The sequence below is a fragment of the Pinus tabuliformis genome, chromosome 3_1, assembly GCF_031772625.1.
Source record: "Pinus tabuliformis cultivar Carrire ecotype Pingquan chromosome 3_1, CPIR1, whole genome shotgun sequence".
NCBI classification, from domain to species: Eukaryota; Viridiplantae; Streptophyta; class Pinopsida; order Pinales; family Pinaceae; genus Pinus; species Pinus tabuliformis.
In genome coordinates, this window is record NC_142301.1 from 367,368,835 (window position 1) to 367,657,192 (window position 288,358).

Below are 288,358 nucleotides of genomic sequence, written 5' to 3' on the forward strand. Positions count from 1 at the left end.
TGACTTTTTGTAAAAGAAGTCTATGGTCCAAGGCCTACCTATGATATATGTGCATCGTTATCCATGTGAAATTTGTATCCATGCCAAATATCAAAGAAACAATTTCCCAATGTAGCCAACTATAAAGCCCAAAGTCCACTTGAGCTAGTACATAGAAACCTTTGTGGTTTAATGCAATCCTAGTCAATAGGATGAAGTTTTAGCTTTATAATCTTTATTGATGATTTCAACAGAATGACATGCGTCTTCTTCATAGAAAAAAATATGATACATTCAAAAAATTCAAGCAATTCAAACCCATTGCACAAAAGCAAAGTGAGAATAAAATTAAAGTAGTAAGATTAGATGGAGGATGTGAATATGATTCTAGAGAATATTTCACATGTGGTAGGGATTTTAAGCTATCAAAAAGAAATTTACAACAGGATACACTCCACAACTAAATAGAGTGGTAAAAAGGAAAAATCAAACCATTGTGAATATGACAAGAAACATGTTGAAAGTAAAGAATTTTCGAAGTGAGTAGTGGCTAGAAGCAGTAGCATGCTCAATTTATATTTTGAACAAAATTCCAACCAAAAGGGTCAAAGAAAAAGCTCCTTTAGAATCTTCGAATTTATGAAGACAAATGTACAACACTTGATAATCTTTGGTTGTGTAGCCTATGCACATGTTCCAGAAGAAATGAGAAGGAAAGTTGATGACAAAAGTGGAAAATGTATATTTGTTGGTTATAGTGAAGAATCCAATACGTATGAATTGCACAATATTATTGTAAAGAAAACAATTATTTCAAGAGATGTTAAATTATTTAAAGATAAAGAAAGGAATGATCAAGGTAATAGAACAAATAGAAATCATGTTTCTCCATGTGCATTCGAACCAAGTGAAGCAACACAAGTGGAACAAGTAAGAAAAGGACTACCATGGCTACAAACTGCAACTAAAGGGGCAAACAAAGGAGGAGAAAATAGACACGGTTCATCCTTAAATAACAACTTTGGTCCCACCATTCTCTAGAGAACAATAAGTTTGAGAGAAATTTATAAACATCTAGACAATGAAAAATAACATTTTTCCTTGTTATCTTTCCAGCCAACACATTTTGAAGAAGCTGTCAAAATGAAAGAATGAGTTAATGTAATGAGTGAAGAAATTTTAACAATAGAGAAGAATGACACATGAAGTCTTCAAAATCTATTAGCATGAAAACCAAGCATTAGAGTAAACATTTGTATAAGACCAAATTTAATGAAAAGCATAAAGCCAAATTGGTAGGAAAAGGATTTATATAATAACCTGGAGTAGATTATGAAGAAACTTTTCTCCCGGTAGCAAGGTTATATACTGCTAGAATAATATTAGCAATAGTAGTGAAAAATCATTGTCCAGTTTTCTAAATGGATGTCCAATCAACATTTTTAAATGGGATCTTAAAGGAAGAAGTTTATGTAGATCATCCTCTAGTATATGATGTCAAGGGTAAAGAGATGAAATTTTACAAATTTAAAAATGCTATGTATGGTTTAAAACAAGTCTATAGAGCATGTTACAATAGAATTTATTCTTATACGCTCAACAAAAGATTCAAATGCAGCGTTAATGAACTCACTGTCTATACAAAAACATATATGAAAGGTAATATTTCGAATGTTTGCATTTATGTTAATGATATGATTTACACAAGAAATTTGAAGTTTGAAGATTTTCAAACAAGATATGGGGAAAGAATTTGGGATGGCCAATCTTGGTCACATGAAATATTTTCTTGGAATATAAGTTGAGTGCTGTGAAAACAGAATTTTCATTTATCAAAGAATGCATGCAAGAAACATTTTGACAAGGTTCAAAATAAGTAAATACATTCCAACAAACACACCGATTGTCTCAAAAACAAAGCTAAGCAAATATGACAATAATCTAGAAATTAATTCCACTTCATACAAGCATATGGTAGGAAGCCTAATGTATGATTTCGATAGTAACAAGGCCTGACATAATGTATTCATTTAGCCTTTTATCTAAGCTTAGGGAGTCACCAAATGAAACCCATTGGAAAGTAGGAAAAATGATTTTAAGGTATATTGTAGAAACAATACAATATGGGATTTTGTACATTGATCACAAAGACATCCATCTTGTTGGTTACACTGATAGTAATTTTGTAGGAGGTATTGATAACAAAAAGACTACCACGGGATATGAATTTCAGCTAAGTGCATAATTGTTTTCATGGGGAATCAAGAAGCAACCCCTTGTCTCCAATTCATCAATAGAATCAAAGAAGGTAGCAACAACGTGAGCAACATCCCAAGTAGTTTGGTTAAGAAGATTGATAGGTCATTTTGAGCTTGAAGACAAGGACCCAACTTCTATTTTCTGCAACAATAATTCAACTACTGCATTTTCTAGAAATCACGTGTTTCACTACATAAGTAAACATATTGAAACCCATTTTCAGTTGATCTAAGATTTAGTCAATAGTGGTGAAGTCAATTTTCAGTTTTGCAATTCCAAAAATTAGTTGGCAGACATATTTACAAATTCATTGGGCAAAAAGGCATTTTGAATTTCAAAAACAACACTTAGGAATTGTCGGCACTGAAAAATTGTGATGAAGATGAAGTCAACACTAAGGGGGAGTGTTGAATGTAATTGTTTACTACATCTTCCAACTATTAGGTAGTTTAGTTATTCAATAGTTTCGGTAGTGTAGTGCATTCAATAGGCAAATTTTAGTTTGCAATAATGAGTTAGACCATATCAAATAAGGTATTAGATTGAGTAAAAAAATATGTAGTTTTATATATTCTCTATGTAACCAATTTCTGGTGTAATGTGACAAAGTATGTCTTAATGTGAAAAACTTTGAAGCTCCTTTGACTTTTCAATCTAGGTAAGTCTATGTTTTACTGTGTTTTTTCACACTTCCACTTAAATTTCGACAAACAAGACACCTGCATTTCTATTTCGATAGCTCACTGGAGGGTACAAATGTGGCTACAGTGGAGGTGGCGTATGCTCCCACCACAGATTCTTTCTTTACTTAGTTCAATATGGTGAGGGTTATGGACAATTGGATTATAGAAGGGCTAGAAGTGACCTCAAAAATGGTTGGCAGAGCGCAGGATATTTACGTTTCTTTGTGCCAAGAGAAAGTACATTTGCTTATGGTAAGGAAGTTTATATTTGAAAGCAGGAAGTACAATGGCAACACCGTTGGCATGGTGGAATGCAGTTTTCGATGAAGTGAGAAAAATGCAGATTGTGGGAGGCAGAAGATTTGTTTCGATTGGCTCAAATCTACGTGCTCGCCCACACTAATTCCTTGGATCTAAATGTTGTAGGTACTACACACCTAGGACCTTCATTACTGGCACATGCGGACACTTAGTTAGAGCATTCACTAACATGCAAGGCTTCAACATTGGAATCTTCACCAGATTGGCACCTTTGATTGTCCATGCATGCATGGGACTACATGCAAGATCCTTTTTGCATGATTTACTCCCTGATTTGCTCCTCCTTTCACTCCGCAACTGGCTAGTTCTATCCGTAACTTGTTGTAGGTGTCGAGTCCTCTCATTGATCACAACTATGGCGCATTACCTTGGGATCTTCACCCAATGATGCATATTAGTTGACTCTCATGTAGTATATCATGAGCATTGTAACCTATTTTCTGTTTATCAATAACTCTTTTTTTTCTTTCGATTTTTTTAGTGTTTTTTCTCTGCAAAGCTGTGTGTTCAACCTTTACTAGCTAGATTCATCTGTGCAAGTATTATAACACATTTACATGGTATCGGAGCCCACAGGTTGCTAGATAAAAGGCACACCAGTACTTTATTTTACAGGTATTACAGCTTGGAGATCAAATATCAACAGAAAAATGGAGTTTCCCAAAGCATCAATCCTAACACCGTACAACTATCACGAATGGAAGGACCAAATGGCTCGATACATTCGTCAAAAAGGGTTGTACAATATTACCATGGCTGCAGAAGTGGAACCCACTTCAACCATAGAGAAATCCAAGTACCTCAACCGTAAGGATGAGGCCCACGGAGCCATATGCATGTGCATCTCCCCAGAGTTGCAGTTTCATCTATCTACCTACAGTAAATGAGATTTGGAAAAAGGTTGAAGAAATCTGCAGGAAATAGGATGAAATGAAAGGACATCTGCTCGAAGTGGAGCTACTCTCATTGGATCCACGAAACTATGATAGAATTCAAGACTTCTTCACCAAATATAATGATCTATTACTGCAACGCAAGGGTTGTGGAATTGACAAATCCAAGGAGGAGAGTTGCCAAGTTCTCTATATTATGTCAAAGCTCAGACCAGAATACTCCGTCTTTATGTCTACATTTCATTCAGTAAGACTCACAACAGGTAAATCCTACATTATGCCCTCTCTCAAAGAGTACATGGAGTCCCTCACTTTTGGGCAAGATAAACTCATTGGCATGGGGAAAATCAAACCTCCAAAAGCGCATGCACTTGCTATGCATGATGGCAGCCACAATAAAAATCACAAATCAAATTCAAATCAGAAAAATCATCAGCAACAAGACAAGGGAAAAGCGCATTCCAATCCAAAGAAGGAAGGGTACACCAAGCCCTTCAATGACTCCTCTGGCTCCAGAAATGAGAAAGGGAAGAAAGGAGACAAATGCACCTACTGTCACTGAGGATTCAATCCAGAATCCTCTTGCATGAAGAAACAAACTGACCAAATGGTAGAAATCGTTCAAAAGCACAACCTTGGGGACCACATCCCTCAGGGCGCCAAGAAGAAAACTCAGATCCGCCACACAAGAAAGGTAATAATTTTCATGCTTTAGTTGAAATTAACTCTTCCCCTGATGCATGGATTATAGACAGGGAAAATTTTAAGAACCCCCCCTAGATTTATAAATATAATAAATGGGCGAATCTCCATGGTATATAGGAAAAATGGAAGGCGATTTTATCAATAATATAATATGTATATATAATTGTTTGGCGAATCTCTCACTAGGCATGGCGAATATTTTACTCAATTATAAAATCTTGTAAGATCTTGGCCAGTCTTTCACTAAATAATAAAACTTTGTAAAGTCCTAGTGAATCTTAGCATAGGCTACATGTTGGTTTAATTCCCCCATTTAAATAGGCTACATTCCAGGTGAATACCATGGGTCAATACTATGTGCCCTTTTGGTGAATACCATGGGTCAATACCATGTGCCATTTTTATTTTTATTAATTCTAATATTAGCGTTAATAATGGTTTTTTGCATGGTATTAATAACAATCTAGTCCATGGTATTTGTCCCATAGTATTTTGGCCATAGGTTTCACCTAAATATAACCCATTTTTTGAGTGTTCGTAAATATAAGGTGACTTATGGAGTAAATATAAAAAAATGTTTTATTTGTTTACCATACCTCTCGTTTATTTATATTTTTATTAATTTACCATACCTCTTTTACAAATATGGTATTTGGCCCATAGGATTCAATTAAATAAAACCTCTTTCTTGAGCCTTCATAAATAGAATGAGGGTTATGGACTAAATATAAAAAGAGGTTTTATTTATTTACGATACGTCTAGTTTATTTATATTTTTATTTATTTACCATACCTTTTGAGTAAGTATAAAAGACGTTTTATTTATTTACCATACCTCCACTTTACTTATATTTTTATTTGTTTACACCCTTACATGTATATAAGGTGACTTATGGAGTAAATATAAAAAATGTTTTATTTATTTACTATACCTCTCATTTATTTATATTTTTATTAATTTACCATACCTCTCATTTATTTATATTTTTATTAATTTACCATACCTCTTTTATAAATATGGTATTTGGCCCATAGGATTCAGTTAAATAAAACCTATTCTTGAAAATGGGCGAATGGATTCACTTAAACAAAACCTATTCTTGAAAATGGGCGAATGGAAGGTTGTAAGTCCTAATTTCAAGGGCTAAATTTACCTTTTTTACCCTCTCCCTTAAAATAAGGTGGGCTATTTGAGGTGATTTGTAAAAATGTACTATGATACAAAATATTTGCCCACTAAAAATTTAAAACCCCTTAATTTCGCCAAAGGGCGAACATTCGCCCCTAAAATTATCCTTGATTATAGATTGTGGTGCATCACATCATATGGCTACTGCAAAGGAAGTCTATTCCTCTTTGGATGCATGCAAAGGACCTCCCATCCTCATGGGAGATGACTCACCTATTGAGGTCACCAGAAAAGGTAGAGTGGAACTTTTACATGGAAGCTTTGAAGATGTGCTTCATGTTCCAAAACTTTTGGTAAACCTGCTTTCAGTTTATCAGATCACTCATTCCAGCACCAAAAATAGAATGGAATTCACTCCGGATGGAGTGAACATATATGACCTACATAGTAGCTCCAAAATTGCAACCGGTGAGGTAAACAATGGAGCTAGACTATATACATTTTCTGAATTTATTAAATCTAAATCCTCGTTATTGCTTACACATGCTGATGATAGTAGTAGGCTTTGGTACGAGAGGTTTGGTCACTTAAATTACAAGTCTATGCAGCAGCTAAGCAAGCATGAGATGGTGGAAGTCTTGCCAAATACCAGTTTCTCCAAAGGAGTTTGTGAAGGGTGTGTCCTTGGCAAACATCCTAGAGAAAAGTTTGAAATCGACAAGACTCACAAAGCATCCTCTCCTCTAGATCTGATCCATAGTGATCTCATGGGGCCTTTTCCTCATTCTTACATCAATAAAGAAAGGTATGTTCTTACATTTATTGATGATTTCTCACGGTATACTTGGGTGTATCTTCTTAGGGCCAAATCTGAAGTTTTTGCGCACTTTGAAGATTTGAAAGCACTAGTTGAGACACAGTCAGAGAGAAAGATCAAAGACCTCCATACAGACAATGGGGGGGAATGTGTTAATGCAACACTTTAGAACCTTTGCGTTGAGTCCGACACACAGTTGCAGCACACAACTCCATACACTCCGCAACATAACGGAGTTGCTGAGAGAAAGAACTGATCTCTCAAAGAGATGGCTTCCTGCATGTTGCATGCTAAGTCACTACCTCATAAGCTATGGGGTGAAGCGCTTAATTGTGCTAACTACATTTAGAACAGATCTCCTCATAGATCTGTCAAGGATCAGACCCCCTTTAAGGCTTGGAGCGGCATTAAACCGGAGGTCACCCACTTCCGTGTTTTCGACTCCCTAGCATGGGCCAAGATCCCCTCTGAAAAGAGGAAACCTCTTGATCCACAAAGAATTGAGTGCACCTTTGTTGGATACCTTGATGGTGTGAAGGGATAGCGACTCCTAATTTCCTCTGTGACAAGCTCATCATTGAGTGAAGTGTCCAATTTGAAGAAAGTCTCTCCCATGCACCTCAATTGATGCATGCAGACACCTTTTATTTTCCTCATGACCGAGTTGATGACTCAGTACACTCAGATACATATACGGAGCATGAAGGTGCCGAGGTAGAGCATGCAGATGCAAAGACAGAGTCTTCAGATACAAATCTAGTGCATGCATATGATGATCCACATCCATGCCTAGATCAGGATTCCAGCAGTGAATCAACTTCCCCTGTCATAAATCAGAGAACAAGGAGCTTAAGTGAGATATATGCACAAGACCACTCAGTTGCTAGAAATGGTCTTGAGGGGGATAATTCTGATCCGCGGAGGACTAGCTTAGAGTTTATTGAGCCTCCTCTTGCCCTCACTGCCACTGAACCAATGCCATCCCGGCATTGTCATTTGGTTCAGTCTTCTGATCCATAGTCTTATGCTGAGGTTGTTGGGCATCCCTCTTGGGAGTCCGCCATGGAGGAGGAGTACAACTCCCTCCTCGAGAACCAGACCTGGGATTTGGTCCCCCTTCCTTCAAGAAGGAAACTTTTCTGATGCAAATGGGTCTACAGGACCAAGAGTGCTGCAGATGGGCAAATCACCAAACAGAAAGCTAGGCTAGTAGCCAAAGGATTCCAACAAGTGCATGGCATTGATTATAATGAGACCTTTGCTCCAGTAGCAAAGATGGATTCCATATGCCTTGCACTTGCCATTGCGGCTGCCTAGGGGTGGGAAGTACATCAGATGGATGTGAAGAATGCCTCTCTTCACAGAGACCTATCTGAGGAGATCTACATGGAGCAGCTACATGGTTTCATTCAAGACTCATCTTTGGTCTGCAGACTGAAGAAGTCTCTCTATGGCCTTAAGCAGGCCCCGAGAGCTTGGTATGCGAAGATGGATTCTTTTCTCTTGCCATGAAACTTCGAAAGATGTAAGTCTGATCTGAATGTTTACATGCTCAGGACACATGACTGTCTTCTTATCTTAGTTTTGTATGTGGATGATCTCCTGATCACCGACAACTGAGCTTCAGCCATTGCTGCAGTTAAGAGGACCTTGCATAATAGGTTCTCGATGACGGACATGGGTCCATTAAACTTCTTTCTTGGTCTTGAGATCAGCCAGGATGCCACAGGAATCAAACTCTCTCATGCTAAGTATGCACGGGATCTCCTCGAGAGATTTCACATGACTAACTGCAAGCCAGCACCGACTCCTTTTCTGTCTCTGGTCCTCCTTGAGGATGGAGGTGACACTCCATTAGTCGACAGTACTCTCTACCGACAGCTAGTGGGGAGCTTACTATACCTCACCCACTCCAGACCAGATCTCTCATATGCAGTAGGGGCAGTTTCCACATATGTGCAGGAGCCTCATGAGCTACACTGGAAAGCTGCCAAGCACATCCTTTGATATGTGCAGGGCACCATCACCTTCGGGATTCACTATGCAGTAGGCACTGCATTGAATCTCCTTGGCTTCACATATTCTAATTGGGCGGGCAACAACATTGAACACAAGTCCACCTCCAGATATTCACTTAGTCTAGGGTCTGGCCCTATCTGTTGGTCGAGCAAGAAGCAGGCTACTATTGCTCTCTCTTCAGCTCAAGTCGAGTACAGGGGAGTAGTCAACATCACCATTCATGATTTGTGGCTACAACACTTCCTCACTGAGTTGGGCGTCCAGTTCCACCAACCCACTATCATCTGGTGTGACAACCAAAGCACTCTCAAATTTTGCAGGGATCCAATACAGCGACAACGGATGAATCACATAGAGATCCATATGCACTACATCAGATACTTAGTACATGATCGGGTCATTGATTTGCAGTTCTATCCTTCAGCAGTACAAACTGTAGACATCTTCACCAAGACATTCATTGAGTAGAAGTTTCACTCTCTGCGCGATCGTCTTGGAGTGAAGGACACAATTTCTTAGCAACTGTCTTTTCTTCCTCTTTTCTTTTGATTACATTTTATTTTGAGGGGGGATTTTTCCCACGAGGATTTCCCTCTTTCCTCAATTTTAGTACAAGTTGCACTGTATTTTGGGTGACCTTTGGCCTTAGTTTCCAGGGCCCATTTTCTTATTTTCCCCATAATAGTGTTCAAAGGGGGTGTTGGAGGTACTACACACCTAGGACCTTCATTACTGGCACATGCGAACACTTAGTTAGAGCATTCACTGACATGCAAGGCCTCAACATGGAATCTTCACTAGATTGGTGCCTTTCACTGTCCATGCATGCATGGGACTACATGCAAGATCCTTTCTACATGATTTACTCCTTGATTTTCTCCTCCTTTCACTTCGCAACTGGCTACTTCTCTCCGGAACTTGTTGTAGGTGTCGATTCCTCTCATTGATCACCACTATGGCGCATTACCTTGGGATCTTCACCTAGTGATGTGTATTAGTTGACTCTCATGTAGTATATCATGAGCATTGTAACCTATTTTCTGTTGATCAATAATTCTTTTTGTTCTTTCGATTTTTTTAGTGTTTTTGCTCTGCAAAGCTGTGTGCTCAACCTTTACTAGCTAGATTCATCTGTGCAGGTTTTCTAACACATTTACACTAAAGCCAGGAAATTATGTCGTTAAATACAACGCGAAAGTACACTAGCACTCGTTGCCACGTAGGATATAATTTTGTCATATACCCAGTGGGCATTAGCTATTATAAATGAAGAAGGAAGAACAACAATTTTCGTTTTATTATTTTTCATATTAGAGTAAAACATTGCAAGCCCTTGAGAAGTGTTCATGGATTGTAAAAATCCTCTTGATTGTTTTATGGCTATCCTTATAACAACCACCATCTTGGAATTAACATCCACCTTTTCTTGGTACCATAATGGTTCCATAAATTGGAAGGAACACAATATTCTTGTTAGAACACTTTGATTTACATATAAAAGAAATATTGTCATGTCAGTTCACATTTCATCATCTTATATTATTAGTTATAAAATTAAATATAAGTGTATAAATAGTGTATAAATTTTATTTAGCTATAGTATATTTTTGGTGTAGATTAGGTTTTTAAAGTGCACTCTTCACATTATTTATTATGATAGTGTTGATTCAAAATTTAGTTAATTTTATTAATGGTATGCTAATAGGCTCTGTTTAAAGTTTTTTATATAACTTAGTTAATTTGAATGGAAATAAATATTTTTTATTATAATATTTATTAATTAATTAATAGGGTAAATAATAAAATAGAGAATCCAAATTTTTAATATATATATATATGAATGAGAGGAATATTCTTTTTAATTTTAAGTAGTATATAAAATTCAACTTACCAAATTTATTTTCAAGGGCATGCGCCATATATAAATAAAATTTAAATAAAATTAATTTACATTAATACTAGATATATAGAAAGTGGACTTATTTATTATTGCATCTTAACTTCATGAAATTAAATTACAATAACACTAAATATATAGAAAGCGAACTCAACTATTATTACATGTTAACTCCATATATGAAGTCAAATAATTTAATTTTGAGGACAATGTGTTCGTGGATTTACGTATAATGAGGATTTGGAGCCTTGATTTTGAGCCCAGCAATTTGCATTGAGAATAGTTAAATCTGCAAAGGCTTGATCAACTGTGATAGTGCATGCATAGGAGGGCAACATGACTTAAAATCTGAACTAGTCAACAATTTGTGCAACAAGTTTCGAGGTTGACTTGCTGCCTTGATACTCAAAATTGTGGGCCAAGTGTTTAACACTTTTTAGTTGTTCAAAGAAAATTTTAAACGTCTTATGGTAGCCAGGATGGCATGCCAACTTCATAGTGAAACGCTTCCATGCAAAGCCTCCACTTAATACTTGGATAGAAATGATATGGATGGCATCACTACCGAACGATTGATGTAGCGCTTTTAATGAAATAAGCATCACGGTAATAATTTCGCTCCCCGTAACACAAATATTGCAGGTCAAATTTTCAGAGTTACGGTTGTGCATTGCCTGTTATTTTTTTTATAATATGCCACCTATGGCAACATTCTAAGAGCTTACTCTTTATATGCACTCCATAGTAGCAAGGTTGGATTTAATATTTGCACTTTATATTAAATTTCTCAATCCTAAGTAGTGTATTTCATACACCATGGTCGATAGCTATAGTAGCATTGTGGGGAGGAGAGAGTAATGCAAAGAAATAACTACAGATAACATGTTGATTAATTTCAATAAGTAAGAAATGGTCAACCATAAATTGGTTACTATTTTATTGTGCTACTTATTGAGGGTTAGGAATTACATGCAATTAAATGGGATGTTATACCCACAGTGATAATGAGATATCTAATTAGATAACATGTAATACGTATGTAATAAGAATATATATCATTGAAATTGAGGTAAGAGAAGGCTCAAATACGAAATGCCGCGACAAAAGAGGAGTAAAGCGTATAACCAACTTTAGGAAGAATAACTTATATATTATGCAATGAAAGTTATGAATAAATAATGGTGGGGAATAAGTAATTTTTAAAGTATGGTTATTGTATCAAAATTTAGATGATGGATTTCAGTGGCTTGGTCATCATGACTTGTAAATATGAATGCAAAGCTTGAAAGAATTAATGGTGGATAAAAGGAAGTTTGAATCCTATTTTTAACAGTAGGCCGATAGGTATCTTCTTCCACACTGTCATCATATTATTTTCTCATATTAAAATTAAATTATGAGTTGCATGATTGCTATGCATAGTCTATTCAAGGAAATAGCTTAATAGAATGAAGTTTATGCTTATAACATATCTTAAGGGAAGAAATGTTGAACGCTTATGAGGTAACTGGAAAACAAGAATAGATAAAATGACAAGTGCTTTTTCCATAGATCATGGCCAACATGAGGAAAAAGTCAAAAATAAAATTATATAGATGGAATCTATATAAATCACAAGAACGAAGTTCATGACATTAGCAAAAATTGATGGTTAATTAATTGGGTTCCATCCTAGAACAAATTCTAAAGATTTTCTCTAATTGTATCTATTCATGAAGTTCCCATGAAATATCGTTAAGCTCATGAAAGACATGTCTCTGTACCTAATATGAGACTATGTATTTTTATTTAAAATTATCTTTTAATTTAATATCTTTTGTGTTAATTGGTGCATCTACATTTAATGGTGTAGTCCATTTTTGGATATGGTTTTGCTATTGGTTGAACAATTTAATTCACCTTATTGGCAAAGTGCTCCAAATTGAAGGGAACTAAACTGTATCAAGTCATTATTCTGATATTCAACAACAACATGCATATTTAATAAGTTGGAACCTACAATTTTCTTTTTGAATAAAGAAATATCCCAATAATTGTAACTAAGATATGCAAGAGGCACAAAGTATATTTCCAATCTAGACTAAACTAGGGTCAGGTTGTGAAGAATGTGGACAAGTGCAATACAACTCACTACATGCATGTTGAAGAAGACATCATACCTTAATAATTTATGAATCTAATAAGAAGGTAAATGGGACTGACACCCAAAAGGAAATCTAGTGTAAATACTTATTTGTAGCGTAAAATCAGCTGCTAGTGCCTCTCGATTAATAACAGTAAGACAATATTAAATACAAGCTCAAGGGCACATTCTCAAGTTCACTAAAATTCTAATGTGTCAATTATTGCAACTCAAAGTATGCAACCTCAAACTCCACAACCTGGAGGTGCATATCAATCCAAATATAGATGGGTTTCTCACAAATAGGGACCTTTCAAAATCTGCAGCAAGAAAAAGATGCTTCCAGTAAAATGATTGTAGATCTTACGAATGTACTTATTGTGGAAATTGATAAGATTAAAATGATCTACCTTCTTCTACTATATATAAACAAAGTATACATGCTTTATGAGAACATAAATGACAAACATATTAGATATGGTAGTGTTGGATGCATTTGAAGTAGAAATAGAGCAATTCAGAGCAGCCTAATGACTAACAAGAATTGTACACTAGATTCAGAACATGACTTGTCCGAATTAATTAACAATTTTTTGGTAAAACAAAAGGCTTTGCATTAATACAACTTATGATGGTCTAAGGATCTTATGCTAGTAGTAAAATAATGCATGCATCAAGTAAGGGGGACATATAAAAGGTTCTAGGTGATGAAGAGAGAGGATAACAAACCATGCAACAACTCATTGCTAAATTAATAGGATGCTTCAACCATATCAGATGGCTAAGTGGTACTGGTAATTGAGATTGTTGTAAGATAATGGAATTCAATAAAATGATATCTAGCAATCTATTCAAATTAATCGTACAATCTAGGATTTTTATTTTATACCACTATTTTCCTACCAAGCAATCTTGGAGAAGTCTACCTGTCAGATTTCATTGATAATGTTGTCTATGACAACATAAAAATTACTGCATAAACTACTATGGAATTTAGTTTAAGGAATTTGGTTTCCAAAAAATGAATTATATTCTACCAGGTCATGATCTAGTGTTAAGGTGGGGTATCAACAGTTAAATGACCTAGGTTCACACCCTGGTACACATAATGCCTAAAAACTTAGAGGCTGTGAAATTGAGAATATTGTAACCTTCACTTATGACTCATGTATAGGAGGTGTATGCATACTGATTGTTCGATTGGTTTTGGATATACACTGAATTATTCATGGCCAACAAGGTGTTGGGAATAGTGGTAAAAAGAGAAAACATGAAATTATATGGCATAACTAGATTATGTGTGGTGTACTTTTGAGTACCAAACAATTATTTTCTTGGCTAAAGACAATATTAAGATTGTTATTAAAATTCAAATATAACATTGAATTCCATACTAGACTAACTATTATAGTCAATAGCCTGCTTTATGATTGGGCAGAGGTCATAATCCGTTGTTATTAAAACCTTGTCTAGTGACATATTCAATCCCAAAACTCAAAGTTATTGGTATTGTAAAGTTGTATTATGCATGATTACCTCTATGTTATCATTTTGCTAAAATTTTCCTGCAACCACAAGATACATGAAAAGGATTAGCTAAATAAAATAACTTGAATACTTTGACATAAAATTATTCAGTTATGCTCTGGTTGCAGAAGTTGAACAGGTCCATGAATTCCTTATTCTCCAATTGACAAATTGAGCATGGTTTGATTGGACTTGCCTAAAGGTAGTGTGAATAAATAAAGGAATTTTTGGTGTTGACTTGATGTTATGTTAATTATACTAACATTGTTTGAAAACATGTGGATAATGTACATGTCATGCATGGGATGCCATGAACATTTTGTATTGTGTACACATGGTACAAATGGTACTGTGTACATGTGGTACATATGGTACTGGTGTGGATGCATGTATTGCATGATGTTATATGAAAAGTATAGTTGTATGTGTGTGATGCACACTATGTGTATGTACACATGGTTGAGGAGAAGGCACTGGGTGATTTCCTGGTGTGGAAACTGATCCGAAGCGTGTGCAGAATAAAGACATAAGTGGAAGTTAAGGAGTGACTAAAGGATAAGTATCAATGTTTTATTTCAGTTTAGTATGCATGTAATTTATGATTTTGGTCTATGATGATTACACATGATCTATGATTGTGTTTATGATGGTTACATGTTATTTATGATTTTGATGGTTATGTTTTGAGCTAACCTGATGTGGTGTTTTTATACATGTTGATTGGTCAAATGTGCTAGTTTGACTTCTTGTGACTAATGCAGGGAGACTGCAAGAAGCAAGTGTTCGGAAAGAACACAAATGCATTGGAAGAACATGCATTTCTTCCTACTATTTAAATACAATGAAAATGAGGAATCATAGTTAAATTGCAGGCAACATTAACCTATAGTTACTCAAATAGTAGTACTATTATATTAAGTTATTACATCAACTATGGTAAAAAAAATTGAGTTTTTGTTAAGGCATCTAAATTTTTTCATAAAATCGATTGAAACAAATGTTATAGGAAGCAATTGAAGGAGATTTGCTAGTAGAACTCCTTTCTAATCTATATCGGAAGATTTGATGCAGGTGGCAAGGCTATGGGAAGCTGTAATTTTAGAAACAACTACCTGTGAATGAGGAAATAAATTGTAAGATGCAGTAATACACCGAGGACGATGTAAATTTAAGGGGGGAAGTATGTAACACACCTCCATTGTATGTAACACCATGTTTCTATCATGTCATACCTAAGCTAAGACTCTGTTGTAACATAAAAGTTAGGTCTCAGGTGTAACAATGAAAGTAAATACTTTATTATTAAATAAATAAATATAATTGAAGCGATTGGAAAACGAGACACCAAGAGATGAGATTCTTGCCAAATGAAATCCCATTGGTGAATGGGAATGGATAATTATTTCATGAAAATACTTCTAGTTAAAATTCTAGATAAGCTTAATGGAATGGGAGATAAATATCCATTAAGTTACTTAGCTAGAGAAAGATGCTAATTTTACGAAACACATAAAATCCTTACAAGAGAGAAAGATGAGCTTTTATGGGAAAGACATAAAAGCCTTGCATGAGAGGAAGACAATCTTTTATGGGAAAAGCTGTGCGAGGAAGAAAGGAAAGAGTTTTTAAGAAAAGCCTAGGAAAGTGGATAAAAAGATCCACAAAAGAGGGACATTGCTAAAGGAAACCATATCATGAAATAGGGTATTACATACCCATTGAAGAGATAAACAAGAGGAGTTGAACCATGGCAAAAACTCTCAGATCGGGGGTGAATTGGAGGAAGTCAGTTCTAGGTTGGGTGGCGGTGCTCGCTTTTCCAAGTGACAATATTTAATCTAATCGGGTTGATTCAGTTGCATGGGATGTTCTGTAAGTTGGCTCCTTAATATTTATGTTGTCAAATCTTTAATCATATGAGTATGATTGCATGCGTTATCTTTGTTTATAAGATTATTGAATACTTATGCATGTGACAATTATTGAATATAAATTTAATCAAAGTTAAATTTAGTGATGGGAGCATAGTAGGTGGTTGTTAATATTGGGTCACGAAAGTATGTGACAGCATAGTACTTGAGCAGGTTCACCCAATGTCGGGATGAGCTTGGGAGCGTTGGTATTATAGTTGTTGAAGATGATCTGATAAGCTTAGCACTCCTAGGCCTTCCCAAGAGCTGGCACAACTACCAAGATTCGGTAAATGGGAGGGAGAATCTAGCAAAATTCGGAGCATTTGTGGTCCAAATTGGTGTAAGAAGAGATAATGTGGGACAACCGAGATGGGACCTCATCCAAAGAAGTGGAAGATGAGTTTGCATTAGTCAACAAGTGAAAAAAAGCCAAGGGAAAGAAGTCCCAAGGTGAGGAGGGAAAGAAGAAAGACTTGTCCAACATCAAGTTCTTTCACTGTCATGAATTCAGGCACTGTGCCATGAAATGTCCACAGAAGAAGGCAAGCAAGAAGGAGCCTGTAGTTGTAGCATAAGGTGAAGCTCTAGCTTCACAATTCAACCTTGATTTTACTCTCATTGCATGCATGGAAAGCACATTAATGGGACGCATGTGGTATCTTGACATCGGTGCCTCATTCCATATGACAGGGAATAAAGATCTCTTCAATGAATTGGAGGAGAAAGACCTGAAGCATAACATTGAGTTTGGAGATGATAGAAGGTATAACGTGACCAACATTGGTACCATTAATGTTCAGAGGGAGTCTTGCTCCCCTCTCAGATTCAAGGATGTGATGTATGTAAAGAGTCTAAAGAAGAATCTTGTTACTTCGCGATATTGGAAGAAGAGGGTCCATTGAGGTTTTTTTTGTCTAATGTATCATTATCCTGATACGGGGGCCCACAAGTATTCAGTAGCAGGAGGATCAATCTCAATTAGATATTGAGGAGTGTAGTTCAGCGTTGACAACAAAGAATGAGGCTCAGTAGCAGAGTCAACAACAACACAGTTTTTCCGAGTAGATAGTTGTAAAATGATTCAATGATTATTTTTTATTTATTTTTGAATGATTTTCAGTTGCAAGTGTTGCAGTAGGACAAAAATAGTGAGAAGTGTTGCATGCATTAAATTCCAAATGTGTTGGATGATGATAGATGTGAATCCATTTCTTGTTGAGAGGGAGTGTTGAAAATGCAACAAGAAAATCCTAATTTAATTTTCCCTTGAATTAAATTAGGAGAAAAATTGTAATTCCACATCACAAGACAACTTGTATGAGTTAACTAAGTTAATTTGACTTAGTTGGTTCAGTTAATTCGATTTGAGGGTCTAACTTGAGTCATGTAGAGTGTTTCCTACTTTATAGGAGCCCTGGTTGAGTTTATTTTGAGTTGTAATTAATTAATTCAGTTTAACTAAGTTAAAGTCAGTTAAACTAGTTCCAACTGATGGAGGAACTAGTAGGAGTCAAAGAGTGGGGTGTTGCTTCATGTGTTCAATCAATAAATTGATGATTCATTCATAAATAACTCATGCATATCAAATCTAAGAGTTACCCAGTTTGGAATGGAGTTCAAGGGAAATGTACTATCAGTTGCATAATCATCAAAATAGTACAGGTGGTGCATGTATTCAGAGGAAGAGCCTAAAGGAACTATGTAATCCAATGGAGGAAAATTCATATTAAATAGGGGCCTAATTATTCATTGAACAACGCAAGGAAACAAGGGTTTGGGAAAGCAAAAAATTGGTTAATTATTGGCCTAAGATTGTCTATGAAGAAGTGAGATAGAAAAAGATAGTGCAGAGGTTGCTCGGGATTGAGAAAAGCATTGTAATATTCTCATATTTTATGACTAATGCAATATGCAGATAGTAGGGGATTTTAGTTGTGGTTTTCCCCAGGAAATCATTGTGTAATGTGTTGATTGAATTCTTTCTCTTGTATGCTTCGTGATTTCACAATTATTAATTGTTTCCACAGTTGGTAGAGTAGGTTCAAGTCTATTGTTTTAGTAAATTACAATTAGTCTTTCGAATCTACAAGGAATTTTTACAGTAATTTTATTTTAAAAGAAATATAAAATATTTAATTAAAAAAATAAAAACAAAAAGTATTTATAAATTTAAATATAAATAATAAAATACATTTATTTTTTAATAAATAAAAATAATTGATACAAATTCTTTAATCATAAACTATAATTTTATATATTTGAAATCCTCGCACTTATTGTCAAAACTTTTATCACAAATTAATCATGGGAAATCCAAACTCTTTATCATTGTCTACATTTTCCTGCATAACTTGAGATATAACTACAAACTTTCAAGAAAAAAATTATTATAAATTAATTAAGTTCTTCCACTCCAAACTCTTCCAAAAATAAAAATATCATTAACAAAGTTTAAAAATAATATTTATATAATTTGATAACAATTGTATTTGTGAAAGGGGGAGCACATGAATATGAGTTACACTTTTTGGCTAGAGAGGATGAGTTTTGGGTGAAAAAGAACAACTTGATCGAACCATTTTAAACTCTCGATCAAGTCATATTTTAGCCCTCGATCGAATTGTTTGAGGGCTTAAACAATGAAACCCAAGGTTATCTTCGATCTCGATCGAGCCGTGTTTTTGAAATTTCCTGCTAATACAATCTAGGCATGGAATTAAAAGAAGTGTCTCGATCGAACCTTAAAGATTGATTGAGCTACGAGCTCGATAGAGACATAAATTTAGACCTAGCCTTAAAGTTAGATCAAGCCTTAAAGCTAGATGAAGCCTTTGTAACCACGTTAAGGGCTCAATCGAGGATTTTTTAAACCCTCAATCAAGCTACTTGAATTTCAAAATCAAGCTCTCAATCGAGTGTTTTAACCGCTCGATCGAGCTTCTGAGGTCCTAGAAATCACAACTTTAGCACCCCTTCTTCAAATTTCTCTGGAACCCCATTTTGTACTCTAGTGGATTTAGGGTAGAATTTGTCCTTAAGTGGCGGAGTTAATCATGTTGGATTCGTGAAAGAATCCTTTATCCAATGAAATATGAGTTTGACACTTTTGAATTCATATGATATTTTTCATCTAATTTATTTTAAACATAATGTTTTTGCACAATTTCAAAGCGGTAGAATAAAAAATAAAATGAAAAAATTTCAAAAATACCACTATCTTTGTTTACAAGTCCTCTTCAACATGATACTCTTGGTTTTGCCCTTTATTCAAAGAGTTGAAAAAAATATTACATGAACACAAGTGTCTCCAAAATTCAATTGAAATATTACTTCGCCAACATCGAAAAATAATTAAAAAATATAATTTTGCATAAAAAATATTTTTTTAATATGAAAAACTTAGTTCTCTCCGTGTAGATCATGTTCATATATATATTTTTAAAAAATTACACATTTTAGACTAAGTTATGCTACATGAACACATACATAACTTTTAAGATGTGTGAAAATTTGCAAGGACAAGTATTGCATTTAATGGAAAATTGTGAGATTATACCACACTATTTTTTTTGCAAAAAATATCATTATGATAACAACATAATTCTCCACATATTGTATTTTTACTCCTAATCAAAATTCGCAATAAGGGGTTCAATTCCATAAAAGAGGAAAAACTTGAAATTTTGTATAACCCATCTTGGTATATTTACTAGAAAGTAGAAAAAATATACATACTATAAATATTTAATATTAATTTTTTTCATATTTATTAATTTAAGTTCCATATCACAATACATAATATATAAATAAAGCCAAATTTTCTATAATAATCAATTAACGTTTATGTAATAAAAAAATCCATAATAATAAAAATATTTAAAATAATATTAAAATTTAACTATCCATATACGGAGGTATTAAGAATATCTTTAAGATTAACCTACCATAATGGAACAGGTTAAGATATTAAAAAAACATTTAAAATGACATCCAAAAAAGTTGCTTCTTACATTAATGAAAAGTGCTTAATAAAAGAAAGCCCTGACTCCTAATTATTTGCCTTACCTAAATGAATTTAATGAATTAACAATTCTCATGAAAAGTGATTAATAGAAAAAGTGGTCTCTGTTTTTAACTAGGAAAAAACTCTCATATTTCTTAATCACAAAATATGTCAAGTTTAAAAATAATAATTAAACAATTCCACTACGTATTCACTTGCTGTGTGAAATGCCAAACACCCGGGCATTGGAGTTAGTCATTCTTCCCTAATGACCTCCTGAATGTCTTTGTCAGTGACAAAAAGCCAAACCTTTGAGTCAATGATTTAGAAATTTAGAAAAGTTCAGGTTCCCTGCAACTACGAGGTTGCGTAAGAGACCCGTTACAGATTTGTATTTAATTTAGGTGTCCGCATCCAACAACCATGGAAGATGTGACACTCCAAAGGTTCTAGTTCTTAGACCAAAGAATGCCATACCTGTAAACAAATTCTACGTCGGCGATCTTTCTTAAGGGGAAAAACAAATTGATGTCTTCCATCTATTCTACCACGCGATGGAAAAGTCCATCGGTTCACGTTATAGGGCAGAAAATGTGGTCTTGAAACAAGAAATTCCGTGTCCACCACAAAAGTGCTAGAGGGTCGTATCGACCCAAGACAAAATAACAGTAGAAGTACAACAAAAATGCTAGAAGGTCGTGGCAACCCAAGAAAAACTAACACTGAAAATACAACAGTGGCAACCCAAGAAAAACTAACAGTGAAAATACAACAGTGGCCCCCAAAATAAGCGTGTTCATCAAGGGCATCCTCATTATAAAAATGGGGCTACCCTTTCATCACCATACACATTTCTTGTCTTCTCTTTGGCGTTGAGGCATTTTATTTTGGAGATAGCGAAAATGGGTTATTCGGCAGCAACTATTACATTGACCATCGTACTGCTGTTGGCTTACCTTAACATAGCGGAGGTAGAGGCAATACCGAAATTAGGGCTGTTGAAGGTAAGCCACCTGCATTTCTATTTCCACGACTTACTGGTGGGTACAAATGTGACGGCCGTGGATGTGGCGTCTGCTCCCGCAACCAATTCTTCGTTTACTCAGTTCGGCATGGTTAGGGTTATGGACGACTGGCTTACCGAAGGGCCTGAAGCGACCTCCAAAATGGTTGGCAGAGCGCAGGGTATCTACGTTTCTTCGGCCCAAGAGAAAGTACAACTCCTAATGGTAACGACGTTTGTGTTTGAGAGCGGGAAGTACAACGGCAGCACCCTTGCAATGGTGGGGAAGAACGCAGTTTTGGATGAAGTGAGAGAAATGCCCATCGTGGGAGGCAGCGGATTGTTTCGGTTGGCTCGCGGCTACGCACTCGCCCGCACTCATACTTTCGATCTAAAGTCCGGCAATGCAGTCGTTCAATACAACGTCAGCGTCCTCCATTACACGTCCCCGCCTAGGATATAAATTATTATACCTAGTGGGCATTGGCTATCATAAATTAAGAACGGCCGTAGAGGTTTGAGGGTTTATTTTTATTATTTTTCATACTAGAATAAAACATTGAAAACCCTTGAAGAGTGTTCATGGAATGTAAAGATTGACCTGATTGTTTTAGGCTGTTCGTTCAAAATCCGAGATATCCTTGATCTCGGGTAAAGATTGACTTGATTGTTTTAGGGCTGTCCTTTCAAAATCCGAGATATCCTTGATCTCGGGGCCACGCCTGACCTCTTCTTGGTGCCGTTTGGGTTCAGAGCACTTTCATTCCCATCTAAGAGAAATCTCCTGATATTGGATGGCATTTCATATTATTAGTCATAAAATAAATTATATAAACTTTATTTTGATATCATATGTTTTCGGTGTAGATTAAAGTGCCCTCTTAAAGTATTTATTGCGATATCGCTGGTTCAGAATATAACAAACTCTAATAGATGCTATACTCGGACGTTATAATTGATTTAAAAGCTGTTTATTTAATTTACATTAAAATAATAATTTTTACTATTCTTTATTTTTAATATTTTTAATTATTATCATACATAATAGAATAGACTATTGATATTTTTAATTATTATCATACATAATAGAATAGACTATTGAGATATTTAATTTTTTAGATTTATATATATAATATATTAATACATTTATATTTTAAATTCACAATCTGATAAAAATAGGATTAATCAATAAGAATAAATTAAAGATTATTTTTCAACTTTTTAATCTGGAAGGTAATATCTGAGAGGAAAAGAAGACAATTTATTTTTAAGGACATAAGTTTTATGTGTAGGTTTACTTATCATATTTGTGTTGTTTTGATCTAAATGGGAAATGAAAAAATTATAATTTTATATAAAAACATTATTGTTATGGTTTAGTATGAGCAAAATAAATTATGTAAAATCATTTTTATTATTTGATATTTTAATTTTTTTTATTGAAGATTTAATACTTTTATATTTATTTAAATTAATTTTAGGAGAGTGAAAACTTTTGAAAATCTTTTAATTAAAATTATGTAAAATCATTTTTATTATTTGATATTTTAATGTTTTTATTGAAGATTTAGTACTTATTTTAGGAGAGTGAAAACTTTTGAAAATCTTTTAATTAAAATTGTGTAAAATCATTTTTATTATTTGATATTTTAATGTTTTTATTGAAGATTTAGTACTTTTATATATATTTAAGTTAATTTTAGGAGAGTGAAAATTTTTGAAAATCTTTTTATAGAAGTATTTAAACAAATTGGTGAATAATACGTAACTTAAATTGCTTAATTTTTATTTTTTAGATGTTATGATAGTTTATTGGTTTTTTAAATATAGTGATGGGAACTTTTGAGATTCAAAGTTTTATATTCAGAATTATAAAGCGAAATTTATTTATAAGATTATCTTATATTTTGGGGTGAAATTCAATTTTGATATATTACAATAAAAGGCTATTGTTTAATTTTTTATTGGTGTAATTAAGATATGATTTTTTCAATGTATTTTAAATTTTAAGTATAATTGAGTTACTTCAATACCAAGATAGTAATGACCATAGCCCAAATCAGTCATTTCAGAACCTTTCCTCAATTCCTTCTTTATGGATGCAATGTAGCTTTCATTGTTCCCTGTCATCAAAAGAACATCTACATATACCACAAAATATACAACTGTTTTGCCAACTTTCTTGACAAATAAAGTTGCATCATCAAGATCATAATGTTTGAAATTGAGTTTCAGAAGATGCTCAATTAGTTTTTCATACCAGGCTCGCGGTGCTTGTTTGAGGCCATACAAGGATTTCACAAGTTTGCATACTTTATGTTCATGTCCTTTCATAGCAAATCCTTCAGGCCGGGACATAAAAACATTCTCTTTTAGATCTCCATTCAAGAAAGCAGTTTTTACATCCATTTGATGGACTTTCCAACCGTTCTGAGCTGCTAGGACAAAGAGTGTTCGGATGGTATCCCATTTTGCTGGGGGAAAAAGTCTCCTCATAATCGACTCCTTTTTGTGCAAAACCTTTTGTCGCAAGCCTGACTTTATGCTTGTCAAGTGAGCCATCAACATTATCCTTGTTCTTGTAGACCCACTTGCACCCAATTGGTTTGGTTCCTAATGGAGGATCAACCAGCTTCCAAGTGCCATTCTTTATCAGGGCATCATACTCCTTTTGCATCGCTTCTTGCCATTCATCATGAGAAGCAGCTTCTTTGAAGGAAGTTTGTTCGAAATCTGTAGACAAATTCAATTCACAATCATAAGAAACATCCATATCAACAGGTGAATCAAAGTCATCTACATCACCTCCATTTTTTCGGTTTGAATTTCTAGTTCCTATCTTTCCAACCTCATCAGGATGAACACTTTCAAGTGTCTTTGTCAGCCACTTTGGGGGACCTTTCTCAGATGGTCCAGGCTGCTCCGTTGATTGAGTTGGGACTGAATCAAGATTGAGTCTCCCAATTCTATCAATCACATCACTTAAAGTATCATCCGTTGTTGGAGTTTCATGCGGGGGAGAGAGTGCTTCAGAAGAAGATTCCACAGGTTGATCTAGTATAGGAATCCCCCCTTCAAGATGTGGAATCTGATTATCAAATTCTTGAAATGATTTTTCATTTGCGAATCTATCCAAGCGATCAAGTTTGCACTCAACAACATTGTCAGTTTTGGATGTTTCAAGAAAGATTACATCTCTAGATACAATGAACTTTTTATTGACTTCATCATAGAGACGGTATGTTTTGGAGGTGTTTGAATACCCCAGGAAAATACACTTATGAATTCTTACACCAAGTTTGTTTCTATGTACCTTTGGTATCAAGGCATAACAGGTGGAACCAAAGACCTTGAGATGCTTTACCAAAGGAATGTGCCCATACCACATTTCATAGGGAGTCTTGTTTCTGACAGCATTAGATGGACATATATTCTTTATATATACAACACATAGAACTACATAAGCCCAAAACATCAATTTTACATTTTTGAAAAACATCATGGAGTGCACCATATTTAAGATTGTCCTATTCATTCTTTCAGCTACATCGTTCTGTTGGGGATTATAAGGAACATTTGTTTGATGTTTGATCCCATGTTGGTGAAGATAGTTTTCAAATTCATTTGAAGTGTATTCTTTTCCATTATCAGTGCGAATAGAGCCAATATCAGATTGTGCATCATTTTCAATCCATGTACGAAAGTTCTTGAATGTTTGAAAAGCATCAGATTTGTTCTTCAATAAATAAACCCAACACATTCTGGTGTAGTCATCAATAAATGTCATCATATATTTATTTCCATTTGCAGAAGCAATAAGCATTGGACCACATAAATCTGAATGAATGAGTTCAAGTTTTCTATGTGCTCTTGAATGTGAATCATGAAAAGACTATTTGCTATGCTTTCCTAGAATGCAAGCATCACGTTGCTTAAGTTTCCTAGGAATTGTAGCGAAACCAGTAACACCATTTTTCTTCAACAAGCGGAGGTTGTCATAGTTCAAATGTCCAAATCTAGCATGCCATAATAAACTTGATGGAAGTATACCTTCTTCATAATGAGAATTGTATGAGAAATGTTGTGCATGAGAAAAGGTATCCTGCAGCTTAAGAAGCCTTTCTTCTTCTATCCCCCTCATGACAAGTGAGTGGTCAGATGCTTTTCTCACCTTAAGCTTGCCATCAAACATATGAATGGAGTGACCTTGCTGGCAGATGTGGACCAAGGACAACAAGTTTCTCTTCAGCTATGGGAGATATAGAACATGATGTAGAAGGAAGTCTGGAAGAGCAGGCAATTTAAGCCTAATTTTGCCAAGCCCTAATGGCTTGAGTTTTGATTGGACTGCAAAGTATACTTCTCCATCAACATTGTCAGTAAATTCTTCAAAAAAATCTTTTCTATGAGTCATGTGGCAAGTTTCTCCTAAATCAAGAAACTAATCATTTTTCCAAGAAGCAAGTGAAGCATTAAATAAATCTTCATTTACTCCAATATTACATTGTGCCACAACATAATGAGTGGATTTAGGTGCTTTACCTTTGTCTGTGTCATTAGTTTTACCTTTGGGTTGGTTTCTTTGCTGCTCAATTTTGTCCCAAGGTAACTTGCATGTGGAGGCATCATGTGATCCATTTGTTTTGCAGTGTATGCAGTGCAAATCTGACTTTTCTCCTTGAGAGTGTCTGCCCCCCTTGCCTCTGAAATAACTTCCTCTTCCTCTTCGACCACCTCTTCCTCTGGAAGAATTTTGGGAAAGATTCTTTTCTTTATGAGAAAGGCACACAGCCTCTTCAGAAGATTCAGGGGCTGTCTTCTTTCCAAAAGCTTTCTCTCTTTCAACAAATTTTTTCACAAGAGAGTCAAAGGTAATATCTTTGAGATTTCCATTTGCTTGCAATGACTCAAGATAATTGGAGTAAGTAGGAAAATGTGCCTTGAGAAAAGTGATCAGAGGAATATCCAATTCAACATTAGTGGCTTTGATATCATGCATTATAGATTTTACTTCGGATGCAAGAGCAAGAGGATCATTATTTTGTAATTCAAGAGTGAAGAGTTTAATCATGAGTTGAACAACTTCAAGTGCAGAGTGTGAGTCATAGAGTTCTTTTAGCTTTTGTAAGGCTTTGAAAGCATTTGAAAATGGCGAAATATGTCGACTCACCTCTTCACTTACAGATGCTGCAATTAATGCATAAGCTTTTCTATTCTTATTTTCCCAAATGGCAAACTCCTTATCTGAGGTAGGCTGTTCTGGTTCTTTGTCTCCGTCTCCAACACACACTCCTTTCCACAACTCATTGAAAATGAGGGTGTGTTTTATCTTCCGGACCACTCAGGAAAGTTGTCCTTGCTAGTGAGAACTACTCTAACAATAGATATGATTGAATGCATTGAAAAATCTGAGTGCTGTAAATATACTTCTACTGGCAAAAAAATGTGCTTTTATGGAGAAAAGAAAATCTGCTGCTAAAAAGTTGATTCTAATATATGGAGATAGAGGTATTATGAGGTATTGTATCCCCTATAACACATGCCAGAGCGGAGCAATGCTTTGGCAACAATAACCAAAAGACAAAATGACCAAATGAAATGAGATTTAAGGTTCCTATACACTATTGAAAAGCCTATCGAAGCTCCACCATGAGATTCCAAAACAAACCCAAACCATCGATTTACCATATATGCATGGAAGGCAAAACCGAGTGAAGACAACTTGAAGGGTTAAATGCGTGGCCTATCACATGCAACCCAGTGTGCGATGGAAGGCCACACAATCCAATTCATGCTTTATTCAAGTTAATGGGTTTAATCCATACATAGACAAGCCACAGTGGGAGCTAATAGAATCGCTGCTCAGTTGATACACGATGAAATGAAGACCCCTTCACACAAAAGCTTCGGGTGGAAAGCGTGATGATTGCTAGCTTAGATTTTTGGAAGGACGCGCTTCACTAAAGAATATCCTAGTCCCTATGAAATTCTTGTATCAGAAGAAGACTTCTGGCGCCATTCTTGCAACACATATGATGAAATTGGGATGCTCGATGAAAAGGCTGCAGAGTCTTTAGGTAAGGAACAATCCTTCTTCCTGTTGCGGTACTCTAATTTCTAAAATGCGTAGGAGGGGTGTTCTGACCAACAGATTTTGGCTTTCTTTACGGAATCTGTGGGATGAGACGAAGCATTTCCTTCTCAGTACCGTGGGGATACACAATGATGGAGGTGGAGGTGGGTGCTTTTTTTCAATGACAAATTCACAATGTTTACAAATATCGTCTAAGGCAGAGAAGGTAGCAGCTGCGGCAGAAGTCTCGATTTCATTGACGAGTAGTGAATGAAAACGTTTCAGAATTATAAGTCAACTATATTCTTGGATGGGAGGTAGCATCAGAGCTGCCAGGCAGAATCAGCAGAATAATAGTGAGAGAGATATCAGTCTGCATAGGCAGAATAGGGAGTTAAAAAGCAGAGGGAAGCCAAAAATGGCACTGACTCTGATACCATGTTAGACCAGGAGGTAACTCCTCAAAAACAATTCATGATATTCATTCAAGTTGGTCTTTATTATATACATGAGGGAGAGGCTGTTCATTTCATCTCCTGGTGACTCTTCATATTTTCTATTATTTATTTACATCAATTTCAGTTATTCACCCAATCTTGATGATTAGGTGTGAACAAGTTCTCCCATCTTGGTTTGTGGTTATCCTTAAAAACCATTTATGAGAGACATTCAACTCTTGGTTGAGAAGCATTTCTGCATTTTGAGCTATGTTTCTTGGAATTTGTTACATCCTTTCGGATTAAGGTGGGAATGTTAGATAGCTAACCCTTGGGATTAACCTTGGGTCAGTTTGGGTAGTTATTGGAGTCCAAGAAATCCTAGGAACTAATTCAACGTTTTCCTGTATGTATTAATATGTACACATCGTACATCATTGATTGAGATTGATTAATATACATTTGATTTGGTTTTCAGTCTTGTGTGTCTTACAATACTTATACCCCAAGAATTTCTTATAATCCCCCAACACATCTTTATCTCTTCTATCTCTGCATCCAATAATAAATCTCTCACTCGCCTTTCTTGTTGACTATCCAAGCTATGCTCCTTAATTGAACATTGATTTGTATTCTTGATTCTCAAACTCAGTGCTTGTGGATTTGAAACTACACCCATCACTTTCATGCTAGAGATGTCTATCCTAAGTTTTCATTTAACTTATCGATAAGATGACCAATCATCAAATAATGGGACACAACTTGATCATGCTACTATATGGATTTGTTGGGAATATGTTTATAGCATATTGAAATTACTTTGAAAATTTTATTATCATGAAGCGTTATCTCTTGCACTTGCATTTTCTTCCCATCATACTAATCACACGATCATATGGACCTTGTCCTGCAACTTCCTCATGAGGAACCTTGTCCCATCCATTGCAAATAAAGTCAAGGATTAGTAGGCTTGCCTAAATCTTGGTTGAATGATGTATCTTCACGTTGAAAAATTAGAAACGTTGGAATTCTAATTTGCGACTAACATTCAGGTCACACCTGTGATTAAAATTTATCCTTCTTCATCCTTGAATCATTAATCACATTTTTGTCATCACATATATTATGATTTCAAGATTCTATTTACATTGGAAGCTTTAGATCATGACTAGGCTCAAGTGGAAAGTCGTGTTTGTGGGATTTACTAACATCGTTATCTATCAATGCGACTAGTGATGATGATATCACATGGAAATGCGACCTTACCTATGACTTGTTCTACCTCTCAAGGATGTGGTTTATCTTGCTTTTGGAAGATGTGACTTGCACTGCCAAGACCTACGATTTCAATATTCTATTTATACCGTGCCTTGTTATTCCATTTATTACATTGCAAACCCAAGTGAAGTGGCAGTAGAATAGTTAAGTTTGGTCAGTCCATCTTTGCCATGAACTCCAATTTTGTGTTTGGAGAATATTTAAAAGATGGAAAAGGGAGAAGAATGGTAACCCTTTCGAACTTATTCTCAAACAAGAGTGTTACACAGTAATTTGTCACTGTCTCCCTGTCAGTCACCCTACTGTGTCAGGAATTCACAATAATTAAGTTCATGCCTTCTGAACTGGCCAAAAACCCATTTTTCCAAAGTTTTCCTCATCAGCGTGTCTGTTTATAAAATATCCGCGATGACTGGCGGCTCGTAATGTATTCAGTGCGCTGCCAGCGCGGAAGCACATCACTTTTCCGCGCTGGTCGCATTTCATGAGCCAGCGCACCTCTCCTTTGTATTGGGTCGTGCTGACATGACTTTCCTAGTTATTGAGGCGTGGCGTCAGCGCGTCAGTTACCTTATAATCCGCGCTGATCCTGTTTGGGCGAATTTGTTCCAACAGCCAGCCTTCCAGATAACTCCAGGCTTGGTTTTTGGCTTTGTGAGTATCGACTCCCTTCTATGGCATGTCTGTTCGACCCTTTGCAACCACTTCCCTTGAGGATAAGCTCATCCTTCCACCCTTTTAGGAGGCTCCTTCTCCTATATAAACTTCCACCATTACCATGAGCAGCTAGTTTGGGATAGCTTGGATTGTATAGAGCTTATAGTGCTCAGATTGTTGCTACTATAGGTATTTGGTGTGCTAGGTGTGGAAGTGATTGATTGCTTAGGGAAGGTTGTTTTGTGTTGCTTGTGTGAGAGAGAGAGTTGCTTGTCTTGGGAGAATCATTTCCAAAGGTGAATGCTTGGGGTACTTGCTGACTGGCCCCCCCTGAGAAGGTTACCGACGTCAGAACATTTGGTTGTACTCTTCTCTGTTTGATTAATAATAGATGACTGCTATTATTGTTCCATTCTCATTTGTCTATGCAATGGTTAAATGTGAATTACATCTTTTCTGACTGATGTATGGTTGCTTTTATTAGATTTCACGCTTGTGTTTGTTTCCTCTTCGTGTGTGCAGGTGTCTATTCGCGGGGATCGCGAAGGATCGTGACCAGCCAAAGCGAAGGAGTGAAGGTGGCATCTCTTCATCAAACAACAGTGCTGGAATCCAAGTAGGTGCTCTTTACTTCTTGTTTAATCGTAATTAGGAACATGCATAGCAGCATTGATTGATTGTTGCTAGACCCTTGTTGGGCTAGTAGGGATCGCCTCTATCCGTAGAGGGGATTTACCTCTCCAACAATTTGGCGACTCCACTGGGGATCAGCCTTTTTGTCTCTTGTGTCCACTCTTTGTGCTTGAATTTGATTTTTCTCTCTTTTCGAGTTTTGGGGATTGTTTCTCTGCTTGTAACCTTCCTGGGTCTATCTGGGAAGTGTCTTGACTATTAAAAGACTTTCTACCTTTGGTTTGGGAGTTTTCTGCCTTGATTCTACTCGTTTTCACTTTCGTCGCGGTTTAATTCAGAACAGACGCGCTGACGTCGCACCCCTGTTTATTTGTTATCCTTGTCATCGCGCCTGCACGATTAATAGTCGCACTGACCTCGATTTTATAGACAGCACGCTTTATCCGTGTGCTTCCGCGCTGACGTCGCACATTTGCTTCTTTGTCCTCCCTGTCATCGTGCCTGTGTGATTAATAGTCGCGCTGACCTTGTTTTTCTGAGACAGCGCCCTTTATCCGTGTATTTCCGCGCTGACGTCGCAAAGTTGCTACAGGCCTCCTCCTGTCAGCGCCGAGTTGCTGAAGGCTACCCGCGCTGATCCTGTAGAATTCATTTTTGTCCAAATTTGCCTCCTGAACCTGTTGTTGTAACTTTCCCCTCTTCTCTCCACTTGGTTTGTGACTTGTTTTTCATTACCTGAACTCTGGGCTGCTTGTTTGCGAAGTCTTGTTCCACAGGGTTTCGTTTTTGCTCATTTTTCGGTTTTGCAAATACCTTCCTCTTTGCTTTCGCTGCTTGGTTTATATTTCCGCCATCACTTTTACAGTTGCTAGTTTGTGTTGAATCTTTAATTGACTGGTTGGGACTCTTATCCTCCGGGTGTTTGCTTTTCTCCATTGACTTTGCACTCTAGCCCTAGGGCATCTAGTGGCCGTGTGTGTGTCAAGCCTTCCGTAAGGATCTTGTTTTCTTGTTTGACCAGCCAACTTCAGATTTGTTTTGCACTTGTTCAGTGATTGTGGAAGTGTTTTTGGTTGTGTTTCCGAGTGGTTTTCGCTTCCTCCTTGTTTGAATCCTTGCTTGTCTTGCCGAGCTTAGATCACATAGCTCGTGCGAACTTGGTTTTCCTTTTGATTTGGAAATCTTTGTTGGATGTTTTGGGAACTTTGTGTACTTTCATTAAGTGATTTGCTTGGTGTTCCGGTTCCTCCAAATTCATTTAGATGATTTGTGCCATTGGAAGAAAATCAAACTAGTAGCTTTGCTTTTGAGAATTGAAAAGGAAAAGAACATTTCGTTGATTTGCATTTTCAAAAGAAAAAGTTTCTTTTCCTTGCCTTTAGCTGCATTAGGTTGTTTGATTGCTTGTATTCGTTTTGTTTGATTAAAAATCTCTTTACCCTTTCATAGCTAGAATTCATCGAACAAAACGGTATTCTTTGGCATGTAGTTTGCATCTAGGTAATTGTGAGAGAACATACGATAGGACCTGAAATCGAAACTTAATTTTAAAGATCAACTATAAAATGAACCGAATGAATCTAAAAACGCATTGGAACTAAACACAAACATCTAGAGGTCAGGTTAGAGACGTGTTCCGACGTCTTTAAACATAGTCACTGTTGTTTCACATTATGGTTGGGTGATTCCTCCTTCTGTGACTCGATAGTGGTCTAACACGGACTGCGCTCTCACGTACCGTCGCGTATATAGGGAGACCCCACTAGGCTTTTATCCTTTATCCATAGGAAGCCGAGTCTGCCGCCTTGTGAACCGTAATGCACCGAACACAGCATTCGAGAAGATTGACTGCAGTACGGAAAGTCCTTGGCTCTCATACGATTGCTGAGGTGTATAAGCAGTTTTACGGGTCGCTTGGTAAACCTTATACCTAGAGTCTCCAGAGCAGTCACTTTTGATCCTTTTCGGACTCCCTAAATGAAAAGGTGCCTGTGAGCGTCTTGTCACTTCGTGCTCATTAAACATTCGAAGGAGACTGGAGTCATCTTTTCGTCCTTTTCTCGACTCTTGAAACATGAAAAGGTCAAGTTTGGTTCTTGTGTCTTAAAATTAATTCAGCCACGATAACATCACCTGATTAGATCTTGTGTGTGTTAGTTTTGAGTAGGGTCTTTATCGTTAGTTTGCTTTAGGTTTTCTAAGGGGTCTTGTCATCCTGGCTGACCCGTCAACTCCCGGTCCAAGTGATCAAGGTTCTCCATCTTCTGTTGCTCCAGAGGTACCAGTTGTAAGCGGTACTCTCCCCATTGTTCCGAGTATCCAGCCTATCAACGTACGTGCCCCAGGCGACGAAGATTACATAGAAGATTGGAATCCTATCTGGGAGCCTGACAGCGATTATACCCCTCGTACCCCTCGTACTCCTCTCGGTATGTCGTCTCCAATGTCTACTTCCCCCATGGATGAGACAGCTTCCAGCACAGGTGAGACACCCGTGGTGACGGATATTGAGACTCCGATCCCGGCTTCCTCTCCACTCCCTCCGCGATATCAATCAATGAGGGATAGGATAGCCGCTAGAACTACTTCTACGACTATATGGGATCCTAGTCTCATTGCCACCACCGGGCCTTTTGTTTCGCGACCTCTTAATACACCTCTTACTTCAGGTCTTAACACGCCTGTCACCTCAGTTCCCACCAATCCAACCATTTGCGTAGCGCGTTCGACTCCGGTCATCAGTGCTGTGCCAGCATCCTCATCTACGAACCCTGAAGCTGGGCCCTTTCCTGGTGGTGTTCCAGGAGCAGGGCCGTATGATGCTCATGGGCAGCCCATTGTGGACCCAGATTACGAAGGTCCGCTCTTTTATTATGATGCGAATGGCCAGTACCTCGAGAACATTTCGGTCCTTCCTCATCGTCCTTTCGAAGAGAACCAGGAACCGTTGAACGTTACGTATGATCCCGTTACTCATGTTTTCCATGGGAGCCGGAATCCTCCCGGACAGCCCCAAGGACCACCCAATCAAGGTCAGCCGCCTTATGTGCAAACCCCTCAGGGGCAACCACTTTATGGCCCGCCTTACCCAGGACAATCTGGGGGCCCACAGGGACAACCCTCGGCCGTTGGAGGTCCGTCGTATTCATATCAAGGTCAACCTACTGGATATCCAGGGCAACCTGGTACCCAGCAAGGTTACCCAACTGGACAACCCGGGCAGCCTTACTTTCAACAAGGCCAACCCGGTTTCCAGCAAGGGTACCCATCTGGACAAACTGGGTCAGTTTATAATCCTCAAAATCAACCAGCAGTCCAGCAGGGATATCCTCTTGGGCAGGGAGGGCAACCCTACTTACAACAGGGCCAACCTACTGCCCAGTCTGGTCATCTTTCTGGGCAGGGTGGGCAGCCCTACGTTCAGCAGGGTCAACCTACTACTCAATCCATGCATCCTTCTGGGCAAGGGGGGAAACCTGCTATACAGCAAGGCCAACCCTCTGCTCAGCCTACGCACCAAGGAGGGCAGCCCGCTATACAGCAAGCCCAGCCCTCTGCTCAGTCTATTCACCCTGGGGGGCAAACGAGCCAACCTTCTATGCAGCAAGGTCAACCCGTTGTCCGCCCTAATCATCGATCTGGACAAGCTGGCCAACCTCAGCGTCAACCATCTATCCAGCCAGCTCAGTCATCCGTTCCGCAAGGACAACCCTTGGTGGCGCACGGACAACCTGGTACCCAGCAAGTCCATCCTGTTGGCCAACCATGTCCATCTCAAATCCAACCAAGTCAACCTTCGGGACAGATGGTTCAACCCCAGCCGGTTCAAGCACATTACTCTGGGCCTCAAACTCAAACGGGTTATCAACCTTCTTACCAGACGCAGCCTCCCTATCAGGCTCAGTGTGGGGCCCAGCAACAATATGGCTACCAGCAACCCTATGGGGCAAAATCAGTTTGCTCCTTATCAAAATTATCAACAGCCACAGGTCACTCCTTACCAAAATTATCAGTATGGTGCACCTGTGGGGCAAGCTGCTAATACATGGGGAGCTGGGGGGCAGACACAGGGACAACCGTCCGCATATGGCCAGAATCCGTATGGACAGAATCCCTACGGGCAAGCTCCCTATGCACCAGGCCCTTTTGGGCCAGGTCCATCGGGACAAAGTTCTTACGCACCAGGCCCTTTTGGGCCAGGTCCGTCCGGACAGAGTTCGTGGGGGCAACCACCATCTGGTTGGAACCCTAATGTCGCCTCGAATCCGCAGCCACAAATGTCCTTTAACCCGCAATTACCATTCTTAGCAACGTTGGAACTGCCTGATGTGTCCAAGTTAACAAATGATCCTATTTTGCATAATCCATATTGGCCACCGGTTCCAACCAAAATACCAGGTGACTGTCCAAAGTTTGATGGCAAAGCTGGTGAAGACCCTCAGGCCCATGTAATGACTTATCACCTTTGGTGTTCATCCAACTCATGGCTTGATGATTCTATCCGGCTTCGCCTCTTTCAAAGGACTCTCACTGGTTCAGCTGCTAAGTGGTACATCGAACTCAATCACGGCATGTTTCAAGATTTCAACTCGTTGGCTATGGCCTTCTTGACTCATTTTCAGTTACCCATTCGGTACGAGACTGGGACGCATCCTCTCACGTCTCTCAAACAGGATATGGCTACGCACATCTCTGATCATATACATGAATGGAGAAGGCGTCGTCGCTTGATTAAATTCTGGATTCCTGATCAACTCCTGACCGACTGGTTCACGACTTCCTTTGTCCCTAAGATTGCAAAAGACATTGCAATGGGAGCGTGTGTAACTGAAGAGTAAGCAATCGCGCGAGCTCAGTACCTCGATTTAGTATACTCTCAGTCGGGTACTTTGTATGAGTATTTGCCAGATGCCCCGAGACCTGGACAGCCCAAAGCTCCACCAAAGCCTTCTGTTGATGGAGTCATTGGTTCTGTGAATTCGTCATCTAAGAAATTGGCCGCGAACTCTAGGAAGCAGAAACAGAACGCCTCTAACGAAAATGCTTCTCAGGGCCAATCAATTTCTGGGACTACCTCCGAGGTAAACGCCGTCCAGTCCACCGCGGCGGATAAATCCTCGAAAGGCAAAAAGAAAGGGAAAGCTAAAGATAAATCTGGACAGCCCAAGCAGAGCCCTCCTAAACCTCCCTCCAAGGAAGGAGCCAAACGAAAGCCTAAGTATCCTTGTCTCATCTGCGAGGAGGATCACTACACCAAGGATTGCCCTAGGCGGTCCGAGGTTAGTTGACTTTTGAAAGGTGCTCCGGGGCCTCCTACTGTGCTAAAAGAGCCGTTCCCTTCCCAGCAGACGCATCAGGTGGCAGATCCCTCTCAATCCTCTTCCTCGTTTGGTTCTCAAGTGTTCATGGCTGGAACGATTCCCATCCATGTTTCAAATCGAGCAAAAGATTATCCATCTCCAGCCAGGAAAGAGCCGGAGGTTCCCTCCAGCGCTCCTTCGTCCAGTTCTGGTCCCCTTCACATCGAACGGCCCAGCACTGAGACGATCCCCCGACCCCCTCCTAAAGGTGTACTCAGGAAGTCATCTTATAACCCCAATGCTCGTGCTGCCCAGCACTATAGCATTGTCGAGGACTTAGCTCAGGCTCCATCTGCTATGTCCGCGTTAGAAGTCCTCCAGAGCTGCCCCTCCCAGAGGAAGTCCCTGCTATCAGCGATTGGTGGCATAGACCCGGTAGATTCGGATTTAATTTCTTTTGATCTCGAGGGTTTCACACAGAGACTGCCTCATCAGGTGGCTTTCCTTATACAGGTCCTCATCAACGGCAAAACGATCCATCGTACAGTCATTGATGAGGGTGCCTCAACCTGCATCATGTCAGTTGCTTGCTGGAAGGCTATTGGTTCTCCTGCTCTGAGCCAGTTTCCTACGACCCTGGAAGCTTTCGATGGAAGAGAATCTCGTCCATATGGTATCCTCCCACAATTGCCTATCTCTTTAGAAGGGAAAACCGTAGAAGTAGAGGTTGAAGTTGTTGACGCTAATCTCACTTACAACCTCCTCCTTGGACGAAGCTGGACATACGCCATGCAAGCCGTGGCTTCCTCCTTGTTCCGTGTCGTTCGCTTCCCCCATCAAGGAAGAATCGTCACGGTGGACCAGTTGTCCTTTTTTGCTTCCTCTTCTGAAGGAAATGTGCCATTCGTGGAGCATACCTCAAAGTCGTTAGTGAGTGTGGGTGCCGGACTGTTCAAAGATCCCTCTTTAATGGGAGTCTTTCCCCTCCCACCTCCAAATCTCGCCCCTGTCAACATGATTTCAGTACGTTCCAATCCATGGGTGCTTCCTCCTTTGAATCAAGAAGACTCTTGGGGTGATATGATGTCGTTGAGTCCTGCCGAGCTCAACTACATCGAGATTGTCACTGCATCGGCTCCCCCTCCTGAACCTACTTTTCTAAGCAGCGTTCCCGATTCATATGATCATTTCCCTTGGCTGGGAGATGAGGCCACTTCGGATCCCTTGAAGGAATCATTTCCCTCCGATGAGGCCATCATAGAGACTATGTATCTCGAGGAGCTCCCTTGGTTAGATCACCACCATCGCTCTTCGTTCCTCCCTCCACATTCGGAAATGGTCGCATGTCTCGAGCGGTTTGCTTCATGTGTCCCGTCTCCGCCTCTCCAAACACCTGTTCAGCTATATCAAGTGTCTTCGGAAGGCAATATGGGTAACGTCATGCAGACCCAGCCTATCGACATCTCTGTGAAACCAGGGATTGTCGAGAATATTTTTATTGGAGTCACATGCACTCCTGAGGAAGTTCAACTTTATACCGCTTTATTTCGTGAATTCCGTGATGTCTTCGCATGGTCTTACGAGGAAATGCCCGGCATCGACCCTAGTATTGTGGTGCATGAAATACCTACTTATCCAGGCGCTAAGCTTGTTCGTCAGCGCTTACGTCCAGTGCACCCTCGAAAGGCTGCAGCCATCAAGGCTGAAGTTGAAAAGCTTCTTCGAGCTGGTTTCATCTATGCCATTCCCCTCACGGAATGGGTATCCAATATAGTCCCTGTGAATAAAAAGCAGGGCACTATTCGGGTCTGTGTTGACTACCGCGATATCAATCGTGCCTGTCCAAAAGATAACTTTCCTACGCCTTTTATTGATCAGCTTATCGATGACTGCGCAGGAAGTGAGATTTATTCGTTTATGGACGGCTTCTCTAGTTATAATCAGATCAACATAGCCCCTGCAGACCAGCATAAGACAACTTTCATTTGTCCTTGGGGCACCTTCGCTTATAAGAAGCTCCCTTTCGGTCTCAAAAATGCCGGTGCCACTTTCCAGCGTGCGATGTCTTATGCTTTTCATGATATTCGCCACATCGTACAGCCTTACCTGGATGACCTCCCAGCTCATTCAGCTAAACGTCAAGACCATCCATCTCATCTACGCGAAATTTTTCTCCGTTGTCGACACTACCGTATTTGACTCAATCCGCATAAGTGTGTCTTCTGCGTAGAATCTGGCCGACTACTCGGGTTCATCATCTCCCAGGAAGGCATCCGTCTGGATCCCCTCAAAGTCGAGGCCATTTTGAATCTTCCTCCCCCTGCCTCTTTGCAGCAATTGCAGAGCTTGCAGGGTAAAGCTAATTTTCTCAGACGATTCATTCTGAATTATGCCGAGGTGGCTAAGGGTTTCACACGGTTGTTAAAGCGAGACACACCCTTTCGTTGGGATGCTATCGCCCAGGAATCTTTCGAGCGCCTTAAAGACCTTCTTGTCTCAGCTCCGCTCTTAAGACCTCTGAATTACCACCGTGACTACACTCTCTATCTTGCTGCCGCTGACACCACCATCGGCATGGTTCTAGTGCAGGATGATGACGCCGGCACCGAGCACGTTGTCTATTATCTTAGTCGCAACCTTCTGGATACGGAAACTCGCTACGCATACGTCGAGAAGTTGGCATTGGCAGCTATCTGCGCCGTCCAACGATTCCGACATTATATCCTGTTGCGCACAACGACCGTGATTTCTGATTACAACCCCATGACCTACATTTTGTCGCATCAGCTGCTGGGGGCCAAATACTCGAAGTGGATTGTAATCCTCCAAGAGTTCGACTTGGAATTCACTGCGGCCAAGTCTAAGAAATCTCTGGTCTTTGCTGAACTACTCTGTTCCTTACCATCTCACTCTGCACCATCTCGTTCGGAGGAGCATATCCCGGATGAAACATTGTTTCTCATCAGCACCCTCGACCCGTGGTACGGGGACATTATCGTATATTTACAAACGTCTTCCTTCCGTCCAAATGTATCGAAAGATGCTCGACGGCGAATTCGTCACCAATCTCAACCCTATCGCATTTTGGGCGATACCCTGTACCGCCTCGGCGTTGATTCTGTTCTCCGCCGTTGCTTGACTCTCGAGGAGGCTGAGCGGGTGTTGAATGACTGCCACTCCGGCGCTTGTGGCGGCCATATGTCCGGATATGCTACCGCCCAGAAGATCCTCCGTGCTGGTTATTTCTGGCCTTCCATCTTCAAGGATTGCATCCTTGCTGTACGTGCATGTCATGAATGCCAGGTTTACCACCGGAAGATGCGTGCACCTGTTGCACCACTGCACCCTGTTGTCACCGTAGGTCCATTTGCCAAATGGGGCATCGATTACACGTCCTGTAACCCTCATTCGGCTGGGGGGCATGGGTACATCATCGTTGCCGTGGATTATTTCACCAAGTGGGCCGAAGCGATGCCTACATTGAACGAAGACGGTTACACAGCGGCACAGTTTTTATTCAATCATGTTATTACCCGTTTCGGAGTCCCTCAGGCTATTGTCACGGATCACAGAAAGCATTTCCGAAATCACATGATGACGGAACTAACGACCCAACTAGGCTTGCGTCAAGATAGTTCGACACCGTACTATCCACAATCTAACGGTCAAGTCGAAGCCGTGAACAAAGTTTTGATCACTATGCTTCAACGCACCGTCAATACGCATAAGTCTAATTGGCATCTGATGCTGTTCCCAGCCTTATGGGCCTACCGGACTTCTGTGAAGGACGCCACCGGTTTCACTCCGTTTCAGTTGGTTTATGGACTGGAGGCTACCCTTCCCGTCGAATGTGAGATTCCTTCGTTGAAATCAGCTGTCGAGTTGCTTCCCAACACCACTTCGGTGGAGGAACGGCTTCTTTACCTAGAACGGTTAGACGAGACTCGTCGTTTGGCTTCTCTGGCCATCGAAGCGCAAAAGAAGAGAGTCAAAGCTCACTTTGACCAAAACATTCATCCTCGTTCCTTCGTTGAGGGAGATCTAGTACTGCTCTACGATCAAGATAAAGATAAGCTGGGGGCAGGAAAACTCGAATCCATGTGGCTAGGTCCCTATATCGTGAAAAGAGTCTTACAAAAGGGCACATATGAGTTGATTGATTACGAAGGAAATCCTCTTGACAAGCCCCGCAACGGGCTGTATCTGAAGAAATATTATGCATGACTTCGTGCACTCAGTGTGTACATACGCGTGTTTAGTGTGTTTTGTGTGCATGATTTCATGTTTTGCTTTGGTGTGAAGACGTGTTTGCCTCTTATTGTGTTTTCTTCTTCTTGTGCAGATGTCTAGTGCACCTTATGTTGGTTTCGCTGATGGCGCCTGCCGTAGTACCTGCAATTTGTCCTCTGCGGCATGGGCGATCTATGATCCTCACGGAGAGTTGCTAGATCTTCAAGGAATCTGTCTCGGTCGTACCACTAATAATGTTGCCGAATACAGTGCCGTAATTGAGCTACTAGCCGAAGCAGTTGATCTCGGCATTCGTGCAATGATGGTAAACCTGGACTCCCAGCTTGTCGTTCATCAACTCAACGGGCGATATTCCGTCAGAGACCAACGTATCCTAAGGTTGTATCTACGTGTCAGATTGTTAGAAAGGAATTTTGACTATATCACATATCAACATATTCCGAGACGATTAAACACGTTGACTGATGCATTGGCAAATCATGTGTTAGACAGACATTTGCGAAATAGATAAACATCATACAAGAAGACATAGAAAGCATAGTAGAGTAAAACATATGTAAATAAGATATTTCTCAAGCATAGTTTGCATGCGTGCTGTGTGTGCTTTTAAGCTTGCATTAAAAACATTAAAATATATGGGTCATATGTTGTGCAATTCATACATAAGATCACATTTGTACTGAACACTTGCATAACATAAACGAAACATCATCACATGTAACAAGATCCATCCAAAAATCGGTATGTATATATATATATATCGTGTGGCGCACTGAGGCGCTCAAAAATAAGTGTATGTGTCAAAAATAAGAGTCACTGTTCTCCATACATTCGAGACATATGTTTCTCAAAACATCAAAAGGAAACCTAGGCGACTACTGTGCTGGGTTGTGCTCTCTGTAGCACACAGCTGCTCGTGCCACCCGCCTCAACAAGCGGTGCACCCTAGGTGCCACCCCCACTGTGTGGATCTGGTGCTCTATGGGAACCTCCTCGACTCCCTGGTAGTCTGGCACACCCTCCAGCAAACCCTCAAGGTTGCGAGCTATCGCCTCTGAAGTATCAACTCCTGGAGGGACTAAGGCCAGGGCTCCAGCTCCTTGCCCCTCTCTCCGTGCCTCTGGGGCTAGGCCGATGGGTCTAACAGGTCCCACATCTGCGCACCGTGACATTTATCAAGACATGTACATAAAAAAATCAAAAACATTAAAAAACTCAAAAATCAAGTGTCATACCTCCATCATCCCAACGATCTCCCGCGGGCAGTACCATATCAGGATCGTTGCGGAAGTCCATACCAGCGTATGGCCAGTCCTCCACGAAAATGATCTGCTGGTCCAACCACTCTCGAAAGAACACTCCCCAAGCAGCTGGACGGCCACCACCTCCGCGCGGCATGATGCGAGCCCATCGAGTGGCCCTCGTCTCCCGCGGACCTCTAGGTGGATCTACGGCCATAGTCTGCAGCCGCATGGCTGGCACCCGCTCCAGAATGAGTGGGAGTAAGAGCGACCCGTAGCCAAACTGTTTCGTCTCCCCGCGACGACAGTTGCTGAGTTGCCTCTTCATGCTGTTGGTCACCGCTGTGGCCCAGTCAAACACAGTAGGCTGTAAGCACTCGAGAGCTAGCAATAGGTGGGTCTTCGAGGCCTCATGGTTGGCCAAGCTTCCCGCTGCCCGGGTTACCATAAAAAGGATGGTGCGAAGGACTATATCCGTCACCGTGGGAATTGATACCTTCCCACTCCACGATTTTACAGCCTCTGGACATACCCGAGCCATGAGCTGGTCAAGAGTCTCGCCGCTGGGCCGTTGCCCTTCTATGATAGGCCTCTCGCCCCGACGTGACAATCCAGTCAAAAAATAAATGTCCATATGATCGAACTCAATATCTTTGCCTCGGATGGTAAACTTGCCATCTATCGGGTTCCATGCCCTGATCAGGAACTCAAGTAGGTCATGCTGAGCTCTCAGACGTGGAGTAAGGAAGAATTTCATGAATCCGCACGCCCGCATGGCATTTCGGCAATCCGCACTTGCAAAAGCGGCTATATCCTCAACATCATGGGCCCTCTCTTGCCACTGAAAGGCCATTGCGTCCTGCATGAGCATTAAAAATAATTAGAGTGCTGGCTAATAAAATTTTTACGTTCAAAACTTAAAAAACGAAATTTGACAGCGCCAGCGCGGCTGTTTTTAAAACAGCCGCGCTGACCATGGCAGCGCTTTGTATTTTCTTCAGGTCAGCGCGGAAGAACACGGGTTTTCCACGCTGACCGCAAAGTTGGTACGTGTAATGTTAAATCGGTCGTCGCGGTCCCGAGCGGGAAACCCGCGCTGACCGAGAGCGCACCCATGACTCAAAAAATTGCCCAATTGGGCCAATCCCACCGTTAAAATGCTCAAAAAAGGACTCAAAAGAGAGCGCATGGCAAGGGGAACCTACCTGGAGCAAGCCGTTCGACGAATGGTGTCCGCACGAGGAAGAATTCGCTCCGTCAACTTCACAGCTTCACAACGTTCTCAAAGGCTCAATATGGTAACAATGGTAAAAATGACTATTTACCCTCCTATTTATAGTAAAAATGGCTTAATTAGCTATAGATTTTACAAATGTGGGTTTTATCATGCTTTTACCATGGATTTAGCACTTCTGTCAATGTCTTATACATGTTTCAATATGTTTTTTAACATGTCGAACGGATTTATGCGGGTATTTTTATTGTGCAGGTCCTCAGAATCGGTGAAGTCATAATGGTCCTAAAATCACTTGGTTCCAAAAAATGTCGTCTTTGAGCTCTTTTCCGACATGAAACAAGAAAAGATGGCCGAGCTTCCTTTCAACTCGTTAAAGGGAACGAGAGGCAGTCATTTTAAGCTCTTTTTCCGACCGTATAACTCAAAAAGATTGCCGGGTGTTTGTCGTTTCGCACTCGTTATTGGCTCTAAAACGACGTGTTTTCAACCGCTTTTCTACTTTTTCGGGTCGAAGGCACTATTTACGAAAAGTACTCCTCGATCGTAACGGTCGGACGGTTCTTTCGAGCATAGTTTTATACTTTTTCGGGCTCGAGAGACACAACTGTACGAAAAAGGACCCCCCTGGAGTCTCCTTTTCCGCTGTCTTTTCAGACTCTCTAAACAAGAAAAGACGCCGAGTTTTTCCTTTGTCAGGCTCGTTAAAAACTTGATGACATCGGGCATTGTCGAAATGACACTCTTCAAGCATATGCTATCCCCGTCAAGCTTGTCATCCAAAAATAACCGGGGTACCTACCAGAAATGGTGGGGAAAATGGAACTGTAATCATAGTCGTGTCGGCAGTATGTCGCTCTTGAACATGGCACTGGTCTGCATTCGTGTCTGGGTGGGGATATCTCATCTCGTTTCACATTAGCCTCCGTGGGTTTGGGTTACCCCGTTTTGACCTCTCATCTGCTCATTGCCCTGTCACCATGACCTCTGCTCATTTGATGTCAAATACTGCCAAATCCACCATCGTGCCGCCAATATGTTCAAGAGAAGTTGACCTCTGCATTAGTGCAACCTTCCCTTATATCTCACACAAACTATTTTACCTCTGTCTCGTGTCGATGATGTGGGAAACATTATGGCCCACCTTCGATCAAGGTCACTTCCTGTCGACTTCAGCTCATTATCCGGGAAGGTGACTTAGAGACTCCCTTCAGGTGACTTAGAGACTCCCTTCAGGTGCCTTAGAGCCTGCATGCCTCAATGGCAGGTTCTTCGTGTTCGACGCGAGGTTTTCATCACTGGCCTCCGATCAGATGATTCTGCAGGTGTTCGACACCGGCTCATTGATTCACACGCCGCGGATTGTACCTATAGTACCTTGAGGGCCATTGTCATTATTGGTGGTACCTCTCGCGTCTGTTAACAGTTTTCATCATTGACTGGTAATCAAACGATGTTCATGCATGTTCGACTCCAGCTCATGTATTCACATGCTTGGACTTGTACTTTGTTCGGGTCGGGACGGAGCGCAAGACCCTAGATCTCTGTCTGTTATGGTCCAGGTTGCGATTTTGTGGACGATCATTACATGACTCATTGACGGATGGCTGCACCCATACCTGAGTCTTCATGGATGGCTGCGACCATACCTTATCATTATTCTGGTCTCTTTAGCTGGGTGGCTGCGTCCATTCCACAGACCTTTTCGCATGTCTTTTGGATGGCTGCGCCCATGCCTAGACTGCATGTACTTGATTATCAGAGATATTCGGTCCTTCCTGGTGGTGTTCCAGTTCGGCGAGTGTTGTAAAGCATTTCACCCCTCCCACTCTCTCGGTCTTCATGCTTTAGGGGGCATCTGTTACACAGTAATTTGTCACTGTCTCCCTGTCAGTCACCCTACTGTGTCAGGAATTCACAATAATCAAGTTCATGCCTTCTGAACTGGCCAAAAACCCATTTTTCCAAAGTTTTCCTCATCAGCGCGTCTGTTTCTAAAATATCCGCGATGACTGGCGGCTCGTAGTGTATTCAGTGCGCTGCCAGCGCGGAAGCACATCACTTTTCCGCGCTGGTCGCATTTCATGAGCCAGCGCACCTCTCCTTTGTATTGGGTCGCGCTGACATGACTTTCCTAGTTATTGAGGCGCGGCGTCAGCGCGTCAGTTACCTTATAATCCGCGCTGATCCTGTTTGGGCGAATTTGTTCCAACAGCCAGCCTTCCAGATAACTCCAGGCTTGGTTGTTGGCTTTGTGAGTATCGACTCCCTTCTATGGCATGTCTGTTCGACCCTTTGCAACCACTTCCCTTGAGGATAAGCTCATCCTTCCACCCTTTTAGGAGGCTCCTTCTCCTATATAAACTTCCACCATTACCATGAGCAGCTAGTTTGGGATAGCTTGGATTGTATAAAGCTTATAGTGCTCAGATTGTTGCTACTATAGGTATTTGGTGTGCTAGGTGTGGAAGTGATTGATTGCTTAGGGAAGGTTGTTTTGTGTTGCTTGTGTGAGAGAGAGAGTTGCTTGTCTTGGGAGAATCATTTCCAAAGGTGAATGCTTGGGATACTTGCTGACTGGCCCCTCCTGAGAAGGTTACCGACGTCAGAACATTTGGTTGTACTCTTCTCTGTTTGATTAATAATAGATGACTGCTATTATTGTTCCATTCTCATTTGTCTATTCAATGGTTAAATGTGAATTACATCTTTTCTGACTGATGTATGGTTGCTTTTATTAGATTTCACGCTTGTGTTTGTTTCCTCTTCGTGTGTGCAGGTGTCTATTCGCGGGGATCGCGAAGGATCATGACCAGCCAAAGCGAAGGAGTGAAGGTGGCATCTCTTCATCAAACAACAGCGCTGGAATCCAAGTAGGTGCTCTTTACCTCTTGTTTAATCGTAATTAGGAACATGCATAGCAGCATTGATTGATTGTTTCTAGACCCTTGCTGGGCTAGTAGGGATCGCCTCTATCCGTAGAAGGGATTTACCTCTCCAACAAAGAGAACAAGCACCTTTATGCTACTAGAAATAGGTTATGCAAGTTGGAATTTTGTGTTTGGACCTAGTGTTGCTTGGCATACCATGTCAAGAAATACAGGCCTGATTACATTGTTAAATTGAAATTAGTGGTTAGAACTCATTGTTGAGAAAAAGAATCAACTTCCTCTTACTAGACATGCCTTATTTAATAATCAATGCTAATATTTCACATTCGAGAGTTGGAAATGATGGTCCATCCATATGTGATTTTTTTGCAAGTATGGATTGACCATTCTTCTCTAAGTATGAAGCATTAATTCACACCCAAAAGTGACCTTCAAAGATTTTGATGATTTGTATTGAGGGAACAATACCTAAATATAAGGATGACTAATCATTCTCATTTACAGGTTATTCTTACACCCTTGTCCAAAGCATAAATTGTGCAAAGTGAATTTGTAAAGGCAGGGAAGAAGTTAGGGTTTGAGTTCAATATGATTAGACTTGGAAGGAACAATATTGATGTTATAATGCCCTTGAAGGATTTATTGTATAAAGGAATGAGTTATTTTAGCTGATGTAATTGAATCAAATATGCCTATGAAATTTATATGTATGGTACGAACCATCCTATTACACAAAGCATGCTAAATTATTGGTGAGCCAACAAATACAATATAGGAGATGAAACTTCAATGACTATGAAACATAGAAGCAAGCATTTATGTGGGCCTCTTGGCACAATATGATATTGGAGCTATATTGAACGTTCACTCTATAGATGCTTCCTCCATCTATGGATGGTAAAAGGGCCCCATATCTTTTATATAAAATTCCATGTGATGGAATACCTCATAGATCATGTCAGTTTTAAGGCCACTCATGGGGATTAAACAAGTGATGAAATACATGACTTAGGTCAAGGGAAAACGCTCCAGAAGCATAGGAACAAAGGTCTTTCTTAATATGATATGCAATGTTGTTAATGCTTGAAAAAGGAAGAACGTTGGTAGTCTTTTAGAATCTGCTCTTACTATGCAATAACACTGGGAACAAACACCTCTCGAAATCATGGTCAAGGAAACCTAAAATGATTTTTCACATACCATATAGATTGAAAATATTATGGTGTAGAAAGGGACTATACAAGGGTCCAATTTAATTTCTTTCTTTCAATCTATTGATTGTGTTTCTAATGCTATTCCTTATCTGAAAATGTGTCTAACCAATGCAGTTTTGTTGCAATTAAATGAGAGGGAACAAGAATGGAGGATGAGACTAAGTTGGAGGCTAAACAACTAGGGTTTTGAGAAGTCAAAAAGACATATCCACGTAGGCTTCTGGAACAAATAAGAATACTAGGAGCACAACATCAAAGGTTTGTTGGATGCATGTGAGGCATAATACCAAAAAAATAGGCTTGTATTGTTACCTAGTAACGACATTGGCAGTGAATACTTTAGGGTTTTAAAGAAACCTTTGTACACTCCTCATAACTACTCCTCTAACATAATGTAGATATTTCTCATCATGGTGCGAGGAACTATGCTAAGATCAATAGATCATGTATTATTCATTAGGCATGAGAGAGCAGTGAGGAAGTTCAAGAGTCATGAGGATAGACAAAAAGTCACGATATGTGAATAATCACTTAAACTCTATAAATATACCCTCATGCCTTAATTCGGGGGACTTTTAACACTCAAGCTAGGACTAGTAGTAGATATAGTAGATATTTGATCTATGCTTGAAGAGTTAGAGGCACTCAAATTTTGGAAGCTACTAGGGTGAGATGTGGTGAGGCTAGGGTTTTGCATTGGTTGATGGTATGAGTAGCCCATGTTCCACTATTGGGCTTTGATGGATTCCAGGACATGTACTTATATTTGCAGAAATATTAATAATAAGTTATTTTCTTTTAGTACGAATTCCTTTGCATACTTATGATGATTTTACTAGCTTTCTTATATTTCGATCATGTTTGTATGTGTGCTTTCATGTGGGCATATTTTAATGAAATCATTCTTAGCTTATGGATTTAATGTCTGCTTCAAATTTGTGCTTACTTATTCCACACCATGTTAGTGACCTATTGCGAACTAATTTGCAAATAACCTCTTGCATGTTCTTGTTAATGTATGACTTAGACAGTTTTAGCTCACTAATCCTTCTCATGGTCTGCTTCTTCTTATTTTTCCGATTACTTTTCTGTATCTCATTCTGTATTTTTTCAATCTTGGGTTGACCTTGTTGCTGTTGTCCATGCATTTCATTCTTCCACTCAGTTTAAAATCTCCTCATTTGACAGCCAAGAGAAACCAAAATGATGGCAATTGGGCCTACATATTAGATGGGTCTCCTATCCCAAACAATGTTAGGCCTAATTTGGACTTCACACTAGGAAAAATCCCTAGCTTTTGGCGGTACATTCCAACCTGTCAAAAACATTCTGGTGCTAGAAGGAGGGCTTGATGATAAGTTTATCTCATGGAGCCTTCATCTTAATATCATATCTCGAAATGGATCCTTCCAAAATCTCTATCTTAGGTTATTTTTCTAAAAGTATTAATCTTTGCCTGCCCACGGAAATAGTTTATAAATTGTCACAGTTTAAGCTTGATGGTGAGGGTCGAACAAATGTATTTGGGCACATGTGTCAAGTTATCCATTTATGTCACTCTAATAGAGTACATTGTAAATATGTTATTGGCAGATTGTTCACTCTCATGCTCGAAATTCACGTCAAGAATTGGTGCCACACGTTACCAACCTCTTTAATAGATTTGTTCAAAAAACTCATTAGTGATCTCTGTCAAGCTTTTGACAGGTACAATTATCAAGGTGTGTTTAAGAGGATAAAAAAACTTAGAATGAAACCTAAAGAGTCTTTAAAATATTTTTTTGATAGGTTTGTTCATCTTCGCTATGAATTTCTTGAAATGGACATGGATTGGATGTATTTGAGTGATAAATTTTGACGATTGGTTTCTGTTTCTCTACAACATTTTGAATCTGAAATGAACCTTGATTCTATTATTCATCATGATAACCTGCGAGTTACAAATGAGCGAGATCTTATCCCTAATATTATATTTCCTATTTCTTTGAGTCAGGAAAAGCCTCAAATGCCTTGGGGGGAAATTAGCACCTGTGAAATTCCTCATTCACCTCTGACTTCATTTTCTAATGAAACTTTTGTCATCAATAATCTAGGTGATAGAAAGTGTTTGCAGGGTAAATAACCAACTTGCCTTGCTTCCAAAGCTCTCATAATTACTGATAAATTTGGACAACCTGAAAATCAAGTTGACAACCCACCTTCCTCTATTAACAAGATTCAACTTAAACTCGTTGCACAACTGCCTGAATCCCCTCATATTATTCTCTCTCATTCACTTATTCGTAAAGACTTGGTTCTTGTCTCAGGTAATACTAAAGTTGTAATCAACTCCATGGAGCATAACATGCATGGAGATCTCTTGATTTCTCAAGATGATATTAATGTGCAAGGCTTGAGTTTTGAACCAATCTTGGTTGTAAATGTTATCTCTTCACTTGATCGTTTTCATCCTGTTCAGTCTTGAAAATGTCATTCATTTCCATTACACTTTCACTATTATGTCCATATATCACCTCCATTTCACTACTATGTCACCACATTCATCCCACTTTCATTATCATTGGGCCACCTTTATGTTTTTCCAATCTTTATTATTTCTAAGCCTTTTAGGTGAATTTGTGGTTAAAAATTAGAAAATAATGTGCATATGCTTATACCTAACAAATGGGTTGAGTTTGTTGACATGTGTAGGTTGAAAGGAGACTTCTAGAAGACCCTTATGTGGCACTCTAAGGCCAAATTCGAATTTGGTTGGAAAGAATCATGGGATCATGAGGATATGTGTCACATCTCCTAATTGTATTGTAACTCTAAGAAGACATGTGTCTTATCAGTTCCTATTTTGATTAGGACTCTAGAGGTAGAGGGAGAGATTCATGGACTATCATTAATGAGATGGCTCTCATCTTTTTGTATAAATAGGAGATCTCTCTCCTTCATTTGTTAGTCCTTTTTAGTCCCTTTTAGTCTTTTAGTTTCTAGTTCTCAAGTTTGTAGTTCTTCCTTGATGGCTTTTGAAAGCTTTTGTACTTTGTACTTTTGAAGAAATTGAATAAAGCTTTGATGTTCTCAACATGGAAGGAGATGTGAAGTAGATGTCATGGAGCATATTAGGATGTAAGGTAGAGTAGATTTCATTTTGTAAATATTGCTTTGTAGAATGTAAGGTAGATTAGATTTTTCATTCATGCAATTTTAATTCATGCAAGTGTGTTTAATTTTGCTTTGATTTCATGACTAGTGGCATGTGTGATCATCTTGTCTATGTTGCTGACCTTTATTTTTCTGTAGTTTGATTTTCATTAGTATCATTTCTTTAACTTGCACTTTACTTTTGCTCTTAGATATCAAGTTGTTCATCTATTGATGGTTCTTTTTCCATAATCAAATAACTTTATTGGATCCAAAATATCACTTAGTACAACTTGGTTTAGTTTGCTTTAAGACTCACATTACTGACTTGTTCATAACTGTTCTCACATGATAAATCTAGTTGAAAGGCAAAAAGGTTAAGAAAAGGTTAAAGTAGTGTGATTTGTCTCCTTTATGTAGTGTCACTTAGATTTCACATTTCATTTTCATTTTAAATCAGCAGCAGAGATACTGGGCCGATGTCATTAGTCCTTTATTTGATGTCTTTATTTTCCTTTAAGCATTTGATTTCATAGGTGGTAGGGGGCCCCTGCCTTGTATAGTTGTCATTTTATTTTTGCATTTTATTTCACCATGTATATTAGCTGTACATAAATTGCTTTCAAGTGGATTGTAGATTAGTGATGCACATAGCCTTTTAATGAACTAATGACGTGATAGAATCATCTTGTCCTTTTGTTGAAGCAGCAAGGATACTGGGTCTCATAGTCATTCTCTCATTATTTGATTATTGCATTTTATTTCGATTGAACTAGTTGCATTAAACACTTTAGAAAGGCAACAAGAACAAAACCCCAAAAACAACATAAACTATAAAACAACGAAGTAAGAGAAAGGTTAACTAAGCACATATAGTGCACCACACTTCATCAGTTTACAATACCCGGATTGATAATTTATGTAGAGCAATTTAAGACGTTAAATTGACTAGACACATCCCTTGTACCCTAATTTGTTTCATGAGTCTGCTCCACCATCGATTTCTCCAAATTATTCAAATATTTATCCTACTAGTTTTGATTGTAATCATGTACATGATGATGTTGTCTCGTAATCAAAGGTAGAAAGTATTGAATCCATTTTCTACAATATTTTCAAACTGCATTCTTTGAAATATGGAGTGGAAGAACTACGTCTCAAAAAATTCAATATGGTCCTTTGATTGGTTCTTCATCATTCTTAATCCTTGAAGATTCGCGTTGGTTCAATGCTAAATTTGATCAAATTAATGGCTTTGATCACTGTCACCCTATCGATAATATCTTCACTAACACCTCTGATGATAGTTACTTAGATTCATTCATTGAAATTTATAAGCCACCGAAATGTAATGATTCACCTTTTGAATGTTCAGGGACTTGTCAGGAAGTTTAGGCACTTCATGTTCCATTGATGGTTATGTTAGGTTCTCACGATCTTGATAGGATCCCAGAATTAGGTCCGATTAGGGTTTCCTCACATGATATCTCTCTCAAGACCAAATCATTCAATGAAATATAATTTTTTAAAGAATCTCAGATGCATAACTCCCTATACCCTGATTTTTTTATTGAAGAGAGTATGTCGACCATTGTTTCAAATCCTTTTGATTCCTACCTATCTTGCGTAGATGGTAATAATGTTAAAACTAGTGCTTTATTACATTATATTGTGTGCATGAGAAGGAATCACGTAACACATCTCTATAATGAGTCTCATTCTGTTGATTCATCTCCATATTTGAGAATAAAAGAATCTAATCTTTTGAACTGTCGGTATGTTAATACTAGAACACCTGATCATATTAACAATATATTCAATAAAGATTTTGATGGCATAGCTGGTGATGATCATGTCCATTCATCTTTTAATCATATGAAACCACTGATATTCAATGATCTACCATTTGAGGGTTCAAAGGTTTGTTAGGACGGTGAGGTACTTCAGCTCTCACCAACGATTATGTCAGGTCCTCATGTCCTTGACGAAATCCATGAACAACCTCAAATTAGGGTCTCTAAAATTAGGGTATTTATGCTAGAATCCTCTGGTATCTCAGTTGCACCTGATGGATGTCCATGTTTGGAAAATTGTGAGGGTCTTCAAGTTGATCATCTTGGATTTCATGATAGGATTGTTGACTGGATGGAAGACTCTTGTCTAGCTAATCCCTCCGCAATAAGGCAACATCTTGCCTCTCTTATACTAGATTTAGGGTTGGGAAATAATGAATGCACACCGTGGAGAAATGACCAAGGTTTCAATATTGATATTTATTTTTACCAGGATAGAGTTGTAGCTTAGCTAGAATAGTCTTTTTTGGCATGTTTTCTTGCCTATAGGCATGACCTTCTAGCTCTTGTGTATCATTTACAAGTAAACATTTTTTTTGGCATATTACTTCATACTACATTTAATTGTTGGTCTCTTTATTTTTGTAGGTAACGAACTACTATGATGGATACATTAGAAGTTTGATTTTAACTTACCTGTTCACATGCCTAGTTAAATTAGGGTTTTAGGTTTAGACTAGTGTAGAGTTTTCTAATTAGGTTTTGATTGTTGGAATTTGCTTCTTATGGTTTTAGGGTTTAGATATGCATTTGTTGTGTTTTCCTCATTACAGGTAGTTAGTTTATTACATGAAATTATGCATTCATCATTTTGCAGTACATTTTCTGCATAGGCATTACATCATCATTTTAGTCACAGTTTGGCAATTTCTTTTGCATTACATTGCCATTAGAGAAATTTTGAAGTAAAAAATGAGCCTCAAAACAAAAATGTCCAATCAAGTTTATAAGAACCAATAGGTTTCAATATGATGATGTAAACCATGGGGGATGATTCACCATTTTTTTAGTAAAAATGTGAAAAAATAAAAAAACTACATTTTCAACTCGTATTTTCAACTTATCTCCCTACGATTTTACTCAAATTTTGACTAGAAGCACTTGTTGGAAATTTAATTTTTAATCCAAGGAGTACCCATGTTGCATGATTTCAATGGACACTACTACACGAAAAAAATAGAAATACATGAAAAAACATGATTGCAATCACATTATGTATTTCACATTTTTCATGTAGTAGGGCCCATCGAAAGTATGCAACATGAGTACTCCTTGGATGCAAAATTAAATTCTGCATCTAACGAGTGCTCCTACTCAAAATATGAGTAAAATCATAGGGAGATAAGTTGAAAACACGAGTTGAAAAAGTAGCTTTTTCTTTTTCCCCTCCAAAACTTCCTCTCAAAAGAAAGTTATAACGAAATGTCAAACTGGCATGTTTGAGACCGATTTCAAAAGTATTTAAAAACCTAATTTTCTTATGCTATATCTTTGAAAATATAGCAAACTGAGATCTGAAATTTGATATAGAAGTTGACTAAGAGCTTTACTTGATGTGATTCAATTTTCAACTTTTGAAACCTCCTAGAAAAATATTACATAGAGAATGCTGAACTACCGTATTTGAGAGTGATTTCATAAGCATTCAGGAACCCTAACTTCCTTAAAGTATATCTCTGAAAGTATAGAAAAACAAGATCTGAAATTTAAACCATATATTTCTTGAGATTTCTCCTCAATATTATGAAAAATTCACCATATGAAAAATTCCTAAAACAAATTTATAGTGAAAATTCCACAATCACCCGTTTGAAGCAGTGAAATCCTAGTATCATGAGATAAGATACCAAATGTTATAAACCCTATGCATTAAAAATGATAAGAAACCAATAATTATAGCTCTCTTCGAGGGGGGAACCGTCTTTTATAGTGAACACAATGGATTATGCAAAGACTAGGTTTCCTCTCTCTCTCTCTCTCTCTCTCTCTCTCTCTCTCTCTATATATATATATATATATATATATATATATATACATATATAGGAGACAAATTTTACAATTATGATAAAATAAGACCATGAGGGGTTCTACCCTACATAATATTATAACAATACAAATGTAATCCTTCATTATCTAGGGCTTAAAGGGATTTTAGTGTTAACATGGGGCTTATATAGGGTTTAATACATACTTACCATACCCTTTTATCGATAAAATTTCCTTTCAAGGGGATTCTATATCCGTGCCATCAAAGATGTCAAATAATCACGACTTGGTATGATCCCTATGTTCATTAAATCCATTAAATATAAGAATACAACCATACATATCCATGACAAGAACCCATTTAATTTCTAATAGGAAATCATGTGGATTTTACATATCCATAAACATAATTTACATTTCATTTCGTAAAAGTCTCTTTGTAATTAAAAATTTAGAGAGGAACTTATTTCATTGAGTTAAATGTCTACTTGCAACTAGTGAAGGGTAAGCCATTTTTGACCCATCCATATGCTCAATTTTGTGTAAATTTATTTTGCAATTGGCCACCCCCTAGACAAACCATGATTCCATTGCAGAATATTTCTCTTAGTCAATAATAGGTGGAAATAGTGAAGATCACTCTCCTTGATGAATCATAATTGGAAAATCAACAAGTTTCCCTTTATTCCCTTTTGATCCAAGAGCCTACACATAGTTATAGGTGGTTTACCAGGTGGCTTGCATAGCACAAGGGAGTCCCTTCACTAACCTAGAAGTTCCTTAATGACCTCCCCTTTTAATTCCTCTATGATTTTCTCAATAAGAACCAAAAAATTATAGTTTGAGTTCAATGCACTTTTGCTTGATTTCCTTAGTAAAAAAATAGATCTAATTGAGTCTCAAAAATTTTACACCAGTCAACAATGTTTTTGATACCATTGTTCATCCAGATTAGTCGCCAAACCGATTCATGTGCAACCCCCATTGTCCTCCCATGAAATTTCTTTGTTCTTTTCTCTTTGCCACGAGATTTCATGTGTAGGATCCAAAATTCATGGGTCAAATCAACATATTTTTGCATCGAATTAGAATTTTTTGGATGGAATCTTGCCCATATCTTTGAGGGAAGGTTCAGTACAAGTCCCAACTACATTCCATAATCATAGGGAGTTGGTAGTTCACATGGGGGCTTCACTCAATGAACCTTTGACATATCACGTGCATCCATGACATACTAAACAATACCCCTAATTTGACTAAATATTGGAAAAACCTCTAAAAATCACATTATCTAACCACCTACCAATATGAACCCAATACACCTTCCCAATTTAAAAAACCACTAATTTCACTAGATATTTTAGGTATCCATATTTTCATTAACATTTTTTACACCCCTTTATATTTTTTCATTAACTTTGAGCTCCATGTTTTATACTTGTGAATATAAAAACCCTTTACCCCTATATATCCCCCAATATATTATACCATTTTTTCTTCAATATATATCCCACAATATGAATGCACATGGTATGATATTTCTCTCCGAGTGAAGCCCCCGTGGTAGTTCAACTACCAATTCCCTCAACCAATTGATTTCTTGGAAATTTGGGAATTTTTGTTTTTTAATTTTCAGCTTAACAAAGGAATTCTAGGCATAGGTTATGTTAGCTAGCACACTTTGTATCATTTCCCCTTTTCCATCTCATGCTCATGGAATCATAATTAGCATGGGTGCTCCACCCACTCACTTAGTTGCTAGACAATTATAATTAACAATAAACAATTACATTATCAAAGCTCTAACAAATTATCCATGATGAGCTCTCTCAACAGTACATGCCTTAATGATATTTAAAATTTGGGTTCATAAATTTGGTGTTACAATACCCTCCTCCTTAAAGGAATATTTTCCTCATGATTCACACCACTCGAAGTGTATTTTTCTATTTGTAAACTATTGTGGATATTCCACTAGATAATTTGTCACAATAAATAATAGTTTTGTAAAATTAAAACCAAAATACGTATTATTAATGGTTAATTCCTTTTAGATTCAATATTTTTTATTATTTCTTTGTTGATGTGCATGTAATAGATAATATTAAGAAAATAGAGAATATGCAACTGCGATCACTTACAAACCACAATGAACAAAAAGATATGCTTTAGAAAACCCTTATGGGAGAAAATCCAGTTGGAAGGTGAGGTCGCTTTATTATTTTGTCTAGAATGGAAATGATGAAAGTACAAGGAGAAGGCACTCCCTATGGAGTTTCTTGATAACTATAGCGCATGGGATACTATAGAGCACAAACCTACTTTTTATGCTCTTTATCTATCCACAGTTAACTACTTTGTTCTAATATGAAACAAAATGTAAGAAAATAGAATGGAACCCCTTTTCCTCCTACTGGTCTAGTTATAACACAACCTGATAGCCAACTAGGAGTTAGATTTATCTCGTTCAACCCTGAGTATGAGTTATAACTCAACCCTCCTAGAGTCTTCTTTATATTTCCCACGTTACTAGCCTCTTTTCCATGAGTAATGTAGGTTGATGCCACAACTTCTTGAATTATGGTGGTTATTCATGATAGGTCAAATTATGATAGGCATAAATTTCTCATACAAGCTTCGATTGAGGCAATTCTTATGCTTTTGGAAAGGTATTAGTGTGTAAATTATGGAATATAGTCCATAGTAAGTTTGGGGCCATGAAAGTGATCATTTAAAGCCTGAAAATGGCTCCTAAATTTTTCCCACTGATAAAAATAACCCTACTAGCTAATTCCAACAATTTTTACGCTCTAAAAAAAATTGGGATGGATGATAAATAATATAATGATCCAATGATCATACCTCTCTATTTTAGGGTACTTTTTGTCTCCAAAATATTTTTAAACATGAGGTGAGCAAATTTTTCCTCTACCTTCTCCCTGGAGTACCATTTAATCTTGCTTGGAAATTTTTCTTTCAACCTAATTTACCAAAGCTCACACTACCCCTATCTTGTAGCTATATACCTATTTTGTAAAATTGTATGTTTTATCAACTTTGATTGAGAATATAGTGCTAAATCCTCTATGGAAGGTAGCACCTATTCCTCTTCTTGATCTAGCATGGAAGGCTCATAGAGTTTCATAATTTCCACATTCATCGCCGAGAAAGTTGTTGACCTATTTTCCTATTAAGGACCATAATCAACTACCTAGGGACTTATTTAAATTCCCTATACATTTGTAAAGAGCTGTTATTTCTCTTTTTAATTCACTTAAATTAATTCAAAGAAGAAAATTGAACATTATGCACATTCACCTATAAGTAGACTAAGTGAGTTTTCAAAAGAAAGAAAGAAATGAAATATAGTAGAAATACAAATTATCTGACAGATTCATTCCATAATACATATCCATTTACTTATCATAAGAAAAACATATTTGAATCAAAATTCATATATAGAAAGTAAATAAATGGCCCAAATTTTCAGAGAATTCAAATGATATCATTCATTCAAAATCATAAACAGTCATATGAGAACATTCATGAGATCTCACTACTTAATTAAAATTATATGTAACCAAAAATGTCATGCACTATTGAAATTTTATCTCTACGAGAGTCAAAAAATAATATTACATACTTTAAGTTCGAATAAAGTAGTTTCCTATAAAACTTTAGAAAAATCTTGATACTTAAATGTAACTTCATGCATTCATCCCTAATGGACTGGGATGGGGATCCCATGGACCAAAAATATAAAGTTACTTGGAAGAAAACAAAATGAGTGTAGTTAGGGATCAGGTTCATAAATGTAAAACACAATTCAGAAAGCTAGATGATCAAACACTAGGTTGAAAGAAAAAGGAATGGCCTCGGATAAAATAGAGAACACTCAAAAAATTTTAGAAGGATGACAAGAAGAATGAATCCTCTCCCTTTTGTATCGTAAAATTGTTGGAGTATTTATTGGCTTTGTGTAGTTGTTAATCTAACTGTTGGACAACTATTTAGGATTAACAATTTTGTTTAAAGATATATTAAGCCATTATTCAATACAATCCTTCATTGGTGGGATGGTTATATCTTCCTTCACTCATACCTCACATATCTCTTCTTCTATTTCCTTTGAATTTGACTGCAATTGCTTAATGACTACTTGCTATTCTTCATTTTCGTTAACAAATATAACTAACCATTTTTTAATTTCTTCTTCTAGAAAATATATAAGGTGTAAAATTGATTACTTTGATGTTTTAAAAACTTTCAATTCTTCTTGTAATATATATTTCAAAACTATCATGGAGTCTCTAAACATCCTATACCCTTGAACACCTTCGAAAACTTTAATTACTTTGAACAAATCATTACTTCTTTAGTCATCAAATCTCGAGTATTCAAAAATAGCAACTTGTAGAATCTTGATTCTAGCATGCCTTCCTACCTTAATTTGTTTTATTCACTTCCATGTTGAAATCCCTCATTGAGTCTTTTAAAAATTGAGTTGAGAGTAGCAATCTTGGTAATGAATGTCATTAAATTATTATCATCAAAGTGTTGATCATGTTCTAAATATTTTTACAATAATCAAAGATAGGATAAATAATTTGAGAATTATTTCTCAAATATAAACAAATTTCCCATGCATATTCAATAATATCTAGTCACTTATTAATATTATCTATGTCATGGGTTCTAATAGAATTTAAAAATATTGTTTCCTTCTTAAATTTATTGGGTGTGCTTGGTGTAGCTACTGGTGCAGGTTATGGGGCTTCAATTGCTGCAAGGGGCATGAACACAGATTTGGGGCTAAGATCTTCTTCAAGCTCACTAATATTTCTCTTCAATATTATGTTCTCAATCTCTTTCTCTGTAATAGAATGAACAAGAGCACCCCTTGTAGTCATGTGCAATTTAAGGAGTCTAGTAGGTCCAACTCTTAATATGTTTATCTCTAAATTGCACTTCTTCGTGACTTTCTTATTTTCAATGTGCACCTTTTGAATTTTGAATTTCTTACCATACCAATAATATTAAGTATTTTACATTCTTAGTGACTTCCCTTCAAAAATGGTTGGCTCTTCAAAAACTAGTTCTTCCACTATCTTTTGACTTTTAGCTAAGCATAGTGCCAACCAGTCTGGGATTGTGGCATTGTCCAATTCCATGTCAATGGGTTATTTGTCTTTTGTGACACTTTCATACTAGAAATTTTACATTTTGATGAAGTAAAATATGATATTTTTCCAAGCTACCATGACAAGTTGCCTCGTTATCATCATCTCCACTCGATCATTGTTCATTAATCTCTCCATGGTTTGTAGCTTCTTCTTGTTTTCTACATGAGCCAAGGAGGAACTATAACATGTCTATGGGACTAATGAGGAATGTACATTCATAGGATTGTTCTGCCTTTACTTGGCTTCCCTTTTGAATTGGTGCTAATTTCAATGACTATATCATAATTGTGTATAATTCGTTCCTTTTATTTTTCTCTTGATGTTTCTTCTTGTCTCTACCTCCTTTTATAATTTTTGTGAATAGGTTTTTGTATATTTCTAATTACATATGTTTTGATAATTGTCCCTTACGACCAAACCTTGGCAAGTTCAAACTTTTTCAAGTTAAAAGATATTATTCCTTTAGACAATTCTACCAAATGTGTAAAGTTCTTCATTACAACTTCTCCAACTTTAAATGTTAGTGAGATGAATTGCATCTCCATTTTCCTATCAAATATATTGATTAGGAACAATATTGTCTACATACTTATGCAAAAAAATACTTATTAGAGATAAGAGTAGGGAGTACTAACAAACTTCCTTGATAACCATAAAGTTTTATGTATCTATGGTTATCCTTTGCTATATGCACTCTCTTTTCTTTAATTTTTTTTTCCTCTAAAGTTATCCTTTTTGGTTAATTTCTTATTGATATATATCTAAATTATTTAACAAATTGGTGTAGGAAAAGGAAGAAATGAAACAATTATTTATGTTTCCAAAAATTAGGGTACCATAATTGCACTGGATCTGCTTAAAGGTTCATATTTCTCTTAAGGCGTCGACTATTGAATAGGTTGCAATAAACTATGGCCATGACTCAATAGGACATCATGAATAATATCTAAGGCTTATGATAGTTTGCTAGATGGAAATAAATCTCAATTGAGATTACATTTTCTTAGTCTACAACAATATATTTTCTAAAAGAAAAATGTGAGATATACAATACTACTTTGGGTACATGAGACATTGATTCATGTCCCATAATGCAGGAAAATAATTAAGATAAATATTAGTATGCCTTTTCTAACAATGAAATGTCAAAGTAGTGAGGTCAAATGGAACATGCATAGCCTAGAGCATGAATTCTTAGATGACATTAATTCTACCACCCTAAGAGTTAAGAAAATCATCAGCCTTAGAAAAATTAAGTTTCCTATTTTGGTTTGGAAACTTTAACATTCTTATTAAATCTTTGGGATTCAATAGGATTGGGTTCTTTCCTAACTTTGATATTCCTAGTCTTAGGGTCAAATCGGTAGGCATACCAGCAAACAATTTATTTGAAATTAAATAATCCAAGAACACATCCAAAGTTAACGAGGCTTGTAATGAAATCTATGTTTTTATTCTTCTCTTGAGGTGTTAAATTCAAATAAAATTAAGAGGTCATAGCCTAATGGGAGTCGAAAATAATGGGCATGAAATCCAACATTCTACATCTTATTGTGTGTAATGTTGACAAACTAAATTACATGAATTTTCATAATATATAGTAATTGAGGTATTGATAGGAAACCCAAGTCCTCCTACAAGTTGACAAATCCAAAATTCCTCCATCTCCGCATTAATATATCCATGATATTCTGCTTCCATAATCGAAAGAGATCTAATATACATTGTTTCTTGCATATTGAAATGAACAACATAACCATTAGTGTATTTTTTATCACCATTTTTACCTTCCTAGTTAGACTCAATGAATTTTAATAACGAATCTAAGCTTCGACAATATTTGATACCAAAATAAGAGGTACCTTTAATGTAATGAACAATTCACTTTGTATCTTTTTAGTGGCTCTCTCGCAGATCATGCATAAACTGGAAAACCAAACTAACAAAAAAGGAAATATGTGGATAAATTTGAATTTAATAAATAATGTTCTTAACCAGCTGTCAATAAAGTGTAGCATTAAATTTCAGAGAGGGATGTAATTTAGTCAAATTAATACCTAACTAAAAAGGTGTAGCACATTTCTTACGATCATCCATACTAAATAATTTCAACAAGGTCAATACATATTTAGATTGAGATTTAAAGAGACCATCTTACAAAGGAAAGACTTGAAGACAAAAAAAGAAATGTAGAAGACTAAGGTCAATCATCTCAAAGGTGGTAGTAAGTTGAATATTCAATTTAAGAACTTGATTAATTTTATTCCCAATTATAACCAAATCATCAACATAGACAACAACAATCAAGGTGTCACCATTAATGTCTGATACACAAACATTATGATCAGATTCACAGCGTTTGAACCCATGATTGACAAAGAAATGATTAACCTTATTATACCAAGTTCTAAAGGCTTGCTTAAAACCATACAACATCTTCTACACTCAAAAAACAATGCCAGAATCTATCACAAAACTTGGGGCTTTCTTCATGTAAATTTCTTCATATAAGTCACCATGAAGGAAGGCTCTCTCAATTTCCATTTGATGAACTTTCCATCCAAAACAAGTAGTAATGGAAAGGATGAGTTGAACGTAATTCATTTTTACAACAAGGGCAGGGTTTGATGTAGTCAATTCCTTTTTGCAATGAAAAATATTTCATAATGAAACAAGTGTTATGATGCTAAATATCACTTTTAGAAATGAAATTGGACTTGTATACCCATTGGCGCTCCACAACATTATTCCCTTATGGTCGAGGAATTAAGTCCCAAGTGTGATTCTTCAAAATAGAATTTATCTCAGCCTACACAACTTGTTCCAATTTAGGTTATCCTTATGCATCATCAAGGGATTCTAGATCACAATTTTCATGAACATGAGCCATCAACGTAAGATTGGATGTAGCTTCTGACTATGAGTCTATCTTCATGAGAAATCATCATCAACATCTAGTCCAATCTCTTGTTGATGGAAAAAAATGATCATAATTGATAATGGGGAGATCACTCGGTCAGGGACACAATCAAGCCCTTTTCCGTTTGGAATGGTGATTTTGACCGGTCAATGGGTTCAAGCTATCCCTCAATCTACCTACCAATTTATGATGTTTCTAATTACTGTAACCAAGAAGAGGTATCATACTTTCCCTCTTGTAGCTAGCGTGCAAGAAATAAATTATTAAACTAACATAAGGGCTCAACCAAGCCACCAATTGGATTTCCCCTAAGAAAGGAGACTTTCAAAAGTGTAATGAATACATATAAATGAAATGAAAATGCAATATATTCTAAGATGCAAACAACAAAAGTAAACTTTTAAATCTATCTCGATTGGGAAAGACATAGATCTCTTCCTAATCAAGAGAAAGATAATGAAATATGGACCAACTTGATCTTATAATAAAATGGAGTTTGCAGGTGAGGGAAATAGTTCTAGGATCTACTACTTGTTCAAGCAAATATGCACAAACAACTATTTGATAAATAGTTACCAGATCCTTGATAGGCATACATCTAAATCCAAATGAAGATTGCATTCAAGCCAATATGTCATGCTAAACTACATAAATAGTTCCATATAACAACAAAAATAAAATGAAACTAATATGGCATTAAGCTGATAGATAGATAACAACTTAATGCAAAAAAGCCTGCTCAAATGAAACAACCAATTCTAAATTCATCTCTATTCAATCTTATAAGATAGCTTAACAAATATTTAAAACAAACATAGATTGTCTAACAATAGTACTTGAAAAGATAATTTGTACCTATCAAAACAGAGAATAAACAAGGACTGAATAATCTCTTTATTAAGTCTCCAAAACTGGCAATAGTGCTCAATAATTACTTACAACAAAGAGTTCTACATTCATTGGCCCAATAAGTATCCAATTTTCTACGAAGAAAGTATTCTATAGTAGTGTAATAAGATCTCTTTTTGCAGAAAATTACGACCCATAACTCTTCTTCAGAGCTTTTATTTATAATTTCAAAATATATCTCAAGATAGACTTTATTTTAATGAAGATTTTCATATACTTTTAGAGTTGGAAAAATCCTTTCTGATTCTTTTCTGCTCCAATCCCATTTCTCAAATAATCCTAGGTCTAATCTCCTTCAACTATCTCTGTAAAAAATATCATAAAAATAAAATTAAAAACAAATGAAATTTGCATACAAAACCCAAACCTTAAATCTGTCAAAACAAACTAATGAATTAAAATCCAACTTAATAAATTAATAAAACAAAATCTCATGCTTTCGATAGTTTCCTATTGAGATATCATTGGAAAATGAGTAACTTGGCAAATGAAATTTGTCCCAAAAAAAGCCTAGAAAATCTCTATTGGTTGCAAATTTGCAACCTTGATTTGTTCTAAATTTTTGGGGTAGTAAATGACTAGATTTGGTCAAATAACTACTCCCGCATTATTTTACACCGAAATAGCTTTCTAACAAGCCCTCATTTGTCTATCTTATTAAAGTATAACTCGAGATATGACCTTGTAAAAATAGAATTCCAAAATTGGTTAACGTCTATTCATAAATAATGTTAGAGAAGATTATTTTGTTTTTCTATTTTATTTTATTAGTTTTAATTAATTAAAAATATAAAAAAACAAAATTTAAATATTATAAAAAAATAAAAATAAAAAATTAATTTTAAGAAAGGAGGAATGGTTCAACACATGGTATTTAAGTGTTTGGAGCGTACCTGAAGTACGAGGGGGGAGGCTTATGAGGATTCCCTCTCCACCATAATTATAAAATATAATATAACATCACCCCTTCAAAGCCTCCCATTTTTAAATAATGTGTCTTGTACTACAAGTCACCCCAGGGGTTTTTTCCCATGGATTTTCGTGGAACCATAGATGAAATCTCGAGGGAAAACCTCTGGGGTGATGTCATCTCACGTGTAATGGTTTTTTTAATTAATTTTTTTTTAATATATTTACAACGTATTTATATTTTTTTATGTTTTAGTTATAATATATACATAAAGTGCTTGAACTCGATGGTTTTTTAAGGACATAAAAAAAAGTTCGATATATTTACAATTAAGTTTAAAATTAATTAAATAATAAAATAAAATAAATTATTAAGTGATTAAATTAAAATTATATTTTCATAAAAGTTAAATTAATAATTAATTATATTAACTAAATTAATTAAGTAATTAAAATTATATTTATAAATTAATCAAATTATCTAAATTAAATGAATTAATTAACTTCAATTAACTAAGTAATAATTAACTTAATTAACAAAGTTAGATAAATAAATAAATGAACTAAATTAATCAAATTTTATTTACATATTTACATTAATTTAATTTATATAATTTATGAAACAATATAAAATACATATTTTTATGCCTAATTGGTAAAAAATGACCATATTTTTAACTACGTAACGAAATTAGGCAAAATTCTGTTGTTAGAAAGTTGGTGGCAAAGCGAAGAAAATGGAGCCATAAAAAATGAAAATCAAAGAAAAGTAAAAATCACTTAAAATAAAGCAAATTAAAGCATCCTAGAAGTGATATTAGCAAAATTTACTTGGAGGGCCTCGTAATTTTAAAAAAATTAAGGGAAATTGTTCAGATTTCAACATGGTTTGAATTATTTTAGTATCCCACCAAGGTAAACATGGTATAAGGGACATGTACATGCTTCAGAAAGTCCTTAGGTGAGGTTTCAATTTTAGTCAAAGATAATCGACAACCAGTCAACTTAAAATCAAGAGTTGATGGAGTTGTTGAAATACTAAAAAAGGGAAAATTCAAACCATTGTGTTCAATATAATCAAAATGACCACTATTCAACATTATAGAAGAAGTTAACAACTGAATTCCATAATACTTATCATCAAAAGTTACATTCTTCTTGATAATGATTTATTGTTTGATAGGATCAAATAGTCAATAGGCTTTCGACTCTTCAGAGTAAGCCATCATGATGCAAGCATGACTCTTTGCATACAGTTTCTTTCTGTAATTTTTGAAAATATTCACTCAATAAATAGATCAAAAAAATCTGAGGTGACTAGCTGAGGGATTCTTACCACACTAGTATTCAACTAGAGTAAAAAAACTAATAGTTTTATTTGGAAAAAAAATTAGGAGACAGTTGGAATAGCAAACAACTTCAATGGTAATTTTTTTGTATCGGAAGAGATACTAAGTCATTGCAACTAAGATCTTGTTCTTGCATTCTACCACACCATCGTATTGGGGACTATGGGATACTAACCTCTGCCAAGAGATACTCAACTAAACAAGGCATTCCTCAAACTGTCGATTCACATATTCTCCTTCATTATCAAATGACAAACATTTAATAGGAAAACATCATTATTTTTTTACCAATTCCATAAAACCTTTAAATATTTGAAAGATATGGATTTTATTCCTCAAGAAATAGACCTAAGTAAATATTGATAAATCATCACTAAAGGTCAAAATATAATTCACACCTGCAAATTAAGACTTATTAATGCAACAAAAGTCACTGTGAATTAACTCTCATGGTTTCTACACGCGACATTCTTTACTAGAGTCAACGGGTGCTTGATGATGCTTTCCTAGCACATATCTCCTGCAAAATCCATTAGGTGGAAGAACCTTTAGTAGGCCAAAAATCATGTCATTTGTTTCCATTCTCTTCATAGTTCAAAAATTTATATGTTTGAATAATTGATGCCAAAGTTTGATCCAATTGTTGATCTTTACAATGAGAGCAGCCGATTCAAGATCTACATGGGACAAGTAATGAAACTTATACAGTTCATCCTTTGACTTGGGAACTCCTTTGGTGATAATAAACTTCTCTTTCTTTAAATATTTAGAAGTGATCCAATCTAGCCAAAATTTAATAATTTTAACAGTTTGTGTTAGTTGAGACTCTGACAACAAATTCACACTCACACTCAGACTAGGCACATGATAAACATTCATAATTTTATCTTGTAAAAAAGGTACATCATAGTGACTAGCAATGTTGAGAGAAAAATCATCTACTAAGTCTTTTGCTTAATATGAACATTCAGAGAGGAAAGAAAGGAAGCATCCTTTTCCATGTGATGATTGCAACTAGAATCAATTATTCATCCATTCTACATGGTGTGAGCATATGATGCTTGAGTTTCAACTAAAAAATTGAAATTTTTAGTCGACCAACACTTGATCTTTTAGCTAACATGTTTTCTTAAATAATCCTTAACCTTTTCCTCCAACTTGCTACTATTTTTCCAACTGGTTTTCTTCACATGTCATATCTTCCCACAATAATGAAATTCTTTTTTCTTCCAATTCTCATTTGATGATTTAGCTCTATAATGCTTTCATTTAGTTTTGTAGTTGAGACACTCCTACCAACTTCCATTCTTCTCCTCCTTCAACTTACCCTTTCCTTTGAGAAAGTGATCTTGGTGTTTATTACCAAGCTTCCCTCAATCAACCAATACATCATAGAAGGTATCAAAGGTGTAATCCTTACCACCTTCCTTGTGCGATCTCTAGTTGGTGCAAAATGGAGAACATAAAACATCGTAAGATATTCTTAAATTCATCAGAACTAGTTCAATGAGCTTTCCATCTTTCTTTGAATATTTTTTCCCATAATCTCCTAACTTTAACTGTAGCCCTTTAACAAAAATCGAATATTACTCAATCCTTTCAAAGAAATGGGGATTAAGAGAGAGTAATTCTCTCCCTAACTACATGATCTCACTTTCGACAACTTTTCCAAACAATGACCTAAGATTCTTTCATATATTATGAAGGCAACCAATTATACTCATATGAAAAATGAATTTCTTGAGTAATAGAGGCCACAATGACACCAACACCCTCAACTTGCTTTATATCAATGACAAACTTCATCTAGACATCCTTTGAATTTGGAATATAAATCTTAATATATTACTAGAGCCCTTTGCTCTTCATAAGGGTTTCCATATCTAGTGCCCAACTAAAATAATTTTTTCCATTCAAAGTGACATATTCAACCGTATAATCCATCTTCAATTTTTTTGATAGATATATTCTATCCCAAACTTAGGTCTACTCAATAAATCAATCAACATAAGGTACGAGTCAACATGATTGTAGATAATAGGGCTAGGTCTAAATCATCAACTTTGATACCATGTTGGGGAGTGAGGCAAACTTGAGAATATACCACGGAAATCATAATCTAAAAAAAAGTAACAGAGGAAAAATAATAACACTCTAAGGTGATGGGTGGTGTCTACATAAACTATTACAACACTTAAGACTAATGCATTGTGATTAGAACATCACAATGCATGATAATGAAATGATAGTTCATGATAGTTCATGATCTTCCCCATACATATTCTACCCATAGGGTCACTTATTTATAATGTCCAAATCTAACCAAATTCCTTGAACTGTGGAAGATTCAACCGATAAACAAGTGTTAAAAGTTCCAACTGTTTATGTAAAATTCATGTTATTTCATTGACTAATTGATTTTTCTAGTCGACTCAATTTTTCTCATCTAGTTAATTTCCTAATTCAACTTGATCATTCTGTTAATTCCTTTGACTCCAACCACTCAATTGACGGTCCCACTAGTTGGTCATTCAACTGACTATTCATTAATCAATTACTCAAACAACTCATCAACCACAAAGTGGACTACTTAACTTCACTAGTTGACCACTTAGCTTACTACTATTGTTAATCAATTTTTCAACTAACTATCTTTAAAAACCCAAAAAAATATAATAAACCAACATAACCTTAATTATCAAAAATACTAATGAATAGAAATATTTTTATTTTTGTTTTAAATTAATTTTTTTTCTACCTAATACCTCTTAACATTAAATATCTCATTACTCTTACACTTGAGTTCCATCATCCAATCACAAAATGCTATAACTCAAAAGAGGCCTTTCATGTCTAATGAGATCGATAATGACCTAGTAGGTTTCTTCAACATTGTCCCAAAATTAGCTTATGTTCTTCCATAAAAGCGCCTCACATAGAAATGTATATTACAACCCTAAAGGACTTTTCGTTTCCCACAGTTCTTTAGATTTTCAAAATGTAGAGCCTAAAGGATTTTCCCTTTCCCATAGTTCCTAGACTATCAATATGTACTATTAACCTCGGCCTTGGTGGCAGCCCCTTATATAGGGACGACAAGGACAAAAATGTCATAATAACATGGCTGAATAAGGAAGTTGTGTAGGTGGCCCGCCTATATGTACGCGTATGGTCATCAAACTCATGACAATATTCAAGGTTCACAAGAAATTCAGAATCTTGAATGGTAAAAGCAAAGCTACCAACTTTCTCGAGGTTAGATTTAGAGTTTAATCCCTCTTTGGCCACTGGATATGTCATACTTTTGTTTGAATTCCTTTCATGACGAAAGAGTGAGAATCAGTGGAGTTTTATGAATGAAAAAATAATATATAAGAATATAAATTGTTTTTTTTAAATTAAGTTGATATAAAACGAGATAGCAATATATATATATATATATATATATATATATATTAAACACGTTTTTATTTTATAGGTTTATGGGATAAAAATGAGGTAGTTGTTTACTTGCATACATTTCATTTCATTTAATTTAATTAATAGTATTATTCACTGAGTACATTATATTTTATTTTTGGAATTGTAATTTCTATATTATTTTTTCTAAGTGGACATTGTTTTTAGTAGTTTTTTGGTTTGAGAGTGGTGATAGACTAGTAAAAAGTCAATATTTATCAAAGATAAATGTAAAAATGGAAATTCTTGATATCTATAAATTTTATGGGTGTTTTATTATTTGTAAATAAGGATGGAAAATGTAAAAAAAAAAATCATAATTAAGTGAAAAGATGTATAGATATACAAGAATATGAATGAAATTCCAACCAATAAGATTAGAAGGAATGTGTTAAATTTGCCTAAAAATTAGGAAAGTGAAGTAATATATTACATTATTGTCTTCCAATATATCCACAATGTGTCTGCCCTACTAAACAAATATTATTTTCATGCTCATTATGGACTTCAAATTGCTTAGCATGAATTGGATTAGATTTCAAATGTAATTTTGTATATTACCAATTTATGCACCTCTATGGTTATCAAAATTACCAATTTATGCACCTCTATGGTTATCATCTCAGCATTAATAGCTATTTTTCTAGTTTTTCCTTTATCACTTGCACATTGGAAGGATGCCAAGTTTGATAGATAATATGTTAGAACCACAAACACATTAATGTGTCAACGATTCTGGCCCGATCTATGAAGGTGTGGGTGCCTTGTGGACCCTACATTGGGGTGAAATGGCATCACATGGGCCAAGTGGGGCTATATGGGTGCCACATAGATCCATCTTGTTGATGTCACCTCTTTAATGGGCTAAATTTCTAAGGGGCATAACTTTCTATCTGGGATTTAGATTGAGGTAAAATTTATATTGATGGAAAGCTCTCGATGAGCTGAACATAATGGTGCCATTACTTTTAGGATTTGTTGGAGTATCTAATTCCTACTTGTCTCAGTTGTGATTCTTACTAAGTAAAGGAGTCTATTCCTAGTAGTTAGGATCTATTTCCTAGATTGGTGTGTGATTGAGATAATCTCTCAACCAACAAACTGTGTGTCCAAGATAGCCTACCTATCTTGAGACAACACTTCTTGTATATATGTAATTGCATTTGATTAATAAATCAATCTGGATTCTCATATTTTATCATGGTATCAGAGCGGCTAGCCCCTCGTGGGCTTGGCCCGTCCGTGAGGGCTAGCCCCTCTGTTGGAACTACTACACACCTACATGCAGACTCTTAGTTAGAGCATGTGACTGCATGCAAGATTCCTTTTGCATGTTGGAACTACTACACACTTACATGCGGACTCTTAGTTAGAGCATGGGATTGCATGCAAGATTCCTTTTGCATGATTTACTCCTTGATTTACTCCTTCTTTAACTCCGCAACTGACTAGTTATGTCCGGAACTTGTTGTAGGTGTTGAGTCTTCTCATTGATCACCACTATAGTGCATTACCTTGGGATTTTCACCCAGTGATGCTATATCATGAGCATTGTAACGTATTTTCAAACGCATCATTCTTTTCATCTTTCGATTTTCTTTTAGTGTTTTTGCTCTGCAAAGCTGTGTGTTCAACCTTTATTAGCTAGATTCATCTGTGCAGGTTTTCTAACACATTTACATGGTATAAGAGCCCACAGGTTGCTAGATAAAAGGCGCACCAGTACTTTATTTTGCAAGTATTATAGCTTGGAGATCGAAGATTGACAGAAAAATGGAGTTTCCCAAAGCATCGATCCTAACACCATACAACTATCATGAATGGAAGGACCAAATGGCTCGATACATTCGTCATAAAGGGTTGTACAGGATTACCATGGCTACAGAAGTGGAACCCACTTCAGCCATAGAGAAATCCAAGTACCTCAACCATATGGATGAGGCCCACGGATCCATATGCATGTGCATCTCTCCAGAGTTGCAGTTTCATCTATCTGCCTGCAATACTCCCAATGAGATTTGGAAAAAGGTTGAAGAGCTCTACGGGAAACAAGATGAGATGAAAAGACATCTGCTCGAAGTGGAGCTGCTATCATTGGATCCATGGAACTATGACAGAATTCAAGACTTCTTCACCAAATATAATGATCTATTGCTGCAACTCAAGGGTTGTGGAATTGACAAATCCAAGGAGGAGAGTCGCCAAGTTCTCTCTATTATGTCAAAGCTCGGACCAGAATACTCCGTCTTTGTGTCTACATTTCATTCAGTAAGGCTCGCAACAGGTAAATCCTACACTATGGCTTCTCTCAAAGAATTTATGAAGTCCCTTATTTTTGAGCAAGATAAAATCATTGGCATGGGGAAAATCAAATCTCCAAAAGCACATGCACTTGCTGTGCATGATGGCAGCCACCATAAAAATCACAGATCTGATTCAAATCAGAAAAATCAGCAGCAAAAAGACAAAGGAAAAGCACATTCCCGTCCAAAGAAGGAAGGGTACACCAAGCCCTTCAATGACTCCTCTGGCTCGAGAAATGAGAAGGGGAAGAAAGGAAACAGATGCACCTACTGTCAAAGAGGATTCCATCCAGAATCCTCTTGCATGAAGAAACAAATTGACCAAATGGCAGAAATTCTTCAGAAGCACAACCTTGGGGACCACATCCCTCAAGGCGCCAAGAAGAAAACTGAGGATTCGCCACACGGGAAAGGTAACAATTTTCATGCTTTAGTTGCAATTAATTCTTCTCTTGATGCATGGATTATAGATTCTGGTGCATCACATCATATGGCTGCTGCAAAGGAAGTCTATTCCTCTTTGGATGCATGCAAAGGACCTCCCATCCTCATGGGAGATGACTCACCTATTGAGGTCACCGGAAAAGGTAGAGTGGAACTTTTACACAGAAGCTTTGAAGATGTCCTTCATGTTCCAAAACTTTCGGTAAACCTGCTTTCAGTTTATCAGATCACTCATTCCGGCACCGGAAAGAGAGTGGAATTCACTCCAGATGCAGTGAACATATATGATCTACATAGAAATGCCAAAATTGCAACTGGTGAGGTAAACAATGGAGCCAGACTGTATACATTTTCTGAATTTATTGAATCTGAATCCTCCTTATTGCTTACACATGATGATGATAGTAGTAGGCTTTGGCACGAGAGGTTTGGTCACTTAAATTACAAGTATATGCAGCAGCTATGCAAGAATGAGATGGTGGAAGGCTTTCCAAATATCAGTTTCTCCAAAGGAGTTTGTGAAGGGTGTGTTCTTGGCAAACATCCCAGAGAAAAGTTTGACACCGGCAAGGCTCACAAAGCATCCTCTCCTCTAGATCTGATCCATAGTGATCTCATGGGCCTTTTCCTCATCCTTCCATCAACAAAGCAAGGTATGTGCTTACATTTATTGATGATTTCTCACGGTATACTTGGGTGTATCTTCTCAGGAACAAATTTGAAGTTTTTGAGCACTTTGAAGATTTCAAAGCACTAGTTGAGACACAGTCAGAGAGAAAGATCAAAGCCCTCCGTACACACAATGGGGGGGAATATGTTAACACAACACTTCGGAACCTTTGCCTTCAGTTCGGCATACATTTGCAGTATACAGTTCCATACACTCCGCAGCAGAACGGAGTTGCTGAGAGAAAGAATCAATCTCTCAAAGAGATGGCTTCCTGCATGTTGCATGCCAAGTCACTGCCTCATAAGCTTTGTGCCGAAGCACTTAATTGTGCTAACTACATCCAGAATAGATCTCCTCATAGGTTTGTCAAGGATCAGACCCCCTTTGAGGCTTGGAGCGGCACTAAACCGGAGGTCACTCACCTCCTTGTTTTCGGCTCTCGAGCATGGGCCCAGATCCCCTCTGAAAATAGGAAAGCTCTTGATCCACAGAGCATTGAGTGCATATTTGTTGGATACCCTGATGGTGTGAAGGGATATCGACTCCTGATTCCCTCTACGGACAAGCTCATCATTGAGCGAAGTGTCAAATTTGAAGAAAGTCTCTTGCATGCACCTCAAGCGCCGCATGCAGACACTTTTTATCTACCTCATGTCCGAGATGATGACTCAGTGCACTCAGATGCAGATACAGATCATGCAGATACCGAGGAAGAGCATGCAGATGCAAAGACAGAGTCTTCAGATACAAATCTAGTGCATGCAAATGATGATCCACATCCAAGCCCAGATCGGGCTTCCAGCAGTGAATCATATTCCCCTGTCATAAATCAGAGAACAAGGAGCTTACGTGAGATATATGCACAAGACCAACCAGCTGCTAGAAATGGTCTTGTGGGGGATAATTCTGATCTGCAGAGGATTAGCTCAGAGTTTATTGAGCCTCCACTTGTCCTCACTGCCACTGAACCATCGCCCTCCTGGCATTGTCATTTAGTTCAGTCTTCTGATCCACAGTCTTATGCTGAGGCTGCTGGGCATCCATCTTGGGAGTCCACCATGGAGGAGGAGTATAATTCCCTCCTCGAGAACCAGACTTGGGATCTGGTCCCCCTTCCTTCAGGAAGGAAACTTGTCCGATGCAAATGGGTCTACAGGACCAAGAGTGTTGCAGATGGGCAAATCACCAGATGGAAAGCATGGCTAGTAGCCAAAGGCTTCCAACAAGTGCATGGCATTGATTATGACGAGACCTTTGCTCCAGTAGCAAAGATGGATTCCATACGCCTTACACTTGCCATTGCGGCTGCCCAGCGATGGGGAGTACATCAGATGGATGTAAAGAATGCCTTTCTTCACGGAGACCTATCTGAGGAGATCTACATGGAGCAGCCACATGGTTTCATTCAGGATTCATCTTTGGTCTACAGACTAAAGAAATCTCTCTACGGCCTTAAGCAGGCCCCGAGAGCTTGGTACGCGAAGATGGATTCTTTTCTCTTATCACAAAACTTTGAAAGATGTAAGTCTGATCCGAATGTTTACATGCTTAGGACTCATGATTCTCTTCTTATCTTAGTTTTGTATGTCGATGATCTCCTAATCACTGGCAGCTCGGCTTCAGCCATTGCTACAGTCAAGAGGGCCTTGCATGATAGGTTCTTGATGATGGACATGGGTCCATTACACTTCTTTCTTGGTCTTGAGATCATCCAGAATGCCACAGGCATCAAACTCTCTTAGGCTAAGTATGCACGGGATCTCCTCGAGAGATTTCGCATGACTGACTGCAAGCCAGCACCGACTCCTTTTCTATCTGGGGTTCGCCTTGAGGATGGAGGTGAAACTCCATTAGTTGACAGCACTCTCTACCGACAGCTAGTGGGGAGCTTATTGTACCTCACCCACTCCAGACCAGATCTCTCATATGCAGTAGGGGCAGTTTCCAGATACATGCAGGAGCCGCATGAGCTACACTGGAATGCTACCAAGCGCATCCTCCGATATGTGCAGGGCACCATCACCTTCAAGATTCACTATGCAGCAGGCACTGCATTGAATCTCCTTGGCTTCACAGACTCTGATTGGGCGGGAGACAACATTGATCGCAAATCCACCTCCGGATATTCACTCAGTCTAGGATCTGGCCCTATCTGTTGGTCGAGCAAGAAGCAGGCTGCTATTGCTCTCTCTTCAGCTGAGGCTGAGTACCGAGGAGTAGTCAACATCACCATTCAGGCTCTGTGGCTACAACACTTCCTCACTGAGTTGGGCGTCCAGTTCCACCAGCCCATTGTCATCTGGTGTGACAACCAGAGCACTCTCAAATTTTGCATGGATCCAGTACAGCGGCAGCGGACGAAGCACATAGAGATCCATATGCACTACATCAGAGACTTAGTACATGATCGGGTCATTGATTTGCAGTTCTGTCCTTCAGCAGAACAGATTGTAGACATCTTCACCAAGACATTCACTGTGTAGGTTTTAACCCTGTACAGAAATTACCTGCATACGAATTCTTAAACAAAGAAAATAAATAATGCGAGAGCATAACCCATAAAACACATATGCACAGAGATTTTTCCCTGGATCCCAAAACCGGGACTACCAGCTTGATTTTTCATTATATTCCTTTCAATGTTACAATACATATTTATACATGCCGAAGCATACAATACGATGGACCGAAAAACCATCGCGTCCAATACCATGTGCGAAAAACATGCACAAAACCATAGGTAGGTTCGCCCAACCTAATATAGGGTCCAAAAAAAATTTTCCCGGGGCGCTGCCCCGGACCCCGTAGAGGGGGGCTACCCGCCCCCCTCTAACCCCCCGTTTCACTACATAGGTTAGTCGTGGAAAGAATATAACACAACCCAACAATCTCCCACTTGTTGTTTTCATTCCACAGGAGAGCTTAGTCATTTTTCCAGCCCTGAAACACCCATTGTTTCTCTACACCAAGAGAACTTCTTAGAGCTCACAGATTTTGTCAATGCATCTGCAGTATTCTTCAAAGTGTCCACCTTTACCAGCAACACCTTTTTGTCTTCTATCATATCCCTCACAAAGTGATACTGAACATCAATGTGCTTTGTCTTTGAATGATAAGCAGGGTTCTTTGCCAAGAAAATTGCACTTTGGCTGTCACAGTCTATTCTTATAGCTCCCTGTACTAACCCCATACTTGAACACAATCTTTGCAACCAAACTGCTTCCTTGCTTGCATGAGTGGCTGCCATGTATTCTACCTCTGTAGTTGATAGTGCCACTACAGATTGTTTCTTACTCATCTGACTGACTGCACCTCCAAATAGGTTAAACACATACCCACTTGTAGATCTTCTCTGATCCAGATCTCCAGCCCAGTCTGCATCAACAAAACCATGAATATCCAACACTTTGTCCAATCCTGGTCTTCCTTGGTAGCACAAACCATAATCACTAGTGCCACGCAAATACCTGAAAACCCGCTTCACTGCTGTCCAGTGCTCCTTCCCAGGTTTTGACATAAACCTGCTCAATACTCCCACTGCATGTGCAATGTCTGGTCTAGTACAGACCATTGCATACATCAGGCTACCGACTACACTTGCATATGGAACACGGGACATGTCCTCTTCCTCTTCTTGTGTCTTGGGACACTGTTCAACAGATAACCTCACACCTACAGGAATAGGAACCTTCACCGGTTTACTATCCTGCATATTAAACCTCTGCAGTATTGTCTCGACATACTTCCTCTGGTTTAACCAGAGCTTCCTCTTTGCCCGATCTCTTTTAATTTCCATGCCCAAAATATAGTTTGCAGCACCAAGATCTTTCATGTCAAATTTGGAGGACAATTGGGTCTTCAAATCCTGGATAATTTCTTTGTCATTTCCAACCAACAACATATCATCCACATACAAGACCAGATAAATAACACGGTCACCAATTAATTTAAAATACACACAATGATCTGCTTTGCTTCTGGTGAAGCCAAGTCCCCGTATAAATGTATCAAATTTCTGATACCACATCCTTGGTGACTGTTTTAACCCATACAGAGACTTCTTTAACTTGCATACCAGTTCTTTCTTACCCTTCACTGCAAAGCCTTCAGGTTGCCTCATGTAGATTTCCTCTTCCAAATCCCCGTGAAGAAATGTTGTCTTCACATCCATCTGTTCTACCTCAAAATCAAAAGCAGCAACAACAGATAAAAGTAATCTAATAGAAGCTACCTTGGCAACAGGAGAAAAAATATCACCAAAATCAATTCCCGGCACCTGGGAATAACCTTTTGCTACCAACCGAGCTTTGTATTTCTCCACCTTTCCTTCTGCATTAGTCTTCTTCTTGAACACCCATTTGCTGCCAATGGGTTTCCTTCCAGCCGGCAACTCTACCAGATCCCAAGCTTCATTTTTGTGCAAAGATGCCATTTCATCAACCATGGCCTCTTTCCAGAGTTTTCCATCCTCTGAATCCACTGCTTCCTTCACAGTTCTGGGATCATCATCAGTAACAGACAAAGCAAAATTTGAACTGAAAGCAGATGGATTATACCTTTCTGGCTGCCTTCTTTCTCGACCTGATCTTCTCACAGCCGGAGTTTGTGGCTCTTCATCTTCTAATTCCTCCTCTGCTGCAGAGTCTGATTCTTCCTCCTTTGGCTCAAACTCTATCTTCTCAGGTTCCTTTGGTTGGACTTCATGTTTAATAACATCTTTTACCTCTCTGAACACCACATCTCGGCTGTACACAACCTTCGGTGTGACTGGGTTCCAAATCTTATAACCCTTTAAACCATCCTTATACCCAATAAAGATGCACTTTTCAGATTTACTATCCAACTTGGTTCGTTTCTCCTTTGGAACATGTACATATGCATCACATCCAAATACCCTCAGATGTGAAAGAGAGGGTTTCTTACCAGTCCATACTTCTTGTGGAGTCTTATCCTCCAACGCTGATGAGGGTGATCTGTTGATCAGGTAACGTGCAGTATCCACCGCCTTTGCCCAGAATTCCTGTCCTAACCTGGCACCACTGAGCATGCTTCTTGCCCTTTCCATCAACGTCTTGTTCATTCTTTCTGCGACTCCATTTTGCTGAGGTGTATATGGAGTAGTCTTCTGCCGTGCTATACCACACTTCTTACAAAATTCTTCAAATTCCTTGCTGCAAAATTCTCCACCATTATCTGTCCTCAGCACCTTTATCTTCTTCTCTGTCTGATTTTCCACCAGAGCCTTAAATTCTTTAAACCTGTCAAAGACTTCAGATTTCTTCTTAAGGAAATATATCCATGTATTCCTTGAGAAGTCATCTATGAATGATACATAGTACACAGACTTACCCAGTGATGGAACCTTCACAGGTCCAAACACATCACTGTGCACAAGCTCTAATATCTGTTTCGTCCTCTTACCACCAGAGGGGAAACTCACTCGATTTTGCTTCCCATACACACAATTTTCATAGAAATCAAAATCCAGAGAGCTATCATTCATACCTTCTACCATACCTTTACCATGAAGTATTCGAAGGCCCTTCTCTCCAATATGTCCAAGCCTTTGATGCCACAACATGGTCTTCTCTCCAGAGACCACTAGATTTTCTACTCCATTTTCAGGAACCATAGAACTATTGCACCCATCAACAACAGTGCTACCTTGCAGCTTGTACAAAGTTCCAATCCGAACTCCCCGCATTAATATCAGTGCTCCTCGAACCATCTTGCAGGTATCTTTCTCGAACACCGTCTTTACACCTGCATCATCCAACTTGCTTACAGAAATCAGATTTCTGGCCAATGCAGGAATATGTAGAACACCCGGAAGTGTTCTAACCCTTCCACCTTGCAACTTCAACTTTACTTTTCCCCGACCAATGATTCTAGCCTTCCTATCATCTCTTAAGAAGACATCACCACCATCGTATTTCTCATACTCGCAGAACCACTCTCTATGGGGAGTGAAGTGAAAGGATGCACCTAAGTCAATCAACCATGCCTCATGATCTACATGTGTACTTGAAGAAGCCAAGTACACATCCCCACCTTCATCTGAGGTGGTTTTCGCCTCTGCAGAAGGAGCATCATCAGATCCCTTTCCTTTATCAGGAGCTTTAGATTTACAATCCCTTCTGAAGTGCCCTTCCTTTCCGCATTTCCAGCACACCACCTTTGTAGGTTTTCCTGGAGATTTAGATCTCCCTCTAGATTTAGATATCCCACTCGATGACTTATTTTTGTTTCTGTTCTGGGACCGTCCTCGTACAGACAAGGCATCACCACTCTGGTTGTCCATATTCTTCCGTCTCATCTCCTCCGTCAGCAAGGCTGAGACTATTTCATCAAACTGCAAAGCAGTTGCATTGCTACCTATTGCAATAACCAGACTATCCCATGAATCTGGTAGAGAACACAATAGACTGATGCACTTATCTTCATCTGAAATTTTAATATCAACAGATAATAATTGACTTACCACAGTATTAAACACATTCAGATGCTCTGTCACCGAGTCTCCATCTTTCATCCTCAGGTTATACAGCTTTTTCCGCAGGAACAGTTTATTCACTAGAGACTTAGATTGGTACAAAGTCCCTAACTTGACCCACAAAGCCTTTGCCGTAGCTTCCCCTGATACATTCAGCAATACTGAATCTGAGACACACAATCGTATTGTGCTCTTTGCCTTCCGATCCAATTTCTTCCATTCTTCATCGGTCACTCCCGATGGTTTAGTACCCGGATCTACTGCGATCCACTGATCTTTATCGACCAACAGATCCTCCATCTTGAGTTTCCACAACTCAAAACTCTGACCATTGAACTTCTCAATCTCGATCTTTCCACTGCTCGCCATCTTCTTTCACCACCAGAATCGATCTCGCAGATCTCCCACTGAACAGGGTCTACCACAGGCCCGAGCGAAACCCCTCAGCAACAAAGGCGTCCCTTGAAGCCAAAACAGCTCTAATACCAAATGTAGGTTTTAACCCTGTACAGAAATTACCTGCATATGAATTCTTAAACAAAGAAAATAAATAATGCAAGAGCATAACCCATAAAACACATATGCACAGAGATTTTTCCCTGGATCCCAAAACCGGGACTACCAGCTTGATTTTTCATTATATTCCTTTCAATGTTACAATACATATTTATACATGCCGAAGCATCCAATACCATGGACCGAAAAACCATTGCGTCCAATACCATGTGCGAAAAACATGCACAAAACCATAGGTAGGTTCGCCCAACCTAATATAGGGTCCAAAAAAAATTTTCCCGGGGCACTGCCCCGGACCCTATAGAGGGGGGCTACCCGACCCCCTCTAACCCCCTGTTTCACTACGTAGGTTAGTCGTGGAAAGAATATAACACAACCCAACACACTGAGCAGAAGTTTCGCTCTTTGCGTGATCGTCTTGGAGTGAAGGACACGATTTCTTAGCAACTGTATTTTTCTTCTTCTTTTCTTTTGATTACATTGTATTTTGTTGTTGGAAGAATCACCACACCTCTATAGAATCCGTAATTTCCACCCTAGGGATCCTAGTTACTGGCTTGTAATGTTTACCAAGACCTAGGGGGTTTGGTGTAACAGCAAAGCTCCACATGGTATTAGAGCTTAGACTCAGGTTCGATTCCCCCAAGTTGTGTTTGAGGGGGGGTGTTGGAAGAATCACCGCACCTCTATAGAATCCGTAATTTCCACCCTGGGGATCCTAGTTACTGGCTTGTAATGTTTACCAACACCTGCGGGTTTTGGTGTAACGACAAACCTCCACACCCTCGTGGGCTTGGCCCGTCCTGGGCTGAGGGAAATAAAAGTTGTGTGAATGTTTATGTGTCCATCTCCCTCTGTCCATTAGCCAGGGCAACGGTAGTGTGGTGATTCATCAGTCTAGTGAATTATGGACCGCCCTGCCAGGTGTAGAAAGAGCTACAGCTTTCTTCGCTGTGCGCTATGAACTAGACATGAAGAGTGGAAGCCGACTGGATCAGGAAGCCTATCTGCTGGGAATTGCAGAGAACCTGTACGGCTTCAGACCTGCATGGCCAACACTTGCAACTCTGTTGAAGGGAAGGCGAGAGGCAGAGGAGAATGGGGTGGGCAATTTCCTTGCATGGAGGAGCAGGGGATATTGCTCGCACAGTAACGTCAGAGCTCAGTGAAAGAGCCGAGGTACGACAGCTCTGTCAAGTTTCAAAAGAAATATTTCTCAATCAACCGAATTTATTGGAGCTCGAGGCGCCTATAAAGATCTGCGGTGATATACATGGTCAATATTCAGACTTGTTACGACTGTTTGAGAATGGTGGCTATCCACCACAAGCAAAATATTTGTTTTTAGGGGATTATGTAGATCGTGGAAAGCAAAGCATAGAGACAATATGCCTTCTTCTGTCATACAAAATAAAATTCCCTAAAAACTTCTTTCTCTTGAGGGGAAACCATGAATGCGCTTCAATCAACAAAATTTATGGTTTCTATGATGAATACAAGCGACTGGTGTGGTAATGGATTTACTGCTCAGAGTGGAGAGACAAATGCGTAGAGAGACGATCTGTAGACCGAGCTAGAAGTTCGTGTGAAGTTGCTCAGCAAGTGAGCTGAAGAGCAGGTGGCATTGTGTTATATAAATATCAGTGTATCCATGGAGTGTTGGACGTTGAGGATGATGTTTGTAAGGTAAAGGGATCACACATTCGATCCCTATGTCTGGCATTTGTGTGTATTGAATGAGCGGTGAATTTGGATCAAATTGGTGTCGATCAAGGTGCTACAGTTAATATTGCCGAGCTCTGGAAGAAGGCCTCCAGAAAAGATTGAAATTTTTTTTTGGTAGTGTGAAGACTGGTGCGGAGCACAAGTCAGAGTGCTATTGTGGACATATGTGTAGTAAAATGGTGTAAAGGGCACTACAAGTATCGGTAGATCTGACATAGGTAGATCTTCTTGCTGAATATGGTGTGGTTGATTTGCATCAGAGTGTCTGCATAGGGAGCTGGCGATTGGGTGTAGTGGGTAAACTATGGAAGGGCGCATTATTGATCCATTGCTCCTTGTGAATTGGACTGTGCATTTCATCAGTGTTTTGAGAGCACTACATTCCATCCTTGTCGTGAACGTTGTGACTCTACGTGGAGCGTATTGAAGACCCAATCCAGATTCACAGATCCGAGCCATGGTAACGGCGTGTACAGGAAAATCTGAAAGGACAACTTAACGGTGTGGTCCTCTGTGCGTTGGGCCGAATCTATCGACAAAAGTGGTGGTAAAATGATCGGATATGGAAGGTGTTAATAGAATGTTTCAACTGTTTGCTTGTTGTTGCTCTTATAGATATATATATATATATATATATATATATATATATATATATATATATATAGATAGATGTATGCATGGAGTTCTATCCCGTGATTTGAAGGAGTTGAGGAGAATCAGTGATGATATTTCGTGACCTTTAGATGTGCTAGATCAAGGTCTACTATGTGATCTTCTTTGGGTAGATCCAAATAAGGATATTGAAGGCTGGGGTGAGAATGACAGAGGTGTCTTATACGCCTTCGGAGCTGATAAAGTTACTAAATTTATACAAAAACATGATCTTGACCTAATATGGTGGAGGATGGCTATGAATTCTTTGCCAAAAGGTAGCTTGTAACTATCTTTTCAAGAACCCTGTAACATGCGGTTCCATCCCAAGGGGGATTTTTTGGCTGTAGCTGGAGGGGGTAGCACCTCTGTGAAGCTGTGGGATACTACTTCATGGTGGACATTACATGCCGGTGAGATCCCTCTTTTTTTCTCCCACTGATTCTCGAATCTTATTCTCTGCTTCAGATGACAAGCATATTCATATCTATGATGTTGACAACAAGAGCCTTATCTATGCTATGTTTGGGCATACAAGTTGGGTTCTAAGTATCGACGTCAGCCCATATGGTTTAGCTGTTGCCACAGGATCCAGTGATAGAACTCTGGATAGTGTGTTGCTCATGTAACTGGAGGTTTACTGCCTTCTTCTTTCTCTTCGGGTCAATTTGACAGAATTGGAGTTTGGGAAGGTAAATGCATTGAGCCTGATCAACTCAATGTAAAAGTGAAATTTGTTAGAATTTCATATTTAAAAAAAACTCCAATGAGAAACAAATTAATGTGGTATTTATAAATGTTTTGGAATTAGAAGCATTGAGCTTAGCTAACTCAATGGAGTGGTCTTGTTAGAATTAGCTACTCTAACAAATCATGTAGGTAAATCCAAGACAATTAAATTAGAAATAGAAAGAAAAGACAAAGATGCCTAGGATGTGATCAAAAGATGAAGTGCACGAGCAACATCAGAGATTGGAGGATGATGGACAACTAGGTGAAAGTTTGTGTGAGTTAGTGTGAGTTTGTGGAATAGACTCACTAGCATGTTATTTTATGAGTCACATTTTATTAGTAAGCAAGTCTAGGGTGTTTTATAGTGGTCTTTGTAAACTGTGTACCTGGTAACTCCAGAGTTGGAGTGTGAAATGTAAGCCTTGTAAGGCATGTGTATCCCCATACAGTTCGTGGTAATCTAAAAACCACTTTGTATTTGCAGTGTCGGTTTGTGGTAAGCCAGAAACCACATGTAAGAGTGAAGTGGGACAGAGATTCCTATTGGCATGGTTTAGGGTTAGCCGAGAAAACCCTCGGCCTGGTTGAGTCGGGTCTTTGGAGTGCCCTAGTGGCAGGTTTGTAGCCCAGAGTGGCTGGAGTGCCCTAGTGGCAAGTTTGTGGCCCATAGTGGCTGGAGTGCCTTGGTGGCTGAGTTGAGCCTTGGTGGTTGTGTTTAGCCTTGGTGGATGAGAGCTCTTGGTGGCTTGGTTGAGGGTGATCTGATAAAACCCAGAGCATGGTCAGGGATAATTCGATAAAACCCATGATGATATTGGAGGGGGATTTACAGGTATAGGTACAGGTGTACAGTTATAATGGTTGGAAGAACCATGTATGCGAAGGAAATCCTACAAGACTGGTGGTTGTAGCGGTTAGTACCCATGCATTCCGGTGGATGGTTGTTCCTTTATATGGACATCAACATATTCTTTATTATGTTTGACCACAACTAGATTTTACATATTGATATAGAGACAAGTACTCATTAAGGGGGTGTGTTGGAATATCTAATTCCTACTTGTCTCAGTTGTGATTCTTACTAAGTAAAGGAGTCCGTTCCTAGTAGTTAGGATCTATTTCCTAGATTGGTGTGTGGTTGAGATAATCCCTCAACCAACAGATTGTGTGTCCAATATAGCCTACCTATCTTGAGACAACACTTCTTGTATATATGTAATTGCATTTGATTAATAAATCAATCTAAATTCTCATATTTTATCAGAATTCAAATACTTTGAGAAAATATATTATCGCAACACAATATTCATAACAAACCTTTGAGCCTAAGGATAATACCATAAAAATACAAGTTCTTTTAGGGCATGGTTACTTTCAACACCAAGTTTGTTTATACATATAACAAAAGTTTAAGCCTAAGGGACTTAAACAATCTGTCGGTGCATGATTATTTATCCTGCGGCAAGTTTGTTTGTTTTAACAAACGCTTCAGCCTAATGGACGTAAACTATGGGTATATATATTTCAAATTTACATAGCAATGATTGGCTATTTCAAATCATACGCGCGCTCACTATCCAGACCTCCGACCGAGCGCTCATTGTCTGCCTGCAATGTAAACGGTCATCAGTTTTTATCAAACTAACGAAGTGCTAAAATAGTTGAGTTTCCTGTATACTTTACCTGGTCTCTAATTCGTGATTTGAATCCAGGCTGCGATGCCGGGGATGCCCTGTGTCAGTGGAAACAGCATGTAATAAGATGATGGTGCAATATTCCCATTGGGAGGAGCCGTGACAGCGACAGAATACGTATTGGTTCCCACACGAACAGCTGCCGCCAATTTCAGCCTCAGCATGCGCTGGCCCTGAGCAAACGAATGCGTTGTGAATGGCGCACTCAGAAGATTCATCTCCAAGGCTGTGAGCTGACCAGTTAGAGAAAAAAACACAGTAAACGTCTGCCCATGGCTAACAGTAGCAGGGGCCTTCGTGATCTGTGGGCGTATAGCGTTCCAAACACTGGCGAGATACGGAGGCGAGAAAGCTTCCACTCTCAACTCCGTGGGAAAGGTCCCGCTGAAAGTATAGAACAGATGAGTATTACTCCCAGCAACCAATACACGGCCATCCGCCAACAAATTCGCAGTGGAATGATACACGCGGGGAATCGTAGTGGCTTGGAGGACAGAAAACGTCCGCTGTCCTGGATTGTAACTCACTGGATTCAAGACGGGTTCTGAAGCGAAGCCGAAGCCCTGAGAGCCCCGTCCGGCGCCATTGATTATAAGCACTTCGCCAGAAGGAAGAATGATCATGTCGCCCATGCATCTTCTCATGGGCATATTCGACATCGTCCAAACAGGTGCCGCCACCGTGATCACCATTCTGCCGCACGTCTGCGAAGTCGGAAACTGTGCGGTGGGTTTCAGAAAGGCCCCTGCTTGAGCCCCTCCGCAGACCATGACCTCCGCAGTCTGGTAACCACTCGAACCTTCAAGCGGGAGAAGCACAGAGCTTCCCCGAAGGATAATTTCTGGGCTCCCCGGGTATGGTAGGGAAATTGCGTACAACGGTGCCGGTATTGTAATTCAATTCGATGGAGTCCCTGTTTGCAAAGATATAGAGATTCCCGTTTGCTAAGAACATCGGTTGAGCGGGTAGATAAATTCAAATTCGAACATCGAATGAGCGGGTAAATAAATTCAAAATCAAATTTCAAATTAGCCTGTCATTAATGCGTATATTGTATTGTATACCCTGGTATTTATGGGCAGTATCATGTACGCTATGGCCATGAGCCGCGTTCTCGTCGGTATTGTATGGTCATGGAGCAGTCACCGGAAATAATTTGGCCGCGTTATTTTTTTGCCGACAAACAGAAGAGATGGGAGTCCCCATGAATAATGATCCGCAGATGCAGAGGTGTACTTCACACCGACCCTGCAGAGAAAAAGTACTCTTAAAGACTAATAAAGGCCCTATAACATGGGATTTATTGGTTGCCATTTTCCTCATGGGTAGATTAGTGTAAGCCACCTTTTCTGTTACAGGATTCCACCGCCTCATGTCACGAACCAATGGCTTTCCACCACGGACCCTAAGCGTACCTTATACGACAAACTGTAGTCTTCAGTCCGTTTTTGGTTGCCAGAAAAGGTCAATCATGGCCATGATCATGGGATTTTCTTGTCGAATACCTAGAAACTTCAGTGGCACAACAGAGTTGAATAACGACCCTGTGCATCAATAATAAAGAAATGGAAGGTCGCATGTGAGTCATGAGAGTGCAAGAACTGTCTACATTATTGATCATTGATTGTACTTCAGCTGTCTTTTCTTTTTAACTTTGACAGAGGCTTTTAAGTATTCCATGACAATCCGCCTACCCTGGTTTGCGATTATTTAGATGCTATTTAGGTTTTTGTCAAGTGGAATTCAAAGTGAAACATGACTACGATTATGAGAGACACCTAAAGTCCGCAGAGTAAGACAAAGCCATCACACAGCACAACAGTAAGTCTATGAAAACGAAGAATAACATAAACTTGAAAGAAAAAACAAAAACATAAAAGCCCAACAACCCACTCTCTTTGGTCAAGTCGATAATGAGAGCAAGAGGATCCTGCACCCCAACTAGCTCTGGTTTGTAAAAATGAGGATCCTGCACCCCAATTAGCTCTGGTTTGTAAAAATGCATAAGGTGCATTTCAAATAGCAGCATATCCTGGAAATGGGTGAAGGGAAACGTCTAAAACTACTAAATGTGAAAGGCAAAATTCTATAAAAATGACTGAAGTAAAGGTCACGGAAGCAATGCGAAGGACAATACTTTCTGAAAATAACTTACCAATGTAAGCACGGGTTTGAATATGTCCATAAAATGGTTTTTTATTTTTTAATCAATGATTTTCTTGGATGTAATTCTGAGTTTCTAAAAAATACATTCCAAGGAAAAAAATTATAGTGAGCGATGTAGGTAATATGTATAAAATAAGGGTGTCAAGTCCATTCGCATTAGCGATAAATGAGTATAGTGGAAAATTATTATTATTATTATGTAAATTATTTATTATATTAATTATTAAATAAAAATTAATAGATAGTTAGTATTTAATAAATATAATTTATAAGCAATTAATATAGATTTAGGGTGAATAATAAAATTATTAAAGTAATATGGTTAATGGATATAATTTTTTCAATATATTTATAATGGTTTTTTTTTTAACATTTTTATCTATTTTTTTGTTTAGGCTTAGAGGTTGGGCAAATGGTTTGTTATCTTCTTTATCTAGTTTTTAAGGTTGTGAGAATAGGCAACCCTTTACATAGAGCTCCCTTGTGGGGTTTGGGAGATGTTGATTCTTGTTAAGTCTAATTTACTAGTTTATCTAGCTTGTGAGCTATTCAATATACTCTTAGTGTTGGTAGTTGTTGAATGAGCATTTCCCAAATTACTCTAATGAGTAACTAATTAGCCATAATCCATCTCTTTTTTCACCACCCCATTCCTTACAATTCATTAATGGTAAATAAAATTTTGAATTTTGAAATTGACAGTCAATTATTTGTTACATTCCATAGATATGGATAATAATAAAAATGTACTTAATAATAATAATAATTATTATTATTAATTGGTACACTTCATAGATATGGATAAAAATATAAATGCAGCTAATTGATAATAATAATAATAGAATAAATAAAATAAAATTGGTATCTTATTTTGTACCCAACAAACTATAAAATTCAATCTACTTTATGTAAAACATTTAAATATTATAATTTAAGTTTTGTTATATTTTTTTTTTTATCTCATTCTATATATTATGCCTCTATGACAAGGGATGCATTCCCTTCTTTTTTTAGGTTTTTGTAGCTATTAAAGGGCTTTACTCCCTTGTCTCATGCCCCAATATTTATCTCTCCATCTACTACAATTATTTTTTTCTTGCATTCATAACACGATGGTCACTCTAACCACCAAGCATATTTACCAACCACTTTGACATAGATAAAAAACGTATGAACCTAGCTCCCAAATACCTAAACATTTTTGTTCTCAATCTCTATGGTCATCACAACTCAATTCCTTATAAAAATATACAATATTCCAGTGTAATATTTACCTAAATATTGCAATCTCTACATCACTATGTCTAGCCTCATCCCCCCGACCGTAAATGATCTAGCATCTATGCACCCCTTTATGTAATAGGAGCTCGGGGCATGTAACACCTCCCACGCCTTTATAACATCTCGGGTTGTGGGAGTGCTACCATCTTGCTCGAATACTAATTTGTAACACCTCCCACCCCCTTAAGTCATCTCGTGTTGCGGGAGTGTTACTTATTTGACATGACCTCAAAGGTTTGTTATGAGTATTGTGTTGCGATAATATATTTTCTCAAAGTATTTGAATTCTGATAAAATATGAGAATTTAGATTGATTTATTAATCAAATGCAATTACATATATACAAGAAGTGTTGTCTCAAGATAGGTAGGCTACATTGGACACAACGGTGCCGGTATTGTAATTTAATTCGATGGAGTCCCTGTTTGCAAAGATATAGAGATTCCCGTTTGCTAAGAACATCGGTTGAGCGGGTAGATAAATTCAAATTCGAACATCGAATGAGCGGGTAAATAAATTCAAAATCAAATTTCAAATTAGCCTGTCATTAATGCGTATATTGTATTGTATACCCTGGTATTTATGGGCAGTAACATGTATGCTATGGCCATGAGCCGCGTTCTCGTCGGTATTGTATGGTCATGGAGCAGTCACCGGAAATAATTTGGCTGCGTTATTTTTTTGCCGACAAATAGAAGAGACGGGAGTCCGCATGCATAATGATCCGCAGATGCAGAGGTGTACTTGACATGGACCCTGCAGAGAAAAAAGTACTCTTAAAGACTAATAAAGGCCCTATAGCATGGGATTTATTGGTTGCCTGAGGAAAATGTTGAACCTCACACATGACTGTCCGATCAAAAACAAAATAATGATAAAGTATTCAATAGATTGGTACAAAGTAAGTCGTGTTCCTCGCGGGCATCGATATTCTAAACATTGAACGCAACTGTCATCGTCGTACATATATTTTATCTCCTATGCATTGGGGCATTCTATTTTGAGTGATACCAGCCAGGATTATTCCGTAGTAACTATTGCATCGGGCGCTGTATTGTTGTTGGCGTCCCTGCCCATAGCCGAGGGCCAGGCAAAGGTGAAATTAGGGCGCGAGAAGGTAAGCCACCTACATTTCTATTTCCACGATTTACTGGTTGGAAAAAATGTGACAGCCGTGCAGGTGGCCTCGGGTGGGCCTCGGCTCCCACTACCAGCTCTTACTTTATTGGCCTCGGCACACAACAGCCAGGAAATGCATGAAAAGGTGAAGAAAATACTGTAGCAAAGTAATGAAGGGTTTAAAAAGACAGAAGATTTGAAATGGAGAACACAAGTTTTTGAAGAAGGAGAATTGGTAATGGCACATCTATGGAAAGAAGGATTTCCAATGCAAAGTATTTAGAAAGATTTCTGAAAATGTGTACAAGCCAGAGTTGTTGAGAAACTTGGATATATCTCTGATATTAAATGTGGTTGATGTGTATGAGTTCCATGAAAGGAAAAATGGTGATGTGATAGACCCTGAAAAGAAAAATGGTGATGAGATAGTTATGCCAGCTAAGTGGAAGGAAATCTAATCCATCAAAACTGTTGAAGAAGTGGAAGAAATATTAACCAGAAGGATTGGAAGGAAGACCCCTCAAAAGCAGTATATGGAGTATTTAGTTAAATGGAAAAATAGGGGATTTGAAGATGCATTATGTGTGACTGAACAAGAGCTAGCACACCTACAAAGTACTTCAATATCTAAAGGAATTACCAAATGCACTGGTAGCTTATATTTTTTTATCAAGTGTGTATGATGCAAGAGAATATCTAGCCACAGCGAATCCTCATCAACCAAAAAAAATAGGAAAATACGTGTTGAAACTCCCATGTATTTTGAGTTGCTAACACCCCTATTGTGTTAATTGCCGAAACACCCACGTGATAGTTAGTTTCTGTTTGAGTACATAATATAGGAAAATAAGTGTTGAAACTCCCATGTATTTTGAGTTGCTGACAACCATATTATGTTAATTGCCGAAACACCCACTCGATAGTTGTTGCTACTCCTATAGCTGCATTTTATCAAAGCAGTGATTACTTTTGAGTTTTTGACACTCCCAGGATCCCGTTGCTGATACTCCTATTGCATGGAATTGTTCATGCACCCAAACCAGTCATCGTTTCTCCAGACAACACTACAACAAAACCAGCAATTAGCGTCCCTTTTTAATTCTTTTTTTGCATCTAGAGCCCATTTTTGGTGCTATTTGCATCCATTTATCAAATATGGTGCAAAACTTGACACAAAATTTGCATCAAGTTTTGCACCAAATCTTACACCAAGTTTAGCACCAGGTATTGCAATAGGTTTTGCACCACGTTTTGCACCAAATTTTATGCCAAGTTTTATGTCATCCTTTGCACCAGGTTTTGTTCCAGGTTTTGCATCAATTTTGGCATCTATTTTTGTTTGACATACTTTTGCATCCTCATTTGCATCCACTTTTTGCACCTACACTTGCATCAACTTTTGCATCCTTTTTTGCATCCTTTTTTAAATCATTTTTTGCATCCATTTTTTCATCCATTTGTGCATCACTTTTGCGCCACGTTTTACATTGACTTTTGTGTCTAGTTTTGCATATAATTTTGCATCTACTTTTGTTGCATCCACTTTTCCATCTTGTTTGGCATCCATATTTACATCCTCTTTTGCATCTATTATTGTACCCACTATTGCATCTAATATTTTTGTGCCACAATTGGTGCCTAGTTTGGCACCTCCTTTTGCACCCACTTTTGATTATAATTTTGCATCCACGTTTGCATCCTCATTTGCATCTAGGTTTTCATCAACTACTACATCTATTTTTGCATCCCTTTTTGTATCCAATTTTGGACTAGGATTTGCATCGGGTTTTGTGTCTCGTTTTGCATCTACTTTTGCATCGACTTCTATTGCATCCACTTTTGCATACAATTTTGCATCCACTGTTACACCCATTTTAAATTTCACTTTTTGCATCCCTTTTTACATCTTCATTTGCATCATACTTTGATTCTTTTTTTTCATCTATCATTACATCCACTTTTGTTATGCCATAATTTGCACCATGTTTTGCACTCACTATTGTATCCACGTTTGCTTCCAATTTTGCATCCATGTTCACATCCTCTTTTGCATCAAATATTGCATCTATTTTTGCATCCACTTTTGTGTCAAGTTTATGCATTGGGTTTTGCATCTCGTTTTGTATCTACTTTTGCATCTACTTCCATTGTATCCATTTTTTTCATCCAATTTTGTTTTTCCTGTTGCATCAATGTTTGCTTCCACTTTTACATCCATTTTTGCATCTTATTTTGCATATTTTTTGTCTATTGTTACATCCACTTTTGTTGCACCATATCTTGTGCCTACCATTGCAACCACATTTTCTTCCACGTTTGCATCCACATTTGCATCCTCTTTTGTGTTCAAGTTTGCATCAGATATTGTGTATGTTTTTGCATCCCCTATTGTATCCACTTTTGTTTCATCCATTTTTGCATCTACTTTTGTGTCCGTTGTTGCATCCACATTTGTTTCACCACAGTTTGTGCCAAGTTTTACACCTACCATTGGACCCATGTTTGCTTCCACTTTTGCCTTCATGTTTGCATCCAAGTTTGCATTGACAACTGCATCTACTTTTGCATCCACTTTTGTGTTAGGTTTTTCATGTTGTTGTGCATCTACTTATGTTGTATCCACTTTTCATCCAATTTTACTTCTATTGTTGCCCCCATTTCTATGTTCGCTTTTGCATCCCTTTTCCAACACTCATCATATTTTCTGCATTGATGATATTCCTTATGGCATTGACAATTATGAACAATTGATGACAATGTCAATAATATTGACAATGATGAAAATGAAGATGATGGCGATGACATGAATTGTGATTATGATGATAAAGACAATAGTGGTTACAATGACATTAATGATGATGATGGCAATGATTATGATGATGACGACGCTAATGACCTTGGCGAATCTTCCCAATTTTAGATGTTGTCATTGTCATAATCATAAGCATTATCTTTGGTGTCATCATCATCATTTTCATCTAGGTCATCATCAAAAACAATAATGGCATGAATGATGATGATGATTACAACAATGTTGATAGAAATTACATTAATGATGATGATGGGGATGATAAAAATGACAATGACGATGATAATGGTGGTGATGATGATGATCATCGATCATCTCTCAAAAATAGAGTTGCTATTTCTCTTACGTATATCAATGTGTCCTAAACAACCCTTTTCTAGCACTGATCACATTTTTTGGGTTGATGATATTTCTTACAACGTCTATAATTATAAACAATTGCAAACAATGTCCATAATGATGATGATGATGGAGCTGATGATGATGGCATGAATGGTGATTATGATGATAATGTAATGATGGCAATAACGATGACAAGGATGATGGTGATGATGATGACAATGATTATGATAATGAGAATGAACAATTACTAGTTTCACTACCATCTTCTGGATACATATTACTATCATACTTTTTAAATTTTCTGTCTCTCTTGAGGTATCTTACTATAATGGTGTTGTCAACACTAGAAAGATATCTTGTTGTAATGGTGGTTCTAATGTTAGCACTAGCAAAGTTTTTGTTAAATTTTGGTTAAAAAAAATCGATTTATGCAATTATTTTGACAATCTATGTAAAAAAGTAAATAACATCCAATTATTTTGACTGTAGTCCCATTGACTATCATGAATTCACCAGTCTGAAGACCATCTTCTACATACATATTATTATTAAACTTTTTGCATTATATCCCTCTTATATCTTGTTGTAATGGCAGTATTAGCACTAAAAAAATCACTAAATTTTGGTAAAAAAAAGTTTATCATTTATTTATTTTTAATTTGGGAAATTTTTGTTTTTATTTTTTTTGTTTTTAATTCTATTTTTATGCAGTAATATTTTTTTTGGTTGAATTTTGGTAGTAACTAGTTTTTGGTCGAATCATATGTATTAACCATGTTATTTATGCTACAAGTCTAATTGTTGGGAAAAAATTGCTCTTTCAAATAAGTTGCAAAAGCTATTTTACATCCATTGTTGCACCCAGCTTACACCCACTTTTACATCCCTTTTTGCATCCTATTTTTCATCTTCATTTGCTTCTTTTTTTGCATCTATCATTACATCTACTTTTGTTGTGACAAAATTTGTTCCATGTTTTGCACATACTGTTGTACCCACGTTTGCTTTCAATTTTGCATCCATCTTCACATCCTCTTTTGCATAAAATATTTCATCTATTTTTGCGTCCACTTTTGTGTTGGGTTTTGCATCTCATTTTGTATCTTCTTTTGCATGTACTTCCATTTCATCCATATTTTGCATCCAATTTTGTTTCTCATGTTGCACCCGTGTTTGCATCCACTTTTACATCCCTTATAGCATCTTGTCTTGCATCTAAGTTTGCATATTTTTTTGTGTCTATTATTACATCCACCTTTTTTGTGCTATTATTTGTGCCATATCTTATGCCTATCATTGCAACCCACATTTTCTTCCACTATTACATCCATATTTGCATCATCTTTTGTGTCCAAGTTTGCATCAAATATTGTTTATGTTTTTTGCATCCCATTTCGAATTTACTTTTACATCCACTTTTGATTTGTCTAGTTTTGTAACTAATTTTGTGTTCACTATTGCACCCATGTTTGGCCCATGTTTACATCCCTTTTTTCATCCAATTTTTCCTCCTTTTTGCATTCAAGTTTGTGTCCTTTTTTTTTACATTCATTGGAGTATCCACATTTGTTTCACCACAATTCATGCTAAGTTTTATGCCTACTATTGTGCCCATGTTTTCTTCCACTTTTTCATCCATGTTTGAGTCCTATTTTGTGTTCAAGTTTGTATGAACTATTGCATCTACTTTTTCATCCACTTTTGTTCAATTTTTCTATCTTGTTCTGCATCTACTTATGTTGTGTCCACTCTTCATCCAAATTTACGTCTATTTTTACCCCCATTTTTTTGTTTACTTTTGCATCCATTTTCCAACACACATCATATCTTTTGCATTGATTATATTTCTTATGACATTGAAAATTATGAACAACTGATGACAATGTCAATAATTATAACGATGATGATAATGAAGATGATGATTGTGACATGAATTGCGATTGTTATGATAATGACAATGATGATGGGAGTTACAATGACAATGATGATGATGCTAATGACCTTGGCCATTCCTCCCAATTTTTAAATGTTATCATGGTAAAAATCATAATAATTATCTTTGGCGTCATCTTCCAAGTCATCATCATCTGATCATCATTATCATTATTTTCATCTTGGTCATAATCAAGAACAATAATGACATGAATGATGATTATGATGTTCATGATGAAGATGACAAAAATTATGATAAAACTTATATTAGTTATGATGATGGGGATGATGACAATTATAATGACGATGATAATGGTAGTGATGTTGATGATCATCAATCATTTCTAAAAAATAAAGTGGTTATTTTTCTTTCATATATCATGTGTCCTAAGGTTGGTGATATTTCTTATGATACCTATAATTATGAACAATTGACGACAATATACAAAATCATGATGATGATGATGATCATGAAGAAGACATGAATGGTGATTATGATGAAAATGAAATGATGACAATAATGATCACATTGATGGTGGTGATGATGGCAATAATGAAGATGATGACCCTCCCTCTAAACTAGCGAGGTACTCATAATGAGACAAAAAAGTACTCTCAAGTTGAAATATTCATATAAGAAGGGATCTAGATTGATAAACATCAATGATGATTTACATCATCATAGCCAAAATTTTCAAAATAGTAAGGCCTTGACTAACAAGTTTATCTCTCCATTAGATCAGAGCACAATGTTGGGAGGCATAAATTTGGACACCACTGCCTTTCAAGGCACTTACCCCACCAAGATGTTTACCAGGTATGTCCTCACATGATCATTTCCTAATCCACTATCATAATATTTGACACCATAAAATGTCAATCCTCGTGACTATTCTTATCTTGGATTAATGTACTTGACTTATGGCGATTAGTCCTAGTCAATGTCCAAATTCTCAAAGAATATTGGTCCCAGATGTTCCAATCCACCATTATCCCTACTAGTGCCTTTACTAGGCTTACGATTGTTAATCCTAGCCATAGTACATGACACATGGATAACATGGTGTCTACCCTCACTCCCTCTCAACCAGGGAGGAAACATCCACAAGCATAAGATTTTCTCAAGAATACCCATCATTTTCGTAGAGAATAACATCATTAATTTGTTTTCATCACATGACGACTTTATGATTAAGCATTCATAGATTTGTGGCAAAATATTTCCCCTTTTGTATTTGTGATGAAATAAAATAAAAAAGTGAAAGCCAAAATCATTAAACATACACTATATTGATTTATCTAAGTCTAAACTCTAAGGTTGAAGTGAAAATTCATGTAAATCTTATATCTATGGGTTGTGCCAAACTTATGAAAACCTTATTCCCTAAGTCCTATATATAAGAAAATGAAAAAGAAAGAAAAATAAGGGCCAATAAATGGTAACTCATGTATTCACTCCCTCTTTGGAAAATATATGAATATATACACTCCTAGTCACACTTGATCACATGTATGTGATGGTTAAATCATGAATTCTTCTTTTCTCCTTGCATTTTCACTTCATCATTTAAGCACCTAATTGAGGATCTAAGGAATGTTTGTTTCCTAAGGCTTTCATGTCTACTCTTGGTTTACTTATGTCACACTACTGTCAATTTATGTGACAGAGTGAAATACATAAGTTTGTGGAGTTATTATAGAGGTGTATTGAGTTCGTAACCACACACACATGTATTACATCTCATTGATCCACATGTGTGGGTTGGAGACTCATTTCTTGACAACTTTAGTGGAGACTACTTTGTGGCTTTGATGGTATAGCTTACAAAATATCTTGTTAAACATTTCGATTCATTCTTTCTTTTCCTCGAGACACTTATAATATTGAAGTCACTCCCAACAATCCATGGAGATGGGGAGTATAAATTACTTGTGCTACAAATAGAATTGAGAGATAGAGGTTTTCCATTTGCGATATTGGAGTCATAGACATTGGATACATGGTAGTAGTCCTCAATGTCAATTAACTAAAATTGTATTGTCATAATGCGAAAATAGGTAAACATATTGGTAACCTTGATGTCTTAATCATTTCAAATAATAACCATTCCACCCAAGTATCTCTAAGCATCAATCACTACTACTTGGAAATTCCTCCCCCATTTTCTAATTATATGAGGTTGAACCTCACTTAATATTTTTGCTTCTTATATCAACATTATTTATGGGTTCTTTGCATACCATTTTTCTTTTAGGAGTTTGTTTTCGCTTACTATTGACGCCCCTCATGTTCCAAGACTATTTTCATCAAAAATTTACATAGAAAGAAAGTATAAAGTGACTAAAAAGAAACATGTCTCAAGATTTAAGTGCTTGGACAATTCCACTTCATGACTCCTATATTTCCTTAACCTGGGACCAAATGGTGAACTTGATGGCCTTAAGGGAAATTGATCAATGAAAATCTAAAAAAGAGGTGATTTTTGACTTTATCACATACAATTTAATATACTAAAAAAAATATCCATAACAATTTCATCAATCAATGAATCATTAAAAAAAATATCCAAAACAATTTCATCAAGCAAAGAATCATTGCATTATAAAATACAATCTATAAACATTTTGGGAAAGTTTTGCTAAAACATGCTTAAAAATCAGCATATTTAATATTAATATTTAACAATAATATGGACAATAACACATTTTGATAAATTAAATAACATATTATCAAGCCTAAAAAATGTCACTAACTGAAAACTACAAAGCATGCAACTAATGGAAGTGACCACTCAAGGCCACCACAAGACAATTAATCTATTAAGACCAAGATTAATGGGGACAAAGATCTATAAAGGACAAAGGAAAACCTATTTTAACTTTATTGTTTTATTAGCCTGGTTCAAGATGAACATTTCAAGATATCATGAAGAACATAATTAGTTTTATTGCATTAAGAAAACCCAAGCACATTCTATAACTTAGCAAGAAAGAGATGTATAACACCCATCTCAGCAACACGACACATGACATTAAGTTACTTTACTATATATAATTTAAACTCCTATCATAAAATCACAAATTTAGCATGAATGGAATGTTTAAAATCCATTTTTATAAAAACAAAATATAATTTTTCTTATAGAAAAATATACCAAAAACTAAATATATTTTTCTAGAAAAAAAAAATACTAAAACTAAATATATATTTAAAAAAAAACTAAAACATAAGCAAACTAGAATTTGAATTTGACATTGGTCACTTTTGGAAACATATGGTGGAATGTAATCTCTTTATCCTCATCTTTAGCTTTTTCCTAAAAAATAAAAGCATACAAAAGTGGAAAAGAGACATAAAGCATGGGGAAGCTTTTTCCTAAGCACAAAAACATCTAAAAAGTGGAAAATTCCTTTTTTATATGAGGAAACATTATTCACCCAAAAGATTTTTCCCAAATTGAACTAATGAGGAATTTTGGAAATCTTCATAGCCTCCACTTTCCTATATATTAGAGGCTTGGCCATTGAAAAAATGATGGGAATTTTGTATTGTCACGCTCTTGAGATCTGTCTTGAGAGGGAGAGTTTTGGAGCTATGAGTTGGGGGAGGTGATGTTGCAACTATATCTGATTGTTGTAACTTTCCTCCAACTCCTTTATTCATATAGATCAGTTGTTCTTCCTTCCATATGTTTCTATTCATTCTTTACTTCTTCTATTTAACTAATGTATGCATGGGTTTTTGGTTTATATTTATTTATTCAATAATATTTATATGTTTTTTATAGTTTTGATTATTAAGATATTATGTTGTCAAGGTTGCTTTATTCTCTCTCTTATGTGTAGGACCAAGCTTTGGAGCTAGCTAGGAGCGCTTCTTGGCTATACAAAAAACTCCAAGAAGACCTGCATGCGAGCACTCACAAGAATTCATTCTCTTTTTCTTAATCTATACTCTACATCTTGATCTACTAAGAATCCTAAGCCTTAGAACAACCTTTCTCTTAATTGGTTTGTCCTAGGTTTCTGAGATAAACTGAGAGGGTTTTGTTTTCATCTAACCATGCATTAAATCCTACAGCAAAATGATATTTAGAAAATTTAATATATTTCACTATGTAAATGAACTTAGTAAAATGAACCCATAGAGGTGGTCATAAATGGAAATAAAAGTAAAACTCTAAACAAGAAGCCAAAAGTGGATTTAACCATGGATGAAAAATTGGGAGTAGAATTGGATGTTAAACTAGCCATCAAAACAATATTCAAACAATGACACAAAAAGGTTTTTAAAGTAAAATTAAAAAAGGGTGCAACACTAGACACAAAGAAGGGAACAAAATAGGGCATATGAAAGGATACCGAATTGGGTGCAAACAAGGATGCAAAAATGGACACCAAAATGAGGATGCAAAAAGGATGTAAGAAAAGACACAAAACAAGATGCAAAATGGGACTAAAAAATGGTGAAACCAAGGATGTAAAAGATGATGCATAACTAGATGAAAATTACAACTAAAATCTAGGTGCAAAATGAGATGCAAATGTGGACACAAAATGTGGCAGAAAAAAGGATGCAAATTTGGAAGCCAAAAAGGATGAAAAACTAGATACCAAAAAGGATGCAAATTTGGACATAAAAAATGGTGCAAAATTGGACACAAAAGAAGAAAAAATGGTGCAAAAATGGGCATAAAAATGGCTCAATTTCGGATGCAAATTGAGATGCAACATTGGATGTAAAATGATGCAACAAATCATTCAAAACTTGGTGCAAAAGCAAATGCAAAAGTAGACGAAAAAATGGCTCAAAAGTGAACGTAACAATAGACACAAAATGGGATGCAAAGGTGGATGCAATATATGGTTCAACATAGGATGCAAATTTAGATGCTCAAAAGGATGAAAAATTGGATGCAAGAAATGGTGTTAAAAATGATGCTAAATTGGATGCAACAAATGATGCAAAATTAAATGCAAAATATGGTGCAAAATAGGATGCAAAAAAGGGAGATAAATAAAATGCAAAAGTGGATGCACAAAATGGTGCAAAAATGCATGCAAAATTTGGCACTAAATCAGGTTCAACATATGGTGCAAAATTGGATGGAAAAGATGGTGTAAAAAAAGGCACAAAAATTGGCACAAAAATAGATGTAAAAATAAGTACAAAATTAGAAGCAAAAGATGGCATAAGACCAGATGCAAAAATTGGCACAAATTGGATGTAAAAAAAGGCGCTAAATAAGATGTCAAAGATGGTGTAAAAATCGATTCAAATTATGACACAAAAATAGAAGCAAAGAATTCCACAAAAGAGGAAGCAAAAAATGATGCAAAAAAAGGCACAAAACTAGAAGCAAAACCTGTTGTAAAACCAAATGAAAATCTTGGTGCAAAATATGATGCAGAAAATGATGGAAAATTTGGCGTAAAAAAGATGCAAAATTTGGTGCAAAAAAGGACGCTTTAAAAATTGTACAATAGAGCCAGATTTAGCACCAGGTTGCTCATCCCAATTGAGAAAAAAATGCACTAGAATCTGGTGCTAAATCTGGCGCAAATTATCTGTTTTGTTGTAGTGCAACCACTACTAAACTATTACAAGAATTTGTTGTATAAAAACTGCTACTAAATGCGCTATGAGAATGAAAAGTAAGTGAAAAATTCTTGGCTTGTCCATGTAGCTCGGGTGAATTGAATCATTTCAGTTCCAGAATAAGAAGGGGTCGGTAGCATGGAAAATAAAATTGTTTCAGTTCTCGAATGTGAGGAGGTCGACATTGTGGGGAATAAATTACATAAACAAATGAGAAAAGGGGCTTTTGGTAGCGATACGATTGGAAGAAGTTGTTTTTTGCTATTTTGAGGTATTACTGTGCTACAACATAAAAGTTGTAAGCAATATGAGGGTCTCATTCTTAGACCTGAGTTATTGTATGTAACAACACATTATGAATTAATACAGATATTTGAATTTTGGTTTGAATTCTCGTGGTATTCTCCACATAACTCTTTGTTTGTACTAATCAATCTAGTTAATTGAATTAATTTCACATTGTATTCAAAGACAAACGACTAGAGTTGTGCGCTCTGTGTCAACAATTATGGTTTTATAATTTGTTTTGGAAGCTACAAAACTTAGTGATTGCGCAAGAAAGGGCGCTAATATATTACAATATTGGCTTCTAATATATCCTCAATGCTCACAAACAAATATTTCTTGTCATGCTCATTATTGGCTTGAAATCGTTTAGCATGAAATGGGTCACATTTCAAATTTAGTTTTTCTCTTTCCAAAGTTGTGCTCCTCTGTTGTTATCATCTTAACAACATAAATTATTTCCTCTAGTTTTTCCTTTATCACTAACACATTGAGAGGATGTCAAGTTTGATAGATAATGTTTGGAAACACAAACACATTAATATGTTGATTAATATGACATGATCCACGAAGGTGTGAGTGCCCAGTGGACCCCACATTGTGTTGGTATGGCATCATGTGGGATCGGCGGGGCTACATGAGTGCCACATATATCCACGTTGTTGATGTAGCCACTCTTTAATGGGATAAATTTCTAAGGGGCATAAATTTCTACTTGGGACTTAGATTGAGGTAAAATTTAAATTGCTAGAAAGCTATGGATGAGACGAATGCAATGGTGACATTGATTTTAGGATTCAAAGATTTTGAGAAAAAAGAGGTTATCGAAACCCCATATTCATAACAAACCTTCGAGGTTAGGTCAAACAAGTAACATTCCCACAACACTAGATGACTTAAGGGGGTCACAACTATTATACATTGGTATCAGAGAAAGATGGTAGCACTTCCATGGCCTAAGATGATATAAGGAGGTGGGAGGTGTTACAAATTGGTATCAAATCAAGATGGTAGCATTACCACAATGTGAGATGGCATAAGGGGGTGGGAGGTGTAACGTATGCCTAACCCATATTACCTAAAGGGATGCATAGATGTTGGACCATCTATGGTAGAGTGAATGAGGCTAGAAATAGTGATGAAGAGACCATAATATTTAGGAGGCCTTTTGATTTCTTAAATGCAATACTTTAATCAAATATCACATCTCGACTAATTTCTATTCAGTGTACTTCCTTTATGTAGATCTTGTATGCCTTTAAAGTATTACTTTAGTCAACACATGTTCCCTTCATATTTATAAGATCCAACTTCTTCCTCTTATCCTTCGGTATGTGAATATAGATAGGACAACTAAATACTTAGAGATGGTCCAAACTGGGTTACTTCCCAATGAATGCTGATTCAAGAGTCATGTTGTCTAGTGATCTGTGAGGACTTTGATTTTGAATATATACAACGACCTTTGTTGTTTCACCCCACAAAAAATTTGGAAAATCTTGATCACGTAACATGGCTCTTACCCCTTCTTCAATACATCAATTCTTTCGTTCTACGTCTACATTTTGTTCTATATTATATGGGACTATCAACTCCCTCTTAATCCCAACTTTCTTACAGAAAGCTATGATTTCTTTTGAAGTGTATTCCCCTCCATTATCGGACCTTAGTATATTTATTCGTCTTTCTGTAAGGTTCTCCACTTCATCCTTTAATTATTGAAATTTGATGAATGCTTCATCCTTGGATTTCAACAAATAAACCCAAGTTTTCAATAAATGGTCATCAATGAATGTCACATAATATAGATGACCTCCAAGAGACTTAGTAGACATAGGAACACAAACATCAGAATGAATGAGATCCATAATTTCTTTTGACCTTGAAGTACTACTTCCAAACAGTCTCTTAACATTTTTACCCAATGCACATCCCTTGCATACTCCTTCATGATCCTCCTTGAGTTATGGGTTGCCATTCACTATTGAGTTTAGAGTTGGTAATATTTTGTAGTGAAGGTGACCAAACCTTCTATGCCAAAGTTCACATGCACTTTCTTCAATATGAACGAAAGCTTGAGAGAGAGGATTCAACAATCTGTAGAGTCTTCCTTCATGAATCCCAATCATCTTTTCATTTTCGATGCTAGAGTTTTTATCTCATACTACAATCTTTCCATCTATAAAAGCAACTCTATCTCCATTATATTCTAAACATGAAATAGAGAGTAGATTATTTTTCTAACCTGGAACAAATAAGATGATGTTGAGATGAATATTTCCTCCATTCTCTAGCTCCAATGAAGTTGATCCAATTACTTTTATAGGATATCTCTTCTTGTCACCAATCTCAACAGAGTAAGAGAGTTTTCCTCTTGATAAGGTCTTTAGTTTCTTGAATTTACTAGTCGTATGTCTTGATGCTCCACAATTGATTACCTAAATATTCTAATCTTCAAATGTGCCAGTAAGTGTTGAGAATAATCCTTCGTCCTTTGTAGATTTCTTTGTCATATTATTCTTGATGGATAATAGGAGTTTCTGTTGGAAATACTGAGGGGGGGGGGTTGAATCCGTATTTCATTTTACAATTGTTACCAATTTAGATCACTTCTAAACAAAACAAAAAATGAACAATATAGAACAAATAATTTTATTAATCAGAAGTGATGAGGAATCCAAACCTCTTCTTTACAATAAATCAAGTATAATAATGCTTAGGGCTCCAACCCTATATGGAGACATCAATCTTCAATCAACCAGGCTCTGACCTGTATGATTCCAAGCTACAACCCTATCTTCCACAAGGCTCCAACCTTGTCATTACGAGGCTTCAACCTCTAGGGATCCAACCCTCTCCACTCGTACAGGCTCTAACTTGATCTTCTTGAGGAATCCTACCCTCTAGGGCTCCAACCATTTTCTTCAGCTCTTCAACACAAGTACAATGGTTCTTCAAGGCTTACTCAATAAATTATACAACAAACCTTGAAAATATTTAATACCGCTCTCAATCAATTTTCAAGAATCCTTCTTTCATCAATGACAAATTTATCAATTGCATAAGGTGTCTCCAATATTGTTCATGATACCCAAAATAGTTTTCTCCAAATATTACTCCATGAGGTCTGTCAACAATGTACCAAACTCTGTTCACTCCACGAGGGTCTTCAATAAGTCTTTAACAAGGTTTTGTGCCATTAAGGTTGATCTTCAACATGATAACAAGTCCAAATTTTCACAAGTCTTCACAAGACAACAAATCTTCAAACGCAACAATTCTTCACAAGTCAAGGGTTCTTCTTTGGGATATCTTATTAGTTTCTCAACTAAATTTTCCCCAAACAAGTCTTCAAACACTTCATAATAGCTTTTTATCGTTCTTCAAAACATCAACCTTAAAATGCACAAAGGATCACCTCCAACAAGTTTACAAGAAAATGTTCCACCAATGTCTTCAATAGTGCCCTAACAATGCTTCAATAATAATCTTAAACTAATTGCAAAGAGCTTTAAGCCTTTCAATGAAGGTCCACACCTTTAAATTCTTCAAAGAGCGCCCTTATCAATGTAGCTCCAAGATTGTGCTTCACTTTGTTTTAGTTCACAGAAGGAACCAGATCTTAACTATTTTGAATAAGTTTACAATTATGTTCACCACAAGTGTGAGAGGTATGCTTGCTACAGGTCTAATGATAATCCATGCATCAAGTCCAAACAATTTGAGACTTCAATGTAACAAATCCATATGAGGCGCGGTCTGTGGGAGATTGTGGCTCCACAGGACCAGAAACACAAGTCTGAAGAGGCTTCCACAGGTCCAAGCAAAGAGAGCCAAAAATATGTTTCCAAAGGACTAAAAAGGATGCTACTTCAGGTTCGAGAATGTCTCCACAATTATGCAATTAGAAGAGTTTCTCCAAGTCTTTTTTGTAGCTATAGAAGGTGAGTATTTTTCTTTTGAACCACATCCTTGATCTCCTTATCTTTCTCATACAAAAAAATATATATCTGCATTGTTACACAAACATATACTACCTCAGATCCACATGATTACATAAATGCAATGCCTCAAACATCAAACCTTTTCTGCTTTAAAAGAATTCAAGCCATATATTTATAGTCATTTCTCTTGCACATTCAACACTTGTGGTGAGTGAATATGTGAAACGGAGCCAACTTGTATGAAGCCGACTATATAAATATTTTTTAAATTTAATTAAACTTTGTCATGGTGAGGTCATGTCATATGTCTTAGCATGGAGTTGTTTAGCATTATATATAACACTTCCTTTTTAATTTACAAAAGTATGCATGTCGTGGATGTAATATTATAAAGGTTCTATTAATGTATTTAAATTAATAATTTTGTTATGGTAGAATGTTAAGGAATGGGTAGCTAAAAAAGTGTTTTGAGGTTCCCCTTTTTTTAAATAATAAATAATTTTATGAATAAATTTTGAGAGTTTGAATATTTTTAGGAATTTCATGGAGCTATAGTATAATGATTCAAGGATTAATATAAGGGAATTAAATGATTAGGATTTTATCAATAATAATATCATAAGGTGAGGGTTTCATTATATTTCCATTTAGGGTTTTTTCTATGGATAGTGTTTACTCCATGGCACCTAGGGTTAGGACTTATTATGGTTTTAGCCATCTTCAACAATGTCATATTGAAATTAATAACAACTTTGACCAACAATCTACCCCTTTGTCATTGATGACAATATTCTCATCCTTTCAACATTCTCTCCCCCTTTGACATCAATGGAAAATGGTGTGTCCCGAAAATGCCTTTTTCCGTCAAGTGATTCCCCTGTCACGCTTCTTCTTGTTATTCCGGTCCCCCTGTCATCCGGCTTCCCTTCTTTTGGAATTATGAGACAAGATATATCTTTGCGTTTCTTCGTGATAAACTAGCCCCCCCTGCTTGCATAAAATCCTCTTGCTCTTCTTTTCCTTATGGAACCCAAGAATGATTTTACTAATTTGTGATCAAGTGGAAGGAATCTTCAAAAATGGTCCATCAGATGTGTGGTAGGGATATAATATCATGCTTTTCTTCAATGGAATTTCTCCTCCTAAGATTTTCATGCTCCTCGAGATAAATGATGGTAGAAGAGATCAACTTATCTATATTTCTTGCAAAATTTATGAGAGATAATTCATCATAGTCATCAAGATATATATCTATGTGTCTGATAGAATGATTGTCCATATGTGAATCATCAAGGGTTTTTTAGGGCTCATGAAGAATGCATCGTGCAAGAATGGTCAAAAAGTCACAAACTCCCCCTAACAGTATGCATGGTCTTCTTTTTGGAAGAATTTCACTATCAAAACTTGAAATATCATATCTACCAAAGATGTACTTATCAAATCAACAACATGAGTTGATGCCTTGAGTGTCAAAGACACTCTCTGCTTAAGTTTGCTTCCTTCTCCATACTTGTTTGACTTTCTTTTCATTCTTGGGTATCACGATTTTAGCTTGTTTAGGAACGTAAGTCAAGTTACAATCACGATCCATATGTCCAATCTTATGACATTTTAAAAGTATTCCATAAGTAAGGAGGCGTGATATCTTCTTACAAAGTTTCTTCTAGGTAGCTGATGAGGACCATTATACTTGACCTTATTGTATGCCCTACAATCCTTTGCCATGTGCCCAAAATTTGTACAAGAGTAGCAATAACCAAAATATATACTTTGAAACCTGGAGGATGGATCTTGCCTTGATGAACTTCTAAAGTCTTTATGCCTTGAGATCATTTGATCATATTTATTGTCTTTTGCATTATTAACACCATCTACATATATTCTTGGAGTAGGGTTTCTTCGAATGTCATCTTGACTCTTCTCCTTCCTTTTTCTAGAATTTAAGGCATCAACATTTCTTCCAAGCTTCTTCACATCCTTGTTGTTTGATGCATTAGGGTTTGCATCAGTTTTTATTGAGGGTTCACCTGCATAACCAAAACTTGATTTATCAAGGGGGGGTATTTTATGACTTAGAATGTCATCTAGGGTTTGAGATATCTTTAGAGTCTTGTTAAGATGATCAACTACTTTCCTTAGGATATCAATTTATTCTTTCATCTTCTTTAATTCTTCATCCTTCTTTGCTAGATGGTTCTTCATTTGTTCCTTCATCCTTGTTGCTTCACATGATTGGGCCTTGAGTGAGGTGACATTTGATTTTAATTTGGAGATATATTCATCCTTTTAATTTAGTTGGCATGTCATGGAATTTATTTCCTTTTCTTCTTCATAAACTTGTCCTTCTAGAAGATCCAAAAATTACATCACCTTTTCGGCTCCTTGTGCTTGTTTGTTCGCTTCCTCCAACCGAGATTTAAAGGAGGAGACCTCATCCTTGTATTGACCAATTCTTGCTTCAAGTTTGTTCAAGTCCTTATGTATTTGTTCAAGATGAAATGACAAAATGTCTTCCCTTTTATTTTCTTTACCAATTGATTTGTCATGGATATGACTTCTTCATGATGTCTTTTCTTGTTTTGAAGAAATTCCTCCTTAAGCTTGGTGAGCTCCTTATATATTTCTTGTACATGAAGCTTTAAAATGTTAAATTCCTTATCTTTTGAAGGTCATGGTCACCATCTTGTGCTTACTTCTTGAGCTCCTCATTTTCCTTTTTCAAACTTCTTATCTCTTCTAGGGAAGCTACAAGTTTTTCCTTGAGACCTTCTTTGAGGTTTTCTTCATCTTCTTTGTCTTATAGGTATTCCCCACTCTTGCTGTCTTCAACTTTTCTTTTAGCTATCTTTTCTAGTTCTAGATCATCCTTGTTCTCTTGGCTTTCATCATTTAAGGTTATGATCAAATGTCTTTTTGAATGAAGATCTTGAAGATTTTCCCAAAGCTCTTTTGCTGATGAACATTTCTTTATTTTGGCCTTTATAGGATTTGACAGGCCACTCAATATTTCCTTAATTTCTCTTGCATTAAATTCCTTAGACTCATATTCCATTGTCCTTTGAGTAATCATTGATTCCCAAACTTCAAAACCTTGAGCCATTAAAATAACAATCATTCTACCCTTCAATGCTTCAAATTTTGTTTCATTCCGTATAAGGGCTTTGTCAACTTGGTTTTCATCTAAATTCTTGACTAAGGAAGAGACATATTCAGAAAGTTTGGAGACTTTCTTCCTTGATCTTGCCATTTTTGTTCTAAGGATCTACCTTCTAGCTGTTAGGCTAAAACTGAAGGTACTGGATCTAATTCCAATGGTTGGAAATACTGAGAGGGGGGTGAATCAATATTTATTTTTACAATTGTTACTTTACTATTTTATATCACTTATAAACATAACACAAAATGAACAATATAGAATAAATAATTTTATTAATAAAAAATGACGAGGAATCCAATCCTCTTTTTTACATAAATAAAGTATAATAATGCTTAGGGCTTTAACCCTATATGAATAAACCAATATTAATCAACCAGGCTCTGACCTGTATGATGCCAAGCTCCAACTTGGAGTTTATGAGGCTCCAACCCTCTCTACTAGCACATGCTCTATCCTGATCTTCTTAAGGACTCCTAGCCTCTAGGGTTTCATCCCTCTATTGCAATAGGGGAATTTTTTAGGTCTAAAATGGGCCTCCTAAGGAAATTATAAAATAATAGTGGAAATAATGAAATAAGATTACATTACATTATCAAAATTTAGAGGGGAACAAGAAAAAAACTATTTTGGCAACTCATATTTTCAAATTATCTCCATAAGGTTAAGCTCAAATTTCGAGTGAGAGTACTCGCTAGATGAAAATTTTAACTCCTCATCCAATGAGTACACATGTTGCATACTTTCGATGGACCCTGCTACACAAAAAATGAGAAATACATGAAAAACATTATTGCAATCACATTCTTTCATGTCTTTCTCATTTTACATGTAGCATGGTCCATCAAGAGTATGCAAATGGGTACTCCTTGGATGAGAAATTAAATTTTGCATCCAACGAGTACTCCCGCTCGAAACTTGAGTAAAAAATTACTGATATAAGTTTAAAATAGGAGTAAAAAAAGTAGTCTATTATTTATTATTTTTACTTTTTTAATCCAAAAGTGGTGAATCATCTCCCATGGTTGACATTATCATCATGAATCCTATTGGTTCTTATAAATTTTATTTTGATTGTACATTTTTCCTAGGAGGCCCGTCTTAGACCTCAAAATTCCCCTAATGACAAATATTCAAGACAAGTACGATGGTTTTTCAAGTCTTCCTCAATACCTTCTGTTACACAGTAATTTGTCACCATTTGTCACCGTCCTTGTTACCCCTTTCCCGCACTTTGGAGGACTCTTTCCGGGACCTGTGAGAAGTGACATAACTTGAAAACACTTGCATTATGTTCCCCTAAGTATGGACTTCATATGACCTGAAGACATCTCCTGTAGAATATCCTTTAAAAGTCCCCTTTTTCCATTAGCGCGGGTAATACACTGTGGATCCGCGCTAATGGAAAAAGGGGACTTTTAAAGGATATTCTGCAGGAGATGTCTTCAGGGCATATGAAGTCCATACTTAGGCGAACATAATGCAAGTGTTTTAAAGTTATGTCACTTCTCACAGGTCTCAGAAAGAGTGCTCCAAAGTGCGGGAAAGGGGTAACAGAGACAGTGACAAATGGTGACAAATTACTGTGTAACACCTTCTGTGACAAACCTTGACAATATTCAATGCTTCTCTCAGTAGATATTCAAGAATCCTTCTTTCATCAATGACAACTTTATCAGTTGGAGAAGGTGTCCCCAAGATTCTTCATGATACCCAAAATAAGTTTCTCCATGGATTACTCCATGAGGTCCTTTAACAATGTATCAAAGTATGTTCACTCCACAAGTGTCTTCAATAAGTATTTAACAAGGTTTTGTCCCAACATGATAACAAGTCTTCACAAGACAACAAATCTTCAAAGGAAACAATTCTTCACAAGTCAAGGGTTATTCTTTGGGATCTCTTATCAGTTTCTAAACTAAAATTTCTCCAAACAAGTCTTCAAACACATCAGAATATCCTACTATGGTTCTTAAAAATACTGGCCTCAAAATGCACAAAGGATAAACTTCAACAATTTTACAAGAAAATGTTCCACCAACGTCTTCAACAGTGCCCTAACAATGCTTCAATAATAATATTAAACTAACTTTAAAGATATTTAAGCCTTTCAACCAAGTTATGCACCTTCAAATTCTTCAAAAAGTAACCTTATCACTGTCGCTCCAAGATTGTGCTTCACTTTTTTTAGTTCACAAAAGGAACCATATCTTAAGTATTGTGAATAAATCTGCACTTCTATTCACCATAAGTGTGAGAGGTATGCTTGCTACATGTCTAATGATAATCCTTACAGCAAGTCTGAACAATTTGAGACTTCACTATCGGAGACTGTTGGTCTACAAGGCTAGAAATACAGGTCTGAATATTCTTCCACGGGTCTGAGCAAAAAGATCCAAAAATATGTTTCCAAAGGACTAAAAAATATTCTACTTCAAGTTCAAGAATGTCTCCACAATTATGCAATTAGAAGAGTTTCTCCCAAACTATTTTGTAGCTATAGAAGGCCAGTATTTTTCTTTTGAACTGCGTTCTTGAGCACCTTATATTTATCATCCAAAACAAAGATATATATGCATTGTTCCACAAACATATACTGCATCAAATCCACATGATTTTGTAGAGATGCAATGCCTCAAACTTCAGACCTTTTCTTTCCTCAAAAAGATTGAGCTTGCATGCCTCAAAAGGAAAGTTTCTCTATAGGTTTGTAATATGATTTGCACAAAAATAATTTCAAAGACTATGGTTACACACAATTATGAAATGCAATGGCTCTCCACGGGTTCAAGAATACGCTACTACAAGTTCATAAGAAATATATCCAGAATTTTGGAGTATAAATTATCACCACATGTTTAATACATATGCTATAGATCCACACACTTATGGCTATATTCACTTTCCTCAAGTATGTCGAGTAGTTTCCTTCCACAAAGTCTAGATGGAAAACATCAACGTTCTTATGTTCTTTGCCCCTCTTTTTATCTTCTTTGACAGGTTATTTCCTTCCTGCGGCTATCTTTGAATATCTCAACAAATTGGATGATATATATTGGAAAGAATTTGAGCCATATATTTATAGTCATTGCTCATGAAGAGTCACAACTTATGGTGAGTGGATATTTGAAATGGAGCCGAATTGTATGAAGCTAACTATATAAATAGTTTTTAAATTTAACTAAACTTTGTGATGGTGGGGTCATGTAATATGTCTTAGCATGGAGTTGTTCAACGTTATATATAAATATCCCTTTTTAATTTGCAAAATTATGCATGTCGTGGATGTAGTATTATAAAGTTTTTGTTAATGTATTTAAATTAATAATTTTGTTATGGTATGATGTTAATGAATGGGTAGCTAAAAAAGTGTTTTGAGGTTACCCATAAAAAAAAATTATGAAAAACTTTTTAGAGTTTAAATATTTTAAGGAATTTTACGGAGCTATAGTATGATGATTCAAGGATTAATATAAGGGAATTAAAGGATTAGGATTTTATCAAGAATATTATCATAAGGTTAGGGCTTCATTATATTTCCACTTATGGTTTTTTCTAGGGATAGGGTTTACTCCATGGCACCTAGGGTTAGGACATTATTAGGGTTTTAGCCATATTCAACAATTCCATATTGACATCAATGACAACTTTGACCAACATATTCCACAATGCCTTGATCCCTTTCTTGAGATGGCTTGCTACCATAGAACACTTTTGTAGGGACTTCTTCAAGGGAATATTGACCTTCATTATGCCCTTAGCCAACCTTAGCTTTGATTCCATGTTGAGAAATATATAGGATAATAGTTAGGATGATTTCTCTTATACTTGATAACTGCTTGTGATGTATTTTTACTTTTCCTTAGTTATTATCTTCTTCTCTTATTATTATATTATTCTTATCATAAAAAACTACCAAAAAAGAAGATCAACAGTACACAAGAACACAAGATATAGGTTACAAGCCAAGGCCAAAAGCTCCCTAGTTTGTAGAAAATCCTGTAGATTCACAAGATCATGCAATGTAATAAAGAAAAAGACAAGAATATATTGCTACTTTCAACCAGTGGAATCCAATAAATCAATGAAAACAATAACAACAAGAAGACAAATCAATGGCACATAACACAAGATGTATCTGGGGAAAGCCACTGCTCAAAACCCTGCTAACTATATTGCATATATTAGAAATATGAGTGAAGATACAAAGCTTGTTCTCACTAGAACAATTCCTCATAAGTATGCTCAACTCTCTCAGCTCACAAGCAAGCTCTTGGCTAACACTTAGCCAATTCTGCAGCTCTCCAAGATGTAATCTCTTGCGTAATTGCTAGGACAAATAACCCGTATTTAAAAGGAATTCATGCTTCCAAAAATGCACAATCCAAACATAGGATCAATCTCTGATGCATGGATGATATTTACACTCCAATAAATAATACCATTGATAGTACACTATCCCTGCACTCTAGTCTCAACTTGGTCTTTCTTTGAACTAACATGCATGAGTTTCTCATGAGGGAATCTTCAGTTGACTGGAGTAGAAATAGTGGATGCATTAGTGCACCAACAGACTGTTAGTCCTATATTAGTTCCAAAAATAATTTGGAATTAATTTAATTTAACTTAACTTAGTAAACTGAGTGATCTAATTACCAACTCAATTTAAACACATACTGGACCCCTAAAATTTAGGGAGAACATATACATGACTACAAAAACACTTCAAACTAGAAATTTCTAAGCTAGTTAAGTTAATTAAACTTAATTAACTATTTACAAGTTGCTATGAGAATAGAATTTTATTTTAATTCAAGGACAAAATAAACTGGAATTTCTTGTTGCCATTTCTCAACACTCCCTCTCAAAAGGAAAGGGATTATCAGCTACCCCGATCCTTTCTCTGTGAAACTCGAATCTACATCTTGAAAATTCCTTTGTCAAAATGTCAGCATCTTGATCCTCCATGGGAATGTACTCTAACAACATAATCCGCCTCAATATACAATCTCTGAGTTGATGATATCAGATATCAATATGCTTGGACCGGCCATGGAAAACTAGATTTTCAGAGAGTTTAATACAACTATGATTATCAGAGTAAATCACAGTTGGATTCATCTATTGACCAAACAAACCAACAAGGATCTTCCTCATCTAGATGGCCTCACATGCTACCTAACTCGTAGCCATGTACTCTGCCTCTTCCGTATTGAGTGCAATCGATCGTTGTTTCCTGTTGTACCAAGAAACTATCATTCACCCAATACTGAAGATCCCTTCTGATGTGATTTTATCGTCAGATGGACTCCCTACCCAACCTGCATTGGTGAAGCCTTGAATCTTCACTCCCTCATTCCATCTGTACCATAATCCATATTGAGAAGTTCCCTTGAGGTATCTCAACAAATTATTTTCTGCCTTCCATTACAGCTTGGTAGGCCTAACCATCACTTGACTAAGTTGGTTAACTGCATAGCACATACCCGGTCGTGTGTTCACCAAGCACATGAGTGAACCCACAAGCTGCCTATAAACAATAGCTTCCACTACTTCTCCCGAAGTAGCATCCTCCTTCCTCCAGTTACTTGCTACAGGAGTCTCCATGGGTTTGCTACTCTCCATGTAGAATCTCCTGAGTATCTCATTCGAATACTTGCCTTGAGACACAAACAACTCCCCATCTCCCTGCCATACATCCATGCCAAGAAAGTAATGCATGAGCCCCATGTCCTTCATCTCAAACTCTCTTGCAAGGTCCTCCTTGCAAGACTTGATCAATTGATCATCACCTGCCATTATGAAATCATCAACATAAAGTACAATGATCAATAGTTTACCTTCGACCACTATGTGGTATAGTTTCACATCCACTTCACTCTTCGTGAAGCCCAACCCAGTGAAGTATCTATCTATATTGGTGTACCAAGCATAGGGTGCTTGCTTTAGCCCGTACAACGCTCTCTTGAGTCGACACACATGCGAATCACAGTCAAAGTTTTCAAAACCTTTAGGTTTCTCTATGTACACCTCTTCCTCAATCATGCCATTAAGGAAGATTGTCTTCACATCCATCTGATGTATCTTCCAACCCATATGTGATGATAGTGCCAATATAGATATGATTGATGAGTACCTTGCAACAAGGGAAAAGGTCTCATCATAGTCAATCCCCTCTACCTAAGTAAAGCCATGGGCCACAAATCTAGCCGTATGCTCCTCCACACTACCATCTCCAGCTTGCTTTACCTTGTAAAGCTAATGGGAACTCACCACTGAATTTTCCTTTGGTCTTGGGAACACATCCAAACACTGTTAGGAACTATGGAGTCATACTCCTTCACCATGGCATCAACCCAAACCAGCTGCGACACTGCTTCCTTAAAGGAAGATGGCTTTGTTACAATACATTTTCCCATAAGAGCCATGTATCCAGTGTACCTCTAAGGTGAACTCCTCTGCCTGCGCTGAGAAGTGGGTTCTCCCACATTCTCCCATGCATCATCCAAAAATCTGTCAGCCTCTATGGTGTGCTTTTTTCCCTCTCTGGAAGACTATGCCTAAGTGGATATCTCCACTCCCGGATCCTCTACATGTGGCTGCTACACATCAATATGAGGCTCCTCAACCTTAGGAGCTAAAATATACTCATCCACAAGTAGCTCAAGATCCCTCTCAAGGGAAACTCGCATGGCCTTCTCCTCATCGAATCTGACATCCCTGTGAACCACTGTCATCCTACTAGTCAGCAAGTACACTAGATAGTTGTGATGTGTAATAGTGTACCCCACAAATATCCCCAACTCTGTTGTTGGCTCAAGATTCTTCCGTGCATCTTTTGTCACATGGAAATATACCAATGACCCAAAAGTCTTGAAGTGACCAACATCTAGCCTCTTACCGGAATAAGCCGCCTATGGTGTCTTCATCTCAAGTATCCGATGTGGGCTATGGTTCTCAACATAAACCGTTGTGTTGCATGCCTCAGCCCACAAGTGTAGTGGTAGGCCCTGATCACACAACATCGCCCTTGATGCCTGTAGTATGATTTTGTTCTTCCTCTTGGCCACCCCATTCTATTGAGGGTTATAGGGTGTCATCAAATCCCATTTAATCCCTTCTGATGCACATAAGTTCTTAAAATAATTTGAGACATACTCACCACCATTACCACTCTATAGAGATTTAACCTTCTTACCTGACTCTTTCTCCACCAATGCTTTAAACTCACAAAACTTTGTGAAAGTTTGATCCTTTTTCTGCATGAAAAATATGCAGCATTTATGAGAATAGTCATCAACAAATATAACACGATACCTATGTTTGGCTGTGGATGTTGTTGAGAATGGTCCACACACATCTAAATGGACTCGCTCTAAAATAGCCTCTACTCGACTGCCTTTGTCGTGAAAGGAAGACTTGGTTTATTTTCCCAAAGTACACCCCTTGCATGTATCAACTTTCTCAAGCATACCTTTGGGAAGATCGGTAGAGACCTATTGCAATATCTTCAAAGCCCCATGATGCAAGTGCCCCAATTGCTTGTGCCATAAATCACCAACATCTCAGCTCTGCACCCTTTCTGTTTTTGTGCTCAAAGAAGCACACTCCTCTACCTCTAGCTTATAGAGATTCTTCACCCAAATCCCTATCTTCTTTACTTGACCTGTGGCTATGTGTCGAAGGAATGCCTTTCCTTTCGAGAAGATCACATCATAGCCTCTATCCTTAAGCATGGAAATGGATACCAAGTTCTTCTTCAGCCCGGGCACATACATAACATTCTTCAATGTGAGTGTAGCCCCATGCTTCCTCTGAAAAGTAATCATTCCCAATCCAGTAACAATATATTTCTCATCGTCACCCTTCTCGATACGCATATGGAGATCTTTCTCCTCCAGGTCACTGAATAACTCTTTGTCACCAGTAATGTGGAATGAAGCTCCACTATCTAAGTACCATACACTTCCCATCATTGATGACACCATGCATGCAATGAGGGAAAAGTCCAATTCAAATTGAGAGGCCAAAGCCTCACACGCCACTCCTCCCGAGGACCTCTTCTTGGACTTCTTGAGTGGAAAATTTGTAGACAAATGGCCTAGCTCATGACAATGAAACCACTTAAATTTCGTCATGTTTTTCTTCTTACCTCCATGATAAGAATGTGATTTTGAATGGGAAGCTTTCCATTTACCATTCTTCGCCTTAATCGCTAAGGCATAGTTCTCTTTATCATCGGTCTTTGATGAAGAGCCATCCTTGGTCTTCCTCCTAATCTCCTCCTACATCAAATCCAACCATAGTCATTCCTAGTCTGGTAGCTACTCCTGACCATTGACAGAGTCCTAATAACTATGCCAACTCTTTGGGAGTCCAAGAAGAGAAAGACTCACCATATCATCCTAGACAAACGTGATTCCAACACATCCAAGTTCAGCACGACATGAGTGAACTTAGTCTAGTATTTTGTAATAGTATCGCCTTTCTCCATTTTGATTTTTCGATGTTTGTCCTTTAGTGTTAATTTCCTTTAGTCAATGTTGTTCTGATATAAGTTTGTCAATGTTTTCCACATATCATATGGATTTTCCTTGCCATGGAGACTCGCGACAGTGTGGTCTCAAACACCCTCAAGGATTATTCACCTCGCCTTCACCACACACTTCTTCCTTCGGCCAAATTCTGTGCATCCGATGCTACTGGCTTAGGAATTTTTTGATCAGCGAATTCCTTCAAGCCATTATCCTCTAGCACAGCCTCCATTATGTCCCTCCCAACTATAAAATTTGAGTTTCCTTCCAAGGCATACTCGAGCCGCAAATCGTAGAACTCCATCTTTCGATCCTGAAGTATGTATTGCAAATTCGAATTTCACCTGTAACCCAAAAATCAAAACTTCGAAATCTCCTCTAGTTTACTGTTCTCATCTCTAATACCATGTAGAAAATCATGTAGATTTACAAGCTCATGCAATGTACTAAAGCAAAAGACAAGAATCTACTTCTACTTTCAACCAGCGGAAGCCAATAGATCGATGAAAATAATAAGAACAAGAAGAAGATAGATCAATGGCACATAACACAATATGTATCTAGGGAAAGCCACTACTCAAAACCCCGTTATCTGTATTGCATATATCAGAAATATGAGTCAACATACAAAGCTTGTTCGCATTAGAACAATTCTGCACAAGTATGCTCAACTCTCTAGGCTCTCAAGCTATCTCTTGGCCAACAATTAGAAAATTTTGTAGCTCTCCAAGCTGTAATCTCTTGCGTAATTCCTAGGATGAATAGCCTGTATTTAAAGGGAATTCATGCTTCCAAAACTGCGCAATCCAAGCATATCATCAATCTATGATGCATGCATTATATCTACACTCCAGTAAATAATACCACTAATAGTACATTGTCCCTACACTCTATTATCATCTAGGTCTTTCCCTGAACTAACATGCATGAGTTTCTCATGAGGGAATCTTCAGTTAACTGGAGTAGCACTAGTGGATGCATTAGTGCACCAAATGACTGTTAGTCTATTATTTCCAAAAAAAATGTGGAATTAATTTAACTTAACTTAGCTCAGTAATCTGAGTGATCTAATTTCCAACTCAATTTAAACTCATATTGGACCCCTAATATTTAGGGAGAACTTATACATGACTACCGAAAGACTTCCAACCCGAAATTTCTAAGCTAATTAATTTAATTAAACTTAATTAACTATTTACAAGTTTCTATGAGAAAAGAATTCGATTTTAATTCTCAGTTTAATTCAAGGACAAATTAAACTAAAATTTCTTGTTGTCATTTCTCAACACAGTTGAGAGGAAAACCTGCAAATCTCTTCTCTTCTTATAGATTCATCAATTGAAGAATTACAATACCAAGACCAATACCCTTACAAGACCAAGTCCAACCTTTTTTATGATGTGCTTCCATTATCCAAGTCAAATCCAATCAAATCTCTTCCAACAACAGAACTTCAACCCCCAACTACAAAATTTTGACCTCAACTACACGTCTGAAACTTTTGGCCCCTCTTGCAACTGCTGCCTTCACATATGTGAGATGATTTAGGGATTCCAGGGATTCTCTTCACCTTCTCTTTAGTTTCTCCATCTTCTAGGGCTTGAGGATGACCTAATGAGCCTTCCTTCAATCTTCTTTTTTAACTTTCTTCAAATTCGATCTTGTAGTAGGAAAACCTTATTTTTCTTTCATTCGCACATGTGAAAAGAGAGAGTGAAATGACCCAAACACTTGCCTTCTTCCTTCTTCCTTCTTCACATTCCTTCTAATTCTTCTCCTTCGCTTGAATGATGATGGTATTGATGATGATATAAGGAAGCCGATATCCCTCCTATATATAGGCCTCCAAGGTGCACGAAATGCCCTGGAATAAGCCGACTTCTTAGCTACTAGACCAACTCGGTCTTGAAAGGTATCCTGATACATTACAATACAAAAGTAATTTCTTTTACAAGTTACAATGTTCCTTATGGGGCCTTCCTTATATGACAATGACTCTTTTGAATTCTTAACCCTACGACAAATCCTAGAAGCACTCAATGGGTGCTTGACCTCTAAAATAAAAGACCTTGAGCATGAAATCCATGTGTCCAAAAATAAATTTTTCTTTCATTTTACAATATACAAGAATAAAAAGTACATTTCATATTGATGAAGACTGAACCTAGTTACACATTTTTCAACAATATCAACATCATGACACATGCATGATAATAAAAAAATCTGTAACAATAATTGCACACATGATAACCATAACCATTTGCATGTACCCTGAGGTCGAGTGCTGCAACTAAACTCTAGTACCACTCTGTAACCACCCCATCACACATTTACCCACTTTTAGAAGCTCTCTAAGTAAACATGAGTTGAGAGTTACTATGGCATGACCTGACCTCCAAGTTCTAGTTATGGAAGTGGGGTCTACGAATTAGAAACATATTGCCTCTCGTTAGGGACATATGATCAACCCCGTGTCTGACAACAACCATCGATGATCAATCCATGAGCTGAAACGTTTACTTCTCAGGATTTACACCCCAACCACAATCTTGAAAATTGTGCATGCGGTTGGAAGGATCCAAACACACTCATGAGCCTTCTGGCATGCAGTTATAACTGAAATTATTTAGTCCAAAGTGTACAGTTGCAAGATCAATACTGTTTTTCAGCGTTGCCCTACAAGCCACTACCCAAAACATCCCAAAACTTTCTAGAATTAGATATAGGATAAGTATATATAAACAATCAGTACTAGAGCTAGATATTTTTCAAGACATGCCTAATAAATGATAGACGTTTCGTTAAACATATAGTGAACATAGTAGCTGCAGGTCACGAATTCATATATGATCATGATTTTCTTAACTTCATTGGAGAATCATAAAGAAGGCTCAATTCCCTCTCAAGCTTGGTGCAACAACACTTTTTAGCACATGCATGCATTAACGATTCAATAACTTATCAAATAATGAACAAGATCCATAGTAAGGGCACATCACTCAACCATGTTTTTAACCATCATATAATCAGATCAAAATCCATGACAAACCAACCATAATATTGGCATAGTACCCATTACATGTGCTCATAGATCACAATAGGAAATTAACTCAGATTAACATATGTAAATGCCAACCAAGTCAGGTACTTCCATGTACCACCCAACCATAGATTGGGATGAACCAAATATATCTTTCATACAATCAATCCCATGGCACATTCCAAGCATGAATTTGGGATCATATGGGTTAAACCAAACTAACCAAGAGCTTTAGAAGCCAAACCACCTCAACCCTCAACCATAGTGATTTCACCTAAACTTGTCCAGAAATCACTAACACCAAACAAGCTTGGATTCATGTGACTTCCTTCATTAGCTCTAGAGGAATTTTCTTGTCTCTACCCATCCATTAAGAGTTCGAGGGAGAAAGCCCATTTCACCCTTGACCTTTGGGAATTTTCTTGACACCACCTTAACTCGGATCCAAGCCTACCACCCATCCAAAGCTTAATCATATTAGAGAACCCACTACATAATGACTATCCAGGAAATGGCAAGGCAAGGTTGAAACCAATGTCAATATAGGAAAATCCCATCCCAATGATATCAAAATAACCAAGGAACCACATGCATGTACCATGCATCCAAATCTCAACAAGGAAATCACACATGCAACCTCTTACTTGCAACGAACTTCAACTGTAGTTGTTGATCCAACCTTCTTTTCTACTTCCCACAATTCCTTTGCTTGCTTCTCTCCAAGTCCAAGTGAATTCTAGGATGCTCCAAGAAAATTCTAAGTGTGCAAGAGCATAAGAGAGCTAGAATGAACAAAGAGTTTAGCCAAAAACTATCAAAACCTTGAAAACTGACTTATTATCATTGATGTCTAGTCTCTTCCTTTTCCTTTTTCCTTTTTCCTTTTTATTTCGTTTTCCTTCATTTTCTCTCTAATTTCCATTTCATGCATTTTTGTGTCTCTTCATATTCCTTTTCTCCTATTTTCCTTTATTTCCTTAATTAAATGTCATTTATTTCCTCTTTTCCTTTTCCAATTTCCATATCCATTAATAAACCACAAGTGATACCCACTATAATGTTTATCCACCACCCAACTGCGAATACGTGTCCCATGACCTTGGTTTTATTTTGTTTACATGAAAAATCAACTCGGGGTTGTTACAACGGTGCCTCTAAGGCATCTGCTGGATGAAGATGCTTCACCTATTAATACCCATTGAAGGATTAGGGAAAAGTTATACATCATCTTTTTCCTTTGTCACTCCAGGGATTCTTCAAGCAACATTGTTAAAGGATATCTTACTCCCTTGTCTTTCTTTTCTTCCGCTATGGGAGGTCATCGAGGTCAGACAAGTTGATCTTGCAAGGGTTCAGCCCATTCAATTCTTAACTCCTCATACCCCGATATTGTTGGGGACATGAACAAAAAAATAGAGAATGAGTTATCTACTCTGATACCACTATCCATATTTATGCAGGAGTTAAATGAAATATATATTTAAATAGAAACACATCACTACACCAAAAACTAAATTTCAATTCATTAACAACAAATACTAAGAATTGTTTACATGCAGAATGGAAATAAACTTGCTCAAGTAATGGTAGTTATCTCTAAGAAGAGATGTGATGGCTACATGCATTATGAACTATGTTACAATAGGCTCAAAGGCCTTTTTATTATTGAGAAATAAGGGAAAACCCTAAACATCCAAAAATCTTACCCTCACAGATGAAGTGCCAAAATTTTGTGGGCCTTGTGGGGTTTAGTTGGTACATCAACTTCCTAAGGTTGTAACTTTGGAATACGATCTTTGTTTTATGCCTACGATTCTTAGTTAGAAAGACTTATTCGAGGAAAACACCTTTTTACTGTAGACCCCTATTGTAAGGGACTTGTGGGGTTTAGTTGGTACATCAACTTCCTAGGGTTGTAACTTTGGAATATGATCTTTGTTTTATGCCTACGATTCTTAGTTAGAAAGACTTATTTGAGGAAAACACCTTTTTACTGTAGACCCCTATTGTAAGTTTTGGGTCTGGTCGTTTTCCAAAAAAACATCATTTAAGGCCTCAAAATGACTTCGAAATTTCAGGACTTGAAAAATCTACCAAAACTAGTAAAATGTGCTAGAAATTAGGAAACTGAAAGGAAATAGTGTTGGTTGTCCAAGTGGAATAGGCGGGTGGCAACCAATATCCACCTGGATTAGTGGAGAAGGAGCTAGATCCAAAGACTTGAGGAAGGTCTTTGGCTCATAACAACTGCAAGCTTATGATCTGGAATCTGTTTGTGGCTAGACTTATTTCCTAAAGGATGGTAATAGTACCTAATCTTGCACTTTTGGTTTTAATGGAATCTACATCTAGGAGTATCAGTAAGGCCATGTATGGCATCCTCTACTCAAGTATTTTGATTACATATATTAATAAGTAATGGAACTCCATGGTTTGCAGTCCTCTAGTATATAGCTTTAGTAGTAGCTCTTAGGTTGTTGGAGATATTGCAATCCTAACTCAAACTAGAGGTTATGAAGCTATAGGGTATTATGTATATATTTTTGATTTCATACTTCAACTAATATAAATATCTCTTTTTTGAACCAAAAAGAAAACAATTAACATTTCTCTTCTTGCAGCTTAGCTCTCATAAAAGGTGTGGAAAGAAATAGAGAAAAAATGACACATACCTCTTGAACATCTGAAAGATAAATATGATCACCAAAAGTGTGAATAAACATAATCACATTGGGAAAGAGTGTATTCTCACATTTCACAACAATTTCCTTTTTTCCCCGTCATATATTTCTCAGCACCTATTCAATCCCAATTGATAAGCAACCTTTAAAGTGACATAATCTAATATGTACTCCATCAACAGGTGTTTTATGCAAAAGCTCCAGGGCTTTTCCATCATCCACAAACCTATAGATATCAATAAAACCTCCTAGACAATGTCAATTTGGCCAAAATTCTAAATCCTTTTTGGTTCTAATGGCCACAAATGTTCCCCATTCATTATGATGAAAAGTAATAGAGAAAATGCTAAATGCAACTTCATTGTCTTGCAGTGCCAGGAGGCACGTAGTTTCACCAATTTTGGGATCTATAACTTTAATGTAGGATGACCACTTCTTTGACTCTACTTTTTGGATAACCATATTTCTCATGAGGAAGAGGATCCTCCTTGTGATATAAGTTGTGATAGAGATTCAAAAAAGCAAGGTGAAAAATAAAGAATTCTTGATTATTTTCAATCATTGCATCCTATCCTTAATGGATACAAAGGGAGAATGATGCCTTATATGATCATTTTGTTCTTTCATTCTCCTTTTTTATTGACTTTTGTTTTTACATTATGGATTGACTAATAACATTTTTATGTTATTTCAATAGGAGAATTTTTGACAACATTGAGACTTGAATTTTAACTTTAATTTTTTCTTTTCTTTTTGGTCATCATTATTTAATTTTGAAATTATTTAATATGGTGTTGCAAGGGCTTTATGTGCTTAGCAATGTTGTAGCAGGGAATGAGTTCAACAAGGAAGAAGGCGTGCATTTTTTGTAACATCTTTCAAATAAATGTGTACATTCCTTTGAATAGATTTTTACAACACATGGACAACTCTCAACTTCATGTGGAAACGATATGGTGTATAATGAACCTAGGCTATCCTGAAAACCCTGGTGTTCTTTCTCATATAGAAAGACTCGTAGAATCCAATCCATTGATAAAATCCACCTAGCAATCTAGTGCGGTTAATTAGCACTCTTCTTAAACTATGCAATCCATAGTGGCGTTCTTTACAAGCTGAACCATATGCGTTTTATAGCTGGATCATCTTGATTCTTATCTTCTTATCAAGATTTTCCTCCCTCATCTTGTGGAGGGATTTTTGGTGTGAAAAATACTTTATTGCATTTGCATAGATACTTCTATTGGCTTTTGATGTGGAAATAGATGGAAAATTACATCCAAAAAATGTTGACATTGGGGCTTAAGAATCCTTTGCCGTGGATTTTGTAGTGGTTTACAAACTATTCAATGGAAACATGATTGCATATTTGCTGTAGTATGTAGATTCTCCAGGATGATAATTTTAAGTTTTCATAGCATTCAACAAAACTATTACTAGTGTATAAAATATGGATTATATATTATGAATTATTCAATCAACCTAAGGATTATATATTATGGACTGCAATATGGTCAGTTGGATTGATAGGTTGGATGCCAAGAGTGAAGAAAAAGAAACATTATAGTTGGAGTAGAAATTGAGTAGCCATGAACTTTAGTAAGCCATTATTTCAAAGCTCTATTCAATGTTTCAAGCACATACAAGAGGCATATGAACAACGGGGACTAGTTCCAATGCTGGATGCAAAAATGATATTATATCACTCATTGTTCATTAGCTTGATTGTTGGAGTTGCTAGTCATTTTTTAAAGGTTTTGATGAGGTTATGAAGCAGAACAATTGCAGTGTCTTGGCCATAAATCGACACTAAATGGTATGATAGAATTGCATGCTACTTCTTTAAATTGAAACAAGTTGCTACCACATAAAAAAACACAAAACCTAGATGGCGAATAAGTGTAGTTTTCCTATCCTTCCCTTGCTACATAGGAATATTGTATTATCTACGAGAATCATTTTTTTCATCTTTTCTTGGAAATTTCCATTTTTATGTATAGTTATTTTTTAGAAAGTTATTTTTTTTCTTTAAATATAAATTAACTATTGAAACTGGATGCTTTTCTCATTTATGTTTTTTCTTCTATAAGAAAGATAAATTGAAAATGGATGAAATATAGGAAAACATGTATAGAAAATATGTAGATGAATCTTCTATTTTAATGTATTATATGTTATGAGAAATTGGTAGGGTTGTGGATTTGAGGGATTTTTTACTGTTACTTTCCTCCTTATTAATCTTCAAAATGAAAAAATGTGGGTCATCTTTTTTAAAGGAATAATGAATTATTTTTAAATGGACAACGTTGATATTTGTATTGTGAAATAATGTTTCCTCTATAGATTCAAATTCTTTCTTTGGAGGAGGGTACAATTTAAAATCAAGAGTGGGTAAGGTGTACGAAGGATACCTTGCAAAACACCTTTCACAAGATAAGCCTTTCCAAAATATCAAAAATACAGAGTTATCACTAGGGAGCAGGGAAACTTTTCAATAGAGGATTCCATAATGATTACCTGAACTCTAAAAAATTCCACATAACAATCTACAATTGAATTCGAGGAAGTGTTGTTTGCCTCTGCAGGATTTGTTCTTTAGTATATGTATTTTAGGACCCATTGAAAATGTAGACATTCAACAACCCATGTCGAACAACAATGCTTTAAGTTATGGTGAATGATACCATCTGTGACATTCCTTATGTTGTTTTTGTACTAGATGCATGCCAAATGACGAATGGGAATTATTCGCAGGGTTGGTGGAAATTTGGCAGATTTTTCACATGTCATATTGTTTGTAGGGTTAGATTTTGTTCCAAGTAGAAGATGATGATTAGTTGAATTCCTTCACATTTTCGTTTTGTGGCCGGTGAATATTGCTTAATTGTTTTGGGTTTGAACATGAAATGTTGCTTCAACCATGACCCATTTAGGTTTGTCTTTTAGCAGGTCACAAAACATCTTGTAACATGTCTTTCGGTTGAGAAGAGCAGAGATTTCTCTAGTTCAGAAATGCCCACTTCCAGGATCACTTTTAAAGAAATAATTTCAATCTCAATGTCATCATAAATAGAAGAAATGATTTAAAGATAATAATTATATTCTCTCTGGAAGGACCCCAAATCCGTTGGCAACCTCCAACAACTAGAAAATTTAAATCTTGTTATGAACTAGTTATTGGGTAGTATACCTGTAACTATGGGGAAATGTGTGAAGTTACTACCACTAAACTATCTAATAACAGATTCACAGGGCACATACCTCATAAAATTCATGAAATTGAGGATCTCCATTCATGTAGGCCCTAGCAAACTTGTTGTGAAGTTAAATTAATTTATTACCTGTTGTTAGAGGCAATAATTTATGTTGCAAAGGAGAGAGTTCCAAACTACACAACGTTTAGATCAAATAACATATCACATCTCTCTTCATATGTGCTCTTCTTCCTTATGCTATTGACTTACAACGTTTGCAATTGGTAGCTATGTTATTTCTCTATAATGTTATTTAGTTTGTTAGATGTGTATTGGTGAATTGGCAAATGTTAAACATCATGTATTAAGTTAATGATTAACTTATTGTCTTTATATCTTGTCATTAGATAAAATTTAGATAAAATTTAAATAAATATTCAATAAACATAATTAAAAAAATATAATAAACTCATCATTAACTTAGTAAATAATACATAATATTTACAATTCAATCATATTTACTATTCAAATAAGCCAACCATATTTGAACCAAAAATATCCCACCTAACTCATGAAAATTTTCTTAACAAAATCTAAAATCTCACCTAATTAAAAATTTAATTTAATAAATATTACTTAATATTTACACTTCAATAATATTTACATTCAAATAAACCAACCATATTTGAAACAAAAAAATCCAATCTACCTATGAAAATTTTCTTAACAAAATCTAAAATCTCACGTAATTAAAAAATATAATAAACTCATCATTAATTTAATAAATAATACTTAATATTTACATTTCAATAATATTTACCATTCAAATAAACCAACCAACTAAAAACATCCCACCTAATCCATGAAAATTTTCTTACCAAAATCTAAAATCTCATCTAAATCAGTGCAGTAAAGAAACACAAATCGATAGTGAAGGTAAATAAGGCCGCCATATTTGAACCAAAAATATCCCACTTAACCGACGAAAATTTTCTTAACAAAATCCAAAATCGCATCTAAATAATTGCAGTAAAGAAACAAAAATCGATAGTGAAGGTTGTTGACCAACTTAATCTCGTTCAATGATGGAGAAGCTTCATGCATGGCCCAGCCGCGTGACTTGCGTCGCCGTGATACAGAATCCGGAAGCTGCGATTTATCGTACGTCGATAGTTGCGGTGAAAAGCCATTCGTTCTCGTCGGGCGGTGGAATTCTGTGATACGGAAAGCAAATACTTACGCATAGCGCGACCAAAGACAAAATAGTAATCAAACGTTCAACAGAAAGGGAGAAAGTTGCTCACGGGCATATCACTTCATAAAATTGGAACTCCAATTTTCATCACCACACATTTCTTCTCTCTTTTCCTGCATTGAGGGATTCCTGCTTCCTTTTTTCAGAGATGGCGATGAAGGGTTATTCGGCGGCAACGATTGCAGCGGTCACTGTACTATTATTGGTTTGCCTCCACATAACGGCGGTGCACGCAAAGGTGAAATTAGGGAAGGCGAAAATTAGCCACCTGCATTTCTATTTCCACGATTTACTGGTGGGCAAAAATGTTACGGCCGTACAGGTGGCCTCGGCTCCCACCACCGACAATTACTTTACACAGTTCGGCATGGTGAGGGTTATGGACGACTGGCTAACCGAAGGGCCGGAGGGAACATCCAAAATGTTGGGCAGAGCGCAAGGTATTTATGTTTCTGCGAGCCAAGAAAAGTTCCAGCTGCTGATGGCAACGACATTTGTTTTCGAGAGCGGAAAGTACAACGGCAGCACCTTGGCCATGGTGGGGAAGAATGCGGTGGTCGAACAAGTGAGAGAAATGCCAATCGTGGGAGGAAGCGGATTATTTCGGTTTGCTCGAGGCTACGCACTCGCGCACACCCATTCCATAGATCTCAAGACTGGCAACGCCGTGGTTGAATACAATGTAACCGTGCTCCATTACTAGCCCTTCCGTATTCTTGTCTGACTGAGCAGGGAAAAATTTCTTTCCATTTCATGTTTTTCTGCAGTAAACGCTTTTTCATGTAACGATGGAATAGCAACAACTTTCCAATTTTCCAGATTTGCCTCTTTTGTTAGGGTGAGATCTGCAAATTCATTCTCACTCCTCAGTTTCATAGGGAATTCAAATAGTTTGATAAACTGTAGTATTTTTACGGGACTATTTAATAACTTTGCATTTGTTTTTGTGGCTGGTACATAGACCAGCATAGATGTATGCAAACATTACAAAGAATTTGGATGCACAAATTTTGTGGGTAGGAAAAATTATAGTTTTATATTAAGATATTCTAAATGTTGTTTCTCTTAATTATTGTAAGTTTAAAATTAAAATCAATTTATATTGTTTTTTATCACCATATAATTATGTGAAATTTTGGTTTTATTAAACAGTTTTAATTTTTTTTTTTTTTTTAAACAGTTTTAACAATATCATTCACATATATAAAATGAATATTTGATTGTGATTGTTTTATGATGATGAATCATATATTAAAATTGAATCGATATAGTTTATATATTAAAATTGATATGGTTTATTAGATCTTGAGAATATAAGAGATTAATTAGAATTTTTCAATATTTTATTTCTATGCTAAAAAAGAATTGAGAAGTATTTCTAGATCAATATAGTTTTGCTGACTTAAAATCCCAAAAAGGTTTGTAGTGTGAGAGATATTTTGAAAATTAGATTGAATGTGACTATAAGATAAACAATCTTAGAGAAAGTGTTTTTCATATTCAATCCTTTTAGGATTCTATATGTGATCAACTCTTTCATCCCATGGCATTTAGGAATAGACCAACCCTTAGTTTTACTATGAAGCTCATGAGAATTAGTTCTTATCTTGGCAATACTCATTTTTTCTTAACACTAGTCAAAGCAGAAAGATAAGTTCAATTTTTTACATTTGGGGTTGATCATCGTAGTTTCCTTTTCCCATCTAGCTCTTCATTACCTCACAATTTTTCTTTCAATTTGGAAGTAATAATATTTTTAATATTATCCATATTTTGCAAGATAATCTTGTCCTTTATTCTTCAATGGTCTAGTCAACACCAAGCATCTTTATGCTACAGTGGCTTGGGCCTAAAGTGAGACTTCTGGCTATAGTTAAAAACAATTTTAAGAAACTTCTTGGCATCTATGTTGTAAAATTTTTCCTTAAATATAAATAAATAGTCATAACTATGCTTTCAATACCTTGTCATAGCTATGTTTTTAAGTTGTTAATGAGTAAAATACTTATTTGAATTAAAAAAATAAAATAAAAAATACATTTATGTAAATTATAAATTGTTTTTATAATTCTCTCGCATATTGAGTCAACATGACTAAACATAACATTCATATAAATTAATATAAATTTATTTATCTTATATTAGTTTTGATTTAAATTTAGTAAAAACAATAACATATATTTTTAAGGCAGTGAAGAAGTTATTCATAGAATTAAAAATAAAATTTGAGAGAAAATAAGTGTCTATGTAAATAAGTGGCTATGTAGATTTACTAAAAGCAAATATAATTTTTTTATAAAGTGAAGAAGTTATTTATGGAATTAACAAATAAAATTTGTGAGAAGATAAGTGGAATTTGCCTTGCATTTTGATGAATAAAATTTTCACAAAGATAGACAGTCGAGGGATGAAATTAAAAATTGCCTTTGTTGGAGGTGCATCCTAAGCTTTGATTAATTTGAGAGCTTGGAATGGCATTGAGAGTTGAGGGATGAAATAAAAATTGCGTTTGTTGGAGGTGCATCATAAGCTTTGATTAATTTGAGAGCTTGGAATGGCATTGAGAGTTGAGGTATGAAATAAAAAAATGCCTATGTTGAAGGTGCATCCGAAGCTTGGATTAATTTGAGAGCTTGGAATGGTATTGAGTCCCTGCCTTTGTTGATAGCGAACTTATGGAATCTATGAGATTACAGGAGCAGCCTATTCCGCTCCTGCCTTTCTATTTCTTGAATTTGCCATTGGTTAGAGTTTGGTAGTATGCATGTCAATCAGGACAGTTCCTTCTCTGACGGGCAGCGCTTTACCAGATTGAAAGGAATCCCTGACGCGCACATTGCTTCCACGGATTTGATCAAATTCCAGTCTAGCGGATGATTCAGGAGGCAATCCTGACTCCCGAAACCTGCACTGTGGACGGCTTGTTTTCACGTTGCTTCCACGGATTTGATCAAATTGCTGTCTAGCGGATGATTCACGAGGAAATTCTGACTCCCGAGGAAAGAGCTAACTAGACATATATTGGGTATTTAATGCCCTCAGAGCAGCACGCGACTTAACGCGATAACACGGGAGAGGGCAAATTCGGCATTAAATAATATTTGCCCGCTCCCGTGTTATCGAGCTAAGTGGCGTGCTGCTCTCGGGACATTAAATACCCAATATATGGCTGGTTAGCTCCTGCCAACTTGGACTGTCGACACATTTTTTTCCAAATTGGAGAATCAAAGGCCGTTTGCTTGGCACCAACGGAAGTGAGTTGCAGAGTGCCAAAGGATAGGATGCCCACCATTTGTTTGACTAAATGTTTTGTCTAAATATTTAATTCTTATTTGTTTTTATTCTTTTTATGTAAGGAGTCAGTTCCTATTCTATATGAGTTGACTATATTTATTTGTTCCCAATTTGGTGTCTAGTTAAGAGATTTCTTCAACCCACAAATTATATTCAAAATAATCTCCATATCTTAAAACAACATTAAATATATATGTAATCTTATTTTAATAAATAGAATACAGATAATCTACATATTGATATTTTAAGTTGATATCAGAGCCCTGAGGGCTGGCCCGTCCTGGGCTCGGGAAATAAAAGAGTGTATTTGTCCCTCAGGGCTCGGGAAATAAAAGAGTGTATTTGTTTTTTAGTATTTCTTCAAAGCAGGCACCGACGGTGGGTTCAAATTGACTGCTGGCTTACTTGAGGCAGATCAAGGATGATATTCCGCGACCTTTAGATGTGCCAGATCAAGGTCTACTGTGTGATCTTCTTTGGGTAGATCCAGATAAGGATATTGAGGGCTTGGGTGAGAATGATAGAGGTGCGTCGTACACCTTCGGAGCTGATAAAGTTACTGAATTTCTACAAAAACATGATCTTGACCTAATATGGTGGAGGATGGCTATGAATTCTTTGCCAAAAGGCAGCTTGTAACTATTTTTTCAAGAACCCTGGAACATGCGGTTCCATCCCAAGGGGGATATTTTGGCTGTAGCTGGAGGGGGTAGCGCCTCTGTGAAGCTATGGGATACTACTTCATGGCGGACATTACATGCAGTTGGGTTCTAAGTATCGATGTCAACACATATGGTTTAGCGGTTGCCACAGGATCCAGTGATAGAATTATGGATAGTGTGTTGCTCATGCAACTGGAGGTTTACCGCCTTCTTCTTTCTCTTCAGGTTAATTTGATAGAATTGGAGTTTGGGAAGGTAAACGGATTGAGTCTAATCAACTCAATAAAAAGTGAAATTGGTTAGAATTTCCTATTAATAAAAAAAAAATTTCCAATGAAGCAATATTTATAAATGTTTTGGAATTAGAAGCATTGAGTTTAGCTAACTCAATGAGTGGTCTTGTTAGAATTAGCTATTCTAATAAATCATGTGGAAATCCAAGACAATTAAATCCGAAAAAGAAAGAAGAGACCAGAAGCTCAAGAAATATCGATCCTGTGCAACATTGACACTGGAAATTAAACGATGATGGACAACTAGGTGAAAGTTTGTGTGAGTTTCTGGAATAGACTCACTAGAATCTTATTTTATGAGTCACATTTTATTAGTAAACAGGTTTAGGGTGTTTTATAGTGGTCTTTGTAAACTGTGTACCTAGTAACTCCAAAGTTGGAGTGTGAAATGTAAGCCTTGTAAGGCATGTGTATCCCCATAAAGTTCGTGGTAATCTAAAAACCACTTTGTATTTGTAGTGTCGATTTGTGGTAAGCTAGAAACCATATGTAACAATGAAGTGGGATAAAGAGTGTTGGCATGGTTTAGGGTTAGCCGAGAAAACCCTCGGCCTGGTTGAATCGGGTCTTTGGAGTGCCCTAGTGGCAGGTTTGTAGCCTAGAGTGGCTGGAGTGCCCTAGTGGCAAGACTGTGGCCCATGGTGGCTGGAGTGCCCTAGTGGTATCTCATTTTAACATGGTATCATTTTAACATTGTTGAACCTTCGTGACTGTGGTTAGCCTTGGTGGTTGAGAGCCCTTGGTGGAATGGTTGAGGGTGATCCGAAAAAGCCCAATGCATGGTTATGGTTAATTCGAAAAAACCCAGGTTAAAAATGATGGAGGGGGATTTACAGGTGCAGGTACAGGTGTGCAGTTATCATGGTTGACAGAACCATGTACGTGAAGGACATCCTACAAGACTGGCGGTTGCAGCGGTTTGCACCCATGCATTCCAATAGATGGTTGTTCCTTTATATGGACATCAACATATTCTTTTTGGTATATTTGACCACAACTAGATTTTGCAGATTGATATGGAGACAAGTACTCATTAAGGGGGAGTGTTGGAATATCTAATTCCTACTTGTCTCTAGTTGTGATTCTTTATATGTAAGGAGTCAGTTCCTATTCTATAGGAGTTGGCTATATCTACTTGTTCCTAGTTTGGTGTGTAGTTGAGAGATGGCCTCAACCAACAAATTGTGTCCAAAATAGTCTCCTATCTTGAGACAACACTCTGTATATATGTAATCTTATTTTAATGAATATAATACAGATAATGTGCATATTGATATTTTAAGTTGTTTGTAGGCAAGTTCTCCTTTTTATTACACTATAAATAGTAAACCCTTTAGAGGAAATCCAAATCAAGGAGGAAATCTTTCCTTAACTTCTATGAAGCACCTTTGTGATAGTTTGGCAAAAATAAATTTCAATCTAGCCTATCTTGGGTAGAAAAATGAACAAGAAAAAAGCCCACCACCTCTCTCAGTGTAAAGAAGTGGGATGGTATGAATCTTTCCCATGCACTTACATATGCCATAAGCCTCGATTTCCAAGAACATCAAGATGACATATTCTGCATCCTTGAAACTTTCTTACTCTACCCATTGTCAATCCATGCATTTCTTCTACACCCACATCCTTTAAAGTTGCATGTTGGATATTTCCGTTACAATGCCTTTCTTACTCTACCCATTGTCAATCCATATATTTCTGCTACACCCACGTCCATTTAAAGTTGCATGTTGGATATTTCCATTACAATGCCTGGTTCCTTGGTAAATTGGTGAAGAAAGGCCTAGGCCTCCTGGGCCTCGAACCCCTATAAGATTCGTTCTTTGATAAACACTAGAACTTGTAGCACTACAGTGGTTGTAGAGGAGGTAAAACTAAGAAAGCGAGCTACCCAGTGGTGGAGATAGCCTACAGGGCTCCTAGTAAATTGGTAAACTCTTCTATCTCTAACTCCTCCAATTATGATAGTTTGGTTTCTTTTGCATGGTGGACTTCAAGATTTTGTAAGTAGGGTGACCCCGTGGAGTTCAATCTTCTTGGTATCTTTTGGCTTTCATCAACTTCTTCCCATGCCCAAAGATTCCCCAGCCTGTGTCGCTCCGTTTTCTGTTGTTTGATGGCCACTATTGTTGGTTAGCTTGGGCCTTGATTCCCATTCTCCACACAACCTTGTTCTGGTTAAACATTTCTTGGCATATGAGTCCTTACCACCCGTTGTCTTTTATCAACTCTAGTTCCTGTCTACATTTAGAAGCCATGCCAAGGAAGAGGATGCATTCTTGCTGGGCAGTTGGCAGTCGAGGCTCTTTGAGTAGAACTCGAGCCAGACATCAAGTCTAATCTACTAAAGCAAATTTCCATTCTGCCACCCCACTTGAATTTCAAGCAGAATTCAACAATTGGAAGCCTTGACCACCAATGACTGTGAGGCTTATTGAGACTCTAAAATCCAAACTGAACTTGCTAGCTAGGTCCTTGATCCTCATCACAACAAGGGATGACGAAGTTAATGCTTTAATTCCATCACCCTTCACTGGGAAATGAAGATGTTTCTGGAGCATTTCCTCAAATAAAAACATGAGGATCACAACAAGATAATTGCCCACCTCAATGAAATCCAAAGAGTCTAATGTCACCAATGCTCTTGCCTAGCTAGCCTTGATGCTCGGCTAACACATATTGATGGACATCTTAAGTGACAACAACAACCTTCAACATGCTCAAGTGCATAGGACCCGACCTTGATAACGTCCTATGATGATGTTTGTCCAGATCTCTTGTTTTATGCTGAAATAAAAAACTTTATTTTACTTTCATAAATACACTGATAACTAACTACACTCCGCAAATAATATATAACAATTATGGCAATAGTCCCATATAGTTGTCTCAATATAAGATAACTCAAATTAAATCTATAATTTTGAGTACTTTGATGAGCAAAAAACTAATAAATTACTTCCACCATCATTAGACTAATTTCTCTTACAAAATATCATAATAATGTACATATATAATAATAAACTCTTCTACTAATATTTATCATATAATAAAATACCTTAATTAACCTTTAAAAAAATCTCAAACCTAAACTCTTTAAATAAATTTCAATCTCCTTTGATCCTAAAATAAAATCGTCAACTAGAAGTTTTTGTTTTGGAAAGCACATAAGATACCCTCGAATTAATAGTATTTTATATTATATAGTTATTTTCTTAGATCCTTCCAAACAATTTGTCGAAGATAGAATAAAATGGTTTGAATTAGGATATCCGAATTTATTATATGGATAAAATATGCACATAAGTTTTCCAAAAAATTGAGTCTCCCTTAATAGAATAGAGACTTTAATGCCTCGTGTGTAATAGAAATAACCTATAAACTAACAATAAATTAATTGTGATTATGTATAATGATTGTAGTTATGTTTATTGGTGTTTTATAATTCGGTACGGGAGATGTATAAGGGTAATCTTTTATATAAGAGATTGTAAGAGATTGTATGTTTTTCGAGAAACAAAATTAAATTAAATGTAAGTTTCTTATGTTTTAATTATGTTAAATTGTTATCATGTAAATCAAAATTTATAGTCTTATTTTCGAATGAGTTAATAAATTGAGTTTTGAAGTGGATAAATTAATTGTAAGTTTATACATTTACATATTTATCTTCACCTTATTTATATATATTTTTAGTGCAAAGGCTAGATTAAATTATGGTGTGAAGTAATTGATGGTAAATACTTTATTTACATTATTACGAACTATTTTCAAATACTTTATTTGTGAATTAGAAATCACTACATAAATATCTAAAACTCACGTGTGATTATTGGAACCATATCGATAAATTATGGTTTTAAATATGTGATGTAGTTATCTACATGTCATTACATTATTCAAAGGTTACAATAAGACCCTCAAGTTATGGTCCAATCAAATATTTAAAAATAGTTTAACTTTTTTTAATAACATTAAAAAATAAATATATATTTTTCAAAGTTAAACATTATAAGTTGCATTGGTCAATGCTAAACTACTAATGTTCAACATGAAAATTGATTACTGGAGGCAAGGACTAGTAATGATTTTATACTCATATTTAATTTAATTAATAAGTACATAAAAAATGAACACTTACAATAAATTTTTACCATCGATATTACTAGCATTTGCACCAAATGTTGAAAAGGAAATGTAAGTCAGTAGCGCATATCAAAGAAGAGCCTAGATGAAATAAAATGTGATATGCTATGTGATCTAACTATAGCCAAATTTGAATGAAAAATAAATCTTAATGTTAAATGTAATACAATAATGCAATCTACTCAAAGCAGAGGCATGCGCAACCTCCTTCTCAAGTGCTTAATCTAAGAGCATTCATTAAAAATTGCATCCCAGACCAAAGCTTTATCATTCATTGCCTCAGCCAGACTAAACCCTTCACCCTCATATGGTAATGGTTCCAGATCAGTTTTTTGTGCTAGTATTATGCGTTTCCATTTATACACGTCTCCATTAGCATAATCAAAGGGCTCGTTCTTTGGATAAGGATTTGTGGCAGCCCAAATTTCCTGTTCTACAATCAATTTTGCATCAGATGCATCCATAAATTATTCCCATGAAATATTGTTCCCTGGGTACTTGAAAGACAACCCCTCATGTTTGTAAATGGTTGTGTGAACACACATTATGCCTAAAACAGACATCAAATTGCAAGGAGAGAAACCAAATATGTGTGTTGAAGGGTGAATGGACCAACTTAATCCTTCTTTATTCTTTGCAGCCTCAAATACAATATCTTTGAGAGTGTAGTAAAAATTGGGCACAGGTAGCATAGGAAGCTCTTCATGAAAGGGTGCCTCATGGGGCTGATATTTACAATTCTTTGCCACTGCATCAAATGGACCAATGAAGCTCTTCATGAAAGGGTGCCTCACGGGGTTGATATTTACGATTCTTTGCCACTGCGTCAAATGGACCAATGTAATGTTCCCCTAGTCTAAAGACATATATGCTATAAATTCTCTGCATTAGGTAGGAGGGAATTTAACACATTTATCTTTAGATCTTTCACTAATGGTTTGGAATTTTCTCAGCATAGAAAGAGGTACAAGTTACCGAAATAACAATAAAAAATGCAATATAATGAAGAAAAAACAACAATTCCAAATGCAACAAGATGCTTGTCATTTAACCCATCCAAATATGAGTTTGATAAACACATCAATATTGTGAAGCCCAAGTATCCATATTCAGGTTTCATACGTGAACCATTTCTATGTTGTCAAAATACAGTCGAGATTAACAACCCAGACATACATATCATACCAGGTTTAAATGGATATGTGTTAATATTCGTATTCAATACAATGTACCTTCAATTTTCCTATACAGAGAAAAAGTGTGTAAACCATTTAACATTAGGCAATAGAGCACCTCAATATTTTTGCAATGGATAAAAACATGTGATTAACAACCAGAACCTTAATGATATTTTGTAATGACCATCAAGCGATTTGCATGTATTTGGTTAATGTCAACAAGCATTGATTTGGTAGAAGTCAATAATGATGGAATGTGGCTATGGGGATTGTGAGTGGTATGTGAGATTTGATTTGCCTTATCATGGGTTCTTGACCAAATCCCCAATATTTTCCATAATCTCAATGATTTTCTATAGAAAGCATAGCATAGTGTCTCGCAAACCTGAGAGTTATTTCAACTTAAAATGTGACTTCATAAAAAACAAAGTGAAACCAAATTTTGTGAAGGAGAATAGGAGGGTGGAGAGAGAGTATGATGACTTGAAGGTGAGGATCAATTAATTGCCAGATTATATCGAGAGAAGAGAAGATCAGATGCTTATAATGCTCATGAAAAGATTCATTCAAAGAGAGCATAAATTGAGTTGGGAGGTGATCCTACAAAGCCACTGAAGGTAATGAAGGCTACATGGATGGTAGATGGGACTCACTAGCATGGAACATTGATTTCCCCTGATAGAGAACATTACAAGGGAGATCATCTAGGCATAATTCAGGTATAAGCAAGAACACCAGATGCTAGCATATTTCTTTTAACTTTTTATTTTTGTTAATGCATCAAGATGCAATCTCCACAAGGTTGCATTGCACACAATGAATTTCATTTGACTTAGGTGACAAGTTGAAGGAGTCGCCACTTTGCCAAAATTTTGAAAGTCATTCCATTTGGATGGATATTTCACATATAAGAATGGAATCAAATTGGATATGATAATTTCGTTTTGATTGTTTTATTTTGATTCACGAGAGTCAAGAAGCAATCCTTTTCAAGACAACACTTCGTCACATTTTCAATTTTTTTTATTTAGTGGCAATACAAAAAGTTTAGCATGCCTATGGAGCCAATGTGCCAAACAGTGAATGCCTTTCATTATTCCCATATTCAATTGTTAAAGGAAGTCCATTTAAATCTTCTACAATCCTAGAACTTATGTAATACCACTTCAAAGGAAAATCTAAGAATTACAAACTTCTTTAATGGAAAGAATAAATACATGCCTCTGTGAAAACTAACTAAAATTGTACAACGATATTTGAATCAACAAACAACATAAGAAAAGGCAATTTTCAAAGAAATTCATGTGCCTGAACCTGTGTTCCATAAACCCGAACACATGCTACCATAACTGTTTTTATTTTATCAAAACAAGTCCTAGAAACAAGGTAGGTTTCAAAAGAATTTAAAAGATACACATTATTCTTAAGTGTTCAACAAAAGCAAAGGAATCCTAAATAATTCACAAAACAACCAATTTTTCAAAAGAAATTAAAAGATACACATTATTCTTAAGTGTTCAACAAAAGCAAGGGACTCCTAAATAATTCACAAAAGAACCAATTTTTCCACCTCATTCTTAAGAGAAATTAGTACGGAAAATATTTTTTAACATGTCTTTGGTTAATGTCAACAAGATCTGCTTTGGTAGAAGCCAATTGGATTACATCTCTGCATTTGTGGAAACTAAAGGCGATTGTACAACGACACATTATTCTTAAGTGTTCAACAAAAGCAAGGGACTCCTAAATAATTCACAAAAGAACCAATTTTTCCACCTCATTCTTAAGAGAAATTAGTACGGAAAATATTTTTTAACATGTCTTTGGTTAATTTCAACAAACTCTACTTTGGTAGAAGCCAATTGGATTACATCTCTGCATTTGTGGAAACTAAAGGCGATTGTACAACGATATACGAGAATTTGGTACTTTCTTATTTCAAAATAATTATAAATATCAACACAATAAATCATTTTTATTAATCCAACCTATTAAATATCAACACAAAAAATCATTTTTATTAATCTAACCTATTAAGTATGAAAGAGACTAATAACACTTAAAAAAAAAATTATTTTCAATTACCCACAAGTCTAAGAGGTTCCAAAAATAACATGTAACTCATTTCATCGACTCTTTTGTCTTCACTATATAACTTCAATTTTTTGAGATTAGTTTTAATTTTTTATAATCTGCATCTAATTACTAATTATGATTAGAAACACATTATAAAAACCAATAATAATATGATATGTGATTTTTACTATGTTCAATTGAACCAGTGTAATTAATTAGTTAATTAGTTCATAGAAAAACATAATCTACTAATCAAACTATAAACTATAAATATATGCATTGTACAAGTCAATATGAAAAATGAAAGTGATGTATGATTCTGTTGTGAATTTGAAATATATACTTAAAAAAGAATTAGTTAATAAATAAACCACCTCTACTAAATGAAGAATAGATGTTCAATCAGTATCCATTCACTCCATGAGCACTTCTCTCCAAGCGAAAAATATTTCGGTATGTTTTAGTGCGCGTGGGGATATATACGGATCAATGGTGCTTTCTTTACAATTAAAACAACACATACTACATGCTGAAACTTAGGTAGTGGATTATTGGAATCCACTGTTGCTGCCATGATAACTCGAGTGCGCTGAAACATCGGCAACGGACTCCTGGTATCCACTATTGCCACCATGATGAATGCTTTATGCTTTGTGAAAGGAAATTTCAATTGAACAAGAATAATATAGATGCTGGTAAGGAGTCGATCTCTTTCTTTCATATATTTTTTTAATCTCAAAACCAACTAATTATTGAAAACCATCAAGAAACAGTTAAGTCATTAAGAAACTGTTCACTTAGAATCAGCTTTAATTGTTAGTTTTTTTAGTTATTAATTATTAATCTTAGCTTTTTTAAAATATTAACTATTAATCTGATGGTCTTAAAATTTTCAATCATCTAACATTCCATCTAATGGTTCAAAATAGTACATATTAGCAATTAGGGGAGTTGTTTTCAAAGAAGAATGCCTTACGGCCTAATTAACTTGTAATTAGGCTTTGTCACAATACCATGGCTTACCAATACCACATGCCCAAAAAACCATAACTCATTTGAAAATCAAGATATTTTATAAATATTTTATTTTAATTTATTTTATGACTTTTAAAAAAAAAATTGAATCTAAAAGAAAAAAATTGTATTTTTGAGATATATCTAAACCCTCTACCTTCAGTACTACTAAAATATTATGTAGATCAACAATAAAGATTAAATCAATGTTTCAATAAAATTAAAAATGAAAATACTTCTATATATAAAAATGTGAAATTTATATAATACTAGCCAAGATCTATTTTAACTCCAGATCTACCCACCATTGAGAGGGATCAAATCTCTTTCCATTCCAAAAGAGATTTGCACCTCAAGAGATTTGATCCCTCTAAGAGCTTCCTAGAGTTAAAATTATCAACTATTTTATTATATCTACATGATATAAATTTAAAACTCATATTCATATATTTAATATGGAGTATAAAATTTATATTAATAAACTACTTTATTACATTGACATGATATAAATTTAAAATTCATATTCATGTTAATTATATAGAGTACAAAATTTATAATTTTAATTAAAATTTGGTAAATCAAAGTTAAATTTCAAGGGTGGTATGAGGGGAGGGATTATATTTAATCCTAAAGGAAAAATATCTATTAAGTACTCTTAGGGGCTTTGAGAGAAGACCGATAATCAAGCTAAAATGTATGGTCTCTTGCTTGGATTAATATTGGTCAAATATATGGGAATATCTGAGAACATAATCCTAGGAGACTCTTTCCTAACTATTTAACACTTGCGCAGAGGCTCATCTCCTAACGGGAACCACCTCAAACTCCTTCTTTAAATAATTTCATGTGCACTAAAACAATTCCTCTTGAAGTCATTTTTTCATATACTCAGATGTCAAAGCATGGGAGCAGATAGACAGGCTAATCTAGCCTGCCTTCTAAAAGTCAGCACATGGAGATAAATGACTCCTATGGATGAAGAAATATACCTTAGGTTCAATGAAAATGCAACGACCTTTTATTCTAAGGTCACATCCTTATAATTTTTGTAGAAATATGAGCAAAAGCATTATAATTTATAATCTAACGGAAGGACATATCAAAATGGGCATCATGGCTCCAGGAGCAAGCACAACCCATGCATGGGAATTCTTCCTAAGAACTCCACAAGTTGTAACAGTCGAGATTAGACAACACAAGCAGTCTTGATATGACCATGCACCTGGTTTAGTGATGGAATCAAGAAGGTTGGCCAAAATGAAACTTAATGGTGATAGGAAAAATATTGTGTGTGGGCTCTTTGGATTTCGAATTAAATCTATGGACTGCACTGGATTTTATTTCATAGTTCCCAATTACTTATATAGTGGGAGTTGTTGCTCAATTGCTCCCAATGACGTCCCACACATGCAAATTCTAGACAGGCTCCATTTTTTCAATTTCTTGATGATAATTGGCTCTGTGACTTACTCTTACACATTCATGGCAAAGGGTTGTGCCTGCATATTGTAAATTTGTGAAAATTATATGCTTCATCCATCACTAGGGCACATGAGGTCTCACAGTCTAATCGAAGAAGCTTCTTCTATTGGGTTTCAATTTTCTCTAGTGGCTAGGATGTCCAATCTTATTGATGTTTTGTCTGGCAGGTTTGCCTTACTCAACTAGGCCCTTTAATTTTCAGGACTCTTTTTTTCCCATGTGCGAATATTCTTTATGTTTTTGTCATTAGTTTTTGTTGGTTTATTTCTCCTTTATTTGGTATTTCCCTCTACTATTGGTCCACTTTGAATTGTATTCTCTCAATCTTCTGAATTTACCAAGAAGCTTTGATCCTCCTTATGAGAAGAAATTGATCTCCCGTGGTGGTGCTCCTACTCTATGTCTATCTTTTTCCTACTATGAGGCCATTGATGACCTCTGTGCTTTTCTTCATAACCCTATCATTAGCCCTCTGACCCCTTGGAGCCTTGTCTTCTTCGACACTTGGACCCTATACCCTAACACTCCAACTATGTTGACCACGAAAAGGAACTTAGTTGTTGTTGGGGATAATAGTTGTCTAGGAACATGGGACTAACCTCCCACTCAAGGTAATGGTAAGGTTTTGGAATATTACTAATCCCTATAAGTTTTGGTGTAATGGAAAACCTAAAAAAGGACTAGGCCCCCTTTCCTTGCACCCACAACCATTCCCTCTTCCTTGGGTTTCTATATTAGGTCCTTTTACTCTTCAATGGTCGATAGGAGCTATTGTGAGAGCAGACTCTATAGGGAGTTCAAACTCCCTTTATTCTGTTGGCCACCTCTATAGGTATATAATAGTTTTCATCCTATCTATATTGAGGCAGTTCATTGGTTTTTCATTTTAAGACTTGCCTTCCCTTTCTCAGTAATTGTAAGTTTGAAGTTTTAATTTTTAGCATTTATAGACTTAATTTGGTTTCATTATCCTATTACCGGGCTCTGAGGGACTCTCCTCTTCTTCCTATCCCAGGAACCTAGTTTCTATTTCCTCTTTCTTCTTGCCTAGCTAGGTTATCTTCTCCCTTTCTGTGTTGGTATCTCATCCCCATCTCCCAAATCCCATGCCAGTCTACGAAATCCCCTTTTAGCCTTCTTTCTCTAAGTGGTTTTCAAGGGAAGTGGTTTGTTTCTTCAACCCTAGTTCTTTGCTAATCTTCATTTATGTGAGCCACCATTTTTCATTTTCACTCTTTTCTCTTATCTTCCTTTGTTTCCTCTATCATTCCTCAATAGAAAGCTCTCTCTCATCAAGGCACCAACAATCAAGACACACATGGAGGATCTTGGGCTCAAGAACATGCCCACTCTTCTGCTCACCTTTATTGCATGCAAAATCCACCCGAGATAAAGGAATAAATACAAAGTTGAGAAAGAGGTGGTAATTAATCGAGAATGTAACACAAACCCAAAGGTCCTGGCTTTAGTGGAAACTTGGTGCCAAACACTAGTCACACTAATGACCAACAAAACCAATACATGCACTCTTTCAACTCATATAGGAAAACTAAAAGTTTGTTTGACAAAGTCCTCCTCAAATGAAATGAAGCTAAGAAAGAGATCCTCCTATATCTTGACGAAGTATAGGTGGAGCATCGTGACATGGAAAATAAATTAGCTCGAAGTGAGAATGTGCTCTTTAGTGGTAGGGGTCTTGCCCCTTAGATAGCCTAAGGGATCTGGTCCCTATTGTGGTCTCAACATCCTTGTAATTTCTTTCATGGTGTTTATCAGTGGCTTTGAGCATTGTTTTTATGCTCTGTGTCTCTTGGTCCTTTGATTGTCCATGGAAGCTCTTTTTTTCTATGCAAGGTGCAACACCAAATATGTCATGACCCTATTTTGTTATCAACTATGTACATCTTTGTTAGCAACATAAGCATCAAACTTAGAGATAATTTTTATGTTGTTATGATCCTTTTTAAACTAATTTCATCATATTTTATAGTTTGTTTGGTTTCTCTTGTGATAGACCATAGCACCAAAAAATTTAATATGAATGTAATCATATTTTAGAAACAATATAAGACTTTCAACATATAAAAAAATCATCCCATTTTAAAATTTAAATTTAAAAATATAGATATTTTTTTATAATAAATTAAAATGAATTATGATGATGATGATGATGATGATGGTTAACGTCCACTAAGACCAAACTTTGGCCTATCGGACCTAAAGAAACAAATTATTTAGTTTGATTTAAGATTTTATTCCTATGCTCAAAAATCTTGGAGAGAAGCCTCTCGAGCTCACTATAATTTTGACATCAGAAAATGCTAGGAAGGTCAATATTGCGACAAAGATTATGAAACTGAGATCTAATGTGGTTGTACGCGGGGCACTTTAAGAGGAAGCGGTTTTCATCCTCGATGTTCCTATTCTCACAGAGATCGCAGATCCTTTCCATCCATGGTGTTTTAGGAACTGCCCAACGACCTATTTCACTATGGAGCTCATGAGATTTCGTTCTAATCTTCGCTATATTAATTTTCTTCTTTGAGCTAGTTAAAACAAAGATATACTTTTGATCTTCTAGGGTGGGGTTGATGACCTTCTTATAATAACTTAATTTTCTTTTAGCTGCTAAATCATTCTCACACCACATTTTTTCTTTAAACTTAGAAGTAACAATATTTTTAATGTTATTAATGTTTTGCAAAGTATCATTCTCTTTGATCTCCCAAAGGTTTAACTAGGCCTTCGTGTCTTTATCCACCCCCCCTTGAGCCTTAGGTGGTTTTGGCTGGAATTTAAATCTAGCATAGGAAGTCTATGATCTCCTATGTTATTGAGTTTGTGCTTGTACAACTGAATCCTAGCCATAGCTAGGCTCTCGATAGGGGAAAGACCTAATTCTATAAGGAGAATAGGATAGGGTATATTGCTTTTAATTTTCAGGTTATACATTATAAAACGATTCTGGATTTGCTCAATCTTTCTCCAGGATTCTCTAGAGATGCTGCAACCCCAGACCTCACATCAATATAAGATAATAGGAGTGACTAAAGTTTCAAAAAGGAACTTCTTTTTATCCCACATTACGAGGTTTTTCATTTTATAATTATTTTCAAGACCAAAATAAGATTTGCACCCCCCATTAATCCTTTTATCAATGTTATAGTTCCAGTTGAGCTTGTGATGAATATCAATTCCTAGGTATTTGTAAGAATACACTTCCTCCAAGTTATTATTGTCATACATAAAATTAGCGTAAGTGTCCTTCTTGGATTTGATAATCATAACTTTTGTTTTTACAGTGTTAACACTCATACCCATGGTAGAGCAGAAATCCTTAAGAAGCCTAAGTTACTTATCAAGATCAGATGGGCACCTTGCGAGAAGAACAATATCATCAACATAGAGAAGAAGGATGATGATTATCCCAGCTAAGATCGTTCCAACACAGCCTGCTTCCTCTAAATAACCTTCAAGATTGTCGATGTAAATGCCAAATAGGGTAGGGGAGAGGGGGCAACCTTGTTTAACTCCAATATTACATTTAATATCTTTCGACCACCCCTCACTACTTTTTAGCTTGGAAATTACATTCTTGTATAATCTTATAGTGGCAGCTCTCAACTCGAAAGGAACCTTTAGCTCTTCTAATCCATTCTAAAGGTTGTTTCTAGGAACCGTATCGAAAGCCTTTCTAAAGCCCACAAAGCAACAAAAGGGATTGGATTTATCATTACAACATTCCTCCACAATGATCATAAGCATAACAAGGTGGTTTGTTGTTGATTGGTGCCTTCTAAAACCCACTTGGTCTTTAGCCCACTTACCTTCACTTTCAAGCCATATGCTCAACTTCTTTCCCAAAATAATACCACATAGCTTTGCTAAGAGAGGGCTGATCATAATGGTTTGATAATTAGAGGGGTTATTTGTATCCCCACTTTTAAAAATAGGGATAATGAGGCTCTCAGTCCATGGTTTAGAGAACCCTTGCTTGACTGCTTGATTGAAAAGCTTGTGGATGTGGGGGATGAGGACAAGACCTCCAATTTTTAAGATTTCTACCTGGTAACCTTCAATGTCCTTAGCTTTCCCATTTTCCAGGCGTTTAACCCCAAAATCAATGTCTTCTAATGAGAAAACTTCTTTTGTTGTGAGCATGGTTTCAAAGTTATCCATGATATTTGGAGATTCATAAAGCTTTTTAAGATAGGAATTCCAATCGTGTAAATAAATTTTATTATTATCTTTAGTTTTCCTAGTTAGAATCTGCCTCCAAAATTTCCTAGGATCTACCTTAGAGAGGTGTAAGAGATTCTCTTGTCTTTTACAAATGTACTGCCTCGTTTTCCTTTTAGTTAGGGCTTTATATATTTTTATCTTGCCCATTTTAAGAGATTCATCAACAACTTCCTTAATTTCTCTCCTCGTACTTTTATAATCTTTGTCATACCATGGGTCGGTTTTGTTATTTCTTTTATTATTTGAAACTTCAATTGAGAACTCGTTAATATAATATGAGAGAGTTGTAGATCCTGAGCACTATAGAGCTTGACTAGCTCTGACCCAAACAAATTCTTCCCGAGGTCTTCAGAGCTCCTTTCGTACCTACTAGCGAGAGTAGGGTCTTCGTCTAACCAAAAAGAGTTAGGGTTGGAATGCTTGCTTAGAATAATAGCTTGGTTGCTTGAAGTTTGAGCATTAAAGCCACTTATTAAAAGGATATTACCTCCATTCCTTAGGCTAGAAATATCATTTTCTAAACCATTGTAGGGACTATTTTTATCTAGATTCTTCTTCTTATAGAAGCTAGAATTGATGGGGGGAAAATAACATATTGCTATGTAGGTATTTTTACTATTAATGTCAGTGATCTCTATCCAACTATATTAGTTGTAAAGGTCGTTTTTATAAATACTAGCATGGGGGGAGATGTTCTTCTTAATGTAACAAGCTACTCCCCCAATGTCTTTACAGGAGGATCGCTTGTTCCAGGTAGAGCATAGCGTAAAGCCATCTATGTTAGGGACCTTAGATTCTTCGTGCTCCCAAGTTTCAACAAGCAAAATAATATCAACATCATTTGAGATCCAACTTAGCTTGGGGCCTTTGTTCCATGGAAAACCCCGACAGTTCCAAGAAAGAATCCGGAGTATGTTGAATTGCTATTTATTAATATATTTTTGGTTTCTATCTCAGATAAAGGCTTTTCTATTTCTGATTATTGCCCATTTTCCTTCCTTCCTAGCTTCTTTTACCTTTTGAACCTCCTTTCTTAATTCTGCTTGATCTTCTGGAATGAGATCTTCATTTATAAATATTCTCGTTCCTTTTAGACTTGAGGTTTTACTAAGTATGTCATACTTATGATCAGTAGAGCTAACCTTTATTTGGATTAGTCTTCCTTTATTCTCAGTTAATTTCCCCAACCTTGTTACTTCTATGAGATACGTTGTTTCAATTTGTAATCTATTATGTAATTCTGTTTGGGCTATGGCTAAAGTATCCTCATCTACCTCCTCTTTTAAACCGAAAATTATAAGGTTCAAGGTCCTTTTGTTACACTCATAGTCTAATTCTATACAAATGATTTAATCATAACTTATAATTTCATATATTTAATTATTTTTTAATAATTATCTTTTTAACTTTTTTTTAGTAAACTAAAAAACTAATAATTATATAATCTTTTAAAAAAAAATATTCACAACTTAATTATGGTTATGTAAAAGTAGAACTCTTTATCATTCTTTACATTTTAATATATATATTTTTAATAATCTATTTTCCCGAGGCCAATAAACAAGATATAAATAAAACCAAATAATCTATAATAATTTATTAATCATTTATATTAATTGATATAAATCTATCTATATTTAGGGAAAAATATAAATCCATCTATCATCTAAAATACTTAAAAAATAATATTAGAATTGAAAATTTAACTATTAATATGTTAAGATATTCAAAACATCTTTAAAATTGACCTACTATAATGGAACATATTAAGATATTAAAAGATCATTTAAATTGACATCATAAAAGCGTAAGCGTTCAGTTCAGAAAAGTTGCTTAAACTAATGAAAATTGATTAAGAAGAAAAAGTTCAGTCCGAGGTATTTGCCAAACCTAAATCACTTCAATGAATTATCATTTCTCATTCTCTTAATTAGAATAATAATCAAGCAAGTCCGAAACGTATTTAGTTTCTGTGTGAAATGCAGAACACTCTGGCATTGGATTTTAGTCATGATTCTCTAATGACATCTTGAACGTCTTTCTCAGTGACAAAAGCCAAACCTTTAAGTCAATGATTTAGAAAAGTTCGTGTTCCTGAAACGACCAGGTGACTTCACAAACCCGTTACACATTTGTATTTAATTTGGCTATCGGTATACAACAACGCCTGAAGACGTGACACTCAAAAAGTTATAGTTGTTAGACCAAAGAATCCCATACATCTAAACGAAATTTTCGTCTGTCTTCCATTTTTTCGCTGGGAAAGATGAATTGAATTCTTCCAGAAGGTCTACCATGCGTTCTGAAAGTCCATGGGTTCACGTTATAGGGTAGAAAATGTGGCATTAAACTAAGAAAATTCCGCACCCTCAACAAATGTGCTAGAAGGTCGCGGCTACACAAGACAAAATAACAATAAAAAGAAAATAGTGGCACAAACTTATAAGCGTGTTCATCACAGGAATCTGCACTTTAAAAGTGGGTGTGGTGTGGTGTGATAACAGAGTTCTAAGTTTCATTGATTTTTCAATCCAGGTAATTTTATGTTTTATAGTGTTTTCTTACTCTTCTTTTCAAATTCTGACATGATATCGAAGTCATAGCTTGATCCATCAACCTGAAGAGAGCCTTTGAAGGAGGAGGTTGTGAAGGGTCGAGGAATCAATTTCACCAATGCCACTCTCACAACAACATGCAATGACATATTTCTTATAAAAAATTTGTTGGGTCATGAAAATTGTGTAGCATGCTTTGCTCGAGTATTCGAAAGGAGTTTGTTTCTCACATATAGCATAATTAAGTGCTCGAGTCATAGGGTGTCTGTGAAGGAGGTTTGGTAATTCTGAAGTGCTTTTTTTTTCTCATGGAAAAGTTATAAATCTGAAGTGCTTTCTTATTTGTTTAGCACAACCATTTATACTTAGCATCATTTTTAATCTCGGATAGATGCATTTTACATGGATGCAAATGAATAATTTACTTGTCAGATGATTGAATCTAAGAACATTGTTGAAGGGCTCCATTAATTTACTTAATTTTGATTAGGGATTTTCTATAGGTGGGAATTCATAGTCATTATCATAATAGGTAGTAAAATCTAGAGGCTTCAACCATTAGCAGAGGAGAGGAATACCAAATGGTGCACACAGATGGGTTGCCTTCTTTCACCTGCTGATTACATGGTGGAGATTGGGTCACTTCTTTGTCTTACGAAAATATTGTGAAAACCTCATGACACCATATTCTAGACTAACAATTCTTATACGTTTTTTAGATTATGAAATCCAGTCTTATTTTTGACATCCACATGAATCTTCCAACATTAAGAAAGTTCAATAGAATGTTTATTGTAATCACGTAACGATTTCATTCTCTGCTACTTGATTTGTATCATAGTCATGAAAAATATGTCAAACTCACCACCAATAGCTCTTGGCAGTTTGAACAGTGCAAATCATCAACCTCATCACCAACAACTCTGACTTGCTTAGTGCAAGGTTATTTAAGAACACCCGAAGAAGGAAGTCGGGAAGCAATATCACACACTCGATCGTAAGAGCTGGCTTATCATTTGAATCCACACTCACTCATATAATTCTCCTGAGCATGATTCTCTTATACTCTTGTGAAGTATCCAAAAAAGTGGCTTGAGGCCTTCCAAATGCTACCAGAACCCCAACCTCCTCGCAGATCCAATAGCCATATCTGTTCTGAACTCCCCTGAAGACTTCGATATTTTCAAAACCAAAAGATGTGTCCATGATAACCTTAACACCATTGGCATGTGCATTCCTCACGAAATCAAAGTAATCCCAAGCCTTCCCTTCTCTTCCAGAATACTATACCGAAACCATGCACACATTCTTGGAAATATTGTAATAAAAAACCTTGAAAACAAATTTCATGACCTTCATATCAAGGGCGCCTACTTGAATTAACATGGCTTCTGTTGCGACAATCCTTTCGTCGAGAAGAGAAGCGTTGGACATGGGCAAGTCAGTGAGATCTGTAATTTTGTTTGGAAACTCAAGAGGCTCCAAACGCCCCTTGGTAATCTCTGCCTAGTCAAATTTTTGTCTGGCTCTTTGAAGTTTTCCTCTGAGTTGTATTGACCTAACTGGTATAAGAAACAATGTTAAAATCGATCCATTTTGTCTTCATAATCCTTGCCCAACATGGAAACATAATAAAAAAGTAATTTTCTCAATATACAAAGAATTAAATAAGGAATTGTATAAATTTTGTGGTAATTTAGCTATTTGTCTATGCAATTTTCCATGAGTGATCTTACTCCAGGCATAACCAAATGTTGTAATAGAAAAATTTCCATCAACAAGCAACCACTGAAGTAGAAGCTTTCTCTTCATAATCCGATATTTTTTATCTTTTTCTTATAATAAGAACATTAGCCTCATTGCTGAAGTAGTGTTGACTAGACTAGTGGAATCTCACAAGAGAACCCATTGTGTGGCTTGGGGAACGAGTCGTTGGGCTCTAGAACCTTGAAAACGATCGATCTCGATGTTTATATAATATTTATTCTAATAGAAATAAGAGTTTTTATATTTAGTGATTTAGTTTTTTAAGACGATCTTCCCAAATCTTCTATTCCTTTAGTGTATCTTTGCATCTTTAGGGGCAATTGCTAATATTTAATAATTTCAATATCACGTGAACAAATCTATGGGTTGGAGGGATGACTCAGTTGCCTAGATGCACTTCTTTTCATTTAACAATACTCAGGGAGATCTTTGTATTAAACCATCAATAACACAAACATCAAAAAACCTAGTTTGTTAACCCCCATTACTGGCTTTGTATTTTTCATATTGCTATCATGATTCTATACTCCCAAAAAAAATAATAAGTACAAAGGTTAATCTATAAGTAATAGCTTCCGATGAGGGTTACCTTGAGCATTTGAGAGTGCCTTATGCTAACTACATCTAGTGCTCTAGTACACAATTTTGACGTAAGGCGATATTCATGTTGTGTGCTTGCGTCGCTATTAATGACCACTTTTGCTGAATCGTAGAATTTTTGCGTAGAGATGCACTCTACAACTGAGTATCGGGGTAGATATCACGTAAAAACGTAAACACATAAACATAAACATGAATGTAAACGTAAACTTAATGTTTAACATTTAACATTTTTAATCTAATGTCTGCCCTATTTAAAAATCAATCTAATTATTATTATCTATAAACACAATATAAATTTAAAATATAGATTATTATGTATAAACACAATATAAATTTAAAATATAAAGAGGTTTACGAACACTCAAAAAAGAGGTATGGTAAATAAATAAAAATATAAATAAGCCAGAAGTATGGTAAATAAATAAAACCTCGTTTTATATTTACTTCATAAACCTCTTTATACTTACTCACACTCAGAAAAGAGGTTTTATTTAGGTGAAGCCTATGGGCCAAATTATTATTAATACCATGCAAAAAAATTATTAACCATAATATTAATATTAAAAGATTAATATTATTATTATTAAATCTAATATTCGTATTAATATATTATAACATTAACATTATTAAATTTAATAATTTTGGATTAATACAATATTAAATTTGTTACATTATAATATATCTTAATGTGTCATGATATATATTAACCCTAGATATATATGGGAGGCAAGAACAAATACATAGAGTGATAGAGGTGGAGAGATAGGGGGAGTGACAAGGGAGAGATGGAGATAAATTGAAGGAAAGGGGAGAGGAGGAATGAAATGAGAGAAAGGGAGATGAGTGAGAGAGATAGATAAGGGTAAGAAAGGGAGAGGGAGACAAAAATACGGAGGGGGCAGAGAGAGAAGGAGAGAGGGAGGGATATAATGAGAGGATTGGAGGGCAAAGAGAGAGAGAGAGAGAGAGAGAGAGAGAGAGAGAGAGAGAGATGGGGGAATAGAGAGGGAGGTAGGAGATAAAGGGAGAGAGAGGAAGGACGAGAGAGAGGAGGAAAGAGGGAGGGATAGAGAGATGGAGTTGGAGAGGGCGAGAGGGAGAGAAGAAGAAATACATAGAGGGTGAGAAGTGGAGAGAGGGAGGAAGTGACAAGGGGGAGATGGAGAGAAGAGGGGAGAGAAGGAGAGAGGGATGGATATAGTAATATATATATATATATATATACAGAGAGAGAGAGAGAGAGAGAGAGAGAGAGAGAGAGAGAGATGGAGTGGGATGGGGAGAGAGAGGGAGGTAAGAAGAAATAAATAGAGAGAGAAAGGTGGAGATAGAGAGAGGGAGTGATAAGGAAGATGGAGAGAGAGAGAGAGGACAACAAGAGGGAATAGATATAGAAGTGGGGGAGAGGGAGAGAAGGGGAAGAGAGAGAGAATGATAGGAGGAGGGAGGGATAGATAGATAGATTGGAGAAAGAAAGTGTATGTTTTGGGGGTGGTATAGAGAGACAAAAGGAGATAGAGATATAGATGGAAAGTTAAGAGAGGGAAGAAGGGAGAGAGGAAGGGATGGACAGAGAGATTGATATATATGGAGTGAGAGAGAATGTGTGTTTAGGGGAGTGAGATAGAGAGAGAAATAAGGAGATATGGAGGGAGATATAGATATAGATGGAGGCGGGGGGGATATGGAAGAATATTTATTGCAATATATCCATTGATTTCAGTGTAGATGGTGATTTCTAATCCTATTTTATTTCAGAGTTGTCTTTAAAGAGACTTTTTGGAAGCTTTTCCGGTGGGTTTTTCTGGTCAAAATCCGGCAGCAATTTATTGAAATCGCAAGTTTGATAGCTAATTTCTACACAATCAAAGCGTCCCAGGGGTTTTTCAGGGCGTTGAATCCAAATATGCAGTTAAAAAACCATTTTAAATAATACAAATCAAGATTTAACCTCAATTTTTCCGGACTGATTCCATCATCGGAATCTCCAAAACGTCGCACTAAAGACAACTCCTTTTATTTCTTGCACTAGATGCATTAATTTTAGTGTATATGTTGATTTCTAATGGTATTTGATTGCTTGCACTAGATGCATTGATTTCAATGTAGATTATTTCTAATCCTATTTGATTACTTACACTAAATGCATTGATTTCAATCGAGATGATGACTTATAATCCAATTTGATTGCTTGCACTAGATGCATTGATTTCAATGTAGATGTTGATTTCTAATAATATTTAATTGCTTGCACTAGATGCATTGATTTCAATGCAGATGATTTCTAATCCTATTTCATTGCTTGCACTAAATGCATTTCAATGTAGATGGTGATTTCTAATCCTATTTGATTGTTTGCACTAGATGCATTGATTTTAGTGTAGATGTTGGTTTATAATCTTATTTTCTTACTTGCATTAGATGCATTGATTTGAGTGTAAATGTTGATTTCCAATCCTATTTGATTCCTTGAATTAGATGCATTGATTTTAGTATAAATTTTGTTTTCTAATATTATTTGATTGCTTGCATTAGATGCATTGATTTCAGTGTAGATTTTGATTTTCGATTTGATGTAATTGGATGTATGATGGCACATTAACTTTAAAATGATTGGATTAACATTGTGCATATATTGCAGTGTAAGCGCAAAAAAACATTGACAATGTACATTGCTTTTTGTGTTATAGTAATTCAACCTATTAATATTGGAGAGAAAGAGAGGCAATGTATGATGTTTACTATAATAGCTCAAGCTAAAGATTTAATGTTTTACCATTTTTTTTCCTTTTATATAATCGATATGAAAAGATGACAAAAGTAACAAGGGTGACGATAAGAATAATAGAAGAAAATAGTTTGAGATTAATCACAATGAAGACTATTTGTAATTGAATATATTCTTATTATTCACATTTTTTGTAATTCAACACTCTTACATTGTCACTTTACATTCAGAATTTTTATTTCATCATTAAAGTTATAAACAATATTTATCATCTCTAGAAACTGAGGTAACTAAGAAAATTTAAAATTGAAATGACCAGATTAATCTCAAACATATTTAGCATATTTAAAATTATTATATTCATATTATATGAATTTACATATTATTGATAAAATTAATCATATCTTCAATAGATTTTCTTTAGCCGCACATGACTGAAACCAGCCTAGATCCATCTTAACTCTGGATCTATCAAGCGCTGAGAGGGATCAAATATTTGGAGGTGCAAAATTTACCTCAAGCTTTGCACTAAAAAAGGGTTTACATCTCGAGAGATTTGATCCCTCTCGACGCTTGATAGATCCGGAGTTAAGATAGATCTTCATAAAATAATGGAAACAAGAATTGTAAGCTGATTATGACACTGAACATGAAAATGGCCATGAATAGATGGGTTCAATCATTTTAGATACAAGCAACACACGGGAAAATACATTAGATGCAGGCAACATACATGTAACGATGCGCCTGTAATAATATTTCACATACATCCGAGGATACAAATTCCAATGGTATTATTGGAGGTTAAATCATTTAATTTATTGATAATTAAATTATCTTAACTATATACATATCAATGAATAATAAATATCAAAACTATATAAAAATCAATGCTGGATTTGATTGTTAAGATTAAAAATTTATAAATAAATTATTATTATTATTATTATTAAAAAAATTAATATATAAGTTAAACATATATACATCTCACATTATCATGGAAGTTATTAACTTATAAATAGGATTTGTTACAATATTATGGATTATCAATACTACTTGCGAGAAAATCATATTTTATTTCATATAACATTTTTTATAATTATTCAATTTAATTAAAAGAGTTGGAATAACTATTTTTGAGATAAATATCAATATTTGATTTGTGAAGACTATTAGTAATATTCCAAAATATTCAGTGGAGGTTAAACCCCTATATCCACTTAATAATTATTGATAATTAAATTAAAATTTTGGAAGTCCGTTTCAAAATAAACACACCTATATATGTAAAATCCTTTTATTTTTATTTTTCTATGTAAGTAGAGGAATTGGTGAGTGAAACTTCCATTATAACCATCAAGTTTCCACAAATACCCCTATAGTGGACATGAGTAAATCCAACTGAAAACCTTTAAATAAGAATTCCTTAACAAAACACCTTGATACTAACTAGTTTACTTCCCTGAGCTATTTATAAAAACTTATTAAACTTATATAAATTTATGTATTTCATACTTCAAATTTAATTAAGAAAAAATTAGAAAGCACAGAGTTTAACACAACACAACACTTTTATTAATTCATTGATGCAGGAGCATCCAAGCATCCCTAATCAAAATTGGAATCCAAAGCTGTGAAAGGGGAAACATGGACAACCATTGTAAACCAGGGCAAATTCTGTTTAAACAAAGCTAAAATGATGGAATTGATAAGGCTTGATTAAATGTAATTATCTGCCATGTATGCGTATAGAGAGATTTAGGGGTTTGATTGAACGATTTTAGGAGAAGATCATGGATCTAGAATGATCCATGATTCTGTAGTTATTTCTATAAATTGTGTAACTGCATGTGGTGATGAGAGAGAGATTGGATACAATGTAGTTGCAGGAGAATTTCTGACTAACGCTGAGATGCCTTATACTGTAATCTTGTTTTGTATATAATTGAAATATTGTGTGTTGTCTGGATTTTGTGTATATGTATATTGTTTACCTATAGTTTAGATGTATGCGTTGAAAGAGTTAAATCCCATGTTCAGGTTTATTGATCGACCATCGATCACTGTAAGGATCGATGGTGATCCAATGATAATACGATATCATAGAGTGAGTGTTGTATGGAGTAATGTGAGCGCCTTAGATAAAGTAAGGCAGATCTATGTTATAATGTGAATTCCACCAATAAGCGAACAAGATCAAGTCAATTGAAATATAATGTGAATAAACACAATGGAAACTGTCGGATCGTCTAGATCGACGGATAATATTGGCGGAATGTGTGAAACCTAAGAAGTTCGTGCAGAACCCTATAGTAGATCTGGATCGTCTGATCAACAAATCCATAGATCTAATGGTCATCGCGTGGCTATAGGCGCTGAAGTTTAACTCTAAAAACGGACCCAAGAAAATCATTAAACCGAGTTTATGGTTCTGAAGGATCAGACTGTATGTTGAATAGCTGATTGGATGCATATCGCATTGGAAGATTAACGAGAGTTAATTTCAGAATCAGATACGATGGGGTTTTATACAACGAGGTTAAAACCTCGTTGACTTCTGATAATCATGACCGTCCTTTGGTTGATTGATCGGACAGTAATCGCACTCGAATGTGCGCACCTGTTAACATGTCGAATGGACCCGATATGTTATCAACGCGTGTTTATTTCCTTTTGAGCTCTGGTTCTTAAACATTAAGGTGGGACCGACGTTCGTTGGTCAGGCTTTGTTGTATTGCGTTTTTTTTTACCGATTGGTGATTGGATCGGTTTTGCGTAAAATCTGCCAATTCAAAGGCTTCTGATATATACGTGGGCTCATAACCCACAGGTCCACGTACTAATTATGTAAAGTGATAGCTTTGCTGCGTTCAAGCGGCCGAGATGTCATCATTTTGGTATCAGAGCAGGAAAAATATTTCATACGAGAAGGATTTTGCAAACAAAAGGAGGAGGTACAATTATATTGAATGTCAGAGAGTTTATGGTCTTATATTTTCGTACAGATAGCGACAGAAGAAGGTGAGAATATTGCAGAAACCTAGAGCTCGGAGTGATCAAATGGTTCCAAAGAAAAGAGAACCAGAGAAATGCCGAAAGACTAAGCTCAGAGGAGAGAAGCTTAGTGAGGCATGTGTAGCAGGGTGGACTTGTTACTGCAGAGGTTTTTTTGCAACTCACGGAAAGATCATAAAGGAAATTCCATAGAGGATGTGGGTAAAATTGCTAAGGGATGATGGAGAAAGCATATGACCAGGAGGTCATAAATTTTTGTACCTTGAGAGTTTGATGTAGGATCATTCGAGCGCCCTTAATCAAAATTGGAATCCAAATCCATGAAAGGGGAAACATGGAAAACCATTGTAAACTGGGGAAATTTATGTTTAAATAAAGATAAAATGATGGAATTGATAAGGCTTGATTAAATGTAATTATCTGTCATGTATGCATATAGAGAGATTTAGGGGTTTGATTGAATGATTTTAGGAGAAGATCATGGATCTAGAATGATCCATGATTTTGTAGATATTTCTATAAATTGTGTAACTACATGTTGTGATGAGAGAGAGATTGGATACAATGTAGTCGCAGGAGAATTTGTGACTAAGGTTGAGATGCCTTAGACTGTAATCTTGTTCTGTATATAATTGAAATATTGTGTGTTGTCTGAATTTTGTGTATCTACATATTGTTTACCTATAGTTTAGATGTATGCATTGAAAGAGTTAAATCCGGTGTTCAGGTTTATTGATCGACCATCGATCACTATACGGATCGATGGTGATCCAATTATAATATGATATGAAAGAGTGAGTGGTGTATGGAGTAATATGAGTGCCTTAGATAAAGTAAGACAAATATATGTTATAATGTGAATTCCACCAATAAGGGAATGAGATCAGGTCAACGGAAAGATAATGTGAATAAACACATCAAAAACCGTCGGATCCTCTAGATCAACGGATAATATTGGCGGAACGTGAGAAACTTGAAAAGTTTGTGCAGAACCCTAGAGTAGATCTAGATCGTCCGATCAACAAATCCATAGATCTAATGGTCATCGTGTGGCTACAGGCGTTGAAGTTTAACTCTAAAAACAAACCTGAGAAAATCATTAAACCGAGTTTACGATTCCAAAGGATTGGACCGTCCGTTGAATAGCTGATCGGACGCATATCGCGTAGGAAGATGAACGAGAGTTAATTTTAGAATTGGACGCGATGAGGTTTTATACAATGGGGTTAAAACCTCATTGAGTTCTGATAATCGTGACCGTCTGTTGGTTGATTGATCGGATGGTAATTGCACTCAAATGTGCGCACATGTTAACTCATAGGACGGACCCAATATGTTATCAACGCATGTTTATTTCCTTTTGAGCTTCAGGTCTTAAACGTTAAGGTGGGACCAACGTTCGTTGGTCGAGTTTTGTTGTATTGCGCTGTTTGTTGACTGACCGGTGATTGGATGGGTTTTGCATAAAGTCCGCCAATTTAAAGGCTTTTGATATATACGTGGGCCCATAAACCATAGGTTCACGTACTAATTATGTAAAGTGATAGCTTTTTTGTGTTCAAGCGGCTAAGCTGTCATCATTCATACCTAAGCCTACTCACACAAAATACATCACAATGTGCCCTATTATATAATAATGGATCACTAGACTCTATGGACTTAACAACGTGGAATAGACATTTTGACTTAGTTACAACTCACTTACATTGGAAAACAATGACTTTTAGAAAAACACATCATAACTCACATAGATCTAGAACATTTCCAAACACCTAAAAATACAACTCAACAAACCTATCACTTTTATGAAATCTTTCATTTCTTATTATTCTAACAAAAATAATTTGATGATTAAATTCAAAAAAAGATATGAACTAAAAATTGAATGTAATAAATTTTAATTATATGTTTTTATGAATTAATTTTCCATCCTCATTCATTCATACTATTTGAGTTTAAAGAAACCTCAAATTATTATAGTTTAAGTTCTATAAATTATAAATTAAATGGAATTATAATTTTTGGCTTTTTTTTTTATGAATTAAAAGAATAAAAAAATGGTTGAGTTTGTTTAAATTTTAACTTAAGAAACTTAAACTTTTTTTTCACTTATTTTTCAAATTTTAAACTATTTAAGTCATTTTAAAATGAATCAAACAAGTTATAATAACAAATTTCTATTAACCAAAGAAAGCTACACCTTTCAACAAAATTTCAATAATAAAAAAAATAATTTACCAATTAATATATGTGATAAGTTTTATGTTGAAACCATTTTTAAAATTTTCCTTTTGGGGTGATGGATACGGTTAAAGCAGGTGGGGATGAGGAAACCCCATCCAAGGATTCTCTCATTTCAACCTTAGTGTGAAGGTTTTAGATAATTGTCTTACAAGGGATCTCATATCTCAAAGCTTAAATTTTCCTATTCAATATATGACTACTATATGTTCTTAACTCTTTTCTTTATATCATCTTGAGTTATTCTAGTTCTTGGCACTGTGATTTCAGTTCTATCTCCAGGTTTTAAGATTTTATCTTCTCTTCTATTAGGGGAAGGACTCATGAACTATCTAACACATCGCTAAGAATCGATCACATGGACTAGCCACCATTCTAGTAACATGGGACTAACTTCCCACTTTAGGTAATTATAGGAGTTTGGAACTTTACTAATTCTTGTGAGTTTTGGTGTAATGGTAAACCTCAACATGGTATTAGAGTCTTGACCCAAGTTCAGTTCCCTCGATTTATGTCGAAGGGTGAATGTTGGACTAACTATTTCACCTATGAGAATTGATCATGTGGACTAACTGTTACCCTAGGAACATGGGACTAATTACCTACTCACAATAATGGTAAGGGTTAGGAATATTACTAATGTTTGTAGGTTTTGGTGTAATCGAAAACCTAATTAAGGACCAATCCTACTTTCCATGCTCCCCCAACCATTCTTGCTTGCTTGGGTTTCTCTAATAGGTATTTTTCCACTTCAATGATTGATAGGGACCATTGTGAGCACACACTCTATAGGAAGTTCAAACTCCCTTCATTCTATTAGCCACATTTATAGGTATATACTACTTTTCATTCTATCTACACTGGAGAAGGTCATTGGTTATTCAATTTTAAGGATTGGCTCTCCATTCTCTGCAATTCTTAGTTCGAAGTTTAATTTTCAACATTTATATTTTTAAGTTGGTTTCATTAGTATGTTTTTAGTCTTGGAGGGGCTCTCTACTTATTCCTATCTCAAGTATTTGGTTTCTATTTCCTATTTCTTCTTTCCTAGCTAAAGTTCTCTTTGCACTTTTTCTATTAGTATCTCATCCCCCTCTGCTAACTCCCGGACTAGTCTACGACCTCCCCGTTTAGCCGGCAAGCTTTTCGAGGGATGTGCTCTATTTCCTCAACCATGGTTCTTTGCTAATCTTCATTCCTCCAGGCCATTACCATTCCTTTTCATTCTTTTCTCTTAGACTCCTTTGTTCCCTATATCATTCCTCGATAGATAGCTTGCTCTCATTCAGGCACCAACATTCATGGTACACATGGAGGCTCTTGCGCTTAGGAACATGCCCATTCCTCTACTCACCTTTATTGCATGTGAACTCCACCCAAGATAAACAAATAAATTCACATGGTTGACAAAGAGGTGGTAATTTATCAAGAAGATAACTGAGACTCAAAGATCCTAGATTTAGAGGAAAACTTGGTGTTGGACACCAGTCACACTAATGGCCAAAAAAACCAATACATGCACAATATAAACCTATATTGGAAAACTAATACTTTGCTTGACAAAGTCCTCCTTGAATGCAACGAAGCCAAGAAAGAGATCCTTTAATAACTTGATGAAATATGGTTGGAGCATGTGACATGGAAAATATATTAGCTTGAATTGAGAATGCACTCTTTAGTGCAAAGGGTCTTACTACCCTAGATAGCCCAAGGGATCCAGTCCCTATTTCTGTCTCACTGTCCTTGTAATTTCTTTCATGGTGTTTCTTAAGGGCTTTGAGCATTGTTCTTATGCTCTTCATTTCTATGTCCCTTTAAGTATACAAGGAAGTTATTTTATGCTTTATAAGGTGAAACACTAGCCATGTCATGGCTCTATTTAGTTATCTACTATGTCCATCCTTGTTAGCAACACAAGAAGCAAACTTAAGACAATTTTTATGTTGTTATGATCGACTACTTTTAAAATAAATTCATTTGATTTTATAGTTAGTTTGGTTTCCCTTATGGTAGACCATAGTACCAAAAAATTTAATATAGATGTAATTCTAGTTTAAAAATAATATAATATTTTTAACTTACCAAATATGATGATGATGATTATGATTTACGTCCACTAACACCAATGTGGTCTACCAGACATCAAAAAAAAAAAAAAATCTAATTGGGGTTCTTCAAAATATCGTTTCTATGATAAAAAATAAGGGAGAGAAGCCCTCCAAAGTCGCTATAGTTGTGCTAACTTAATAAGCCAAAACTTTTGTTGGACCCTGCTGCACGAAAAATGAGAAATACATGAAAAACATTATTGCAATCACATTTTTTCATGTATTTCTCATTTTACATGTAGCACGGTCCATCAAAAGTATGAAAATGGGTACTCCTTGAATGAAGAATTAAATTTTGCATCCAACAAGTACTCCCGCTTGAAACTTGAGTAAAAAATTAGGGATATAAGTTGAAAATAGGAGTCAAAAAAGTAGTCCATTATTTTATTATTGTTGATTTTTTAATCCAAAAGTGGTGAATCATCTCCCATGGTTGACATCATCATCATGAATCCTATTGGCTCTTATAAAGTTTATTTTGGTTGTACATTTTTCTTAGGAGGCCCATTTTAGACCTCAAAATTCCCCTAACAACAAAGTTCAAGACAAGTACGATGGTTTTTCAAGGCTTCCTCAATACCTTCTACGACAAACCTTGACAATATTCAAGACTTCTCTCAGTCGATATTCAAGAATCCTTCTTTCATCAATGACAACTTTATCAGTTGCAGAAGGTGTCCCCAAGATTATTCATGATACCTAAAATAGGTTTCTCCAAGGATTACTCCATGAGGTCCTTCAACAATGCATCAAAGTATGTTCACTCCACAAGGGTCTTCAATAAGTATTTAACAAGGTTTTGTCCCAATAAAATTGATCTTCAACATGATAACAAATCTAAATATTCACAAGTCTTCACAAGACAACAAATCTTCAAAAGCAACAATTCTTCACAAGTCAAGGGTTCTTCTTTGGATCTCTTATTGGTTGCTAAACTAAATTTTCTCCAAACAAGTCTTCAAACACTTCAGAATATCCTACTATGGTTCTTCAAAACACTGGCCTCAAAATGCACAAAGGATAAACTCCAAAAATTTTACAAGAAAATGTTCCACCAATGTCTTCAACAATGCCCTAACAATGCTTCAATAATAATCTTAAACTAACTCCAAATATATTTAATCCTTTCAACCAAGGTCTGCACCTTTAAATTCTTAAAAGAATAACATTATCACTGTAGCTCCAACACTGTGCTTCACTTTGTTTAGTTCACAAAAGGAACGAGATCTTAACTATTCTGAATAAGTTTGCACTTCTATTCACCACAGGTGTGAGAGATATGCTTGCTACAGGTCTAATGATAATCCTTACAACAATTATGAACAATTTGAGGCTTCACTATAACAAATCCATAGGAGCCGAGGTTTGTGGGAGACTGTGGATCCACGGGGCCAGAAATACAGGTCTGAAGATGCTTCCACGGGTCCGAACACAAACAGACAAAAATATTTTTCCAAAGGACTGAACAATATTCTACTTCAAGTTCGAGAATCTCTCCACAATTATGCAATTAGAAGAGTTTCTCCAAGTCCCTTTTGTAGCTATAGAAGGCCAGTAGTTTTCTTTTGAACTGCGTTCTTGATCGCCTTATATTTATCGTCCAAAACAGAGATATATGTGCATTGTTCCACAAACATATACTACATCAAATCCACACGATTTTGTAGAGATGCAATTCCTCAAACTTCAGACTTTTCTTTCCTCAGAAAGATTGAGCTTTCATGCCTCAAAAGGAAAGTTTCTGTATAGGTCTGTAATATAATTTGCACAAAAATAATTTCAAAGACTGTGGTTCCACACAATTATGAAATGCAATGGCTCTGCACAGATTCAAGAATACGCTACTACAAGTTCATAAGAAATATATCTAGAATTTTGGAGTATAAATGCTCACCACATGTTTAATACATATGCTATAGATCCACACACTTATGGGTATAATCACTTTCCAAAAGTATGTCGAGTAGTTTCCTTCCACAAAGTCTAGACATAAAACATCAACGCTGTTATGTTCTTTGCCCCTCTGTTTTTATCTTCTTTGACAGGCTATTTCCTTCTTGCGGCTATCTTTGAATATCTCAACAAACTGGATGATCTATAATGGAAATAATTCAAGCAATATCTTTATAGTCGTTTCTCATGAAGAGTCACAACTTATGGTGAGTGGATATGTGAATCCGAGCTAAATTGTATGAAGCTAACTATATAAATAGTTTTTAAATTTAATTAAACTTTGTGATGGTGGGGTCATGTAATATGTCTTAGCATGGAGTTGTTCAACGTTATATATAACTCTCCCTTTTTAATTTGCAAAACTATGCATGTCGTGGATGTAGTATTATAAAGGTTTTATAATGTACTTAAATTAATAATTTTGTTATGGTAGGATGTTAATGAATGGGTAGCTAAAAACGTTTTTTGAGGTTACCCTTAAAAAAAAATTATGAAAAACTTTTTAGAGTTTAAATATTTTTATGAATTTTATGGAGCTATAGTATGATGATTCATGGATTAATATAAGGGAATTAAAGGATTAGGATTTTATCAAGAATATTATCATAAGGTTAGGGCTTCATTATATTTCCATTTAGGGTTTGTTTCTAGGGATAAGGCTTACTCCATGGCACCTAGGGCTAGGACATTATTAGGATTTTAGCCATCTTCAACAATTCCATATTGACATCAATGACAAATTTGACCAACATATTCCACAATGCCTTCATCCCTTTCTTGAGATGGATTGCTACCATAGAACACTTTTGTAGGGACTTCTTCAAGGGAATAGTGATCTTCATTATGCCCTTAGCCAACCTTAGCTTTGATTCCATGTTGAAAAATCTATAGGATAATAGTTAGGATGGTTTCTCTTATACTTGATAGCTGCTTGTGATGTCTTTTTACTTTTCCTTACTTATTATCTTCTTCTCTTATTATTATATTATTCTAATCATAAAAAAACTACAAAAGAATAAGATCAACAATACACGGGAAAACAAGATATAGGTTGCAAGCCAAGGCAAAAAGCTCTCCAGTTTGTAGAAAATCCTGTAGATTCATAAGCTCATGCAATGTAATAAAGAAAAAGACAAGAATATATTGCTACTTTCAACTAGTGGAATCCAATAGATCGATGAGAGCAATAAGAACAAGAAGATAAATCAATGGCACATAACACAATATGTATCTGGGGAAAGACACCGCTCAAAAGATCGCTATCTGTATTACATATATCAGAAATATGAGTGAAGATACAAAGCTTGTTCTCACTAGAACAATTCCGCATAAGTATGCTCAACTCTCTCAGCTCACAAGCTAGCTCTTGGCCAACACTTAGCCAATTCTACAGCTCTCCAAGATGTAGTATCTTCCGTAATTCCTAGGATGAATAACCCGTATTTAAAAGGAATTTATGCTTCCAAAACTACAAAATCTAAACATAGGATCAATCTCTGATGCATGCATGATATTTACACTCCAATAAATAATACCATTGATAGTACACTGTCCCTTCACTCTAGTGTCAACTAGGTCTTTCTCTGAACTGACATGCATGAGTTTCTCATGAGGGAATATTCAGTTAACTAGAGTAGCACTAATGGATGCATTAGTGCACCAACTGACTATTAGTCCTATATGAATTCAAAAAACAATTTGGAATTAATTTAATTCAACTTAACTCGATAAACTGAGTGATCTAATTTCCAACTCAATTTAAACTCATACTAGACCCCTACAATTTAGGGAGAACATATACATGGCTACAGAATGACTTCCAACTCGAAATTTCTAAGCTAATTAAGTTAATTAAACTTAACTATTTACAAGTTGCTATGAGAGTAGAATTTGATTTTAATTCTCAGTTTAATTCAAGGACAAAATAAACTGGAATTTATTGTTTCCATTTCTCAACACTCCCTTTCAACAAGAAAGGGATTATCAGCTACCCCGATCCTATCTCTGTGAAACTCGAATTTACATCTTGAAAATGCCTCTGTAAAAATGTTAGCATCTTGCTCCTCCATGGGAATGTACTCTAACAACATAATCCACCTCAATATACAATCTCTGAGTTGATGATATCAGATATCAATATGCTTCGACCGGTCATGAAAAACTAGATTTTCAGAGAGTTTAATCAACTTTGATTATTAGAGTAAATCACAGTTGGATTCATCTATTGACCAAACAAACCAGCAAGGATATTCCTCATCCAGATGGCCTCACATTCTACCTAACCCATAGCCATGTACTCTGCCTCTGCCGCATTTAGTGCAATCGATCATTATCTCCTGTTGTACCAAGAAACTGTTGTTCACCCAATACTGAAGATCCCTCCTGATGTGATTTTCCCTTCAAATGGACTCCCTACCCAATCTGCATCGGTGAAGCCTTGAATCTACACTCCCTCTATCCATCTGTTCCATAATCCATACTGAGAATTTCCCCTGAGGTATCTCAACAAATGATTTTTCGCCTTCCAACATAGCTTGGTAGGCCTAACCATCGGTTGACTAAGCTGGTTAACTGCATAACACATATCCGGTCATGTGTTCACCAAGTACATGAATGAACCCACAAGATGCCTATAAACAACAGTCTCCATGGGTTTGTTGCTCTCCACGTAGAATCTCCTGAGTATCTCATTGGCATACTTGCCTTGAGACACAAACAAGTCGCCATCTCCCTGCCATACATCCATGCTAAGAAAGTAATGCATGAGCCCCATGTCCTTCATCTCAAACTCTCTTGCAAGGTCCTACTTGCAAGACTTGATCAATTGATCATCACCTATCATTATGATATCATCAACATAAAGTATAATGATCAACAGTTTACCTTCCACCACTATGTGGTATAGGTTCAAATCCACTTCACTCTTCATGAAGCCCAACCTAGTGAAGTATCTACCTATATTGGTGTACCAAGCATAGGGTGCTTTCTTTGGCCCATACAATGCTCTCTTGACCCATCAGACATGCGACTCATGATCAAAGTTTTCAAAACCTTTAGGCTGCTCTATGTACACCTCTTCCTCAATCATGCCATTAAGGAAGGTTGTCCTCACATCCATCTGATGTATCTTCCAACCCATCTATTATGATAGTGCCAATATAGATATGATTGATGAGTACCTTGCAACAAGAGAAAAGGTCTCATCATAGTCAATCCCTTCTACCTGTGAAAATCCACAGGCCACAAATCTAGCATTGTGCTTCTCCACACTACCATCTCTAGCTTGCTTTACCTTGTAAATCCAATGGGAGCTCACCACTGAATTGTCCTTTGTTTTTGGAACCACATCCAAACACTGTTAGGAAGTATGGAGTCATACTCCTCCACCATGGCATCAACCCAAACCAGCTGTGACACTGCTTCCTTAAAGGAAGATGGCTCTATCACAACACATTCTCCCATAAGAGCCATGTATCTAGTGTACCTCTTAGGTGAACTCCTCTGGGTGAGCTGAGAAGTGGGTGCTCCCACATTCTCCCGTGCATCATCCAAAAATTTGTCAACCTCTATGGTGTGCTTTCTTCCCTCTCTGGAAGACTATGCCTGAGTGGATGTATCCACTTCTGGATCCTCTACATGTGGCTACTCCACATCAATATGAGGCTCCTCAACCTTAGGAGCTAATAAATCCTCATCCACAAGTAGCTCAAGCTCCCTCTCAAGGGAAACTCGCATGGCCTTCCATCGAATTTGACATCCCTGTGAACCACTGTCATCCTACTAGTTAGCAAGTACACCGGATAGTTGTGACATGAACCAGTGTACCCCAAAATTATCCCCAATTCTGTTGTTGGCTCAAGCTTCTTCCATGCATCTTTGGTCACATGGAAATATACCAATGACCCAAAAGTCTTGAAGTGACCAACATTTGGCCTCTTACCGGAATAAGCCTCCTATGGTGTCTTCATCTCAAGTATTCGATGTGGACTATGGTTTTGGACATAAACCGTTGTGTTGCATGCCTCAGCCCACAAGTGCAATGGTAGGCCCTGATCATGTAACATCACCCTCAATTCCCCTAGTATGCTTTTGTTCTTCCTCTCGACCACCCCATTCTGCTGAGGGTTATGGGGTGTGTCAACTCCTGTTTAATCGCTTCCATTGCACATATGTTATTAAAATCATTTGAGACATACTCACCACCGTTATCACTCTGTAAAGGTTTAACCTTCTTGCCTGACTCTTTCTCCACCAATGCTTTAAAATCACAAAACTTTGTGAAAGTTTGATCCTGTTTCTGCATGAAAAATATCCAACATTTATGAGAATAGTCATCAACAAATATAACATAATACCCGTGTTTGGCTTTGGATGTTGTCGAGAATGGTCCACATACATCTAAATGGACTCTCTCTAAAATAGCCTCAACTCGAATATCTTTGTCGTGAAAGGAAGACTTGATTTATTTTCCCAAAGTACACCCCTTGCATGTATCAAATTGCTTGAGCATACCTTTGGGAAGATTGGTAGAGATCTGCTACACTCTCTTCAAAGCCCCATGATGAAAGTGGCCCAATCGCTTGTGCCACAAATCACCAACGTCTCGGCTCTGCACCCTTTCTCCTTTTCTTCTCAAAGAAGCACACTCCTCTACCTCTAGCTTATAGATATTCTTCACCCAAATCCCTATCTTCTTTACTTGACCTGTGGCTATGTGTCAAAGGAATGCCTTTCCTTTCGAGAATATCACATCATAGCTTCTATCCTCAAGCAGGGAAATGGATACCAAGTTCTTCTTCAGCCTGGGCACATACATAACATTCTTCAAGGTGAGTGCAGCCCCATGCTTCCTCTGAAAAGTAATCACTCCCAATCCAGTAACAATATATTTCCTATTGTCACCCATCTCGATACATATGGATATATTTCTCCTCCAGGTCACTGAATAACTCTTTGTTGCCAATCATGTGGAATAAAGCTCCACTGTCTAAGTACCATACACTTCCTATCATTGATGACACCATGCATGCAATGAGGGAAAGGTCCAATTCGAATTGACAGGCCGGAGCCTCACCCACCACTCCTCCAGAGGACCTCTTCTTGGACTTCTTTAGTAGACAATTTGTAGACAAATGGCCTAGCTCATGACAATGAAACCACTTAAATTTCGTCATGTCTTTCTGCTTACCTCCATGATAAGAATCTGATTTGGAATGGGAAGCTTTCAATTTATCCTTATTCGCCTTAATCATTAAGGCATAGTTCTCTTCATCATTGATATTTGATGAAGAGCCATCCCTGGTGTTCCTCCTAATCTCCTCCTGCATCAAATCCAACCATAGTCATTCCCAATCTGGCAGCTTCTCCCAACCATTGACAGAGTCCTAATAACTATGCCAACTCTTTGGGAGTCCTAGAAGAGCGAGACTCACCATATCATCCTTGAAAACCTTGGTTCCAACACTTAAAAGTTCATCACGACATTGAGTGAACTTAGTCAAGTATTTTGGAATAGTCTCGCCTTTCTCCATTTTGATTTTTTGAAGTTTGTCCTTCAGTGCCAATTTCCTTTAGTCAATGCGTTTTTGATATAAGTCTCTTAATATTTCCAAATATCATACGGATTTTCCTTACCATGGAGACTTGCGAAAATGTGGTCTCGAACGCCCTCAAGGATTATTCGCCTCACCTTCACCACACACTTCTTCCATTCAACCAAATTCTGTGCATCCGATGCTACTGGCTTAGGAATTTCTTGATCAATGAATTCCTTCAAGCCATTATCCTCTAGCATAGCCTCCATTCTGTCCCTCCCAACTATAAAATTTTAGTTTCCCTCTACGGCATACTCGAGCCACAAACTATAGAACGCCATCTTTTGATCCTGAATTTTGCAAATTCGAATTTAACTTGTAACCCAAAAATCGAAACTTCAAAATCTCCTCTAGTTTACTATTCTCAGCTCTAATACCATGAATAAAATCATTTATATTTACAAGCTCATGCAATGTACTAAAGCAAAAGACAAGAATCTACTTCTACCTTAAACCAGCAGAAGCCAATAGATCAATGAAAACAATAAGAAAAAGAAGAACATAAATCAATGGCACATAACACAAGATGTATCTGGGGAAAGCCACTACTCAAAACCTCGCTATCTGTATTGCATATATCAGAAATATGAGTCAATATACAAAGCTTGTTCTCATTAGAACAATTCCGCACAAGTATGCTCAACTCTCTAGGCTCTCAAGCTAGCTCTTAGCCAACACTTAACAAATTTTGCAACTCTCCAAGCTATAATCTCTTGCGTAATTCCTAGGATGAATATCCTGTATTTAAAGGGAATTCATGCTTTCAAAAATGTGCAATCCAAGCATAACATCAATCTATGATGCATGCATTATATTTGAACTCAAGTAAATAATACCAATGATAATACATAGTCCCTGCACTCTATTCTCATATGGGTCTTTCCCTGAACCGACATGCATGAGTTTCTCATGAGGGAGTCTTTAGTTAAATGGAGTAGCACTAGTGGATGCATTAGTGCCAACTAACTGTTAGTCCTCTATTAGTTCCAAAAACAATTTGGAATTAATTTAACTAAACTTAACTCAGTAAGCTAAGTGATCTAATTTCCAACTCAATTTAAACTCATATTGGACCCCTAAAATTTACGGAGAACATATAGATGACTACAGAAATACTTCCAACTCGAAATTCCTAAGCTAATTAAGTTAATTAAACTTAATTAACTATTTACAAGTTTCTATGAGAATAGAATTCTATTTTAATTCTCAATTTAATTCAAGGACAAACTAAAATGGAATTTCTTGTTGCCATTTCTCAACACAGTTGAAAGGAAAACCCACAAATCTCTTCTCTTCTTATAGATTCATCAATTGAATAATTACAAGACCTTTAGACCAAGACCAATACCCTTCTAAGACTAGTCCAACCTTCTTTATGATGTGCTTCCATTATCCAAGTCAAATCCAATCAAATATCTTCCAACAACACAACTTCGACCCCCAAGTACAAAATTTTGACCTCCACTACAGGTCTGAAACTTTAGGCCCCTCTAGCAACTGTTGCCTTCGCACGTGTGAGGTGATTTATGGATTCTGGGGATTCTCTTCACCTTCTCTTTAGTTTCTCCATCTTCTAGGGCTTGAGGATGACCTAATGAGCCTTCCTTCAATCTTCTTTTTTCACTTTGTTCAAATTTCAACTTATAGTAGAAAAACCTTAGTTTTCTTTCCTTTGCACATGTGAAAAGAGAGAGTGAAATGACCCAAACACTTGTCTTCGTCCTTCTTCTTTCTTCACTTTCCTTCTTCTTCTTCTCCTTCGCTTGAATGATGAGAGGATTGATGATGATCTAAGGATTTTGATATATATCCTATATATAGGCCTCCAAGGTGGACGAAATGCCTTGGAATAAGACGATTTCTTAGCCTCCAAGCAGACTCGGTCTTGAAAGGTATCTTGATACTTTACAATACAAAAGTAATTCTTTTTACAAGTTACAATTTTCCCTATGGGGCCTTCCTTATATGACAATGACTCTTTTGACTTCTTAACCCTAGGACAAATCCTAGAAGCACTCAATGGGTTCTTGACCTCTAAAATAAAAGACCTTGAGCATGAAATCCATGTGTCCAAAAATAATTTTTTCTTTCATTTTACAATATACAAGAATCAAAAGTACATTTCATATTGATGAAGACTGAACCTAGTTACACATTTTTCAACAATATCAACATCATGACACATGCATGGTAATAAAAAAACTGTAACAATAATTGCACACATGATAACCATAACCATTTGCATGTACCCCGAGGTCGAGTCCTGCAACTAAAATCTGATACCACCATGTAACCACCCCATCGCACATTTACCCACTTTTAGAAGCTCTCCAAGTAAACAAGAGTTGAGAGTTACTATGGCATGACTTGACCTCCAAGTTTTAGTTATCGAAGTGGTGTCTATTAATTAAAAACATACTACCTCTCCTCAGGGATATCTAATCACCCAAGTGTCTGACAACAACCACTATTGATCAATCCATCTGTTGGAACTTTTACTTCTCAGGATTTACACCCCAACCACAATCTTGAACACTGTGCATGCGGTTGGAAGGATCCAAACACACTCATGAGCCTTCTGGCATGCAATTATAATTGGAATTATCTAATCCAAAGTGTATGGTTGCAAGATCAGTACCGTTTTTTAGGGTTGCCCTACAAGCCACTACCCAAAACATCCTAAAAATTTCTAGAATCAAATATAGAATAATCATGTATAAACAATCAGTACTAGAGCTAGATATTTTTCCAGACATGCCTAATACATGATAGATGTTTTGTTAAACATATAGTGAACATAGTAGCTACAAGTCATCAATTCATATATGATCATGATCTTCTTAACTTCATTCGAGAATCATAAAGAAATCTCAATTCCCTCTCAAGAGTGGTGCAACAACACTTTTTAGCACATGCATGCATTAACGATTCAATAACTTATCAAATAATGAACAAGATCCAGAGTAAGGGCACATCGCTCAACCATGTTTGTGACCGTCATATAATCGAAACAAAATCCATGACAAACCAACCATAAGATTGGCATAATGACCATTACATGTGGTCATAGATCAAAATAGGAAAATAACTCATATTAACATATGCAAATGCCAACCAAGTCAGGTACTTCCACGTACCACCCGACCATAGATTAGGATGAACCAAGTATGTCTTTCTGACAATCAACCCTGTGCCAAATTCCAAGCATGAATGTGGGATAATATGGGTTAAACAAAACCAACCAGGACTTTTAGAAGCCAAACCACCTCAACCCTCAACCATCGTGATTTCACCTAAACTGGTCCAGAAATCACTAACACCAAACAAGCATGGATTCCTGTGACTTCCTTCATTAGCTATAGAGGAATTTTCTTGTCTCTACCCATCCAGTAAGAGTTCCAAGAGAAAGATCATTTCACCCTTGACCTTTGGGAATTTTCATAAGACCACCTTAACTGGGATCCAAGCCTACCACCCATCGAAAGCTTAATCATATTAGAGAACCCACTACATCATGACTATCCAGGAAATGGCAAGGAAAGTTTGAAACCAATGTCAATCCAGGAAAATCCCATCCCAATGATATCAAAATAACCAAAGAACCACGTGCATGTACCATGCATCCAAATCTCAACAAGGAAATCACACATGCAACCTCTTACCTGCAACGAACTTCAACTGTAGTTGTTTATCCAACCTTCTTTTCTACTTCCAACAATTCCTTTGCTTGCTTCTCTCTAAGTCCAAGTGAATTCTAGGATTCTCCAAGAAAACTCTAAGTGTGCAAGAGCATAAGAGAGCTAGAATGAACAAAGAGTTGAGCCAAAAACTATCAAAACCTTGAAAACTGATCAAAATTTGTGAATCATTTCTCTAATGCCTTATTATCTTTGATGTCTAGTCTCTTCCTTTTATTTTTTATTTTTTCTTTCATTTCCCTTCATTTTCTCTCTAATTTCCATTTCATGCATATTTGTGTCTCTTCGCCTTCCTTTCCTCCTATTTTCCTTTATTTCCTTAATTAAATGTAATTTATTTCTTCTTTTCCTTTGCTAATTTCCATATCCATTAATAAACCACAATTGTTATCCACTATAATGTTTACCCACCACCCAACTTCGAATACATGTGCCATGACCTTGGTTTTATTTTGTTTACGTGAAAAATCAACTCGGGGTTGTTACAATGGTGCCTCTGAGGTAGCTGCTGGATGAAGATGCTTCACCTGTTAATACCTGTTGAAGGATCAGGGAAAAGTTATACATCATCTTTTTCCTTTGTCACTCGCGGGATTCTTCAAACAACATTGTTAAAGGATATATTGTTCCATCGTCTTTATTTTCTTCTGCTATCGGAGGTCATTGAGGTCAGCTAGGTTGATCTTGCAAGGGTTCAACCAGTTCAAGTCCTAAATCCTCATACCCCGACATCACTGGGGACATGAACAATTAAATAGAGAAAGCGTTATCTGCTCTGATACCAGTGATCTAGATTTATGCAAGAGCAAAATGAAATATAGATTTAAATAGAAACACATAGCTACACCAAAAATTGAATTTCAATTCATTAACAACAAATACTAAAAATTGTTTACATGCAGAATGGAAGTAAACTAGCTCGAGTAATGGTAGTTATCTCTAAGAAGAGATGTGATGGCTGCCTTATTAACTATGTTACAATAGGCTCAAAGGCATTTTTATTATTGAGAAATAAGGGAAAACTCTAAACATTCAAAAATCTTACCCTCACAGATGAAGCGCCAAACGTTTGTGGGCCTTGTGTGGTTTAGTTGGTACATCAACTTCCTAGGGTTGTAACTTTTGAATATGGTCTTTGTTCTATGCATACGATACTTAGTTAGAAAGACTTATTCGAGGAAAACACCTTTCTATTGTAGACACCTATTGTAAGTTTTGGGTCTGCTCGTTTTCCCAAAAAACATCATTTAGGGCCTCAAAATGACTTCGAAATTTCAAGACCTAAAAAATTTGCCAAAACTAGTAAAATGTGCTAGAAATTAGGAAACTAAAAGGAAATAGTGTTTATTGTCCAAGTGGAATAGCCGGGTGGCAACCAATATCCACCTAGATTAGTGGAGAAGGAGCTAGATCCAAAGACATGAGGCAGGCCTTTGGCTCATAACAATTGCAAGCTTATGATCTAGAATCTGTTTGTGCCTGGACTTATTTCCTAAAGGATGGTAATAGTACCTAATATTGCACTTCTGGTTTTAATGGAATCTACATATAGGAGTATAAGGAAGGCCATGTATGGCATCCTCTACCCAAGTATTTTTATTACATATATTAGTAAGTAATGGAACTACATGGTTTGCAGTCCTCTAGTATATAGCTTTAGTAGTAGCTCTTAGCTTGTTGGAGATATTGAAATCCTAACTCAAACAAGAGGTTATGAAGCTATAGGGCATTATGTATCTATGTCTGATTTCATACTTCAACTAATATAAATATCTCTTTTTTGAACCAAAAAGAAAACAATTAACATTTCTCTTCTTGCATCTTAGCTCTCATAAAAGGTGTGGAAAGAAATAGAGAAAAAATGACACATACCTCTTGAATATCTCAAACATAAATACGATCACCAAAAGTGTGAACAAACATAATCACATTTGGAAAGAGTGTATTCTCACATTTCACAACAATTTCATTTTTCCCGCGTCATATATTTCTGAGCACCTGTTCAATCCCGATTGATAAGCAACCTTTAAAGTGACATAATCTAAGATGTACTCCATCAACAGGTGTTTTATGCAAAAGCTCCGGGGATTTTCCATCATCCACAAACCTATAGATACCAATAAAACTTCCTATACAATGCTACTTTGGCCAAAATTCTAAATCCTTTTCGGTTCCAATGGCCACCAATGTTCCCCATTCATTATCATGAAAAGTAATAGAGAAAATGCTAAATGCAGCTTCATTGTCTTGCAGTGCCAGGAGGCACGTAGTTTCACCAATTTTTGGATCTATAACTTTAATGCAGGATGACCACTTCTTTGACTCTACTTTTTTTATAACCATATTTCTCATGAAGAAGAGGATCCTCCTTGTGCTCTAAGTTGTGATAGAGTTGGTGAAGCCAAGTCCCCATATAAATGTATCAAATTTCTGATACCACATCCTTGGTGACTGTTTTAACCCATACAAAGACTTCTTTAACTTGCATACTAGTTCTTTCTTACCCTTAACCACAAAGCCTTTAGGTTGCTTCATTTAGATCTCCTCTTCTAGATCCCCGTGAAGAAATGTTGTCTTCACATCCATTTGTTGTACCTCAAAATCAAAAGCAATAGCAACAGATAAAAGTAATCCAATAGAAGCTACCTTGGCAATAGGAGAAAAAATATCACCAAAATCAATTCCCGGAACCTGGGAATAGCCTTTTTCTACCAACCAATCTTTGTATTTCTCCACCATTCCTTCTGCATTTGTCTTCTTCTTGAACACCCATTTGCTACCAATGGGTTTCCTTCCATCCGACAACTCCACCAGATCCCAAGCCCCATTTTTGTGCAAAGATGCCATTTCATCAACCATGGCCCCTTTCCAAATTTTTCCATCCTCTGAATCTATTGCTTCCTTCATAGTTCTGGGATCATCATCAGTAATAGATAAAGCAAAATTTGAACTGAAAGCAAATGGACTAGACCTCTCTCGCTGCCTTCTTTCTCGAATTGATCTTCTCACACCAGGAGTTTGTGGCTCTTCATCTTCTGATTCCTCCTTTGCTGTAGAGTCTGATCTTCCTCCTTTTTCTCAAACTCTATCTTCTCAGGTTCCTTTGGTTGGACTTCATGTTTAATAACATCTTTCATCTCTCTAAACACCACATCTCAGTTGTACACAACCTTCCTTGTTACTGGGATCCAAAGCTTATAACCCTTTAAACCATCCTTACACCCAATAAAGATGCACTTTTCAGATTTACTATCTAACTTGGTTCATTTCTCCTTTGGAACATGTACATATGCATCACATCCTAATACCCTCAGATGTGAAAGAGAGGGTTTCTTACCCGTCCAAACCTCTTGTGGAGTCTTATCCTCCAACGCTGATGAAGGTGATCTATTGACCAGGTAACATGCTGTCTCCACCGCCTTTGCCCAGAATTCCTGTCCTAACCCGGCACCACAGAGCATGCTTCTTGCCCTTTCCATCAGGTCTTGTTCATTCTTTTTGCAACTCCATTTTGCTGAGGTGTATATGGAGTAGTCTTCTGCCTAGCTATAGCACACTTCTTACAGAATATTAGGTCCCTATACTACTAGTGCAACCTCTTATTGTTATTAGTACAATCCCTTTATTATATTGTTGTTCCCATGTAGTCCCCATATTTTTATTATTGTGCCCCATAGAAGCCCACTATTATTATTATTGTGCCCTTACATTATTATCGTTATGTCAGCTCTAATTATACTATGACCCCTTAGACTCCTATATATAGAAAGGAGGTATTGTCATTTGTATCATCTAAGAATTGTTCATTTGTGTAATGTAAAGAAGGTTGTCCCCTTGAAGAGGCTTATTTTTAAGGCATTGATCTATCTTTTCTATCTTTTTGTGAGCTGGTTTCATAACATTTGGTATTAGAGATTTGGATTCTAGGGTTTTGCTGCTCCAAACAGGTCATCGTGGCATTTTCATTATAACTTTTTTTCTGCGACATTTCAGATGAAAAATAAAAAAAACCCATTTGAGTAGAAATCACGATGAGCCTCGCGTCTGAATTTCAGATCTTGTCTCGCTATATTTTCGGAGATATGATTTGAGGAAGTTAGAGATCTTGCAGACTCCCGAATTACATTCCAAACATGTGACCTGGGGAAAATTGTCCTAACTTTTGTTCTGAGCATTAGATTGAAATTTCATCAGAATTTTCAGAAAGAGGACTTCTTGTAGTTTTCTATAGATCAATTTTAGGTACTAAGGTTGAAACAGTGACAAGTGGAATTTCGTAGAAGTTCACTCTACTAAACCAGTCTATAATCAGGTCATCGTGGGAGATTTGACATAACACTTCCTTGCAGAATCCAATCTTGATCAAACTTGCAGCATTAGAAATAGAACGCAGAGAGATACCGCAAGAAGTAATTTCAGAGCTTGGAGGTCTGAAATTACAGAGTTACATTCATTTCAATATCGAGCTCCTAAAATCAAGAAAAGGCGATATGAGGAAGTTTGATGGCAATGATCCGGTAAAATGGATACTTCAGATGGAACAATATTTTGATCTACATGGTGTACCACTGTTACAAAAGGTATGTATTACATGTTCATATTTAGAACCAGATCAATTTTTATGGTACAAAGGGATTTTTTCTCGCAAACAACTTGTTACGTGGTCAATTTTCACGAAGGAAATGATAGCACATTATGAGGATACAAAGAGCAACACCTTCTTTAGAGCAACACCACAACAATTCGAAGAAAAAAGAGAAAAAGGGCTTTGTTACAAAGTGGAAGGAAAAATTATGGCAACAAGGAAGTCTACCCCTCACAACTATAAAGATGGAAGTGTTGTTTCTCCTAGCCTTCCACAACCTACAATGGTTACAACACAACAATTGGAAGAAAAAAGAGAAAAAGGGCTTTGTTACAATTTTGATAACAAATACATTAAAGGTCATAAGTGTGCTGAGAAGAAATTGTTTTACATTGATTCTGGAGAGGAGGAAGAAAATGATCAAGAAACATCAAAAGAAGAGTATATACACCAGGAACCAACCCCAGAGAAAGAAGAAATGAATCTGACCATATCTTGTAAAGCATTGGAAAGAATCACTACTCCTCAGTCTCTTAAGATAGAAGGACATATCAAGAAGAAAAAGGTTCAAGAAGTGAAATACCACATCAACAAAAGAAGAAATGAATCTAACCATATCTTGTAATGCATTGGCCGGAATCACCACTCCTCAAACTATCAATATAGAAGGACATATCAAGAAGATAATTTTTCAAGAAGTGAAAGATCACATCGAGCATCAAGAAATGAATCTCAACATATCTTGTAATGCATTGGAAGAAATTACCAGTCCTCAAACTCTCAAGATAGAAGGACATATCAAGAAGAGAAAGATTCAAGCATTGAAAGATCACATCGATCATCAACAACAAGTTCTCCAACTTTTAAAGGATAGCGCCACTTTGGTGCAGAATCGAATGAAACAACAGGCAGATCAACAACGTAGTGAAAGAAGTTTTGATGTAGGCAATTGAGTATTTTTACGTCTACATCTCAAGCAAGCTATTTATGAGAAGGAAATGTTGGCAATACTACATGCACTTAAGAAATGGCGACCTTACCTAATGGGAAGACACTTCAAGGTAAAAATGGATCATGATAGTTTTAAATACTTTTTAGAACAAATATTATCTTTAGAAGAATAGAAAAAATGGGTCACAAATATGTTGGGTTATGACTTTGAAATCATCTACAAAAAAGGGAAGAACAATGTAGTTGCATATGCACTCTCAAGAAAGGATGAGAATGTAGCAGCTTTGTTTTGTGTTATTTCTATTATCCAACCAAATTTGATAAAAAAAGCAAGGGATGAATGGAAAAATGGTGAAGTAGGGTGGGAACTAATTCAAAAGTTGTCGAAGATCCCAGTTTAGCCAAAATTTTCAGAACTTGATAAGGAAGGAAAGATCATATTGGAACCTGAAGCATTCACAGAACTGAGAAGTCAACAACTACGAAATCGATCAATTTCAGAGCATCTCATCAAGTGGAAGAACTTACCCACTAAAGATTCCACATGGAAGGATGAGAATTTTATATAGAAGCATCAAGAACTACTCAAGCGTTGAGGACAACACTTTTTGAAGGAGAGGGGCATGTTAGGTCCCTATACAACTAGTGTAACCCCTTATAGTTATTAGTACAATCCCCTTATTATATTGTTGTTTCCATGTAGTCCCCATATTGTTATTATTGTTCCCTTACATTATTATTTTTATGTTGGCACTGATTATAGTATGACCCGTTAGACTCCTATATATAGAAAGGAGGTATTATCATTTGTATCATCTAAGAATTGTTCATTTGTGTAATGTCAAGTAGGTTGCCCCCTCGAAGAGGCTTATTTCTAATGCTTTAATCTATCTTTTCTATCTTTTTCTGAGCTAGTTTCATAACACAGAATTCTTCAAATTCCTTGCTGTAAAACTCTCCACCATTATCTGTCCTCAGCACCTTTATCTTCTTCTCTGTCTAGTTTCCACCAGAGCCTTAAATTCTTTAAACCTGTCAAAGAATTCAGATTTCTTCTTAAGGAAATATATCCATGTATTCCTTGAGAAGTCATCTATAAAATGATACATAGTACAAAGACTTACCTAGTGATGAAACCTTCACAGGTCCAAACACATCACTGTGCACAAGCTCTAATATTTGTTTCACCCTCTTACCACTAGAGGGGAAACTCACCCGATTCTGCTTCCCATACACACAATTTTCACAGAAATCAAAATCCAGAGAGCTATTACTCATACTTTTTACCATACCTTTACCATGAAGTATTCAAAGTCCCTTCTCTCTAATATGTCCAAGCCTTTGATTCCACAACATGGTCTTCTCTCCAGAGACCACTAGATTTTCTGCTCCACTTACAGGAACCACAGAACTGTTGCACCCATCAACAATAGTGCTACCTTGCAGCTTGTATGAAGTTCCAATCCAAACTCCCCACATCAATACCAATGCTACCTAAACCATCTTGTAGGTATCCTTCTCAAACACTATTTTTACAGCTGCATCATCCAGCTTGCTTACAGAAATAAAATTTCTAGCCAATGCAGGAATATGTAGAACACTCGGAAGTGTTCTAGTCCTTCCACCTTGTAACTTAAACTTTACTTTTATGTGACAAACGATTCTATCCTTCCTATCATCCCCTAAGAAGACATCACCACCATCATATTTCTCATACTCGTAGAACCACTCTCTATGGGGAGTGAAATGAAAGGATGCACCTGATTTAATCAACCATACCTCATGATCTACATGTGTACTTGAAGAAGCCAAGTACACATCCCTACCTTCATCTGAGGTGGTTTTTGCCTCTGCAGAAGGAGCATCATCAGATCCTTTTCCTTTGTCAGAAGATATAGATTTACAGTCCCTTTTGTATTGCCCTCCCTTTTCTCATTTCCAGCACACCACATTTATAGGTTTTCCTGGATATTTTGATCTCCCTCTAGATTTAGATATCCCACTCGATGACTTATTTTTGTTTCTTTTCTGGGACCATCATCGTACATACAAGGCATCACCATTTTGGCTCTCCATATTTTTCCGTCTCATCTCCTCCATCAGCAAGGATGAGACTATTTCATCAAACTGTAACGCAGTTGCATTGCTACCTATTGCAATAACCAGACTATACCACGAATCTCGTAGAGAACACAACAAACTAATGCATTTATCTTCATCTGAAATTTTTATATCAAAAGACGATAACTGACTTACCACAGTGTTAAACGCATTCAGATGCTCTGTCACCGAGTCTCCATCTTTCGTCCTCAGGTTATACAACCTTTTCCGTAGGAACAATTTAATCACCAGAGACTTAGATTGGTACTGAGTCCTTAACTTGTCCCATAAAGCCTTCGTCGTAGCTTCCCCTGATACATTCAGCAATACTGAATCTGAGACACACAATCGTATTGTGTTCTTTGCCTTTCGATCCAACTTCTTCCATTCTTCATCAGACAATCCTGTTAGTTTAGTACCTGGGTCTACCATGATCCACTGATCTTTATCCACCGACAGATCCTCCATCTTGAGTTTCCACAACTCAAAACTCTGACCATTAAATTTTTTGATCTCTAAATTTTCACTTCTCGTCGTCTTCTTTCACCACCAGAATCGATCTCTCAGATCTCCCACTGAACGAGGTGTACCACAGGCCCGAGCAAAACCCCTCAACAACAAAGGCGTACCCTTGAAGCTAAAACAACTCTGATACCAAATGTAGGTTTTAACCCTGTACATAAATTACCTGCATACGAATTCTAAAACACAGAAAATAAACAATGCGAGAGCATAACAAATAAACACATATACATAGAAATTTTCCCCTGGATCCCAAAATCGAGACTACAGGCTTGATTTTTCATTATGTTCCTTTCAATGTTACAATACATATATATACATGCTGAAACATCCAATACCATGGACCGAAAACCATCGCGTCAAAAACCATGTGCCAAAATCATTCTCAAAACCATAGGTAGGTCCACCCAACCTAATATAGGGTCCAAAAGAATTTTCCCCGGGGCGCTGCCTCGAAGCCCATAGAGGGGGGCTATCCTCCCCCCTGTGACCCCCGATGCGCAATCCGCACAACGAAGAGGGGGCTCCACCCCCCCTCTAACCCCCTGGTTCACTACGTGGGCTAGTCTTGGAAAGAATAACACAACCCAACAACATGAATAACTCTCAACTTCGTGTGGAAACAATATGGTGTATAATGAACCTAAGATATCCTTAAAACCCTGGTGTTCTTTCTCGTATATAAATACTCGTAGAATCCAATCCAATGATAGAATCCGCCTAGCAATCTAGTGTGGTTAACTAGCACTCTTCTTAAACTATGCAATCCATAGTGGCATTCTTTACAAGCTGAACCATATGAGTTTTCTAGCTGGATCATCTTGATTCTTATCTTCTTATCAACATTTTCCTCCCTCATCTTGTGGATGGATTTTTGGTGTGAAAAATACTTTATTTCATTTGTAGAGATACTTCTATTGACTTTTGATGGGGAAAGAGGTGGAAAATTACATCTAAAAATGTTGACATTAGGCCTTAATAATCCTTTTCCATGGATTTTGTAGTGGTTTACGAACTATTCAATGGAAACATGATTGCATATTTGTCGTAATATGCAGATTCTCCAGGATGATAATTTTAAGTTTTCATAGCATTCAACAAAACTATTACTAGAGTATAAAATATGGATTATATAAAATGAATTGTTCAATCAACCTAAGGATTATATATTATGGATTGCAATCTGGTCAATTGGATAGATAGGTTGGATGCCAAGAGTGAAGAAAAAGAAACATTATAGTTGGAGTATAAATTCAGTTGCCATGAACTTTAGTAAGCCATTATTTCAAAGCTCTAATCAATGTTTCAAGCACATACAAGAGGCATATGAACAACGGGGACTAGTTCCAATGTTGGATGCACAAATGATATTATATTACTCATTGTTCATTGGCTTGATCGTTGGAGTTTCTAGTAATTTTTTGAAGGCTTTGATGAGGTTATGAAGCAGAACAATTGTAGTGCCTTTCCCATAAATTGACACTAAATGGTATGATAGAAATGTATACCACTTCTTTAAATTGAAACAAGTTGCCACCACATAAACAAACACAAAACCTAGATGGTGAATAAGTGTAGTTTTCCTATCCTTCCCTTGCTACATAGGAATATTGCATTATCTACGAGAATCATTTTTTTCATCTTTTCTTGGACATTTCCATTTTTATGTATAGTTATTTTTTAGAAAGTTCTTTTCTTCTTGAAGTATAAATCAACTATTGAAAGTGGAGGCTTTTCTCATTTATGTTTTTTCTTCTATAAGAAAGATAAATTGAAAATGGATGAAATATAGGAAAACATGTACAGAAAATATGTAGATGAATCTTCTATTTTAATGTATTATATGTTATGAGAAATTGGTAGGGTTGTGGATTTGAGGGATTTTTTATTGTTACTTTCCTCCTTATTAATCTTCAAAATGAAAAAATGTGGGTCATGTTTTTTAAAGGAATAATGAATTATTTTTAAACAGACAATGTTGATATTTGTATTGCGAAATAATCTTTCCTCTCTCGATTCAAATTCTTTCTTTGGATGAGGGTACAATTTAAATTCAAGAGTGGGTAAGGTGTATGAAAGATACCTTGCAAAACTCCTTTCACAACAAGGTAAGCCTTTCTAAAATATCAAAAATACAAAGTTATCACTAGGGAGCAGGGAAAATTTTCAATAGAGGATTCCATAATGATTACGTGAACTCTAAAAAATTCCACATAACAATCTACAATTGAATTCGAGGAAGTGTTGCTTGCTTCTGTAGGATCTATTCTTTAGTATATGTATTTTAGGACCCATTGAAAATGTAGACATCCAACAACCCATTTCGAACAAAAATGCTTTAAGTTATGGTGAATGATACCATCTGTGAGATTCCTTATGTTGTTTTTGTACTAGATGCATGCCAAATGACGGATGGGAATTATTCGCAGGGTTGGTGGAAATTTGGTGCATTTTTCACATCATATTCTTTGTAGGGTTAGATTTTGTTCCAAGTAGAAGATGATGATTAGCTGAATTCCTTCACATTTTCGTTTTCTAGCCAGTGAATATTGCTTAATTTTTTTGGGTTTGAACATGAAATGTTGCTTCAACCATGACCCATTTAGGTTTGTCTTTTAGCAGGTCATAAAACATCTTGTAATATGTCTTTTGGTTGAGAATAGCAGAGATTTCTCTAGTTCAAAAATGCCCACTTCCAAGATCACTTTTAAAGAAATAATTTCAATCTCAATGTCATCATAAATAGAAGAAATGATTTAAAGATAATAATTATAATCTCTCTGGAAGGATCCCCAAATCCATTGGCAACCTCCAACAACTAGAAAAATTAAATCTTGTTATGAACTAGTTATTGGGTAGTATACCTGTAACTATGGGGAAATGTGTGAAGTTACTACCACTAAACTATCTAATAATAGATTCACAGGGCACATACCTCTTAAAATTCATGAAATTGAGGATCTCCATTCATGTAGGTCCTCGCAAACTTGTTGTGAAGGTAAAATAATTTATTACCTGTTGTTAGAGGCAATAATTTATGTTGCAAAGGAGATGGTTCCAAACTACACAACGTTTAGATCAAATAACATATCACATCTCTCTTCAAATGTGCTCTTCTTCCTTATGTTATTGACTTACAATGTTTGCAATTTCTAGTTATGTTATTTTTCTATAATGTTATTTAGTTAGTTGGATGTGTATTGGTGAATTGGCAAATGTTAAACATCATGTATTAAGTTAATGATTAACTTATTGTCTTTATATCTTGTCATTAGATAAAATTTAAATGATATTCAATAAACATAATTAAAAAAAATATAATAAACTCATCATTAACTTGGTAAATAATACATAATATTTACAATTCAATCATATTTACCATTCAAATAAGCCAACCATATTTTAACCAAAAGTATCCCACCTAACCCATGAAAATTTTCTTAACAAAGTCTAAAATCTCACATTATTAAAAAAATATAATAAACCCAACTTTAACTTAGTAAATAATACTTAATATTTACTATTCAATGATATTTACCATTCAAATAAACCAACCATATTTGAACCAAAAATATCCCACCTAACCTGAAAATTTTCTTAACAAAATCTAAAATCGCATCTAAACCATTGCAGTAAAGAAACAAAAATCGATACTGAAGGTAAATAAGCTAGCCATATTTGAACCAAAAATATCCCACTTAACCGATGAAGCTTCTCTCCAAGCTTTTTGAGCATAGGAATAAAATCTTAAATCAAACTAAATAATTTGTTTCTTTAGGTCCGATAGAGCAAAGTTTGGTCTCAGTGGACATTAACCATCACCATCATCATCACAATTCAATAATCTTTACCATTCAAATAAGCCAACAATATTTGAACCCAAAATATCCCACATAAGCCATGAATTTTTTTTTAACAAAATCTAAAATTTCACAAAATTCAAAAAATATAATAAACCCATCATTAACTTAGTAAATAATACTTAATATTTAGAATTCAATAATATTTACCATTCAAATAGACCAACCATATTTGAACAAAAAATATCTGACATAACCGATGAAAATTTTCATAACAAAATCTAAAATCTCACATAATTAAAAAAATATAATAAACCTATCATTAATTTAATAAATAATACTTAATATTTACAATTCAATAATATTTTCCATTCAAATAAACCAAATAATTTTCGTAAAGAAACAAAAATCGATACTGAAGGTAAATAAGCCAGCCGTATTTGAACCAAAAATATCCCACTTAACCGATGAAAATTTTCTTAACAAAATCTAAAATTGCATCTAAATAATTCCAATGAAGAAACAAATCTCGATAGTGAAGGTTGTTGACCAACTTAATCTCCTTAAATGATGGAGAAGCTTCATGCATGCCCGACGTTTACATTTTTGTATTATTCTATTCTGGGTGAGTATTCAACACCGCAGTAGTGGCGAGCCGCGTGACCTACGCCACCATGTTACAGAATCCGGAAGCTGCAATTTATCGTACAAGTGTACGTTCAATAGTTGCGGTGAAAAGCCATTTGTTCTCGTCGGACGGTGGAATTATGTAATACGGAGAGCAAATACTTACGCGTAGGCTGACCAAAGACAAAATAGTAATCAAACCTTCAACAGAAAGGGTGAAAGTTGCTCACGAGCATATCACTTTATAAAATTGGAACTCCACATTTTCATCACCACACATTTCCTCTCTCTTTTGCTGCATTGAGGGATTCCTGCTCCCTCTTTTGCTGCATTGAGGGATTCTTGCTCCCTTTTCTCAGATATGGCGATGAAGGGTTATTCGGCCGCAATGATTGCAGCGGTCACTGTACTATTGTTTGTTTGGTTGCACATAACGGCGGTGCACGCAAATCTGAAATTAGGGAAGGCCAAAATTAGCCACCCGCATTTCTATTTCCACGATTCACTGGTGGGCAAAAATGTTACGGCCGTGCAGGTGGCCTCGACTCCCACCACCGACAATTACTTTACACAGTTTGGCATGGTGAGGGTTATGGACGGCTGGTTAACCGAAGGGCCGGAGGGAACATCAAAAATGTTGGGCAGAGCGCAATGTTGAAATTATAATTTCAACTGCAGTGAACAGTTGGACAGCAGTAGCCGCCATCCATTTGTTCTGATCCAATGCCCCACATTTATTCCCATTCTTTTAAGCCACCACCATTACTGTCTTTTCACCCTTTACCTGTTTGTGTTCCCAAAGGAGGAGGAAGATCAGATCCGGGCTTTGCGCCATAACTACTCACCAACAACATTAAAGAAGAAGCATGGCCAAAAGTGAAAAGAACCAGCCTCAAGCCGGCCGCAGCATTTATCAGCAATGGGTTTCCACACGACCGACTCAAGAAATACAGCAAAAGTTCAGATTTCGTTCATTATGAGCAGCGGATTGCAGCAGAGACTCTGTCAGAGAGTTGAAGCAGTTGATGGACTGTTATGACCCCTATTGCACTATATGTGTAGACACAGTAGTGTAGATGACATAGAGAGTAGAGGAGAGCATGCAGCAGCGTGAAGAAAAATGCTTCCAGAACAGTGAAATGCACATCAATGCAGATTTGAATGTAATTTGTTTTGTGATTGTTTGCTGTGAGAGGGTAGAAACGCAACAGCACAATTTTTGTTGTTTGCATCTGAAATGCAAGTGAGGCACAACAGCAGTGCGATTGTAATCAATGAAGGGGAGCACGCAACAGTGTGAAGTTTTGGTTATTGTCCATTGTGAAAACAACAGGAAGGGAATGCATAGTAGCGCAAGTGAAATGTAATGCAAAGAAAACACAGCAGCATGAAATATTTGCAGTTGTTCAGTTGAGAAAACAAAAGGAAATACGCTGCAGCGAGTATGTGCTAAATGAATGTAAGACACAGATTGAAGTGCCTCTGAAGAAGGCATGTTGGAGAATCCCTCTGTTAGAAGGAGGATGCTATTTGTGTGGAACTGAAGCATTCCTTGGTGAATCCCTCTGTCAAGAGGAAGATGTTTTTCAGCATAGTCATTGGTGAATCCCTCTGTTAAGAGGAAGATGCTCTTCAGCATAAATTGGTGAATCCCTCTTTTAAGAGGAAGATGCTATTCAACATAGATTGGGGAATCCCTTTGTTAAGAGGAAGATGCTTTTGTAATAGCAGTTGTGAAAATCCCTTTATGTGAGGAAGATGTTTTTGTAACAGTTGGTTTATTGTTAGTGAATACAAGTTTTCTTTGTGTGTTGCTGAAACACCGTAAGCAGAAAATAGTCTTGACGTCAAAACAGAATGTTGCTGTTACACCGTAAGCAGAAAATAGTCTTGACGTCAAAATAGAGTGTTTTTGATACACGAGTTTCAGCGTTGCTGAAACACTGTTGCTGAAACACTATGAACAACAATTGATGAAACTGCGTTGCTGAAACACTAGTTTCAGCAAAGCGATTTTTATTTCCGCTGTGTTAAAACAGAGTATTACTCTCTGTTCATATTTTTTTTGTTTTGGAATTTAGCAGAAAATTTCCAACAGTGGTATCAGAGGATCTTTCCACTGTATTTTGTTTGGAATTATCAGAAATTCCCAACATGGTATCAGAGCTTGTCCAGGCTCTTTGAAGACGTCAAAGACGCTGAAGGAAGGTTTCTTGTTGCAGCAAATTGTCCAGCAGAGTGAAAACGTTGTTAAGGTATTTTTCAGATTATTTTTTGTGTAGCTGTTGAAGACAATTAAGTGATTTTTAATACACAGTCAAGTATTGCAGGAATGGCCAGCACCAGCACTAACATGGGTATTTTTAATACTCAGCTCCCACTACTTAATGGGAAAAATTATGACTATTAGGCAATAGTTATGAGAGCTTTGCTTTTCTCAGAAGATTTATGGGAATTTGTTGAAGATGGTTTTGAAGAACCAGCAAATGAAAATGAGTTTAATAGCTTAACTCAGGCAGAGAAAGAGCTGTTGAAGAACTATAAGAAGGAGGATGCTAAGGCCCTCTACTTCTTGTATCGAGCAGTGGATGAGAGTGTGTTTCCAAGGATAGCAGCAGCCAAGACATCCAGAGAAGCATGGCAAACTCTCAAGACAGCCTATCAAGGCATGGAGAAAGTGAAGACAGTAAAACCTCAGTTCATTGAGGAGGAAGCTTGTGATAAACGCTTAGAGAAAACAGTGAATGATAAACATTGTTTGTCTCATGATGAAGATGATGAGGAGATGGCTGAAGTACATCCCCAAACAACAGTACCAACACAAGGGCAGCAAGAGACACCCTTGAGGAGAAATGAATGTGCTTCTCCAAGCACACCACAAGAAGCAACAAATGGAGGTACGAATTCTTTGTTTGCTTTATCTAGTCATGTTGATGACCCTGTTCATTTAGAAGATGGAGTTAAAGATAGGAAATGGACAAAACCCATGAATGAGAGAAAGGAATTGAAATTCCTTGAAGATATGTTTAAAGAGTACGGAGTTCGATATGTAATTCTTGCCAAGATGGCTGAGATGGGCTTCATTGCTAACACCTTTGTCAATATGACAGAGGAAGAGATTGAAGATTTGATGAAGACCCTGGTAGAACTCTATCAGATGGATCTTCCTATAGGGGAGAGATATGGAATTAAAACTCCCATGAGAGCAGAGAAGGAGCAGGTAGCAGATATTCTGACCAAACCATTTGCTCAGAAAAGTTTCGAATTTTTAATGAAGTGTTTGGGTATGACTGATAACCCAGTATTGAAATTAAAGGGGAGTGTTGAAATTATAATTTCAACTGTAGTGAACAGTTGGACAGCAGCATCCACCATCCATTTTTCCTAATCCAACGCCCCACATTTATTCCCATTCTTTTAAGCCACCGCCATTACCGTCTTTTCACCCTTTACCTGTTTGTGTTCCCAAAGGAGGAGGAAGATCAGATCCGGGCTTTGCGGCATCACTGCTCACCAACAGCATTAAAGAAGAAGCATGGTCGAAAGTGAAAAGAACCAGCCTCGAGCTGGCCGCAACATTTATCAGCAATGGGTTTCCACACAACCGACTCAAGAAATACAGCAAAAGTTCAGATTTCTTTCATTATGAGCAGCATATTGCAGCAGAGACTCTGTCAGAGAGTTGAAGCGGTTGATGGACTGTTATGACCCCTATTGCACTATATATGTGTAGACACAGCAGTGTAGATGACATAGAGATCAGAGGAGAGCATGCAGCAGCGTGAAGAAAAATGCTTCCAGAACAGTGAAATGCACATCAATGCAGATTTGAATGTAATTTGTTTTGTGATTGTTTGCTGTGAGAGGGTAGAAACACAACAACACAGTTTTTGTTGTTTGCATCTGAAATGCAAGTGAGGCACAGCAGCAGTGCGATTGTAATCAATGAAGGGGAGCACGCAGTAGCGTGAAGTTTTGGTTATTGTCCATTGTGAAAACAACAGGAAGGGAATGCACAGTAGCGCAAGTGAAATGTAATGCAAAGAAAACACAGCAGCATGAAATATTTGCAGTTGTTCTGTTGAGAAAACAAAAGGCAATACGCTACAATGCGTATGTGCTAAATGAATGTAAGACACAGATTGAAGTGCCTCTAAAGAAGGCATGTTGGAGAATCCCTCTGTTAGAAGGAGGATGCTATTTGTATGGAACTGAAGCGTTCCTTGGTGAATCCCTCTGTCAAGAGGAACATGTTTTTCAGCATAGTCATTGGTGAATCCCTCTGTTAAGAGGAAGATTCTCTTCAGCATAAATTGGTGAATCCCTCTGTTAAGAGGAAGATGCTCTTCAGCATAGATTTGTGAATCTCTCTGTTAAGAGGAAGATGCTTTTGTAATAGCAGTTGTGAAAATCCCTCTATGTGAGGAAGATGTTTTTGTAACAGTTGGTTTGTTATTAGTGAATACAAGTTTTCTTTGTGTGTTGCTGAAACACCGTAAGCAGAAAAGAGTCTTGACGTTAAAACAAAGTGTTGCTGTTACACCGTAAGCAAAAAATAGTATTGACGTGAAAACATAGTGTTGCTGATACACGAGTTTCAGCGTTGCTGAAACACCGTTGCTGAAACACTGCGAACAACAATTGACGAAACTGCGTTGCTGAAACACCAGTTTCAGCAAAGCGATTTTTATTTCCGCTGTGTTAAAATAGAGCATTACTCTCTGTTCATATTTTTTTTGTTTTGGAATTTAGCAGAAAATTTCCAACAATGGTATCAGAGGATCTTTCCATTGTATTTTGTTTGGAATTATCAGAAATTCCCAACACGCAAGGTATTTATGTTTTTGCGAGCCAAGAAAAGTTCTAGCTGCTGATGGCAACGACGTTTGTTTTCGAGAGCGGAAAGTACAACGGCAGCACCTTGGCCATGGTGGGGAAGAATGCGGTGGTCGAACGAGAGAAATGCTGATCGTGGGAGGAAGCAGATTATTTCGGTTTGCTCAAGGCTACGCACTCGCGCACACCCATTCCATAGATCTCAAGACTGGCAACATCGTCGTTGAATACAATGTAACCGTACTCCATTACTAGCCCTTCCGTAGTCTTGTCTATCTGAGCAGGGAAAAATTTATTTCCATTTCAAGTTTTGCTGCAGTAAACGCCTTTTCATCTAACAATGGAATATCAACAGCTTTCCAATCTTCTAGATTTGCCTCTTTTGTTATCGCAAGATCTACAAATTCATTCTCACTCCTGAGTTTCATAGGGAAATTCAAATATTTTGATAAACTGTAGTATTTTTACGGGACTATTTAATAACTTTGCATTTGTTTTTGTCGCTGGTACATAGACCAGCATAGATATATGTATGTAAACATTACAAAGAATTTGGATGTACAAATTTTGTGGGCAGGAAAAATTATAGTTTTATATTAAGATATTTCTAAATGTTGTTTCTCTTAATTATTGTAAGTTTAAAATTAAAATCATTTATATTGTTTTTTATCACCATATAATTATGTGAATTTTTTTTTTCTTTTTTTAAGTTTTAATTTAATTATTTTTTATTTTTTTAAACATTTTTAACAATATCAATCACATATATAAAATGAATAATATTTGATTGTGATTGTTTTATGATGATTGAATCATATATTAAAATTGAATTGATATAGTTTATATATTAAAATTGATATGGTTTATTAGATCTTAAGAATATAAGAGATTAATCGGAAATTTTTAACATTTTATTTTGATGATAAAAAAAGAAGTGAGAAGTATTCCTAGATCAATATAGTTTTGCTGACTTAAAATCCCAAAAAGGTTTGTAGTGTGATAGATATTCTAAAAATTAGATTGAATGTGACTATAAGATAAACAATATTAGAGAAAGTGTTTTTCATATTCAAATTTTCAATCCTCTTAGGATTCTATATGTGATAAACTCTTTCATCCCATGGCATTTTAGGAATAGACCAACTGTTAGTTTCTCTATGAAGCTCATGAGAATTAGTTCTTATCTTGGCAATACTCATTTTTTTCTTAACATTAGTCAAAGCAGAAAGATAATTTCATTTTTTTTGATTTGGGGTTGATCATCATAGTTTCCTTTTTCCATCCGGCTCTTCATTACCTCACAATTTCTCTTTCAATTTGGAAGTATCCATATTTTTAATGTTGTCCATATTTTCCAAGATAATCTTCTCCTTTATTCTTCAATGGTCTAGTCAACACTAAGCATCTTTATGCTATAGTGGCTTGGGCCTAAAGTGAGACTTCTGGCAGAGTTAAAAACAATTTTAAGAAACCTCTTGGCATCTATGTTGTAGAACTTTTCATATATATAAAATAAATAGGCATAACTATGCTTTCAATACCTTGTCATAGCTATGTTTTTAATGAATGAAATACTTGTGTCAATTAAAAAAATAAAATAAAAAATACATTTATGTAAATTATAAATTGTTTTTATAATTCTCTCATATATTGAGTCCACATGACTAAACATAACATTCATATAAATTAATATAAATTTATTTATCTTATATTAATTTTGATTTAAATTTAGTAAAAACAATAATATATATATTTAATGAAGTGAAGAAGTTATTCATAGAATTAAAAATAAAATTTGCGAGAAAATAAGTGTCTATGTAAATAAGTGGCTATGTAGATTTACTAAAAGCAAAAATATTTTTTTATAAAGTGAAGAAGCTATTCGTGGAATTAACAAATAAAATTTGGGAGAAGATAAGTGGAATTTGCCTTACATTTTGATGAATAAAATTTTCACGAAGATAGAGAGTTGAGGGATGAAATAAAAAATTGACTTTGTTGGAGGTGCATCCTAAGCTTTGATTAATTTGAGAGCTTGGAATCGCATTGAGAGTTGAGGGATGAAATAAAAATTGCCTTTGTTGGAGGTGCGTTGTAAGCTTTGATTAGTTTGAGAGCTTGGAATGGCATTGAGAGTTGGGGGATGAAATAAAAAAACGCCTTTGAGGGATGAAATTAAAAAACGCCTTTGTTGAAGGTGCATCCTAAGCTTTGATTAATTTGAGAGCTTGGAATGGTATTGAGTCCCTGCCTTTGTTGATAGCGAACATATGGAATCCATGAGATTACAGGAGCAGTCTACTCCACTCCTGCCTTTCTATTTCTTGAATTTGTTGTTGGTTAGAGTTTGGTAGCATGCATGTCAATCAGGACAGTTCCTTCTTTGAAGGGTAGTGCTTTACCAGATTGAAAGGAATCCCTAATGCGCACATTGCTTCCACGGATTTGATCAAATTGCGGTCTAGCGGATGATTCACGAGGCAATCCTGACTCCCAAAACCTGCACTGTGGACGGCTTTTTTTCACGTTGCTTCCACGGATTTGATCAACTTGCTGTCTAGCGGATGATTCAAGAGGAAATTCTGACTCCTGAAACTTGGACTGGACGCCTTTTTTTTTCCAAATTGGAGAATCAAAGGCTAGTTGCTTGGCACCAATGGTAGTGAGTTGGCAGAGTACCAATGCTCGCCTGATTTAGACGATCTATTTAAAGAAATGCATGCAAAAAGCGATTAGTAGTTATCTGCGCCAAAGCATAGGATGCCCACCATTTGTGTGATTAAATGTTTTTGTTGTAATATCTAATTCCTATTTGTCTCTAGTTGTGATTCTTTTTATGTAATGAGTCACTTCCTATTTTATAAGAGTTGGCTATTGTTACTAGTTTGGTGTATAGTTGAGAGATTTCCTCAACCAACAGATTGTGTCCAAAATAGTCTCCCTATCTTGAGACAACACTCTGTATAAATGTAATCTTATTTTAATGAATAGAATACAGATAATGTACATATTGGTATCAGAACCCTAAGGGCTAGCCTCTAGTGGGCTTGTCCGTCCTGGGCTGAGGAAATAAAAGAGTGTATTTGTTTTTCTTTAGTGTTTCTTCAAAGCAGGCACTGGGCTCAAATTGACCGCTGGCTTACTTTGCCTCTGTTGCCAAATACGTTGATAATTCAAATCCTCTGTGCCTGCTCCTTCAATTCCATTTGCAGAAGTTCCCCCTCTTCCCGGTCGTCGTCCTCGCTCGACATCTCAGAAATTAAGTTTTTCTGTTACAGAAAGGTTTCTGTCGGAGGGTTTCTGGACACACAGGTCTGCACTGCAGCAATTCAATGGCTCTATATAATCCCACGATAACAAGAAAACTTCTACTGTCATTGATCGTTGTAATGGGTAAACTATGGAAGGGCGCATTGTTGATCCACTGCTCCTTGTGAATTGGACTGTGAATTTCATCAATGTTTTGAGAGCTTTGCATTCCATCCTTGTTGTGAACATTGTGACTCTACATGGAGCATATTGAAAACCCAATCCAGATTCATAGATCCGAGCCATGGTAATGGTGTGTACATGAAGATCTGAAAGGACAACTTAATGGTGCGGTCCTCTGTGTGTTGGGCCGAATCTATTGACAAAAGTGGTGGTACAATGATTGGATATGGAAGGATTTCATAGAATGTTTCAACTGTTTGCCCACTGCTGCTCTTATAGATAAAAAGAAAATTGTATGTATGCATGGAGGTCTATCCCCTTATTTGAAGGACTTGAGGCAGTTCAGGGATGATATTATGCGACCTTTAGATGTGCCAGATCAAGGTCTACTGTGTGATCTTCTTTGGATAGATCCAGATAAAGATATTGAAGGCTAGGGTGAGAATGACAGAGGTGTCTCATACACCTTTGGAACTGATAAAGTTACTGAATTTCTACAAAAACATGATCTTGACCTAATATGGTGGAGGATGGCTATGAATTCTTTGCCAAAAGGCAGCTTGTAGCTATCTTTTCAAGAACCCTGGAACATGTGGGTCCATCACAAGTGGGATATTTTCGCTGTAGCTAGAGGGGGTAGTGCCTCTGTGAAGCTGTGGGATACTACTTCATGGCGGACATTACATGCAGTTGGTTCTAAGTATCGATGTCAGCCCATATGGTTTAGCGGTTGCCACAGGATCTAATGATAGAACTATGGATAGTGTGTTGCTCATGCAACTGGAGGTTTACCACCTTTTTCTTTCTCCTCGGGTCAATTTGACAGAATTGGAGTTTGGGAAGGTAAGCGCATTGAGTCTAATCAACTCAATGCAAAAGTGAAATTTGTTAGAATTTCATATTAAAAAAATAAATAAACTCCAATGAAGTAGTGTTTATAAATGTTTTCGAATTAAGCAGTGTTTATAAATGTTTTCGAAATAGAAGCATTGAGCTTAACTAGCTCAATGAGTGGTATTGTTAGAATTAGCTACTTTAACAAATCATGTAGGTAAATCCAAGACAATTAAATCAGAAAAAGAAAGAAGAGACCAGAAGCGCAGGAAATATTGATCTTGTGCAACATTGACACTCGAAATTAAATGAGGATGGGCAACTAGGTGAAAGTTTGTGTGAGTTTCTGGGATAGACTCACTAGCATCTTATTTTATGGGTCACATTTTATTAGTAAGCAAGTTTAGGGTGTTTTATAGTGGCCTTTGTAAACTGTGTACCTGGTAACTCCAGAGTTGGAGTGTGAAATGTAAGACTTGTAAGGCATGTGTATCCCCATAGAGTTCGTGGTAATCTAAAAACCACTTTGTATTTGCAGTGTCGGTTTGTGGTAAGCCATAAACCATTTGTAATAGTGAAGTGGGACAGAGATTCCTATTGGCATGGTTTAGGGTTAGCCGAGAAAACCCTCGACCTAGTTGAATCGGGTCTTTGGAGTGCCCTAGTGGCAGGTTTGTTGCCCAAAGTGGCTGGAGTGCCCTACTGGCAAGATTGTGGCCCATGGTGGTTGGAGTGCCCTAGTGGTATCTCATTTTAACATGGTCTAATTTTAACATTGTTGAGCCTTTGTGGCTGTGGTTAGCCTTGGTGGCATGGTTGGGGATGATCCGAAAAAAACCTAATGCATGGTTACGGGTAATCCGATAAAAGGTTAACAATGATGGAGGGGGATTTACAGGCACAGGTACAGGTGTGCAGTTATAATGGTTGACAGAACCATGTACATGAAGGACATCCTACAAGACTGGCGGTTGCAGCGGTTTGCACCCATGAATTAGGATAGATGGTTGTTCCTTTATATGGACATCAACATATTCTTTTTGGTATATTTTTCCACAACTAGATTTTGCAGATTGATATGGAGACAAGTACTCATTAAGGGGGAGTGTTGGAATATCTAATTCCTACTTGTCTCTAGTTGTGATTCTTTCTTTGTAAGGAGTCAGTTCCTATTCTATAGGAGTCGGCTATATCTACTTGTTCCTAGTTTGGTGTGTAGTTGAGAGATTTCCTCAACCAACATATTGTGTCCAAAATAGTCTCCCTATTTTGAGACAACACTCTGTATATATGTAATCTTATTTTAATTAATAGAACACAGATAATGTGCATATTGATATTTTAAGTTGTTTGTAGGCAAGTTCTCCTTTTTATTACACTATAAACATTAAACCCTTTAGAGGAAATCAAAATTAAGGAGGAAATCTTTCCTTAACTTCTATGAAGCACGTTTGTGATAGTTTGGCCAAAATAAATTTCAATCTAGCCTATCTTGGGTAGAAAAATGAACAAGAAAAAAGCCCACCACCTCTCTTAGTGTAAAGAAGTGGGATGGTATGACTATTTCCCATGCACTTACATATGCCATAAGCCTCGATTGCCAAGAACATCAAGATGAAATATTCTGCATCCTCGACACTTTCTTACTCTACCCATTGTCAATCCATGCATTTTTTCTACACCCACATCCATTTAAAGTTGTGTGTTAGATATTTCCATTACAATTCCTTTCTTACTCGACCCATTGTTAATCCATACATTTCTGCTACACCCACGTCCATTTAAGGTTGCATGTTGGATATTTCCATTACAATGCATGGTTCCTTGGTAAATTGGTGAGGAAAGGCCTAGGCCTCCTGGGCCTCAAACCCTATAAGATTCATTCTTTGATAAACACTGGAACTTGTAGCACTACAGTGGTTGTAGGGGAGGTAAAACTAAGAAAGCAAGCTACCCAGTGGTGGGGAGAGCCTAGAGGGCTCCTAGTAAATTGGTAAACTCTTCTATCTCTAACTCCTCCAATTATGATAGTTTGGTTTCTTTTGCATGGTGGACTTCAAGATTTTGTAAGTAGGGTGACCCCGTGGATTTCAGTCTTCTTGGTATCTTTTGGCTTGCATCAACTTCTTCCCATGCACAGAGATTCCCCACCCTATGTCGCTCTGCTTTTTTTTGTTTGATGGCCACTATTGTTGGTTAGTTTGGGCCTTGATTCCCATTCTCCACACAACCTTGTTCTAGTTAAATGTTTCTTGGCATATGAGTCCTTACCACCCATTGTCTTTATCAACTCTAGTTCCTCTCTACATTTAGAAGCCACGCCAAGGAAGAGGATGCATTCTTGCTGGGGAGTTGGCGGTCGAGGCTCTTCGAGTAGAACTCGAGCCCGAGATCAAGTCTAATCTACTAAAGAAAATTTCCATCCTGCAACCCCACTCGAAATTGAAGTAGAAATCCAACAATTGAAAGCCTTGACCACCAATGACTGTGAGGCTTATTGAGACTCTGAAATCCAAACTGAAGTTGCTAGCTAGGTCCTTGATCCTCATCACAACAAGGGATGACGAAGTCAATGCTTTAACTCCATCACCCTTCACTAGCAAATGAAGATGTTTTTGGATCATTTCCTCAAAGAAAAACATGAGGATCACAACAAGATAATTGCCCACCTCAATGAAATCCAAGGAGTTTAATGTCACCAATGCTCTTGCCTAGCTAGCCTTGATGCTTGGCTAACACATATTGATGGACATCTTAAGTGACAACACCAACCTTCAACATGCTCAAGTGCATAGGACCCGACCTTGGTAACATCCTATGATGATGTTTGTCTAGATCTCTTGTTTTATGTTGGATTAAGAAACTTTATTTTACTTACCTAAATAGACTGATAACTAGCTACACTTGGCAAATGATATATAACAATTATGACAATAGTCCCATATAATTTTCTCAATATAAGATAACCCGAATGAAATCTATAATTTTGAGTATTTTCATGAGCAAGAAACTAATAAATTACTTCCACTATCATTAGACTAAATTCTCTTACAAAATACCATAATAATGAACATATATAATAATAAACTCTTATAGTAATATTTATCATATAACAAAATACCTTAATTAACCTTAAAAAAAAGTCTCAAACCTAAACTCTTTAAATAAATTTCAGTCTCCTTTGATCCTAAAATAAAATCCTCAACTAGAAGCTTTTGTTTTGGAAAGCACATAAGATATCCCCGAATTAATAGTATTTTATATTATATAGTTATTTTCTTAGATCCTTCCAAACAATTTGTCGAAGGTAGAATTAAAATGGTTTGAATTAGGATATATGAATTTATTATATTGATAAAATATGCATATAAGTTTTCCAAATAATTGAGTTTCTCTCTTAATAGGATAGAGACTTTAATGCTCGTGGGTAATAGAAATAGCCTATAAACTAATGATAAATTAATTGTAATTATGTATAATGATTGTAGTTATGTTTATTGGTGTTTTATAATTCGGTGGGGGAGATGTATAAGGGTAATGTTTTATATAAGAGATTGTATGTTTTTCGAGAAACAAAATAAAATTAAATGTGAGCTTTTCATGTTTTAATTATGTTAAATTGTCAACATGCAAATCAAAATCTATAATTTTATTTTTGAAGGAGTTAATAAATTGAGAATTGAAGTGGATAAATGAATTGTAAGTTTATACATTTACAATTTTACTCAAAGGAAAAAAATAAATAATGGTGGGAAGTTACTATATTTATCTGCATCTTATTTCTATATATCTTTAATGCAAAGGCTAGCTTAAATTATGGTGTGAAGTAATTGATGGTAAATACTTTATTTACATGATTATGAACTATTTTGAAATATTTTATTTGTGAATTAGAAATCACTACACAAATATCTAAAACTTACCTGTGATTATTAGAACCATATCCATAAATTATGGTATTAAATATGTGATGTAGTTATCTACATGTCATTATATTATTCAAAGGTTACAATAAGACCTTCAAGTTATGGTCCAATCAAATATTTAAAAATATTTTAACTTTTTTTAATAACATTAAAAAATAAATATATATTTTTCAATAGTTTAACCTTTTTTTAATAACATTAAAAAATAAATATATATTTTTCAAAGTTAAACGTTATAAGTTGCATTGGTCAATGCTAAACTAATAATGTTCAACATGAAATGTTGCATTGGTCAATGCTAAACTAATAATGTTCAACATGAAAATTGATTGCTGGAGGCAAGGACTAGTAATGATTTTATACTCGTATTTAATTTAATTAATAAGTACATAAAAAATTAACGCTTACAATAAATTTTTACCATCAATATTACTAGCATTTGCACCAAATGTTGCAAAGGAAATGTAAGTCAGCAGCGCATATCAAAGAAGTGCCTAGATGAAATAAAATGTGATATGTTATGTGATCTAACTATAGCTAAATTTGAATGAAAAATAAATCTTAATGTGAAATGTAATACAATCATGCAATCTACTCAAAGCAGAGGCATGCACAACCTCTTTCTCAAGTGCTTAATCTAAGAGCATTCATTAAAAATTGCATCCCAGACCAAGGCTTTATCATTCATTGCCTCAGCCAGACTAAACCCTTCACCCTCATATGGTAATGGTTCGAGATCAGTTTTTTGTGCTAGTATTATGCGTTTCCATTTATACACGTCTCCATTAGCATAATCAAAGGGCTCGTTCTTTGGATAAGGATTTGTGGCAGCCCAAATTTCCTGTTTTGCAATCAATTTTTCATAAGATGCATCCACAAATTATTCCCACGAAATATTGTTCCCTGGGTACTTGAAAGACAACCCCTCATGTTTGTAAATGGTAGTGTGAACACACATTATGCCTAAAACAATCATGAATTTGCAAGGAGAGAAGCCAAATATGTGTGTTGAATGGTGAATGGACCAACTTAATCCTTCTTTATTCCTTGTAGCCTCAAATACAATATATTTGAGAGTGTAGTAAAAATTGGGCACAGGTAGCATAGGAAGCTCTTCATGAAAGGGTGCCTCATGGGGCTGATATTTACGATTCTTTGCCACTGCATCAAATGGACCAATGAAGCTCTTCATGCAAAGGTGCCTCATGGGGCTGATATTTATGATTCTTTGCCACTGCATCAAATGGACCAATGTAATGTTACCCTAGTCTAAAGGCATATATGTTATAAATTCTTTGCATTAGGCAGGAGGGCATTTAACACATTTATCTTTAGATCTTTCACTAATGGTTTGGAATTTTCTCTACATAGAAAGAGGTACAAGTTACCGAAATAACAATAAAAAATGCAATATAATGAAGAAAAAACAACAATTCCAAATGCAACAAGATGCTTTTCATTTAATCCATCCAAATACGAGTTTGATAAACACATCAATATTGTGAAGCCCAAGTATCCATATTCAGGTTTCATACGTTAACCATTTCTATGTTGTCAAAATACATAGTCGAGATTAACAACCCAGACATACATATCATACCAGGTTTAAAGGGATATGTGTTAATATTCGTATTCAATACAATGTACCTTCAATTCACCTATGTAGACAAAAAGTCTGTAAACCATTTAACATTAGCCAATGGAGCACCTTAATATTTTTGCAATGGGCAGAAACATGTAATTAACAACCAGAACCTTCATGATATTTTGTAATGACTGTCAAGTGATTTGCATGTATTTGGTTAATGTCAACAAGCATTGATTTGGTAGAAGTCAATAATGATGGAATGTGGCTATGGGGATTGTGAGTAGTATGTGAGATTTGGTTTTCCTTATCATGGGTTCTCGACCAAATCCCCAATATTTTCCATAATCTCAATGCTTTTCTATAGAAAGCATAGCACAGTGTCTCGCAATCCCGAGAGCTATTTCAACTTAAATTGTGACTTCATAAAAAACAAAGTGAAACCAAATTTTGTGAGGGAGAATAGGAGGGTGGAGAGAGAGTATGATGACTTGAAGGTGAGGATCAATTCATTGCCAAATTAGATCAAGAGAAGAGAAGATCAGATGCTTACAATTCTCATGAAGAGATTCGTTCAAAGAGAGCATAAATTGAGTTGGGAGGTGATCCTACAAAGCCACTGAAGGTAATGAAGGCTACATGGATGGTAGAAGGCTACATGGATGGTAGATGGGACTCACTAGCGTGGAACATTGATTTACCCTGACAGGTAACATTACAAGGGAGATCATCTAGGCATAATTCAGGTATAAGCAACAACACCAGATGCTAGCATTTTTCTTTTAACCTTTTATTTTTGTTAGTGCATCAAGATGCAATCCCCACAAGGTTGCATTGCACACAATGAATTTCATTTGACTTAGGTGACAAGTTAAAGGAGTAGCCACTTTGCCAAAATTTTGAAAGTCATTCCATTTAGATGGATATTTCACATATAAGAATGGAATAGAATTGGATATGATAATTTAGTTTTGATTGTTTTATTTTGATTCATGAGATTCAAAAAGAATGACTTTTCAGGACAACACTTTGTTACATTTTCAATTTCTTTTTATTTAGTGGCAATACAAAAAGTTTAGCATGCCTACGGAACCAATGTGCCAAATAGTGAACGCCTTTCATTATTCCCATATTCAATTGTTAAAGGAAGTCCATATAAATCTTCTACAATCCTAGAACTTATGTAATACCACTTCAAAGTAAAATCTAAGAATTACAAACTTCTTTAATGGAAAAAATAAATACATGCCTTTGTGAAAACTAACTAAAATTGTACAACAATATTTGAATCAATAAACAACACAATAAAAGGAAATTTTCAAAGAAATTCATGTGCCTGAACCTATGTTCCATAACCCCAAATAGATGCTACCATAACTGTTTTTATTTTATCAAAAGAAGTCCTAGAAACAAGGTAGGTTTCAAAAGAAATTAAAAGATACACATTATTCTTAAGTGTTCAAAAAAAGCAAAGGAATCCTAAATAATTCACAAAACAACCAATTTTTCAAAAGAAATTAAAAGATACACATTATTCTTAAGTGTTCAACAAAAGCAAAGGACTCCTAGATAATTCACAAAAGAACCAATTTTTCCAGCTCATTCTTAAGAGAAATTAGTACCAAAAACATTTTTTAACATGTCTCTGGTTAATGTCAACAAACCCTTCTTTGGTAGAAGCCAATTGGATTACATCTCTGCCTTTGTGGAAACTAACTCTGATTGTACAATGATATACGGGAATTTGGTACTTTCTTATTTCAAAATAATTATAAATATCAACACAATGAAACATTTTTATTAATCCAACCTATTAGATATCAACACAACAAAACATTTTTATTAATCTAACCTATTAAATATGAAAGAGACTAATAACACTTTAAAAAAAATTCATTTTCAATTACCCACAAGTCTAAGAGGTTCCAGAAATAACATGTAACTGATTTCATTGACTCTTTTGTCTTCACTATCTAACTTCAATTTTTTGAGATTAATTTTAATTTTTTATAATCTGCACCTAATTACTAATTATGATTAGAAACACATTATAAAAACCAATAACAATGTGATATGTGATTTTTACTATGTTCAATGTGGAATTAAACAAGTGTAATTAATTAGTTAATAAAAAACATAATCTACTAATCAAAATATAAATATATGCATTGTACAAGTCAATATGAACAATAAAAGTGATGTATGATTCTGTCCTTGCAATTGAATGTGAATGTGAATGTGAATTTGACATATATACTTAAAAAAAAAATAGTTAATAAATAAACAACCTCTACTAAATGAAGAATAATGAAGAATAGATGTTCAATCAGTATCCATTCACTCCATGAGCACTTCTCTCCAGGGAAAAAATATTTCGATGTATTTTAGTGTGCGTGGGGGATATATACGGATCAATGGTGCTTTCTTTACCATTAAAACAACAAATACTAAATGCTGAAACGTAGGTAGTGGACCACTGGAATCCACTATTGTCGTCATGATAACTCGAGCGCCCTGAAACATCGGCAATGGACACCTGGCATCCATTGTTGCCGCCATGATGAATGCTTTGTGCTTTGTGAAAAGAAATTTCAACTGAAAAAGAATAATATAGGGGAGAGATTCCTAATGTTGTGCAGGGACCAGTAGTTGATATAATACTGGTCCCACCAAACCACCAGTGATTAAGACTTTTGAAACCAAAATTTAAACAGAAATAAATAACATTATGTATAAATAAGTTTTAAATTATGTCCAAAAATCACCCATATATTGACTGGGCCCACAACTGTCCATAAATAGTATTTAACTATTTAATATTGCAAAACATATTGACCCAAGTAGAAAACAGCTAGAGCCATAAAAGCTTCCAAACTGGTCTATTCCAGAAGTACAAAACAGCAGTCACTTCAATCCCCACTCATCAGAACTGCAACTTTGCATCCCAAATAAATATGCCTACCTGCACATAACAAAAGGAATGTATGTCAGCCATAACTGCTGTGTTGTTCAACAACTAAACATCCTATGTTCAATAAATGACACCCAACCCAATAACAATTAAATCCAATTTGTTCAATAAATGACACCCAACCCAATAACAATTAAATCCACTTTGTTCAATAAATGACACCCAGACCCAATAACTGCAATAAATGACACCCAACTCACTCTATTTCTCATTAAAACAGATCAAAGCACATGGATCAACAAATAAACAATTCCCAACCATTAGATCACATCAAATTAAATCCATACCACACATTCAAAATGAAGCCATTGCAATCCATGTGCATCCATGTCCACCAATTAAAATCAAGTCCCCAAAACTATAAAAGAAGTCCACCCACTGTTGAAGTTGCATCTTATGCTTTCAAACTATTCAGCAAACTTCAAGACAACATCACAAAACAGTAGCCAATATATTCAAGTCAGTTATATGAATTACAACTCATTCTTCTTACAGTTCTGGTTTCATTGTTTTCATTTATCAGATATATGAATTACAACTCATTCTTCTTACAGTTCTGTTTTCATTGTTTTCATTTATCAGATTTCTTACATTACAGTTCTTTCCATTCATTTATCAGATTTCTTACATTACAGTTCTGTCCATAGGGTGGTGATAGTTAACCTATACAGTTACAGTTAACCTTTTTTATACAGAGTTTATGTATGTGTTCTAGCTTATAGAGTTAAGCTATCGAATACAGTCGTATCCATCTAATCAATGTCACAGGTTGCTTACCTTACAGGAATTGAAGGTTAGCTTACACGAATTATTCGATCATCAACTTCATAGGGATTACAACTTACATATCACAAATGTTACGTATGTCCAAATGTTATGTATGTCGTGCTAGTACTGTAGTCATAGCTTGTTTACCTAACAGGAATTGAACCTTGAACCTTAGCTTACAGGAATTGAACCTTGAACCTTAGCTTACAGGAATTGAGCGATAGCTTGTTTACCTAACAGGAATTGAACCTTGAACCTTAGCTTACAGGAATTGAGCGATTATTATGGCTTGGGTTCTATGGTTCCTCCATAAGAACACTGAACGCCTAGCTTCGCAGAGCAGCTCTCCCCCCAGCCCACAGCATAGTGTGGAATCTGGATCGTTTCATCGAGCACCATTTCTTTTAGATATAAAGGTGTTCTGACTCTATTGGATCAAGTCATAATCTATGCCTTTTACTAGTATACTACTATGGGGAGAGACTAAGCTCTATTTCAGAGATTGGACTCTCTTACTGTGATTAGCCCCTACTAGTAAGAAGTTGTTCCCGAGCCAGGTTCCCTGGATCCACTCCTAGTCGGGCCTAAATGAATGAATGAAGAAGGGGGCGGGCAGCACTCTAAAGAAAGAAGCCGTTGCCCGTTGGACAGCTACCGAACTGGCTTGCTTGACTTACTTTACTGGTCGACAACTATATTATTATAAGACCTCCTGTTAGAAAGAAGGAAAGGTTATTGTAAAAGAAAGAATGCTAGCCGATGTCAAACTGTACTCCTAGTGTGAACCATCCGATTTTGGGCAATTCAGAAGTGACAAGATCCGAGTGAACATGGATGAGTTAAAACATAGAACAAAAACGAATTGTAACTTTAATGACTCTGATAAACTTAGTAATTTTTCACATATTTTTCACATATTTTCAGAAGCATGAAGCTATTGAGAAAGCAAACATTTTGATATTGAGTCGAAAGACTGCAAATAAGTGAATTTATACTACTGATGAATGGACCATAGAACTGGGGAATGGTTTCTTAGAATTGAAGCCCGAGCAGATGACCATTTCTCTTTATTGGATTAGATGACTGTAAGATTTTAGATAATGAGAAAACACAATTATAAGTAACATAGCAGATGACAGTCTTATTGGCCTTCATATCTTTTCACCTCGTTGAGCTCGAGACCTTAAGGTATGGAGAGCCCGAGCCATACGGAGTTGTAAAAGTTGGACCAAGGGAATGGGGATTTACATAATTTAGCACTGTAAATTAAGTCACAGATAATGGAGAGAAATCTTGGAGCAGAGATTGTTCTTCACAATATTCAAAATAAGTAAATAAATTATATGAAAAAATATAAAAAATAAATGACTGCAATGAAACTCAATTAAACTGAAGTAAAACCAATTGTCTATGACACCTGGGAGACCATAGAATCATAATGTAACAAGCTCTGTATCCAAAATGTTTTGTCCTTACTGAAAAAATGAAAAATGTGGGTAACATAATTTTCAATTGGTAATAGAATTTGATCATGGGTAAACAAGTAGAAGGAATCAAAGACCAAGATTTTTTAATTCCAAAAATGTAGAGCAAATTAGGAATAGCATTAAATATCCTCAAATTGTTAGCAACTATAGAATAATATTTGTTCTGAAATATTTCATCTCTTATCAAATTGAAATTCAACACACAATCTCAGTGAAATATTCATGGCCAAAAAAGTTACAAATTCGATCCTTGTTAAATATCAAAAAACTGAGTCTTTCTTTGACAGCTGAAAACAAATGCTCTATCAGGACAAAATCAACAAATTGAGTCTTTCTTTGACAACGTTGAAAAAAAATGCTTTGTTAGGACAAATTGTTGCATGAATCCGTGACCTAAAGGCCTAAGCTCATTGTGTCCATGGGAAAATTTGCACTTCAACCCATTTGAATAGGTTCCCTTTTTCTCATAATGCATGGACAACTTGATTTTATAATTATTTACCTCGTCATAAATGTTGGAACTTATTGCATTGCCATAAATTGTTTCTAGTTTCTGACCAAAAATAGAAAATACTTGCTGACCCTTTTGAAGTTCTTCTTCTGAGTGAGCAAACTGACAATCAGTTCCCCACCCACACTTCTTTTTAGCCTAATAAAAATGGAAAATAACATATTTGTATGGAGGAAGTGTAACTATTTTAGTAGCACGTATCTCCTTCACATTTGATAATTTCATGTAATAAGCTCTGTATCCAAAATGTTTTGATAATTTCCTGTAATAGAGGAAAAGTAATTTTTGCAGAAGTAATAAAGCATAATTTAACATATATTCTAATGTCTAAATGCATGCAATAATTTTACAGGTTGTTGCATCTATGGCAAAAGGAAGTTACTCTGCTCGTACAAGGAGAAGTGGCAGGAGAGTGACAAGGGGTGCGCAGCTGCGATGCACATCGTCTGATGATGACAGGCCAGCTGATGTCGATGCCAGAAATGCACCAGGGAACATTGTTGAAGATGACCATGTGACAGCCGCTGATGTTAACACACCATCAGCCACAGAACCACCATCAACAACAGTCCAAGGGGCAAGCTCAACTAAAAAGATCAGTGCTATAAGAGGATGGACAAAAGAACAAATGTTAGTTGCAATTGACGACATAGAGTTTAATGGATACTCAGTTCGGGCATCTGCAAAAAAACATGGTATTCCTCCCTCGTCAATACATTATTGGATAAATGGACTGACTCATACAAAACGTAGAGGGCCTCTTACAGTTATGACTGAGGATGAGGAGGCCGAGGTGGTTGAGTGGTGTAAAGAGATGGCCCAACTGGGACATGGGCTAGAGTTGATACAACTCAAATCAACAGTTGCTCAAATCTGTCAAGGGAGGCCAAACCCATTCAAAGATGGGTTTCCTGGTAAATCATGGTGGTTTGGGTTTAAAAAAAGGCATCCAGAACTTGTATTCCGTACTGCTGAGGGCATTGACAGAGACAGAGCATTAAATTTGCGCCCTGCAGTTGTGCAAAAATTCTATGACACACTTTCTAGTGCTTATGATAAACATTCTTATGGAGCAGACCATATATGGAACTGTGATGAAACAAGTTTACAGGCAGGGAGGAATTGTGGCATGCGGGTAATTGCCAAGAGAGGGAGCCGAAATGTGCCAAAGATTTTGCCCAAGAGCAGGGAGTGGATAACTATTTTATGTTGTGTTAATGCAATTGGTACTTCAATCCCAGGATTTTATCTATTCAAAGGTAAAAATCAACTGAAAAACTATATACAGAACTGTGAACCAGGTGCATGCATGGCTGCACATCCCCATGCATGGATGACTAAAGAACTATTTCTAAGTTGGCTTTTTCACTTTGCTGCATCGGTACCAGGTGGCGTCTCGCCTAATAACAGACACCTTTTGATATTAGATGGCCATGGGAGCCACATGGTTGTACAAACAATTGAGGAAGCAAACAATTTAGGCATCGACCTGTTGACATTGCCCGCTCATACCACTCATAGGCTGCAACCCCTTGATGTTAGTGTGTTTGGCCCTTTCAAGAACTATTTCAGGTCGGAGCGTGCTGCATGGATGGCAAAGAATCCAGGGGTTGAGGTGAAAAGGTTTGAGCTAGCAGAGCTTGCAAGTAAAGCTTTTAAAAGGGCTTTGACACCATCAAATATCAAGGCTGGCTTTAGGAGGACAGGAATCTGGCCACTGAACTATGATGCTCTTATGCATGATACTGGTTGTAGCCAAGCGTTTCATTTGGATGGTCAGGAAGAAGGGAATGTCCAAACATGTGTTGAAGAGCAAGAAGTAGATGACCAAGATGATGTTGTTGCAGCTGGTAATATGATTTCCCTGTCTCAAGGACAGTTATATGCTGAAGATGATGAAACTGTATGTGAAACACAATATAACAATGAACAAATTCCTAGTAACATGGAGATTGTTCCACCAACTCAAGAACATCAAATTCCTGTCATTGATATTGCTAATGATATTGTTGAACATGCAGTTGACAATGACCAATTGACATTGCCAAGCCAAGTAACCCCACCTTCATGGCTAGCAGAAGCAATGATCAATTTGAATGCACATAGTGTCTCAGCAACCAATGAAGAAAGCATGAACATGCCCTCACAACCAGCAGAATTGAACAGTGAAATTATTCATTTTTTTGTGGACAATAGATCAATGGAAGAAGATGAAGGACATAATGAGGCATCAAATGAAGATAATGATATGGTTCAATCAGTTCCAACAGATACTGAAAGGGAAGTACCAAGCAATGACATGCAGGTGGAAGGGGTGGAGAAGACACTTGGACGGTTCCTAAAGCTACCAGTAGAGAGAGTATCAATGAGAAAAACGCAAGGTGCACCGGGTAGTCTTCGTCTGGGCCGAAGCTCACAGCTACTCACCTCAGAGGACTATATAAACCTGTTAGTTGAGTCAGAAAAAAAGAAACTTGAAATGCAAGAATTAAAACAGAAAAAGAAGGATATGGTCAAGGAGAAGAAGGCAGCAAGGATTGTTGCAGCACAACAGCGAGCAGAAGAAAGGATTGAAAGAGATAAAGCAAGGCAAGTTAAGGACCAACAAAAGCAAATGGCAAGACAGGAAAAGGAAAAAACGAAAGGCACAACAAATGCTTGAAAAGGAACAAGGGATGATCAACGATACAAGAATAGCTGATGAAACTAGGATTATTTCAAACTCATTGGACTCCATTGCAGATAATACACCATTATTCCAAGATCTCATAAACATTCAAGTGCCCCACTATCAAACCGAGGGTTTACCCACTTGCCTTGTTCCTACCAAAGCTGGTGTCAATTCTCTGTATGCTCATTACACACCTCCACTTAATGCAGGGATCAGTAGTGCAAATGTGAGGTATGGGTACTCAATACCTCCATGGTTGGAAGCTGCAAATTGGAATCAATCATATGGCAACAATCAACCATTTCCTAATCAGCCCTTGACTGGTAGGCCAACCTACCTGGCTCAAGAAGGTAACTCGGGGAGTTTTGGCACTCAAGATTCTCAGGGCCATAAAGAATAGGGGTGTCATATGTTTTCGGTTCTAACCACATTATGATGTGGATTTTGGATGGATTGTATCTTTTTCTTGGCACAGAAACATTTTGGCTTACAACCTAGTAGTGATTTCTTGTGGCAACCTAACTGTGTGTTGATAAGAAATTTTCAATGGAATATGTCTTTCTGTAAAATATTAATTATGATAAAACTATTTCTATAAGTTATTCTGTGCACACTGTACAAAGCTCTAAACTCACTTATGGCTCCAATAAGTGGACCGTTATAATGTGATGACAGTGCTGGGCAAGTTTACAATCACTTAACACTGAATAGAAGTCTACACTCACAATTAGAAACACCTCCTGCTCGCTTCTAATGTACGAGGCACTAGTAGTAAGGAACTCTATACTTAGCATGTTATTGATTGAATTAGAATGAATAAGAACTTTACATTGCTGGAAACTAGAAATACAATAAAGAACATAGTTATGATTTTTATCAATCACCTAGGGGAGGGTCGCCAATACATGTGCGCCCTCCCCGCCACGTCAGTTTACCACGCATCAACCCACATGGCTCCGGTACGACACCTGTCCACCATGGAGTATGCCCAACTTATAGAGAGCGTGTGTTTTTATATGTGTCAGTAAAAATGATGGAAGTATCTAAATTAATCAAATCAGTTGATGAACAACTATGAGAATCATATTGTTCCATCTTGTTACATCAACTTTCCAAAAGATAGAGAAATTTGGGTGCACAGTAACCTAATCAGCTATATGACGAATTGTGGCTTAGTCATTAATTCTTTTCTAAGCACCTATTCACCTTTTTCATTTTCCTTCATGAGTAGATCAATTGTTTGACAATATGAGTGATTCACATATGACAATTGTTTGGTTAACTAATGAATTGTTATAATTGACGCAAAGTTACAACAACCTTCTTAGAGGGGGAAAAAAGAATTGGAGTAAAAATGGAAAATTAAAAATAGCTAAATTATTATAAAAACTAAATAAAAATAAAATTACAATAATTTATAAATCTACAAAATATAAACCAGCGTAGACCCATCTTAAGATGGGATCTTTTAAGCATCAAGAGAATCATGTCTCTGTTTCTTTAGATCCCTTTTTACACTTATGAGTTCTGGAGTTAATATTGATCTATAACAGTGTATTACGGTACAGAAAAATTATGAATTGCCTCTAATACATGTAAGAAGGAAATTCCAAAGCAGTAGGTATACAAAAATCCCACAAAATTGCTTCAGAGCTCAAAATCTACAGCATGTTAAGCTTTCCTGTAATTTAAACTTCCCTGCACAAAACTAGGCATTGCAAAAATAAGAGAGATTCAAAGGAAATCAGTGTACCGAAAGGAAATCCAGGGTAACTGCAATTGTGGGTCTTGTCATCAACGCTGGAGATAAATAAAGTTTAAAATTTGAATGAACCTTAGGAAAGATCAACAATCAGGCAGAAGCACATGCCATTCTTAAAGGGATTGAATTGGCTCTTGATAAGAGTGTTCACAGTAGCTAATGCATGGCAACTAAGCAACAATAATTATGTTTTTTGGAATAGAGATTATACCGACTCCATAAATTTAAAATTTCAGTAGGTCATGTGCTATATACGGGTCAAGGAGGGTTTTGATTCAATATTATTTTCACATATTACAAGAAATTTACATTCAGAGGTACACAATCTAGACAATTCAACAGCTACAATGGACACCAGCACCCTACAAATATATCACTATTATCAACACATTCTCCTCTCCCGATAGCTCTGCACTCCTTATATCCCTGTTCCCCAAGCAACTAGGAAGAAAAGTTTCAAAAGTGCATAGAAATCTGTTTGCAGAATCAAATATTCCAACTTAGCACAATTCCTACACATCCCTTGGAAGTACAAAGGTTGTCTCCAACACAAATGGCAGACCACCAAAGAAATGGACTCTCCTATAATTGTGATGAAAAATATGCTCCAGGTCATAGGTGTAAAAAACAGAAATTGTTCCAAATTGATATGCCCACTCAAGACCTGACCGAAGACATAACTACTGAGAGACACTGGAGTTACAGGTTGAAAACACCAACACTCCGACTCAAGCAGATATCGAACCTATTTCTTCATGAAGAACGGTCAATCTCTCTGCATGCATTATCGGGCATTTCAACTCTAACAAAACCCTGACAAGGAAACTCTAACAAAACCCTAACAAAACTCTAACAAAACCCTGACAAGGATTTAATCCTATAAAGTTTGCTAGTAAAAGCTGAGCGATATTAAAAGGAAATAAAAGAGTAGAAGCTTTGTTCATAAAACAGTAAACCCTACCCATTTCTTAACTTATAAACTCATCAGCTGTAAAAACAAAATAACCTTCAAATAGAGATGCACTGTCACAAGTGAAAACGATCTCAAAAACTTAGCACTATGCAAGGTTTTACAGCATAAGGAAATCATAATATTCTACAATGAGTAAATCAAGAATAGTAGCGTTCAAACAGTATCCAGAGAAGTCAATTTAAATAATAGAGAATGCAACTTGTGTGTAAAATTCAGAATAAGACTTTCATAGAAGGAAACAAGCTAACAGTTATGACTTCAAGAAACCATAAATAAATTAACAGTATAACTGTGATTAAGGTCGTAAAATGTCCACGGCTTCCATACAAATGTCCACGGCTTCCATACAACACTGTAGCCCAAGTCAATTTAAATAATAGAGAATGCAACTTGTGTGTAAAATTCAGAATAAGACTTTCATAGAAGGAAACAAGATAACAGTTATGACTTCAAGAAACCATAAATAGATTAACAGTATAACTGTGATTAAGGTCGTAAAATGTCCACGGCTTCCATACAAAGTCCATACAAATGTCCACGGCTTCCATACAACACTGTAGCCCAGAGAGCAACCTGAGTAGCAAGTCTGCGAAGAAGCTTCGTAAGGGTTTAGTGAGGCTTTAGAAGAGCCTTCCCCTCCGAGCAGTCGAATATAAAACAAACAATAGCACGAAGCAGAGCACTCAGAACTCTATGAAAGAAAAGAGAAACCCTCATATGCCAAATGAAAAAGATACAATAGCAGGGACAATAAAAATGCAGCGTTTTTATCTATAAAGCAAACACAGTAACAAGGCAATTGAGAGCAGCTACAGAGAGTTTCGAAAGTTGGTCTGGGCTCATTTCTGCGATGTTCCATTTTCCCTTTGTCTTTCTGCTCGGGGCCGGCTATGCAAGTCAGGGGAGAGCAGCTACAGAGCGTTTTGAGGGCTAAAACAGGCTAAAACAGGCTAAAACAACAAAAACAGAATGCCATAGAATGCCTAAAACCCTAAACCCTAAAACAACAAAAATGCCATAGAATGCCTAAAACCCTAAACCCTCAAAAAATTGCTCAAAATACTGCCATAAAATGCCATAGAAAGTTCACAAAATATCCTGTTAGAGATGCTTGTGTTGAAAAACACAGAGTAAAGCTGGTAGGATTAAAAATCCTACCGGTTACAGGCCATGGATGGTCGCCGACCTCCCCCACCTTCCCCACAGCTCGCCAGACCTTCTCCACACCTGCAACGTCCTTTTCCACACCTGCAACACCTGCAACAGGAAGAAAAAAGCCATTAGAAGCCATTAGAGATCACAAAAACAACAAAAACAGCAGAGCTAAACCCTAAAAATGCTATGTTACCTCAAGCTCAGTAGAATGGTGACTGACTCCTCCCCAAACAACAAAATCGCCGAATAAGACCACCACCAGAGAAATGCTAAACAACCGGCATTCCATGTTAAACAGCTTGCATTCCAGAACGACCAAGAAATCCAGGCGGAAAAGCACAAGAAAAGCAGAACCGCTGTCCCAGCCAGAAACCCAGAAACTCCATCAAACCTTCGCACCAGCACACGAATAAACGACTCTGCGCGCAACAATACAAACCCTGTCAACCGAACACAACATTCCCCCAACACACGTTCTAACCACCATGCGCGCAGGTTAAAGGGCCGTCCCACGCCATCTTCGGCGGGGGGCTTCGCCCAACTACCGGCCCCGAGCAGAAAGACAAAGGGAAAATGGAACATCGTCGAAATGAGCCCAGACCAACCTAGCAAATGGCGCGAAGGAGGTGTTTTAATGTTCGAGGTGATAGCCCACACGGACAGCTCCACGGTGGACAGGTGTCGTACCGGAGCCATGTGGGTTGACGCGTGGTATTATGACGTGGCGGGGAGGGCGCACATGTATTGGCGACCCTCCCCTAGATGCTGGTAAGGAGTCGATATCTTTCTTTCATAAATATTTTTTTAATCTCAAAACCAACTAATTATTGAAAACCATCAAGAAACAGTGAAGTCATTAAGAAACTGTTCACCCAGAATCAGTTTTAATTATTAGCTTTTCTTAATTATTAATTATTAATCTTAGTTTTTTTTTTAAATATTAACTATTAATCTGATGGTCTTAAAATCTTCAATGATCTAACATTCCATATAATGGTTCAGAATAGTACACATTAGCAATTAGGGGAGTTATTTTCAAAGAAGAAAGTCTTTCGACCTAATTAACTTGTAATTAGGCTTTGTCACAATACCATGGCTTACCAATACCACATGCCCAAAAACCATAACTCATTTGACAATCAAGATATTTTATAAATATTTTATTTTAATTTATTTTTATGACTTTTTAAAAGATTAAATCTAAAAGAAAAAAGTTATATTTTTGAGATATATCTAAACCCTCTACCTTCACTACTACTAAAATATTATGTAGATCAAAAATAGAGATTAAATCAATGTTTCAATAAAATTAAAAATGAAAATACTTATATATATATATATATATATATATATATATATATATATATATATATATATATATATATATATATATATATATAAATGTGAAATTTATATAATACTGGCCAAGATCTATTTTAACTCCAGATTTACCCACCACTGAGAGGGATCGAATCTCTTTTCATTTGAAAAGAGATTTGCACCTCAAGAGATTTGATCCCTCTAAGAGCTTCCTAGATTTAAAATTATCAACTATTTTATTACATCTACATGATATAAATTTAAAACTCATATTCATATATTTAATATGGAGTATAAAATTTATATTAATAAACTACTTTATTACATCTACATGATATAAATTTAAAATTCATATTCATGTTAATTATATAGAGTATAAAATTTATAATTTTAATTAAAATTTGGTAAATCAAAGTTAAATTTCAAGGGTGGTATGAGGGGAGGGATTATATTTAATCCTAAAGAAAAACTATCTATTAAGTACTCTTAGGGTCTTTGAGAGAAGACCGATAATCAAGCTGAAATGTATGGTCTCTTTCTTGGAATAAAATTGGTCAAAGATATGGGAATATCTGAGAACATAATCCTAGGATACTCTTTCCTAACTATTTAACACTTGTGCAAAGGGTCATCTCCTAAGGAGAACCACCTCAAAATCCTTCTTTAAAGAATTTCATGTGCACCAAAACAATTCCTCTTGAAGTCAATTTTTCATATACTCAGATGTCAAAGCATGGGAGCAGATACACGGGCTAATCTAGCCTGCCTTCTAAAAGTCAGTCACATGGAGATAAATGAATCCTTTGGATGGAGAAATATACCTTAGGTTCAATGAAAATGCAACCGTCTTTTATTCGAAGGTCACATCCTTATAATTTTTGTAGAAATATGAGCAAAAGCATTATAATTTATAATCTAACTGAGGGACATATCAAAATGGGCATCATGGCTCCAGGAGCAAGCACAACCCATGCATGGGAATTCTTCCTAAGAACTCCACAAGTTGTAACAGTCGAGATCAGACAACACAACTAGTCTTGATATGACCATGCACCTGGTTTAGTGATGGAATCAAGAAGGTTGGCCAAAATGAAACTTAATGGTTATAGGATTGACATTGTGTGTGGGCTCTTTGGATTTCGAATTAAATCTATGGCCTGCACTAGATTTTGTTTCATAGTTCCCAATTGCTTATATAGTGGGAGTTGTTGCTCAATTTCTCCCAATGATGTCCCACACATGCAAATTCTAAACAGGCTCCATTTTTTCAATTTCTTGATGATAATTGGCTCTATGACTTACTCTTACACATTCATGGCAAAGGGTTGTGCCTGCATATTGTAAATTGGTGAAAATTATATGCTTCATCCATCACTAGGGCACATGAGGTCTCGCAGTCTACTCGAAGAAGCTTCTTCTATTGGGTTTCAATTTTCTCTAGTGGCCAGGATGTCCAATCTTATTGATGCTTTCTCTAGTAGGTTTTCCTTACTCAACTAGGCCCTTTAATTTTCAAGACTCTTTTTTTCCCATGTGCGAATATTATTTATGTTTTTGTCATTAGTTTTTGTTGGTTTATTTCTCCTTTATTTGGTATTTCCCTCTACTATTGGTCCACTTTGAATTTTATTCTCTCAATCTTCTGAATTTACCAAGAAGTTTTGATCCTCCCTATGAGAAGAAATTGGTCTCCCATGGTGGTGCTCTTACTTTATGTCTAAATTTTTCCTACTACGAGGCGATTGATGACCTCTGTGCTTTTCTTCATAACCCTATCATTAGCCCTCTAACCCCTTTGAGCCTCATCTTCTTTGACACTTGGACCCTTTTCCCTAACACTCCAACTATGTTGACCACGAAAAGGAACTTAGCTATTGTTGGGGATAATAGTTGTCTAGGAACATGGGACTAACCTCCCACTCAAGGTAATGGTAAGGTTTTGGAAGATTACTAATCCCTATAGGTTTTGGTGTAATGGAAAACCTAAACAAGGACCAGGCCCCCTTATATACTTATGGATCATATACATAAACAACTTTCGCTGGTATTGCTAGTAGGTCAACGACTGGATCTACTTGATGGGTTTCTATATTAGGTCCTTTTACTCTTCAATGGTCAATAGGAGCTATTGTGAGAGCACACTCTATAGGGAGTTCGAACTCCCTTTATTCTATTGGCCACCTATATAAGTATATAATAGTTTTCATCCTATCTATATTGAGGCAGTTCATTGGTTTTTCATTTTAAGATTTCGCTTCCCTTTCTCAGTAATTTTCAGTTTGAAGTTTCAATTTTTAGCATTTATAGACTTAATTTGGTTTCATTATCCTGTTACTGGTCTTTGAGGGACTCTCTTCTTCTTCCTATCCCAGGAACCTAGTTTCTATTTCCTCTTTCTTCTTGCCTAGCTAGCTTCTCTTCTCCCTTTCTGTGTTGGTATCTCATCCCCCTCTCCCAACTCCCACGCCAGTCTATGAAATCCCCTTTTAGCCTTCTTTCTCTGAGTGGTTTTCAAGGGATGTGGTTTGTTTCTTCAACCCTAGTTCTTTGATAATCTTCATTTATGTGAGCCACCATTTTTCATTTTCACTCATTTCTCTTATCCTCCTTTGTTTCCTCTATCATTCCTCAATAGAAAGCTCTCTCTCATCAAGGCACCAACAATCAAGACACACATGGAGGATCTTGGGCTCAGGAACATGCCCACTCTTCTGCTCACCTTTATTGCATGCAAAATCCACCTGAGATAAAGGAATAAATACAAAGTTGAGAAAGAGGTGGTAATTGATTGAGAATATAACACAAACCCAAAGGTCCTGGCTTTAGTGGCAAACTTGGTGCCAAACACTAGTCACACTAATGGCCAAAAAAACCAATACATGCACACTTTCAACTCATATAGGAAAACTAAAACTTTATTTGACAAAGTCCTCCTCAAATGAAATGAAGCTAAGAAAGAGATTCTTCTATATCTTGATGAAGTATAGGTGAAGCATCGTGACATGGAAAATAAATTAGCTCGAAGTGAGAATGTGGTCTTTAGTAGTAGGGGTCTTGCTCCCTTAGATAGCCTAAGGGATCTGGTCCCTATTGTGGTCTCAACATCCTTGTAATTTCTTTCATGGTGTTTATGAGTGACTTTGAGCATTTATTTTATGCTTTGTGTCTCTTGGTCCTTCGATTGTCCATGGAAGCTCTTTTTTACTATGCAAGGTGCAACACCAAATATGTCATGACCCTATTTTGTTATCAACTATGTACATCTTTGTTAGCAACATAAGCATAAAACTTAGAGATAATTTTTATGTTGTTATGATCCTTTTTTAAACTAATTTCATCATATTTTATAGTTGTTTTGGTTTCCCTTGTGATAGACCATAGCACCAAAAAATTTAATATGAATGTAATCATATTTTAGAAACAATATAAGACTTTCAACATATAAAAAAGTCATCCTATTTTGAAATTTAAATTTAAAAATATAAATATCTTTTATAATAAATTAAAATGAATTATGATGATGATGATGATGATGATGATGGTTAACGTCCACTGAGACCAAACTTTGGTCTATCGGACCTAAAGAAACAAATTATTTAGTTTGATTTAAGATTTTATTCCTATGCTCAAAAAACTTGGAGAGAAGCCTCCCGAGCTCACTATAATTTTGACATTGTAAAAGGCTAGGAAGGTCAGTATTGCGACAAAGATTATGAAATTGAGATCTAATGTGGTTGTACGCGGGGCACTCTAAGAGGAAGTGGTTTTCATCCTCGATGTTCCTATTCTCACAGAGATGGCAAATCCTTTCCATCCATGGTGTTTTAGGAACTGCCCAACGACCTGTTTCACTATGGAGCTCATGAGAGTTCGTTCTAATCTTCGCTATATTAATTTTCTTCTTTGAGCTAGTTAAAACAGAGAGATACTTTTGATCTTCTAGGGTGGGGTTGATGACCTTCTTATAATAACTTAATTTTCTTTTAGCAGCTAAATCTTTCACACACCACATTCGTTTTTTTGAACTTAGAAGTAACAATATTTTTAATGTTATTAATGTTTTGCAAAGCATCATTCTCGTTGATATCCCAAAGGTTTAACCAGGCCTTTGTGCCTTTATCCACCCCCACTTGAGCCTAAGGTGGTTTTGGCTGGAATTTAAAGCTAGCTTAGGAAGTCTATGATCTCCTATGTTATTGAGTTTGTGCTTGTACAATAGAATCCTAGTCATAGCTAGGCTCTCGATAGGGGAAAGACCTAATTTTATAAGGAGAATAGGATAGGGTGTATTTCTTTTAATTTTTAGGTTATACGTTGTAAAACGCTTTCGGATTTGCTCAATCTTTCTCCAGGATTCTCTAGAGATGCTGCAACCCTAGACCTCTCACCCATATAAGATAACAGGAGTGACTAAAGTTTCAAAGAGGAACTTCTTTTTATCCCACATTATGAGGTTTTTCATTTTACAATTATTTTCAAGACCAAAATAAGCTTTGCACCCCCCATTAATCCTTTTCTCAATGCTATAGTTCCAGTTGAGCTTGTGATGAATATCAATTTCTAGGTATTTGTAAGAATACACTTCCTCGAAGTTATTATTGTCATACATAAAATTAGCGTAAGTGTCCTTCTTTGATTTGATAATCATAACTTTTGTTTTGTCAGTGTTAACAGTCATACCCATGGTAGAGCAGAAATCCTTAAGAAGCCTAAGTTGCTTATAAAGATCAAATGGGCACCTTGCGAGAAGAACAATATCTTTAGCATAGAGAAGAAGGATGATGACTATCCCAGCTAAGATTGTGCCAGCACAACCTGCTTCCTCTAAATAACCTCCAAGCTTGTCGATGTAAATGCCAAATAGGGTAGGGGAGAGGGGGCAACCTTGTTTAACTCCAATATTATATTTAATATCTTTTGACCATCGCTCATTTCTTTTTAGCTTGGAAATGACATTCTCATATAATCTTATAGCGACAACTCTCAACTTGAAAGGAACCTTTAGCTCTTCTAATCTATTCCAAAGGTTGTTTCTAGGAACCATATCAAAATCCTTTCTAAAGTCCACAAAGCAACAAAAGAGATTGGATTTATCATTATGACATTCCTCCACAATGATCCTAAGTGTAACGAGGTGGTTTGTTGTTGAGTGGTGCCTTCTAAAACCGGCTTGGCCTTTAGCCCGCTTACCTTCACTTTCAAGCCATATGATCAACTTCTTTTCCAAAATAATACCATATAGCTTGGCTAAGAGAGGGCTGATCATAATGGTCCGATAATTAGAGGGGTTATTTGCATCCCCATTTTTAAAAATAGGGATAATGAGGCTCTCAGTCCATGGTTTATGGAACCCTTGATTTACTACTTGATTGAAAAGCTTGTGGATGCGGGGGATGAGGATAGGACCTCCAATTTTTAAGACTTCCGCCTCGTAACCTTCGATGACCTTAGCTTTCCCATTTGCCAGACGTTTAACCCCAAAATCAATGTCTTCTAATGAGAAAACTTCTTTTGTTGTGAGCAGAGTTTCAATGTTATCCATGACATTTGGAGATTCATGAAGCTTTTTAAGATAGGAGTTCTAATCGTGTAAAGAAATTTTATTATTATCTTTAGTTTTCCTAATCAGAATCTGCCTCCAAAATTTCTTAGGATCTACCTTAGAGAGGTATAAGAGATTCTCTTGTCTTTTACGAATGTACTGCCTCTTTTTCCTTTTAGTTAGGGCTTTGTATATTTTTATCTTGCCCATTTTAAGAGATTCATCAACGACTTCCTTAATTTCTCTCCTCACACTTTACAATCTTTGTCATACCATGGGTTGGTTTTGCTATTTCTTTTATTATTTGAAACTTCAATTGAGAACTTGTTAATATAATATGAGAGGGTTGTAGTAAAATTATGATAGAGGTCTTCTATGTTGTCTATACTAGATAAAGGAAGAAAATTAGTTTTTAATTCATTTAGAAAGAGATCGTTTTTATTTCTATCAAATATTAGGTTCTTTTGGCTATAAGGATTATTTTCTATGGGATCTCTATGGATGACAAAATTGAGAGTTATAAGTAAGGGCCTATGATCAGAGTCAGGCTCGTGGTCATTTAAGATGTCAAAATTTATTATTTCGTTGTATAAAAGGAGATCGTAAATAACATAGTCTACCACGCTGCTACCAAGCCCATGGATGTAGGTCATCTAGCTAGAATTGGGCCACCTCTTTAGATTGTTACAAATTATGAGATCCTGAGCACTATAGAGCTTGACTAGCTCCGACCCAAACAAATTCTCCCCAAGATCTTTAGAGCTCCTTTCGTACCTACTAGCCAGAGTAGGGTCTTCATCTAACCAAAGAGGATTAGGGTTGGAATGCTTGCTTAGAATAATAGCTTGGTTGCTTGAAGTTCAAGCATTAAAGTCACCTATTAAAAGGATATTACCTTCATTCCTTAGGCTAGAAATATCATTCTCTAAACCATTGTAAGGACTATTTTTATCTAGATTCTTCTTCTTATAGAAGTTAGAATTGATGGGGGGGAAATAACATATTGCTATGTAGGTATTTTTATTATTAATGTCAGTGATCTCTATCCAACTATATTGGTTGTAAGGGTCGTTTTTATAAATCCTAGCATGGGGGGAGATGTTCTTCTTAATGTAACAAGCTACTCTCCCAATGACTCTACGGGAGGATCGCTTGTTCCAGGAAGACCATAGCGTAAAGCCATCTATTTTAGGGACCTTAGATTCTTCGTGCTCCCGAGTTTCAACAAGCAAAATAATATCAACATCATTTGAGATCCAACTTAGCTTGGGGCCTTTGTTCTAAGGAAAACCCCGACAGTTCCAAGAAAGAATTCGGAGCATGTTGAATTGCTATTTATTACTATCTTTTTGGTTTCTATCTTGGATAAAGGCTTTTCTATTTCTGATTATTGCCCATTTTCCTTCCTTCTTAGCTTCTTTTACCTTTTGAACCTCCTTTCTTAATTCTGCTTGATCTTCTAGAATGAGATCTACATTTATAAATATTCCCGTTCCTTTTAGACTTGAGGTTTTACTAAGTATGTCATACTTATGATCAGTAGAGCTCACCTTTATTCAGATTAGTCTTCCTTTATTCTCAGTTAATTTCCCCAACCTTGTTGCTTCTCTGAAACACGTTGTTTCAATTTGTAATTTATTATGTAATTTTGTCTGGGCTATGGCTAAAGTATCCTCATCTACCTCCTCTTTTAAACCGAAGATTATAAAGTTCAAGGCTCTTTTATTACGCTTATGGTTTAATTCTATACAAATGATTTAATCATAACTTATAATTTCATATATTTAATTATTTTTTTAATAATTATCTTTTAATTTTTTTAATAAATTTAAAAATTAATAATTATATAATCTTTTTCAAAACAATATTCACAACTTAATTATGGTTATGTAAAAGTAAAACTCTTTATCATTCTTTACATTTTAATATATATATTTTTAATAATCTATTTTCCCGATGCCCATAAACAAGATATAAATAAAACCAAATAATCTATAATAATTTATTAATCATTTATATTAATTGATATAAATCTATCTATATTCAAGGGAAAATATAAATCTATCTATCATCTAAAATATTTAAAAATAATATTAAAATTGAAAATTTAACTATTAATATATTAAGATATTCAAAACATCTTTAAAATTGACCTACTATAATGGAACATATTAAGATATTAAAAAGATCATTTAAATTGACATCCTAAAAGCGTAAGCGTTCAGCTCAGAAAAGTTGCTTAAACTAATGAAAAGTGATTAAGAAGAAAAAGTTCACTCCGAGGTATTTGCCAAACCTAAATCACTTCAATGAATTATCATTTCTCATTCTCATTAATTCATTTCTCATTCTCATGTTTTAATTAGAATAATAATTAAACAAGTCCCCTACGTATTTAGTTCCCGTGTGAAATGCAAAACACTATGGCATTGGATTTTAGTCATGATTCTCTAATGACATGTTGAACGTCTTTCTCAGTGACAAAAGCCAAACCATTAAGTCAATGATTTAGAAAAGTTCGTGTTCCCTGAAACGACCAGGTAACTTCACAAACCCGTTACACATTTGTATTGTATTTATTACACATTTGTATACAACAACGCCTGAAGACGTGACACTCAAAAAGTTATAGCTGTTAGACCAAAGAATCCCATACATCTAAACGAAATTTTCGTCGGTCTTCCACTTTTTCGCTGGGAAAGATGAATTGAATTCTTCCATGAGGTCTACCATGCGCTCTGAAAGTCCATGGGTTCACGTTATACGGCAGAAAATGTGGCATTAAACTAAGAAAATTCCGCACCCACAACAAATGTGCTAGAAGGTCGCGGCTACACAAGACAAAATAACAATAAAAAGAAAATAGTGGCACAAACTTATAAGCGTGTTCATCATGGGAATCTGCACTTTAAAAGTGGGTGTGGTGTGATAACAGAGTTCTAAGTTTCATTGATTTTTCAATCCAGGTAATTTTATGATTTTTCTTACTCTTCTTCCATCAACCTGAAGAGAGCCTTTGAAGGAGGAGGTTGTGAAGGGTCGAGGAACCAATCTCACCAATGCCACTCTCACAACAACATGCAATGACATATTTCTTATAAAACATTTGTTGGGTCATGAAAATTGTGTAGCATGCTTTGCTCGAGTATTCGAAAGGAGTTTGTTTCTGACATATAGCATAATTAAGTGCTCGAGACATAGGGTGTTTGTGAAGGAGGTTTGTTAATTCAGAAGTGCCTCTTTTTTTTCTCATGGAAAAGTTATAAATCTAAAGTGCTTTCTTATTTGTTTAGCACAACCATTTATATTTAGCATAACTTTTAATCTTGGATAGATGCATTTTACAAGGATGCAAATGAATAATTTACTTGTCAAATGATTGAATCTAAGAACATTGTTGAAGGGCTCAATTAATTTACTTAATTTTGATTAGGGATTTTCTATAGGTGGGAATTCATAGTCATTATCATAATAGGTAGTAAAATCTAGAGGCTTCAACCATTAGCAGAGGAGAGGAATACCAAATGGTGCACACGGATGGGTTGCCTTCTTTCACCTACTAATTACATGGTGTAGATTGGGTCACTTCTTTGTCTTACGAAAATATTGTGAAAATCTCATGACACCATATTCTAGACTAACAATTCTTATATGTTTTTTAGATTATGAAATCCAGTCTTATTTTTGACATCCACATGAATCTTGCAACATTAAGAAAGTTTGATGCAATGTTTATTGTAATCACGTAACGATTTCGTTCTCTGCTACTTGATTTGTATCATAGTCATGAAAAATATGTCAAACTCACCACCAATAGCTCTTGGCATTTTGAACAGTGCAAATCATCAACCTTATCACCAACATCCCTGACTTGCTTAGTGCAAGGTTGTCTAAGAACACCCGAAGAAGGAAGTTGGGAAGCAATATCACACACTCGATCCTAAGAGCTGGTTTATCATTTGAATCCACACTCACTCATATAATTCTCCCGAGCATGATTCTCTTATACTCTTGTGAAGTATCCAAAAAAGTCGCTTGAGGCCTTCCAAATGCTACTAGAACCCCAACCTCCTCGTAGATCCAATAGCCATATAACTCCCCCAAAGACTTCGATATTTTCAAAACCAACATATGTGTCCATGATAACCTTAACACCATTTGCATGTGCATTCCTCACGAAATCAAAGTAATCCCAAGCCTTCCCTTCTCTTCGAGAATACTATACCGAAACCATGTAGGCATCCCTGGAAATATTGTAATAAAAAACCTTGAAAACAACTTTCATGACCTTCATATCAAGGGCGCCTACTTGAATTAACATGGCTTTTGCTGCAAAAATCCTTTCGTCGAGAAGAGAAGCATTGGACATGGGCAAGTTAGTGAGATCTGTAATTTTGTTTGGAAACTCAAGAGGCTCCAAACATCCCTTGGTAATCTCTGCCTAGTCAAATTTTTGTCCGGCTCTTTGAACTTTTTCTCTGAGTTGTATTGACCTAACTGGTATAAGAAAAAATGTTAAAATTGATCCATTTTGTCTTCATAATCCTTGCCCAACATGGAAACATAATAAACAAGCAATTTCCTCAGTATTCAAAGAATTAAATAAGGAATTGTATAATTTTGTGGTAATTTAGATATTTGTCTATGCAATTTTCCATGAGTGATCTTACTCCAGGCATAACCAAATGTTGTAATAGAAAAATTTCCATCAACAAGAAACCACTGAAGTAGAAGCTTTCTCTTCATAATCCGATATTTTTTATCTTTTTCTTGTAATAAGAACATTAGCCTCATTGCTAAAGTAGTGTTGACTAGACTAGTAGAATCTCACAAGAGAACCCATTGTGTGGTTTGGGGAATGAGTCGTTGGGCTCTAGAACCTCGACAACGATCAATCTTGATGTTTATATAATATCTATTCTAATATAAATAAGAGTTTTTATATTTAGTGGTTTAGTTTTCTTAAGAAGATCTTCCCAAATCTTCTATTCCTTTAGTGTATCTTTGCATCTTTAGGGGCAATTGCTAATATTTAATAATTTCAATATCATGTGAACAAATCAATGGGTTGGAGGGATGCCTTAGTTGCCTAGATTCACTTATTTTCATTTGACTGTACTCAGGGAGATCTTTGTATTAAACCATCAATAACAAAAACATCGAAAACCCTAGTTTGTTAACCCCCATTACTGGCTTTGTATTTTTCATATTGCTATCATGATTCTATACTCCCAAAAAAAATAATAAGTACAAAGGTTAATCTATAAGTAATAGCTTCCGATGAGGGTTACCTTGAGCATTTGAGAATGCCTTATGTTAACTACATCTAGTGCTCTAGTACACAATTTTGACGTAAGGCGATATTCACGTTGTGTGTGGAATAACTATTTTTGAGATAAATATCAATATTTGATTTGTCAAGACTATTAAGAATATTGAAAAATATTCAGTGGAGGTTAAATCCCTATATCCACTTAATAATTATTGATAATTAAAATAAAATTTTGGAAGTCCATTTCAAAATCAACACACCTATATATGTAAAACCTTTTATTTTTATATTTCTATGTAAGTAAAGGAATTGGTGAGTGAAACTTCCATTATAACCATCAAGTTTCCACAACTACCCCTATAGTGTACATGACTAAATCCAACTGAAAACATTTAAATAAAGAATTCCTTAACAAAACACCTTGTTACTAACTAGATTACTTCCGTGCGCTATTTATAAAAACGTATTAAACTTATGTAAATTTATGTATTTCATACTTCAAATTTAATTAAGAAAAAATTAGAAAGCACAGAGTTTAACACAACATAACACTTTTATTAATTCATTGATGCAGGAAAATCCGAGCATCCTTAATCAAAATTGGAATCCAAAGCTATGAAAGGGGAAATGTGGACAACCATTGTAAACTGGGGTAAACTCTGTTTAAACAAATCTAAAATGATGGAATTGATAAGGCTCGATTAAATGTAATTATCTACCATGTATGCGTATAGAGAGATTTAGGGGTTTGATTGAATGATTTTAGGAGAAGATCATGGATCTAGAATGATCCATGATTATGTAGTTATTTCTATAAATTGTGTAACTGTGTGTGGTGATGAGAGAGAGATTGGATAAAATGTAGTTGCAGGAGAATTTGTGACTAAGGTTGAGACGCCTTATACTGTAATCTTGTTTTGTATATAATTGAAATATTGTGTGTTGTCTGGATTTTGTGTATATGTATATTGTTTACCTATAGTTTAGATGTATGCGTTAAAAGAGTTAAATCCCGTGTTCAGATTTATTGATTGACCATCGATCACTGTAAGGAACGATGGCGATCCAATGATAATACAATATCATAGAGTGAGTGTTGTATGGAGTAATGTGAGCACCTTAGATAAAGTAAGGCAGATCTGTGTTATAATGTGAATTCCACCAATAAGCGAACGAGATCAGGTCAACGGAAAGATAATGTGAATAAACACACTAGAAAACCATCGGATCGTCTAGATCGACGGATAATATTGGCGGAACGTGAGAAACCTGACAAGTTCGTGGAGAACCCCATAGTAGATCTGGATTGTCTGATCAACAAATCCATAGATCTAATGGTCATCGCGTGGCTATAAGCGCTGAAGTTTAACTCTAAAAACAGACCCGAGAAAATCATTAAACCGAGTTTACGGTTCCAAAGGATCAGACTGTCCGTTGAATAGCTGATCAGACGCATATCGCGTCGGAAGATTAACAAGAGTTAATTTCAAAATCGGACACGATGGGGTTTTATACAATGGGGTTGAAACCTCGTTGAGTTCTGATAATCGTGACCGTCCTTTGGTTGATTGATCGGACAGTAATCACGCTTGAATGTGTGCACATGTTAACGTGTCGAATGGATCCAATATGTTATCAACGCACATTTATTTCCTTTTGAGCTCCGGGTCTTAAATGTTAAGGTGGGACTGACGTTCGTTGGTCAGGCTTTGTTGTATTCCGCTGTTTTTTGACTGACTGGTGATTAGATCGGTTTTGTGTAAAGTCTGCCAATTCAAAGGCTTCTGATATATACATGGGCCCATAACCCACAGGTCCACGTACTAATTATGTAAAGTGATAGCTTTATTGTGTTCAAGCGGCCGAGTTGTCATCATTTTGGTATTAGAGCAGGGAAAATATTTCCTACGAGAAGGAGTTCGCGAACAAAAGGAGGAGGGATAGTTATATTGAATGTCAGAGAGTTTATTGTCTTATATTGTCATACAGATAGCGGCAGTAGAAGGTGAGAATATTGCAGAAACCTAGAGCCATGAGTGATCAAATGGTTCCAAAGAAGAGAGAACCAGAGAGATGCTAAAAGACTAAGCTCAAAGGAGAGAAGCATGGTGGGACATGTGTAGCAGGGAGGACTTGTTACTGCAGAGGTTTTGTTGCAATTCACGGAAATATCATAAATGAAATTCCACAGAGGATGTGGGTAAAATTGCTAAGGGATGATGGAGAAAGCATATGACCAGGAGGTCATAAATTTTTGTACCTCGAGAGTTTGATGCAGGAGCATTTGAGCACCCTTAATCAAAATTGGAATCCAAAGCTGTGAAAGGGGAAACATGGACAACCATTGTAAACCGGGGAAAATTCTGTTTAAGCAAAGATAAAATGATGGAATTGATAAGGCTTGATTAAATGTAATTATTTGCCATGTATGCATATAGAGAGATTTAGGGGTTTGATTGAATGATTTTAGGAGAAGATCATGGATCTAGAATGATCCATGATTCTGATCCATGATTCTGTAGATATTTCTATAAATTGTGTAGCTACGTGTTGTGATGAGAGAGAGAGATTGGATACAATGTAGTCGCAGGAGAATTTGTGACTAAGGCTGAGACGCCTTAGACTATAATCTTGTTCTGTATAAAATTGAAATATTGTGTGTTGTCTGGATTTTGTGTATTTGTATATTGTTTACCTATAGTTTAGATGTATGCGTTGAAAGAGTTAAATCTGGTGTTCAGGTTTATTGTTCGACCATCGATCGCTATAAGGATTGATGGTGATCCAATGATAATACGATATCATAGAGTGAGTGTTGTATGGAGTAATATGAGCGCCTTAGATAAAGTAAGACAAATCTGTGTTATAATGTGAATTGCACCAATAAGCGAACGAGATCAAGTCAACGGAAAGATAATGTGAATAAACAAAGCGGAAACCATTGGATTGTCTAGATCAACGGATAATATTGGCGGAACATGAGAAACTTGACAAGTTCGTGGAGAACCTCGGAGTAGATCTGGATCGTCCAATCAACAGATCCATAGATCTAACGGTCATCGTGTGGCTACAGGCGCTGAAGTTTAACTCTAAAAACGAACCTGAGAAAATCATTAAACCTAGTTTACAATTCCAAAGGATCGGACTGTCCGTTGAATAGCTGATTGGGCGCATATCGCGTAAGAAGATGAACGAGAGTTAATTTTAGAATGGGACATGATGAGGTTTTATACAACGGGGTTAAAACCTCGTTGAGTTCTGATAATCGTGACCGTCCGTTGGTTGATTGATTGGATGGTAATTGTGCTCGAATGTGTGCACAGGTTAACGCATCGAATGGACCCGATATGTTATCAATGCACGTTTATTTCCTTTTGAGCTTTAGGTCTTAACTGTTAAGGTGGGACCAACGTTCGTTGGTCGGGTTTTTTTGTATTACGCTGTTTGTTGACCGACCGGTGATTGGATGGGTTTTGCGTAAAGTCCGCCAATTTAAAGGCTTCTGATATATACGTGGGTCCATAACCCACAGGTCCACATACTAATTATGTAATGTGATAGCTTTGCTGCGTTCAAGCGCTGAGCTGTCATCATTCATACCTAAGCCTACTCACACAAAATACATCACAATGTGCCTTATTATATAATAATGGATCACTAGACTCTATGGACATAACAACGTGGAATAGACATTCTGACTTAGTTACAACTCACTTACATTGGAAAAAAATGACTTTTAGAAAAATACATCATAACTCACATAGATCTAGAACATTTCCAAACACCTAAAAATACAACTCAACAAACCTATCACTTTTATGAACTCTTTCATTTCTACATTATTCTAACAAAAATAATTTGATGATTAAATTCTAAAAAGGATATGAACTAAAAATTGAATATAATAATTTTTTAATTCTATGTTTTTATGAATTAATTTTCCATCCTCATTCATTCATGCTATTTGAGTTTAAAAAAAATCAAATTATTATAGTTTAAGTTCTATAAATTATAAATTAAATGGAATTATAATTTTTTGCATTTTTTTTTATGAATTAAAAGAATAAAAAAATGGTTGAGTTTGTTTAAATTTTAACTTAAGAAACTTAAACCTTTTTTTCGCTTATTTTTCAAATTTTAAACTATTTAAATCATTTCAAAATGAATCAAACAAGTTATAATAACAAATTTCTATTAACCGAAGAAAACTACACCTTTCAACAAAATTTCAATAATAAAAAAATTAATTTACCAATTAAATTATGTGATAAGTTTTATGTTGAAACCATTTTTAAAATTTTCATTTTGGGGTGATGGACAAGGTTAAAGCGGGTGGGGATGAGGAAACCCCATCCAAGGATTCTCTCATTTCAACCTTAATGTGAAGGTTTTAGATAATTGTCTTACAAGGGATCTCATATCTCAAAGTGGAAATTTTCCTATTCAATATATAACTACTATATGTTCTTAACTCTTTTCTTTATATCATCTTGAGTTATTCTAGTTCAGATTGGCACTGTGATTTCAGTTCTATCTCCAGGTTTTAATATTTTATCTTCTCTTCTATTAGGGGAAGGACTCATGAACTATCTAACACATTGCTAGGAATCAATCACATGGACTAGCCACCATCCTAGTAACATGGGACTAACTTCCCACTCAAGGTAATTGTAAGAGTTTGGAACTTTACTAATTCTTGTCAGTTTTGGTGTAATGGTAAACCTCAACATGGTATCAGAGTCTTGACCCAAGTTCAGTTCCCTCGATTTATGTCGAAGGGTGAATGTTGGACTAACTATTTCAGCTATGAGAATTTATCATGTGGACTAATTGTTACCCTGGGAACATGGGACTAATTACCCACTCACGGTAACGGTAAGGGTTAGGAATATTACTAATGTTTGCAGGTTTTGGTGTAATGGAAAACCTAATTAAGGACCAATCCTACTTTCCATGCTCCCCCAACCATTCCTGCTTGCTTGGGTTTCTCTAATAGGTATTTTCCACTTCAATGATTGATAGGGACCATTGTGAGCACACACTCTATAGGGAGTTCAAACTCCCTTCATTCTATTAGCCACATTTATAGGTATATAGTACTTTTCATTCTATCTACACCAGAGAAGGTCATTGGTTGTTCAATTTTAAGGATTGGCTCTCCATTCTCTGCAATTCTTAGTTCGAAGTTTAGTTTTCAACATTTATATTTTTAAGTTGGTTTCATTAGTATGTTGTTAGTCTTGGAGGGGCTCTCTGCTTATTCCTATCTCAATTATTTGGTTTCTATTTCCTATTTCTTCTTTCCTAGCTAAAGTTCTCTTTGCACTCTTTCTATTAGTATCTCATCCCCCTTTGCTAACTCCCGGACTAGTCTACGACCTCCTCGTTTAGCCCGCAAACTTTTCAAGGGATATGCTCTATTTCCTCAACCATGGTTCTTTGCTAATATTCATTCCTCCATGCCATTACCATTCCTTTTCATTCTTTTCTCTTAGACTCCTTTGTTCCCTATATCATTCCTTGATAGATAGCTTGCTCTCATTCAGGCACCAACATTCATGGCACACATGGAGGCTCTTGCACTTAGGAACATGCTCATTCCTCTACTCACCTTTATTGCATGTGAACTCCACCCAAGATAAACAAATAAATTCACATGGTTGAGAAAGAGGTGGTAATTTATCAAGAAGATAACTAAGACTCAAAGATCCTAGATTTAGAGGAAAACTTGGTGTTGGACACCAGTCACACTAATGGCTGAAAAAACCAATAACTACACAATATAAACCTATATTGGAAAGCTAAGACTTTGCTTGACAAAGTCCTCCTTCAATGAAACGAAGCTAAGAAAGAGATTCTTCAATAACTTGATGAAATATAGTTGGAGCATGTGACATGGAAAATATATTAGCTTGAATTGAGAATGCACTCTTTAGTGGAAAGGGTCTTACTCCCCTAGATAGCTCAAGGGACCCAGTCCCTATTTCTGTCTCAATGTCCTTGTAATTTCTTTCATGGTGTTTCTTAATGGCTTTGAGCATTGTTCTTATGCTCTTCGTTTCTATGTCCCTTTAAGTGTACAAGGAAGTTATTTTATTCTTTATAAGGTGAAACACTAGCCATGTCATGGCCCTATTTAGTTATCTACTATGTCCATCCTTGTTAGCAACACAAAAAGCAAACTTAAGACAATTTTTATGTTGTTATGATTGACTCTTTTTAAACTAAATTCATCTTATTTTATAGTTAGTTTGGTTTCATAAGCGACCATAGTACCAAAAAAATTAATATAGATGTAATTCTAATTTAAAAATAATATAATATTTTTAACTTACCAAATATGATGATGATGATTATGATTTACGTCCACTAACACCAAAGAAAAAAAAAAAAATCTAATTGGGATTCTTCAAAATCTCGTTTCTATGATAAAAAAGAAGGGAGAGAAGCCCTCCAAAATTGCTATATTTGTGCTAACTTAATAAGCTAAAACTTTCGTTGGATCCTACTACACGAAAAATGAGAAATACATGAAAAACATTATTGCAATCACATTTTTTCATGTATTTCTCATTTTACATGTAGCACGGTCCATCAAAAGTATGCAAATGGGTACTCCTTGGATGAAGAATTAAATTTTTCATCCAACGAGTACTCCCGCTCGAAACTTGAGTAAAAAATTAGGGATATAAGTTGAAAATAGGAGTTGAAAAAGTAGTCTATTATTTTATTATTTTTGCTTTTTTAATCCAAAAGTGGTGAATCATCTCCCATGGTTGACATCATGATCATGAATCCTATTGGCTCTTATAAAGTTTATTTTGGTTGTACATTTTTCATAGGAGGCCCATTTTAGACCTCAAAATTCCCCTAACAACAAACTTCAAGACAAGTATGATGGTTTTTCAAGGCTTCCTCAATACCTTTTGCGACAAACCTTGACAATATTCAATACTTCTGTCAGTCGATATTCAAGAATCCTTCTTTCATCAATGACAACTTTATCAATTGCAGAAGGTGTCCCCAAGATTATTCATGAAACCCAAAATAAGTTTCTCCAAGGATTACTCCATGAGGTCCTTCAACAATGTATCAAGTATGTTCACTCCACGAGGGTCTTCAATAAGTATTTAACCAGGTTTTGTCCCAGTAAAATTGATCTTCAACATGATAACAAGTCTAAATATTCACAAGTCTTCACAAGACAACAATTCTTCACAAGTCAAGGGTTCTTCTTTGGATCTCTTATTGGTTGCTAAAGTAAATTTTCTCTAAACAAGTCTTCAAAAACTTCAGAATATCCTACTATGGTTCTTCAAAACACTGGCCTCAAAATGCACAAAGGATAAACTCCAAAAAGTTTACAAGAAAATGTTCCACCATTGTCTTCAACAGTGCCCTAACAATGCTTCAATAATAATCTTAAACCAACTCCAAAGATATTTAAGCCTTTCAACCAAGGTCTGCACCTTTAAATTATTCAAAGATTAACCTTATCACTGTAGCTCCCTGACTGTGCTTCACTTTGTTTAGTTCACAAAAGGAATGAGATCTTAATCTATTCTGAATAAGTTTGCACTTCTGTTCACCACAAGTGTGAGAGATATGCTTGCTACAGGTCTAATGATAATCCTTACAGCAATTCTGAATAATTTGAGGCTTCACTATAACAAATCCATAGGAGCCGAGGTTTGTGGGAGATTGTGGATCCACAGGGCCAGAAATACAGGTCTGAAGATGCTTCCACGGGTCTGAGCATAAACAGACAAAAATATGTTTCCAAAGGACTGAACAATATTCTATTTCAAGTTTGAGAATCTCTCCACAATTATGCAATTAGAAGAGTTTCTCCAAGTCTCTTTTGTAGCTATAGAAGGCCAGTATTTTTATTTTGAACTGGGTTCTTGATCGCCTTATATTTATCGTCCAAAACAGAGATATATATGCATTGTTCCACAAACATATACTAATCAAATCCACACGATTTTGTAGAGATGCAATGCCTCAAACTTCAGACCTTTTCTGTCCTCAGAAAGATTGAGCTTTCTTGCCTCAAAAGGAAAGTTTCTCTATAGGTCTGTAATATAATTTACACAAAAATAATTTCAAAGACTGTGGTTCCGCACAATTATGAAATGCAACGGCTCTCCACAGGTTCAAGAATACGCTACTACAGGTTCATAAGAAATATATCTAGAAATTTGGAGTATAAATGCTCACCACATGTTTAACACATGTGCTATAGATCCACACACTTATGGGTATAATCACTTTCCAAAAGTATGTTGAGTAGTTTCCTTCCACAAAGTCTAGCCAGAAAACATCAATGCTCTTATGTTCTTTGCCCCTCTTTTTTTATCTTCTTTGACAGGCTATTTCCTTCTTGCGGCTATCTTTGAATATCTCAACAAACTGGATGATCTATAATGGAAAGAATTCGAGCCATATCTTTATAGTCGTTTCTCATGAGGAGTCACAACTTATGGTGAGTGGATATGTGAATTGGAGCTGAATTGTATGAAGCTAACCATATAAATAGTTTTTAAATTTAATTAAACTTTGTGATGGTAGGGTCATGTAATATGTCTTAGCATGGAGTTGTTCAACGTTATATATAACTCTCCCATTTTAATTTGCAAAACTATGTATGTCGTGGATGTAGTATTATAAAGGTCTTATAGTGTATTTAAATTAATAATTTTGTTATGGTAGGATGTTAATGAATGGGTAGCTAGAAAAGTGTTTTGAGGTTACCCTTAAAAAAAAATTATGAAATTTTTTTTAGAGTTTAAATATTTTAGGAATTTTATGGAGCTATAGTATGACGATTCAAGGATGAATATAAGAGAATCAAAGGATTAGGATTTTATCAAGAATATTATCCTAAGGTTAGGGCTTCATTATATTTCCATTTAGGGTTTGTTTCTAGGGATAAGGTTTACTCCATGGCACCTAGGGCTAGGACATTATTAGGATTTTATCCATCTTCAACAATTCCATATTGACGTCAATGACAACTTTGACCAACATATTCCACAATGCCTTGATCCCTTTCTTGAGATGGCTTGCTACCGTAGAACACTTTTGTAGGGACTTATTCAAGGGAATAGTGATCTTCATTATGCACTTAGCCAACCTTAGCTTTGATTTCATCTTGAGAAATCTATGGGATAATAGTTAGGATGATTTCTCTTATACTTGATAGCTTCTTGTGATGTCTTTTTACTTTTCCTTACTTATTATCTTCTTCTTTTATTATTATATTATTCTTATCATAAAAAAACTACAAAAGAATAAGATCAACATTACACGGGAACACAAGATATGGGTTGCAAGCCAAGGCCAAAAGCTCTTCAGTTTGTAGAAAATCCTATAGGTTCAGAAGCTCATGCAATGTAATTAAGAAAAAGACAAGAATATATTGCTACTTTCAACTATTGGAATCCAATAGATCGATGAAAACAATAACAACAACAAGATAAATCAATGGAACATAACACGATATGTATCTGGGGAAAGCCACTGCTCAAAAACTCGCTATCTATATTACATATATCAGAAATATGAGTGAAGATACAAGGCTTGTTCTCACTAGAACAATTCCTCATAAGTATGCTCAACTCTCTCAGCTCACAAGCTAGCTCTTGGCCAACACTTAGCCAATTCTGTAGCTCTCCAAGATGTAATATCTTGCGTAATTCCTAGGATGAATAACCTGTACTTAAAAGGAAATCATGCTTCCAAAACCACAAAATCCAAACATAGGATAAATCTCTGATGCATGCATGATATTTACACTCCAGTAAATAATACCATTGATAGTAGACTGTCCCTGCACTCTAGTCTCAACTAGGTCTTTCTCTGAACTAACGTGCATGAGTTTCTCATGAGGGAATATTTAGTTAACTGGAGTAGCACTAGTGGATGCATTAGTGCACCAATTGACTATTAGTCCTATATTAATTCCAAAAACAATTTGGAATTAATTTAATTCAACTTAACTTCATAAACTGAGCGATCTAATTTCCAACTCAATTTAAACTCATACAGGACCCCTACAATTTAGGGAGAACATATACATGGCTACAGAAAGACTTCCAACTCGAATTTTCTAAGCTAATTAAGTTAATTAAACTTAATTAACTATTTACAAGTTGCTATGAGAATAGAATTTGATTTTAATTCTCAGTTTAATTCAAGGAAAAATTAAACTGGAATTTATTGTTGCCATTTCTCAACACTCCCTCTCAACAAGAAAGGGATTATCAGCTACCCCGATCCTATCTTTGTGAAACTCGAATTTACATCTTGAAAATGCCTTTGTCAAAATGTCAGCATCTTGCTCCTCCATGGGAATGTACTCTAACAACATAATCCGCCTCAATATACAATCTATGAGTTGATGATATCAGATATCAATATGCTTCGACCGGTCATGAAAAACTAGATTTTCAGAGAGTTTAATACAACTCTGATTATCAGAGTAAATCACAGTTGGATTCATCTATTGACCAAACAAACCAACAAGGATCTTCCTCATCCAAATGGCCTCACATGATACCTAACCCATAGCCATGTACTCTGCCTCTATCGCATTTAGTGTAATCGATCATTATTTCTTGTTGTACCAAGAAACTGTCATTGACCCAATACTGAAGATCCCTCCTGATGTGATTTTCCCTTTGGATGGACTCCCTACCCAATCTGCATCAGTGAAGCCTTGAATCTTCACTCCCTCTGTCCATCTGTACCATAATCCATACTCAGAATTTCCCCTAACGTATCTCAAAAAATTATTTTTCGCCTTCCAACATAGCTTGGTATGTCTAACCATCGCTTGACTAAGCTGGTTAACTACATAACACATATCCAGTCATGTGTTCACCAAGTACATGAGTGAACCCACAAGCTGCCTATAAACAATAGCTTCCATTACTTCTCACGAAGTAGCATCCTCCTTCCTCCAGTTACTTGCTAAAGGAGTCTCCATGGGTTTGTTGCTCTCCATGTAGAATCTCCTGAGTATCTCGTTGGAATTCTTGCCTTGAGACACAAACAAGTCCCCATCTCCCTGCCATACATCCATGCCAAGAAAGTAATGCATGAGCCCCATGTCCTTCATCTCAAACTCTCTTGCAAGGTCCTCCTTGCAAGACTTGATCAATTGATCATCACCTATCATTATGATATCATCAACATAAAGTACAATGATCAACAGTTTACCTTCCACCACTATGTGGTATAGGTTCAAATCCACTTCGCTCTTCATGAAGCCCAACCTAGTGAAGTATCTAGCTATATTGGTGTACCAAGCATAGGGCGTCTTCTTTAGCCCATACAATGCTCTCTTGACTCGACACACATGCGACTCACGATCAAAGTCTTCAAAGCCTTTAGGCTGCTCTATGTACACCTCTTCCTGAATCATGCCATTAAGGAAGGTTGTCTTCACATCCATCTGATGTATCTTCCAACCCATCTATTATGATAGTGCCAATATAGATATGATTGATGAGTACCTTTCAACAAGAGAAAAGGTCTCATCATAGTCAATCCCCTCTACCTGTGAAAATCCACGGGCCACAAATCTAGCCTTATGCTTCTCCACACTACCATCTCTAGCTTGCTTTACCTTGTAAATCCAATGTCAGCTCACCACTGAATTGTGCTCTATTTTTGGGACCACATCCAAACACTATTAGGAAGTATGGATTCATACTCCTCCACCATGGCATCAACCCAAACTAGCTGTGACACTGCTTCCTTAAAGGAAGATGGCTCTATCACAACACATTCTCCCATAAGAGCCATGTATCTAGTGTACCTCTTCGGTGAACTCCTCTGGGTGAGCTGAGAAGTGGGTGCTCCCACATTCTCTCGTGCATCATCCAAAAGTCTGTCAACCTCTATGGTGTTCTTTCTTCCCTCTCTGGAAGACTATGTCTGAGTGGATGTGTCCACTCCCAGATCCTCTACATGTGGCTACTTCACATCAATATGAGGCTCCTCAACCTTAGGAGCTAAAATATCCTCATACACAAGTAGCTCAAGCTCCCTCTCAAGGGAAACTTGCATGGCCTTCTCCTCATCGAATCTGACAACCCTGTGAGCCACTGTCATCCTACTAGTTAGCAAGTACACCAAATAGTTGTGACGTGTACCAGTGTACCCCACAATTATCCCCAACTCTATTGTTGGCTCAAGCTTCTTCCATGCATCTTTGGTCACATGGAAATATACCAATGACCCAAAAGTCTTGAAGTGACCAACATTTGGCCTCTTACCGGAATAAGCCTCCTATGGTGTCTTCATCTCAAGTATCCGATGTGGACTATGGTTCTGGACATAAACCATTGTGTTGCATGCCTTAGCCCACAAGTGTAGTGGTAGGCCCTAATCATGCAACATCACCCTCGATGCCCCTAGTATGCTTTTGTTCTTCCTCTCGACCACCCCATTCTGTTGAGGGTTATGGGGTGTCGTCAACTCCCATTTAATCCTTTCCACTACACATATGTTATTAAAATCATTTGAGACATACTCACCACTGTTATCACTATGTAAAGCTTTAACCTTCTTGCCTGACTCTTTCTCCACCAATGCTTTAAAATCACAAAACTTTGTGAAAGTTTGAAAGTTTGATCCTTTTTCTACATGAAAAATATCCAACATTTACGAGAATAGTCATCAACAAATATAACATAATACCCGTGTTTGGCTTTGGATGTTGTCGAGAATGGTCCACACACATCTGAATGGAATCGCTCTAAAATAGCCTCAACTCAACTGTCTTTGTCATGAAAGGAAGACACCCCTTGCATGTATCAAATTTCTTGAGCATACCTTTGGAAAGATCGGTAGAGATCTACTGCAATATCTTCAAAGCCCCATGATGAAAGTGGCCTAATCGCTTGTGCCACAAATCACCAACGTCTCAGCTCTGCACACTTTCTCCTTTTCTTCCCAAATAAGCACACTCCTCTACCTCTAGCTTATAGATATTCTTCACCCGAATCTCTATCTTCTTTACTTGACCTGTGGCTATGTGTCGAAGGAACGCCTTTCCTTTCGAGAAGATCACATCATAGCTTCTATCCTCAAGCAGGGAAATGGATACCAAGTTCTTCTTCAGCCTGGGCACATACATAACATTCTTCAAGCCGAGTGCAACCCTATGCTTCCTCTAAAAAGTAATCACTCCCAATCCAGTAACAATATATTTCCCATTGTCACCCATCTCGATACACATATGGAGATATTTCTCCTCCAGGTCACTGAATAACTCTTTGTTGTCAGTCATGTGGAATGAAGCTCCACTATCGAAGTACCATACACTTCCTATCATTGATGACACGATGCATGCAATGAGGGAAAGGTCCAATTCAAATTGAGAGGCCAAAGCCTCACCCACCACTCCTCCCGAGGACCTCTTCTTGGACTTCTTGAGTGGACAATTTGTAGACAAATGGCCTAGCTCATGACAATGCAACCAGTTAAATTTCGTCATGTCTTTCTTCTTACCTCCATGATAAGAATCTGATTTGGAATGGGAAGCTTTCAATTTATCCTTATTCGCCTTAATCGCTAAGGCATAGTTCTCTTCATCATCGATATTTGATGAAGAGCCATCCCTAGTGTTCCTCCTAATCTCCTCCTGCATCAAATCCAACCATAGTCATTCCCAATCCGGCAACTTCTCCCAACCATTGACAGAGTCCTAATAACTATTCCAGCTCTTTAGGAGTCCTAGAAGAGCAAGACTCACCATATCATCCTTGAAAATCGTGATTCCAACACTTCCAAGTTCATCACGACATTGACTGAACTTAGTCAAGTATTTTGGAATAGTCTCACCTTTCTCCATTTTGAATTTTCGAATTTTGTCCTTTAGTGACAATTTCCTTTAGTCAATGTTTTTCAGATATAAGTCTCTCAATGTTTTCCACATATCATACGGATTTTCCTTACCATGGAGACTTGCGACAATGTGGTCTCGAACGCCCTCAAGGATTATTCGCCTCGCCTTCACCAAACACTTCTTCCATTTAGCCAAATTGTGTGCATCTGATGCTACTGGCTTAGGAATTTCTTGATCAATGAATTCCTTCAAGCCATTATCCTCTAGCATAGGCTCCATTCTATCCCTCCTGACTATAAAATTTGAGTTGCCGTTTAGGGCATACTCGAGCCACAAATTGAAGAACGCCATCTTCTGATCTTGAATTATTGCAAATTCAAATTTCGCCTGTAACCCAAAAATCAAAACTTCAAAATCTCCTCTAGTTTACTATTCTCAACTCTAATACCATGAAGAAAATCATGTAAGTTTACAAGCTCATGCAATGTACTAAAGCAAAAGACAAGAGTCTACTTCTGCCTTCAACCAACGGAAGCTAATAGATTAATGAAAACAATAAGAAAAAGAAGAAGATAAATCAATGGCACATAACACAATATGTATATGGGGAAAGCCACTACTCAAAACCCCGCTATCTGCATTGCATATATCATAAATATGAGTCAATATACAAAGCTTGTTCTCATTAGAACAATTCTGCACAAGTATGCTCAACTCTCTAGGCTCTCAAGCTAGCTCTTGGCCAATACTTAGCAATTTTTTCAACTCTCCAAGCTATAATCTCTTGCGTAATTCCTACGATGAATAGCCTGTATTTAAAGGGAATTCATGCTTCCAAAACTGTGCAATCCAAGCATAGCATCAATCTATGATGCATGCATTATATTTGAACTCAAGTAAATAATACCACTAATAGTACATTATCCCTGCACTCTATTCTCATCTGGGTCTTTCCCTGAAACGACATGCATGAGTTTCTGATGAGGGAGTCTTCAGTTAAATGGAGTAGCACTAGTGGATGCATTAGTGCCAACTAACTGTTAGTCCTCTATTAGTTCCAAAAACAATTTGGAATTAATTTAACTGAACTTAACTGAGTAAACTAAGTGATCTAATTTCCAACTCAATTTAAACTCATATTGGACCCCTAAACTTTAGGGAGAACATATAGATGACTACAAAAACACGTCCAACTCAAAATTCCTAAGCTAATTAAGTTAATTAAACTTAATTAACTATTTGCAAGTTTCTATGAGAATAGAATTCGATTTTAATTCTCAGTTTAATTCAAGGACAAACTAAACTAGAATTTCTTGTTGCCATTTCTCAACACAGTTGAAAGGAAAACACACAAATCTCTTCTCTTCTTATAGATTCATCAATTGAAGAATTACAAGACCTCTAGACCAAGACCAATGCCCTTCTAAGACTAGTCCAATCCTCTTTATGATGTGCTTCCATTATCCAAGTCAAATCCAATCAAATCTCTTCCAACAACACAACTTCGACTCCCAAGTACAAAATTTTGACCTCCATTGTAGGTCTGAAAATTTCGGTCCCTCTAGCAACTGCTGCCTTCACACGTGTGAGATGATTTATGGATTCAAGTGATTCTCTTCACCTTCTCTTTAATTTCTCCATCTTTTAGGGCTTGATGATGACCCAGTGAGCCTTCCTTTAATCTTCTTTTTTCACTTTGTTCAAATTTCATCTTGTAGTAGAAAAACCTTAGTTTTCTTTCCTTCGCACATGTGAAAAGAGAGAGTGAAATGACCCAAACACTTGTCTTCGTCCTTCCTCTTTCTTTACTTTCCTTCTTCTTCTTCTTCTCCTTCTCTTGAATGATGAGAGGATTGATGATAATCTAAGGATGTCAATATATCTCCTATATATAGGCCTCCAAGGTGGACGAAATGCCTTGGAATAAGACGATTTCTTAGCCTCCAGGCAGACTTGGTCTTGAAAGGTATCTTGATACTTTACGATACAAAAGTAATTCTTTTTACAAGTTACAATTTGCCCTATGGGGCCTTCCTTATATGACAATGACTCTTTTGACTTCTTAACCCTAGGACAAATCCTAGAAGCACTCAATGGGTTCTTGACCTATAAAATAAAAGACCTTGAGCATGAAATCCATGTGTCCAAAAGTAATTTTTTCTTTCATTTTACAATATACAAGAATCAAAATTACATTTCATATTGATGAAGATTGAACCTAGTTACACATTTTTCAACAATATCAACATCATGACACATGCATGACAATAAAAAAAACTGTAACAATAATTGCACACATGATAACCATAACCATTTGCATGTACCCCGAGGTCGAGTCCTGCAACTAAAGTCTGATACCACCATGTAACCACCCCATCGCACATTTACCCACTTTTAGAAGCTCTCCAAGTAAACAAAAATTGAGAGTTACTATGGCATGAATTGACCTCCAAGTTTTAGTTATGGAAGTGGGATCTATTAATTATAAACATACTACCTCTCCTCAGGGATATCTAATCACCCAAGTGTCTGACAACAACCACTGGTGATCAATCCATCTGTTGGAATTTTTACTTCTCAGGATTTACACCCCAACCACAATCTTGAACACTGTGCATGCAGTTAGAAGTATCCAAACACAATCATGAGCCTTCTAGCATGCAATTATAATTGAAATTATCTAGTCCAAAGTGTACGGTTGTAATATCAGTACCATTTTTTAGGGTTACCCTACAAGCCACTACCCAAAACATCCCAAAACTTTCTAGAATCAGATATAGGATAATCATGTATAAAAAATCAGTACTAGAGCTAGATATTTTTCAAGACATGCCTAATATATGAAAGACTTTTTTTTAAACATATAGTGAACATAGTAGCTACAGGTCATGAATTCATATATGATCATGATCTTCTTAACTTCATTTGAGAATCATAACTTGTTATCACATACATGCATTAACGATTCAATAACTTATCAAGTAATGAACAAGATCCATAGTAAGGGCACATCGCTCAACCATGTTTGTGATCGTCATATAATCGGAACAAAATCCATGACAAACCAACCATAAGATTGGAATAATAACCATTACATGTGCTCATAGATCACAATAGGAAAATAACTCATATTAACATATGCAAATGCCAACCAAGTCAAGTACTTCCACGTTCCACCCAAACATAGATTGGGATGAACCAAATATATCTTTTAGACAATCAACCATGTGCCAAATTCCAAGCATGAATGTGGGATCATATGGGTTAAAAAAAACCAACCAGGAGTTTTAGAAGGCAAACCACCTCAACCCTCAACCATAGTGATTTCACCTAAACCGGTCTAGAAATCACTAACACCAAACAAGCTTGGATTCCTGTGACTTCCTTCACTAGCTCTAGAGGAATTTTCTTTTCTCTACCCATCCAGTAAGAGTTCCAAGAGAAATATCATTTCACCCTTGACCTTTGGGAATTTTCTTGAGACTGCCTTAATTGGGATCCAAGCCTACTACCCATCGAAAGCTTAATCATATTAGAGAACCAACTACATCATGACTATCCAGGAAATGGCAAGGCAAGATTGAAACCAATGTCAATCCAGGAAAATCCCATCCCAATGATATCAAAATAACCAAAGAACCACGCGCATATACCATGCATCCAAATCTCAACAAGGAAATCAAACATGCAACCTCTTACCTGCAATGAACTTCAACTGTAGTTGTTGATCCAGCCTTCTTTTCTTCTTCCCACAATTCCTTTGCTTGCTTCTCTCCAAGTCCAAGTGAATTCTAGGATTCTCCAAGAAAAATCTAAGTGTGAAAGAGCATAAGAGAGCTAGAATGAAAAAAGAGTTGAGCCAAAACTATCAAAACCTTGAAAACTAATCAAATTTTGTGAATCATTTCTCTAATGCCTTATTATCATTGATGTCTAGTCTCTTCCTTTTACTTTTCCTTTTTCTTTCATTTTCCTTCATTTTCTCTCTAATTTCCATTTCATTCATATTTGTGTCTCTTCATCTTCCTTTCCTCCTATTTCCTTTATTTCCTTAATTAAATGTAATTTATTTCCTCTTTTCCTTTGCCAATTTCCATATCCATTAATAAACCACAAGTGATACCCACTATAATGTTTACCCACCACCCAACTTCGAATATGTGTCCCATGACCTTGGTTTTATTTTGTTTACATGAAAAATCAACTCGGGGTTGTTACAATGGCGCCTCTGAGGCAGCTGCTGGATGAAGATGCTTCACCTGTTAATACCCTTTGAAGGATCAGGGAAAATTTATACATCATCTTTTTCCTTTGTCACTCGAGGGATTCTTCAAGAAACATTGTTAAAGGATATCTTGCTCCATTGTCTTTATTTTCTTCTGCTATCGGAGGTCATTGAGGTCAGCCAAGTTGATCTTGCAAGGGTTGAACCAGTTCAAGTCCTAACTCCTCATACCCTGATATCGTTGGGGACATGAACAATTAAATAGAGAAAGCACTATCTGCTCTGATACCACTGATCCAGATTTATGCAGGAGCGAAATAAAATATAGATTTAAATAGAAACACATAGCTACACCGAAAACTGAATTTCAATTCATTAACAACAAATACTAAATTTTTTTTACATGCAGAATGAAAATAAAGTAGCTCGAGTAATGGTAGTTATCTCTAAGAAGAGATGTGATGGTTGCCTTATTAACTATGTTACAATAGGCTCAAAGGCCTTTTTATTATTGAAAAATAAGGGAAAACCCTAAAAATTCAAAAATCTTACCCTCACAAATCAAGCGCCAAACTTTTGTGGGCCTTGTGGGGTTTAGTTGGTACATACGATACTTAGTTAGAAAGACTTATTCAAGGAAAACACCTTTCTACTGTAGAAACCTATTGTAAGTCTTGGGTCTGCTTGTTTTCCCAAAAAACTTCATTTAGGGCCTCAAAATGACTTCGAAATTTCAGGACCTGAAATTTTTTCCAAAACTAGTAAAATGTGCTATAAATTAGGAAACTGAAAGGAAATAGTGTTTATTGTACAAGTGGAATAGGAGGGTGGCAACCAATATCCACCTAGATTAGTGGAGAAGGAGCTAGATCCAAAGACTTGAGGCAGGCCTTTGGCTCATAACAATTGCAAGCTTATGATCTGGAATCTTTTTGTGGCTGGACGTATTTCCTAAAGGATGGTAATAGTACCTAATCTTGCACTTCTGGTTTTAATGGAATCTACATCTAGGAGTATGAGGAAGGCCATGTATGGCATCCTCTACCCAAGTATTTTGATTACTTATATTAGTAAGTAATGGAACTACATGGTTTGCAGTCCTCTAGTATATAGCTTTAGTAGTAGCTCTTAGGTTGTTGGAGGTATTGAAATCCTAACTCAAAATAGAGGTTATGAAGCTATAGGGCATTATGTATCTATGTTTGATTTCATACTTCAACTAATATAAATATCTCTTTTTTGAACCAAAAAGAAAACAATTAACATTTCTCTTCTTGCATGTTAGCTCTCATAAAAGGTGTGGAAAGAAATAGAGAAAAAATGACACATACCTCTTGAATATCTCAAACATAAATATGATCACCAAAAGTGTGAACAAACATAATCACATTGGGAAAGAGTGTATTCTCACATTTCACAACAATTTTATCCCCCGTCATATATTTCTCAGCACCTGTTCAATCCCAATTGATAAGAAGCCTTTAAAGTGACATAATCTAAGATGTACTCCATCAACAGGTGTTTTACGCAAAAGCTCCAGGGATTTTCCATCATCCACAAACCTATAGATACCAATAAAACCTCCTATACAATGCTACTTTGGCCAAAATTATAAATCCTTTTCGGTTCTAATGGCCACCAATGTTCTCCATTCATTATCATGAAAAGTAATAGAGAAAATCCTAAATGCATCTTCATTGTCCTGCAGTGCCACGAGGCACGTAGTTTCACCAATTTTTGGATCTATAACTTTAATGCAGGATGACTACTTCTTTGACTCTAATTTTTGGATAACCATATTTCTCATGAGGAAGAGGATCCTCCTTGTGCTCTAAGTTGTGATAAAGTTGGTGAAGCCAAGTCCCCATATAAATGTATCAAATTTTTGATACCACATCCTTGGTGACTGTTTTAACCCATACAAAGACTTCTTTAACCTGCATACTAGTTCTTTCTTACCCTTCACCGCAAAGCCTTTAGGTTGCTTCATGTAGATCTCCTCTTCCAGATCCCCGTGAAGAAATGTTGTCTTCAAATCCATCTGTTCTACCTCAAAATCAAAAGCAATAGTAATAGATAAAAGTAATCTAATAGAAGGTACCTTGGCAACTGGAGAAAAAATATCACCAAAATCAATTCCCGGAACCTGGGAATAACCTTTTTCTACCAACCGATCTTTGTATTTCTCCACCATTCCTTCTGCATTTGTCTTCTTCTTGAACATCCATTTGCTACCAATGGGTTTCCTTCCATCCGGCAACTCCACCAGATCCCAAACCTCATTTTGGTGCAAAGATGCCATTTCATTAACCATGGCCTCTTTCCAAATTTTTCCATCCTCTGAATCTACTGCTTCCTTCACAGTTCTAGGATCATCATTATCAATAGATAAAGCAAAATTTGAACTAAAAGTAGATGGACTATACCTTTCTTGCTTCCTTCTTTCTCGAATTGATCTTCTCACACTCGGAGTTTGTGGCTCTTCATCTTCTGATTCCTCCTTTGTTGTAGAGTCCGATTATTCCTCCTTTTTCTCAAACTCTATCTTCTCAGGTTCCTTTGGTTGGACTTCATGTTTAATAACATCTTTCACCTCTCTGAACACCACTTTTCGGTTGTACACAACCTTCCTTATTACTGGGTTCCAAAGCTTATAATCCTTTAAACCATCCTTACACCCAATAAAGATGCACTTTTCAGATTTACTATCCAACTTGGTTCATTTCTCCTTTGGAACATGTACATATGCATCACATCCAAATACCCTCAGATGTGAAAGAGGGGGTTTCTTACCAGTCCAAACCTCTTATGGAGTCTTATCCTCCAATGCTGATGAAGGTGATCTATTGACCAGGTAACATGCTGTCTCCACCGCCTCTGCCCAGAATTCCTGTCCTAACCCAGCACCACTGAGCATGCTTCTTGCCATTTCCATCAATGTCTTGTTCATTCTTTTTGCAACTCCATTTTGCTGAGGTGTATATGGAGTAATCTTCTGTCGTGCTATACCACACTTCTTACTGAATGTTAGGTCCCTATACTACTAGTGTAACCCCTTATTGTTATTAGTACAATTCCCTTATTATATTGTTGTTCCCATGTAGTCCCCATATTGTTATTATTGTGTCCCATAGAAGCCCACTATTATTATTATTGTGCCCTTACATTATTATTGTTATGTCAGCTCTGATTATATTATGACCCCTTAGACTCCTATATATAGAAAGGAGGTATTGTCATTTGTATCATCTAAGAATTGTTCATTTGTGTAATGTAAAGGAGGTTGTCCCCTCGAAGAGGCTTATTTCTAAGGCGTTGATCTATCTTTTCTATCTTTTTGTGAGCTGCTTTCATAACATTTGGTATCAGAGCTTTGGATTCTAGGGTTTCGCTGCTCCAAACAGGTCATCGTGGAATTTTCATTATAACTTTTTTCTGCAACGTTTCAGAGGCAAAATAAAAAAACCCATTTGTGATGAAATCACGATGAACCTCGCGTCTGAATTTCAGATCTTGTCTCGCTATATTTTTGGAGATATGATTTGATGAAGTTAGAGATTTTGCAGACTCCTGAATTACATTCCAAACATGTGACCTGGGAAAAATTGTCATAACTTTTGTTTTGAGCATCAGATTGAAATTTCATCAGAATTTTTAGAAAGAGGACTTCTTGTAGTTTTCTATAGATCAGTTTTAGGTACTAAGGTTGAAACAGTGACAAGTGGAACTTCGTAGAAGTTTTCTCTACTGAACCAGTCTATAATCAGGTTATCATGGGAGATTTGACATAACACTTCCTTGTAGAATCCAATCTTGATTAGACTTGTGGCATTAGAAATAGAACGTAGAGAGATACCACAAGAAGTAATTTCAGAGCTTGGAGGTTTGAAATTACAAAGTTACATTTGTTTCAATATCGAGCTCCTAAAAAAAGAAAAGGCGATATGGGGAACTTGATGGCGATGATTAGGTAAATTGGATACTTCAGATGGAGCAATATTTTGATCTACATGATGTACCACTATTACAAAGGGTATGTATTGCATCTTCATATTTAGAACCAGATCAATTTTTATGGTATAAAGGGCTCTGTTCTTGCAAACAACTTGTTATGTGGTCAATTTTCATGGGGGAAATGATATCACATTATGAGGTTACAAAGAGCAACACCTTCTTTGGAGAAACACCACAACAATTGGAAGAAAAAGGAGAAAAAGGGCTTTCTTATAAAGTGGAAGGAAAAATTATGGCAACAAGGAAGTCTACCCATCACAACTATAAAGATGGAAGTGTTGTTTCTCCTAGCCTTCCACAACCTACAATGGTTACAGCACAACAATTGGAAGAAAAAAGAGAAAAAGGGCTTTGTTACAATTGTGATAACAAATACATTAAAGGTCATAAGTGTGCTGAGAAGAAATTATTTTACATTGATTGTGGAGAGGAGGAAGAAAAGGATCAAGAAACATCAAAAGAAGAGTATATACACCAGGAACCAACCCCAGAGAAAGAAGAAATGGATCTGACCATATCTTGTAAAGAATTGGAAAGAATTACTACTCCTCAATCTCTTAAGATAGAAGCACATATCAAGAAGATAATTTTTCAAGATGTGAAAGATCACATCGAGCATCAAGAAATGAATCTCACCATATCTTGTAATGCATTGGAAGAAATTACCAGTCCTCAAACTCTCAAGATAGAAGGACATATCAAGAAGAGAAAGATTCAAGCATTGAAAGATCACATCGATCATCAACACCAAGTTCTCCAACTTTTAAAGGATAACGCCACTTGGGTGCAGAATCGAATGAAACAACAGGCAGATCAACAACATAGTGAAAGAATTTTTTATGTAGGCAATTGGGTATTTTTACGTCTAAATCTCAAGCAAGCTATTTATGAGAAGGAAATGTTGGCAATAGTACATACACTTAATAAATGGAAACCTTACCTAATGGGAAGACACTTCAAGGTAAAAATGGATCATGATAGTCTTAAATACTTTTTAGAACAAATATTATCTTTAGAAGAAGAGAAAAAATGGGTCACAAATATGTCGGGTTATGACTTTGAAATCATCTACAAAAAAGGGAAGAAAAATGTAGTTGCATATGCACTCTCAAGAAAGGATGAGAATGTAGAAGCATTGTTTTGTGCTATTTCTATTATCCAACCAAATTTGATAAACAAAGAAAGGGATGAATGGAAGAATGGTGAAGCAGGGTGGGAACTAATTCAAAAGTTACCGAAGATCCCAGTTCAGCCAATATTTCCAGAACTTGATAAGGAAGGAAAAATCATATTGGAACTTGAAGCATTCAAAGGACCAAGAAGTTGACAGCTATGAAATCGATCAATTTTAGAGAATCTTATCAAGTGGAAGAACTTACCCACTGAAGATTCCGCATGGAAGGATGAGAATTTTATACAGAAGCATCACGGACTACTCAAGCATTGAGGACAACACTTTTTAAAGGAGAGGGGCATGTTAGGTCCCTATACAACTAGTGTAACCCCTTATTGTTATTATTACAATCTCCTTATTATATTTTTGTTTCCATGTAGTCCCCATATTGTTACTATTGTGCCCCATAGAAGCCCACTATTATTATTATTGTTCCCTTACATTATTATTGTTATGTTGGCTCTGATTATATTATGACCCGTTAGACTACTATATATAGAAAAGAGGTATTATCATATGTATCATCTAAGAATTGTTCATTTGTGTAATGTAAAGGAGGTTTCCCCCTCAAAGAGGCTTATTTCTAAGGCTTTGATCTATATTTTCTATCTTTTTGTGAGCTGGTTTCACAACACAGAATTCTTCAAATTCCTTACTGCAAAAATCTCCACCATTATCTGTCCTCAGCACCTTTATCCTCTTTTCTGTCTGGTTTTCCACCAGAGCCTTAAATTCTTTAAACCTGTCAAAGAATTCAGATTTCTTCTTAAGGAAATATATCCATTTATTCCTTGAGAAGTCATCTATAAATGATAAACAGTACAAAGACTTACCTAGTGATGGAACCTTCACTGTTCCAAACACATCACTCTGCACAAGCTCTAATATTTGTTTTGCCCTCTTACCACTAGAGGGGAAACTCACCCGATTCTGCTTCCCATACACACAATTTTCACAGAAATCAAAATCCAGTGAGCTATTATTGAACCTTTTACCATACCTTTACCATGAAGTATTCAAAGGCCCTTCTCTCTAATATGTCCAAGCCTTTGATTGCACAACATGGTCTTCTCTCCAGAGACCACTAGATTTCTACTTCACTTACAGGGACCACAGAACTGTTGCACCGATCAACAACATTGCAACCTTTCAGCTTGTATAGAGTTCCAATCCAAACTCCCCACATCAATACCAGTGCTCCCTGAACCATCTTGCAGGTATCCTTCTCAAACACTATTTTTACACCTGCATCATCCAGCTTGCTTATAGAAATAAAATTTCTGGCCAATGCAGGAATATGTAGAACACCCGAAAGTGTTATAGTCCTTCCACCTTGTAACTTCAACTTTACTTTTCCATGACCAATGATTCTATGCTTCCTATCATCCCCTAAGAAGACATCACCACCATCATATTTCTCATACTCATAAAACCACTCTCTATGGCCAGTGAAATGAAAGGATGCACCTAAGTCAATCAACCATACCTTATGATCTACATGTGTACTTGAAGAAGCCAAGTACACATCCTTACCTTCACCTGAGGTGGTTTTTGCCTCTGTAGAAGGAGCATCATCAGATCCTTTTCCTTTGTAAGGAGATTTAGATTTACAGTCCCTTTTATATTGCCCTTCCTTTTTTCATTTCCAGCACACCACATTTATAGGTTTTCTTGGATATTTTGATCTCCCTCTAGATTTAGATCTCCCACTCGACGACTTATTTTTGTTTCTTTTCTGGGATCGTCATTGTACAGACAATGCATCACCATTTTGGCTCTCCATATTTTTCCGTCTCATCTCCTCTGTCAGCAAGGATGAGACTATTTCATCAAACTATGAGGCAGTTGCATTGCTACCTATTGCAATAACTAGACCATCCCACGAATCTGGTAGAGAACACAACAAACTAATGCACTTATCTTCATCTGAAATTTTTATATCAAAAGTTGATAACTGACTTACCACAGTATTAAACGCATTCAGATGCTCTGTCACCGAGTCTCCATCTTTCATCCTCAGGTTATACAACCTTTTCTGTAGGAAAAGTTTACTCACCAGAGACTTAGATTGCTATAGAGTCCCTAACTTGTCCCACAAAGCCTTCACTGTAGCTTCCCCTGATACATTCAGCAATACTGAATCTGAGACACACAATCGTATTGTGTTCTTTGCCTTTCGATCCAACTTCTTCCATTCTTCATTAAATAATCCCGTTAGTTTAGTACCCAGGTCTACCACGATCCACTAATCTTTATCCACTAACAGATCCTCCATCTTGAGTTTCCACAACTGAGAACTCTGACCATTAAATTTTTCGATCTCTAACTTTTCACTGCTCGCCATCTTCTTTCACCACCAGAATCAATCCCGCAGATCTCCCACTAAACGAGGTGTACCATAGGCTCGAGAAAAACCCCTCAACAACAAAGGCATCCCTTTGAAGCCAAATCAACTCTGATACCAAATGTAGGTTTTAACCCCATACAGAAATTACCTGCATACGAATTCTAAAACACAGAAAATAAACAATGCAAGAGCATAACACATAAACACATATACACAGAGATTTTCTCATGGATCCCAAAACTAGGACTACCAGCTTGATTTTTCATTATGTTCCTTTCAATGTTACACTACATATTTATACATGCCGAAACATCCAATACCATGGACTGAAAACCATCGCTTCCAAAACCATGTGCAAAAATCATGCACAAAACCATAGGTAGGTCCACCCAACCTAATATAGGGTCCAAAAAAATTTCCCCTTGGCACTACCTCGAACCCCGTAGAGGCGGGCTATCCTCCCCCCTCAAACCCCCCTGTGAGCCCCCCGTTGTGCAATCCGCACAACGAAGGGGGGGCTCCACCCCCCCTCTAATCCCCTAGTTCACTACGTGGGCTAGTCTTGGAAAGAATAACACAACCCAACAACATGAACAACTCTCAATTTCGTGTGGAAATAATATGGTGTATAATGAACCTAAGCTATCCTCAAAACCCTGGTGTTCTTTCTCGTATATAAATACTCGTAGAATCCAATCCAGTGATAGAATCCACCCAGCAATCTAGTGTGGTTAACTAGCACTCTTCTTAAACTATGCAATCCATAGTGGCATTCTTTACAAACTGAACCATATGAGTTTTCTAGCTGGATCATCTTGATTCTTATCTTCTTATCAAGATTTTCCTCCCTCATCTTGTGGATGGATTTTTGGTGTGAAAAATACTTTATTTCATTTGCAGAGATATTTCTATTGAATTTTGATGGGGAAACAGGTGTAAAATTACATCAAAAAATGTTGACATATGGCTTAATAATCCTTTGCCATGGATTTTGTAGTGGTTTACGAACTATTCAATGGAAACATAATTGCATATTTGTCGTAATATGCAGATTCTCCAGGATGATAATTTTAAGTTCTCATAGCATTCAACAAAACTATTACTAGAGTATAAAATATGGATTATATATTATGAATTGTTCAATCAACCTGAGGATTATATATTATGGATTGCAATCTGGTCAATTGGATAGATAGGTCTAATGCCAAGAGTGAAGAAAAAGAAACATTATAGTTGGAGTATAAATTCAGCTGCCATGAACTTTAGTAAGCCATTATTTCAAAGCTCTAATCAATGTTTCAAGCACATACAAGAGGCATATGAAAAACGGGGAGTAGTTCCAATGTTGGATGCACAAATGATATTATATTACTCATTGTTCATTGGCTTGATCGTTGGAGTTTCTAGTAATTTTTTGAAGGTTTTGATGAGGTTATGAAGCAGAAGAATTGTAGTGTCTTGGCCATAAATCGACACTAAATGGTATGATAAAATTGTATGCAACTTCTTTAAATTGAAACAAGTTGCCACCACATAAACAAACACAAAACCTAGATGGCGAATAAGTGTAGTTTTCCTATCCTTCCCTTGCTACATAGGAATATTGCACGGAGAACAAGTGTATTTTTCCTATCCTTCCCTTGCTACATAGGAATATTGCATTATCTACGAGAATCATTTTTTTCATCTTTTCTTGGACATTTCCATTTTATGTATAGTTATTTTTCAGAAAGTTCCTTTTTTCTTTAAATATAAATCAACTATTGAAAGTGGATGCTTTTCTCATTTATGTTTTTTCTTCTATAAGAAAGATAAATTGAAAATGGATGAAATATAGGAAAACATGTATAGAAAATATGTAGATGAATCTTCTATTTTAATGTATTATATGTTATGAGAAATTGGTAGGGTTGTGGATTTGAGGGATTTTTTACTATTACTTTCCTCCTTATTAATATTCAAAATGAAAAAATGTGGGTCATATTTTTTAAAGGAATAATGAATTATTTTTAAATGGACAATGTTGATATTTGTATTGCGAAATAATGTTTCCTCTCTCAATTCAAATTCTTTCTTTGGAGGAGGGTACAATTTAAAATCAAGAGTGGGTAAGGTGTATGAAAGATACCTTGCAAAACTCCTTTCACAACAAGATAAGCCTTTCCAAAATATCAAAAATACAAAGTTATCACTAGGGAGCAGGGAAACTTTTCAATAGAGGATTCCATAATGATTACGTGAACTCTATAAAATTCCACATAACAATCTACAATTGAATTCATGGAAGTGTTGTTTTCCTCTACAGGATCTGTTCTTTAGTATATGTATTTCAGGACCCATTGAAAATGTAGACATCCAATAACCCATGTCGAAGAATAATGCTTTAATTTATGGTGAATGATACCATCTGTGATATTCCTTATGTTGTTTTTGTACTAGATGCATGCCAAATGACGAAAGGGAATTATTCGTAGGGTTGGTGGAAATTTGGTGGATTTTTCACATGTCATATTGTTTGTAGGGTTAGATTTTGTCCCAAGTAGAAGATGATGATTAGTTGAATTCCTTCACATTTTTGTCTTTTAGCCAGTGAATATTGCTTAATTGTTTTGGGTTTGAACATGAAATGTTGCTTCAACCATGACCCATTTAGGTTTGTCTTTTAGTAGGTCACAAAACATCTTGTAACATGTCTTTCGGTTGAGAAGAGCAGAGATTTCTCTACTTCAAAAATGCCCACTTCCAAGATCACTTTTAAAGAAATAATTTCAATCTCAATGTCATCATAAATAGAAGAAATGATTTAAAGATAATAATTATAATCTCTCTGGAAGGATCCCCAAATCCATTGGCAACCTCCAACAACTAGAAAAATTAAATCTTGTTATGAACTAGTTATCGGGTAGTATACATGTAACTATGGGGAAATGTGTGAAGTTACTACCACTAAACTATCTAATAACAGATTCACAGGGCGCATACCTCATAAAATTCATGAAATTGAGGATCTCCATTCATGTTGGTCCTCCCAAACTTGTTGTGAAGTTGAATTAATTTATTACATATTGTTAGAGGCAATAATTTATGATGCAAAGGAGATAGTTCCAAACTACACAACATTTAGATCAAATAACATATCACATCTCTCTTCATATGTGCGCTTCTTCCTTATGCTATCGACTCACAACATTTGCAATTGCTAGTTATGTTATTTTTCTATAATGTTATTTAGCTAGTTGGATGTGTATTGGTGAATTGGCAAATGTTAAACATCATGTATTAAGTTAATGATTAACTTATTTTCCTTATATCTTGTCACTAGATAAAATTTAAATGATATTCAATAAACATAATTAAAAAAATATAATAAACTCATCATTAACTTGGTAAATAATACATAATATTTACAATTCAATCATATTTACCATTCAAATAAGCCAACCATATTTGAACCAAAAATATCCCACCTAACCTATGAAAATTTTCTTAACAAAATCTAAAATCTCACATTATTAAAAAAATATAATAAACCCAACATTAACTTAGTAAATAATACTTAATATTTACTATTCAATGATATTTACCATTCAAATAAACCAACCATATTTGAACCAAAAATATCCCACCTAACCCGAAAAATTTCTTAACAAAATCTAAAATCGCATCTAAATCATTGCATTAAAGAAACAAAAATCGATACTGAAGGTAAATAAGCGAGTCATATTTGAACCAAAAATATCCCACTAAACGGATGAACCTTCTCTCCAAGCTTTTGAGCATAGGAATAGAATCTTAAATCAAACTAAATAATTTGTTTCTTTAGGTCCGATAGACCAAAGTTTGGTCACGTTAACCATCATCATCATCACAATTCAATAATATTTACCATTCAAATAAGCCAACCATATTTGAACCAAAAATATCCCACCTAACCCTGATTTTTTTTTAACAAAATCTAAAATTTCACAAAATTAAAAAAATATAATAAACCCACCATTAACTTAGTAGATAATACTTAGTATTTAGAATTCCGTAATATTTACTATTCAAATAAACCAACCATATTTGAACCAAAAATATCCCACATAATTGATAGAGAATTTTCTTAACAAAATCTAAAATCTCACATAATAAACCCATCATTAATTTAATAAATAATACTTAATATTTACAATTCAATAATATTTACCATTCAAATAAACCAACCATAAACCAACCATATTTGAAGCAAAAATATCCCACTTAACCGATGAAAATTTTCTTAAACAAAATCTAAAATCGCATCTAAATAATTGCAGTAAAGAAACAAATATCGATAGTGAAGGTTGTTGACCAACTTAATCTCGTTCAATGATGGAGAAGCTTCATGCATGCCCGACGTTTACATTTCTGTATTATTCTAGTCTGGGTGACTATTCAACACCGCAGTAGTGGCGAGCCGCGTGACTTACGTCGCCGTGCTACAGAATCCGGAAGCTGCAATTTATCGCACAAGTGTACGTTCGATAGTTGCGGTGAAAAGCCATTCGTTCTCATCGGACGGTGGAATTCTGTAATACGGAGAGCAAATACTTACGCGTAGGCCGACCAATGACAAAATAGTAATCAAACATTCAACAGAAAGGGAGAATGTTGCTCACGGGCATTATCACTTTCTAAAATTGGAACTCCACATTTTCATCACCACACATTTCTTCTCTCTTTTGCTGCATTGAGGGATTCCTGCTCCCTTTTCTCAGAGATGGCGATGAAGGGTTATTCGGCCGCAATGATTGCAGCGGTCACTATACTATTGTTTGTTTGCCTGCACATAACGGCGGTGCACGCAAAGGTGAAATTAGGGAAGGCGAAAATTAGCCACCTGCATTTCTATTTCCACGATTTACTGGTGGGCAAAAATGTTACGGCCGTGCAGGTGGCCTCGGCTCCCACCACCGACAATTATTTTACACAGTTCGGCATGGTAAGGGTTATGGACGACTGGTTAACCGAAGGGCCGGAGGGAACATCCAAAATGTTGGGCAGAGCGCAAGGTATTTATGTTTCTGCGAGCCAAGAAAAGTTCCAGCTGCTGATGGCAACGACGTTTGTTTTCGAGAGCGGAAAGTACAACGGCAGCACCTTGGCCATGGTGGGGAAGAATGCGGTGGTCGAACAAGTGAGAGAAATGCCGATCGTGGGAGGAAGCGGATTATTTCGGTTTGCTCGAGGCTACGCACTCGCGCACACCCATTCCATAGATCTCAAGACTGGCAACGCCGTCGTTGAATACAATGTAACCGTGCTCCATTACTAGCCCTTCTGTAGTCTTGTCTGTCTGAGCAGGGAATGAAAATTTCTTTCCATTTCAAGGTTTGCTGCAGTAAACGTTTTTTCATGTAACAATGGAAGAGCAACAGCTTTCCAATTTTCCAGATTTGCCTCTTTTGTTATCGCGAGATCTGCAAATTCATTCTCACTCCTGAGTTTCATAGGGAAATTCAAATATTTTGATAAACTGTAGTATTTTTACGGGACTATTTAATAACTTTGCATTTGTTTTTGTCGCTGGTACATAGAGCAGCATAGATATATGTATGTAAACATTACAAAGAATTTGGATGTACAGATTTTGTGGGCAGGAAAAATTATAGTTTTATATTAAGATATTTCTAAATGTTGTTTCTCTTAATTATGGTAAGTTTAAAATTAAAATCAATTTATATTGTTTTTTATCACCCTATAATTATAATTATGTGAAATTTTGGTTTTTTTTTTTTTTTTTTTTTTAAATATTTTTAACAATATCAATCACATATATAAAATGAATATTTGATTGTGATTGTTTTATGATGATAAATCATATATTAAAATTGAATTGATATAGTTTATATATTAAAATTGATATGGTTTATTAGATCTTAAGAACATAAGAGATTAATCAGAATTTTTTAACATTTTATTTTTATGCTAAAAAAAGAAGTGAGAAGTATTCCTAGATCAATATAGTTTTGCTGACTTAAAATCCCAAAAAGGTTTGTAGTGTGACATATATTCTGAAAATTAGATTGAATGTGACTATAAGATAAACAATCTCAGAGAAAGTGTTTTTCATATTCAATCCTCTTAGGATTCTATATGTGATAAACTCTTTCATCCCATGGCATTTTAGGAATAGACCAACTGTTAGTTTTTCTATGAAGCTCATGAGAATTAGTTCTTATCTTAGCAAAAACTCATTTTTTTCTTAACACTAGTCAAAGCAGAAAGATAATTTCAATTTTTTAGATTTAGGGTTGATCATCCTAGTTTCCTTTTTCCATCTGGCTCTTCATTACCTCACCATTTTTCTTTCAATTTGGAAGTATCCATATTTTTAATATTATCCATATTTTCCAAGATAATCTTTTCCTTTATTCTTTAATGGTCTAGTCAACACCAAGCATCTTTATGCTACAGTGGCTTGGGCCTAAAGTAAGACTTCTGGCGAGAGTTGAAAACAATTTAAAGAAACCTCTTGGCATCTATGTTGTAAAACCTTTCATATATACAAAATAAAGTCATAACTATGCTTTCAATACCTTGTCATAGCTATATTTTTAATAAGTGAAATACTTGTTTCAATTAAAAAAATAAATAAAAAATACATTTGTGTAAATTATAAATTGTTTTTATAATTCTCTAATATATTGAGTCCACATGACTAAACATAACATTCATATAAATTAATATAAATTTATTTATCTCATATTAATTTTGATTTAAATTTGGAAAAAACAATAATATATATTTTTAAGGAAGTGAAGAAGTTATTCATAGAATTAAAAATAAAATTTGCGAGAAAATAAGTGGCTATGTAGATTTACTAGAAAGAAAAAATATTCTTTTTATAAAGTGAAGAAGTTATTTGTGGAATTAACAAATAAAATTTGTGAAAAGATAAGTGGAATTTGCCATGCATTTTGATAAAAAATAAAATTCACAAAGATAGAGAGTTGAGGGATGAAATAAAAAATTGCCTTTGTTGGAGGTGCATCCTAAGCGTTGATGAATGTGAGAGCTTGGAATGGCATTGAGAGTTGAGGGATGAAATAAAAAATTGCCTTTGTTGGAGGTGCATCGTAAGCTTTGATTAATTTGGGAGCTTGGAATGGCATTGAGAGTTGAGGGATGAAATAAAAAAATGCCTTTGTTGAAGGTGCATCCTAAGCTTTGATTAATTTGAGAGCTTGGAATGGTATTGAGTCCCTGCCTTTGTTGATAGCAAACATATGGAATCCATGAGAGAGCAGCCTATTCCACTCCTGCCTTTCTATTTCTTGAATTTGTTGTTGGTTTGAGTTTGGTAGCATGCATGTCAATCAGGACAGTTCCTTCTCTGACGGGCAGCGCTTTACCACATTGAAAGGAATCCCTGATGGGCACATTGCTTCCACGGATTTGATCAAATTGCGGTCTAGCGGATGATTCACGAGGCAATCCTGACTCCCGAAACCTGCACTGTGGACGGCTTTTTTTCACGTTGCTTCCACGAATTTGATCAAATTGCTGTCTAGCGGATGATTCACGAGGAAATTCTGACTCCCGAAAGCTGGATTGTGGATGCCTTTTTTTACCAAATTGTAGAATCAAAGGCCGGTTGCTTCGCACCAACGGTAGCGAGTTGGCAGAGTACCAATGCTCGCCTAGTTTAGACAATGTGTTTAAATAAACGCATGCAAAAAGCGATTAGTAGTTATCTGCACCAAAGTATAGGATGCCCACCATTTGTTTGACTAAATGTTTTGTTGGAATACCTAATTCCTGTTTGTCTCTAGTTGTGATTCTTTTTATGTAAGGAGTGAGTTCCTATTCTATAGGAGTTGGCTATATCTACTTGTTCCTAGTTTGCTGTATAGTTGAGAGATTTCCTCAACCAACAGATTGTGTCCAAAATAGTCTCCTTATATTGAGACAACACTCTGTATAAATGTAATCTTATTTTAATGAATAGAATACAGATAATGTGCATATTGATATTTTAAGTTGGTATCAGAGCCCTAAGGGCTAGCCCCTTGTGTGCTTGTCCCGTCTTGGGCTGAGGAAATAAAAGAGTGTATTTGTTTTTCTTTAGTGTTTCTTCAAAGCAGGCACTGGCAGTGGGTTCAAATTGACCACTGGCTTATTTTGCCTCTGTTGCCAAATACGCTAATAATTCAAATCCTCTATGCCTACTCCTTCAATGCCAATTGTAGAGGTTCCTCCTCTTCCCGGTCGTCATCCTCGCTCAACATCTCAGAAATTAAGTTTTTCTGTTATAGAAAGGTTTCTTTCGGAGGGTTTCTGGACACACAGATCTGCGTTGCATCGACTCAATGGAGGATCAATCTACTCTATATAATCCCACGCTAACAAAAAAACTTCTACTGTCGTTGATCGTTGTAGTGGGTAAACTATGGAAGGGCGCATTGTTGATCCACTACTCCTTGTGAATTGGACTTGCATTTCATCAGTGTTTTGAGAGCACTGCATTCCATCCTTGTTTTGAACATTGTGACTCTATGTGGAGCGTATTGAAAACCCAATCCAGATTCATAGATCCGAGCCATGGTAATGGCGTGTACATGAAAATTTGAAAGGACAACTTAATGGTGCGGGCCTTTATGCATTGGGCCGAATCTATTGACAAAAGTGGCGGTACAATGATCGGATATGGAAGGATTTCATTGAACGTTTCAACTGTTTGCCTACTGCTGCTCTTATAGATAAAAAAATTCTATGTATGCATGGAGGTCTATCCCCTGATTTGAAGGACTTGAGGCAAATCAGGGATGATAGTTTGTGACCTTTAGATGTGCCAGATCAAGGCCTACTGTGTGATCTTCTTTGGATAGATCCAGATAAAGATATTGAAGGCTGGGGTGAGAATGACAGAGGTGTCTCATACACCTTCGGAGCTGATAAAGTTACTGAATTTCTAAAAAAACATGATTTTGACCTGATATGGTGGAGGATGGCTATGAATTCTTTGCTAAAAGGCACCTTGTAACTATCTTTTCAAGAACCCTGGAACATGTGGTTCCATCCCAAGGGGGATATTTTCGCTGTAGTTGGAGAGGGTAGCGCCTCTGTGAAGTTGTGGGATACTACTTCATGACGGACATTACATGCAATTGGGTTCTAAGTATCGATGTCAGCCCATATGGTTTAGCAGTTGCCATAGGATCTAGTGATAGAACTCTGGATAGTGTGTTGCTCATGCAACTGGAGGTTTACCACCTTTTTCTTTCTCTTCGGGTCAATTTGACAGAATTGGAGTTTGGGAAGGTAAGTGGATTGAGTCTAATCAACTCAATGCAAAAGTGAAATTTGTTAGAATTTCATATTAAAAAAAAAAAAAAACTCCAATGAAGCAATATTTATAAATGTTTTGGAATTAGAAGCATTGAGCTTAACTAGCTTAATGAGTGGTCTTGTTAGAATTAGCTACTCTAACAAATCATGTAGGTAAATCCAAGACAATTAAATCTGAAAAAGAAAGAAGAGACCAGAAGTGCAGGAAATATTGATCTTGTGCAACATTGACACTGGAAATTAAATGATGATGGACAACTAGGTGAAAGTTTGTGTGAGTTTCTGGAATAGACTCACTAGCATCTTATTTTATGAGTCACATTTTATTAGTAAGCAAGTTTAGGATGTTTTATAGTGGTCTTTGTAAACTATGTACCTGGTAACTCCAGAGTTGGAGTGTGAAATGTAAGCCTTGTAAGGCATTTGTATCCCCATAGAGTTCGTGGTAATCTAAAATCCACTTTGTATTTGCAGTGTCGGTTTGTGGTAAGCCATAAACCACGTGTAACAATGAAGTGGGACAAAGATTCCTATTGGGACGGTTTAGGGTTAGCCAAGAAAACCCTCGACCTAGTTGAATCGGGTCTTTGGAGTGCCCTAGTGGCAGGTTTGTCGCCCAAAGTGGCTGGAGTGCCCTACTGGCAAGATTGTGGCCCATGGTGGCTGTAGTGCCCTAGTGGTATCTCATTTTAACATGGTATAATTTTAACATTGTTGAGCCTTTGTGGCTGTGGTTAGCCTTGGTGGCTGAGAGCCCTTAGTGGCATGGTTGAGGATGATCCGACAAAAACCCAATGCATGGTTACGGGTAATCCGATAAAACCCAGGTTAACAATGATGGAGGGGTATTTACAGGCACAGGTACAGGTGTGCAGTTATAATGGTTGACAGAACCATGTACGTAAAGGACATCCTACAAGACTAGCAGTTGCAGCGGTTTGCACCCATGCATTCGGATAGATGGTTGTTCCTTTATATGGACATCAACATATTCTTTTTGGTATATTTGTCCACAACTAGATTTTGCAGATTGATATGGAGACAAGTACTCATTAAGGGTGAGTGTTGGAATATCTAATTCCTACTTGTCTCTAGTTGTGATTCTTTCTTTGTAAGGAGTCAGTTCCTATTCTATAGGAGTTGGCTATATCTACTTGTTCCTAGTTTGGTGTGTAGTTGAGAGATTTCCTCAACCAACATATTGTGTCCAAAATAGTCTCCCTATTTTGAGACAACACTATATATATATGTAATCTTATTTTAATGAATAGAATACAGATAATGTGCATATTGATATTTTAAGTTGTTTGTAGGCAAGTTCTCCTTTTTATTACACTATAAACAGTAAACCCTTTAGAGGAAATCAAAATTAGGAGGAAATCTTTCCTTAACTTCTATGAAGCACCTTTGTGATAGTTTGGCCAAAATAAATTTCAATCTAGCCTATCTTGGGTAGAAAAATGAACAAGAAAAAAGCCCACCACCTCTCTTAGTGTAAAGAAGTGGGATGGTATGACTCTTTCCCATGCACTTACATATGCCATAAGCCTCGATTTCCAAGAACATCAAGATGAAATATTCTGCATCCTCGACACTTTCTTACTCTACCCATTGTCAATCCATGCATTTTTTCTACACCCACATCCATTTAAATTTGCGTGTTGGATATTTCCATTACAATGCCTTTCTTACTCGACCCATTGTTAATCCATACATTTCCGCTACACCCACGTCCATTTAAAGTTGCATGTTGGATATTTCCATTACAATGCATGGTTCCTTGGTAAATTAGTGAGGAAAGGCCTAGGCCTCCTAGGCCTCAAACCCTATAAGATTCATTCTTTGATAAACACTGGAACTTGTAGCGCTACAGTGGTTGTAGGGGAGGTAAAACTAAGAAAGAAAGCTACCCAGTGGTGGGGAGAGCCTAGAGGGCTCCTAGTAAATTGGTAAACTCTTCTATCTCTAACTCCTCCAATTATGATAGTTTGGTTTCTTTTGCATGGTGGACTTCAAGATTTTGTAAGTAGGGTGACCGCGTGGACTTCAGTCTTCTTGGTATCTTTTGGCTTGCATCAACTTCTTCCCATGCACAAAGTGTTATGAAACCAGCTCACAAAAATATAGAAAAGAGAGATTAACGCCATAGAATTCAGCCTCTTAGAGGGGGAACCTTCGTTACATTACACAAATGAACAATTCTTGGATGATACAAATGAAAAGACCTCCTTTCTATATATAGGAGTCTAAGGGGTCATAACATAATCAGAGCCGACATAACAATAATAATGTAAGGGCACAATAATAACAATAGTGGGATTTTATGGGGCACAATAGTAACAATATGGGCACTACATGGGTACATCAATATAATAAGTGGGTTGTACTAATAACAATAAGGGGTTACACTATTAGTATAGGGGCCTAACATGCCCCTCTCCTTCAAAAGGCATTGTCCTCAATGCTTGAGTAGTTCTTGATGCTTCTGTATAAAATTCTTGTCCTCCCATGTGGAATCTTCAGGGGGTAAGTTCTTTTGATTGATGAGATACTCTGAAATTGATCGATTTCGTAGCTGTCGGGTTCTTGCTTCTATGACTGCTCCAGGTTCCAATATGATTTTTCCTTCCTTTTCAATTTCTAGCAATATTGTTTGAATTGGGATCTTTTGCAACTTTTGAATAAGTGGCCATACTTCTTCGTCCTTCTTCCATTCATCCCTTGCTTCGTTTATTCAATCTGGTTGGATAATAGAAATAGCACAAAACAATGCTTCGACATCCTCATCCTTGAAGAGTCTTCCCATTCGGTAAGGTCGCCATTTTTTAAGTGCATGTAATATTGCCAACATTTTCTTCTCATAAATAGCTTGCTTGAGATGTAGCAGTAAAAGTACCCAATCACCTACATCAAAACATTTTTTACTACGATGTTGATCTACCTGTTGTTTCATTTGATTTTTCACTGAAGTGGCGTTATCCTTTAAAAGTTGGAGAACTTGTGTTGATGCTCGATGTGATCTTTCATAGCTTGAACCTTTTTCTTCTTGATATGTCCTTCTATCTCTAGAGTTTGAGGAGTGGCAATTTCTTCCAATCCTTTACAAGATATGGCCAGATTCATTTCTTGATGCTCGATGTGATCTTTCACTTCTTGAACATTTTTCTTCTTGATATGTCCTTCTATCTTGATAGTTTGAGGAGTGGTAATTTCGACCAATGAATTATAAGATATGGTTGGATTCATTTTTTCTTTCTCAATGTGATCTTTCACTTCTTGCACCTTTTTCTTCTTGTTATGTCCTTCTATCTTGAGAGTTTGAGGAGTGGTAATTCTTTCCAATGCTTTACAAGATATGGTCTGATTCATTTATTCTTTCTCTAGGGTGGGGTCCTAGCGTATATCCTCTTCTTTTGATGTTTCTTGATCCTTTTCTTCCTCCTCTTCATATTCTATGTAAGATAATTTCTTCTCAGCACACTTATGACCTTTTTTGCATTTCCTATCACAATTGTAACATAACCCTTTTTCTCTTTTTTCTTCCAATTGTAGGTTGTGGAAGGCTAGGAGAAACAGCACTTCCATCTTTATAGTTGTGACGGGTATGGTTCCTGGTTTCCATAATTTTTCTTTTTACTATGTTGCAAAGCCCTTTTACTCTTTCCAATTGTTGTGGCGTTGCTCTAAAGAAGGTGTTGCTCTTTGTATCGTCATAATGTGCTACCATTTCCTCCATGAAAATTGACCACATAACAAGTTGTTTACGAGCACAAATCCCTTCATACCATAAAAATTGATCTGGTTCTAAATATGAAGATGCAATACATACCTTTTGTAACAGTGGTACACCATCTAGATCAAAATATTGCTCCAACTGAAGTAACCAATTTACTGGATCCTTGCCATCAAACTTCCTCATCTTGCTTTTTCTTGATTTTAGGAGCTTGATCTTGAAACGACTGTAACTTTGTACTTTCAAATCTTTAAGTTCTGAAATTGCGACTTGTAGTAGCCCTCTGCGTCCTCTTTCCAATGCCACCAGTCTGATCCAAATTGGATTCTCCAAGAAAGAGCTATGCACAATCTCCCAAGATGACCTGATTATAGACCTTTCCAGAAGAGCGAACTTGTATGAAGAGCCACGTATCACTGTTTTGACCTTTGGCACTAAAAAATATATACAAGAAACTATAGTCCTTCCTCTTTCAATACCTTCTTACAAAATTTCAATTCGATGCTCAGAGAGAAAGTTATGACGATTTTCCCCAAGTCACTTGTTTGGAATGTAATTCAGGAGTCTACAAAAAGACCAACTTCCTCATATCATTTCTCTGCAAATATAGCACGAAAAGCTCTGAAATTCGGACCTGAGGTTCAGTGAAATTTCATCTCAAATTCGTTTTTTTTCATTTCTGAAACGTCGCAAAAAAAAAGTTATAGCGAACTATTTGGAGCAGCAAAACTCTAGAATCCAAAACTTTGATACCGAATGTTATGAAACCAGCTCACAAAAAGATAGAAAAGAGAGATCAACGCCTTAGAATTCAACCTCTTCGAGGGGGCAACCTCCTTTACATTACACAAATGAAAAATTATTGGATGATACAAATGAAAAGACCTCCTTTCTATATATAGGATTCTAAGGGGTCATAACATAATTAGAGCCGACATAACAATAATAATGTAAGGGCACAATAATAACAATAGTGGGCTTCTATGGGGCATAATAGTAACAATATGGGCACTACATGGGTACATCAATATAATAAGTGGGTTGTACTAATAACAATAAGGGGTTACACTATTAGTATAGGGGCCTAACACAGAGATTCCCCACCCTGTGTCACTCTACTTTTTGTTGTTTGATGGCCACTATTGTTGGTTAGTTTGGGCCTTGATTCCCATTCTCCACACAACCTTGTTCTGGTTAAACAATTATTGGCATATGAGTCCTTACCACCCGTTGTCTTTTATCAACTCTAGTTCCTGTCTACATTTAGAAGCCATGCCAAGGAAGAGGATGCATTCTCACTGGGAAGTTGGCGGTTGAGGCTCTTCGAGTAGAACTCGAGCCTGGGATCAAGTCTAATATACTAAAGCAAATTTCCATTCTGCCACCCCACTCGAAATTCAAGTAGAAATTCAACAATTGGAAGCCTTGACCACTAATCACTGTGAGGCTTATTGAGACTCTGAAATCCAAACTGAAGTTGCTAGCTAGGTCCTTGATCCTCATCACAACAAGGGATGACGAATTCAATGCTTTAACTCCATCACCCTTCACTAGAAAATGAAGATGCTTTTGGATCATTTCCTCAAAGAAAAACATGAGGATCACAACAAGATAATTGCCCACCTCAATGAAATCCAAAGAGTCTAATGTCACCAATGCTCTTGCCTAGCTAGCCTTGATGCTTGGCTAACACATATTGATGGACATCTTAAGTGACAACACCAACCTTCAACATGCTCAAGTGCATAGGACTCGACCTAGGTAACATCCCATGATGATGTTTGTCCTGATCTCTTATTTTATGCTGGATTAAGAAACTTTATTTTACTCTCATCAAACTGATAGCTAACTACACTTGGCAAATGATATATAACAATTATGACAATAGTCCCATATAATTTTCTCAATATAAGATAACTCAAATGAAATCTATAATTTTGAGTATTTTGATGAGCAAGGAACTAATAAATTACTTCCACTATCATTAAATTAATTTCTCTTACAAAATACGATAATAATCAACATATATAATAATAAACTCTTATACTAATATTTATCATATAACAAAATACCTTAATTAACCTTTAAAAAAAATTCTCAAACCTAAACTCTTTAAATAAATTTCAATCTCCTTTGATCCTAAAATAAAATCGTCAACTAGAAGCCTTTGTTTTGGAAAGCACATAAGATATCCTCGAATTAATAGTATTTTATATTATATAGTTATTTTCTTAGATCCTTCCAACAATTTGTCAAAGATAGAATTAAAATGGTTTGAATTAGGATATATGAATTTATTATATTGATAAAATATGCATATAAGTTTTCCAAAAAATTGAGTTTCTCTCTTAATAGGATAGAGACTTTAATGCCTCGTGGGTAATAGAAATAACCTATAAACTAATGATAAATTAATTGTAATTATGTATAATTATTGTAGTTATGTTTATTGGTGTTTTATAATTCGGTGGGGCAGATGTATAAGGGTAATGTTTTATATAAGAGATGGTATGTTTTTCGAGAAACAAAATAAAATTAAATGTGAGCTTCTTATGTTTTAATTATATTAAATTGTCAACATGTAAATCAAAATCTATAATTTTACTTTTGAAGGAGTTAATAAATTAAGTTTTGAAATGGATAAATTAATGGTAAGTTTATATATTTACAATTTTACTTAAAGGAAAAACATAAATAATGGTGGGAAGTTACTATATTTATCTGCATCTTATTTCTATATATATCTTTAATGCAAAGGCTAGTTTAAATTATGGTGTGAAGTAATTGATCGTAAATAATTTATTTACATGATTATGAACTATTTTGAAATATTTTATTTGTGTATTAGAAATCATTACACAAATATCTAAAACTCACATGTGATTATTGGAACCATATCCATAAATTATGGTATTAAATATGTGATGTAGTTATCTACATGTCATTATATTATTGAAAGGTTACAATAAGGCCTTCAAGTTATGGTCCAATCAGATATTTAAAAATAGTTTAACTTTTTTTAATAACATTAAAAAATAAATATATATTTTTCAATAGTTTAACATTTTTTTAGTAACATTAAAAAATAAATATATATTTTTCAAAGTTAAAAATTATAAGTTGCATTGGTCAATGCTGAACTAATAATGCTCAGCATGAAAGTTGAATGCTGGAGGAAAGGACTAGTAATGATTTTATACTCATATTTAATTTAATTAATAAGTACATAAAAACTTAACACTTACAATAAATTTTTACCATCGATATTACTGGCATTTGCACCAAATGTTGCAAAGGAAATGTAAGTCGGTAGCACATATCAAAGAACAACCTAGATGAAATAAAATGTGATATGTTATGTGATCTAACTATAGCCAACTTTGAATGAAAAATAAAACTTAATGTTAAATGTAATACAATCAAGCAATCTACTCAAAGCAGAGGCATGCACAACCTCCTTCTCAAGTGCTTAATCTAATAGCATTCATTAAAAATTGCATCCTAGACCAAAGCTTTATCATTTGTTGCCTCAGCAAAACTAAACCTTCACCCTCATATGGTAATGGTTCCAGATCAATTTTTTGTGCTAGTATTATGCGTTTCCATTTATACACGTCTCCATTAGCATAATCAAAGGGCTCGTTCTTTGGATAAGGGTCTCTAGTAGCCCAAATTTCCTGTTCTGCAATCAATTTTTCATCAGATGCATCCATAAATTATTCCTATGAAATATTGTTCCCTGGGTACTTGAAAGACAACCCCTCATGTTTGTAAATGGTGGTGTGAACACACATTATGCCTAAAACAATCATCAAGTTGCAAGGAGAGAAGCCAAATATGTGTGTTGAACGGTGAATGGACCAACTTAATCCTTCTTTATTCTTTTTAGCCTCAAATACAATATCTTTGAGAGTGTAGTAAAAATTAGGCACAGGTAGCATAGGAAGCTCTTCATGAAAGGGTGCCTCATGGGGTTGATATCTACGATTCTTTGCCACTGCATCAAATGGAGCAATGAAGCGCTTCATGCAAGGGTGCCTCATGGGGCTGATATTTATGATTCTTTGCCACTGCATCAAATGGACCAATGTAATGTTACCCTAGTCTAAAGGCATATATGCTATAAATTCTTTGCATTAGGCAGGAGGGCATTTAACACATTTATCTTTAGATCTTTCACTAATGGTTTGGAATTTTCTCTACATAGAAAGAGGTACGAGTTACCGAAATAACAATAAAAAATGCAATATAATGAAGCAAAAAACAACAATTCCAAATGCAACAAGATGCTTGTCATTTAATCCATCCAAATACGAGTTTGATAAACACATCAATATTGTGAAGCCCAAGTATCAATATTCAGGTTTCATACGTGAACCATTTCCATGCTGTCAAAATACATAGCCGAGATTAACAACCCAGACATACATATCATACCAAGTTTAAATGGATATGTGTTAATATTCGTATTCAATACAATGTACCTTCAATTCACCTATGCAGACAAAAAGTGTGTAAACCATTTAACATTAGCCAATGGAGCACCTCAATATTTTTGCAATGGATAGAAACATGTAGTTAACAACCAGAACCTTCATGATATTTTGTAATGACTGTCAAGTGATTTGCATGTATTTGGTTAATGTCAACAAGCATTGATTTGGTAGAAGTCACTAATGATGGAATGTGGCTATGGGGATTGTGAGTGGTATGTGAGATTTGGTTTTCCTTATCATGGGTTCTCGACCAAATCCCCAATATTTTCCATAATCTCAATGGTTTTCTATAGAAAGCATAGCATAGTGTCTCGCAATCCCGAGAGCTATTTCAACTTAAAATGTGACTTCATAAAAAACAAAGTGAAACCAAATTTTGTGAAGGAGAATAGGAGGGTGGAGAGAGAGTATGATGACTTGAAGGTGAGGATCAATTCATTGCCAGATTATATCAAGAGAAGAGAAGATCATATGCTTATAATGCTCATGAAGAGATTCATTCAAGGAGAGCATAAATTGAGTTGGGAGGTGATCCTACAAAGCCACTGAAGGTAATGAAGGCTACATGGATGGTAGATGGGACTCACTAGTGTGGAACATTGATTTACCCTGACAGAGAACATTACAAGGGAGATCATCTAGGCATAATTCAGGTATAAGAAACAACACCAGATGCTAGCATTTTTCTTTTAAACTTTTATTCTTGTTAGTGCATCAAGATGCAATCCCCACAAGGTTGCATTGCACACAATGAATTTCATTTGACTTAGGTGACAAGTTAAAGGAGTAGCCACTTTGCCAAAATTTTGAAGGTCATTCCATCTGGATAGATATTTCACATATGAAAATGGAATAGAATTAGATATGATAATTTAGTTTTGATTCTTTTATTTTGATTCACAAGATTCAAGAAGCAATCCTTTTCAGGACAACACTTTGTTACATTTTCAATTTTTTTTATTTAGTGGCAATACAAAACGTTCAGCATGCCTATGGAACCAATGTGCCAAACAGTTAACGCCTTTCATTATTCCCATATTCAATTTTGAAAGGAAGTGCATTTAAATCTTCTACAATCCTAGAACTTATGTAATACCACTTCAAAGGAAAATCGAAGAATTACAAACTGCTTTAATGGAAAAAATAAATACATACTTTTGTGAAAAATAACTAAAATTGTACAAAGATATTTGAATCAATAACAACACAAGAAAAGGCAATTTTCAAAGAAATTCATGTGCCTGAACCTATGTTCCATAACCCCGAACACATGCTACCATAACTGTTTTTATTTTATCAAAAGAAGTCCTAGAAACAAGGTATGTTTCAAAAGAAATTAAAAGATACACATTATTCTTAAGTGTTGAACAAAAGCAAAGTATTCCTAAATAATTCACAAAACAACCAATTTTTCAAAATAAATTAAAAGATACACATTATTCTTAAGTGTTCAACAAAAGCAAGGGACTCCTAAATAATTCACAAAAGAACCAATTTTTCGAGCTCATTCTTAAGAGAATTTAGTACCAAAGACATTTTTTAACATGTCTCTGGTTAATGTCAGCAAACTCTTCTCTGGTAGAAGTCAATTGGATTACATCTCTGCCTTTGTGGAAACTAACTGTGATTGTACAACAATATACAGGAATTTGGTACTTTCTTATTTCAAAATAATTATAAATATCAACACAATAAAACATTTTTATTAATCCAGCCTATTAAATATCAACACAACAAAACATTTTTATTAATCTAACCTATTAAATATGAAAGAGACTAACAACACTTTAAAAAACTTTCATTTTCAATTACCCACAAGTCTAAGAGGTTCCAGAAATAACATGTAACTGATTTCATTGACTCTTTTTTCTTCACTATCTAACTTCAATTTTTTGAGATTAGTTTTACTTTTTATAATCTTCAGCTAATTACTAATTATGATTAGAAACATATTATAAAAACCAATAAAAATGTGATATGTGATTTTTACTATGTTCATTGTGGAATTGAACAAGTGTAATTAATTACTTAATAAAAAACATAATCTATTAATCAAAATATAAATATATGCCTTGTACAAGTCAATATGAAAAATGAAAGTGATGCATGATTCTATCCTTGCAACTGAATGTGAATGTGAATGTGAATTTGACATATATACTTAAAAAAAAATTAGTTAATAAATAAACAACCTCTACTAAATGAAAAATATATGTTCAATCAGTATCCATTCACTCCATGAGCACTTCTCTCCAAGCAAAAAATATTAATGTGTATGAGCACTTCTCTCCAAGCAAAATAAATTTCGGTGTATTTTAGTGCGCTTGGGGGATATATACAGATCAATGGTGCTTTCTTTACCATTAAAACAACAAATACTAAATGCTAAAACTTAGGTAGTGGACTACTGGAATCCACTGTTGCCGCCATGATAACTCGAGCGCCCTTAAACGTCGGCAACAGACACGTGGTATCCACTGTCGCCGCCATGATGAATGCTTTGTGCTTTGTGAAAGGAAATTTCAACTGAACAAGAATAATATAGATGCTGGTAAGGAGTCGATCTCTTCCTTTCATATATTTTTTTTTATCTCAAAACCAACTAATTATTGAAAACCATCAAGAAACAGTTAAGTCATTAAGAAACTGTTCACCCAGAATCAGTTTTAATTATTATTTTTTTCTTAATTATTAATTATTCATCTTAGTATTTTTTAAATATTAACTATTAATCTGATGGCCTTAAAATTTTCAATGATCTAACATTCCATCTAATGGTTCAGAATAATACACATTAGCAATTAGGGGAGTTGTTTTCAAAGAAGAATGCCTTACGACATAATTAACTTGTAATTAGGCTTTGTCACAATACCATGGCTTACCAATACCACATGCCCAAAAACCATAACTCATTTGACAATCAAGAAATTTTATAAATATTTTACTTTAATTTATTTTTATGACTTTTTTAAAAATTAAATCTAAAAGAAAAAAGTTATATTTTTGAGATATATCTAAACCCTCTACCTTCACTACTACTAAAATATTATGTAGATCAAAAATAGAGATTAAATCAATGTTTCAATAAAATTAAAAATGGAAATACTTTTATATATAAAAATGTGAAAATTATATAATACTGGCCAAGATCTATTTTAACTCCAGATTTACCCACCATTGAGAGGGATCGAATCTCTTTTCATTCGAAAAGAGATTTGCACCTCAAGAGATTTGATCCCTCTAAGAGCTTCCTAGATTTAAAATTATCAACTATTTTATTACATCTACATGATATAAATTTGAAACTCATATTCATATATTTAATATGGAGTATAAAATTTATATTAATAAGCTACTTTATTACATCTACATGATATAAATTTAAAATTCATATTCATGTTAATTATATAGAGTACAAAATTTATAATTTTAATTAAAATTTGGTAAATCAAAGTTAAATTTCAAGGGTGGTATGAGGGGAGGGATTATATTTAATCCTAAATGAAAACTATCTATTATGTACTCTTAGGGGCTTTGAGAGAAGACCGATAATCAAGCTGAAATGTATGGTCTCTTTCTTGGATTAATAATGGTCAAAGATATGGGAATATTTGAGAACATAATCCTAGGAGACTCTTTCCTAACTATTTAAAACTTGTGCAAAGGCTCATCTCCTAAGGAGAACCACCTCAAACTCCTTCTTTAAAGAATTTCATGTGCACTAAAACAATTCCTCTTGAAGTCATTTTTTCATATACTCAGATGTCAAAGCATGGGAGCAGATAGATGGGCTAATCTAGCCTACCTTCTAAAATTCAGTCACATGGAGATAAATGACTCCTCTGGATGGAGAAATATACCTTAGGTTCAATGAAAATGCAAAGGTCTTTTATTCTAAGGTCACATCCTTATAATTTTTGTAGAAATTGAGCAAAAGCATTATAATTTATAATCTAATGGAGGGACATATCAAAATGGGCATCATGGCTCCAAGAGCAAGCACAACCCATGCATGGGAATTCTTCCTAAGAACTCCACAAGCTGTAACAATCAAGATCAGACAACACAACCAGTCTTGATATGACCATGCACCTGGTTTAGTGATGGAATCAAGAAGGTTGGCCAAAATGAAACTTAATGGTTATAGGATTGATATTATGTGTGGGCTCTTTGGATTTCAAATTCAATCTATGGCTTGTACTAGATTTTACTTCATAGTTCCCAATTGCTTATATAGTGGGAGTTGTTGCTCAATTGCTCCCAATGACGTCCCACACATGCAAATTCTAGACAGGCTCCATTTTTTCAATTTCTTGATGATAATTGGCTCTATGACTTACTCTTACACATTCATGGCAAAGGGTTGTGCCTGCATATTGTAAATTGGTGAAAATTATATGCTTCATCCATCACTAGGGCACATGACGTCTTGCAGTCTACTCGAAGAAGCTTCTTCTATTAGGTTTCAATTTTCTCTAGTGGCCAGGATGTCCAATCTTATTGATGCTTTTTCTAGTAGGCTTTCCTCACTCAACTAGGCCTTTTAATTTTCAGGACTCTTTTTTTCCCATGTGCGAATATTCTTTATGTTTTTGTCATTAGTTTTTGTTGGTTTATTTCTCCTTTATTTGGTATTTCCCTCTACTATTGGTCCACTTTGAATTGTATTCTCTCAATCTTCTGAATTTACCAAGAAGCTTTGATCCTCCCTATGAGAAGAAATTGGTCTCCCGTGGTGGTGCTCCTACTCTATGTCTAACGTTTTCCTACTATGAGGCCATTGATGACCTCTTTGCTTTTCTTCATAACCCTATCATTAGCCCTCTGACCCCTTTGAGCCTCATCTTCTTCAACACTTGGACCCTTTTCCCTAACACTCCAACTATGTTGACCACGAAAAGGAACTTCGGTGTTGTTGGGGATAATAGTTGTCTAAGAACATGGGACTAAACTCCCACTCAAGGTAATGGTAAGGTTTTGGAAGATTACTAATCCCTATAGGTTTTGGTGTAATGGAAAACCTAAACAAGGACCGAGCTCCCTTATATACTTATGGATCATATACATAAACAACTTCCACTGGTATTTCTAGTAGGTCAACAACTAGATCTACTTGATGGGTTTCTATATTAGGTCCTTTTACTCTTCAATGGTCGATAGGAGCTATTGTGAGAGCATACTCTATAGGGAGTTCAAACTCTCTTTATTCTTTTGGCCACCTCTATACGTATATAATAGTTTTCATCCTATCTATATTGAGGCAGTTCATTGGTTTTTCATTTTAAGACTTGGCTTCCCTTTCTCAGTAATTGTCCGTTTGAAGTTTCAATTTTTAGCATTTATAGACTTAATTTGGTTTCATTATCCTGTTACTTGGCTCTGAGGGACTCTCTTCTTCTTCCTATCTCAGAAACCTGGTTTCTATTTCCTCTTTCTTCTTGCCTAGCTAGGTTCTCTTCTCCCTTTCTGTGTTGGTATCTCATCCCCATCTCCCAACTCCCACGCCAGTCTACGAAATCCCCTTTTAGCCTTCTTTCTCTGAGTGGTTTTCAAGGGATGTGGTTTGTTTCTTCAACCCTAGTTCTTTGCTAATCTTCATTTATGTGAGCCACCATTTTTCATTTTCACTCTTTTCTCTTATCTTCCTTTGTTTCCTCTATCATTCCCCAATATAAAGCTCTCTCTCATCAAGGCACCAACAATCAAGACACACATGGAGGATCTTGGGCTTAGGAACATGCCCACTCTTCTGCTCACCTTTATTGCATGCAAAATCCACCCGAGATAAAGGAATAAATACAAAGTTGAGAAAGAGGTGGTAATTGGTTGAGAATATAACACAAACCCAAAGGTCCTCACTTTAGTGGCAAACTTGGTGCCCAACATTAGTCACACTAATGGCCAACAAAACCAATACATGCACACTTTCAACTCATATAGGAAAACTAAAACTTTGTTTGACAAAGTCCTCCTCAAATGAAATGAAGCTAAGAAAGAGATCCTTCTATATCTTGATGAAGTATAGGTGGAGCATCGTGACATGGAAAATAAATTAGCTCGAAGTGAGAATGTGCTCTTTAGTGGTAGGGGTCTTGCTCCCTTACATAGCCTAAGGGATCTGGTCCCTATTCTGGTCTCAACATCCTTGTAATTTCTTTCATGGTGTTTATCGGTGGCTTTGAGCATTTTTTTTATGCTCTGTGTCTCTTGGTCCTTCGATTGTCCATGGAAGCTCTTTTTTGCTATGCAAGGTGCAACACCAAATATGTCACGACCCTATTTTGTTATCAACTATGTACATCTTTGTTAGAACCATGAGCATCAAACTTAGAGATAATTTTTATGTTGTTATGATCCTTTTTAAAACTAATTTCAACATATTTTATAGTTGGTTTGGTTTCCCTTCTGATAGACCATAGCACCAAAAAATTTAATATGAATGTAATCATATTTTAGAAACAATATAAGACTTTCAACATATAAAAAAATCATCCTATTTTAAAATTTAAATTTGAATATATATATATATATATATATATATATATATATATATATTATAATAAATTAAAATGAATTATGATGATGATGATGGTGGTGGTGGTTAACGTCCACTGAGACCAAAATTTGGTCTATTGGACCTAAAGAAACAAATTATTTATTTTGATTTAAGATTTTATTCCTATGCTCAAAAAACTTGGAGAGAAGCCTCCTGAGCTCACTATAATTTTGACATCGTAAAAGGCTAGGAAGGTCAGTATTGCGACAAAGATTATGAAACTGAGATCTAATGTGGTTGTACGCGGGGCACTCTAAGAGGAAGTGGTTTTCATCCTCGATGTTCTTATTCTAACAGAGATGGTAGATCCTTTCCATCCATGGTGTTTTAGGAACTACCCAATGACCTGTTTCACTTTGGAGCTCATGAGAGTTCGTTCTAATCTTCGTTATATTAATTTTCTTCTTTGAGCTAGTTAAAATAGAGAGATACTTTTGATCTTCTAGGGTGGGGTTGGTGACCTTCTTATAATAACTTAATTTTCTTTTAGCAGCTAAATCTTTCTCACACCACATTTTTCCTTTGAACTTAGAAGTAACAATATTTTTAATGTTATTAATGTTTTGCAAAGCATCATTCTTGTTGATCTCCCAAAGGTTTAGCCAGGCCTTTGTGTCTTTATCCAGCCCCGCTTGAGCCTTAGGTGGTTTTGGCTTGAATTTAAAGCTAGCTTAGGAAGTCTATGATCTCCTATGTTATTGAGTTTGTGCTTGTACAACAAAATCCTAGTCATAGCTAGGCTCTCGATAGGGGAAAGACCTAATTCTATAAGGAGAATAGGATACGGTGTATTTCTTTTAATTTTTAGGTTATACGTTGTAAAACGCTTCTGGATTTGCTCAATCTTTCTCCAGGATTCTCTAGAGATGCTGTAACCCCAGACCTCACATCCATATAAGATAACAGGAGTGACTAAAGTTTTAAAGAATAACTTCTTTTTATCCGACATTACGAGGTTTTCCATTTTACAATTATTTTCAAGACCAAAATAAGCTTTTCACCCCCCATTAATCCTTTTCTCAATGCTATAGTTCCAGTTGAGCTTGTGATGAATATCAATTTCTAGGTATTTGTAAGAATACACTTCCTCGAAGTTATTATTGTCATACATAAAATTAGCGTAAGTGTCCTTCTTGGATTTGATAATCATAACTTTTGTTTTGTCAGTGTTAACAGTCATACCCATGGTAGAGCAGAAATCCTTAAGAAGCCTAAGTTGCTTATCAGGATCAGATGGGAACCTTGCGAGAAGAACAGTATCGTCATCATAGAGAAGAAGTACGATGACTATGCCAGCTAAGATCGTGCTAGCACAACCTGCTTCCTCTAAATAACCTTCAAGCTTGTCGATGTAAATGCCAAATAGGGTAGGGGAGAGGGGGCAACCTTGTTTAACTCCAATATTACATTTAATATCTTTCGACCACCCCTCATTGCTTTTTAGCTTGGCAATTACATTCTCATATAATTTTATAACGACAACTCTTAACTTGAAAGGATCCTTTAGCTCTTCTAATCTATTCCAAAGGTTGTTTCTAGGAACCGTATCGAAAGCCTTTCTAAAGTCCAAAAAGAAACAAAAGAGATTGGATTTATCATTATGACATTCCTCCACAATGATCCTAAGCATAACGAGGTGGTTTTTTGTTGAGTGGTGCCTTCTAAAACCCGCTTGGAATTTAGCCAGCGTACCTTCACTTTCAAGCTATATGCTCAACTTCTTTTCCAAAATAGTACCATATAGCTTGGCTAAGAGAGGGTTGATCATAATGGTTCGATAATTAGAGGGGTTATTTATATCCCCACTTTTAAAAATAGGGATAATGAGGCTCTCAGTCCATGGTTTAGGGAACCCTTACTTGACTGCTTGATTGAAAAGCTTGTGGATGTGGGGGATGAGGACAGGACCTCCAATTTTTAAGACTTCAGCCTAGTAACCTTTGATGTCCTTATCTTTCCCATCTGTCAGGCGTTTAACCCCAAAATCAATGTCTTCTAATGAGAAAAATTCTTTTGTTGTGAGCAGAGTTTCAAAGTTATCCATGACATTTGGAGATTCATAAAGCTTTTTAAGATAGGAATTCCAATCATGTAAAGAATTTTTATTATTATCTTTAGTTTTCCTAATCAGAAACTAATCAGAATTTGCCTCCAAAATTTCTTAGGATCTACCTTAGAGAGGTGTAAGAGATTCTCTTGTCTTTTATGAACGTACTGCCTCTTTTTCCTTTTAGTTAGGGCTTTGTATATTTTTATCTTGCCCATTTTAAGAGATTCATCAACAACTTCCTTAATTTCTCTCCTCACACTTTTACAATCTTTGTCATACCATGGGTTGGTTTTGCTATTTATTTTATTATTTGAAACTTCAATTGAGAACTTGTTAATATAATATGAGAGGGTTGTAGTAAAATTATGATTGAGGTCTTCTATGTTGTCTATACTAAATAAAGGAAGCAAATTAGTTTTTAATTCATTTAAAAAGAGATTGTTTTTATTTCTATCAAATATTAGGTTCTTTTGGCTATAAGGATTATTTTCTATGGGATCTCTATGGATGAAAAATTGAGAGTTATAAGTAAAGGCCTATGATCAGAGTCAGGCTCATGGTCATTTAAGATGTCAAAATTTATTATTTCGTTGTATAAAGAGAGATCGTAAATAACATAGTCTACCACGCTACTACCAAGCCCATGGATGCAGGTCATCTCGCTAAAATTGGGCCACTTCTTTAGACTGTTACAAATTATGATATCCTGAGCATTATAGAGCTTGACTAGCTCTCACCCAAACAAATTCTTCCCGAGGTCTTCAGAGCTCCTTTCGTACCTACTAGCCAGAGTAGGGTCTTCGTCTAACCAAAGAGGATTAGGGTTTGAATGCTTGCTTAGAATAATAGCTTGGTTGCTTGAAGTTCAAGCATTAAAGTCACCTATTAAAAGGATATCACCTTCATTCCTTAGGCTAGAAATATCATTCTCTAAACCATTGTAAGGACGATTTTTATCTATATTCTTCTTCTTATAGAAGTTAGAATTGATGGGGGGGAATAACATATTGCTATGTAGGTCTTTTTATTATTAATGTCAGTGATCTCTATCCAACTATATTGGTTGTAAGGGTCATTTTTGTAAATCCTAGCATGGGGGGAGATGTTCTTCTTAATGTAACAAGCTACTCTCCCAATGCCTCTACGGGAGGATTTCTTGTTCCAGGTAGACCATAGCGTAAAGCCATCTATTTTAGGGACCTTAGATTCTTCGTGCTCCCAAGTTTCAACAAACAAATTAATATCAACATCATTTGAGATCCAACTTAGCTTGGCGCCTTTGTTCCATGGAAAACTCCGACAGTTCCAAGAAAGAATCCGGAGCATGTTGAATTGCTATTTATTACTATCTTTTTGGTTTCTATCTCAGATAAAGACTTTCTATTACTGATTATTGCCCATCTTCCTTCCTTCTTAGCTTCTTTTACCTTTTGAACCACTTTTCTTAATTCTGTTTGATCTTCTAGAATGAGATCTACATTTATAAATATTCTTGTTCCTTTTAGACTTGAGGTTTTACTAAGTATGCCATACTTATGATTAGTAGAACTCACCTTTATTCGGATTAGTCTTCCTTTATTCTCAGTTAATTTCCCCAACCTTGTTGCTTCTGTGAGACATGTTATTTCAATGTGTAATATATTATGTAATTCTGTCTGGGCTATGGCTAAAGTATCCTCATCTACCTCCTCTTTTAAACCTAAAATTATGAGGTTCAAGGCTCCTTTGTTACGCTTATGATTTAATTCTATACAAATGATTTAATCATAACTTATAATTTCATATATTTAATTATTTTTTTAATAATTATCTTTTAATTTTTTTAATAAACTTAAAAATTAATAATTATATAATCTTTTTCAAAAAAATTATTCACAACTTAATTATGGTTATGTAAAAGTAAAACTCTTTATCATTCTTTACATTTTAATATATATATTTTTAATAATCTATTTTCCCCATGCCATTAAACAAGATATAAATAAAACCAAATAATCTATAATAATTTATTAATCATTTATATTAATGGATATAAATCTATCTATATTCAAGGGAAAATATAAATCTATCTATCATCTAAAATACTTAAAAATAATATTAAAATTGAAAATTTAACTATTAATATATTAAGATATTCAAAACATCTTTAAAATTGACCTACTATAATGGAACATATTAAGATATTAAAAAGATCATTTAAATTGACATCCTAAAAGCGTAAGCGTTCAGTTCAGAAAAGTCGCTTAAACTAATGAAAAGTGATTAAGAAGACAAAGTTCACTACGAGGTATTTGCCAAATCTAAATCACTTCATGTTAAATTTGTAATTTTACAGCGCGCGGTGGTTTTCAGTAAAACCACAAACCGGCTGAAGGGATATCGCACCGCCTTTTGACAAAGGCTGTTTCTCCTTGGAGCCCTCCGAACACACTCACTGGCCGCCACGCGTCCCATGTACGAGCAACCGAAAACTGCTTTCCCCGGACGCTAAAGTCCGTTTGTTTTGCTGGTGGATGGTGTGCGAACCACGTCGGATCAGCTCAGCGATCTGGACGCATAATCTCCGCCGTTGACTTCCCGAAGATGCATAACCGCCCGCGACAAGTCAGATCTTTGCGTGGAGTGAAAGTCTTTTGCGTTGACCACCGTAGGAGGAATTTATGGAATTTAATGTTGGTCGTATTTTCTTTGGTGAGGTTTTAATATGTTATGGGTATGTCTTTTAATTTTGGTTATGGGCATTGTCCCATATGAAATACGATTTTTTTTATATTTTTTTTGTATACGTTCATATGTTAAAACATGGCTACGTGTTGTTGTGTTTTTTTTTCTTTTTTACGTAATAGAGTGGTGGCTGCGTAGAGTTGTGTAATGTTTTTTTTTGGGTGCACAGCAGTGCGATAATTTGGAATACCACAGGGGATGTAATGTTTTGTTCCCCATTGTAAAACTGAAGTGTATGTAATTTCTACAGCAGTAGAAAATCTATGAGAGCAGCAGAGTTGTTTTTGTGATTCCCTCTTTGAACAGAGGAAGAAATATGTAACAGAGTTTCAGTTTGTTTTTAATTAATAGAAATGCTTTGTGACTGTGTAATGGTGTCTTCTGAGTCATTTTGATTTTAAGAGGTTCTTGTCAAAAGATCCTGGACAGAGTAAACAGAGCATTGTCTCTGTAGTGGTTATTTTATTTGGTTTTGGTATTTCTCCATTTAAAAAAATACCCAACAGTGGTATCAGAGCAAGGCTTAGGCTCTTTGTAGGAGACAAAGAAGCTGAAGGGAGAAGGTTGTTGCTGCAGCAAAACCTCTCAGGCAGACAGAAGACTCAGACAGCGAAGGATTCAGGTATTCCCCAAAAGCATTTCTCTTGTTATTGCTGAAGACAGTCAGTTTTTTTTAAAAAAAATCACAGTCAAGGATTTAAAACCATAGTTCAAGATGCAAGGAATGGCAAGCACAAGCATGGGTATGTTCAACACCCAGCTCCCACACTTTAATGGGAAGAACTATGACTACTGGTCTATAACCATGAGAGCTTTGTTCATCGCTCAGGATATATGGGAACTAGTAGAATATGGGTTTGAGGAACCAGCAGATGAAAATGAGTTCAATGCACTAACTCAGGGAGAGAAGGATCAACTGAAACTCAATAGGAAGAAGGATGCAAAGGCCATTGTCTTGTTGTATCAAGCAGTGGACCAGAGTATATTCCCAAGGATAGCAGCAGCTACAACATCACACAATGCATGGCAAACCCTAAAAACTGCCTATCAAGGCATGGAGAGAGTGAAGACAGCAAAATTGCAAATGCTGAGAAAGGATTTTGAAAACTTGAAGATGAAGGAGTCAGACAACATTGAATCATTCTTCACTCATGTGATTGGTGTAATCACACAAATGAGAACTCATGGAGAAACAATTGAAGATAGAAGAATAGTGGAGAAAATATTGAGGGTCTTACCCTCAAGGTTTGATGCCATAGTCACCACCATTGAAGAGACAAAGGATCTCTCAAGATATTCAGTTGATGAGCTACATGCATCACTGATGACTCATGAGCAGAGGTTGAGTAGGAATGAAAACTCATCTCTTGAGCAAGCCTTCAAGACCCAGATGTCCTTTGGAAGAGGAAGAGGTCAAGGAAGAGGAAACCGAAGAGGAAGAGGCAGAAGCCAGAATAGAGGAGGAAGGAACAGCCCAGCAAATGCACAAGGAAGAGGCAGCAATCCAAATCAGAACCAAGGTCAAGGTAGCAGCCAACAAAGAGATCAGTATCAGGCTCAAGGACAAAGGTATGATAAATCTAATGTTCAATGCTATTATTGCAAAAAGTATGGACATTATGCTAGTGATTGTAGAAAGAAACATCATGATGTGAACAGCAGACAGAATGCAAATGTTACAAGAGAAAACAGCAGTCAAAATAATGTCCTGTTAGCTTGTAACATGGCTGAAACACATAGTGAGGACATATGGTTTTTAGACTCAGGTTGCAGCAACCATATGACAGGGAATATAGCCCTCTTTTCAGCCTTAAATCAGAATTTGAAATCAGAGGTCACACTAGGAACTGATAGTAAAGTGTCTGTTATGGGAAAAGGGGAGGTAAAAATACTTACAAAGCAAGGAGAAAAGAAAACCATAGCAGATGTCTACTATGTCCCCGGAATGAGATGTAACCTATTGAGTGTTGGACAACTTATCCAAAAGGGTTACAATGTTTACTTTGTAAATGATGTGTGCACCATCATGGACATACCACCCAGCAAAAGATGCATTGCTGAAGTGAAGATGACAAGGAACAGGATGTTCCCTCTCCGGATCCGGGCAGACATGAAAAACAAAAGGGAAATGGCAGCAGTCACCCAAGAGGCCTTCCAAAGCGTGCCAAAGGATGAGAACTGGTTATGGCACTTGAGATTCGGGCATCTAAATTTTGGAGGCCTAAATTTGTTGAGCAGAAAAGGAATGGTAAGAGGATTACCATTGATAGAGAAGCCGGACAGCCTTTGTGAAGGTTGTATATTGGGCAAACAACATAGAGAGAGTTTTCCATCAGGGAAAAGCATAAGGGCAAAGGCACCCTTAGAGATTATCCACTCAGATTTGTGTGGACCAATGCAAGCTCCATCATTAGCTGGCAGCCTATATTTCTTAACATTCATTGATGATTTTACAAGGAAAACTTGGGTATATTTCCTTAAAAACAAAAGTGAAGTCTTTGAGAAATTCCAAAATTTCAAAGCACTTGTGGAGAACCAAAGCGGGCTGCACATAAAAGTATTGAGAACTGATAGAGGAGGTGAGTATATCTCAAATGAATTCCTAAAGTTTTGTAGAGAAAATGGAATACATAAACAGTTCACAACTCGGTACACCCCACAGCAAAATGGAGTTGCTGAAAGGAAGAACAGAACCATCATGGAGATGGCAAGGAGCATGCTGAAGGCGAAGCATTTGCCAAATGAGTATTGGGCTGAAGCTGTACATTGTGCAGTTTATATTTTGAACAGGTGTCCTACAAAGGCAGTCATGAACAAAGTGCCAGAAGAGGCATGGAGTGGGAGAAAGCAAGGAGTCACCCACATGAGAGTTTTTGGGTGTGTGGCCTATGCACACATTCCAGATAAACTAAGGAGGAAGTTGGACAGCAAAGGGGAGAAATGCATCTTCATTGGATACAGTGATGAATCCAAAGCCTACAGGCTGTACATTCCATCTACCAAGAAGTTCTTTGTAAGCAGGGATGTTCAATTCATTGAAGAGGAAGCTTGGGATGGAAGCATAGAGAAAACAGTGAACATTAAAAACTGTTTGTCTCATGATGAAGATGAAGAGGAGGTGGCTGAAATGAATCCCCAAACAGCAGCACCAACACAAGGACAGCAAGGTACACCATTGAGGATAAATGAGAGTGCTTCTCCAAGCACGCCACAAGGAGGAAATTCAAGTGCATCTTCAAGCACTTGCACACCAAGTGAAAGAGGTAAGAAGTTTAGAAATCTAAGTGACATTTATGATGAAGGAATGAATTCCTTATTTGCCTTGTTTTGTCATGTTGATGATCCTATTCATTTTGAAGAAGCTATTAAAGATAGGAAATGGATAGAAGCTATGGATGAAGAGATGAATGCCATAGAGAGAAACAAAACATGGGATTTGGTTGAGCTACCGAAAGGCAAAGAAGTCATTGGTGTGAAATGGGTCTACAAGACCAAGAGCAATGCTGAAGGCAAGATTGAAAGGCATAAAGCAAGGCTGGTTGTCAAAGGCTACAAGCAGCAGTATGGGAGAGATTATGAGGAGACTTTCGCCCCGGTTGCAAGAATGGAAACCGTGAGAGCAGTGCTGTCCATAGCAGCTCAAAACAAATGGAAAGTCTACCAAATGGATGTGAAATCAGCATTCCTAAATGGAGTGTTAATGGAAGAGGTCTATGTGGAACAGCCTCTCGGATATGAGAAGAAAGGAGAAGAGCACAAAGTGTGCAAATTGAAGAAAGCTCTTTATGGGCTGAAGCAAGCGCCAAGAGCATGGTACAGCAGGATAGATTCATATCTATTGGATAATGAATTCGACAAGTGTGAAGGAGAACCCACAGTCTACATCAAGGAAAAGGATGGTAAGATTTTAATAGTTGTCTTGTATGTTGATGATGTGATTTTCACAGGTAATGATGATCAGCTCATTAAGAATTTTAAATCGGTCATGAAGGATGAATTTGAAATGACTGATATGGGTTTCTTGAGATACTTCTTAGGCATAGAAGTAGATCAAAATGAAAAAGGAATTTTTATATGTCAAGCAAGATATGTAAATCAAGTTTTGGGCAGATTTAAGATGGAAGAATGCAAGGCAGCAATCACTCCCACAGTGATGGGATTAAAGCTCAGCAGAGAGGACAGCAGCAAGGATTTTGATCCTAGCTTGTACAAAAGCATTGTGGGCAGCCTTATGTATTTAACAGCAACTAGGCTTGATTTAATGTATGCTGTTAGCTTAATTTCCAGGTTCATGGAGAGGCCAAAGGAAGCACATTGGCAGGCAGCAAAGAGAATTTTGAGGTATGTGAAAGGTACCAAAATGTTTGGAATTTTATATCATGCCTCAGAACATTCAGATTTGGTTGGGTACACAGATAGCGATTGGGCTGGAAGTGTAGATGATCGGAAGAGCACTTCTGGTTATGTTTTTAATATGGGTTCAGGAGCCATCTCATGGGCTTCTAAGAAGCAGTCCATTGTAGCATTATCTACAGCAGAGGCAGAGTATGTGGCAGCGACAGCAGCAGCATGTCAGGCAGTATGGATGAGAAGAATGTTGAGAAGCTTAGGCCAAGAGCAGGCAAAAGCGACAGTGGTCTTTTGTGACAATAGCTCAGCTATTGCTTTGTCAAAGAATTCAGTGTTTCATAAGAGAACGAAACACATTGACACAAGGTTTCACTACATCAGAGAATTGGTGAGCAATGGAGAAATTGTCCTAGAACATTGCAGGACCCAGGAACAGGTAGCAGACATCTTGACAAAGCCACTGGTTCAGAAGAGTTTCGAATTTTTGAGAAAGTGTTTGGGAATGACTAAACGCGCAGCTGTTAAAATTAAAGGGGAGTGTTAAATTTGTAATTTTACAGCGCGCGGTGGTTTTCAGCAAAACCACAAACCGGCTGAAGGGATATCGCACCGCCTTTTGACAAAGGCTGTTTCTCCTTGGAGCCCTCCGAACACACTCACTGGCCGCCACGCGTCCCATGTACGAGCAACCGAAAACTGCTTTCCCCGGACGCTAATGTCCGTTTGTTTTGCTGGTGGATGGTGTGCGAACCACGTCGGATCAGCTCAGCGATCTGGACGCATAATCTCCGCCGTTGACTTCCCGAAGATGCATAACCGCCCGCGACAAGTCAGATCTTTGCGTGGAGTGAAAGTCTTTTGCGTTGACCACCGTAGGAGGAATTTATGGAATTTAATGTTGGTCGTATTTTCTTTGGTGAGGTTTTAATATGTTATGGGTATGTCTTTTAATTTTGGTTATGGGCATTGTCCCATATGAAATACGATTTTTTTTATATTTTTTTTTGTATACGTTCATATGTTAAAACATGGCTACGTGTTGTTGTGTTTTTTTTTCTTTTTTACGTAATAGAGTGGTGGCTGCGTAGAGTTGTGTAATGTTTTTTTTTGGGTGCACAGCAGTGCGATAATTTGGAATACCACAGGGGATGTAATGTTTTGTTCCCCATTGTAAAACTGAAGTGTATGTAATTTCTACAGCAGTAGAAAATCTATGAGAGCAGCAGAGTTGTTTTTGTGATTCCCTCTTTGAACAGAGGAAGAAATATGTAACAGAGTTTCAGTTTGTTTTTAATTAATAGAAATGCTTTGTGACTGTGTAATGGTGTCTTCTGAGTCATTTTGATTTTAAGAGGTTCTTGTCAAAAGATCCTGGACAGAGTAAACAGAGCATTGTCTCTGTAGTGGTTATTTTATTTGGTTTTGGTATTTCTCCATTTAAAAAAATACCCAACACTTCAATGAATTATCATTTCTCATTCTCATGTTTTAATTAGAATAATAATTAAACAAGTCCCCTACGTATTTAGTTCCCGTGTGAAATGCAAAACACTCTGGCATTGGATTTTAGTCATGATTCTCTAATGACATCTTGAACGTCTTTCTCAGTTGACAAAAGCCAAACCATTAAGTCAATGATTTAGAAAAGTTCGTGTTCCCTGAAACGACCAGGTAACTTCACAAACCCGTTACACATTTGTATTTAATTTGGGTATCGGTATACAACAACGCCTGAAGACGTGACACTCAAAAAGTTATAGCTGTTAGACCAAAGAATCCCATACATCTAAACGAAATTTTCGTCGGTCTTCCATTTTTTCGCTGGGAAAGATGAATTGAATTCTTCCAGGAGGTCTACCATGCGCTCTGAAAGTCCATGGGTTCACGTTATACGGCAGAAAATGTGGCATTAAACTAAGAAAATTCTGCACCCACAACAAATGTGCTAGAAGGGCAGCGCCTAACGAGCCATATATCAAGTATTAAATGCACCCGGAGATGCACGCGATATAGCTCGTTAACATGAAAAATGCCTTTTTTTATTTAGTGACGAGTTTTGCATTTTGTGTGTTAACGAGCTATATCGCGTGCATCTCCGGGTACATTTAATACTTGATATATGGCTCGTTAGGCGCTGCCTGCTAGAAGGTCCCGGCTACACAAGACAAAATAACAATAAAAAGAAAATAGTGGCACAAACTTATAAGCGTGTTCATCACGGGAATCTGCACTTTAAAAGTGGGTGTGGTGTGGTGTGATAACAGAGTTCTAAGTTTCATTGATTTTTCAATCCAGGTTACTTTATGTTTTATAGTGTTTTCTTACTCTTCTTTTTAAATTCTGACATGATATCAACCTGAAGAGAGCCTTTGAAGGAGGTTGTGAAGGGTCGAGGAACCAATCTCACCAATGCCTCTCGTAACAACCTGCATTGACATATTTCTTATAAAACATTTGTTGGGTCATGAAAATTGTGCAGCATGCTTTGCTCGAGTATTCGAAAGAGTTTTTTTCTGACATATAGCATAATTAAGTGCTCGAGTCATAGGGTGTCTGTGACGAAGGTTTGGTAATTTTGAAGTGCTGTTTGTTTTTCTCCCGGAAAAATCATAAATCTGAAGTGCTTTTTTATTTGTTTAGCATAACCATTTATACTTAGCATAATTTTTAATCTTGGGAGGGAAGAACAAAGACATAGAGTGATAGAGGTGGAGAGATAGGGGGAGTGACAAGGGAGAGATGGAGATAAATTGAAGGAGAGGGGAGAGGAGGAATGAAGCGAGAGAAAGGGAGATAAGGAGAGAGACAGATAAGGGTAAGAAAGGGAGATGGAGACAGAAATATCGAGGGGGAGAGAGAGAAGGAGAGAGGGAGGGATATAACGAGAGGATTGGAGGGCAGAGAGAGAGAGAGAGAGAGAGAGAGAGAGAGAGAGAGAGAGATGGGGGAATAGAGAGGGAGGTAGGAGATAAAGGGAGAGAGAGGAAGGATGAGAGAGAGGAATTGAGGGAGAGGAGGAAAGAGGGAGGGATAGAGAGATGGAGTTAGATGGGCGAGAGGGAGGGAAGCAGAAATACATAGAGGGTGAGAAGTGGAGAGAGAGAGGGAGTGACAAGGGAGAGATGGAGACAGAGAGTGTATGTTTAGGGGTGAGATAAAGAGACAAAGAAGGAGAGATAGAGAGAAGGGGGGAGAGAAGGAGAGAGGGATGGATATAGTAATACATATATATATATATATATATATATATATAGAGAGAGAGAGAGAGAGAGAGAGAGAGAGAGAGAGAGAGAGAGAGATGGGGGAAGAGAGAGGGAGGTAGGAGAGAAAGGGAGAGAGAGGAAGAACGAGAGATGAGACTTGAGAGAGAGGAGGAGAGTGATGGGGGGAAAGAGAGGATTGGATGGAAAAGAGAGAGAGAGAGAGAGATGGTGGAAGAGAGAGGGAGGTATGAGAGAAAGAGAGAGAGAGGAAGTATGAGAGAGTGGAATTGAGGGAGAGGAGGAGAGAGGGAGGGATAGAGAGATGGAGTTGGAGGGGGGATAGGGAGGGAAGAAGAAATACATAGAGAGTTAGAAGTGGAGAGAGAGGGGGAGTGACAAGGGAGCGATGGAGAGAGAGTGTGTATGTTTGGGGTTGAGATAAAGAAACAAAGGAGAGATGGAGAGAATGGGGTAGAGAAGGAGAGAGGGAGGGATATACTAACAGAGTTGGAGAGAGAGAGAGGGAGGGAGAGAATGGGAGAGAGAGGAAGGAAGAGAGACAGGATGTGAGAGAGTGGAGAGAGGGATGGAAATAGAGATGGAGTGGGATGGGGAGAGAGAGGGAGGTAAGAAGAAATAAATAGAGAGAGAAAGGTGGAGAGAGAGAGGGAGTGATAAGGAAGATGGAGAGAGAGGGAGAGAGGACAATAGGAGGGAAGAGATATAGAAGTGGGGTAGAGGGAGAGAAGGGGGCGGGGGGGGGGGCGAGAGAGAGAGAGTGATAGGAGGAGGGAGGGATAGATGGATAGATTGCAGAAAGAGTGTGTATGTTTTGGGGGTGGTATAGAGAGACAAAGGGAGATAGAGATATAGATGGAAAGTTAAGAAAGGGAAGAAGAGAGAGATGGAAAGAGGGAGGGAGGGACAAAGACATTGATAGATATGGAGTGAGAGCGAATGTTTGTTTAGGGCAGTGAGATAGAGAGAGAAAGAAGGAGATATGGAGGGAGATATAGATATAGATGGAGGAGGGGAATATGGAAGAATATTTATTGCAATATATTCATTGATTTTAGTGTATATGGTGATTTCTAATCCTATTTGATTTCCTACACTAGATGCATTAATTTTAGTGTATATGTTCATTTCTAATGATATTTGATTGGTTGCACTAGATGCATTGATTTCAATGTAGATTATTTCTAATCCTATTTGATTACTTACACTAACTGCATTTATTTCAATCTAGATGATGATTTATAATCCTATTTGATTTGTTGCACTAGATGCATTGATTTCAATGCAGAGGATTTCTAATCCCATTCCATTGCTTGCACTAAATGCATTTCAATGTAGATGGTGATTTCTAATCCTATTTGATTGTTTGCACTAGATGCATTGATTTTAGTGTAGATGTTGTTTTATAATCTTATTTTCTTAATTGCACTAGATGTATTGATTTGAGTGTAAATGTTGATTTCCAATCCTATTTGATTCCTTGAATTAGATACATTGATTTTAGTGTAAATGTTGTTTTCTAATCTTATTTGATTGCTTGCATTAGATGCATTGATTTCAATGTAGACGTTGATTTTTTATTTGAGTAATTGGATGTATGATGGTACATTAATTTTAAAATTATTGGATTAACATTGTTCATAGATTGCAGTGTAAGCATAAAAAAACATTGACAATGTACATTGATTTTTGTGTTATAGTAATTCAACCTATTAATATTGGAGAGAAAGAGAGACAATGTATGATGTTTACTATAATAGCTCAAGCTAAAAATTTAAATGGTTTACTATTTTTTGTCCTTTTAGATTATCGATATGAAAAGATGACAAAAGTAACAAGGGTGACAATAAGAATAGTAGAAGAAAATAGTTTGAGATTAATCACAATGAAGACTATTTGTAATTGAATATATTCTTATTATTCACATTTTCTATCATTCAACACTATTACATTTTCACTTTACATTCAAAATTTTTATTTCATCATTAAAGTTATAAACAATATTGATCATCTCGACAAACTGAGGTAACTAAGAAAATTTAAAATTGAAATGACCAGATTAATCTCAATCATATTTAGCATATTTAAAAATATTATGTTAATGTTATATGAATTTACATGTTATTAATAAAATTAATCATATCTTCAATAGATTTTCTTTAGCCAAACATGACTGAAACCGGCCTAGATCCATCTTAACTCTGGATCTATCAAGTGCTGAGAGGGATCAAATCTCTTGAGGTGCAAACTTTACCTCAAGCTTTGCACTTAAAAAAAGGTTTACATTTCGATAGATTTGATCCCTCTCGATGTTTGATAGATCTGGAGTTAAGATAGATCTTCATAAAATAATGGAAACAAGAATTGTAAGCTAAGTATGACACTGAACATGAAAATGGCCATGAATAGATGGGTTCAATCATTTTAGATACAAGCAACACATGGGAAAATACATTAGATGTAGGCAACATGCATGTAACGATGCACCTTCAGTAATATTTCACATACATCCGAGGATACAAATTCCAATGGTATTATTGGAGGTTAAATCATTTAATTTATTGATAATTAAATTATCCTAATTATATACATATCAATAAATAATAAATATCAAAACTATATAGAAATCAATGTTGGCTTTGATTGTTAGGATTAAAAATTTATAATAAATTATTATTATTATTATTATTAATATGTAAGTTAAACATATATACATCCCACATTATCATGGAAGTTATTAACTTATAAATAGGATTTGTTAGAATATTATGGATTATCAATATTGCTTGCCAAAAAATCATATTTTATTTCATATGACATTTTTTTGTAATTATTCAATTCAATTAAAAGAGTTGGCATAACTATTTTTGAGATAAATATCAATATTTGATTTGTGAAGATTTTTGAAGACTATTAAGATTATTCCAAAATATTCAGTGGAGGTTAAATCCCTATATCAAAAAAATAATTATTGATAATTAGATTAAAATTTTGGAATTCCATTCCAAAATAAACACGCATGTCTATGTAAAATCCTTTTATTTTTATTTTTCTATGTAAGTAAAGGAATTGGTGAGTGACACTTCCATTATAACCATCAAGTTTCCACAACTACCCCTATAGTAGACATGAGTAAATCCGAGTGGAAACCTTTAAATAAATAATTCCTTAACAATACACCTTGTTACTATCTAGTTTACTTCCCTGAGTTATTTATAAAAATGTTTTAAACTTATATAAATTTATGTATTTCATACTTCAAATTTAATTAAAAAAAATTAGAAAGTACAGATTTTAACACAACATCACACTTTTATTAATTCGTTGATGCAGGAGCATCCAAGCACCCTTAATCAAAATTTGAATCCAAAGGTGTGAAAGGGGAAACATGGACAACCATTGTAAATCGGGGCAAATTTTGTTTAAACAAAGCTAAAATTATGGAATTGATAAGGCTTGATTAAATGTAATTATCTGCCATGTATGCATATAGAGAGATTTAGGGGTTTGATTGAACGATTTTATGAGAAGATCATGGATCTCAAATGATCCATGATTCTGTAGTTATTTCTATAAATTGTGTAACTACATGTTGTGATGAGAGAGATTGGATACAATGTAGTCGCAGGAGAATTTGTGACTAAGGCTAAGACGCCTTATACTGTAATCTATTTTGTATATAATTGAAATATTGTGTGTTGTCTATATTTTGTGTATCTGTATATTGTTTACCTATAGTTTAGATGTATGCATTGAAAGAGTTAAATGTCGTGTTCAAGTTTATTAATCGACCATCGATCACTATAAGGATCGATGGCAATCCATTGATAATACGATATCATAGAGTGAGTGTTGTATGGAGTAATATGAGCACCTTATATAAAGTAAGGCAGATATGTGTTATAATGTGAATTCCACCAACAAGTGAACGAGATCAGGTCAATGAAGGAGATTGAATAAACACAGTGGAAACCATTGCATTGTCTAGATCGATGAATAATACCGGTGGAACATGAGAAACCTGACAAGTTCGTGGAGAACCTCGGAGTAGTTCTGGATCGTTCGATCAACAGATCCATAGATCTAATGGTCATCGCATGGCTACAGGCACTGAAGTTTAACTCTAAAAATGAACCTGAGAAAATCATTAACTCGAGTTTATGGTTCCGAAGGATTGAACTATCTGTTGAATAGTTGATCGGACGCATATCGCACCGAAAGATGAACGAGAGTTAATTTCAGAATCGGATGCGATGAGGTTTTATACAACAGGGTTAAAACTTCGTTGAGTTCTGATAATCGTGACGGTCTGTTGGTTGATTGATTGGATGGTAATCGCGCTCGATTGTGTGCACTGGTTAACGCATCGGATAAACCCGATATGTTATCAATGCACGTTTATTTCCTTTTGAGCTCCGAGTCTTAAACGTTAAGGTGGGACTGACGTTCGTTGGTCGGGTTTTGTTGTATTGTGTCGTTTGTTGACCGACCGATGATTGGATGAGTTTTGCTTAAATTCCACCAATTCAAAGGCTTTCGATATATATGTGGGCCCATAACCCACATGTCCATGTACTAATTATGTAAAGTGATAGCTTTCCTATGTTCAAGTGGCTGAGTTGTCATCATTTTGGTATCAAGGTAAGGAAAATATTTCCTGCAAGAAGGAGTTTGTGAACAAAAGGAGGAGGCACACTTATATTGAATGTCAGATAGTTTATGGTCTTATATTGTCATACAGATAACGACAGAAGAAGGTCAGAAGATTGTAGCAACCTAGAGCCAGGAGTGCTTAAATGGTTCCAAAAAAGAGAGAACCAGAGAGATGCCGAAAGACTAAGCTCAAAGGAGAGAAGCTTGGTGAGGCTTGTGTAGTAGGGAGGATTTGTTACTGCAGAGGTTTTGTTGTAGCTCATGGAAAGATCATAAACGTAATTCCACAGAGGATGTGGGTAGAATTGCTAAGGGATGATGGAGAAAGCATATGATCAAGAGGTCATAAATTTTTGTACCTCAGGAGTTTGATGTAGGAGCATCTGAGCGCACTTAATCAAAATTGGAATCCAAATCTGTGAAAGGGGAAACGTGGACAACCATTGTAAACTGGGGAATATTTTGTTTAAAAAAAGCTAAAATGATGGAATTGATAAGGCTTGATTAAATGTAATTATCTACCATGTATGTGTATAGAGAGATTTAGGGGTTTGATTGAACGATTTTAAAACAAGATCATGGATCTAGAATGACCCATGATTCTGTAGTTATTTCTATAAATTG

At 36.3% G+C, this 288,358-nt stretch overlaps 6 pseudogenes across 1 annotated transcript; 5 read left to right on the forward strand and 1 right to left on the reverse strand.

Annotated features, from left to right (window-relative positions):
* Positions 1–21,132: 21,132 nt before the first annotated feature.
* Positions 21,133–22,118, forward strand: LOC149187222 (dirigent protein 22 pseudogene; annotated as a pseudogene).
* Positions 22,119–72,616: 50,498 nt separating this feature from the next.
* On the forward strand, positions 72,617–191,835 carry LOC149187223 (serine/threonine-protein phosphatase PP1-like; annotated as a pseudogene).
* Positions 83,058–84,223, reverse strand: LOC149187224 (aldehyde oxidase GLOX pseudogene; annotated as a pseudogene). The gene is made up of 2 exons (XR_016255759.1): positions 83,397–84,223; positions 83,058–83,321 (listed from the first exon to the last, which is right to left on the reverse strand). The product of XR_016255759.1 is annotated as an aldehyde oxidase GLOX pseudogene (transcript).
* LOC149187225 (dirigent protein 21 pseudogene) lies at positions 124,826–125,718 on the forward strand (annotated as a pseudogene).
* LOC149187226 (dirigent protein 22-like) lies at positions 182,338–187,067 on the forward strand (annotated as a pseudogene).
* A 59,480-nt stretch (positions 191,836–251,315) lies between the features above and the next one.
* Positions 251,316–252,126, forward strand: LOC149187227 (dirigent protein 21 pseudogene; annotated as a pseudogene).
* Positions 252,127–288,358: the final 36,232 nt, after the last annotated feature.